General features: G+C 31.2%; 8 protein-coding genes across 8 annotated transcripts; 4 read left to right on the top strand and 4 right to left on the bottom strand.

Moving 5' to 3' along the window:
- Positions 1-21,570: 21,570 nt before the first annotated feature.
- On the top strand, positions 21,571-26,825 carry LOC134692298 (uncharacterized). Its single transcript, XM_063552748.1, has 4 exons — positions 21,571-21,598; positions 23,260-23,385; positions 24,626-24,709; positions 26,235-26,825. Exons 1-4 carry the CDS (start codon positions 21,571-21,573, stop codon positions 26,783-26,785), a joined length of 789 nt encoding a protein of 262 aa, XP_063408818.1. The 3' UTR covers positions 26,786-26,825.
- A 1,141-nt stretch (positions 26,826-27,966) lies between these two features.
- LOC134692920 (uncharacterized) lies at positions 27,967-29,770 on the bottom strand. The gene is made up of 2 exons (XM_063553554.1): positions 29,617-29,770; positions 27,967-28,747 (listed from the first exon to the last, which is right to left on the bottom strand). Exons 1-2 carry the CDS (start codon positions 29,757-29,759, stop codon positions 28,411-28,413), a joined length of 480 nt encoding a protein of 159 aa, XP_063409624.1. The 5' UTR covers positions 29,760-29,770; the 3' UTR covers positions 27,967-28,410.
- Positions 29,771-30,140: 370 nt separating this feature from the next.
- Positions 30,141-33,877, bottom strand: LOC134692297 (putative nuclease HARBI1). The gene is made up of 4 exons (XM_063552747.1): positions 33,471-33,877; positions 31,201-31,340; positions 30,432-30,586; positions 30,141-30,146 (listed from the first exon to the last, which is right to left on the bottom strand). Exons 1-4 carry the CDS (start codon positions 33,806-33,808, stop codon positions 30,141-30,143), a joined length of 639 nt encoding a protein of 212 aa, XP_063408817.1. The 5' UTR covers positions 33,809-33,877.
- A 486-nt stretch (positions 33,878-34,363) lies between these two features.
- Positions 34,364-42,566, top strand: LOC134692175 (protein C3orf33 homolog). The gene is made up of 5 exons (XM_063552625.1): positions 34,364-34,432; positions 37,314-37,432; positions 38,745-38,804; positions 40,308-40,622; positions 41,581-42,566. The coding sequence occupies exons 2-5, from the start codon at positions 37,337-37,339 to the stop codon at positions 41,869-41,871; spliced, it is 762 nt and encodes a 253-aa protein (XP_063408695.1). The 5' UTR covers positions 34,364-34,432; positions 37,314-37,336; the 3' UTR covers positions 41,872-42,566.
- Positions 42,567-46,755: 4,189 nt separating this feature from the next.
- On the top strand, positions 46,756-66,430 carry LOC134692296 (transmembrane channel-like protein 3). Its single transcript, XM_063552746.1, has 20 exons — positions 46,756-46,887; positions 47,874-48,011; positions 51,143-51,230; positions 51,660-51,794; positions 52,342-52,408; positions 53,070-53,136; positions 53,862-53,968; positions 54,950-54,994; positions 55,647-55,783; positions 56,507-56,654; positions 57,553-57,602; positions 58,363-58,513; positions 60,637-60,746; positions 61,390-61,483; positions 62,283-62,441; positions 62,904-63,178; positions 63,831-63,986; positions 64,802-64,880; positions 65,209-65,260; positions 65,844-66,430. Exons 2-20 carry the CDS (start codon positions 47,876-47,878, stop codon positions 65,927-65,929), a joined length of 2,142 nt encoding a protein of 713 aa, XP_063408816.1. The 5' UTR covers positions 46,756-46,887; positions 47,874-47,875; the 3' UTR covers positions 65,930-66,430.
- Positions 66,431-68,075: 1,645 nt separating this feature from the next.
- Positions 68,076-168,293, bottom strand: LOC134692295 (uncharacterized). The gene is made up of 15 exons (XM_063552745.1): positions 168,226-168,293; positions 167,142-167,422; positions 111,596-111,666; positions 92,519-92,641; positions 87,802-88,012; positions 86,398-86,610; positions 84,820-84,942; positions 83,581-83,787; positions 81,526-81,683; positions 79,040-79,170; positions 77,147-77,309; positions 75,314-75,518; positions 73,647-73,824; positions 72,185-72,374; positions 68,076-69,946 (listed from the first exon to the last, which is right to left on the bottom strand). The coding sequence occupies exons 1-15, from the start codon at positions 168,291-168,293 to the stop codon at positions 69,656-69,658; spliced, it is 2,613 nt and encodes an 870-aa protein (XP_063408815.1). The 3' UTR covers positions 68,076-69,655.
- A 27,938-nt stretch (positions 168,294-196,231) lies between these two features.
- LOC134693203 (hematopoietic prostaglandin D synthase-like) lies at positions 196,232-200,795 on the bottom strand. Its single transcript, XM_063553933.1, has 5 exons — positions 200,583-200,795; positions 199,091-199,183; positions 198,665-198,780; positions 197,381-197,494; positions 196,232-196,471 (listed from the first exon to the last, which is right to left on the bottom strand). The coding sequence occupies exons 1-5, from the start codon at positions 200,716-200,718 to the stop codon at positions 196,307-196,309; spliced, it is 624 nt and encodes a 207-aa protein (XP_063410003.1). The 5' UTR covers positions 200,719-200,795; the 3' UTR covers positions 196,232-196,306.
- An 11,891-nt stretch (positions 200,796-212,686) lies between these two features.
- LOC134693049 (sulfotransferase 1B1-like) lies at positions 212,687-227,992 on the top strand. Its single transcript, XM_063553754.1, has 6 exons — positions 212,687-212,779; positions 220,387-220,556; positions 221,122-221,442; positions 222,629-222,732; positions 226,393-226,561; positions 227,866-227,992. The coding sequence occupies exons 1-6, from the start codon at positions 212,763-212,765 to the stop codon at positions 227,973-227,975; spliced, it is 891 nt and encodes a 296-aa protein (XP_063409824.1). The 5' UTR covers positions 212,687-212,762; the 3' UTR covers positions 227,976-227,992.
- Positions 227,993-239,296: the final 11,304 nt, after the last annotated feature.

The following is a 239,296-nucleotide window of genomic DNA, read 5'->3' as shown; positions in this document are numbered from 1 at the left end:
TGAAACCTTGGGGTTCTTTGATATGCCGAATCTAAAAATGTACTTAGATTTTTGATTATTGGCCCAGTTTTCAAGTTGGCCCAAATCGAGGTCCTAAATTAAACATTGTTTGATTTCATCAAAAATTGAATAATTGGGGTTCTTTGATATGCCAAATCTAACTGTGTATGTAGATTCTTAATTTTTGGTCCAGTTTTAAAATTGGTCTAAATTAAAGTGCAAAGGGTCCAAAATTAAACTAAGTTTGATTTTAACAAAAATTAAATTCTTGGGCCTCTTTGATATGCTGAATCTAAACATGTACTTAGATTTTTGATTATGCGTTATCTTTCTTTGTCCAGTATAGTAAGCAAGAAATATCTCCAAGAATTTTTTTTAATTGGAGTTATCTTTCTTTGTCCAGAATCAACTTAAATCTTTGTTATATACAATATACAATGTATATTCACTTTTTACTACCAACTGATAAATTTAAATAATCTTTACCATTCAGTGATAACAAGCAGTTTTTTTACATCTTAATATTTTATGATGTATTTAAATGAGTAGTAATTGTTGCAAACTTCACTAGAATATTTTAATTGAAATTAGTTTTGGAATAAGGGAAAGGGGGATGTGATTAAAAAATTGGGTATAATTTTTCTCATTTGAAATTTCATAAATAAAAAGAAAATTTCTTCAAACATTTTTTTGAGAGGATTAATATTCAACAGCATAGTGAATTGCTCTAAGAGAAAACAAAAATTTTAAGTTCATTTGAATACATTCATTCTGTGTCAGAAACCTATGCTGTGTCAACTATTTAATCACAATCCAAATTTAGAGCGGAATCCAGCTTGAATGTTGTGTCCATACTTGCCCCAACCGTTCAGGGTTCAACCTCTGCGGTCGTATAAAGCTACGCCCTGCGGAGCATCTGGTTCACTGTTGTTATTCTATGCTAGTCTATACAAGTATAAACTGGAAACAACATCTACACTCTACAGTACATGTATTTATAGTTTCGATGTCTTTTCTTTCTCTGAAAATACCATACATATTAGATTATTTTTTTTTGTATAATCAACCAAAAAGGTCTTATGTAAATTTACATTAGGAGAATTGGTATGCACCCATGCACGCCATACAACAATGCACTTACTGTGTATTTGAGGTGGTACCCAACACTTTCACTAAAACTATTTTGGCTTGTTTAATTTTCATAAAACTTTGTATTTACTTTGACACTTAAACAAAAATATAAAAAAAATAAAAAAAATTGAACCAACTGTTTTGTCCGAAAAATTACACTGGTTATATAGCAATTTGACAAACACAAATTTTGATCATTGAGAAAATTAATATTCCTTTTACAACACAATGTAATTAAAACATTTAGCTGACTTTACAGAGTTATCTCCCTTTAGTGTTAGGTACCACCTTAATGACTATTTAACCTATGTTTAGGTTGATGCCATGTAATTTCAAGCATTATAGACTTGTTCTATGTTTATATTTGATACAAGTGTTGATTTGAACAAACCTGTTTAATTATACATGTTATATGTGTCACAAGTTTTGATGGCCTTAAGTTCGTAATTTTTTTCAAGGGGTCTAAATGTCTTAAATTTTCAAGTCAGTAACTGATTTATAACCTGGTTTTGTAGAGGGGACATATATCACTCAACAGTTAAAATTATACATGCATTTAACCTTTTTGTCTTGTTTTTCTTTTGATGAATTCCATTTAGCATTATTTTTTTCTGCAACCACCGTGTTCATTTGCATACATTATTTTATATAATCATGAATACAGGTATATGATGGAATGTATTGGAAGAATGTAGCATGGGTTTATTTTAACTTATTTATGATGTTTGTATGAATATACTGTTTCAATTACTTGGATATTTGTGATCAATTACAATATTATACCATATATAACAGCAAAATATTTTAACTTATTTATGATGTTTGCATGAATATATTGTTTGAATCATTTGGATATTTGTAATCAATTACAATATTATATCAAGAATATTTGTTTAAATGTCACAATCAGTCAATTTAGCATAAATTACTAAATAACTAGTAATATATGATATTTAGAATAACTTTCTGAAAAGGTCTAACAAAATATATTTTTGATCATTACAAGGATTTTTCAAAGTTTTAATGCGTGGCCTTTACACATTACAACACAGTTTGTGGCAATTCCAATTTTAGTTTGTGCCTAAAAAGTTATCTCATGATATAATATGCTATAAGCAAACTTACAAGCAATATGAAAAAGTTTTTTAAAATGCAAATGGACCAAATAAATAATTAATCAACTCAACTTTAAAATCTTCAATTAAATTTACTAATATTTGAATGAGGCAAATTGTACTAATTTCAGATGAATTCTGTTTCACCTGCAATACTCATTGTAGATTTGTATGTGATTAGACACATCTTTTGTTAACCATATATTTTATTTCCTGGAATACTATAGTATCAATGTGTATTCAATGCAGGAGATTTTAATATTTTTGCGAGCATGCATAAACTTTATCCATTCTGAAATCTTATAGATGGCCAAAATATTTCTTTTTTCAAATGATGGAAATTTTAAATTTTAAAGTTGAACAATAAATACTCAACTATATGTTATGAATTATGACAATGTTTTTTTTCATATGTTTTCTTACATTTTATAGTTATAAAAGATTTACTTATGTTTTTGTTTATTGGGGTTTGTATGACCTCTGTTTATGTCACATTGAAGTGCTTTTAAAAATACACACAAAAATGTCTGGAGATATATTTTATTGTCTTGTTTTGATTGTGCCTAAAACAAAAGTTTTGGTGATTCAAGTATGGAATCTTTCAAGACATAGATGTTTTGTATTTCTATTTATTGTGGATTAATTTGACTGCAAAGTATATGACTCTTGAATATATCTATAATGGAAAATGGCTAGAAAAAGTCTTTAATATAAGGTTAGAAAAAGTTTTAATTTTCTAAAATACCATCATGTATACTTTGTTGAAGCAGACATTTGTAACCTGATATATAAATGTGTGTGAATGAAAAAAAGGTATTGTTATCTAGGTAAACCAATGATTTTTTATGTTGAAATCTGTAGAAGTATTTTTGACTTGTTTCATTTTATCATGTTAATACATTCCAAATTTTCAAACATATTTTGCATTAAATTTAAATTAAAACAGAGCAGCTGTTTGAAAGTAATAAAGATAATTATAAAATACTTTTTTTTTAAAAAAATATGTTAAAATTATCAATTTGAAGTTTTAATACTTTTTCCATTTGAATAACAAAATTAGAATGCAAACCATCTGAACACTTTAATATATTGTTTCAAATGAGTAGTTCGAATTCCTATTAGTGTAATTTTTTAGGTTGTTTGTGAGAAGGGCTATTTAGTCTGTGAGAATAATATGCCTATATGAGCCGGTGGGGTCAATATTCCAGGAAAAATAAATACAACAGTAACTTCTTTAGTAAATGCAGTGTATAAAATTTATATTTCTTCATAGTAGCTTATTAATCTCGGTGTTTAGAAATATAATAGAATAACTGAAATGTCTTTCTTTTTAATATGTAGAAATCTTTATTTAGCTGTAATATATTAAAATGAGCAGAATTTTTGAAAGTAAAATGGACAATTCTTTTTTGTGAATATTGTCACATTGAATTCTCAGGCATTCATTTGTTTCAAAATTTATAGTAGTTTTAAGTTGATTTTTTTTTATCTCTTAACTGTTAGTGTATCTTATTTTCACAACTCTTTCACACTTTTCAAAATGTAAAATTATAATGTCTAATTTACATGAACATTTTTAAATGACAATTTTTCTGTTAAATTATGTCGGTTTCAAATGTTTTCAATTATTTTAAAGCTGCTTAAACTATAAAGAATCATATTACTGAAGAAAGAAAGATGCAATTATGTTTGTTTATGAGTAAATTATAAAAGTCTATTTTAGACAGTATACCTTTCATTCATTTAAAGCTTACAAAAAAGATCTACACATTTGAATACACTTTATGAATAAGAACCATAATTAGTGGTGATGAGTGTCGGTATATATAATTCTGATATGTTAAATTTTAGAAAAGAAGGTATAAAGTTAGTACCATCAGGGTACCAGTATTTATATTTGACATTCCACATTGTAAATAGCTTAGTTTTCCACCATGTATGAGAGATCCGTCCATAGTATCTTAATGTCATGAGTGACTGTTCTTTTGTTTTGTCTTTCTACATTAAATGTCTTTTATGTCAATACTTTGTTTTGTTTTATTTCAAAACCTTAATAGTTGTGTAATAGAAAGTGAACATGCCATCAGATATAACAAGAGAATAGTGTTAAGCATCATTACAGTTATTTGTCTATAGGACACCTAATAGAATGGCTTTAACAAGAATTTCTCCTACATCAGAGGAAAGCAAAACATTTTGAAGACATGACAACATGCAGTAGTCAAACAATAACATATAGTATGTGTATATGATTTTCAAATATTAAAGATTTTCAAATATTAAAGAAGAAAAAAAGATAGGTTATATAAACATAAAATAGTCATCTCCATCTTACCGAAATAGGTTACCTAAAGGAGGATAATTTTGAAATTTAAAAGAAACCAATTTAGCCATAACCGTCACACATGCTTAATTCTTTCAAAATAGGATTTTTGTGATTTTTTTTGGGTGAGGGGAACATTCCATTTTGCATCAATAATTATACAATTGATTAAAAAACTTTATCAGAAGGTGCTTTTTATTTGATATTTTGCCTTTTTGACTATATTCCATGTGGATAATCATCACAAACAGTCATATTTACACACAACCAATATAAAAAAGAGATTTTGACATGATTGCCAAATGAGACAACTATCAGCTTTATAGATTACCTTGTATCACTTCCCACAAAATGTTCCAGCCAACAAAAAATACTGAATAGTAATCTTAAAAAGGCTCTGACATGACGAAAGGTAAAACAGTACAAAGAGGAGTCCCATGTCCTGAATTATGACTTGACAATAAGGTTTTGTTATTTACTGACTGTCACAAATAAGTATAATATATTGTTGATGAATAGCTAGGGAAGTTTAACCCTTTAGTTGGTGTGTAAATAACTATTTATAGCCTAAATGTACTGTTGGGTAGATGTAAAGTGGGGAAAAAATAATAAACATAGAAAATGTCAACAAAGTTAATGCCACTTGTTAAAGAAACATTTTCCTCAGGACCCTCCCCTAGAGTTGTTTATTTCAATCCTAAATAACACCAAGAACATACCCGTAGCCAGGGGTTGGGGGTTCCTTAAAACCAAACAAGCACTGTTAAAGTCAACGTTCTGTTCAAATTGTGACTGTTAAAGTCGTGTTCATGAGTCCAAATAACCCCCCTTTGAAAATTTCTGGCTACAGGCCTGAAGAAACTATTCCAGCTGCTGTACTTAATTTTAAACAGAATTTGTGTTAAAAAAAACATTACAGTCAAACATTTTTTGTCAAGTCTGCGACTTTTGTCGCTATAAGCTCTACATACAGGGATAGTGATCTGCCAGAGGCATTGTTAACTAACTTCTTAAAAACTTTATATTTTAGAAGGTGGAAGACCTGGATGCTTCATACTTTATACATACTGTGGATTCATTATTATTCGTTTGATTCGTGGGTATCGGTAAACCATGAATAAAAATGTTCAAACAAATGACAAAGAAGTAGGTCCGATAAGGGCCGATTTTGGCCTCAAATTTCAGGTTCATCTAACGAAAGATTTAGGACATTTTTTAAACACTTGAGTGTCTAATTCAATTGCATTGTATTGTCAAGAACAACCAATATTTATGTAACAGAAGCATTCTACTTTCCAATAAAAAGCTGAAAGATTACATTTTCACAGATTTGTAAAACTGCTATATTTTGGGGCCAAAAATGGGTCTTACTGAACCTACTCCTTTTACATATGCCAATATGCTGACTTTTTGGCAAAACCACGAAAACAAATAACCACGATAATGCAACTTTTCTGCAATCCACGAAAATTGGTACCCATGAATATTAATGAATCCACGTGAGATGCCTTATATGAAGAAGTTTCTTGATGTCAGATGTCCATTGTCCTTGACCTCATTGTCATGGTTCTATGGCTACTTGAAAAAATGTTAAGATTTATTGTACTGTTATTTTCTCTTTTATTATGAGTAACATGATAACTATAATATTTGATATGTGCAAACCAAGCAAGACCTCATGTCCTTCAGACAGTTTTCACTTGACCTCAACCTCATTTCATGGATCAGTGAACAAGGTTAAGTTTTGGTGGTCCAACCCATATCTCAGATACTATAAGCAATAGGGTTTAGTATAATTGGTGTATTGAAGGATTGTAAGGTGAACATGTCCAACTGGTAGGTGTCATCTGACCGTGACCTTATTATTATGGTCCAGTGTTTATAGTTAAATGTTTGTGTTTTTATCTATATTTTCTTTAATTAAAAGCAATAGATCAATTATGTGTGTTGTATGGAAGGATTGTCTGTCTGGCAGGTATCATCTGACCTTAAATCATTTGGTGGTTCATTGGTCAATGTTACGTTTTCATGGTTAAGTCTTTTTCTTAGAAACTATAAGCAATAGGTCAACTATATTTAGTGTATTGAATGATTGTAAGGTGTACATGTATTTCTCGTATGGTTTATTGTCGAGCCTTCGACTTAAGTAGAAAAAGAGAGACATATATAGCGATCCTACATTTCGTCGGCGTCGGTGTCGTCGGCGGCGTCCACAAATATTCACTCAGTGGTTAAAGTTTTTGAAATTTTAATAACTTTCTTGAAATATCCTGGATTTCAACCAATCTTGGACAGAAGCTTGTTGATGTTCAGTAGATAATATCCAGGAGTAAATTTTTTTCCGTATTTTACTTATAAATGGACTTAGTTTTTCTGCCAAGAACCATTACATTCACTCTGTGTTTAAAGTTTTTAAAATTTTGATAACTTTCTTAAACTATCCTGGAATTGTACAAAACTTGGCCAGAAGCTTGTTTATTATCAGAAGATAGTATTCAGAAGTAAATTTTGAACAAATAAAATTCCATTTTTTCTGTATTTTACTTATAAATGGACTTAGTTTTTTCTGCCAGGAACCATCACATTCACTCTGTGGTTAAAGTTTTTTTTAATTTTAATAACTTTCTCAAACTATCCTGGGATTGTATGAAACTTGGCCAGAAGCTTGCATGCTTGTTTATGATCAGCAGATAGTACCCAGAAGTATTTTTTTCCCGTATTTTACTTATATATATGGACTTAGTTGTTCTTCCAGTTAACATAACTTAATAGTCTGCCGTTAAAGATTTAAAAACATTTTTAAGATTCTTAAACTAGCATGGAGTTTTACCAAACTTGGACAGAAGCTTCTGACAATCAAAAGATAGTATCGAGAGAAATAATTTTATTAATTTTTTTCATCATTTTTGTTGAGTGTGACTGATTTAAAACAGCAAAAGTAGGCGAGATACTGGGTTCCGCGGAACCCTTACAAATTTTCTGATATTGACCTTAGATGAAGAACGTGATCTTCCATCACTGTATTGGATACCTAAACTAAATAAGACTTAGTGTCCTTACAAACAACGGTATCTTGCTGGGTCTTCCAAGTGCTCCACGAAACCTCTTTCTAAATTATAAACATCGATTTTATCAGCAATAAAAAACTAAAAAATTCCAAAGATCTTTTAGAGTACATGCAATCTAACTCTCTTTCATCTTGCAATAGTATTCAAACATTTGACTTTTCTACACTTTACACAAGTATTCCACATTCCAAACTAAAAGACAAATTGAAAGAGTTGGTATTGCTCTGTTTCATAAAAGAAGAATGTCCAACGTATAAACAGGTATCTTGTCTTATTGAGGGATAAATTCTACTTTGTAAAGGATCACTCTGATTCAAACAAAAAATTCTCTGAATCTGACATTATCAAGATGCTTGATTTCTTGATGGGCAACATATTTGTTACGTTCGACCGGAAGGACGTGTTTACAACAGACTGTCGGCATTCCAATGGGAACTAATTGTGCCCCTCTTTTTGCCGACTTGTTTCTTTATTATCATTAGGCTGACTTCATAGTAGGAACTTCTGAGGAAGAAATATAAGAAGTTAGCAATATCCTTTAATTTTACTGTCAGCTATACAGTTGATGTTCTCTCACTAAATAATTCAAAATTTGGTGACTATGTTGAACGCATCTATCCAACTGAAAGGATACATCAGATACAGTTAAGTCGGTCTCATATATTGACTAACATCTAGAAATTGACAATGAGGGTCGGTGAAAAACAAAATTTAATACAAAAGAGATGATTTCAGCTTTCCAATTGTGAATTTTCACTTTCTTAGTAGCAACATTCCACTAGCACCTGCATGCGAGGTATTTATCTTGCCTCCTATACATCCCTAGGAATATTATTAGCTAAAAGCGATTAATCCTCCCAGACAGTAAAAATATTTCTTACAGGGGAGAATAAAAATTCACACACTTGAAAGTTTATAGTTACACATGAATTGTAAATAAATCGATCTGTATGGAAAGATTCATGCAATGTAAACAACATATATGAAAGGAAATTTTAAATCTACATGTATGAAGTGTAAAACAAGAGCGTACAGGCTGAATTTTTTACCTGGTTTACTGACTATGGTGTTTTTTATGTTGGAAGTTGAAAGATAAATGTTGACCTACAATAACCACATACCCTTAACATTAGCAATGACCCATGTATATGACGTCAAGGTCAAATGATATATCAGACGGACACGTCTATTATAAGTTTATGTACACCCAAAAAATTAATGTGTCGGTCAGTGATTTTATAGTTTACCATCATTCCATACTGTAAACTCTGTGGAAATTGTGTATTTACAATAATATGAGGAAGGCGTTACCTTAAATGCCAGCTTTATACTAAGACAATGTCCTATGTATTGATGGTTGTTTGTTGTTTAACATCCAGTGGCAAATATTTGATGCATGTTCAGAACGAATGTCGAAGGCTACATTAACGTATTGTTTATGTTTAAAAGAAAGTTCAGATGGAAAATGTTTAGGGAACAAACATAGAACTTGAAAAGGCATGAGGGGTTATGCTATTTTTCCTGAAAAAATATTCTGATTCCAAAATTGATGAATAAAAAATCTGTTCAAGCATAGGACAAAAAAATTATTTTGAATCCAGATCTTTACCAAAAATGATTTTATCTATCAGGTATGCAAAATAAATTTAACTTTTATATATCTAAAAACATAAAAATCTTCCCAAACCGCACATATGTCAGTTTGTACACAGTATTTTTTTAGGTGATAATTATTATTAAGGTCATATTTGCCAATTTGACTGTTATGATAAACCTTAATACTAGTGTTAAATTTTGACTAAATAATTTTAATTGATATCGCTGAAGGGTTTGGGTAATAAAAATCTGACTCGAATAAAAACCATTTGTATTTCTGATCATCTCAAGTTTGTGAGTTCTACATAAATATCATGTACTATTAAATTCTGAGTCGGTTTTAGGCCATAGTTATTATATTTTTAGTTTTACGAAATTTTTTGAAAAAAACCAATGGGTAGGAGGACGAAAAAAAAAACAAAAAAAACTGCTGCTGCTGATTTTTTTTTTAATACCAACCGTCAATATCAAAATTTTTTTTTTTATTTCACCAGGAGATTTTCTACTAGTGTAACAACTATTTTTTCTTTTCTTGACAAAGTTTGAATTGAAAATCCATGTGCAACAGCTTACTAAATCACCAAGAGCATAAATTTAGATTCTTTCATGCAGTTATGAACTTTTTTTGCATGAAAAACACTGGGTCGGAGGAGAAAAAAAATTAAAAATCAATATTTTTAATTTTATTTTTTTTCCTATTTGGCAAAAATTAGGGTAGGAGGGTTCGTAAAACTAAGAATAAAAAACTACAGCCCAATATGGTTTTATGCCCTTTCTTGCATATATTTGTTTTTGTTTATACATGTACATGATGTAGCTTACTTTTCAAGTTCTTATATGACAGCAAAATAAAATTGAGAATGGAAATGGGAAATACAAGCATGGCAAAAATTTGCTTTCCAGTAATGCTTTTAATCATGTCATAGTTGTTTTCAAGAAGACACATTTGGTTTTAGACAATAACTTGAGTATAAGATAATGGATCTCCATGAAATTTCACTAGGAGGTTCAATACACAAAAGGAAGATTAGAATTGATTTTGGGGTTATGGTACATTATTATTGGGGGTATTTTATTTTTTTATTTTGGGATTTTCTTCCAAAAGTTACCTTATTTACATTGATTATACTTATCTAGTATATATACAGATACAACAAATACTGTATGGCAGGAGATGCACTTAAAATAGGGTGTTTTTAATATTTTATCTGTAATTTGTGTATTTTTCCTATGATATGTACTTAATTCTTGATAATGTCTCTGTGAGTATCAAGATAAAGAAAATATATTTGGTAAGTATATATTCACAATTGACATGCGCCAGTGCGAGGGAAAAAGGATCTTCTTTCCCTTTAATTCCAAATATTGCACAAGATTTTTTTCTCTCACAAAAACACATGAGTGGTAAATAAAACACTTGTCATTGTTTGACACTTTCAGCAATAAAGATTTAGTTTAGCCTGTTTAAATGTTTCACTGATTGTATGAAAATTATAACAGAAAATGTACAAAACTCTTGATAAAATTGCATTATCTGCAGATTTATTGATAACTTTCCTCAAGATATATTCACAAGGACATATAACTAACATGTTGTATTGAAATTGAAAGGGGGGTTCCAGGGGTCAGAACCCCCCTTTTTTTGGCCAATCAATGCATTTGAATGGGCCCCCCTCCCCCCTTTGTCCTGTGTTGGGAACCCCCCCTTTTTAAAAATTGCTGGATCCGCCCCTGTATTGTCCATGCTATTCTGATCTGAGTTTTTATTCATACATACATGTACATGTATACTGGCATGGCTGGTGCTGTTTCAAGTTGTCTTCTTTTTCGGTTTCTTCAGAAGTATTTGTTTAACCTGTTCGGTCACTATGAAGTGTTACAATTCTTATTTAGACGCAACACATAAATAGTGACCAAAAAGGTACTGCTTTCACATGAGAAGCTACAAGAAAAATTAAATGTACACATTTTCAATATTTTTGTAGGACTTATTATCATATGAAATTAAGGAGATATGTAGTTAGAGACTTCTGCTGAATAGAAATATTTGGGTCTACCTGCTACCTGTTTTCAAATTAGTCCATATTGAAGTTTAAAGGATCCAAATTTAAACATGTTTGATTTCAACTGACAAAAAAAATTGTGGTATTTAGGGACAACATCAAAAGTTTAATGTAGGATAAAAAACTTAATTCAGATAGTTTTATTTACTGACCCCCCATCCCCCCTCTTAACTTAATTTGGTAAAAATTGATTGACCCATATGAATATATGTAAAATCAATGTAGGTTAAATAAAACAACTTGCAGCAAGTTTAACCCCCCACCCCCAAACTATTTGAATTCAGTTTTTTATCCTTCATTGATCTTTTGATGTTGACTCCCTTATATGCTCAATATACATATGCGGTCGTATCAGGCTGTGCATGGCAAAGCATTTTATTGCCTTTAAGTTTGTACTTTTTTGTTTGTTTTGGTCATACAAAATAAATTTGCAGTTCTGTTGTGAAGTTGCTAACATGAAAGTACACAAATTGCATCTATATTGTGAGTTTTTTTTACCAAATTTTTCTATGAATCAGACAAAAGTTTATTTTGTGCTTATTTTTTAGAATATTCTTGTTTACAATATAGTTGCACGGTCACCAATTTAATTTTGAGTTATAAAGGGATCTATGTGACATAATCATTGAAAAGATTTGTTGAGAGTTTGCCAAAGGAAGTTATGAAAATAAATTTGTAGCTGTGAAGTTGCTAACATGAGAGTACCTAAATTGCACATTTATTGTTAGTTTTTTAACCAACTTAAAAAAAACAACCAGACAGATTGTGAATTATGGGGGGGGGGGGGGGGGGGGGGGGTGATCATTAGTTTTGAATTAGTCTGTGGGTTTCATGACTTACCGTGATCAACAGTATAACCAACGTCATTATCACTGTTCTTTGGTATGGGGAATTATGTGGCAGGTGAACATAAGTAGTCATGGTCAACCACAACCGGTGCACTGGAGTCTACCCCGCATGCCGCATGGCCATTATAAAAAAAAATCCGAAATGTATTACTTGCAGAGTTTTTTACTGTGTTCCCATGACTGGACGGAACTTTTACACTAAATATGTTATCGTTTACTATGATTTTGTGACTTTTAAATGCAGTACCTGTTATTATTTAGGTGACTTGATTTGACCTCACTGATAATTGTAAGGCAAAATAGTGTCCTGGGAAATTGTGTCCACATGGACACTATTTCCTAGAATTTATGTATTCAATAATGTCCATTGCCATGGATTATTGTCCCCTAAATGGACAGATTGACATAGCAATATCTATGAAATAGTGTCCACTTGACTATAGAATGTTATGAAATAGAGGACATTATCAAATCCTACTATTATTAACAAATTGTGTCCTCCAAGGGAAGTAATACAATGGTCATTATAATGTTTTGTTATGCTTAAATTTTAATAAAATAAGAAAATTTAATTAGAAATTGAATAATAATATAAACAAAATAATAAATGGATGGAAAGGAATACAGAGAAATTTACAACTATATAAGTTATAAGAAATATCCTGATATTAAATACAAATCTAATTGAAAAAAGAACCATAAGAAGGAAATGTGAAAAGTTTAAAAATAAATCTGAAGAACTGTTCTATATGTACTATGACATGAAGGCAAAAGAAAATGTGGAAAAACTAGTGGTACACTGTGACAAGCTAGATGCTGTTTTATTCATATGTCATAATCAAGTAATTCCTGTCAAAGTAACAAAATTAGTGTATTAAAAATTAGCAGGTATAGATTAGAATACATTTAGTAATATAACTTAGCAATGAATGTTATTAAATCATATATATAAAATAAAAATTCAGGAGGACAAAAATGTCCTGTGAAAAAATGTCCAGGTGGACATCTTATCACTGAAGTAAAGTATTTAATTATGTCCACTTTCAGGGACACTTTTTAATAGAAAAATGTGTCCAGGACACATATAAATAAGTAAATTGTGTTCCGAGACCGTATTAACTAGGAAATAATGTCCAGTGGACACTTTTTCATTGGGGACATTATTAAATCCTACAAAATGACATGTTGTAGCAGACGAAACATGGCGTCAGATGTTGTTGTCCTAACTTCGGTAATTTCCGTGGTACGATAAAATTTAAATAAACTACAAAAGTTACCAAAATTTCTGAATTCTTGTTTTTGCAAACAAATAAAAATTCATGACGTAATTAACATCGAAATTATTCCGATCCGTCCCGTTTTTTCAAGATCGCGTTGAAACGAGAATTATGGCAGCCATTAAAAAAAAATAATCGTACGAGATTTAACGAGAGTGACGAAACTTTTCAGATGGGTCGTCTAGCAAGAGTTATCGTTCTTTGTCCCAAAACGATGCTTCTACCATAAGTGCCAGCATAGCTGGCATATTAAGTAGTTTTTGAGTAATGAATATCAAAATTTTACCATCAATCAAGTCAGTTTTTTAGCCAATTTTGAGAAAACGGGTGAAGGGTACAAACAAATATTTTACCAGAAACATGACAAATGTACATCCCATATCCTTTTTTTCTTTTCAAATTTCTCAGATATGTAATTTTTCAATCATTTATAAGGCCTAACAGACTCGGAAGTTGAAATAATATGCATTTTGTTCTTAAAACAGAGAAAAATCACTAATTTACAAAATTGTCAGCATGGTAAATTTTGACACGAAAAAAACTCAAAATATGATAAAACTTTCTATAATACCTACCTAAAGGTTTGGGGTTTTTTTTAAGTCAAAGAGATATGGCCAATTTGCCATGAATTCTTTTCATTCGATAAGATAGGTATATTATGTTTTAAATAGCCCGATAAATGCTACTTATACATTTTTTTGTACATTGTTATAGTATATTAAAATACGTCACAGCATCTTTTTTCATACCTTGAAAGGTATTCCTGCAAAAAAAAACAAGGCCAGACTATTGATTTTTTTATATTGATTTTATCTAATTGTTAACACTCTATATGCGCTTAAGGTAACATACAATGTAACACGTAAGTTGTTAGGAAGCCAAATAATATCGAACAAATCAAATGGGATGTTGTTTTTCTCGTTCTGAATATATGTATGCCTGTATTTGTCCTGGTCTTTAAGGTTTTATCGTCTATGTGAAAAGATAAGATCATAATATTTTAGCCGGACGACAAAATTTGACATCAGTTGGTTATAAAACACCTTGTGTTACAACCACACAACACATGTAATATGACCTTTCCTGGCACTACAACAAGCTCAGCTTCTTGATGTTTAACATATATAATAATAATAATAATAATAATAATAAAAATCATCTTTATTTGTCATATAAGTAACATTATACTTGTGACATAAACAAAAGTAACAACAACAATAAAATAACTGAGTTGAACACACACATATCTATATATATATATACAAGTAAAACTAACTAAGAGTCCCCTGTCCTCAGCTCTAAAGACTGTTTTATAAAGGAACCTGTTTTTTCACTTGGTTTATATAAGAAGGATTTAGTAGGATTACTAATTTTTGTGTATCAGATAGATTTAGAAACATAGGATTATCTATTGCCATGTCATTAAAAAGTTGTATACGTAAAACGTTATTAATTTGACAGTGGAGGAGAAAGTGATTTTTATCTTCTAAGGTTTTACAAGTTGGACATGTTCTATTGTCTCGAGGTTTTTTTTTAGATATCTGCCCTTCTCAATGAGCAAATTATGGTCACTAATTCTAATTTTTGTAAATAAAAGTGTAGTTTCAAAATTTTGATATTTAAGATAAAATTCAACGATTTGTAGTGTAATTGATTTGTTCTGTTGTGTTGTTTTATTTTCTGATGACTTAAGTACCCGTACAGGGACAGTGGTAAAAAAAATCAGTATTAGTATCTACACAGTTAGTGAATTGGCAACAAAATGGCTGTTGACTGCATTTGTAATATAATACCATGTTTAAAAAAGGTTTTCAAAAATTGTTTGTGTTGTTTTGTAACTTGTTTACAATGGACTTATTTCAACTTGAAGTTGTGTGTATATTACACATGCAACATTTGAGCTTCCTTACTATATATATAATCAATTATCGTGTTATTGGTTATCATGGATATGTACAGGTATCTAATTCAGGTTGACAGTTGTTCCTCGCAAATATGTAATAAATAATGTAAACACATGAATAGAAAGTTAGTCAAGAGTATGTACAGTCATAGGAATGCACTCAATAAGCATGATAAGCGATACTGTAACATTATTTTTTCTTAATAAAATGATATATAGTCAAAATGATCCGAATAACTCTATGAATTAAGCAAACATCCGAAAAAATATTATTAAACATTAATATCTAATATTTCATCACAAAATCTATGTGGGAAATGAACTCTTTCTTGAAAATAATCTTTCCTTTCAAGTTCTAGGCTTTACCGATTGAGCCACGGCGTTGCATATAATTGGTTCTAGTATTAATAGGTACAATTTAGCGATGTTTCACTCTTTCATTAAAAAGTTGTTTTTTATGTAGTAAGGACACACCAAACCAATTTAATTTTTGAGGGAAAAAGTGGTTTAAAATACAAAAATAACAAAAAAGATAAATTGTTTTTGCCGCAACCTTCATTTGCATACTAAAGTGGTGGCTGCAAACTTTATTAGAAACTTTATACAAACTTCAAAGGTGTTTGTATCCTGATCTCATATGTATTTTCTTGTGATCTTATATTGTATTTTCTTGTAGTGATCTATTGTATTTTCTTGTAGATTCTTATTATATATTTCTTGTGGTCTCATATGGAAATATTATTTCTTGTAGTCTCGTATGGAAATATTATTTCTGTAGTTTTAGTAGGAGGTTGTGTAATCTTTTGTTTGTGTAATCTTTGTTTGTGTAATCTTTGTTTGTGTAACTGTTGAGGGATCCTGATATAGCAAATCTCAATAAAGTCAGCATGGCAATATGATAGCTAGCCCACATAAATGAGCAAAAAAGACCAAATAACTGCTCCCAAAACAAACTACAACCAAGGCAAATATAAGGGGTTTCTGTGTGTAAACCAAAACATAGTCTCAGCAAATCATACTGGCTTAAAGCAGAAAGACAGTTAGAATAATAATAATATTTATTAAAAAATCATTTAATTTTGGCCCTTGAGAAACACTCAGCATACAAACGCAATTTTGAGTTCCTGCCTGAGCAAGTCAGCTTGCAACCTTCAGTGTAAGGAAGAACCTGCCTGCCCGACAATGCGCCAGCCGGGGAATGTGAAGCGAGGGTTCTCCACTTAGGTGATGAGACTAGGCGTCTCATCGGCAGCCAGGTAGTGCAAGGGTCTGCCTGGGGGATAGCCCATGTACTCGTGAAGTAGCAGGGGTCTATCAAACTGGCACTGGAATAAATTTGATAAAATTTGTCCCCGAAATGCTTGGGGATGAATGAAATTTTAGAAATGACCAGTGATAAAATTCCATTAAGGAAAACTGAAATAAAGAAAAAATATATCACTAGTTTAAGCTGAGTTGTTTCTCTAGTCATGAAACAATATTGAAGGTGTTATAATGAAGGGGAAGGTGGGAGGTAAATTGAATAATAGCACTGTAAAACTCCATCAACTAGTCAGGCTGCTATGAACCAAGAAACTGATTATACAAAGACCATGCAATTGGCTTTACACACAGATTGGGTACATTTAACATCCAGGGGAGGAGACTGACCTACTGACCCTCAAATAATATACTATTATTGTGTAATCAGTATTAAAGAGATCTGGTATCATATTCTGCTTCCTCTCCCACAGTGATTGTTTGTGACATGTATCTGATTAAGACAAGATTAGTGTGCCTCCTAGTGAGATTCCAGTTGTAACTTCAAAGTGTCAAATGTTAGACAAATTAACCTCAAGATATAACAAGTGGTCCGTGTATGTTAATTAATTGCATCCATGATGTCAGCATCTTTATCATAAAATTAATTACTTGAAAACTGAAAAGACTTTTCTGTTTGTATAAACAATACTTAAATTACATATAAGTAAATATTTATACAAACTTCAAAGGTGTTTGTATCCTGATCTCATATGTATTTTCTTGTGATCTTATATTGTATTTTCTTGTAGTGATCTATTGTATTTTCTTGTAGATTCTTATTATATATTTCTTGTGGTCTCATATGGAAATATTATTTCTTGTAGTCTCGTATGGAAATATTATTTCTGTAGTTTTAGTAGGAGGTTGTGTAATCTTTAGTTTGTGTAATCTTTGTTTGTGTAATCTTTGTTTGTGTAACTGTTGAGGGATCCTGATATAGCAAATCTCAATAAAGTCAGCATGGCAATATGATAGCTAGCCCACATAAATGAGCAAAAAAGACCAAATAACTGCTCCCAAAACAAACTACAACCAAGGCAAATATAAGGGGTTTCTGTGTGTAAACCAAAACATAGTCTCAGCAAATCATACTGGCTTAAAGCAGAAAGACAGTTAGAATAATAATAATATTTATTAAAAAATCATTTAATTTTGGCCCTTGAGAAACACTCAGCATACAAACGCAATTTTGAGTTCCTGCCTGAGCAAGTCAGCTTGCAACCTTCAGTGTAAGGAAGAACCTGCCTGCCCGACAATGCGCCAGCCGGGGAATGTGAAGCGAGGGTTCTCCACTTAGGTGATGAGACTAGGCGTCTCATCGGCAGCCAGGTAGTGCAAGGGTCTGCCTGGGGGATAGCCCATGAACTCGTGAAGTAGCAGGGGTCTATCAAACTGGCACTGGAATAAATTTGATAAAATTTGTCCCCGAAATGCTTGGGGATGAATGAAATTTTAGAAATGACCAGTGATAAAATTCCATTAAGGTCCAAAAACTCAGATGGAAACATATGAGTGCCCCCAAGGATTTAGGAGTTTGGATTATTCACCTTCAATAAAGTCATGAGAAAAATAAAAAAAAAATTAATGAAAATATATGTTACATACTGATTCATAATAATGTCTACATGTATTACTAATGATATTTAGTATTTAAAGATAAGAAGTTAATGACAAAAATTTCTTAACAAAACTGCATACTTGTTAGGAAATAAACATGAGAATTTTATAAACAATGGTATCCAGTATTAGAAACATTAAGTGATGCTATTAACATAGAATTCAGTATCCAAAATTTGAAAATGTTATAAAAAATGATATTCAGTATTCCAATTTAAAAAAAAAAATGCTGTACAAAAATGTAATCCAGTGTCCAAACAAGATTAATTCAAAATTATATGTTTAAAGATTCAAACATGATTATACTACCATAGTCAGTATATTCAATGATGAGAATGCTATAAAAATGATATCCAGTATATTCAATGATTAGAGTGCTATAAAAACGATACTCAGTATATCCAATGATGAGAATGCTATAAAAACGATACTGAGTATATTCAATGACGAGAATGCTATAAAAAATTATATTCAGTATATCAATGATGAGAATGCTTCAATGATAGAGTGTGTCATTATCAGTTTCTGAAATGCAACAGCTGCACCAGATGGTTGATAAGATTTGAACCTTATAAGAAATGCATCCAGTTTTCAATCAGAGTGGGGGAGAAACTGCCTGTATAACAATCTGCTAGTTTAGGGAATGTGGAGCGAGGATTCTCCACGAAGAGTGAGACATGGCGTCTCATTGTAGATGTTTGTATGCAAGGAATTGCTTGGGGATATCCCTATGCTAGTACATTACCATACAGGCATGAGAACTATAAATCCAAAATTCAAACATGATAAATTTTCCTAAACAAATTTGTGAAGAAAATGCCACTCTGTTCAGTTAAGGCAATTATAAAATAATACTTTTCAGGCTTAAAAATTCTCATCATTGAATATGATGTTATTATATGCAGTTATATATTTAATAATTTTTTAACGAGGTGTATCAAATTTCACAGCTATAAAGTATAGTTAGATTCTAGGGTATATGTAGTATTAAAGTTATGTATACTTCCATCTGCAATTTAACATTATGTGAGTAAATAAAAGTTTAAAATACATTATACTCTACAGAAAATATCACTATATCCCATAGTATAAATATCTTTAACATCAATAAGACGATATAAACAATCTCTATAATATCTTAAATAAATAGGAAAACTGTATAGATCCTTGGTTTGACATATTTTAGATGTAAAGTTCTATTTAAAAAGTGTATGTTGTCCAATTTTAAGAATTCAAATTGCTGGAATAGCTACATCCCGAGTTATGGAGTAGGTTTACAATAAGGTTCGCTATAATATACTTCTAGACTGCTTGGGCACTGATGAGGCTGTAGTTTGTCCTTTATGATGCATCACAATTACGGAGTAGGTTTACAATTTTGGTTCACAATCAGTAACATACTTCTGGAATGTTTGCACTGGCACTGATGAGGCTGTACTACTGCCTTTTAGTCAATAGCTAATGTGCTACATGATCTCATTGGAAGGTTGGAGAAATAATATGTCCACACAGATAACGGAACTGATAAATACACTTATGTCAATGTTGAAATGCATAAAGTCTCATTTCAAAGTTGAATATCTGCCATGTCTGTAATGTAATCCTGTTTGAAAACATGGGATCATTCTGAACTTGATAAAAGTGAGAACTAGTGCTGAATGTGCTTTAAACCACATAAGCTGGTAGAATATGATAAGAATACTGGCAATGTTCATGCTCTGTATAATATGTAGGTACGACTGAGGTACAGTTGAATAAATGTAAAGTTTAAAACAAGAGCGGAAGTATATCCATGCAGAGTAAGTCAAGCTGTAATGCCACATCCAAAGTAAAATGAAGAACTGATCATGTGATAATGTCCAATCCTTTGTAGTAATCCTGATGAAACCAAAGTGCATACAGGATGTGTCTATGTCTCCATTTCCTCAGTGTTGAAATATGCAATATAAGAAATGAAGAAAGGTGTCAGTAATAGGCAATATCAAAAGCTGTACTTATGTAATAATTCTATAAATGTAAACTGTATAACGAGAAAATAACAGTTTGACTTATTTAGAATAATTCAAAAACTGAATTAAATATACTAAAAGTATCTTATATCTTATCTATCTAAGATCATGAACTACTAAATAATTATTTGCAGAATGCATGAAGAAGACAGCAAGTAAAAATAATATAAAAAAAGAAATTAAAATAAAATAGCATTTTTGATCACTATATACTAATCCAAAAATTAAAAAAAAAAAAAAAATCAGGGTAAGTAAAATTCCAAGTGGCTGTTTCTGAATAATATTTAAATTACAAAAGTGAATATTTGTTCAAGCTCGTCTCTTAATTGCCTTCAGATAATAATAATGCAAAGAAACTCCAAGCACCATACATCTGTATATAAGAAATAAAAGTTCAAACAAATATACTTGCCTAGAACAGTTGTGTAGAATGTAAAGCCACTTCAATATATAACACTCATGGAAATCTCTGTATGGTCACAAATATATAAGGATCTGATGATATATAGATCCTGCTCGTTCACATAATACTCTCTATGACAGTAACATGGTTATAAACTTCACATGAAAACTACACGAGTTTGCAAACAAAATAAACTCAGCTGTGTATAAGTAAATAAGATCCAAAGGTGTAATAAACATGATAGTTCATATCGCAAGAAGTAGATATCTAAAATTAGTATAGTAGCAGTTGAAAAATAATGCAGCCACATTGTGACATAATAATGGTAAAAGTTAAAAAACAAATGAAGTCCAGTGAATAAATTGAATAATAGCACTGTAAAACTCCATCAACTAGTCAGGCTGCTATGAACCAAGAAACTGATTATACAAAGACCATGCAATTGGCTTTACACACAGATTGGGTACATTTAACATCCAGGGGAGGAGACTGACCTACTGACCCTCAAATAATATACTATTATTGTGTAATCAGTATTAAAGAGATCTGGTATCATATTTACATATAAGTAAATATTTTCTTATTATTCCTTTTCCGTTCCTTAATGGCTCCCTTTTACGGAGTGCATTTATTTCGCAGTTAACAATACTTGTCTTTAGCATTGAAATCTTAAGTATTGAAAATCAACAAAATCATGAATATAGTGATCAATGGTGGAGGGATAATTTCACCTGCAGGTAGGAATTTTAAAAATAAGTGTTGTTCCCATTTGTTTTTCTATAGGATTTTATTGGTTGTAAAGCTTACTAGATGTTTAAGATTTGTCATTCAAATTTTCTCCGTAACTTATAAAAAGACAAAATGATTATGACTATGTCTGATTCGTCGATTTCCCCGATCCAATACAGATCCAAGATGGCGGAAAATAGAGTTCAAGAAGAATGTAAACAATTTGCAATTACAGATTACAGAACAGGAAAGATATATGATGATGTTACAACGGCACAGAACACTTACGATTTTAAAGGAAACATATAATTACACAACCGAGTTATTTTTGGGGGTTTTCATTTGTGAAAATGCCGCATATTTGTGATTTTCCAGCCCATTCATAAAAGCTCATCCAAATACATGAATGAAAGTAACAGTATTCTCGTCTGCTTGAGATGCAATAAAAATCGTCTTTTTATATCGTTTGTGCACCTTTTTGTTATAAATTTGAGGTGCCATTTGATATGTAAGGATAGATTAATTTTTTCGTCGTTTGAATTCTAATTGTTTCATTGTCGTCTGCACTCTTCTCATCTGACATCTGCCTCCGGTACAGTAGACTGAAGTCAATTCATTTCTTTAAATATATAAGGTATCCATCACTAACAGACAATGCAAGCAGAGGCCGTATTAAACTATGAATTTCAAAATTACAGGTTTCAATCTACATATAGTATGATGAGTTTTTACCATGACAGTAAGTATTAATATTAATAAGGAAAATCATGTTTATATAAATGATTTACCTTAATATTGACAATTTTTTAAACAATGAAATGAATGAGCAAGCTGTCTCCCAAAAAAATATTATAAACCAACTGTTTGTCTAATAACATGATTAGATGATATTGTCAGATCATACATTGTCATAGTCCGAGATTACTCTGACGTCCCACGGTCCCAGCTTGCCTGGCAAAACAGCCGTCGGACGTCAGAGTAATCTCGGCCTAACATTGTCATAAACATGAAAAGCAAATGATAAGATTTTGTAAAAACAAACCAACTGAAAGTTTGAATAAAATTAAACCAGTCTGGAGAATCGGGCTAATTGTGTAGCATGTAACTTGTTGGTTTATTTTTTCATTTTTTTTTTAATTTCAAACCCATACACAGCCATATTAAACGAAACCTTTTAGGGGTTAACTGAAAAGTAAATTCGACCCTAGCCCGAAGGCCAAACTCTCCATTTAAGTCTCAATTTGTAAAAACAAATAAGATTTAATTATGGTCTTCAACACAGAGTCTTGGCTTAAACTGAACACAAAGCTATTAAAATCCCAAAAAATTGACTGTGCCAAACAACATTATGAACAATCCAAAGAGGTCAACCAATGGCCTAGATCCGGTCTATATATAACAAACAGAAATCCTTAAAAAAAACATCAACAAATGATAACCACTGAACGTCAGTAACATGACTTAGGACAGGAAAAAACAAATATAAATGTATGCATCATATTCAATTCCTATAATAACATTTCTTTGATAGAATAATGAAAATACAATTCCTATCGAGTTTTTATTTTATTTAACTATATGTACTGTATGCATTTTACTGTAGTACATTGTAGCTCCATGTATTTTCATCATTAATGTTACATTTTTGATTGGAAATGAAATGAAGGTTGATTTTAAAATGACATGATGTTGTTGTAAATGTAAGCCAATCACAATAACTTGCCATAATGTAATGTAATTTTACGTATGCAAGAAAAAATAGACATTTTTCTGACATATTTGAATTCCATTTTTTATTGTTATAATAAACAATTTCTTTTAATGTGTTTCACCTAAAACACCTCACATTTAAAAATATGTATCCTTACATTGTAGATCCAGACCATCTACAAAAATTAATAAATGAGCAGGGGCATCTTTTGGATAAAGATGGAGTCAACATATTGACAGAACAAGAAAGTTCTGTAGAACAAGAAAAAATTTTGGTTATTGAACCAAGACGTATGTATAGCATTGATGGAGAGACTTATTTGAGATTCTTAATTCTATTTATCTGTATTCTTGTTCTTGTTGTTGCAATTTCTGTCAAACCCAAAACAAAATTTCATGAATAGATAATAAGAAAATACTAAGCAGATGTGCATATCAACAATGATCAACTTAAATTTATAGGAGTAGCACCCCTTTTACCCTTTATTTTTTTTAAATATAATATTACAACAGTATATCATATTCATTCATAGCAACTCCCCTGAAACTTAAAACAAAACCTTGTAAATGACAAATAAGATCTATGAATATGTGCTTATCTTTAATCATTATAATATAATTAATTATATTCAAAAGCACTTTTAAATACTATATACAATGATATACGAGCTGAGCTTTAACACATTGGCATACATTCATCTTAATACACATGCAATTCGTATTACTATGATTGGACTGGTAATGACCCAAATATACCATAAGTATCACAAGCATGTTCTTTTTATTCCTATTAAAACATATTAATATATAGTATTTTTTATTAATTTGTTTATTTAATTCATGGTATTGGTAGTGGCATACTTGTAAATCATGTCCATTACGTCTGATATATCAAAACAGCTGTAAACACTGTAATAAACTATTCCATCACTCAGAAACATATTGATATATTTGTAATCTATTTATACATAAAAATGCTCACAATACATGTACATTTTGTTTAAACTGACAATAATAACATTACAATATAATGGTAAAATAAAAGTAGCTGGTTTGATGCCTGCATGTTGTTTGCTATCCATTTTCACATATATATATACATTTGTACATTTATATACTATATACCTTGTGTAATTTATTATCCTTGTAAAATTAAAAACGCTTTAAAACAAGTTATATCACAGTCCTTCTTCATTCATTGAAAATTTATGAATATTCAGCAAATATATAACTCTTTTAAAATAAAACTACTAAATACCTTTTGAAATTTATTATCATTGTAGAATTAATAAAAGAGGTTTTATCACAGTCCTTCTTAATTCATTGAAAAATGATGAATATTGAGCAACAAATGCATATATAACAAGGAAACAATATGTACAGTACATACAATAAAAATGTAAATATAACAAGGAAACAATATGTATATTACAACAAATATATATATATATAACAAGAAACAATATCATTCTTTTCAAACTGAAGTCCTATAGTTAAAAAAAAATAAAAAAAATAAAACTTATTTCAATAGCTAAATCAGCAAGTACCAGTGTTGGAAAGATATGTACAGACCAAGAAGTACCATCAACAAGCAAGGCTGCAGATGAAGAAAATGGTATGTGTTTTTTCTTAACTTGTATCTGTAGATTAAACAGAACGGAAGGGAAAACAATTAATGTTGGAATTTATTCAAAAGATAATTGGGGTTCTTTGATATGCCACATCTAACCATGTATCCAGATTATTAATTTTTGGTCCTATTTTCCAATTGGTACACATTAAAGTCCAAAGGGTTCAAAATTAAACTTAGCTTGATTTTAACAAAAATTTAATTCTTGGGGTTCTTTGATATGCTGAATCTGAACATAAACTTATAGATTTTTTATTATAATTTAAAATTCCACAGTATTGGGCAATAGCAAAAAATCTTCAATTGCACAGTCTTGTGCAATAGCAAGAAATATTCTATTGCACAGTATTGGGAAATAGCAAGAAATCTTCAGTTGCACAGTATTGTGCAATAGCAAGAAATCTTCAACTGCACAGTATTGCACAATAGCAAGAAATATCTAATTGCACAATATTGCGCAAAAGCAAGAAATTTTCCAGTGCACAGTTTTACCCAATAGCAAGAAATATTAATTTGCACAGTATTGTCCTGTTTTCAAATTGGTCTAAATGAAGGTCCAAAGGGTTGACATTAAATTTTTTTTTATTGCAAAAAAAATTTGAATATATGGGGTCCTTCAATATGCTGAATCAAGAATCTAACCATTTATTTAGATTTTTAATATTTGGGCCCCGTAAAAAAATTGGTCCACATTGAGGTCTAAAGTGTCTAAAATTGAACATTATTTGATTTCATCAAATTTTGAATCACTTCCATGAGGAAAATAAGAAAAAACACAATAAACTTTGTTGTAATGACAATACATATAATGCATACAACTAATAACTGAGTCATTTCACTAAATAACTCATTTGTTGAAAAAAAAAATAACTGGAATAACCTTTTTGTGCAGATACAGCATAAAGCAACCAAAAATCAAAACCAATTTGTAAAGTTCTCATTGCTTGAGATTTTTTATGAGAATATGAATACTATATTTCTCATAAAACTACAATTACATAGTTATAGAGAACATACATAAATATAACTATAAGGTACAATTTTTACAAGCATGTGTGAACAACACAACGAAATAAACTTGGATGGACTAACTTTAACATTTATAACTTTAATAAATTTACATAGTTTTTCTAATATTACAATATTACATAAATATAACAGTTGATCAAATTCATAGATATTACAGTTTGACCAGCAGTATGAAGGTAAACATTTTTCTTTCAAACATAAAAAATCCACAATTCATAATATAATGGTACTCATCACCAATGTCGTTTGAGTCACAGAGACAGCAGAACTACATAGATCTACATAACCTCAAAAGGGCAATACTGTAATTGTTTATTTCATCCCCAATCAGCTTAACAGATGAAAGTTGTCAAAAGGTAAATAAAAACTAATCCAACATTTTAACAAAAAGAAATATTTCTATAACAGTCCACATAATCTTGATTTGAAATAATACATATAATTTAACATGTAAAGTAAGTTAAATGGTACATAATTTCAGAAAAATATATCTGGGATGACTGCAGCATCAAGAGGCTCATCGAGTATAGAAAAGAGCATTCCAACAAATTTGAGGAGGGTAGATTAACTAAGAAGGCAGTGTGGGAAATCATTGCTATAAAGTTTAATGCTACAAGCGATGAACAAGCTAAAACTGTCACTTGGATTCAACTGAAATCCAAGTGGCAGAAGCTTGAATCAAAGTTCAAACAGGTTGAAGATAAAAATCGAAAGAGTGGAGAAGGAACTCATAACTTCAAATACATGGAGGAAATGGAAGAAGCTGTTGGGGACAACCCCAACATCCGTCCAGCTAAGACCATTTCCTCCATGGATTTGAGTGTTGAAAAAGACAAAGTGCAAAAAGAGGGAAAAGGGAAGCAACCCCGTAAGAGAAAAGCTAATGATCTAACAGAATCTTTGGGGGAAATGAAGAGGGAGAGAGAGGATAGGTATGAGAGGTTTGAGAGTATGGTAAAGGAGATAAATAAAGAGAGATGTGACTTAATGAGAGAGTTTATAAATGTGTTTAAGAATAGTTGCAATAAATGAGAAACCAAGGATTTTTTCAACATTTAATCCAATAAAACTTGATGCAGCTTCAATAAATTTTCAATATAATAATTTGACAACTTAGAATTTTTGCAAAGTTAAACAGCTTTAATGTATAGAAATAATTCTTGAAAAAATTAAAAGCACATAAAAATTTTCTTCTGCAAAAATTGTCAATTGATGCTTTATTATGATAAACTCTGAGGGAGCACTCATTTCCTCTTCCTATAAAAGAAAAAACAAAATTTTACTTGTTCAAATATATTGTATAAGATGATTGAAACTTCAATTTTTTTCTTCAAAAGTTATTAACATTTTTATTACAATTAGGAATTATAACACTAGATAAATAAATATTCTCCCACATCATGCACATATAACTTTATTTTTGTTGGATTAAATGTTGTTTTGTTAGTTCATTAGCTTTTCATATTCAATAATCACTACCATATTATGAAATTAAATTTCAAATTTGTTTTATCTTCTGCATGAAATATAATAATTTTGAAAAAAAATCAGTTTTCCCTTTTCCTTGTGATATTTATTTTAACATTAGAAATTGTATTCATTTTTTTAAATTATAACTGATAGTTAACACGAAATAAATCCTTTTAACACAGTCATTGATTAAATCTGTATCATTCATTACAATAAGAAAAAAGACAGAATTCTTGCAAGAATTCTATTTGTTAAAGAAAGAAATAAAGAGAAGATAGAAAAAATATTTCTCTATTAAATATGAGTGATTTCAATTGAAAATATGAAATTTTGTAGAGAAGGTATTCTTGTTAATTATATATATATATATACAGATGATAAGATTGATGATTCATACTTATAGTTGAAGGTTTATTTCAGAAAATTGTAAAGTAAATGATTAAAACAGCATACCATTTATGTAAAGGTATTTATAATGTTTGGTGGAGGTAAAAATGTTAAAAAAGGTCAAAGCAGGTTTTATTTTAGTTATAACTATAAAATTGTATTGTTTTATTCACCAGCAATGATAATTGTGTTAATTCTGTAATAAGGTTTGTTTCATCATGGCAAATGTTTATAGTTTTCAAATTTAAACAGATTTCAACATCTTATTATACAAAACTTTTTGCATGTTTTTAAGAAATGGTAAATTAAGTAAATTGGCCTTCATTAAAGTTAACTAAATTGAGACCTGTATGACTATGCATGAAATAAATGATAGTTATTTTCAAATTTATAGGAATTAACAAATTATTGTATTAATTCAGAATAGCATATTGAAGTTAAGAAACACATTTAGCATTTAGCTTTAAAAAGATATTGATATGTCATGCAGTTCCTCATTTTGAGATCGTCCTGAATAGGCATGAAATATTTGCCACTTAACCGAAAACAACCAACAATCATTCAATCTTTTTTCAAATATTTAATTTTTTTAAAGGGTGGAAAACTGTTATTTGCATTGGTATTGTTTTAAGTATTTTAAAAATCAAAAGAAAAGTATCTATGATCTGCTTTCTCGTTGGAAGATAATCTTTTATGAGGTACAGAAGTCTGTCATTTCAAGGATATAAAAAAACATAAGGACCTGTTTAACCTATGGAAACTTTTAGACATATTATTAAAACCGTGGGACAAGACACTATTTACTGTATGGACATCTTTAACATATCCCTCTTTTGAAATGCTAATCGTGTTGGCACATCCAAATTGGGAGGTTGAAGAGTGTCTTCATCATCAAAGTCATCATCGAGATGAGTACCTTCTCTTTGAATAACAAAATTGTGTATAACAGTACAGCTAAAAATTAAATCCACCATGCATGGTATGTCAAGCATGTCTAAATATTTAAGACGTCTCCATTTGCCTTTCAGCATGCCAAATGTGCACTCTATTTTATTTCTGGTTGCAGATTGCACTTTGTTAAATTTCAATTCCTCACTTGCAAGTCTGCCTGTGTCTCTGTATGGTGTGATTAGCCCACTGAAATTATATAATAAGGCCATTACTACATGTATAATAAAAGAAGTTGACTTAAATTTTAAGATCATGTCCTACATTTGTTTTTTTTTTAAAAAGAAAAGATGAAAGTAAAGTTTCCCACACCAAATATTGGGGGCCATTGGCGTAATAGTATAATCATTTATTCTTACCGGTACTTAGATTAAAAAAATGATGTTGCATGCTTCTTTGCCTGCATTGCTTAAGTTTTGTGGTTACTCTTGTTAGAAAAGTGATATTCTGAATAATTATATATATCTTACATATGATCAGTAACTCTATACCTTTGTAATTTGGTTTGTGAAAAAAAAATCTAAATATATAGTAGTTACTATTTATTTTGTTTTAACCATTTGGGTTGACCAGACCTGTACTAACCACTTGCAATAAACTTGATTAATCATTTGTGTTTAACTATACTAATTGCTTGAAATGAGGTGTACTTATCAGTTGTGTTTAACTGTAATAATCATTTGTGTTTAACTGTACTAATCATTTGTGTTTAACTGTACTGATCATTTGTGTTTAACTAGAGTACTCATTTTTGTTTAATTGTACTGCTCATTTGTGATGATATGTACTAATCAATTGTGATGACATACATTTACCATTTGTGATACACTATACCTATCTATTTAAAACCTTAGTGTGAGTTATGCAAAGTTGTATCCGATTTACTCTCCTTCATCAACAATTGTTATTACCACTGAATCAGTATTTTGGGAAAATAATCCTTGTCAGCATAATACAGTTGTTTGAATACATGTATATAGAAAATTAAATCATATCATATGATGAAATTTTTAAGGAGCATTAACTGAAGCCTATCAAAATATTTTAAAGATTTATACTTAGTCAGTGGGTAGGCACCATCTCCCAATAAATGGCTTTCAATTGGCAGAAGGGAAACTTTTTCCTCCAGAGGTGAATTCCTATATACTCTTGCATCATGAACTGACCCAGGCCAACCAACAAAAACATCAATGAAAGTCATGTCTGCATCACACACACCCTTTGAAATGTAAAATAAGTCAATAGGCTATATGTCTCAATCATATTATATTTTTCGTCACCTGAATGGGTAGATTTTTTTTTTTTTATTTCAAATGCTAATATCTGTCTATTTCTCCATTTATTAACACCAAATGAGCATAAAAAAAATACTTTTCTTCATCAGACAAAAATGTATATAAGCATGATAAGTTCAAAAGCTAATAATTTAATTTTAGATGTAATACGTTTTTTGATTGGCTGACGTTGTTTTGTTTTTCAGCTCATAGACATAATTTTGTCATGTCACCATGATATCTTCAACTTTTTTCATTGTTTACAAGGAATTCAGAATTAAATAACTTATATTTTTAAAAAATTACAATCATTCCTTAAATTAAAGTTAAAAGAGTTCAAAGTACCCAACAGATTTTTTTTTGTATATTTGTTTTTGAAGAAACATTGAAAAAGGCAACATTCAGGTATAAAAAATAATTTTGAAAGTAAAATGTCTGCAAAGAAATTTTAACTGGCTTTATTTCATCTCAGAATTTTTAATGCTGGTTACAGGGCTCTAACTGTTATCTTTTATCTCTCATCCTGAACATGCATAACATATTTGCCACTGGACATTAAGCAACCAATAATCAATCATTCTTATATCCAAATTTATTACCTGCAGAATAATGGAATAATCTTTCTTCCTGTTCAGGTAGCTCTGTGGATGGTTTGTTGGTTTCCTTATACTGATATGTGTCCCGTCCACAGCTCCTATCACTCCTGGAAGACCTTTGATGGCTTTGAATTTATTTTTTATTTCTGCTTGTTTAGCTAAAACCAAAATCAATTATTCATATAGCATGTATTATGTCTGCACACCTTTGGAAACAATATTTAAATTTAACAATGACTCCCCTCCTCGTTTTTTCCGGGCTGGGGACCGGCAGATTGAACCTCAGGCGCTTGTCTCTGATATTATATCAAAAAAAAGTTTAAGAGACAATTGCTTGTGGATTGAACCTGGCAGAGTTAGAGTCACGTAAAGATCTGAAATTAAAAAAATATATAATTAGTAACATTTAGTAGCTGACTTCCCTCCTCTTTATTCCGGGCTTGGGACCGGCAGGTAAAACCTGGCAGAGTTAAAGTCAATTTTCAGCTGCAATGATACACATTTTATCAACTTTAACAATATTTGTTCAACATGTTTATGATCTGCATTATACATGCACTTATATAAATGTAAAAGCAATATATTTCATTTGTCAGAACAGTGTTCATAGTTGATACCAATCCTTCAACCAGTTAAAATTGTAGTAAAATAAGATTGTATATATTTAGAATACTCATATTTATACTTCAGCTTCAGCTGTAGAATATAATTAAAGATCTATGATAGGAAAGCTCCTATAACAATGTATTATTTTTTACTATGCCTATAATACCTTCATCTGGCCAACAAATGTACTGGTCTGCAATGTGCACTACAGCAGTTGTGCATCTTCTCACTGCACGATGAGTGGAGGACATTGTAACACCAAAGCGATCACTGATTGATCTGTAGGTTTCAGATGTAGCAATATACCTAGAATAGGAACTGTGTTTTTAAAATACTAGTAACAAATGACTTTGTAAAACATATAACTACATTAATCTGCTGCAACAAAATATTCCTTTATTAAATTTGATCTTTTATCCTACTTATATAATAAGGTCAAACAAAGAAAACTTCAAATATAAAATTGAGAATGGAAATGGGGAATATGTCAAAGAGACAACAACCCGACAATAAAAAAAAAACAACAGCAGAAGGTCACCAACGTCTTCAATGTAGCGAGAAATTCCCGCACCTGGAGGCGTCATTCAGCTGGCCCCTAAACAAATATATACTAGTTCAGTGATAATGAACGCCATACATTGGGTTTTTCAATCTTTAATTTGTAAAGCCTGATAATTTTGAAGGTGGAAAACTGAGATGCTTCATAATTTATATATAGATGCCTCATGTTACAAATTTTTTATCAGAAACATGTCCAATATTCTTCACCTCATTTTCATGGATTAGTAGATATAGGAAGATGTGGTATGAGTGCCAATAAGATAACTCTCCATCCAAATAATAATTTATATGTCCAATATTCTTGACCTCATTTTTGTGGTTTAGAAGATATAGGAAGATGTGGTATGAGTGTCAATAAGACAACTTTCCATCCAAATAACAATTTATAAAAGTAACCAATCACATAAACAGCAGAATGGGTGCCAACGGTGGAGCAGGATATCCTTAACATTTCTGAGAACGTAAGATCACCCTTAGTTTCTGGTGGGGTTTGTGTTGTTTATTTTTTAATTTTCTATGTTGTGTCCTTTGTATTATTGTTTGTCTGTTTTTCATTTTTAGCAATGGCCTTGTCAGTTTATTTTTTAGTTTAAAATGAGTTTGACTTTCCCTCATGTATCTTTTGTCCTTCTTCTATATAAAAAAAAAAGAGAAACCGGTATAAATAACATAAACAAATGACAAATACAGTACATCAGTGACTACTTGAAAAAAGAATTTTATGTAATGTTAAATTCTCTTATCATAATCAAGGATTTGTATGGTGAGATCTCACTATACAAATCCTTGTCATAATCATGATAATAGGATTACTATATTTGGTATGTGTGTACCTCATTGTTGGTAAAGTCCATATCTCAGATACAATAAGCAATAGGTCAAGTATATTTGGTGTATAGAACTAAGAAGGACTATAAGGTGTACTTTCAGCAATGATACTGATATTAAAAAAGGTTGAATATACGTATATCAACCTCCAAAGTCATATATTGTAGGACTAGTCTAACTGGCAGGTGTCATCTGAACTTGACCTCATTTTCATGGTTCAGTGGTTATAGTTAAGTATTTGTGTTTTGATCTGTTTTTTTTATTATACTCTATACAACAGTTTTACTATATATGGTGAACATGGTGTATGAAATTATTGTAAGGTTTACATGTCTAGTCGCAGGTTTATGTTTATTCTTCATAAATTACATGCATATAAGTCAACTGAAATATATCATATTTATCATGTGGTTTACATGCCATTCAGGAGCCTGTAATTCAGTGGTTGTCGTTTGTTTATGTGTTACATATTTGTTTTTCCGTTCATTTTTTTACATAAATAAGACCGTTAGTTTTCTCCTTTGAATTGTTTTACATTGTCTTATCGGGGCATTTTATAGCTCATTATTTTGCTCATTGTTGAAGGCCGTATGGTGACCTATAGTTGTTACTGTTTGTGTCATTTTGGTAATCCTGGTACTTTTGATAACTATTTGGTCTTTTGTGGATAGTTGTCTCATTGGCAATCATCCCACATCTTCAACTTCTTCTTTTTTATATAATTTCATTATCTCTTTTATTAAAGACAGTACAGTTTCTTGTAAATCCTGACATTTTATTCAAAAGAACAATTCTTATATCCTACCCATCTCTTTGGCAGGTCTCAATGATACTGCCACTGATGGTATATTATATAATTGGTGCCACATGTGGAGCAGAAACTTTTGCGTTCCATTCTAGAGCCCTGGGTTTCAATCAATAATATCATGAATATGATGGTTTTTGTGTTGTTCATACTTTTGGGCTTCTGTGAAACGTGTGTAATGGATACTAATCATTCTAATGTTCGTTTTTGTTTCTTTTTACTACTATTATGATAAATTTTACCATATGTACATCAGGAGCTGTTTTTCCGACTCTATCGGGGACCGGCCGTGTTCATGTATGGTGGGTATTTCCCCAGTAAGTACTAACTGTGAACAAAGTTGTTCAACAGTAGACCTGCTCATACGAAAATGAGACCTAAATTCATCCAAGGTATAAATTGGAATAACCGTTTCATAATAATTTTGTATACGGTTAATGTTATTTCTTAAAGGTGTAACAAAATGGTCATTATAAACTGAATCTTCAAATTGCATAAAATAATCAAAAAGTGTAGATGTATCTAAAAAATCGTCTAAAAAGGGATAACTATAAGAAATAACTGGTACAGCGGAAGCCATCTTGGATCGTATCGTCTGCCCTTGGATGTTCTATTATCCTGAACCGGTTCCGTCGATACGAACCGGATAATGGAAAGCACGCTAGGAAAGTAAGGCAGAACTTTGCTTTTCACCTGTTTCAATTTTTTGGCCGGAGACAAAGATCGGCAAATGATAGTTTCATAATTTCAGTAAAGAAAATGAACAATTGTTGGCACACAATGACGACATCTAAATCAAAGAGTGATCTATGTTTAAAAAGGGATATAGGATAAGAATTAATTAGTTTGAACATGTTAAAGTTTTTAATAGAAATTAATACCGTACGTACGCAGCGCAAAAATGTTTTCTTAATTTATATCAAAAAAAGTTTTTCTTTATATCGTAAAAATATTTGTTTATATCGCAATAATTAACATATTAAATATCCCCGTTGTGTAACTAATAATAAGGGTGAATAGTCCCCCCTTTTTATTTAAAAAAAAAACGGTTTTTAGTTCTTGTCCGTTTGCTGTCTCGTTCTTGAATGCCATTTTGGTATTCAGATCAGCAGTAGCTAAGGGCAAATAACCGCGATTTCCATATTTTAGAAAGGTCAGCCAAGAGAAAAGGCGTAATAAAGATAAAACTGGTTTGTTTACAAGGGTATAGAGACAGAAATTTATTTCATGTATATCTATCTCTGTTGCACAATTTTAGAAGACTAAAACAACCCATAAGATAATTTTTGAATTCCAAATGGGATAATTTCGCCCCTATTTCGCTCGACCTTTAGATCAGGTCGCCCCTGCTTTTGTACATTTTAAAATATTTGTAGTTTTGTGACTTTCTCTTGTTATGTGTGTTATGATTTCACATGATGTGTTTATGAAAATGAATTTCTAAGAGGGTGGATCAATATTTTTTTCTGGCTTGAATTGTTTTTCATTATCATTTTGGGGTCAGACCTATAATGATCTATAATCGGACAGTCCGATTGTTTGACAGTCCTTTAATCAAACAGCCTGATAGTCCAACAGACATATTTTCCAGACAAGCAACTGTGCGTCAGACTATCTTGCTGTCTGATTATATAGGACTGTCTGATTATAGGACTGTCGGACTTTTGACTTGCTCACAGTACCTCTTTATATTCATCATGTTCATGGAAGTCATGCAGTCCTGAGTATTTCAAGGCAGTTTTCCCTCAGATATTTTTTTGGACTCAATCTACTGAGAATATTTCATGTTTTCAATATTTTGGGGAAGTAACATAAGTGTTTTGCATGTTAAAATTTTGGCATGTTTATAATAAAGGGGGGATCACATTTTTTAAATGTATTTAAAATGTTTAAAGGGGGGGGGGGTTCAAATAAACATAGTGAAATATTATGGGGGGATCAAGAAAATTTAATGTGTTTAATTTCATAATGACCAGCCCCCTCCCAGGTAAAAAATGATTATTAAGTCCCTTAGAGGCTTATACTACAGTCAGTGTTTTTAATTGACTATTTGCTGCTTTTCCAGTCTTCACAATTAAATCTTAGATAACACTTTATTTCATCATTTCATGTGGTCATAAAAAGACGTACTGTCTTAGATTATGATATTGAGTTTGATACTTAATTGATATATATATTTATACAAATACAAATATTTTAAATACAAATATTTTATTGGCACAAACACAATTACAATAATTGGCAAAGGCCCATATTACAGTGCATTACAACAATGAATACAGCATACAGTTACTAGTATTTAAATATGTTATAATTAAGAAGCTAAAATCTCGTTTCTATACATCAGACATGTATATATATAAGAACTTATAATCACTTTCAGGACTTTTAAAGAATTACTTTTAATACAACTATTAATATTAATAGCTGATTTTCACTACAACATGCAGGAAGTATATTTAATATCTTATTTTTAAAGTTAGATCTATAGTTGGAAAAAATTTCACATTTCAGTAAAAAGTGATTTTCATCTTCTACCTCACCTGATTTACATACATTACAAACTTGTTCGTCGGTGGCTAAACCTAAATATCGCCCCTTTTCAATAGCAAGATTGTGTGCACTCAATCTAATTTTACACAGAGATGACCTTTCTAATCTATTACTTAGAACATCAACATAAGAACTACGCTGCTTTGAATTATGAAATTGTTGGTAAAATTTTAGTTTTGATGAATCATGAATTTTTGATGATTGATCCTGTGTGCACTGATCAATCACTCGTTGTTTAATACTTGGTAGATATTGTTCAATAGAAAAGTTTCCCCCAGCTAGGTTTGAAAATGCTAGATTGTTAAAAATAGAATAAAGTTTCTTTGTCCAGGGGTTATTTTTTTCAGTTGCCAGAAAAACTTTGGATATAAGTGCATGTGTTTTCAGACCTTAAAATATGATCATAAAACTTAATACAAGAAAATGATATTTTTGAGCATAACGGTAGCCTGCAAAGTTCAGCTCTACAAGCAGCATTAATTGCTTTACAATGAACACCTAGAATTTCTTTTATGAATTTCATATGGAATTTTTCCAAAATGGAATTGTCTCCTGAATTATCAAAAACACCCCAAATCTCACTACAATATGTACAGCAATATGGGGCTTACTAATGAATCAAATAATTTTTCTAAAAGTTTACAAGGATTATCCAATCCAATTGTTTTCTTAATCTTAAAGCATGCCTTCCTAGCTTTTTCCATTAGTAAAGATACAGCTAAGTTAAAGTTGCCATTACACTTTAACATTATTCCCAAGTAGCAATATTTGGAGACAGTTTGTATTACATTATCATTATAGAAAAACTCATTTAGATATGTTTTACCATTATAGTTAAATACTAAAACCTTTGATTTTTGAACATTAACCTGTAGCTTCCAATTTGAGCAATATGTACTAAGAGTATTGAGACTGGCTTGCAAACCAGTTTTGCTTTCTGATAGTAATACAATATCATCAGCATATAATAAACAATTTACTGACAATTCACCAACTCTAACTGGTTCACAGCTACCATTGAATAAATCTTTTACAACATCATCAATAAAAATATTAAAAAGTGTGGGGCTTAAAACATCCCCTTGTTTAACACCTCGCTCTGAAGTGAATGCAGTACTAAGACCATTTGAAAATTTAAATCTAGTGGTAGTATTTTCATACATTGCAGAAAAAATACTAAAAAGCTTTTTAGGTAAACCTGATTTTAAAAGTTTATAAAATAAGCCTACTCTCCATATGGTATCAAAGGCTTTACGTAGGTCTATGAAAGCAGCAAATACTTTCTTCTTTTTACTTTTATAGTGATCAATAATGGTTTTTAAAGAAAATATGTGATCAGCAGTTCTACAATTTTGTTTAAATCCTATTTGATATTGACTGATAAGAGATATGTTATTAACAAATTATATTATTATATATAATGTATTCCAATTTGACATTTATTATGTCATGTATGTTTCTATTCTGTTTGTTTGTTATATGATTTAAACATGTGAATAACATGATATGGTTAAAATTTTTTTTACTTGCAGAGTTTTTCTTATTATGCACTTAGATGTCAGATAACAGCGGAGAACCATTAAGTGTTATTATAAAGTCATACTTGGACAAGACTCATGATTTTATTGATACACATCCTAGAGCCATCAGAGTAAGTGTTCTCTATCATCAGCTCATTTTCAATAGAATTTAGTGAAGTTGTTACATGTCACTTGAATGAATTTAGCTTCTTTGTTATTCATAGCATCCCAAAATATTTTATAGATTATTGCACATATAACACAGTTTGACCTCCACTGTGATGCTATGAAGAACAAAGACGCTAAATTCATTCAAGTGTGGACATCACAATATAGCAACTTATTACATAATAACTCATTATGTAATAATTATGTCATAATGAAATTGTCACAATTTTGAAAGATTAATCTTTCTTCTTTCTTTTTGTACCTCATTTATGAAATATAAAGAAGGATGAAATGTATTACATCAGTTTAAAGTTATCTGATTGGGAGTGAAAAATCTTTGTAGTGTGCTACCTTAAATGAGTGTATTTCAAATTATTTTGGTTTCAAAGCTCATAGTTTAATAACTTCTATATATATAATGTAAATTCAGAAATTATTGCATGGATTTATTATGTTTATTATTGCGATTTTGTCATTTTAGACTTACATGCAATTTTAATTATTGCGATTTTGTCATTTTAGACTTACATGCAATTTTAATTATTGCGATTTTGTCATTTTAGACTTACATGCAATTTTAATTATTGCGATTTTGTCATTTTAGACTTACATGCAATTTTAATTATAATTGCGATTTTGTCATTTTAGACTTACATGCAATTTTAATTATTGCGATTTTGTCATTTTAGACTTACTTGCAATTTTAATTATTGCGATTTTATCATTTTAGACTTACATGCAATTTTAATTATAATTGCGATTTTGTCATTTTAGACTTACATGCAATTTTAATTATTGCGATTTTGTCATTTTAGACTTACATGCAATTTTAATTATTACGATTTTGAGAAAAATCCTGTTTAATTCAATATAAAACATTAATTTTCAAAATGCGAGTTTAAATCATTGCTTTCACAACTCTATCCCAATAATAAAAACCTTGCAATAATTTCTGAATTGACAGTAATACAATGAAATCCATACAATATTTTTTGTTCCTTTATCATGTTTATGATTGAAGGGAATTGTGAAAAAAATCTCAGAACTAGTGTCACAATTGTGATTAAAAATATAATGTATATATATGACTTAATTAGTACTGCATTTGGTTTGTATTTCATGTAACATGAGTATTTGAAATGAAATTGTGAAATCTTTTGATTATCATTTGAATGGGTCTTTTTTACCTTAATGAAATCTGATGTTTATGTCTTTTTTTCTCTCTCAGAAATGCTGTTTTAGTCCATGAATAAATAAATGTTTTATTTATTTCAGAACAGTTTTTACGTTGTAGGAGGCACTGGGGTTGCTCTGTTACTTAAGAGCATTCATGTTGTAAGTACTTTTAATAGTTATAGCAAATAGGGTGATTCACATGGTACTTTTTGGGCCACATTTAAAATTTCAAGTTCCAAAGCCTTTTTTTAATGTTTGCTGTTTGATAATAATAATAATAAATGTTCAGTAAAAGGTAGACACTATCAATAACCATTTCAGTGATAAACCTGTCCTAAAAAAAATAACATTATAAATTCTAATAATATAATACGATGATTAACCCTGAATTGATGTAAAACAGATCTAGAAAAATTTGATTTCACACGCTTGCTATCTATTTTATACAATATGTTTATGTAAGCTTATATGACAGTCTGCAGTCTTCAGAGGTCACCTACATGAATAGTTATATGGTGTCTGGTCTGGAACCAGGGTTGGCAAAGTATTACCCGCCCGGGAATTCCCGGGTGGGAAAACCCGGGTTTTCCCGGGCTGGGCAATACTCCCAGAAATTGGTAATAGTGGGCAATACTGGGCAATACACCTTATCGCTATTCCCGGCTGACCCTGCCGCTTGAACTTTTGACGCATACAACAATCACTTTTCATTGTGGCGTCAGCTATTTTGTTTTATGACGTCATAGTTTTACGGGAACCTGTGTGATATCCAGTAATGGCGGACAAATAGCGATAAGGTGTATATGATTTTCTATGCTTATTTTAACACTAAATAGTAAAGACTTGATACAGTTTCATAATTTAACAGCTAAATATATACTTTTTATACAGATAACCATTGACAGTCATTTCTAGAAGATTGAAATGTCAATTTCATTCTCTTCTCTATTAATTGTATATGTAGGCAGAACAGAAGCTTTGTACATTTAAAGATACCTTTTTAATTACCAAGCATTGTTTTAATAATCCAAACCTTGAAACATGCATTTTATTGCAGTGTTTAAGTGACTTGTTAATTTTATTTGTCATACATTCATATATTGCTAAATAAACACCCTAAGGGGTCATGCCAATAAAACTTATTGAATTATAAGGGCTGATTATTGTTACATAAACAAATTTGTGTTTTAATCTGAATAATTACTAATTAGTGACATGATTTAAATGTTATTTTTCTTACATGTTATTGTTAATTCTTAATAGGAGTTATATTTATTTGAAAAAAAAAATTGTTTTTGCTTTATATTTGCAGTTTGCCAATCTAGACAAAGGCTAAACAAACAAAATAGGGTGTAAATATCTTATTAAAAGTATTAAATTTGTGTTTATCACTGGATCCTCTTTAAAATTCAGACAAGTATTTGATATTACCCAGTATTGCCCAGTATTACCCACTAAAACCCAGTAAAACCCGGGTTTTCCCAGTATTTCCCACTGGGCTGGGCAATACTCATAAAACCCGGGTTTTTGCCAACCCTGTCTGGAACACATGCATTTTTAGGATAATTGTTTATTTTGGACTTTTTGTTATTCAGATTTTTACTTTAGTACGGTATGTTAATATATATAAAATATGAGAATGATATTTTTCATTTATTTCAGGGCACATTCTTTAGACATGGAAAGGATATTCCAAAAAGATTTATAACTAAAGGTGTTAAACTACAAGGTCATGTGAAAGATATAGATGTGGAGGGCGTTGTATATGTCCAACATATTCCTATTCTCGACCTCAGGTTACCATGGTTAAAAACACCAAGGACAGAACTTCTGCCCATGACATTGGCATTTGTTGATTTAACTCCAAATTGCAAGAAATGGCTTGAACAGAATCTTCTTGATACACATACTTGGTTCAAAGTTTTAAGAAGAGAAAGAGATAAAGATCAATTGCAGGCAGCTTTGTTTCATCAAAAGGTACTAAAGATAAAAGTTAAAGTATGGTCTAATTCCAAGCCAGCCAGCCATGCACCAATCTCAAGTTGATTTTTATGATTGTTTGAAATCTGAATTACTGTAAATTCAGAAAATATTGCATGCATTTATTATTGCGATTTTGTCATTTTACACTTAAATACGATTTTAATTTTTACAATTTTGAGAAAAGTCATTTTCGCAATAATTCAGTTAAAATATTACAAAATGCGAGTTTTAATTATTGCGTTTACAACTCAGTCGCATTATTAGCAATAATAAAAACCTCGCAATAATTTCTGAATTTACAGTAGTTGATAAATTGATATAAATTTATTTATTAATACCAAATGCAATGTCTAAACAGCTGGAATATTCATTATACCTGTAGTTATACCTTCATAACTATCCTTAAGCAATAAGTGATTTACCCAAAAGGAATATTTCATTTATTTGATACCATTCAAACATGAAAATCCTACAATATATTAAAAAATCTTATTTTCTGTTTTTGCATCGTCTCCTGGTTTTGTTCAACCAAACACATAAAATAGTACATATGGGAATTTTGAGCCCAAGAAATATACTGATTATTAAATTATGAGTCCTTGGCAGAAATCAAGGTGTCAGATAACTGTGCTGATTATGCATTCAACTAAACAGACATTTTACATAACTGTATCTACAATAAAATGAAGAATGGAAAAGGGGAATGCTTCAAAGAGATTTCAACCAGACCAAAGAGCAGAAAACAGCTCTAGGCCACCAATGGGGTTTCAACACAGAGAGAAAATCCCAGGACTTCAGCTGGCACCCATACAATAATGTATACTAGTTCAGCGAAATTGGATATCACATATAACTCTAAAACATGTAAATGAACCAAAATTAAAAATGTATTTATATACAAAATGTAACATGTAGACAATTAAGAATAAACATTTTCATTTTATATTTTCAGTTTTTGTTTTGGAGGACCTGCATCAATGAAAAACTAATCAAAGAAGGAGTATGTAAAGTTACAAATCTCTCTGATGAGGAAATGAAAATGGTGACAGAAAAACAGGTAGAACTTCTGCATAGAATGGTAGCCTTAGAAAGAACAGCAGATAAAAAAGGCAGAGGAATTTGGAAAGAAGAAAAACCACCTTTTAAGGAGTCTGTAAAGGCAATGTTATATAAATCAATGTATGCACCTGTTGTTTTTGGAAAATATTTATACCAGACTGCTAAAAATAGATTTAAGAGATAGTTGGTCTTTTAAAAAATATTTTATTTTTAAACATTTGGTGTTCTGTATACAAATGATTTATATATAGATATATGTATTTATATATTTGTGTATTTATATAAGTATATGCATTTATATACATGAAACATTATTTATCTGTATAAAATGGTACTACTATTATATTGTCCTTTAGGTAAATGTAAAAAAAAAAAAAAAACATTTTGTAAAGGTGCATTTAAAGAAGAATTTAAATTTGAATATAAATCTTACTTATAATGTATAAATCTGTATAGGAGGAACACAAGTTTAATCTAGATTTTTTTTATTATCATATGGGTACATATAGTTTTCTTTGATTATACTATTTTAAATGACTCATCAATCTGAGGAAAATTTCTAGAAGTCATAAATACATCTTTTTTTACCCAACATTGTAAATGATGATAATACATAGAAAAAACCCAAAATGTATGATATTTAATGGTTAAAAGCATTTATTTATGTAAATGTAACAGAAAGTTATTTATTTACCCTATAATGTCTTAACTGCATGTACTTGAACATATTGTTTTATGACTTAATTACTTATTTGACATGTTCTTCAATTAAATTATGTAAAGTAGTAATTACAGCTTTTTGTGATGTATTCGTTTGTTTAATATGTTGTGTGAGGAATGTTGATTGCAAGAGTTAATAAAATACGGTTCATATGCTTTTTCTTCATTCTCCTTTAAAAGAGACATACAAACTTACTGATATGAATAACATAAGATTTATGTCAATGAGACAGCACCCCCCCCCCCCAAAAAAAAAAGAAGAATAAAACAAATCCTCATGAAGACATATATAAATTCAACAGTAAAAAGGAGTCTGATAGGAATTAGAAGTCTCACTAAAATAAATATCCAAAACTGGAAAAAAAAGAGAATATGTGTTATAAAGCATGTTTTTAGTTTATAGACTGCTATGATGTGCTATCTGACAAATTCTAGTTATTTTCTCAATAAAATATGTTAACACTTTTTATCATTAAGCAAATGGTAAGAGCAATACAACAGGTGTGACATGTGGAGCAGGAGCTCATGATGTAGTACTTTTTGCTAAGTCAACTTTATTTGGTGTTTTGAATAATTATAAGGTGCATATATGTCTGTTTCGCAGAATTGATCTAAACTCTACCTAAAATTAGTTAAGATTCAGTTTTCATAGATATAGGAAGATGTGGTAAGAGTGCCAATGAGACAAGTCTCCATCAAAATAACAATTTTTAAAATTAAACCATTATAAGTCAAGGTACGGCCTTCAACAGGGAGCTTTTACTCACACTGAACAGCAAGCTATAAAGAGCCCCAAATATTGCTAGTGTAAAACCATTCAAAGGGGAAAACTAACGGTATAATCTGTTTATAACTGCCTTTTTCTGATATTTACAGAAATAGGTCAACTGTATTTATTGCATGGAATGAATACATGAAGTACATAATGATGTGGTCTTGTAGTGTGTATTTGATCTTAATCTAATTTACACAGATAAACTATATGAGACAATATCTGAAAAAGTATAATTTCCATGTCATGTCTTTCACCAGCAACTAGTTCTTTATTCAGGCATCTTTTTGGAAGATTTTAAGTTTTAGGATTAACTAGAATATATAATGCACCAACTGCACCCAATTAAACTTTCTTTTTAACATTTCTTCTAAAACATATTATGCTTTAAATGTTCACCCCCCCCCCCCCCCCCCCCCTAAATTCATGTCCCCTGTTATTATCTGAAAATTAAATCATTCAAAAAATATCTTAATTGAGTAAACAGCCTTCTTATTTTCACAAATCTGATAGGTTATGTATAAAACTTTTCCATTACTGGTCTGATTTTGTTATAACTAAAGCATGTAAGAAAATTTAGCATTTTTAAAGGTCTTTTGAAAGTTGTCTCCATGGGTAATTTCCCTCCTGTTACCGCTGTTTTTTTCCACCTGTGAACACGTTTGAAAGACCGAAAATGTATTTCTTGTAATGCCACGTGAAGAGCATTATTTCCTGAATGTATGACTCCATATGATTAGGTGAATAGCAGCCAGTTTGAAAAATATGAAAAAAGGAACAAAAAGTACTGCATGATTCCTTTTTGTTACGTTCTGTCATGTTACCTGATAAAAGTAACAGCATAACCATAATCAGTAACAGGAAGGATGTTCACCGATGAATCAAAAAGTTAATCTACTATATGCTAACCATTTCATTTAATATAAGTTAGCATTAACATATTAAATAAATTTCAAAATAATAAGTCTATTGAATAATTTTTTTTTTTTGCTTTTGATAACAGCAGAGAACATTGTGCAATTCTAGCATAGCAGATAGTAACAGAAAGGAATTTATTTTAGAATGTTTCATTTTTTAGGCAGATTTTTCATCTTGCTTGCAAATACAGTTTCAAAGGATAAATGACAATGCTTGCTGTTATCTTCCAATTGTCACCAATCTGAAATGATTTATTTTTGTTAAACTATCAAATAAAGCATTGTTTTATGAGAACAAATCCTTTCTGTTACCAACTCTGTCCTGTTACCACTGTCCTATTACTCAATATTGTTATTACAAATCCGGCAAATAGATAGTCGAGATGATAGGTCACATTCATGAAAAGGGAAGGGGATCGTAATTACGAAGTAAGAAACATATCCGATATAATCTGTAAAACGGTTATTCCAGAACGGTCAACCAACTCGTGATGGTGTCCGTAAATTTTACGAAGGAATGATTTTAACTTTACCATTTGGAACTCATGGTTTAATAGCTTCCCTCTATCAAGGAAATACAAGCTCGTGTGAATATCGTATCAATTCGGATATATATACTTCGTATGCAGGCGCTGCTGTAATGTTGCTACATAGAAATGGAAAGTTCACAATTGAGAAGATGAAATAATCTCGTTTGACCTTAAGTTTTGTTGCCAACCGACCCTCATTGTTAATTTCTAGATGCAAGTCGGGAAATGAGACAGACTTAACTGTATCTGTGTTGTATCCTTTATCTCTAGTTCGATGTTATAGAATGACGCGTTCAACATACTCACAAATTATAATTTTATTTAGTGAGAGAACATCATCTATATTGCGGAAAGTAAAGTTAAAGGATAATGCTAACTTCTGATTTTTCATCATGAGAAGTTCTTGGATGAAGTCAGGGCTGCAAAAACTACCTATGGTCATTTCAGAGATTTCACCAAATCTGAGTCTGATAGATGAATGGAAAAACATGAAACTAATTTTCATAATTGAAATTTCAGGCACTTCTTGAATTTTATGCAAGCTGCTCAATGTTAAGTGCAGCTTTCTAAGAAATTTATATTTCACCTCAATTGAAAACGTAGAATAACTTTCTTTTAAAATTATAAACTTGTAACAACAGCCAGTTCAAAAAAATATCTAGCCATGCATATTCTTTGTGATGATCAGCCATCCAATATTGCTGTAACTCGGATAATTAGTTTGTTACACCGATTTTGTTTTTTGTCCATGGATTTATGAGTTTTTAACAGCGGTATACTACTGTTGCCTTTATTTACCGCTGATGATGGATCAAACACAAAAATATAATACTACTTGAAGAACATGAAATCCATGATTGAGTATCAAGAAAGCTCTGAAATTAAAAAGAAGTAATTCTATTATCACACTCAATTACTTACCAACAAGACTTCATACGCGGTCTAATCTCATGAATATTAACGCCGGCTAGCTTCACACTAGTAAAGAAAAATAGCAGAAACAAAACAACGTAGAAATCTGAGTAAAACGAACGCAAAGGACGTTTAGATTTGATTTTAATTTTGCTAGATAGAAATAAAAATATCACAATTGGGAAGATGACATCATATCTTTTGTCGTAAAGTTATGCTTCAACAAACTCAATGTCAAATTCTTGATGTAGCGATGATCATAAGTTAATAATAGGTTATATACTTATGAAATTGGCAAAAGGGCACACATCATTTTTCTGACTTGGGCTGCAATTTAGTGGTTGTCGTTTGTTAATGTGTTACAAATTTGTTTTTCGTTCATTTTTTTTTACATAAATAAGGCCGTTAGTTTTCCCGTTTGAATTATTTTACATTGTCTTATCGGGGCCTTTTATAGCTGACTATGCGGTATGGGCTTTGCTCATTGTTGAAGGCCGTACGGTGAACTATAGTTGTTAATGTCTGTGTCATTTTTTTATGGACAGTTGTCTCATTGGCAATCATACCACATCTTCTTTTTTATATTGGTATCGCTTGCTGCAATGTGTTGTCGGTGGCGATGATATCGTATAATATTTGTATTTAGCATATTAATCCTTAATTACAAGGTCTATTATATACTCAGATAGCCTGGCTCGACTGACCTCGTCATCGATCATTTCATGAATCAGTCATTAGGGTTAACGTTTATGTGTTTAGATATAAGAAAATGTTTGGTTATTGGTGTCATCAAATATATTTTCTCCTTAGAATATGGAAAATGGAAATAAAACCATTACTGTCTTTTGTTTCCCAAATTATGTGGTTTACTCGACACTAGAAACTGATATTTACTTCGGCCGTTGTCCTCAGTGAAAATAAAGATTGAAATGTCAATAAAACCATCCTTTATTGACCTCATCAAAAGATAGTATTTGTATATTCCAATAGAAAACAAAATACTTATAGTAAAGTATACATTCTCTTTAAAATATTAATTTGATATGCATTATTGCAAAATACGCGTCAAATAAAAGAAATGAAATGACAGATGTACTGAGATTAACAGATAATAAACAAGCTAATAAATATTCACCATATAGTTATCTATCAAAATTTATATAATTATGATAACCTGATAAAACTAATCTGATCACAAAGCTTTAATCATCTGATGTTATTAACTCTGAATTTAATGGTGTACTTCTTTGTTTACCATTTGCATACTTTAAAAAATACGGACATTGACATGAGGATTAAGCTTTCAAATTTTATTTTTTGTCATTAGCAAAAAGGGAAATCAGATGTAGGTAGGTTAAAACTATCTATTTCTATATGGGTTTGTGTATCAGTGTTATGAAACAAGTATAAAAGTAATCAATAAGTAGAGACATATATATTTATGCTGATTTTAGTCTCTCTGTTTCTATATTAGTAATCATAATTGAATATTAGTTTTCAGAGTCAAGTAAGCTGCATATCAACAAAACAAAAGACAGTAATTTTTAGTATTTCTATTTGTCATATTATGAAGAAAAAATGTATTGAATGACAACGAATTAAGAACCAAAACTAATGGGACTCAAGCATGTTTTCATAATCACTATAATAATAGTAACACATATGCGACGCTCACTTGTCCATATTCTAACTTCAATTACTAAACGTAAGGTGAAATTAAAAACAAACTTATTGGTCAACACTTTATGAAAATAAAACGACTAGGTATGCAAATGTCGAGAGACAAATATTCACCAGGGTCTATTTTTCTTGACACCGAGCGCCTATCAACAATCAACAAAATTCATACCGTATCGTCACGGCATTACAAAACGTAGAACAGTTCAAAGAAGAAATATCATCGATCTGACATGTGCAAAACAATGAACGAAAAACAAAATGTAAAACAGCAACTCATGCCTAAAGTCATGGAAAAACTCATAATTCAAGACTTTTGAAAGACATAAAGTAATAGAATAGAACGGGTTCGGATATGCCTTTTTAGCGTGGGGCCAATCCGCTTCATGACAGCTGTGTAGCAACATCACATATGAAACAAACTGTTTTTCCCGTTTGAACGGTTTTACACTAGTAATTTTGGGGGCCTTTATAGCTTGTTGTTCATTGTGAGCCAAGGCTCCGTGTTAAAGGCCGTACTTTGACCTATAATGGTTTACTTTTATAAATTGTAATTTGGATGGTGAGTTGTCTCATTAGCACTCATACCACATCTTCCTATATCTTTGTAAAAGTCAGACGAAAAGTAACAAAGTTTTAATTAATTATTTATTTCTAGCAATGTCCACGAAATCTCAGAACAATGGCTCGGATGAGATGGATGAAGAAACACCATTATTAATTGGTAAAGATGCTCTACTAAGAGTAAGAACATATTCACAAGGTAGTGGAACAATATCTCATCACAGCGAGGCAGGTAATGATGAAAATAAATATAACATATCACATAGTAGTAACCCAACAGTGAGAATAGACTTAACTAAATAATAAAAAAGGACCGAAAAAGGGATAGTATGCCAAAATTTTCTACAATATATAGAGTATACATATTGAGGACTCAAGCTATTAAGAAAACTTGTATTTTCATGGATCATGATTATGTTAAAGTACATGAAAATTAAGATAATTTGACAGATCAAAGTATTTATTAAAGCAAAAACACAATACATGACTTCAACAGTTGGTTCACTATAGCTCATAACTTGTTATAGTGGAACACACAATATTCCGAATTTAAAGACTTTAAATGAAAAAGGTTTGACGTCTCAAAATATAAACAACTGATGAGTTGTACAATTAATCTTACAATATATTGAAATAAGAATGACAGAGGATAGAGGTATACGTCTAAAATAAGCGGAAAAACAAAACAATATAATATGAACTTCGACAATTGACAAAAGTCTACAAAAAAGAGAAGAGAGATACAAAAGGATTATTTTAAATCGTTAGTCGAAAACAAAAGAATAATGCCATGTATAAGGAAAACTACATAATAAGACAACAAATGAAAAAATAAATACACAGCAACAGTAATCCAACCAAACAATGGGGATGGGATGGGGTTAAGGGGGACCTCATGTGTTCCGGAAAGGTAATTGGATCCTGCTCAACACATGCGTGTTTATAGAAATAAAGTAGTATAATTTCCAGAGACAACTTTTCACCAAAGTTCAAATGAAGAGAGTTAAGAAGTTGTAAAAACATCAAACAAGAAAGATCTGCCATCAAATAATTAGCAATAGAACAAAACATTTAGATACAACTGAATACGACCATTGACACGGCACTTAACTTGCCTTTCCATACACAACAGACGTATATAATTAAATAATTATCAATTAGATTATCCATTCTTCTCCAAAAATATTCAGAACGACCAATCGAATTTCATAAAGTGTTATAAAAAATGAAAAAAAGTCTCATTAATTTTATTGTTGATTGGTATTTATGACATTTATACATACATATTGTCAAGATTTTTTTTATTGATAACGCTCAGACACATAAATGTGCAACATGAGGTCAAAGTATAATACATAAACAATTGAATGACGAAATGAGCATGCAGTACTATCTAAACACATAGAAATACAATAATAATGGTAAATATTTTAGAATAAACAAGCAATTTTCTTAATAAAAAATGACAATCGTTTGTAGACCTCCATATTACATATGGACAATAATCCTTCCATTTTAATATATTAAGGATTAATAGTATAATATTTAGGTAAGTAATTGTTTCTATAATTAACAATATAATCATGTTGACATACAAATAAAACATGAAATTCATCACCAATAAATTTATGACATAAAGTACATATTCTCTCTGGTCTAGGGATATTTTGCCAACGGCCTGTCTCAATTGGAATACGTAAGTTCGATGTCCTTAATTTAGTTATCCACCCTCTGTTCTGTTCAGATAGTCTGATCAGATATTTTTCTAGTCCAAAGTCCTTTTTAAATGACCCATAAAATTGTCCCCGGGATGAATTTTCTATATCGCCAAACCATGAGGTAATAAACTGATCACTCAATATACGATCGAGATAAGTTTTATCACAAAAGCCAATTTGGTTCAGGAAAATATATCCTAGACCAGTGTTGTTAAATATTGATTCAACAGAATCTATCCATTTGAAAACATAGTGGCCATTATTCCTCAATGATAACATCAGCCTGTACAAAGAACTACTGAGTTTACTGCTATTGTTTACAACTTTACACCAATAAGAAATCATTCTACATTTAACTCGAATTTGCAGAGGGAATCTTCCCAATTCTCCATACACCATAAAATTGGGTGTAGTATTTCTGACTTTTAAATTTCTTTTGCAAAATTTCAAATGCATCTGTTCAATAATTTTCAAATTCTCATAACCCCAAACTTCAGAACCATATAAAAGAATAGGTTCTATCATGGAATCAAATAATTTCAGTTGTAAATCTATAGGAATGTTTTCGTTTTTAACAATTCTATGGATAAAATGCATCGATTTATGTGCTTGATCAATTAGTTTCTTTTTGGTATCTAAAAAAGTACCGTTATATTTAAAGATAACACCTAAATAAGAAATTTTTTCGACAATCTCAAGTTCTTTGTCTTGTAATAAAAATTTAAATTTCTTCTTACTTTTTCTCTTTCTAAAAATCATCACCTTTGTTTTATTTAAATTGACTTCTAATTTCCATTTTTCACAGTATGCTTGAAAAATATTTAATGATCTCTGCATACCTTCTTCTGTTTCAGATAAAATTACAGTATCATCGGCATATAATATAACAAATAATTCAAAAAATATGTGCAATTCACTTTGAAACTTCTCTTTAACAGTTTCTAGTGGAATCCCATCTAGATTCTTAAAGTAATCTTCTAAGTCATTAAGAAAAATTGAGAACAAAAACGGCGATAAATTCTCCCCCTGTCTTACACCTGCTAAACAGGGGAAAAATCTGACTGACATCCATTATATTTTACACATGATTTGATTCCTTGGTACATATTAAAAATAACTTTAAAGCACTTCCCTTTAATATTACTCAATTGAAGTTTTTCCCATAAACCAGATCTTGATACAGTATCGAATGCTTTCCGAAAGTCTACAAAAGTACAAAAAAGTTTTTTTTCAAATGAGAAATACAGCTCTATGAGTGCATGAAGCACAAAAATATTGTCTACAGTTGAATACCCCTTTCTAAAGCCAGCCTGATTTTCATTTATAAGTGAAATTTCATTTGCCAAAAAAATCAATCGAGTATTGATAATGGAAGTAAATAATTTCCCTATACAGCTAATTAATGTTATAGCTCTATAATTATCTGGATCCTTTGGACTACCCTTATTTTTAAAAACTGGTATAATTATTCCTGCTGTCCAAGTTTCAGGAATTATACCTGTATCCAATATCACATTAAATAGTTTAGTGTACATACAAATTAAAAATTGTAAAGACTAATAAACATCTAAGTTCCAACGGTTTGATGCTATTGTGATTGAAAAAAAAAGTAAGATTGATGCAACGAGGATTTTTAATTTTCCAGCAACGTTTGATTTTCGAGCACCACCTCCCAGTCACGTGACACCAGAAGACGTATTACAACGAATGAGATATGCTTTCAGAAATGACGGGTAACGTGTATTTCAATTCAAATATTAGTATGATTTTAATTAATTGTTGTAAAAAAAGAACGACAAAAAGAAATCTAAAGGGAAAATTGATACAACTTTGCTTCTTTACGCTTTTTAACAGCTACTATTACGTTTATATCCTGGAATACACAATCTTAATAATGTGTGACTACTAGTAGTTTAGCATGCCTTGATCTTTTGTCTTCAATTATAGTTTTCTCATTGGCAAACATAACACATCACCTTATTGCATATTATGTATGTAATGTGTTGTATAAAGCTGATTTAACATATTCAAGTACATATATTCAAAAGAAAACTGTAAGAAGGAAAAAGCACAAATACAAACATGTGTAATACACATACAATCCCCGTCATTTTGAAGTTGTTGAATTCGTTCTGTGTTTGTTATAAAATTTTGTTTTATAGTTTTGATGCGGAAAATGATTTTGAAGCTGCGCAATCCATGCTTAATACATTGGAACGATCTGCATTCCGAGACACAGTGCTCGATAATTTAAAAGAAACGCCTATGTCTATGAGGGAACGACTTGGTTTGCGAAGGTACTGAATATGAAAAATGTTAAACATGATATGAGCGTCACTGATGAGTCTTATGTAGACGACACGCGCGTCTGTCGTACTAAATTATAATCCTGGTACCCTTGATAACTTTTAAACATTGAGTAATTTTTTTTTACACATAATAAAATCATTCAATTACAAATCTTTTGGTAATGATTATTAAGTTACCGCAGTCGACCCAAATTATCAACAAATACATCATATTTTAATTTTGAAAACCACAAAAGCAATTTATCAATTCGAATATGTTCGCTTCTTATTATGTTTTTCTTCGCAAAGTGGCAATATCTACTCTTCATGTAAATAAAACATAATGAAAGCAATTGTCTCACTAGTATTAAAACGAATAATTTAATTATATTATGGCGTAGTGTTATGTTCGAACTGTGTTTCTTTCCCTATTTTATCTAGGTTTTAATATTGATTGAATTTACACCACTAGTATATACTTGTTTAAGAGTAGGTGAACGGTATAGGACAAATAAACAGTTTCATTGGTTTTCAGATACTTATTTGTACATTTTAGACTAATATACTCAAAGACTCATACTAGAAGGAGACGTGAACAAGAAATAGAAGAATCAACAACAAAGGTAAAACGAATTAATACACATTGAAAAAAATTAAGAATATCTTATTGTCTCCATCGTCACAAATAACATAAAAGACATGTTACATTTTGAGAATAAATTCAACACCAATCTTTTTAACATTCCGTATTCGTTTTGTGTCCTGTCTGGTTGGGAAAAGGCAGTGTTTCTGTAACACCTGGAAAATTTAACTTAGAAGCAAATATTTATATATTAATGATTGAATATTTTGTTTAACTGATATTGTCTTTCCGGTAAGAGTTTTTGAAGAGCATTCCTTCTTTTTTTGTAAATGTTTGTCTGGCTGAGACACAATATTGCAAAGAGAGTATAAATTCAAATGTAAGGAATGTATCTCCCTCATGCAAAGCTCTGATTCCTTTCACGTATTTGGCTATACTTTTTGGACCTTTTGGATTATAGCACTTCATCTTTTATATAACCTTTGGATTTCAAATATTTTGGCCACGAGCATCACTAAAGAGACATGTATTGTCGAAATGCGCATCTGGTGCAAGAAAATTGGTACCGTTAATTTTATTCATACAAAACGAAACCTCTATTAACTTTTCTAACTTTAAAATATGTTAACAAATGTACAAATATAGTTCCCCTTGTATGTAATAATAATGTTTATTCGAATTTTATGAATTTTATATTGCAGAGCGGGAACCGCAATTACACATTTGTTCCATTTAATTTGTGGGAAGAAACAATCGCAAACTTATCAGGTTGGTGGTTACTACTTTTGTTTATGTCCCACCTACGATAGTAGAGGGGCATCATGTTTTCTGGTCTGTGGGTCCGTTCGTTCTTCCGTCCGTTCGTTCATTCGTCCCGCTTCAGGTTAATGTTTTTGGTCAAGGTAGTTTTTGATGAAGTTAAAGTCCAATTTACTTTAAACTTATTACACATGTTCTCTTTGATGTGATCTTTCTAATTTTATTGCCAATTAGAGTTTTTACCCAAATTTCACGGTCCACAGAACATAGAAAATGATCGTGCGAGTTGGGCATCCGTGTACTTGGGACACATTCTTGTTTTAAAATATTTTGAAATTAATCGTACCATTGATTATTCTTTTCATGAATTTTCCCATTTTTCTCTATTTCACAGAATGTTTCAAACGTTTACTCTAAAAGAATCCCGCGTCAAGTAGTCTCCATTCATTTTATGTTAAACTGTTTGGCAATACAGAGCAACTCATAATTTACCAATCACTAAACAACGTACATTGTGTAGTTAAAAACTTTTTATATTTGTTTGATTGGCTTTTTAGTAACTCGACAGTAAAGTATGCTTGTTTTAGCTTTCTTTCGCAGCACTGTTGCGTTATTCTTTAAACTTGTTTGTTTTAGCTTACTTTGGTACTTATGATGTTTCATACTTTATAATTGTTTAAGCTAGTTTTGACAGTAATTTTGTGTCATTTTTGTTTTTGTTTCTTTTGTTTTAGCTTACTTTGGAAGCAATGTTGCGTCATACTTTAAGTTCTTGAGGATTTTGTTGTTGTTGAATATAGCAGCAGGAATACTGATGATATCTTTTATAACTGTTCCACAGGTAAAACGTAATAGAATAAGCAAATATTTGTACTAGTATTATATTCATTTTTATTTTCTGAAAGCAAAATGAATCAGTTGCAATTGGATGAATCAATAGAAAAAGAAAAACGATGACTTTGTTGAAGAGAATTAAAAAATAATTAACCCAAAAGTTCAATCAAATCCTGCTTCGGGTTATACACCTTTGGATACTAAAACCAAAATGTTTTAATTATTTCTATATGTTAGGGTAATCAATCTCATATAATTTTATTGGCTGTGGCTATTGTTTTGTCTGTTTGTTGATGAACGTTTTAGCAAATAAACAGGTCAACATATACACAATATCAGGAAAAGCTAAATTTGAATGGTTTAACTTTAAGTCTGTTCTCAAGACTTTGTTTTATACCCGTACAGTGAAATAATATTTCCGTTAAATCTGTAAATGTTGATTTTCATTAAGGTTTGTACGAAAGTGTAAAATGAATACAGAAACACTATGTTTAAAATTCATATAATATGACCATGGAAGTGACGCGAATCCTGCAAAGTCAATGTAATAAATATATGGCAATATTATACCTATATGCCATTGGTTGAACATACAATCATCATAGATACCACGATTGACAGTTCATATTTACGTCAGGCACGTGTTTCGTCTATAAAAAACTCACAGTGACACTCGATTTAACAAAATTGTTAAAAAGGCCAAATAAACTACGAAGGAGAAGAGAATTCAGGACCAACAAGTCCTAAACGTTGTGCCAAATACAGTTAAGGTAATCGATTCCTGAGGAAGAATAGCCTTGGCATTTCAAAACATTAAAATTTGTTAACAGTTCATTTATAATTATGAACATATAATGATAAGACTACGTGCTGGTAGATTAAAAGTAATCAAGGACTGAGTGTCAATGTTTTGCTTTTATTTTGAATATCACATATATTGGTGTTTTCGAAACATTTGTCATTTTCAATTAATATTTTTCTATTTCAGGCAATTGACGGACCACAATCGTTTAACTCATCTATTAGTCAGTTTGTAAGTCAGAACTAAGTTAACATTGTTCGTCTTGACTGGAGACTGGATAGGCAAATGCTCACATTAAATCTGTACCGATACAGTGTGTTAAATGTCTTCCTTTTAACACCATAACCCATGGTGTTGCTCCTACTAAAGGAGGGAGATACGGAACATACATACTTGATCTAAACAGAATATTCACGTGCCAGTCTTAAGTCAAAATAATGCTCAGGAGTTGAATTTTATTTCTTAAACGTATGTTTTATTTTCATCTTTTTTGCATATTGTGTGTTGATGGTAATTGTTTTAAAGTCTAAATCAATAAACAACATATTGATACTGTGTGATGTTTCCAACTGCTATTCAATATTTCATTCATATTCGTTCTGTTATAAGAAATACTTAAGTATTATTTATCCAAATTTTCCCGATATGGGTCAGAGTAACAGAAAATGGACTGCAGTGGGTTTTCTGTGTTAAAAATTCATGACTAGCAATCGACTAAAAAGACAATTCTAGCTAAAACAAAATAACCGAGATAATCGCTCCTACTTGAGCAAGACCCGACTGCGTTGACAGATCAAACGTCTCCAGATATTCTTGCATCAACCAAACATGAATACAACATAACCAGCAGTTTCCACTTATTACCTTATAATTTTCTTTGAAGGGCTGGTTATCTAAAAGCATGTTATTGTTTGGATCCTACAGCTCAGATAAAATCCACAACACATACAATCAACCGCTAGCATATATTCTCACCTGGATGGGAGTCAGTCTTTTTTATTTGATAGTTATTGCTGTGGCGTAAGTGGTTTTTAGTTGTATCTTAACTTGGAACATCTTACAGTCTTTCATTTGATAGTAATTGCTGTGGCGGAAGTTATTTGTAGTTATCTTAACTTTGAACATCCAACAGATTCAACGAAAGTATAGAATTTTTCAGTTTTATAAGAGAAAAAATAAAACTAATAAACATTGAAAAAGGGACTTGAGGTCAAATGAATAATTACGTTCGTAAATCAGGTGCAAAAATGTGGACCTTTTCTGTTTGTATTTGCATTAAACGCCCTGGATGATATCCTGGAACAAACATTTACGTTTACGCAAAACCGACCATTCAACACAGAAATACAGAAAGTATTAGATAGAGAGTTGAACTTATAAAGGCTGCATATCCAAAAAACAAAGGATTCGCTACTTCAGGCATATATTACAAGTACCTTATCTGTACGTATTTGGGAAAATCTTTTACAACATTTCAATTCGCCAATACTCCCAAACTTTGTAATTAATTGGCCTTTTGAACTTTTTTGATTCGATTTTAACTGAAGAGTCGTTTTGTAGACTACAAAAACAATTATATTCTGGTATCAGTGATGAGTTTATTCGTACTTCCATCCCAATCTTTGATCGTTGAATTTCAGCTTTTATAATGAAAATCCTCAAAATTAAGAATCTGATAAATACTATAATCATGATATCTATAAGATCCTTTTTTTGTTTTTTCTTATAATTAATCTTTTTCAGAATGCATATTCGCTATCGACAAAGTAAACTCTCTGACAATGCAGACGACTATGAGTTTGCTCTTCGAACATTCAGCTCATGGGACCACACAATATACTCAAAAGAGGGAGTGAAAGATAGACGAAAAGCGTTGTGTATGGAGTTAAAGGTATAGCAGGTTTGATATACTTTATTGAGTATATTGATCTATTTTCAAGATTCGAAGCAACGCTATATTGTATTGACACTTGCTTTTTCAAAGACTTTATGTTGACCTTAATATTACAATATATTGCGACTTTTTAATGCTCTCTCATTGCCGTATACATAATGTATGGTACATCGCTTGATCAACAACCATACATGATGACAAGGGTTACAAAATATGGTTCATTGAAACGTACCCGTCCGGCAATAAAAAAACACGATCTGTTGGTTGATTCGTTTTTGTTTTTTATCTTCACTCCGGGAGTCGCACTATGTAGAACATATCGATTGGATTTATTATCTTTATAATCAATATATTCTTGCTTTGAATTAACATGCATTTTTGTTGCCACTTGAGCATGTTGAGGTGAATCAAACAATAACACATGAATCAATCATCAAAACAACAATGTATATGCTGAATGATATTTCCTTATACATTGACCAATCTTGAATAATCGACATCTATAACATGCAACCCATAAGCTTAATCATTTAAATTAAAAGATAACATGAATAATTTTTCGATCGCATATGGTACATATATACCTTAATATAACCTGTATTGTATTTGGTTTTATAGTTTTTTTTTAAAATCCAGAGACAAGTGCCTGTGGTTTATTGAATTCATTTTTATGCCCTCAAAGATGATACTTTTCTGAACCGTCATCGTTGTTGTGAACTTAATGATTATATAAGCAAACGCATTATCATGTCCGAAAACACAAATATGTAATATGTAATTAAGATTTTTGCCTGTAAACTTCTTTTTTTTTTTATGTTAAAGCATCGATAAAAATTAGATATACATATTTTCTAAATGCAAACTTTATTCTTAAAAAGTTTATTTTCTATCTTAGGAGCGAATAAGAGAAGAACGTAAAGCAAGAAAACCAAGATTGGAAAAAAGGTAACCAACAGACAGACCGTCCTATAAAAATATATCAGTATAATTAGATTCAGGGCAAAGGCAACGAGACAGCAACATAAAAGCCAAAATACTATAGTCTCTGAGTATAGTTTAGAAGTTTGTTTGACAAAATTAAGTTGGAAACCAATAATCACTGATAAATGAGAGGCTAAATATACCAGAGAGGCTTCAAACTCACAAAACGTAAATAAACGGACAGCTAAAAACTTTAAAAAACTAGACAAACAATAGTACAAATACTTACAAAGCTGAAGACTGAGCAACACAAACCCCAACAAAAACTGTGAGTGACCTCAGGTGCTTCGGAATGTTAAACGGTTTCTGCTCCATTTACGGCACCAGTTCAGTTGCTTGTGCAACTACACACCCTGTTATTAGTCTTATTCGGTAGGTCACATTCGTGAAAAGGGGACGGGATTGTAGTTACGACATTAATGATTTAATCTAATTCATCTTTGAAAGGGTTATAGCGTAAAGGTCAACCAACTAATGATGGGGTCTGTAAAATTTATGACGATATGATTTCAACGACACAACATGGAGCTCTTGGTTTATGATGAATGTTCAAGTATTTGAGCGACATACTAATATGTAATATATAGCTGAAAAATATTCCATATTTGACAAAGTAGTGATTTTTCTTTACATAACGTAATGTGTACATTGATATGAAAATGTGCAAAACTACATTTAATCAAATAAATAGATATAAGAAACATTCTTCGATTCTATTTTAAAGACTCCTGCGATATCTTGGTCGTATTATCAGCAATACAATTGTATTGGGATTACTCGGTGGAAGTGGTTATCTTGTATATTATGTTGCTGACGAATTTAAGCTTCCAGATAGTACACCCACAGAACTAAAGACACTGTTTGATAAATATCAGGTGATTCTTTGTTGCGTTATATTTCTCTATAAGGTAATAATATAAAAAAGAAGATGTGGTATGATTGCCAATGAGACAACTATCCACAAACGACCAAATTGACACAGACATTAACAACTATAGGTCACCGTACGGCCTTCAACAATGAGCAAAGCCCATACAGAATAGTCAGCTATAAAAGGCCCCGATAAGACAATGTAAAACATTTCAAAGGAGAAAACTAACTTATTTATGTAAAAAAATGAATGAAAGTTCTTATTTGATTTAAAGAATCTTTTTTATCTGTGATGCCTTCCTTGATCATGACATGACTGTGTTTCTGGATACTGACAATGACACTACAAATGACAAATGATCAAAACACACACAGTTTACGAAACACAACATCAAAAACTAAAGACTGAGCAACAAGAACACTAAGGAAAACCTTGGTAATCTCATGTGCTTAGAGAAGTGTAGACCGTTGGTTTTCCCGTTTGAATGGTTTTACACTAGTTATTTTGGGGTCCTTTATAGCTTGTTGTTCGGCGTGAGTCAAGACTCCGTGTTGAAGGCCGTACATTGACCTATAATGGTACTTTTTTTAAATTGTTATTTGGATGGAGAGTTCTCTCAATGGCACACCACATCTTCCTATATCTATAAGAAGAAAGTTTTGTGGTACGTATGTACATAGTTCAGCATGTTAGCTTATGACTAATGGTTAATAAACAAATATATATATTAATATATATAACTCGTCTAAACATCAACCAAACAATGTTAGACCTGTAAATTTGCTTTCGCGAAAGCAAATTTACAGGTCTAACATTGTTGGGTTTATTTTTAGACGAGTTGTATATACATATTGTACACAGTCATGTATCACCATCACTGCTGGTGATCCGATGGATGAAATCTGTTGTTGAGTTGTCACTGGCTCAGACGTACTTATAAATATATATATATATACGAGTCTAAATTGAAAACTTCGTTCAAACCTATGATTGCGTTGGATAAAAAACCGCAATTTTTATATGTGTGCATGTAAACCAAATTTTGTTGTAGAAGGGTCTAAAAACACCACAAACAACATTTTCCAAAAGACCAAAACGAAATTTGTTTTACATGCACAATAGCAAAAAAAAACCCCCATATAATATCGACTATAGCATTTTTGTATGATTCCTTCATTTTAAAGATTTATTATTAGGCAACTTGTTTTATGTGAGTTATACCAATATCGAATCTTTAGCTTCTAACAGAAAGGATGATCAAGAACTACTATATCGACCGTTTTATGAGAAACAAACCAATTTGATTTCATTTCTGGTCCTGAATATCCATTAAATGATTTCCTCTAGTGTTAAGAAAGCAAAAATGTTTCAGTCCTTCTTTACAACACGATGATTAACATTTCATATGAGTGTTTACAAAGAAAGTTCTCCTGCTTGCTTTTTAGATAATTTCTTGTGTAAATACAAGAGCCACTATAACATAAATGAAATTGAGAATGAAAATTGGGAATGTGTAAAAAGTACAACAACCCGACCAAAGAGCAGTAAACAGCCTATACATGCTATATGTACCTGTTCTACTGAGAAATACATGTATACTTACGAAACCACGTAAACTTGTTTGAGATTGTTTTAAAAGTAGACTATATCTTAGTCAGGAATCTGATGTACAGTAGTTGTCGTTTGTTTATGTAATGTATACGTGTTTCTCGTTTTTTATATAGATTAGACCGTTAGTTCTTCCGTTTGAATGGTTTTACACTAATAATTTTGGGTCCCTTAAAAGCTTGTTTTTCGGTGTGAGTCAAGGCTCCGTGTTAAAGGCCGTACATTGACCTATAATGGTTTGCTTTTATAAATTGCTCTTTAGATGGAGTGTTGTCTCATTGGCACTCACACCACATCTTCCTTTATCTAGTCGTTCGTGGTATTGCCCTGTTGTATTCAAAGCTTTTACATACAGAAAAGTATTCAATTATTATATGTTTTAAAGACAAAACAAATTATTAAATTTAATGCTGATTAAATATATATTTGAACAGTGCAACGGCAGCTTGGTACTCATATCACATGCATTTTACACAATGAAATGCACGTGATAATTTGTGAAATGAACATTTCTTTCAGCTGTCAGCAGTGGTTTCTTTATTGAAACTGTTCATACCTCTTCTATTTGAATTTCTGGTTCATCTAGAAGGATGGCCACCCAGAACAGCTCTAAAGATTACACTGTTTAGGCAAGTTTTGTCACGATTCAAGTTGTTGTGATAATATGTTTGAGACAATTGTTCGGAAATATTTTATGTTACATCGATACCGATATTTATTGACGTCAATCAGTATTATGTAACAAAAACATTATTTATAAGAAATTATCTAGATAATTGCATTCTTTTAGGTAAATGCAACTACAAATAGCTTATTTAAATCGAAACACAAGCTGAAGTATAAGTCTACAAAGACGTAATATAAACTATACAAATTATATAAGCAAAAGAGATTATATGATTCTTAATGTCAGGGAAATTCAAATAATGGAAAGTTTAAGTTATCAATTTTGTAAGAAAAATCCGGTGAATAACTGAGAAAAAACACAGATTCGAATCAAATATTCATTCCACTAAAAAGAGTAATACTAGAAAAATCAATTAAGGAAAAATAAAAAAAAAATATCGTCTAAGGGTGCATTAGCGACATTGCAACTGATAATGAACGATACATTATTACATATCTATATATAAGGTTAATATTATCATTGCATGATATTTTCCGGTGAATAATACATTGTACTTATTTTTGCGACGGTGTGGAAAGTGCTAACTTTTATGAACTGATATTCAAATTTTCATAAATTCATAACTCTCATATTTACCTTTTCAGAACCACATTGTTTTATTTTGCAAGTCTCGTAGTTTTTGATATGTCATTACATAATGTTGCATCAGAATGCTCTAGTGATTCATGCAGTGATAAGGTATGAATTAATCATAAAATGTTAATGAATTAATTAGTACTTAAGTTTATGTTGATTGCAAAGTATTTTAATTCGATTAAGTAGTACATATTTTACCATTTTCTTTAAAATGTATATTTGATTTTCAACCAAAACCTATAGCTTCGAGTGTACCAGATGAATATGAATCCAAATAGTTCTAAACGCACGTTAGTCATTACCCTAGCTTAATATTTGAAAAAAACGTCCAAAGTGCATAAAAAGCAACTGAAGTAAAAAAAAAATATTTTCGAAATTAAGTGTGAATAGCTTTGTCAAGAAACACAATGTTTAATTCGACTGTTACTTCCTCATTGCTTGCGGCAACTATTTTGAAAGGGGTATCTGCACAGAAGAGCGCGTAAAACAAATGCCATTTCACGATGAACGAACAATCAAAAATATCTTGCACGTTGATCTTTTTACCGAATCCACGAAACACGGTGAATAACGAACTTTTCTCAAGGCTGCACGTAAAATAAAATGGCAAAACACGTTGCACGCAAATAACCCTTTGCCAACCTCTTTTAAGGACAATTATGACGAAAATAAATGATCTAGTAAAACAAAGGTAGTTGCTACAGAGTGGGACAATCTTGATTTAAGAGAAAAATTAGAATACATTATGAAAAATAAGGGGATTTAAAAGATTCAAATCAAAGAGACAAAAATATCCGTAAACTCAATTATAAACTGTTATAGAAGGTGGTAGGCTATATTCCCCCATAGACGCAGTATACAAGAACTTCAAGTAAATGTATTTCAATGAAATATGTTTTAGGGTATAAATACAACTGAGGTGGTTTGCTGTTGGGAGAATCGAGTTGGAGAAGAAGTTCTGAAAGTGGTGTTTATAGATCTGGGTTTATGTATAGCTGTTGGATTATTTTTTCATGTTGCAAAAGCTTTGTTTATAAAATGCAGAATATGTTGTATTCAGGTTTGTTTAAATAAAGCTCCATATAGAGACATGTTAATTTCCTCTGTTAACTGTTTTCATTACTGGGCTCTATGATTATGTTTACGATCTTTTGACTATGTTTTTATTTGCCGTTATGTGTCGTTTGTATATTATAAAAAAAAAACAACAGCAAAAAATCCAAAGGTTTTATGCTAGAAATTTACCACAGTGAAATGAATGGATACGAAAAAAACATTAAAGAAATGGAGTCAACACGACATAGTGTTGTTACGTAATCTCATTGAAACAATATACACAAAAGACTGATAATTGTCTATGCTGATCTGATCCTCCATTTTTGTATACTTGATTTTGTAGGTCCATTATTTTCTCTTTTGTAAACCCCGACCCACAACCTCTTCTATTGCTCAAGTACTATATATTTGAATGAAATAAAAAACAAATTATGTAGTTATGTTGCTCTCTTGTTTTGAATTTCAGTTAGAACTTAGTGAGTTTGGCATTACATCTAGTGTGTTAGATTTGATATATGGACAAGGGTTGATATGGCTTGGATTATATTTTTCGCCATTGATAATAGTTATTGGAATTATTAAACTATTCGTTGTGTTCTACACACAATTATTCGTCGCCAAAATGGCTATGGTTGCTCCAAAGAAAGTATTCCGAGCATCACGATCTGGGAACTTTTATTTGTTTATACTGCTGCTCACATGGTTTTTGTGTATACTTCCAACTGCTTACACTATTGCAGAGTAAGTTATTTTGATATTGCAATATTACGAATGTATATTTTACACATTAATGAAACATGCAATTTTAGTAATGATGCATTGAATTGTGACCTCTCCCATAAAATTTTAATTTGTCCTCTTTGTTTACTAGTTGATATTTACTTATTTGATAGTGTATAAGATTATACCAAAGAACAACAGTAAACGCCAACAAAATGAAAGGTTGAAACTGCTAAATACGATTTTCTTTATTGTACTGTACTTGTTACGGCAACACATAAAATCAAAGTAAGAGAAATATGTATCATAAAATACTTATGGAAATATGACATGTATAACTATATTTTTGTGCTTGAATCAGACAGCCTATTTCTCTTGTCATCTTTATCTTACCTTTGTAGTATGAAAATGGTTATTTCTTGAACAAGCCAAAAAGTAAGCAACTGTCCATATTAAAACATCACAAAATTAAAAATTAAGTAGCTTTCGATTACAAGTACATGCAAATAACGGAATTGTCTGACATAGCCTTTTCGAAACGTTTTTTTTGTATGTGGCACTGGTGGTCGTGATTGGCAAATAAGAATCATTCCACAGTTTTTACAAGGAAACTTTAATTAATAAGATTGAGAGATGCCGATAATAGATGCTTACACGGAATGTAATTTTACAGAGTAAGTCCCTCTGCAGATTGCGGACCCTTCAAGAAGATGTGTAAGGCATATGATGTGATATCTCATAGCATTGGAACCTGGCCCGACTGGCTCGAGGAACCTGTCAAATACATTGGAACAGCCGCAGTAATTATTCCTGTAATAATATTGCTATTGTAAGTTCATTTGGTTTGGGTTTTTGAATAATTGTTGCTCGTATAAACTTCCTGTGGTTAGGTTTGGAATATTTGGTTATAAACAAATATCAAAACAGTATTGAATAATTTTCTAGTTATATAAACTGCTTGCATGTGAAAAATAATAAAACAAAAACACGTTATTCGGATGCCATTGATACCAATAACAATATGGGTATTCCATTTAACGACTCCAAGACTTTGACTTTTAGTCGTGGTACTTTTGATAACGATTTGAGGATGACCATCAAATCGATTTCAAAATCAATTAGATAATTATGTAATAGACTTGAACTTCAGTAAAATATACTGCAGAATTTCAATAGCACATAATTCATATAAAGATTTCTGGTATATTGATAAGGTTATTTTCCTAAATTTACATTTCATAAAATGTGGATTTATTCGAAACTCTAACACCTACCCTAAGACATAGATATTTTAAGCCGAAGCTTTTGTTTATTTTATTTTATTTTATTTTGAAGAAACACAACTTTTTATTTGATTTTGCCTCCAAGCATTTGGATTACAGCGTCACTGATAAGTCCTATGTAGATGAAACACACATGTCATGTTCAATATTTTATAACTGGTATGTTCGTAGTTCATCAACCACTTGGTCGATGCTACCGTAGAAATAAAAACGAAAGATGGAGAGGGAAAAATGACAATGTACCCAAAAGAACCAGAAATAAGACGAGGACATAAACAAAAATCAGGATCCAGAAAGCTTAAAACTTACTTGCTTTGATATATTTGGTCTTGATTTCACATTAGTTGGTAATATTATTTAGGTTGGTAGCTCTTTACTACAGAGCCAAGTCTTCCTCGTATGCCGATCTGATTAAAGAACTTAGAAATCAACTCAAATTTGTAAGTACTCAAATAATCCGTGCTGTCTTTTTATTTTGCTTTGATATCCGTAATTTTGCAAAAAATTTCAAACTTATCTATTCTAAAAATAAATATGAGCAATAGATAAGTGAAAATGTGAACTTTCGATGGTACTATTCAAAAGAAAGTATTCATGGTAGTGTTTTGTAAAAGCGCTTCATCATTTGCATGTAACATTACAAAACAGAAATTCACAATGATATCACAAAGCTATCCAATGACTTCATCTTTGAATAAACTAAGAAAGAAATGTGTAGAGTTAAACTATTATTCGTGTGTTTAAAATAATTATCTAAAACTTTTATAGGAAAGAAAAGTTGAGAAGAGGAAAGTGTATGCTAGTGCTCTTTCAACACCTTGTAAGTTTAATAATAAACTTTACATCAGTATGTTTTTGTAAAATAAAGAAAAAATCTTTGCATAGGAATAGACAGCAACGATTCTAAAACTTGTTGGGTTGGTAGTAGACATATAAAAATAAAAAGATGTGGTATGATTGTAAATGAGACAGCTGCTCACAACCTTTAATGTGAAAATAGCATGAAAATGAGAGAAAACAAAAGTAGTATTTATCAAATACAGGATGCTGAATATAGATGATTAAATTGAATGGTGTTGAAATGGTGTTCATAATTAAAAAAAAAGATTGATTGCTTCAATGGGTCTTCAAGTTCCCAACTTCATCTCTCAGCAAGCTTCATTATAAGATAAAAGTATTTGTTTGCGGATTCTTTTAATCGCGTAGGATTATGATGCAGTTGATAGGCTGTTTATATTCAAAGAGATTGATTGCGTCTATGCATTTACAACTACATAAGTGCATCACACAGCATGCTCTGTTATAATATGCAAGTTATTGTATTTTTGTGCATTATTTTACCAATATCGAGTAGAATGCTGTCTGAAACCTTTTAATGATATTTTTTCTTTAATTTTTCGTAGTTGGCACAGCAAGTAAAGCCACGGGACAAAAGTACGAATTTGACATGGAACAGACAAACTTTCCAATAATAAAGACAAACACATAAAACGTAAAAATAAAATATTTAATAGTGATGAATAACGGTACTCGGATAATTATACATCAGTATGATCTAAATCATTTATCTAAAGTGCAAAATAGATCTGTGACGATTAGTGCAATGAATATTGATGTATTGTAACACTTTGTCAGTGATAGGAAAAGTACAACCTGATATATGTTTTTGTACTTTTATGAAATTCAGCTTTGAGAAATTCTGTTTTTTTAATCATTTAACATGTAACATGGTCGTGACCTGGATATGACAAATACATTTTTATTTTTAAAAAAATACAATATAACAATTATGTACATTAGTACGCCATAGCAAAATAATCTATCAGAGGTTACTTAGTTAGCTAATCATCTCTGCTGTCCTCATCATAGAAACGAATGAACAAAAATTCGCTAAAATACGACTTTATAAACATATTCATCCACAGAAGTATGGCAGACAAGAAGAATTATATAAAATTCAATACAACTGCATAAAGTCTAACAAAGGTAAAAACAAACACGAGGAAAAATTTGATAGTTAAAGGATCTGTTAAATTGTATTTGACAGAATTGGTAATATGTCCTAAGGACATTGGCATATTGTTTCACAAAGATGGTCCAGAATACATAAACGATTAAACAATTCGATTTTTGGTTAAGGGAGTACAAAGTTTCCACAAACATTATTTCTAAAATGATACGGATCTGTCTGAAACGTATTGAAATATCTAGTAAGGTCTGATTGGCATCATTTTCAAAGAGTTTAAATTTCATAACGAATTTGTGAAATTTCATTCTCTGTTTGACTCTCCTTGAATAAAGGCTCAGAAAGAGCAAAATGCTTTGTTTCTAGTATTGTTATAGTAGGTCTCTTTTGCCATTTAAGATTCATTATTAAAACCTCACATTAGAACAAAATTTGCTTGATTAGGAAACAGCCTAGATAAAATTATTGAGCAGATTAAATTAAATTGGTCTGTCCAAGTAAGGGAAAGGTAAATTTTAATGTCTTAGTTTCTTAAAATGTGTAAATGCCTAAAATGTTCATAAACATTAATTATGCTTCATTTATGGGCATTACGTTTTTCTTTCTGTTCGTTCGTCCGTTCGGCCGTCTAAAAAGTTAAAGTTTTTGTTCGAAGTGGTTTGTTGATGAAGTTAACAGTCCATTTAACTAAGTACACATGTTTCCTATGATCAGATCTGTCTAATTTCTAATTTCAATGCAAAATTAGTCTTTTAATCCCAATTTCACGGTCCACTGAGAATAGAAAATTAAATTTCGAGTGGGCCATCTGTGTACTTATTTTTATTCAAAAACATATATATCTCATTTTACCATTTCTCAACACAATGCAAAATCTTATTGTACCTTTGATCGCAAAATTGTATAACAGCTACTAGAAAGAGAGTAAAGTTGGATCATCAGCTTAAAAGCAAGCGCAACAATTTTGATATAGTTAAAAAGGTCATTTATCTTTAAATTAAATAGACGTTGCCATAATGTTAGAGCCTATAAGGACACCTAACTTCATATAACGTTTTTCAGAATGAGCATTACCAATTGTGTTCTTTTGCCCAAACACGATTAGAGAAATGGAACAGCAGTATAATCAAATAGATACAAGAAGATGTGATTTGATTGCCAATCAGACAACTCTCAATCCAAGTCACAACTTGTAAAAGAAAAACCATTATAGGTCTAAGTACGGTCTTCAACAACACCGCCTTAGCTCACACACCGAAAGAAAGCTATAAAGGGCCCACGAAAGATTGCTTTTTTCAGAGACAATTGATACTTATCCACTACATTAATGGTTTTCTCAAAATCCAATAAGGCTGAAATGAAATCAATACTTTTTTCAAATTTCATGCGTCCAAAGCGCCTAATTTGGATTTTCCTTCACCATTAACGCTTATAATCGAATATTATGTTGATGTTATCATCATTCATGTCCTGTACACATTTATCTATCATATAGACAAGGGCAGTTTACAAGATTTATCACTTCATAAATGTAAAATAAAGGAATTGAACATGTAAAAGGGACACCCTTAATACTTCTATAAACTTATATAACATCATGATAGAAGAATTGGATCATCATAGATTTTAGATAAAATTAAATATCTAATTCGGTATGACATTCCCCACTACTAACTTGACATTTCTCACTTCAAAGTTGACATTTCTCACATCCGAGTTGACATTTAGGCATCATTTAAATCAACAATTGATTTACAGTTCAAAATAGACATTTAATACATAGTTAAAATAAATATGAATATATTGTACTACATTGTCGGTGCACAAGAAAGGACAAACTACTGCAACATTGTTTTGTACTTGCATTCAATTTAGTTTTGTATAATTATGATATCACACTAATCTAACGGGGTCGTGTTTTCGTGTAGCAATTCATTAATATAATAATCTTTCTATTATTACAACAAATTTGTAATTTACCCATATATGTATATATTTTGACTAATACCATCAAATTACGAAACAAGACTGGTTATGAATTCTATGTTTTATATATGATTTCTGTTTAGAAATTTCGTTCTTTCAAATGACATTTCTCACTTACGACTTGACATTTATCAGTTTGAAGTTGACATTTATGCATCAATGTAATAATAGATTTCAAAATAAATAAGTGAAAAACAGAGCAGTGAATATGAACTCATTGAAGCATATTGTCAGTGTTTGTGTACTGTTATATAATTTTGATTGGTGCAACTGTTATATCTGAGTCATCTAATGTGGATGTTTTGATACAGTTTTATTTAAGTCCTTATTATCTTTATTTTATCTTAAACAACAACGAGTCAGTTAAAATGATAATTTGTAATCTACCAATTATTTATAAACTATAATCACTTTTGTAATGTTAATTAAAGTACATAAATATTCATAAATAGGGTAAAAAATCTCGTTCTACGAAAGACTAGTTAGAACATTATATTCTATTTATTTCTCATCATATAAAATATTACAATAGGACATTTCTCACTTCCAAATTACATTTCTAACTTCTAAGTCGACATATCTTCTTTTTATGATTTTTCATTATGATATTGACATCTCTAAGTTCTGAGATACCATTGCTCAGTTCCTCCTTATCATTTACGTCATCGAAACTGTTGAATCATTCGGAATGGCCATTCGTAATATAAGTTGGAGGCCACATTTGTTCAAAACTAACAATTCTATTATGAAGAAAAAAACCTTGTTGGAATCTAATGAAGTCACAAAATGAAATACTAGAAAGGGTGCCTCGAAAGGATTACAGCCCCTCCCCCACAATGATTTCATCATTCCCTATACGAGTGCGTCCAGTAAACAATTCACACAAAAACTGGTAGAGGAAACTTTTGTAAATGTAGTGATCAGTCGACTGTAATCGTATGTAAAGAAAGATTGGAGACTGCGAACACGCGTGGCCTGTTGACACACATTTCAAACTTTTCTATTGAAGTATAATGGCCTTCCAACCACTTACAGGTACTTAATTTTTTTTAAATGTGATCACATGTGCTTTATTTGATGACCGTATGTGATTTTTCTAAAATTGTTTTACATATCAGTATATTTATTTATCCTTTTAACAAAAACAATGTATATACGGTTCGTCATTTCGAATTCATCGTCAATAATTTGTACACTTTTGAAATTATGTGGCTACTACAGAAATTGGCTGTTTTTCTGAACATTAATTATGCTTTCCTAAAGTCATATCAAATTAACAGTATTAAGTTCATCACTGTCAATTATTTTATCCGCAGCTACATTTATATCATTTTCAGCAAGAGTACTCTTTTCTTTGTATTTTCCTTTTGATTTTGATGTTTCACTGACACAGTTTTTAATGTTCATTGTCGTTCGACGTTTGGCCACAGAAATTTCACTGTGCACTTTAGTATTTTCATTATATGTTTTTGCGATGTCTAGTCCTTCAGTGATGAGTGGAACAACGATGATGAATAAAGCAGCTAAATATGCCCAAACTTGTCCAACTGTCACCTGAAATTATACAAATAAAACATGTGTTATTCAAATGTTCACAATTGTACTATTTGAAAAGAGTATATAAATACAACGTGTAACGTTATTAAAAAAAAAAATTAAAATCACAAAAATACTCCGAGGCAAATTCCAAACGGAAAGTCCCTAATCAAATGGACAAATCAAATGATAAAACACAACGAACGAATGGACAACTGTCATATTCCTCACTTGGTACAGGCAAAAGTTTCAAATTGTACTAATTGAACAGATTATACAAATACAACGTGTGCTATCGAAAAGTTCCCAATTAAACTTGCTGAAGGATCAACTAAGAAAATGGATTTGTAGGTCCTAAATTTTTCAAAATATCAAGAACGAAAGGTTTTGGTGGGTTTCAAATGATTACATTAACAGATGTGTTCATACATGAATACATATAAGAGAGGAGTTACATTGTTAACCAAAAAATAACACACAAAATATATAAAACAGGAGTCTTTTTCAACTGATTCAAACATTTATCAAGGGTAACAAACATATAGATTAATTTCACAAACAGCCATACCAAGTGAAATATTTTACCTATTTGTACCTTATGATTCGGACTTTAGGTGAAAGATTTCTTTGTAGAAAAGTTTTATGTGTCAATAATTATATCGATTTGCAGATTTCTTAGAATTGAGAAGCTAGAAAGACCGATGAAGATATGTAATACAAAACTTAAACGCATTTTCCCTGATACGTTATTATAAGATACGTATTGATGAATTCCCATAATTATAAGATTTACATATCACAGGTAGGGAATAACATAACATTAAATTACTCAATAATGGTCTCAAGAATAGTTGTTTTCCGCTCGTTTAATGTTTTTGAGCTTTTGATTTTGCCATTTGATGAGGGACTTTCCGTATTAAATATTTCTTCAAGTTCTTTAAGTTCGGTATATCTTTTATGTAACTTTCTACTGTATATTCTAAAGCTATGGAATGAATCAGTGTATTTAATGTATATCTACTAAATCCTGCTATAGGATCTTGTCTATAACTTATCAATAATAAATATCATTTACAAAATTGATATTCTGAATAAGGATTAATGTATGCCACATATTCGTGGGTGGAAACTATTTGTTTATTTGCCAAACTATGGTAAACTATGGTCAAATTGACAATAAGACGGTGCTTGAAATGTATAAAGTGTAATTGCTGTTTGTTAGTTATGTATATGTGAACTGATAATAAATTAAAAAAAAATGAGTAAAACGATTCATCTCGATCAGGTTATGAAATGTGTAAACATTTCCGTCGCGGTAAAATAACCACCTGGGTAAGCTTACTCATCACGACTAAATTATCATATGGGTAACAGATTCATCGCGTCCAAATAATCACTTGGGTAAACAGATTCATCGCGTTCAAATAATCACATACTAGGTAAACAGATTTATCACGATCAAATAATCACATGGGTAAACAGATTCATCGCGATCAAATATTCACACGAGTAAACAGATTCATCGCGTTCAAATAATCACATGGGTAAACAGATTGATGGCGATCTAATAATCACATTGATGAACAGATTCATCGCGATCAAATAATCACATGGGTAAACAGAGTCATCGCGATCAAATAATCACATGGGTAAACAGAGTCATCGCGATCAAATAATCACATGGGTAAACAGATTAATCGCGACCACACAATTACATGGGTAAACAGATTTATCGCTATCAAATAATCACATTGGTAGACAGATTCTTCGCGATTAAATTATCACATGGGTGAACAGATTCATCTTGATCAATTAATCACATGGGTAAATAAATTCCTATTGATCAATTAATCACATGGGTAAATAAATTCTTATCTTCACGATTGAATTATCACATTGGCAGACAGATTCTTCGCGATTAAATTATCACATGGAGGAACAGATTCATCTTGATCAATTAATCACATGGGTAAATAAATTCTTATCTTCACGATTGAATTATCACATTGGCAGACAGATTCTTCGCGATTAAATTATCACATGGAGGAACAGATTCATCTTGATCAATTAATCACATGGGTAAATAAATTCGTCTAGTTCAAATAATCAAATGGGTAAACAAATTCATCTAGATCAAATAATCATACGGGTAAACAGATTCGTTGCGGTAAAGATGTGAAATAAAAACAAAAGCTGATGAAGAAACCTCCAAGATCAATTTCATCATTTAATTGTCGTGTCAGAAATCTAACTTACCCATATATTGAATTCTGTATTATTTAATACTCCAGAGGCTATCATTGTTGTAGGCCATACTACAATCAGTAATAATAGACAGCCCAAACCGCCTACTATTGCTATTACACTTGACATTCGAAAAGTCTTTTTGATATGTTCTAGATCTGGCCGACAATCTAATGAAGTCGCCTCTTTCAAACCAAGGTCCCTGTTAAAAGAAAAGATAACGTCCAATGATAATTCTTAGACACAAGTCAAAACATATTTAATAATATGAGGCGGATGTTTCACGTGTGATTGAACAAAAGTTATCAAAGGTACCAGGATTATAATTTAGTACGCCAGACGCGCGTTTCGTCTACATAAGACTCATCAGTAACGCTCATATCAAAATAGTTATAAAGCCAAACACGTACAAAGTTGAACAGCATTGAGGATCCAAAATTCCAAAAAGTTGTGCCAAATACGGCAAGGTTATCTATTCCTGGGATAAGAAAATCCTTAGTTTTTCGAAAAATTCAAAATTTATAAACAGAAATGCTTTAAGAATGACCACATAATTGATATTCATGTCAACACCGAAGTGCTGACTACAAAGCTGGTTATCACTCGTATAACCATTACTCTATAAGGTAATATAATAAAAAGGAAACAGAAGCCGGTATCATGAGATTTATTACTTGACCCTTAATATATCAACTAGTAAATTAAGAGAGTGTTTCAAAATATATTTTTTTAATTTATAAATATATAAGTTTATATCATCTGTACAATTTGGTGCATTGAAGTTTAGATGTCGGAAGCAAAATGAGACAAAAAAAATCTATCAGAAACGATATTTTAATCATTAACATTATTGTTATGTTTGCAGAATCATATCTGTTTTTGGTAGCGTCCTGATTCGTACATTTACATCAAATACAAGATTTCAAAATTTGGTTTTCAGATGACATATAATTCATAAAGATACTAAGACAGCTTTGTGTGTATTACAATCATTCCATATACCAAATATAGTTTACATATGTTTGAGAATGTCTTAGAAAAAACCCCACTAAGAAAACTAAACATTTACTAATGAGGCATGTACATTAGATGTTTTCATCAATTTAATCATCATGTTGTACTAAACAACAGTATGGTTGATTTCTATTGAAACACATATAAGATACAAAAAAAACCCCACACATTATGTAAGAAGAAATCAAGACCAATAACGACAAACAGTGCAAGTTCTTTGCTTATTGTATGTATTATATTTATTATGTTATGATCTTACGTAGCGTATAGCTCGGTCCATGGCTTTGTTTATTGTATGTATTATATTTATTATGTTATGATCTTACGTAGCGTATAGCTCGGTCCATGGCATTGTTTATTGTATGTATTATATTTATTATGTTATGATCTTACGTAGCGTATAGCTCGGTCCATGGCTTTGTTTATTGTATGTATTATATTTATTATGTTATGATCTTACGTAGCGTATAGCTCGGTCCATGGACTCAATGGACTGTCAATATCTCTCGTCAGTTCCCACGTTTCATTGTACATTCCTGATCCTTTCTTATGCGATTGAAAACAGCTTACAAGAACACACACTAGACCACCAACACAAATAGATGTTATATTTCCAATCAACATCGGTAGCTCCTTTCCTGTAGAAAATGAATATGTAATTATGTTATACTGGAGTGAAATATCCCGGTTATTCCTTCAATTTGATTGTAAATAAAAACAATGAGAAAAATCGTAATCAGTGTGAAAATTAGGTCACTCCAGTTAAACACAATTGTTAATTGGACTTCACAGGGATGTGGGATAATATTCCTGGCGTTGCCATATTTTCCGTTCACCTGGGGTGTTATAATCAAATTATGCATGGCATTTTTCATATCGAATGTATTATCAGCCCTTGCTTCAATATCAGTCGAAGAGCCGAATGGCTCGAGGGCTGATATTGAAAGTGGGCTGGTAATACATGCGATATATAATATAACATGCCATAATCTTTTTAGCATATGCTTCAACGATGGAGAAAAATAACAGATCAATATATATGAACATAGATAGAAAAATAGTAGTTTAAAGAGAGAAAAGTTTTACAGACGTCCTACCCCAAAGGTAGTTCATACAAAATGTAATATTTTCATCAATTGCCTCAACAGAAAAGAAAAATCACAGTTTGGTTTATTCTTAAAGAACGATTAAAAAATAATTCAACAATATACAAATATATACTGTTTAGAAAAGTCATCATTTCAAAGTAACTTTCTAAAAAAAAATTTTTAATTGCGTTTATTTGATCATTTAATAGTTCCTTCGTTTGTTTGTTATTTTTTTTTATTGAATTTTACACACAATATACTTCCCTTTATCCAAATAATTGTTTTTTTTTACCCTACTTTGAAATGTTTTTCCTGAAAAGTATCATTGATGTGTATTTTCCCGAATTTGCCGAATATCACCGGCATGCCATGCGGTAAAGTTAATGAAAGGCATGTGATATTATTTGAAGCATGTGATAAATTTTTCACATCAGCCTGCTAAGCACCAATACGATAAATAGGGAATTAATGTTAATTTTATGATATTATCAAACGGTTAAAATCATATGTTATTTTGTTGAAGTATACGATAAAAAAATTAAATATAATACAAGGGTCTGGTTAGGGAGTCATTTCTTTATTCTTTAAACCAATTTACTCCATTCTTTTTTCTAGTTCGACCATTATTCTCTATTCTTTATATTATTGCACTCCATTATTAATTTTAGTTTTATATTTTTGGACTATTTTTCTATTGTTCTTCCTTTTTTACACCTTCATTTTTCACCTTTTGACTTAAGCTACTATTCTGTGTTCTGTAAACCCAATCCAGATCTCATATACCGCTATTTCCATATACATTGTAGTTAAAATACATTATATCAAACTCCATTTGATTTGCAATTTGATAAGTCACTCTCCCTTTTTGAATTTTACTCGGGGTTCAATATTGTTGTGATTTTACTTTTACCTCTTCTGTTCGAATGGAAATACATTATATGGTATTAAATTTAAGTTAAAAATATTTAACTAATTTTTTTAACATTGAACTTCATAATGAAATTGTGAAATAAAAAAGCAATGATATTTAGATATATACCTGTGTTATTTATAAAGTCAGATAGTCCACCGCTATATAACGATGCGACCGATAACCATGCTATCAAAGCTGCCGCTGTACCACTTAATCCCCCAGCTATCATACCAGGCCCCGTAAGTTTCTCCCAAAACATACACAAAATAATAGGTATAACAGCCGATCCAATCAAAATACCCATGAACAGGTACAACCAGGAGAGACTGACCTGAAACAAAACAGTTTAGGAATTTTAATTTAAATTGAATCTTAAAGCCATTCGTTTATATTGAGCAGGTTACGCTACCAATATGCGTGGAGCGGAATATCGGTTATAAAGCAAACAAGTTTTATAATTCTTCATTTTATGGTTTCTTTTAGCACATGCACAACAACTTCTGTATTTTGTTTTTAAATTCTCTATTCCAACAAACATATATCAACAATGGACGTTTTAGGAATCTTATATTGCAGAGATGTCAACATATTTCTTTTGTCTTTTATGACTTTCCAGTTAATTCGTATAGTTTACTTAAGATATTTTGCAAATATAAAACTTCTGTTATTTTTTTTTAACTATATTTAGAAACAATAAAAATACTAACTGTTATATTAAATTTTTGATTGTCATGCAAGTTTCAATATTTAATTTTGAAGTAATAACATTTAAATTCACAAAGGAGTAGGTTCGGTAAGACCTCTTTTTGGTCCCAAAATATAGCAGTTTTACAAAATTGTTAAAATGTTAACTTTAAGTTATTCATTGGACAAAAGATTGCTTCAGCTTCATAAATATGGGCTGTTTTTGACAATACAATGCACATATATCGGGTAGTAGCACCATTAAGTCATGCTAAATTACTGAAATCTCCACAATTCTAGTATTTTAGTTAAATTTTAGACGGTTTCCGTGTAAAACGAAAGTGGCCGCATTCATGTTCATCCTTAATATTGAAATGTGAGTTGTATTTGATGATGATCCATAACATATATAAAGGTTGTGGATGAACACGGATGCGGCCACTTTCATTTTTGACAAAAACAATCTAAAAAGTGACATTTTGCGGCATATTTGGCATATTTTTCATATTTGAGCTTAAATCGGACCGTTTTTAATGACTAAATCAGTTCAAATCTTTCACATAAACTAATTGAATCAAATGAAATAGACAATCAAGGTTTTAAAAAGTGGTCAAAATCTTTCGTCAGATGAACTTGAAATTTGAGGCCAAAATCGGTCCTTACCGGACCTACTCCTTTGGTTGGTACGTTCTTACGATACTGATCGAACCTTATTTTCTTAGATAATATGCCTTACCTTCCTAATATGTAACTTAACAAAAATAATATATAAAGCTCCTTATCTTGTCCAATTTTTCTATACTTAAGGTAATTTTGGTTGATACACGTGGTGGAGATTTATTTCCCCGATGGTATCACCAGCCCAGTAGTCAGAACTTCTGTGTTGACTTGATTTATAAATTACCTTTTACCAAAATTTAGAAGTTTTGAAATACTTAGGCTTTTCTGTCTCAAGAATAGATAATCTTAGCTGTACTTGGCAAAACTTTTAGGATTTTTTGGCTCTCAATGCTCCTCAACTTTGTACCTTTTTTGGCCTTTTAGCATTTTTTTATTCGAAGTCACTGCTGAGGCCTTTGTAGATGAAACGCGCGTCTGGGGTAAATATAAAATCAATCCTGGAAGCTATGTTGAGTTTATTTCTATGCTTGTAGTAGGTTTTTCATTTTCAAATACTGTGACATGGAGCATCGTTGGAGTGACATAACTGGTTATAATACGCATATGATTTAGTAAAATTGGTAGTTTTTTTCATTATAAAGATTTAATACATACCGTCAAAATTTTGAGAAGTACTGTTAGAGGTATAATACACAAGACCGTCCACATTAGGCACCAGTTTTTCAGTCTTAACAGGTAGTCTACATATATTCTAAAATTACCATGTGTTTTACACATATACTGTGGTTTTATTGTTCTTTTGCACATGCTTATCTCTCTGAAATATATTTTGATTTGGGTTAAAAACGCATAGTACTATGATATAAATTTTGTATTAAAATTTCAAACATTTTGAAATTATTACTGAAAAACAGTATTTTATATATGAATATAACAAATTAATTTCTCACACAATTGTTATGTGATTTTGTAACATTTGAATAGCATATCATTCATGTTTAATCAAGCTTGCTAAACAAATCTATAGTGAGTACTATTTCAAATAGTACATGCCGATAAAGAATTGTTACAATAGGTTTCACTAATTCTTCGTCAATCTATTCAACTCTGCACCGATTGTATAAAAATTGAAGCAACGTGTGGTTCTTCAGATCCTCTTTGGTTGAAATCTGATTATGACGTTGAATTTTCTCGTTTCCTCTCAATTACCTATGGTTACAGAATGAAAAAAGGTGATCATGCCTGATGACGTCATAAACAAAGAACACATCGTTTTGAAGATCATTTGAGAAGGGATAAGTTTGTTTACATATTGTTATAAAATCATTAGAGAAACAGATCCCACAACCAAATCTCGTGTATTGCGATGTTTATCTACACTCGACAGCTGAAGTTTAAATATCTAAAAAAAAATCGTCTAGCCTAGCGTTTTAAATTTGACTGTCTCTAGTGGATAAAGATCGTATCACACTCGATGCCGGTGAGGACTCATTTTTTTTAAATAATTGAATTTGCTCTTTTGGGGTAGCAATGTCTGTAAATGACCTTCAAGCGGTAGTAATTATGTATATACACATATCAAGTCTAGCTTTTTGAGATGGTTTACATACTATAAGAGATATCTGATTTTTATCAGATGACACAATTTTGACCATCACATTCAAAGTCAATAAACAGTTCAATGAATATTTGAACATAGAAAGTGTACAGACTCATGTCTTCATGAAAGCAATAACCACGTACATCCTTCTCACATAATGGCACCCGTAGTGTTGATAAATAACGATACCAATCTGATGATGATTCAGGGGTAGTTATTAGGTTGCTTGTTAATTTTTGTATACAAGTCCAATATACGAATACTTTGTCAGTTTATTTCCTATGGTATATTTTTTCTGTCTTTCGTAACAATTAGTTTTTACTAACATCTAAAATTACTTCTAGGTTTCATTGCATTATTCATACTAGAACGATGGGTTATTCACTCGATTTGAATGGAAATTGTAGTTAGAAATGAGAAAATACAAGAATGTTTCTCAGCTTTAGCGAATAACGAACAGCACGCATCTTATTAAGGGCTAGAATAAAACTGACGCCACAGTTGGTTATGTTATTCTATAAATTTATTAAAATCGTTATTCAAAAGCGAACCAATTGACTTTCCAGTGTCACCAACAGTCAATTCTTCTTTTTTTTTTTATCCCTTTTTTATTCCAAAAAGCATAGAGGAATTGTGTCAAAAGGACAACAGGCCATGATGATCAGGAGTAAGTAATGAAATATAGATTCCAATCTTGCACATCATAAACGAATTGAATATGGTAATAAAATTATAAGATGATGTGACCGTCCCTTCATAGTGTACATCCGAACTCAAATCTTAACAAATTGAGAGGGACTGAAAACAAACTATATTATGTATATGTTCAGTGAAACCGTAAAATCGTCATTTGGCATATTACAAGCATAAAACGTCTAAATCGATACGAACATGTTAGATAGTTACGTGAGTTCGAAAAAATATTTGAAACACGAAAATATACATACTTATCATCGGTTTTGCAAGCAATGCAATTAGTCATGCTTTCACATTTGCATTTATCACGAAGAACTGCCAAACGACCTCTCGCCTTTCCACATAGAATACAGGTGTTAGAATCTAATACCATTCTAAATGGCTACAAAAATTCAAAAGAATATGTATAGACGAAATTAACAAAACAATGGAACACAATGATGCCATTTAACGTAAATAGTATTTAGCATCCATCCTGCATTATTATTTCGTTGTAAATAAATATTTAACGAAGTACACATCATCTATGTTCATGAATACGAACGGGCGCCACACGTGGAGCAGAATAGGATTTGTTTAACCTTCCTGAGCACCTGAGATCATCTCTGGTTTTTGGTGGGGTTCCTGTTGTGTATTCTTTAGTTTTCGATGTTGTGTCATGTGTACTACTGTTTGTCTGTTTGTTCATTTCATTTTTTGCCATGGCGTTGTCAGTTTATTCTCGATTTATGAGTTTAACTCGTTCCTCTTCTGACAAATCATAAAATTAAAAAAATCCACCGAAATAAAAAATTCTTTAATTTACAAAATTGGTCCCCGCGAAAATAAATAAATCCTACAGCATCATGAGTATACTCCAATGGCACTAACTGTTTATATTTACTATATAATTCAGGAAACTGTTACTGTAGACTATATTGAGAGGATTGAAAGCTGAAATTGGTATCTATTTATACTCACACAATTATTTGATTGTGTTCTGCTCAAAGTCCAGTGAGAAATATTTCAGATAAATTATCAGGGAGAATTAAATGATAAATGACCATGCATTGTGTAAAGTTGAATTTAGATATATAAAAGAGGGAATACTTATTAATGTACTTATACTGATATTAGAAGCAAAATAAAATCTAATCGTATTTTTGTAAGAGTATTAACTTTAAACAATTAGAAGAATTTTGTATAAAAACTAAATATTTGTTTTAACGTTCCCAACGAATACAAATAAACCAAGGAAATTGTTTCAACTGTTGAAAAATACTCGCTGTCATTCATTCATACCAAAAATGCTTTCTGTTCTACAACATGACCGTCTTAAAAAACCTAAATCGTTTGAGAGTTAGATACATATAGCCTACAAACTTAAAGATCATATCATCAATTGAACATCAATGTAAGATCGAGTTGACGTAAACATCTTCGTGTTTTTTCCCTGAAAGTACAATTTAATCTTCAAAAATGTACCTAGCGATAAATGATGTACAATTATTCATGGTTTCGTGTCAAAGAATTTTTATCTGATTCAATTTATGTTTACACTGGAAAACCACTCTAACGGTAAATTGGTTTAAAGAGTTAGATTTTATTAGAGAAAAGAAAACGAATGCATTGTACTAAAACATTTTCTAATAAAAAATATAAAAGTCAAAATAAATCATTCCCATCTGCTTGTCAAACATTTGTCAAACTATTGTCACTTTTATCATTTGAATTTATCACAAACTATACAGAAAATTACTTATGTGTATAAAATAAGGTGATCTGGTATGATTGCTAATGAAACAACTATACCCCACAGACCACGGGATGTTGTTGTGAGAATTATTTTCTCTGTCGCTTATAATTTTCTAATAAAGTAATATTTACGATTTTTTTCACTGTGTGTTGAAAAGGAAAATGATTTGTTTCTGAATGATTTTTTTCATATACACTGTTTCGATTGATGGATGATTTATGTCCAGTTGCACACTGTGATGAATAATAAGTATGTTTGATATAAAAAGATAAAATTGACTTATTTTTTGTCGATGCAAAAAAAACTTGTATAAAGTAAGTGTATTAGCACGAAAATCAAAACAAAAAAGAATAGATCCAAATTAATTTTCTTCCAGCCTTCCAATGAAGATTTATGGCTGCAAAAGTTTATCAAGTTGAGATACAGAACTGTTTTTTTTTATTTACGAAGTAAAATTAACACCCATTTTACCCTTACTCTTGCTAATTAGATAAAGAACACATATGTTTACCTCTGTTTGTGAAATAAATACGTGTTCGTTCTACCTGGTTAATACGCTTGACTCCAATCGGTATCTGTCCACCATAGAGTTTGTTTTAGGTGATTTATTTGACGTCACGTTTGGCAAAACATCTTCGTCAGTATGTTAATACAAGAGATGACTATTCGAATAGGAATAATCTCAAAATGATTGCTTCGATGCCTTCTTTTTGAATGATAACATTAATATATTTCTTTAGGCAGGGTTGAACTTTTAAGTTAAGAATAAAGACAGGTGTTTGAAAAACGTCAAGCTGTACATTGACTTTATAAGTGCAAAGATGCAGGGGTCCAGTCCACCCTCAAAACGTTTAAAAAGGGGTATGAAAGATAACAGAGGTAGGATCAAACTCATAGATCAATGATGTGAGAAATCATTGTATGATAATAAAGTATTTCTTATTATTGAAATATGAAGCAGGCAAAAAGTATCAAAGTTTAAATCATTAAAGCTTATATTACCTTTAAGTAAACTTGATAAACATCATATACCAATATAGATGTAACAGCCATAACCTCGGCAGACCCAGTTGATGTAACAGCCATCAGTAACATTACACATATAAGGAATTCTCCAGGTCTTCCTAATAACTTCTGTGCAATCAATGGTGGAATTAAACCTAAAAATATAAAGGTATTGAAATGTCTTTCATTGATGAGTTGAGAAATATTTGCTGTATTGTCATGAACATGAGTCGTGTCCTTTTTTTTTTAATATAAAAACAGTACCCATGGATGACTGATTCTTTGAAAATGGCATAATTGTGTTCTATTTGCAATGACGCAATCTTCAATGTGTTTTATTTATTTTACAAAATGTTTCAAAATCTATGAATAACATTTTAGCTAGGTTTTAGTAAAATAGCTATAATATGAGGGACGTTTGTTTTTTTTCATTTTTAGCCATGGCGTTTCAGTTTATTTTTGATTGAGTTTGACTGCCCCTCTGATATCGTTCGTCCCTCTTTTTTAAGGATGCTCAAATTATGGTTAAAAAAATTCATGGTAGAGAAAATTGTATCATGAAGTCATGGGTAAAAAAATAAGTACCAAATAGAAGTAAATGCCAAAACTGATCAACTTATATGATCTAAGTTTGATTTATTATTGGAACAACCAATGGGTACTTTGTTAAGATAGTTCATATTTACAATTAACCGAACAACTGTTATATGACATAGAGTTACATTTTACGCTTTAAAAATCACCAACTTATATTTATATTGTGTCAAATGTAGAATACAGACGTATTTAAGAAAAATGTATTTTGTCTCGTAAATGGGTAACGAAAATTCGTTTGTCCTGACACAATCTATGAATTGAAACTGATCGTTTCTACGGGATAAGTAAAAAAAGCAGAATGTGTATTATGTGTGATCTATAATGTGAATGATATACTTATATACTTAAGAAGCTAATCAAGAAATATGATTATTCCAGATTTATACCTGCAACTTTTAAGTTAGATCAAATACTTCCTGTTATTATTTCAATCACTAACAAACTTTGTAATTTTGAAAAATACTTAATCTTTGAGTTTGAGTGCAAACTTTACATTTAAATTATATTTATTTTGAAAATCAAAAACTGTTTAACATGTGACTGATATTTCTAATGTTTATATTTCCAGTTTTTGTAAACGCCATACAACTTTGATATTGTATATTAAAAAGTAAATTCACGAAAATACTGAACTGCGAGGAAATAAAAAAAGATAACTCCCTAATCAAATGGCAAAATTAAATAATAAAACGCATAAAACCAATTGACAACAATTGTCATATTCCTGACCCGAAGTGTACTATACTGATGAACTGTATTGTTCAAAGTAATAAAGAATTGAGATATATACAAAGAATTAACTGACAAGGAAGTTTTATTAATGTTGTTATTAGTTCCATTATCATATGTTCTATAGAATTATCATGTCTGTAATCAGACAGCTTACATAGTAATTGATAAGTTCTAATGGTTCTACAATATCTTGTGTCTATAAATCTATAATGTATTGTATAGCAATGTTGGTTTCCGTTCTCCTCTAAAAGCACTCTTCGAATTCAAAGTTATTTTAGATTTTACATTCCTGGGGGCATCTTGAGGACCATCAAAGATGTTTACACCGGGCTAATGTTAGAAAAACAATTTAAAAAAGTGCACATTTGAAAGAATGAGCTTTGAACAAGGTTGAAATAAATTGACTGTCCAACAAATACTGAAGAAAACGATTATTTTCGTTCCATTTAGATATTCAATTGATAAAAAATTATCAAAGAATTGGATAACAGGCAAAGCATTGAGTTCTAACACAATTTCTGTAATTTCCAACAATCTACCAGTAATGAATTTAGGTGAAAATAGAAATACCTGAATTATAATTATTCAATACTGAAAAAACGGGTTACTCAAATACACGTATTATGCAATCAGGTTCGATCGTTTGATCTTATTTTTCAAAAAAGTAATATTAAAAGACTTTAGTGTTAGTAATCAGACATATCTTTTCCAATACTTAAATACCTGCATCTACGCTGGCGGCATCTAAAAGTGGAGAGTCTTGCTGAGCACTTAAAGCAATATATCCTAGACCAGTAGTGGATGCAAACGCAAAAGGTATGGCAAACCAGCAGATACCACCAAGGAGGAAACCGAACACACCTTCCTTAGGTTTTGCAGCCACTGAACTTTGCCAGTATGATTGGTCGACAAATACTGTCCCAAAATTTCCTTAAATGAAAATTCTTTTTCATTTTAGTCCTTTTATATGGACGAATGCGAATATGTATAAACACAATAAATGTCTTACGTATTGTGAAAATAAAAGATGTTGATAATCTTTCTAAAGAACAACTTTTTTGTCATCTGAAAGCATTGTGCCATAGAAACATAATCAACAATGGATATATACATTAAATTTACTCGATGTGTACTGATTATCAGGTTGTCTGCATGTAGATATTGTAAAATATCAGTTGCTAGTCACAATATTACGTTTTTTGTCGAGTAAGCGAATCGAACGGGATAAACAACGCGTCAAATTGTGTCGAGCAGCTAATAGCACAAGCTAACAGCAATCTCTCGTCATTTATCATTCCGAAATTAATCGCATGAATTGTAACATACAGACACACGTTTCCACAATAACGTGTACAGGGAAATAAAAGAACTATCATCTGATAATAATTGTTTTTTCATGATCATAGCGCAAAATGTGAATATAAGTATTGAATGCGTCTTTGGGTGATTTCATCTGGTTTTTGAAGCGTTCACAAAATGCACTTCGGTCAACACTTAACACAACAATGACTTTACATAACATGCATTCCAGTCTAAAATATTAAATATTCCGATAAATTATATTAGAGTATTCATTTCGCAGTAGGGTTCATGTGTGATGATATCCAACCAGAAGTGCAATCTTCCACATGAGTTTATAAGACGGAACCATAAATTGTTTTTAAAAATGTACGCATTGGTTTGAATAGAACATTCATCGACATGGTATTTCTAGTATTGATTCACTTATACTTTTGTTTATCGTCTGTTATTCCGATATTTTAAACTTGCATGTCAGCCCATTCAACGAACTTACCTTAACATTACGTTTTTTCTTGTCGACCTTTTCTCACACCGTTGATTGAGATAAGGATTTCAAAGTTTTTGGACACTGTCAGAAACATTATTGACAGTCTCTGTCTTTGTCACACAGTCATATAATCATGATTATAATCACGCTGCCATTATATAAAAACAACTGACCTACAATATTGATGAGACCGAACATGAGCCCCTGTTTCGACATAATTGTGAGATAACTGTTGTCAAGGTTTTCCGCTGGTCCTACACTACAGCCAACCAACTGATATATAATGTCCTTGCTTCCTAAACCAAATGAAATTGTTACTTGTATACATGCATCAAGGTCTTTACATATAATAAATGAAGTGTTTTATAAAATATACTAACTAAATAAATGTTGTATCCTTTACTAGCTTTAATTCCCAAAACCTGACATGAGAGATTGCTTGATTAACGAGATCAATTGTTCATTTTAAGCTAATTTAGATACTAATGTCTGTACAGCTAGATACATAACATAGAAAAAATAAATTTTTAAAAGTATTTGTTCTATAAAAATATTCATTGTAAATCTATCAATGAAAAGTTCTCTAACAATAACACGATGATGAGATGTGCCATGTGTCGAGTTTGTTTTTGTTTATAAACTTGAAATTGAACCCAGTAAACAAATGGTACATGTATATCTGTATTTTGATGTTGTCTGTTTAGAAACAAACAAAAAAATAAAAGCTCTGTATAATTATAGATTATCATGTTTATATCTAAACCAGATAGATTTTCTCCCTTGAGCCGAAACGGCAAGCGTGAGATAAGCAATCGAGTTGATATTACCAATGATAATCTGTTTATCGCTATTTCTCCTATTACGATGTTTAAATTAACATTGACAACAGCACGTTTTAAAATATTTTTTCATATCACATGAAAATGCTGAGAGAGCCAGTAAGATTGGAGGAAAATTTCATAAAACAGCGATAAAAAATATTACTGTTCGATTCCATTTATCTCCAGTACATCTACGTATGAAAGGCTTATTTGTGTTCAAAGATTATGCATATGTGATATAGCTCACACATAAAACTTCTATTTTCAACGCATATTGTCTGAGACCTGTTTTTTGTTGTTGTTGTAGACTGTATATTGCTCTCTACGCTTTTCAGATATTTTTGTTGTTGGGTTTTTGTCTCATTGACGTAAACACAACATCTTTTTTTTATTCCCATTTCATTTACCTTAAGAGCTGAAATAAATAGTAAAGCGGTAATACAACTCCAATTTAAAGTTAATGAATTGAATCACAGATTTGTCCAGAGGTTTGTTTCTATCTTGCAATATCATTTGGTACAAGCGAACCTCGAAAAAAAGAAAGATGTTCTCATTTTGTAAAGCATAACCCGCACAGTACATTGTAGTATTTCAGAGGAATACCATTATGTTTTGTGTAGAACGAAACGACTACTGTGATTCAGTTATTTTCGTGGGTACTAATTTTCGTGGATTAAGGAAAATTTGCATGTTCGTGGATATTTAATTTTGTGATTTTGCTGAAGTCTACATAAAAGCCTTATGAAAATTTGATATTCGTTGAACATTTGAATTCGTTGTTCATCTGTGACCACGAAATCCACGAACATTGGTATCCAACAAATAGTAATGAATCCACAGTATTTACATTTGACAGAGACCAGAATATTTGTTATTGTTTGTGGATTATTTACTCTGTGAAGTAACAGACACATATTATGTAACTCATACCTAATGGATTACTGCTGCTATCCGGATCATTGTAGACTTTCTGCATAATTATCAACATTATGATGTATATCAATGCTGTATTAAAATACGAGACATAAAACGTAGCTCCTAGTCCCCCAATAAATGTATAGGTTCCTATCACTGCAACGACTAGCACTGTGGCAAATTCTACATTTAGTCCTTTGACAAGACTTGTTAACACAGCTGCTCCTCCTGCAAAAGAGTGAGAATATTTCTAAAACATATTAAAAAAAAGTAAGAACAAGAAAATACTGAACTCCGAGGAAAATTTTAAAAGGAAAGTCCAAAATCAAAAGTCCAAACACATCATACGAATGGATATTAACTACTGTCATATTCCTGACTTGGTACAGGCATTTTTTAAAGTAGAAAATGGTGGATTGAACCTGGTTTTATAGCTAGCTAAAACGCTCACTTGTATGACAGTCGCAACAAATTCCATTACATTGTCAACGATGCATGAACAAAACAAACATACTCAAAGAGTAAATTATAAACTGAGTGATGAAAGTTGTCTTATTACTGTATCATTAGCCCGTAAAACTGAGGTTCTGAATTTAAATTACGCACGTGGCAAACCGAAAAGACTCTTTTAATTTAATATCTCATCAAAAACACTCATTTTCGAAAGTTTGATGGCTAAGACTGTACTAAAACTGAGGCAGGTAAAGAGCTAAATGACCAAATGGCAAATTTGTCTTAGGACGTTCGAATCTCAGATTCCTTATAATTTCTAAATTTAAAAATCTCAGTATAAAGGAATTATGTCTTGATAATCACTATATTATTCCAAATAAATCATTAATGTATTCATATTTTCATGCATTATAGAAACAGCACAGATATTTTCAAGCATTTCATATATCGGAGAATCAAACAAATCAAAACTTAGTATGTATTTTCTGATGTATTGGCTATGGACAAATAGGGAAGAAAAATATTAAATCATTATGGAATACATTGCGGAAAACATAGCGTTACGACGTAAAACCCTCCGTTTGCTTCGTCTTTGCAGGCAGTCAGATGACTAATAATGAAATGAACATATTTAACATGATAAACTTTAGGCGCAGTACGAAAGCAAAACATAAGTTTTCATTATTAAATATTTTATTAAATAATGGTGCCACAGTCTGAACACATAGTAGAAAATTATCCATAGTTGATGTTTTGGTTTCAGAATTGTTTATTATTTCGACTAGAATCATTCCCTTTGTAGTAGTATAAAATATCCTATTGAATAAACTACGTTTTTTCTATAATAAAAATGATTAAATAAATCAACTTGTCCTTCGGTGGAGAGTTGTCTTATTGGCAATTAATTATACCGGATTTTTTTAAATTTATTAATCATAACTAAACAATATATGATAAAACACTCACCCAACATCAACATAGCAGTCACAATTAAATTGGTTAATAGTCCAAATACACAGAATGTTATATGTGTTTTCCTGTCAAATCGGGCTCGGATCACTTGCAAAAATGTCTTTGCACCTGGTGCTCGTATTTTCAGTTGAGCAGAAATAATTGAAAACAGTAGAATTTGGATTGTAGCACCAGCTGCGTACCAAAAGGGGCCGCTAATACCATACTGTGATAATAAACAAAAAAACAAAAATACAATAAAAGATATTTCTTTCTAGAAATGTTGACACAGTATTATTTAATATAATATCACAAAATGTGTAAAACAACAAAAAAGTACAACATTTTAAATCAAAAACAAATATCTTATAATGTATACATATAACAGTGATTAGCTATTGACAATAAGATATAAACGATTGATCAATTTCTTGTCAGAATTTTATAAGCAAATTGTTTATCAATGTTCGTTGGGCGAATCATCAATTCAAATTCAAAACCCATAATTGAACATAAAACAATACGATTTGAAATTAATATATTTGAACGTCAGTTCCTAACATGAGCAACACGATGGGTGCCACATGTGGAAAGCAGAATCTCTTACCCTTTCAGAGTGCCTGTGATTACTCTACAAATGTTGTTGTTATTTAGAGTTTTTGTACAATTGCCTTAAATAAAATGTTTACTAATTCATCAAATACTTGTTGAATAAATATTTTATCAATTGAATGCAAATAAGATTTGTTTGATAAATCCTCATATTCGTTATTGCTGTAAAGTATGAAGGTATGGGGTTTTGAAAATCTGGATATTTTAGAAATCGTACAGATTTTTTATATTTTGATTTGTGTTTAAAGAATATACACAGGAAGATGTACTGTTCTGCCTTTGTTGCTAAAAGTGCACTGTATTTTATTTGTGTTCGCACGCACGCACGAACTTTAATTATTATACTATTATTATTTAACGCATAATCGGCAACATTTTGTTTATTTGAATAAAATATTCATACTTGTTTAACAGAAATATGGATATTTCTTAACAAAGTGATTAAGTAATTAACTATCAACCATAAATCAATTATTTTTTATTATATATCTATTAATTTTATATTAAGCAAATTTCATTTTAATGTGTCTTTTGAGAGTACCATCAAAATAAATTTAAAAACCTCAATTGAACATACAAACATAATGATTTGCAATCAATGCATGAACTTTATATATTGTAAGGACAGGTAAATAGGATATTTACAGAAAATGTGATTCGAAACAAACATTGTTTTCCATGTTCATAGTGTAAACAACAAGTTTCGAATATATTTTGTATCAATTATGTAAGAATCATGTTGGTGCTAAACCAGGGTGTGAGTGCAACTTGATATCTAATTTAATCGAATTGTCTGTAGCTAAGTTATAAATTAGGAAAAGACGGAAGAAAGATACAAGAGGAACATTCAAACTCATTTGTCATTAAAAAAAACAATGGGTAAAGTGATAAAAATAATAGACAAACACTAGCACACTAAAAACTAACATAGCAAATAAAGCCTGAGAAACACAAACCAAATCAAAAACTGGGGGTAATCTCACGATCTCCGGACGGGAAATTACAACTTCACGCACTTCATAAACAAAATTAATATTTTGGGGTATTTTTATAAACTTTAAGTTGAAAGTATTCAGAGCTTTTCGATAACATGACCATCATATCTCTGATCATTAAAACGCATACTAGAACAAATGTTTTAGAGCATTTTATATATAACTGCAGTGGTATGGAATTTATGAGTGTTTATTATAGTACTAAGCAAATCACAAACTCAACACAAATTTCTTCGGAATTTTGTTAATATTAGAGTGAGTAGGCAGGGTTAAATAATCAATAACTTCCATCATTTCCACCATATTCGGACAACTTTAATGATTTTTAATCTAACATATGTACAATCACCCATTAGAAATGAATCACACGCAAGGGAGATTGTTATATACTTCCCAATGTTAAAGTTTTATAGCCGTTAAGGACGCCCGTAATAATGATGCGATGTTGCATAATAGTATTGAAACTAATTTAGCGAATATCAATTTCAAATTGTTTTACATTTATAATTATCAGTTTACTCATCATTACATCCTCATTCTAATCATGGATTAGGCATGAATTTCATAAATAAAGTATAATGTTAATAAATGTTATTGATTTATTGTCGGTATCTGATATCATATGAATTGATTTTATTACAGCTGGTAAATTGTAACATAGTAGCTAATATATCTTCTTGGTCATACGTTTAATAACATTAACGGTACCAGTTTTCCTGCACCAGATGCGCATTTCGACAATACATGTTTCTTCAGTGATGCTTGTGGCCAAAATATTTGAAATCCAAAGCTTAAATAAAAGATGAAGAGCTTTAATCCAAAAGATCAAAAAGCATAGTCAAGATCTTAAAATTATGTACTTATTCCTCATTCCTTATTTATTACTTATTCATTAATCCTTAATTGTTACCTATCCCTAATTCCTTATTTGTTACTTATTTGTATTCTTTAATTGTTAGCTGATAGCTTGTAATTCTTAATAGAAGAAATAAACTTAGTATCTAATGTCTCTTCATTGTCATAAATTTAAGGATCTTGAAGTTAGATTTTTATTCCTTTTTCCTTATTCCTTATTTGTTAAAGGAGAGGGACAGTCAAACTCATAAATCGAAAATAAACTGCCAACGCCATGGCTAAAAAGGAAAAAGACAAACAGACAAACAATAGTACACATGACTAAACATATAAAACTAAAGAATAAACAACACGAACCCCACCTTGTTACTTATTCCGTAATCCGTATTTGTTACTTAATCCTTATGCCTTATTTAATACTTATTGTGTATTCCTTGGTTGTTTCACATTTCTTATACCTTATTTGTTACTTATTGTGTATTCCTTGGTTGTTTCACATTTCTTATACCTTATTGGTTACTTATTGTGTATTCCTTGGTTGTTTCACATTTCTTATACCTTATTGGTTACTTATTGTGTATTCCTTGGTTGTGTCACATTTCTTATACCTTTTTTGTTACTTATTGTGTATTCCTTGGTTGTGTCACATTTCTTATACCTTATTTGTTACTTATTGTGTATTCCTTGGTTGTGTCACATTTCTTACACCTTATTTGTTACTTTTTGTGTATTCCTTGGTTGTTTCACATTTCTTATACCTTATTTGTTACTCTTTCTGTTTTTTCTTTTCGCAACTATTTTGTCTGGTTTTCTTACTTCTCATAGCGTTCCTTTCTTTGATATTTTTTCTCAACACTCACGACTTTTTTCAAATAAGGGAATTGGTGCCAATGTATTGTCATGTGTATATGTTCCGGTATGAGTATTTGGACCATACGCGAATGGTCATGACCATATGGGTATATACTCATATGATCCGACCATACGCGTATGGTCGGGGTAATTAATATTATGTTACTGCTTACTTTTAATACTTCTAAACTATTCATATGGTATAATCGCTAATTAAAAAGACACTATCATATAGGTAATTTTATTAATATATTATGATAAAAAGATTTGGTAAATAAAAAATAGAAGTTTCACAAAGTTTACTTTACTATCTTGTCAAAACTATATAAAACAAAAACACATGTTATACCGATGGTCATTACCGATGTCCATTGCCGTTTTGTTATAAGGGGTGAATAGCAATATTTCCACTTAAATAATTAAATTCCAAAAATCTCTTACTGTTACTGTAACAAGAAGTTACTGGAAAGTAACATAGTTTATTTTAAATGTCTTTTGAATATGGTGTATTGTAGTAATTTTGCGAGATTTGAGATCTAGTAAGTCCTTCTTAAAAACACCGTAGAGATCAGAATGGCCAAAGACCTCGGTATCACTGTACCTGTATAAAGGCTAGCTTTTCACTCGCAAACAAAAGGTGTAACTGAAAAGGAACGTGCACTACCAAGACTCGCAAATGCAAAAAAACCAAAAAAAACCCAACTTGATACCACGTGGTAGTAAATGTCAAAGCCTACATGCAAGAATGTAACTACCGATGAAAACTAATTATGGGCTGGCATCAATTATCATCAATATTTAATTTTTACGTAATCATTGAATTATAAAATTAAAAAACTTTCATGTAACTATCATTGTTTTTTGGATAATTTTTTTGTATTATTGAAACGTTTATAATGTTATTTGAAAAAAATACCTAAATGGTCTACATACTCATATGGTCCGGTCCGTTAATAAACAAACGAGTATTATACTCATATGGTCCGCACATACGCGTACGGTCGGACCATACGCGTATGATCAGACCATATGAGTATACGCATATGGTCATGACCATACGCGTATGGTCCAAAGACTCATATGGTCAGGAACATATACATGGTTATTCGGATATCCAAACGAACACTGGAAGTTGTATGTAAAGTCATGCAAAGTGTTCACTCAACAACAAGCAAAATGGAACATGTACGTATGCTTGTTTATTACGTCAATGAATCCATATGCCTTTTCAATAAATATCCCGCGACTTAACCTGAATTTATAATATTGTTTGAAATGCTAAACTTGCATACCAAGTAAGGTTCTCATTCCTTGTCCATTATTTGTTACTTATTTGTTACTTTTCTTTGCTGTTTCAATAATATACCGGGACCAAACCTGACTTTATAACATACATTAAAATTGCTATCTTTGCGTACCTTGCTGGCAACAGTGGCAGATTGTAGTAAAGTGGCAGCCCAGGTCCATTGTGATACTATGGTTGTAGCTGTTAGTCCTGAACTGACTTTTCCTCCAGCATCAAAAGCTGTATCAAATACATTCTAAAAAAAAGTATCAGCTGAAATTAATTATAAAACAACACATTAATCAATTTAAAAAAGGGGTCAGTTTACCAAGTAAACTTTGGTAAAGTTAGCAAGTAGTCCGTTTAGATTATATGGTCCGTTTAGCATATATGGTCTTTTCAGATTATATGGTCTTTTTAGAATATATGGTCTTTTTAGAATATATGGTCAATTAAGAATATATGATTCAGATTTATGAAGATAAATTTAGCACTCGTTCCGTTGGTTCACAATGTATTATTTTGTCATTTGTCATGGATTGAAACTTTTAAAAAAAAATAAACCTTGAAGTTTGGTATTTTTTTTAAAAACAAGCCCACATCGACATAATCAGATATAACTGTTGAGGGATTTGATTTTACTCTTTATCATTTAAATGTTTGTAGTACATGCTGGTCATGATATAGATATTAACATTCAGTTGTTAACAGATTTCCTGTAGTTCTGACGTAAATCATCTTTTAACAATAGATTTATCTTGTGAGGTACATTTTTATTTTCATCTTTTGAAATGTATGTCAATTGAGTTTTTTCAAGCAAGATAAAAACTGATTGTAATTGAAATCAATGAATGAATGAATTGATAACAATTTTTAAGAACAATCATCCGCAAATCTATAAAAGAAATCTTGTTTTTTATCTTTACTAAAATAGGGAGTACATTTCCTGCAAACATCAATGAAAAGGTTACAATTTACATTTTTAATAAAACAAGAAAGACGTCAATGATTGCATAAAAGTAAATGCGAAATATAAATTATAACATAAACATGACTACATAATAGTAAATTTTTAGACACAAACATGTTGAAATTGCATAATTAAATGACAGGATGTTGCAAACCTAGATCCCAAAGAATATTTGTGTTTTGTGTCATTCAGCAGTGAACAGTAAAAATGCTTTATGTAAAGGTGAACTCGTTTTAAAAAAAACATTATGCACGAGGCTCACTAAAGGATATTTGTTATTTGTTATTATGATTTCTATTTTTTACGTAGTATTACGTTCATTTTCACTGAACAAGTACATATTAAATTATGAGGGTCCATCTTAAGTACACCTCCGGGTGTACGATTTTCTCGCTGTGTTAACGATTATTGGTGACCTTCGGTATTTTCTGCTTTTTGGTCGGGTTATTGTCTCTTTGACACACTCCCCTTTTCAATTCTCAAATTTAGCTTGGATCTACTTATTTGGACACTGTTATATAGTTGTCTCATTTACAATCATACCACATCTCCATATTCTTATATTATCTGTTTTTCATTAAGTGAAGTTTAGCAATTTTGTTTACTAGTGTCAAATCCGCATCTTTTAACCTCCATTTTTTTCTGAAGTTACCTCTTGCCTATATTCAAACATCAAAGATCATTGTTTCACAAATTGTCTAATTTATTTCCCATCATGCATGGTAATCAGATTTAAAAAAACGTATTCATCAATGTTAAGTCTTAATAAAGATGAAGAGTTTACTAACTACAATATCGTATGAAACATATACGACTTAGATCTGTCTTTACTTTTACATAGAAGGTTACTTTGATCCAATATAACATTTTTTTCTTTAAATTTTCATTTTCTGATTATGTTTGTATTGAAAATTAGCTTATTTTTTTGCATTTCATTATATTTCTTATTTTAATGAATAGAGTAATGAAAACAATCCTTACTTTTATGAATAAGGTTTTTCTAGTCTAAAATTCATTAATGATTGAAATGTAAGAAATTTTGAGGTTAACTCTATGTGGACCGAAGTTTGATGTTTTTCTATTCAAAAATGCAGCTAAGGACAAAGGTTTACGATTTAATTTTATGATAAACTGCCGTTTTATAAAAAAAAAATCAGATACCAATTAAGAAACGCACACGTTTTGTTTAGGTTGGTTTTATCACGTGATATCTTATTCTAAAATGTGTTCAGAGCATTCATCTTTCATAAACATATTTTGATTAATAAAAAAAGTAATATTATAGGTGTTAAAAAGACATCGTTCGAACAGCGATATAAATCAACAACAAAATATGTCACATTAATGTATTTCAATGGTTTACAAATTTGATGATGTGTTATTGTAAGAGTCAATTACTAATCCGCTGTCACATGAGACCATATCATTTCATATAGCTTATCAACATAGCTTTATATGCTAAATTAGGGCAACAGTAGTATACCGCTGATCAAAACTCGTAAATCCATAGACAAAAACCAAAATCGGGGTAACAAACTACAACTGAGGGAAACGCATTAAATATAAGAAGAGAACAACGACAAAACATGAAAATGTAACACACACAGAAACGGACTAAGCATTAGACAAAATCCGATGGGAAGAACAAATATAACATCAAAACAAAATACACGAATTTGGGATAGAAAAGTACCGTGACACGTCTGACAGTAATGTGAATTCACACTCAAACACAAGAGAAAACACTCGCGGGGAACCTGAGCTCACTTCCATGTTATGGTCGGGATCATGTTGCTCAGTCATTAGTTTTATATGTTGTGTTTCGTAAAAGAAATGCACCAGTAAACACTTACAAGCTTTGAAGCTTTGATGGTTGTTTTATAGAATTTTGTTTGTCGTTTCGTCGTTTTGTTGTTGCTATGGTGTTGTCTGTTTGACATAGAAGTTTGAATTCTCTTTCTAAATATTTTTTTCGGGAAATAAAGCGTTAAATTAAACCACATTTGTATAAAGCGCCCGAATGCAATTCCGTCCATCAGAAACGTTGAAGAGCGTTTATAACCAACTTGTGGTGTTTCTATTGTCACAATAAACACATGCGTTTAAAAACAGAAGGATATTCCACAGCTTTGTTAACCTAGTTTTCTACTTTTATCAGATTTATTTTATGTCTAACAGGTTTAATAAATAGATGATATGTTCTAATAAATATAAAGCAAGATGACAGTTCAAATTACTTAACAAATCCCGGATGTGCCATAAAACAAGATAAGAAGATATACTTTTAGTTCGTTTTGTGCGACATACAAGTACATGAATAAAAGTGCAAAATAAATGAACTTAGATTGACTGCGATCTTTAGGTTCCAATAGCTAATTACAATGATTCATGACATTATTAATGAACATAATTTGCCTTGAGTTTGCAAAGGCCATTTCTTTATTTCTCATTAAGTTTCACCTGCTCTGAGGAATACAATTGAATATTTTATTATGCAAATAGTGAAATAATACTAAATATCTGTTGGCAAATGTTTACTTCAACATCGGAATGATGCATTAAAGTTCCTATCACTTTATAATTCAAAGTTAAGCAACTACTGGAATCATATCAATACCACTGATGTACCACTAATACGCACAATAAAGACAACGGTAGTATAATTGTGTTCAAAAGTCATAAATCGATATATTGAGAGAAAACAATTCAGGTTAAAAAAACAGAGCAAAACCTGTACACTATAAGATGAAATCAAAGGAACAACCGGAACAATAAAAAACAACAAAAACAAACGCCAACATACAACGAAACGAACTATTTGATAGCAACTGCCAAATTCCTTACTTGGTACAAGTCTGCCTTATATACGAAAAACAACAAAAGGACAAAATTGAAAACAAAGTATTGAAGTACTGTTATTTTAATCAGTACAACAAAATAATGGAAATGACACTTTTTACATTTTATACGTCTATACAATATTTAGTGTTACAATGACACACTATTATGTTGCATATTTTAAATTACATGTTTTCTCCGTTTAAACAACTTCAAAAAATGGTAGTAAAATCCGGAATAGTATTTTGTCTGGATTTACATCTCACTTGAAACATCAAATCCGAATGTTTTAATTCAAGAATCGGTACAGTCAATAAGTTATATGACTAACAAGAAAAAAATGAACATCTACATGTCATATTCTCTACGCTAAATTGCTGAACCTATATGATTATTCTGAGATATACTATTCCCAAATCAATTTGTAATAAACTAATATCGTATCAACATCAAATGAATGTTTATTTTCGTGGTAATATACATAAAGATACCTGATGTTTTTTCAGCATCTTAGGTATCAAGAAAAGCCCCCAGTTTTCTTTATGTACTATTATTTTTATTCTGTTAATATCAAATTGGCTGTTTGCAAAAGAAAACCTGCATTTATATACTCTGTTTACCAATAAACAACCACACCGGTATGTCTCTAGTAATGTAATAAGCCTTAGGATTGGTCTATTTATATTATATCTTAACCATTTAACTTTTCGTTATTGTATGAGTCATCTTAATTACACAAATTACAAAACTAATTTAGGTAAAATCAAGAAGAAAAAGATGTTTACTTTTCCCAAATATTGTTTGCGTAAAACAAATGATTCATCAAAACATAGAGGTAATGCTGAGATGATTTTTCCGTAACACGATTACCGACAACCCTTCTTTTGTCGTCATATCTTTTTATTTCGTACGTGGATGACTACATACAGCCAAAACCTATAATGTGAAATGATTAGAAGCAATAAACATTCTTAAAAATAACGTCATACTATATGAACAAAATCCTGTAAGAGTTTTAGCGCTATAAAACCAGATTTATTCAGCCATTTGGTCCTCAAAGCTCTTCAACTTCGTACTTTATTTGTCCTTTTTAACTTTTTTGGATTCGAGTGTCACTGATGAGTCTTTTGTAGACGAAAAGCGTGTCTGGCGTATATACAAATTTAAGTCCTGGTATCTATGATGAGTTTATTTTCCACATTTGAAAATGCCTGTACCAAGTCAGGAATATGACAGTTGTCCATTCGTTTGACGTGTTTTTTCATATGATTTTGCCATTTGCTTATAGACTTTCCGTATTTAATTTTCCTCGGAGTTCAGAATTTTTGTGATTTTCCCTTTAACTGAACAATTCAAAGTTTTGAGACTTTGTTGATTACATGCATGTCATTCATAAAAAAAGACGTCCCATGGGATAGACAGGCGAGAGATTACGATGCGACATTCAACATGTTCAAACACTTGAATATAATCTGACAACGGCTTGGAAGAGAACACATGTAAAACTTGATATACAATACAAAACATAAAAAGCTAACAACTAATTAATACAAGCTCTACCTAAAACTTGGATGATGTCAAAGGTTCCGGAATGATAGGTAGATCCTGCTTAACACTTGTCTACCACCGTACGCGTGTTGCTTATGAAAGTACACACATGCTGATAATTGTTTTTATATGGAGGTTTTTGTGCTATTGTTGTCTTTTGCTATTTCATTTTGCCATGGCATTATCAGTTTATTTTTATCTAATGAGTTTAAATGTCTCCTTAGTTTCTTTCAAATCGCTTTAATTTGTATTGCCGAAAAGAAGCTGAAATCTTACAACTTTACATGAAGGATTGTATTCAACACCGAGACTGTCATCCTTACTCTTAACAAATGTAATATGGGTTATCATTGACGTGAGTTTACTCATAGAATGCTGTTGTAAATGAATTAAAATTGTTAACCCATAAAAAATACCAGGCTTATATTATTGTACACCTATCGCGCAATTCGTCTGTAAAACACTCATAAGTAACGGTCGAATTAAATAATGTTAAAAGGGGAAATAAAGTGCGAAGTCGAGGTGCAATGCCTTCAAAGCATTCTAGACACAAGGCTGGTGTGTAAGTGTAACAAAATATTTGTTCCGGCATGATATTTGTTCCGCCGGAACAAATTTCATATGAAATATGTTCCACCAGAACTTATTTCACAGAAAATATGTTCCAGCACTATACAATTTGTTCAGGAACTATTTTTTTTAAACAAGTGTGAAATAAGTTCCGGAACAAAAATTACAGCACCATGAGTTTTGTTCCAATACTAAAATTTAAAAGAAAAGGTGAAATAAGTTCCTGTGATATTAGTTTTGAACAAAGGTATTTTATAGAAATCAATGAAAATGTTCTGCTCGAACCTATTTCACAGAAAATAAGTACTGTGCTTGCATGGGGTACATTTGCAATTGAATGCATGACTGTAGGATGGAGATAAGGGAGCTACCATTTGATTTTTATGGGGGGGGGGGGGGGGGGGGCGCTAGGATGAAAAATTTTGTCCTGCATTTTTTTTTTCGCTGTAATCTCTGTCCTGCCTTTTTATTTTTCACTCTGTTCAGTCCTGCTTTTTTTTTTTAAAGTTTATCCTGATTTTTTTACCTAAATTGTCATCCTGCCTTTTTTTTGCAAGTGTCTCATCCTGCCTTTTTTATTTTTTTATTACTCAAAACTCCTGTCCTGCCTATTTTTTTCAAATTTCATCCTAGCCCCCCCCCCCCCCCCCCCCCCCATTAAAATCAAATGGTAGCTCCCTAAGAAATAAAAGCGATGATAATGTATCATAATTTGTATCTATGTTTTATCCTTTATGTGATATTCGACCTCCTTGTTTCCTGTTGATCTGTCATGGGTGTTCTAATCATACATGTACTTAGCTATGGTCATTGCAGTTTTTAAAGAGTGTGTCTTTTGTTTCTTTGTCTTTTAAAATTATTGATCAGTCACTTTGTCCTTTTTTAAAAGTACAAATGTTCATCTTTAACTATGATACCTTTTTTTGGGGAATGACTTTTATTATTATTTTTTATTCTACTCTTTCCTGGTTCATAATTGTCATTTTTAGTATTTTTAATTGAGTATGTTATTTAACTTTTGCTGAACTCCACATGATCCAAATTGGATGTTTACACTTTTTATTTATTACATTATCAATATGATACAGACTAAATGCATGTTTTTTTATAAAGACTTTAAACTGACAGATGACAAGTGCTCAGTATATAAGATAACTTGTTAAACCAGTGGAACATATTTCATAGACAAGGAACTTATTTCACCAGGTGAGGAACAAATCTCACAAATCCAGAACTTATTTCAACAGGTAAGGAACAAATCTCACAAACATGGAACTTATTTCACTAGGTAAGGAACAAATTTCACCAACCCTGAACTTATTTCACCAGGTAAAGTGTGGAACTTATTTCATATAGATGGAACAAATTATATAGAAATTGTCTGTGTAAAAAGTTCTCCCAGAACAAATTACCTGTGAAATTAGGTCCATTGGAACTTTTTTCACAGGAACAAATTTTGGCTCACATAAGCGTGTAACTATTATACTTACAAGCGAAAACGGGGAATAAACTGTCGGCTATCGGGACCAACATCTGGTCAAATTGATAAACCTTCAAGCTACACCACACTGATTTATGACTTTTTAAACTGGCACAAAGATAGACGGCTATTCTTTTTGATCGACACGCACTATTAAAGGCTATGATGAAAAAATTTGTCCTGACTTTTTTTAAATTGAAATCTCTATCCTGCGTTTTTATTATTCACTCTGTTCGGTCCTGATTTTTTTTATTCCATTGTCATCCTGCCTTTTTGTTTGGCCAAGTTGTTCATCTAACTTTTTTTTTACTCAAAACTCCTGTCCTGCCTTTTTTCCCAAAATTTCAACCCCTCCCTTTAAAAATCAAATGGTAGGTCCCTTATCGATTTTTTTGGCTTAAACAACTTCTTTAATAATACATGTCAAATATCCGTGTTAAATTTTATAGCTTGAAAAAAAGCATGGAATCTAATATGAACTTTTTTCCATCAATTTCAGCTTTTCCTTCTTTACATGAAAGCCAACCCATGGTAAATATAGGAAACAGTAGTCTAGTGGCGGAGCCAGATATTTTTATCCAGGGGGTGGGGACAGGCTGTCTAAGAGTATCTCCGCTACAGTCATGCCTCATTGATTCCCTATATAATCAACCACAGTTTTCACACAAACATAGGGGATGCACGCACCCTGGCCCTCCCTCTAAACCCGCCACTGTAGTCTATCAACGTTCAATGGTAAAAGTTTGATAAAAAAAATGATAAAACCAGGCAACAAGGTAAAAACACATCAAAATAATTTCATTTTAAATGCTAACTAAATAACTAATAAGAACAAAATAATTGAGGACATTTCCATATAAGCCTGGTAATTCAACCTTTAGTCATTTCTTTTTTGACAAATAAAGCGGCGTTCATTAACGCTCATTGTGTTGAGTTTTAAAATCATACTATTTTCAGTAATGCCAATAAATTGTGACTGATAAATTGGTTGTTCATTTAAAGAAAAATCACATTGTTAATTTTGAGTTAGTCCAAGTTACGATCATCCATAGACGAAGTTACGATCATCATCGAGTTTTTTTAAATCTCGATTTTCGTTCTACTGGTTGTTTTTCCATCATTTAGGAAAAACTCATTCAATGGCAATGTTTATTAAGAATTTTCTTGATATAAAACAAATCTGAAAATAAGCTGTTAAAGTAGAGAAATTGGCCTTCCAAATTTCCCTAAATTTGTGCCCGCCATATTGGGATGATCGTTATTGCAGTTACGATCATCACGTTGACAGCGGTGAAACTTTGAATTTTTCGAAAGCAAGGATGATACAATTAATCTGAGATTAGCAAATGTTTTATTCTGCTCCTTATTTACAAGAGAATAAGTAACTCATCAAAGATTTAAAACGTATCATTTAATACGCCAGCTGCGCGATTCGTTTGCAGATTCATAAATGAAAGTATGTTGGAATACGGTCTCGAACTAAGTACGTGAAAAGTACATGCCAATTAAATTGCTTATGGTTTAGTTTTCCGAGATCTATTTTTATAGCAAAGCATAGACATCTATATCATAATAAGCAAGTATATGACAACATCGTTATCATTGGATTCTTGATCAAACTGATATATAATACATCTCATGTTTATAGATATTCTTCCCAAATCAAGGAGCAAATTATACTTTCTATTTGTATACAGAGGTTTAATTTGTCTTTTGTATCATACAATTGTTTTAACACTTAATTCCGTGTATGTTACTGTCAGTCTAAGAAAACCGTAAAATTTATAGGCTGAAATTGGTCTATAACTTCATTATACACCTACATGTCTTATAAGTCTATTAGAGATCCCCCGGCACATGTTTTATAAGTCTATTAGAGATCCCCCGGCACATGTTTTATAAGTCTATTAGAGATCCCCCGGCACATGTCTTATAAGTCTATTAGAGATCCCCCGGCACATGTCTTATAAGTCTATTAGAGATCCCCCGGCACATGTATCTCCCCGGCACATGTCTTATAAGTCTATTAGAGATCCCCCGGCACATGTCTTATAAGTCTATTAGAGATCCCCCGGCACATGTCTTATAAGTCTATTAGAGATCCCCCGGCACATGTCTTATAAGTCTATTAGAGATCCCCCGGCACATGTCTTATAAGTCTATTAGAGATCCCCCGGCACATGTTTTATAAGTCTATTAGAGATCCCCCGGCACATGTCTTATAAGTCTATTAGAGATCCCCCGGCACATGTCTTATAAGTCTATTAGAGATCCCCCGGCACATGTCTTATAAGTCTATTAGAGATCCCCCGGCACATGTCTTATAAGTCTATTAGAGATCCCCCGGCACATGTCTTATAAGTCTATTAGAGATCCCCCGGCACCATTCGTCTCAACTCGGTCGATTCCGTACCCTCATCTGAAGAGTAGCAGATTCTACCGAAGATTGCCGAATGCCCCCGGCACATGTTTGCAAGATGGTAGTATATTTACAATCACCTTTTTTATTGTTTGTTAATTTGTCTTACATTTTTTATAAATTTTAATTTCTTCTTAAATTTTAAAACTGCAAAATAGCTTTTTATTGAGATCTTTTTGATCACGTGATACATACCAAAAAATAGTTTGTTCAAGTTGTCTGAAATGATGTCAATGTGGAAACTAACTCGTTTCATCTTTGTTATAGAAAAACTAACCAAGCAAAAAAAAAACATATACTTAACGTTAATGCATGTTAAAAAATCATAGCGTTATGGTTCACATTGGGCGTATTAAAACTGCATATTCTACTGTGATTACAGAACAATCTTTTTGCATCTTTTCATAACCTTCTACAGCCTTTGCATTCGAATTTTATTTACCTATTTTCCGCCATGCTTTCGTTTGTCTGCACTAACAGTATTCTATTTTTGGTGAAAACACGTACGGCCATAATTGTCATTTCTTCTGATGAACCTTTATCTGAATAAGAGCTAACCAGTTCCTTCGCACATTATGTAATGCCGCAAAATTGAAAGGACACATGGGCTTATTATATAATTTATTCGATTCATTAGTTTGAAATAGCCGAAGACCGATACAACAGAGGCCGTTTTATGTTATTTTAAGTTCGTTGAGTATCGTTAAACTTCTATGACACGCTAATAATTCTCCTATCTATTCTGGCCATTGAAACAAAAACACGCTCTATTTTGGTACGGATAAATCCATGTTAAGAATGCGATTAACATCCCACAAACAGAATCCCAGCGGTATACTTGATTCGTTATGCAAACAACAACGTTATAACAATCTGATTTTAAATCAACGTGATTCTGGTATAAAATTGATTATTAGACTTAGTATAATTTAAATGAGTTGATTTGGTATAGAATTAAAAATTTCTTTTGTTCTATTATAACACACTAATCCTGTCTATAAACCATTAATCCGTTTAAGTAATGATTGAAAGTAATTATTAATGGAGCTAAAAAAAATGTATTTTTCTTTTTTTTTTAACGATTCTCTTTTAATATGGAGTAAATACTTTTCTAGTCAAAATAATGTTTTTGCTTAACTTAAAGAAATGACATAATCCAAATAGGAATTATGTTGAATTACTAAGACACTTACGTCATAAGTTATTATATAGATTCAAAACTACCAGTGATTTTATATAATCACTGATGATTTTAATTATTAGTCTACCAAACCCTAATATGATTTCAGGGATTATCAATAATTCAAAGAACCTTTGTTTCATGAAACACATGAAAATAAACAAATTATCTTTTGATTTTGTTTTCCTATTCCTTGAAAAATTAAGTGAACAGATTTCATTCCCGAACTACTATGCCAATCTGTGACAGTTTAAAAAATATATATAGTGAATTCATCTGTTGAACCTCATTATGTCAACAAATAAACATGGCGCAGTCCTAGATGTTGCTTGGGTTGAAGCAAACGTATGCTCAAAAGTTTATGCAAATTGAAGAACAAAAACAAAATATATGCATATCAAATACAAATTCTGGAAATGGTTGGTGTCAAAAAGGAGATCCAAAAAAGATATTGATCATTATTTACAAAAAGACTAAAAAGGATACCTCCTTTGCATAAATCATGGACTCCTGCTAAGATCTTATACAAGAAATCAGTTCGAGGTAACTGATATCCCTTCATCTTCTCATGTTTGTGCTGAAAACTTTATTTTGCTTCGATGTGTCGTTCAAATTGATTCGATATATGCTGGGCAAGATTCTTTATAATGTTAATATTGTGGTAAAAAAAAGATGTAAAATAAGGAAATGTAGTTGTAGTCGATTCCACCCAAATTGAGTTGGTTAAAATAAATTATTGTTTTTAAAATACTGTGCTTTAATTTGACTTCCTTCATACAACCGAACAACTATTACAACGATTGTTCTCGTAACAATAGTTTCAAATGACAATTTCATTTTATCTAATATTCTAAATAAAAACAAAACAAATATTGTTTTAACAAATATGCCGATAAAAAGATTATAATCATTATGCCATTAAATTTTATTTCATCAGCTTGTAAATCCAGACGACTCGCTTGATATTAAGAGTGTGTTAATAATCTAAAAAAAAGTTCTGTGCCTAACATATTAATATATGGTTCCTAACGTTTCAACATATTAAGTTTATTATTTTGATATACTAAGGTTATCATTTTAAAATGTTATAATATGATATACATTTTAATATCATCTGTTTTTTTTTATAGTGATTATACATAATCCTTGCAAATTTTATTGATTATATATAATCCTTTAACTAACAAGTGATTTTCCATAATCCCTGATTGATTATACAAATTCATTGTAACATATATATAAAAGCTTCAAACATGTGAATTGCTTCAACCACAGGTTAAGCTGTTATCGGTCAGATTGAAGTAAAAATGTCATATATTCATCAATGACAACCGATAATTGAATAACAACATAAACTAATTCATTAACCATTATTGACATTCCTGATATGAATTAGCACATGGAGTACAAAACATGTTGTATTCATTGGTGCGGTCAAACATTTCTTAATATAATTGCACGAGGTAAATATTATCAGAACTTAACATGGTAGTGGGTTGATCATCTAAACAGCAATGACTATTAAGTATTTTAATTAATTGTACATACAAAAAATATCATGAAGACCCCCAAACCCACATAAAAAACACACAATATACAAAAACAAAATTCAATTCAATCAAAATGTTTGAGTAAAAATATCTATTTTTTTAAAAGGATATCTTTTTTTTTTAACATAATGGAATTTGATGCGATTGTCACACAAGTGAGAAGCCCAGCTAGTTCTAATACCCAGGTTTAATCTACCATTTTCTACATATGAACCTGCCCGTACCACGTCAGGATTATGACAGTTGTTAATCATCTGTTTTAATGTGTTTGAGCTTTTGGTTTTGACATTTAATAAAAGACTTTCCGTTTTAAATTTTCTTCGAACTTCAGTATTTCTGTGATTTTACTTTTTTGGTTCTGACGCATGATCATTTTTGTTTTTGTTTAAATCTTTAAACCATGGCAGGTGAACGTCAATTGTTTAGTAATATTACGCGTCATAAGCACAAAAGGAAAACAAATAGTTTGAACACGCATACCGCATACCTATACTACAATTTCTATGACTTTGAATGATTTTTTAAGTCTTTTTAAATTCGACAAGAAATTTGATTGTACTTTAAGCAATCAGTAAAAGAATATCTAAAAACCATAAACATCAAGTCAGTTAAATGCTGATTCCTTCAAAGTTAACATAATTACTTTATGGGTAACCCTTTAAAATGTTTTTTCACCAAATTTTAAAATAATTTTAGCGTATTTTAATAATTCTATGGTCTATGGCTCCTTGTTATAAATTGAGATTTAAAAGTAAATTGACACAGAATTGTTTAAATAAAGTTTATGAAACATCTACAGTTATAAAATATTGATTCATCAAAGGAGTAGGTCCGGTAATGACCAATTTTGGCCTCAAATTTCAGGTTCATCTGAGGAAAGATGTTGACTATTTTTTAACACTTAAGTGTCTATTTCATTTGATTCAATTAATTTATTTAAAAGATGTTAACTAATTAAGTCATTAAAAACGCCCCGACTCAAGCTAAAATATGAAAAATCTACCAAATATATAAAAAAAAAAGATGTGGTATGATTGCCAATGAGACAACTATCCACAAAAGACCAAAATGACACAAAAATTAACAATTATAGGTCACCGTACGGCCTTCACCAATGAGCAAAGCCCATACCGCTATAGTCAGCTATAAAATTCCCCGATAAGACAATGTAAAACAATTCAAGCGAGAAAACTAACGGCCTTATTTATGCAAAAAAATGAATGCCAAAAAATGTCAATTTTAAGATGTTTTTTTGTCAAAAATGAAAGTGGCCGCATCCGTGTTCATCCTCAACCTTTATATATGTTATGTATTATCATTAAATACAACTTACATTTTAATATTTTGGATGAACATGAATGCGGCCACTTTCGTTTTACACGAAAACCGTCTAAAAATTAATCAAAATGCTAAAATTGTGAACTTTCAGTAATTTAGCATGATTCAATGGTGCTAGTACCCAATATATGTACATCGTATTGCCAAAAACAACCCATATTTATGTAGCAGAAGCATTCTACTGTTAAATAAATAACTAAAAGTATAAATTTTACCAATTTTGTACAACTGCTATATTTTGGGGCCAAAAAGGGGTCTTACTGGACCTACTCCTTTTGGAAATAATTGTACATTTTTAATAGAGCATTACAATTTGATTGTACCTCGATTTCACTTATCTTATCATAATGTAATTGTTAAACAGAGATATGTATATATTGCGCTTTTTATTTTATCCTTACACAAACACAGTAATTTTAGTAGGACAAACAAATACCATTTACATATACTGTGGATTCAATAATATTCGTGGGTATCAATTTTCGTAGATTGCTGAATTCTTCCATTTTGAAGGTTATTTGATTTCATGGTTCTCTGATTACAAAGCCTATTGAAAATATGATATTCGTTGGCAATTTGAATTCGTGGTTCACTTTTACCCACAAAACCCAAGACAATTAGTATGCAACGAATATAAATGAATCAACAGTAGCCTGACTGAATGCATAACAAACCGTTACTTTTCTTGAAATCTGGTTGTCTCTACACCACAAGCAATGAATACAAAGTGAGAATAGTAGAAGGACTGAACGCAAAGAATGGAAAATAGACAAAGGGGAATGGAAAGTCAACTAGGTTTTGATAACATTGAGTATGAGGATTAACGAAAAAGTAAATTAAAATCAATCTCGAATTCCAAGAAAAATTTAAAGCGAAAGGTTTTTTTTTATCAAATGGCAATACTTAAACCTTAAACATATGAAACAAATTAAAAACAATTCCCAAAACCCTGTCTTGATACAATCCGTGTACTGAAAATGGCGGGTTAAATCTGGTTTAAGCTTGAATAACTTTAAATTACAGTATTAAAATATACAATGTAATAAAGGAAAACCGAGCATTACGAGGATACAATGAGGGTAGGAAATCTTGAATATTTTTTAATGCTGTTGATTATCACTCCTTTGATCTATCTTATGATATATGCAAACGTCTGTTTACCACCGTTATACTAGAGAGAACATGACGTCTAAATACCTGAATTTAATGTTGATAATATATAAAGGTCGATATTCTATCTTTTAAAAGAACATACATTTTTTAGAGTGACACATCATTATTTATAATTATTCTTTGACTGTCCAATTAGAGTATCTTATTTTACAAATAAAGGATGTTAAAAAACTGTATCTTTACGTAGTTTCATCAGAATTTATGGAAATATATTGTATTTGGTAGGCGTTTTAATATCAGTTCCATTATTGAATTACTGTTAGACTATAGGCAATAGCAACACATATATATCATATATAAAAAATGGTGATGTTTCGTGAATTTTTTTTTTATTACATAAATCACTCCGCAAATATAATAAAGGATATTTGTGGATCGTTTGATATTTCACAGGTGTAACCTTCATTACTAATATGGCTTTAAATTTCAATGTGGAAGTAGTTAAGACAGATAAGGAGTCTTTTATTAAGCATACTATCTAGGCATATTGCAAACATATCTCTTTGATTTTTGCCAAGTATCATTCAATATATAACAGTAACATCTAAAACATTTTTTTTAAATTTTAGAATTACACTAACAACTAAAAAAACAAATGTTGTGTAATGATTTAAATTTCGTTTAAAATTAAAAAAAAACTTTCAAAAGCAAGGACAATAATTATATTCAAGGTAAAAGGACAATATAGATTTTGTTTTATTTTCCAAGAAATAAAGGCCCGTGACCCACAATTTTATTTGAACCAGAGGTGCAATATACTAAAGGGACATTCAAACTTATAAGTAAAAAATAAGCCCACAACTCTATGGCAAAAAAAAGGAAGAATACAATACAAAGACCAGGGCTCATTCTGTCTAGTATTTCATCTAATTTGTGTACAAATTTCACAGGTAACAAAAGTGTCGTGAATTGTAAATCCTTTTTTAATATTTTTTTTAACATTGATTTAATTACCTTTTAATCGACATTTTGTACAGGAAAACCGTTATAGATCAAAGTTTGGTCTTCAACACGGAACCTTGACTCACATCGACAATTAATTAAGATCCATAAATAATATTAGAAAATTACTAAATAAGGTTATTGTGCATGAATGTATATTATGTAGATTATATAACAATAACTACTGTAAATCATTGTTTATGTTTATTACAATAGTTATTACAGTTTGAGTGTCAATGTGTTGTTTACACTTGTTTAATGGCTATCAATTGATGACACAATATCACTTCGACCGATCGATGGTATAAGACTAATTACCAGCTGTGTGAAAATGTCGTCCTTTCGGTAGGAAACAAAAATCTCACTAAAACTTGGGGATGGAAGCAGATGCTCCTTATTGTGTTAGCAGTAACTCTTCTATTTTTGGCAACCACCCCATTGTCCAAGAAAGACAAAATAGAATTGGCCATGTTTTCTTTCTGTATTATCATGATCAAGATGATTAGGCGGATATTATGGTTACTGTTCGGTAATGGCTGTGGTCATAAGGGATACATGTATTCAAATTCGGTTGACTAAGCAAAGCGGGCGTCCGTCAGACGTTATACAAGATATACATGACAAAAGAGCTTCCTTTAAAATCACTTAAATTTAGAGAAATAAGATTTTCTTATTCTTTATTATTTTTTAAGTTCGAAATGTGTTATGGAAATATGAATTTGTTTATTATATTGATATTGTGTATGTTTAAAATATGATACTAACATATGTCAAAACAGTGTTTGTTTTGTTATATAGCTTTTATACCGTTTAGGTTCCTATACATCCGTGGCTTTCAAATATTCGACTTAGGGTTTTCCTGTTAAAGTTAATCAAATAAAATATTGCCAGAACACAAATAGTATTTAATCAAGCGTATGATATTATGTAAAGATATATATTTTGCCGATTTGTGATTTACTATCATGATTGCATTTGAAAATTCAAGGAGAAATCCTTCTTTTTCATAAGTTAAATAATGGAACGCGGAGATAACTACTTGGTTCTGAACTACATTATCTCTATGCGATTGTAACTTTTAAATGCAATAGTTACAATCTTAAAATTCAAATTTCCTGATTTATGAGTGCAATAACTGAAAAGATAATGAATGAAAATCGTCACAATGTCTGCTCTATTGATATAAAGTAAGCATTTAAATAAGGCTTAACCATGTAAAGAAGTAATGCCTCAATTATAGCCTGTTGTATGTAATTGGTTAATTTTCTATGACTTAAAGACATTGTAAGGAATTAAATTCCGATATTCTTTAATTGACATGATTTGAACAAGTCAATCGAATGTCAATTTTTTTATATACCAGAAATACAGACAGGAAAGATACCACCAGACTGTTTGCAATTATGTCTTTCTTATATAATTGTATCTTATCTGTAATCGCTAGATGATGACGATAAACGTTTGTAACAACCTTTACTGGCTGTATAGTTCTTGCACGCCAGATGATAAAATACATATAAAAGTTTAATGTGTTTTTCGCGTACTTTCTGTTTGGAAACGAGTGTTTTTACGCACAAAATCAGGTAATGCTTATCTTCACTTATATTTATGATCAGATGTAAGGTATACATCAACAAATTCAAACAGTCAACCGAAGACAAACATCAGCACAGAGTAACATAAAATTGAGAATGGAAATGGGGAATGTGTAAAAGAGCATATATGATACATAGATGTGTTCACGATTTGTCATACTTTGAATCGTTCTGAGTATGATTTCACATTTACAATTACAGCATTTGTTTCAATCCAAGGTAATTAGGAGATTATAACTGCGTTGTATTTCAAGCTCCGACGGCATCAATTGGTGATTTGATGGTCGTAAATAAAGTTTACTGTCGACGCGTTAGCGGAGACAAAAAATGGGTATTTACGGCCATCAAATCCCCAGTTGATGCCGTCGGAGCTTATAAAACTACAATATTGTTATCTCCATTCAAATGAAACCGACAGAAAACAGCATATACATATGTATTTAAAATCTGTCATATTCGTCTTCGTTTCCGCGTACGTCCCATAGCATCAATTGTCCATTCAAAAAGAACGTTTCAAAGGTTGTAGCATTAAAATAAAGGTTTCCTGTAGTAGGGATATAGGTTTTGCGCATTGACGAGGGTAGTACCATGACATATAGTTGTTTTATATAGTTGTTTTATATATATATATAGATAATTATGTCACACACTTTACTGCTGGTGGACGTTTCGTCCCCGAGGGTATAACCAGCCAAGAAGTCAATACTTCTGTGTTGACACGAATACCAATAATGTGGTCATTTTATAAATTTCCTGTTTACAAAACTTTGAATATTTCGTAAAAACTACGGATTTTCTTTTCCCAGACATAGATTACCTTAGCCGTATTTGGCCCAACCTTTTTGAATCCTCAATGCTCTTCAACTTTTTACTTGTTTGGCTTTATAAATATTTTGATATGAGCTTCACTGATGAGTCTTATGTAGATGAAACGCGCGTCTGGCGTATTTAATTATAATCCTGGTACCTTTGATAACTATTTACTGTTATGTCATATTCAAAGTTTACATTAAGATGCATGGCTGATATTTCGAGAATCACGAATAATCATTTTTATATTGTTAACAATTGTATCTATCTTTCGCTAGAGTTATAGCATTTTAATCAGACTGTGTGTAATGTCCTTACGCAAAAATCTGTTCGATGAGAGCTGATTGATTTATAGTTTGTAATACATGATTTATCTATGATAGTTATTGGCTGTGAACTACCGACGAAATTGGTTGACTAATTTATGTTTTAAAACTAGCTGAACATCCACTAGTATGAACGTTGTGTATAGTTCGGTTTTATTGAAAAATTGAGTGAGCAATCCAAAAAGACAGAACAGGTTAAAATGGCAATAACAGAGATTCAGAAGCCAACACTTTGTGAACATATATTCAACACAAATGAGATTACAATTCTAACAAACACACACATTTTTCAAAAAATTACGTCAACAACAGAAAAACTGTGACCATTAATACTATAGTGTGTCTAAAGTCGTTTTTTTAATTGTTTTTTACAGACCTAATATGTCAATATAAAATAAGAAGTTATGATATGATTTCAAATTAGACAACTTTCCAACAGCTACCAAACTTCATAGGTGTTAGCATACTTGCCTTATCTTTGTGAATATGTTTCCTGATTGCACTGAAGCCAGTGGCCAGTAGTCCAGCAAAAACACCAAAGCCTATAATTAACCAGGACATTTCAATGTTAGTTATAGTTCCCACAAGGCCTTTGGTTGCCGTCAGAGTTTTGTTGATCCCATACACGAGGTTATAACAATTTGTTGTATTTCGTATATATCCATTGACTCCCATTGTCAGTTTAGATGGTAATTCGTAGATGATAATAAGTTAGTAACAAGTTGGAAATGGTCAACGACGACACGGTGTCAAATTCAAACAAATATCTCGAAAACGCGTATTGTTGAAATGATATGATATCATTTGACAATTATGGTTTTTTTGTTGTTGTTTTTTTATATCTAATTCAAAAGGATGATTATTTTTTTATTCTGACCTACAGTATCAACTATAAAATTGATAATGAGAATATCCCGTAACACCTGATGTTATCTTATTTTTATATCACCTGTAGACTAATTGATTGGCGTATATTGTAGCTAGTAGAATCATTGGATATACATGTCTACGATATCAATGATGAAAGTGGCATTAGGATTTCGCTAGTTCAAGAATAAAGTTTTGGTATTGCATTGTTAATTTCTTAAAATGCAGCTTTCCCATGGTGTCTCGATTATTTAATAAGAAATTGACAAAGAAATTGTTCATTTAGAGTGAAATGCGGAATTTCGAAATTTGCCTTATAAACACTCTTCACCAGTGTTCAAATGAAGAGGATATACATAGTAGTTATATATAAGGGTATACGACGATTAGAAACACCAATATCGTTTAGTTAGCAATATTAGGACACAGCTAGAAAACAGGTAAACTAATGTTCTTATTTATAACAAAACAATTTACGAAAAAACAGAAAACGGGAGATAACCGCTAATATGCTCACAACTTGAGAAAGGTACATAAAGAATACTACTTGATTATTAATGTGTGTTATTCCTACATTTAATAGTGGTGTAGCAGCACAACATATGAACACACTGCAAAATATTTCGCAAACGGCTTACACAGCAGAACGGTTCAAATCACACAATAACAACTACTTACAAATATGATATAAGAGTTCTCGCTTTTACGAACAGTAACTTCAAACTCAATTGCAACTAATAAATAAACTATTTTCACCCATACTAAAAAAGGGACGAAAGATACCAAAGGGACAGTCAAACTCATAAATCTGAAACAAACTGACAACGCCATGGCTAAAAAAGAAAAAGACAAACAGAAAAACAATAGTACACATGACACAACATATAAAACTAAAGAATAACCAACACGAACCCAACCAAAAACTAGGGGTGATCTCAGGTACTCCGGAAGGGTAAGCAGATCCTGCTCCACATGTGGCACCCGTCGTGTTGCTAAAGTATCAATCAGTACACATTTAACAGTTCAAGTGTAAAGACGTCATACAGAGTCAGAAGTGGACTTTGGTAAAGAATTTCCCTAGCATGGAGGCCAAAATAAAGGTCTCGTTAATGTCACTGATAAAGAAAATATATTGACGAGATCGAGTACTGGATGATAAGTTGATTCTCTCCGTAATATATTAAGTTCGCCTTTAAAAGATACAAAATTTATTTCAATGACGCTCGGGTAGCAGTTTTACTGGAAGACAACTACTTGAAGTATCACAAATCATCATCAAGTTGACCAACACCACAAAGTCTATAAATATATATACATAATGCATCCACGCATACAGTAGTCGCATGCAACTTTTTGTGATGTACTATAACTTGAAAAGGGATCGTATAAGTTGATTAAAAACATTACTTTTTTTTATAATAATATCAAAGGATATTCTGATGGGTAACTATAAATGTCAATTAGTTGAATTGTTTTTTTTAATTTTGTTTATTACTTTAATTTAGAATTCCTTCATCTATTCGTTCATTTTCAATTTCTGTTTTATTTTCTTATTGATTCTAAACATCTCTACATAGACCATACTGTGTCAGTACACCTGTTTATATTATACAAATATAGCCTTTGTATGAGGTCGATACAAGGATATATTGACATGAAATAAGTATATTGACTGAGGACGAAGTCCGAGGTCGATATACTCCTTTGGGTCGATATATCCTGTATTGACCTCATACAAAGGCTATATTTGTTATATTATTAATTTCAGAACATTATCACTATGCATATTTGAATCAAAATCGTCATTTGATTTTATTTGAAAGATATCATATTGTGTCCTTGACAATAACAACATATATTAAATGTTATTTATATTTAATTGTTTTGTTTGTTTGCCATCTTATGTATTTAAAGATTATTTTCGTCAATTAATCTATCACAGATATCATTTGTTTCAAAACGTTTAACGATATCCTGAAATTCATTACATGACGTCACAAAGTAAATCAGTTTTTAAATATTCTAAAAAAAACACCTTGCAATATGCTCTGTGCAATGTGCTTTTTGCTATCCGTCGTTTTCTCTCTACCTTCGAAAATATAGTTAACATGTGACTATCCCTAAACGAATCAAATTTGTTAAAATATACTTATTAATAATATAACCTATTACAACATGGAGTTGTGTAATACTAAAAAGATAAATAGTTATATTCTTTCTAGATATCTGGACTCTTTAAACATATACATCTTAAACATTGAATTCATTCGGTTGTTTTTTTACTTTTCACAACGTGTGGGTATTTAATCTTCTGAAGGTATTTTGTAAAATAGTCCCATAATCTTTTATAACAAATCTGAAATATGTTAATGTATTTTTCTATCATTTCAAGGTATAAGCTGAAACATTTGTTGTTATGTCAAGGATATAGATCGAACATGTCTTATAATGTCAAGGATATAGATCGAACATTTCTTATTATGTCAAGGAAATAGATTGAACCGAACATCAAGGATATATATCGAACATTTCTTATTATGTCAAGGATATAGATCGAACATGTCTTATTATGTCAAGGATATAGATCGAACATTTCTTATTATGTCAAGGATATAGATCGAACCGAACATGGGTTATTATGTCAAGGATATATATCGAACATTTCTTATTATGTCAAGGATATAGATCGAACATTTCTTATTATGTCAAGGATATAAATCGAACATGTCTCATTATGTCAAGGATTTAGATCGAACATTTCTTATTATGTCAAGGATATAAATCGAACATTTCTTATTATTTCAAGGATATAGATCGAACATTCTTATTATGTCAAGGATATAAATCGAACATTTCTTATTATGTCAAGGATATAGATCGAACATTTCTTATTATGTCAAGGATATAGATCGAACATTTCTTATTATGTCAAGGATATAGATCGAACATGTCTTATTATGTCAAGGATATAGATCAAACATTTCTTATTATGTCAAGGATATAGATCGAACCTTTCTTATTATGTCAAGGATATAAATCCAACATTTCTTATTATGTCAAGGATATATATCGAACATTTCTTATTATGTCAAGGATATTGATCGAACCGAACATGTCTTATTATGTCAAGGATATATATTGAACATTTCTTATTATGTCAAGGATATAGATCAAACATTTCTTATTATGTCAAGGATATAGATCGAACATTTCTTATTATGTCAAGGATATAGATCGAACATGTCTTATTATGTCAAGGATATAGATCAAACATGTCTTATTATGTCAAGGATATAGATCGAACATTTCTTATTATGTCAAGGATATAGATCGAACATGTCTTATTATGTCAAGGATATAGATCAAACATGTCTTATTATGTCAAGGATATAGATCGAACATGTCTTATTATGTCAAGGATATAGATCGAACATTTCTTATTATGTCAAGGATATAGATCGAACCGAACATGTCTTATTATGTCAAGGATATATATCGAACATTTCTTATTATGTCAAGGATATAGATCGAACATTTCTTATTATGTCAAGGATATAAATCGAACATGTCTCATTATGTCAAGGATTTAGATCGAACATTTTAAATTATGTCAAGGAAATAGATCGAACATTTCTTATTATGTCAAGGATATAAATCGAACATTTCTTATTATGTCAAGGATATAGATCGAACATTCTTATTATGTCAAGGATATAAATCGAACATTCCTTATTATGTCAAGGATATAGATCGAACATTTCTTATTATGTCAAGGATATAGATCGAACATTTCTTATTATGTCAAGGATATAGATCGAACATGTCTTATTATGTCAAGGATATAGATCAAACATTTCTTATTATGTCAAGGATATAGATCGAACCTTTCTTATTATGTCAAGGATATAAATCCAACATTTCTTATTATGTCAAGGATATATATCGAACATTTCTTATTATGTCAAGGATATAGATCGAACCGAACATGTCTTATTATGTCAAGGATATATATCGAACATTTCTTATTATGTCAAGGATATAGATCGAACATTTCTTATTATGTCAAGGATATAGATCGAACATTTCTTATTATGTCAAGGATATAGATTGAACATTTCTCATTATGTCAAGGATATAGATCGAACATTTCTTATTATGTCAAGGATATAGATCGAACATGTCTTATTATGTCAAGGATATAGATCGAACATTTCTTACTATGTCAAGAATATAGATCGAACATGTCTTATTATGTCAAGGATATAGATCGAACATTTCTTATTATGTCAAGGATATAGATCAAACATGTCTTATTATGTCAAGGATATAGATCGAACATTTCTTATTATGTCAAGGATATAGATCGAACATGTCTTATTATGTCAAGAATATAGATCGAACATTTCTTACTATGTCAAGAATATAGATCGAACATGTCTTATTATGTCAAGGATATAGATCGAACCTTTCTTATTATGTCAAGGATATAAATCGAACATTTCTTATTATGTCAAGGATATAGATCGAACATTTCTTACTATGTCAAGAATATAGATCGAACATGTCTGATTATGTCAAGGATATAGATCAAATATGTCTTATTATGTCAAGGATATAGATCGGACATTTTTAATTATGTCAAGGATATAGATCGAACATTTCTTATTATGTCAAGGATATAGATCGAACATTTCTTATTATGTCGAGGATATAGATCGAACATGTCTTATTATGTCAAGGATATAGATTGAACATTTCTCATTATGTCAAGGATATAAATCGAACATTTCTTATTACGTCAAGGATATAGATCGAGCATTTCGTCAAAGATATAGATCGAACATTTTTAATTACGTCAAGGATATATATCGAACATGTCTTATTATGTCAAGGATATAGATCGAACATGTCTTATTATGTCAAGGATATAGATCGAGCATTTCGTCAAGGATATAGATCGAGCATTTCGTCAAGGATATAGATCGAACATTTTTAATTATGTCAAGGATATAGATCGAACATTTTTAATTATGTCAAGGATATAGATCGAACATTTTTAAATATGTCAAGGATATAAATCGAACATTTCTTATTATGTCAAGGATATAGATCGAAAATGTCTTATTATGTCAAGGACATAGATCAAATATGTCTTATTATGTCAAGGATATAAATCGAACATTTTTATTATGTCAAGGATATAGATTGAACATTTCTTATTATGTCAAGGATATAGATCGAACATGTCTTGTTATGTCAAGGATATTGATCGAACATTTCTTATATGTCAAGGATATAGATCGAACATTTCTTATTATGTCAAGGATATAGATCGAACATTTCTTATTATGTCAAGGATATAGATCGAACATGTCTTATTATGTCAAGGATATAGATCGAACATGTCTTATTATGTCAAGGATATAGTTCGAACATGTCTTATTATGTCAAGGATATAGATCGAACATGTCTTATTATGTCAAGGATATAGGTTGAACATTTCTTATTATGTCAAGGATATAAATCGAACATTTCTTATTATGTCAAGGATATAGATCGAACATTTCTTATTATGTCAAGGATATAGATCGAACATTTCTTATTATGTCAAGGATATAGATCGAACATGTCTTATTATGTCAAGGATATAGATCAAACATTTCTTATTATGTCAAGGATATAGATCGAACCTTTCTTATTATGTCAAGGATATAAATCCAACATTTCTTATTATGTCAAGGATATATATCGAACATTTCTTATTATGTCAAGGATATATATCGAACATTTCTTATTATGTCAAGGATATAGATCGAACCGAACATGTCTTATTACGTCAAGGATATATATCGAACATTTCTTATTATGTCAAGGATATAGATCGAACATTTCTTATTATGTCAAGGATATAGATCGAACATTTCTTATTATGTCAAGGATATAGATCGAACATGTCTTATTATGTCAAGGATATAAATCGAACATTTCTTATTATGTCAAGGATATAGATCGAACATGTCTTATTATGTCAAGGATATAGATCGAACATTTCTTATTATGTCAAGGATATAGATCGAACATGTCTTATTATGTCAAGGATATAGATCAAACATGTCTTATTATGTCAAGGATATAGATCGAACCTTTCTTATTATGTCAAGGATATAAATCGAACATTTCTTATTATGTCAAGGATATAGATCGAACATTTCTTACTATGTCAAGAATATAGATCGAACATGTCTTATTATGTCAAGGATATAGATCAAATATGTCTTATTATGTCAAGGATATAGATCATACATTTTTAATTATGTCAAGGATATAGATCGAACATTTCTTATTATGTCAAGGATATAGATCGAACATTTCTTATTATGTCGAGGATATAGATCGAACATGTCTTATTATGTCAAGGATATAGATTGAACATTTCTCATTATGTCAAGGATATAAATCGAACATTTCTTATTACGTCAAGGATATAGATCGAGCATTTCGTCAAAGATATAGATCGAACATTTTTAATTACGTCAAGGATATATATCGAACATGTCTTATTATGTCAAGGATATAGATCGAACATGTCTTATTATGTCAAGGATATAGATCGAGCATTTCGTCAAGGATATAGATCGAGCATTTCGTCAAGGATATAGATCGAACATTTTTAATTATGTCAAGGATATAGATCGAACATTTTTAATTATGTCAAGGATATAGATCGAACATCTTTAAATATGTCAAGGATATAAATCAAACATTTCTTATTATGTCAAGGACATAGATCAAATATGTCTTATTATGTCAAGGATATAAATCGAACATTTCTTATTATGTCAAGGATATAGATCGAACATGTCTTATTATGTCAAGGATATAGATCGAACATTTCTTATTATGTCAAGGATATAGATCGAACATGTCTTGTTATGTCAAGGATATTGATCGAACATTTCTTATATGTCAAGGATATAGATCGAACATGTCTTATTATGTCAAGGATATAGATCGAACATGTCTTATTATGTCAAGGATATAGATCGAACCTTTCTTATTATGTCAAGGATATAGATCGAACATTTCTTATTATGTCAAGGATATAGATCGAACATTTCTTATTATGTCAAGGATATAGATCGAACATGTCTTGTTATGTCAAGGATATAGATTGAACATTTCTTATTATGTCAAGGATATAAATCGAACATTTCTTATTATGTCAAGGATATAGATCAAACATTTTTTATTATGTCAAGGATATAGATCAAACATGTCTTATTATGTCAAGGATATAGATCGAGCATTTCGTCAAGGATATAGATCGAACATTTTTAATTATGTCAAGGATATAGATCGAACATTTTCAATTATGTCAAGGATATAGATCGAACATTTCTTATTATGTCAAGGATATAGATCGAACATGTCTTATTATGTCAAGGATATAGATCGAACATTTTTTATTATGTCAAGGATATAAATCGAACATGTCTTATTATGTCAAGGATATAAATCGAACATTTTTAATTATGTCAAGGATATAGATCGAACATTTTGAATCATGTCAAGGATATAGATTGAACATTTCTTATTATGTGAAGGATATAAATCGAACATTTCTTATTAAGTCAAGGATATAGATCGAACATTTCTTACTATATCAAGGATATAAATCGAACATGTCTTATTATGTCAAGGATATAGATCAAACATGTCTTATTATGTCAAGGATATAGATTGAACATGTCTTATTATGTCAAGGATATAGATTGAACATTTCTAATTATGTCAAGGATGTAGATCGAACATTTCTTATTATGTCATGGATATAAATCGAACATTTTTAATTATGTCAAGGATGTTGATCGAACATTTTTAATTATGTCAAGGATATAGATCGAACATGTCTTATTATGTCAAGGATATAGATCGAACATTTCTTATTATGTCAAGGATATAGATCGAACATTTCTTATTATGTCAAGGATATAGATCGAACATGTCTTATTATGTCAAGGATATAGATCGAACATTTATCATTATGTCAAGGATATAAATCGAACGTTTCTTATTATGTCAAGGATATGGATCAAACATTTCTTATTATGTCAAGGATATAAATCGAACATTTCTTATTATGTCAAGGATATAGATCGAACATTTCTTATTATGTCAAGGATATAGATCGAACATTTCTTATTATGTCAAGGATATAGATCGAACATGTCTTATTATGTCAAGGATATAGATCAAACATTTCTTATTATGTCAAGGATATAGATCGAACCTTTCTTATTCTGTCAAGGATATAAATCCAACATTTCTTATTATGTCAAGGATATATATCGAACATTTCTTATTATGTCAAGGATATATATCGAACATTTCTTATTATGTCAAGGATATATATCGAACATTTCTTATTATGTCAAGGATATAGATCGAACCGAACATGTCTTATTATGTCAAGGATATATATCGAACATTTCTTATTATGTCAAGGATATAGATCGAACATTTCTTATTATGTCAAGGATATAGATCGAACATTTCTTATTATGTCAAGGATATAGATCGAACATGTCTTATTATGTCAAGGATATAGATCAAACATGTCTTATTATGTCAAGGATATAGATCGAACATTTCTTATTATGTCAAGGATATAGATCGAACCTTTCTTATTATGTCAAGGATATAAATCGAACATTTCTTATTATGTCAAGGATATAGATCGAACATTTCTTACTATGTCAAGAATATAGATCGAACATAACTTATTATGTCAAGGATATAGATCAAATATGTCTTATTATGTCAAGGATATAGATCGGACATTTTTAATTATGTCAAGGATATAGATCGAACATTTCTTATTATGTCAAGGATATAGATCGAACATTTCTTATTATGTCAAGGATATAGATCGAACATTTCTTATTATGTCAAGGATATAGATCGAACATGTCTTATTATGTCAAGGATATAGATCGAACATGTCTTATTATGTCAAGGATATAGATCGAACATGTCTTATTATGTCAAGGATATAGATCGAACATGTCTTATTATGTCAAGGATATAGATTGAACATTTCTTATTATGTCAAGGATATAAATCGAACATTTCTTATTATGTCAAGGATATAGATCAAACATTTTTTATTATGTCAAGGATATAGATCAAACATGTCTTATTATGTCAAGGATATAGATCGAGCATTTCGTCAAGGATATAGATCGAACATTTTTAATTATGTCAAGGATATAGATCGAACATTTTCAATTATGTCAAGGATATAGATCGAACATTTCTTATTATGTCAAGGATATAGATCGAACATTTTTTATTATGTCAAGGATATAAATCGAACATGTCTTATTATGTCAAGGATATAAATCGAACATTTTTAATTATGTCAAGGATATAGATCGAACATTTTGAATCATGTCAAGGATATAGATTGAACATTTCTTATTATGTCAAGGATATAAATCGAACATTTCTTATTAAGTCAAGGATATAGATCGGACATTTTTAATTATGTCAAGGATATAGATCGAACATTTCTTATTATGTCAAGGATATAGATCGAACATTTCTAATTATGTCGAGGATATAGATCGAACATGTCTTATTATGTCAAGGATATAGATTGAACATTTCTCATTATGTCAAGGATATAAATCGAACATTTCTTATTACGTCAAGGATATAGATCGAGCATTTCGTCAAAGATATAGATCGAACATTTCTTATTATGTCGAGGATATAGATCGAACATGTCTTATTATGTCAAGGATATAGATTGAACATTTCTCATTATGTCAAGGATATAAATCGAACATTTCTTATTACGTCAAGGATATAGATCGAGCATTTCGTCAAAGATATAGATCGAACATTTTTAATTACGTCAAGGATATATATCGAACATGTCTTATTATGTCAAGGATATAGATCGAACATGTCTTATTATGTCAAGGATATAGATCGAGCATTTCGTCAAGGATATAGATCGAACATTTTTAATTATGTCAAGGATATAGATCGAACATTTTTAAATATGTCAAGGATATAAATCGAACATTTCTTATTATGTCAAGGATATAGATCGAAAATGTCTTGTTATGTCAAGGACATAGATCAAATATGTCTTATTATGTCAAGGATATAAATCGAACATTTCTTATTATGTCAAGGATATAGATCGAACATGTCTTATTATGTCAAGGATATAGATTGAACATTTCTTATTATGTCAAGGATATAAATCGAACATTTCTTATTATGTCAAGGATATAGATCAAACATTTTTTATTATGTCAAGGATATAGATCAAACATGTCTTATTATGTCAAGGATATAGATCGAGCATTTCGTCAAGGATATAGATCGAACATTTTTAATTATGTCAAGGATATAGATCGAACATTTTCAATTATGTCAAGGATATAGATCGAACATTTCTTATTATGTCAAGGATATAGATCGAACATGTCTTATTATGTCAAGGATATAGATCGAACATTTTTTATTATGTCAAGGATATAAATCGAACATGTCTTATTATGTCAAGGATATAAATCGAACATTTTTAATTATGTCAAGGATATAGATCGAACATTTTGAATCATGTCAAGGATATAGATTGAACATTTCTTATTATGTCAAGGATATAAATCGAACATTTCTTATTAAGTCAAGGATATAGATCGAACATTTCTTACTATATCAAGGATATAAATCGAACATGTCTTATTATGTCAAGGATATAGATCAAACATGTCTTATTATGTCAAGGATATAGATTGAACATGTCTTATTATGTCAAGGATATAGATTGAACATTTCTAATTATGTCAAGGATATAGATCGAACATTTCTTATTATGTCATGGATATAAATCGAACATTTTTAATTATGTCAAGGATGTTGATCGAACATTTTTAATTATGTCAAGGATATAGATCGAACATTTCTTATTATGTCAAGGATATAGATCGAACATTTCTTATTATGTCAAGGATATAGATCGAACATGTCTTATTATGTCAAGGATATAAATCGAACATTTATCATTATGTCAAGGATATAAATCGAACGTTTCTTATTATGTCAAGGATATGGATCGAACATTTCTTACTGTGGATTCATTATTTTTCGTGAAATACCAATTTTCGTGGACTTCGTGGGTACAGGAAAACCACGAATTTGAATGTTCCACAAATTGCTAATTTTCTGTATGATTAAATGCAGACTTTTGGAAAACCACGAAATCAAATATTCACGAAAATGCAAGTTTTTCTAAATCCACGAAAATTGGTACCCACGAAAATAAATGAATCCACAGTATTATGTGAAGGATAAAGATCGGACATGTCTTATTATGTCAAGGATATATATCGAACATGTCTTATTATGTCAAGGATATAGATCGAACATTTCTTATTATGTCAAGGATATAGATCGAACATTTCTTATTATGTCAAGGATATAGATCGAACATGTCTTATTATGTCAAGGATATAGATCGAACATTTATCATTATGTCAAGGATATAAATCGAACGTTTCTTATTATGTCAAGGATATGGATCAAACATTTCTTATTATGTCAAGGATATAAATCGAACATTTCTTATTATGTCAAGGATATAGATCGAACATGTCTTATTATGTCAAGGATATAGATCAAACATTTCTTATTATGTCAAGGATATAGATCGAACCTTTCTTATTATGTCAAGGATATAAATCCAACATTTCTTATTATGTCAAGGATATATATCGAACATTTCTTATTATGTCAAGGATATATATCGAACATTTCTTATTATGTCAAGGATATATATCGAACATTTCTTATTATGTCAAGGATATAGATCGAACCGAACATGTCTTATTATGTCAAGGATATATATCGAACATTTCTTATTATGTCAAGGATATAGATCGAACATTTCTTATTATGTCAAGGATATAGATCGAACATTTCTTATTATGTCAAGGATATAGATCGAACATGTCTTATTATGTCAAGGATATAGATCAAACATGTCTTATTATGTCAAGGATATAGATCGAACATTTCTTATTATGTCAAGGATATAGATCGAACATGTCTTATTATGTCAAGGATATAGATCAAACATGTCTTATTATGTCAAGGATATAGATCGAACCTTTCTTATTATGTCAAGGATATAAATCGAACATTTCTTATTATGTCAAGGATATAGATCGAACATTTCTTACTATGTCAAGAATATAGATCGAACATAACTTATTATGTCAAGGATATAGATCAAATATGTCTTATTATGTCAAGGATATAGATCGGACATTTTTAATTATGTCAAGGATATAGATCGAACATTTCTTATTATGTCAAGGATATAGATCGAACATTTCTTATTATGTCGAGGATATAGATCGAACATGTCTTATTATGTCAAGGATATAGATTGAACATTTCTCATTATGTCAAGGATATAAATCGAACATTTCTTATTACGTCAAGGATATAGATCGAGCATTTCGTCAAAGATATAGATCGAACATTTTTAATTACGTCAAGGATATATATCGAACATGTCTTATTATGTCAAGGATATAGATCGAACATGTCTTATTATGTCAAGGATATAGATCGAGCATTTCGTCAAGTATATAGATCGAACATTTTTAATTATGTCAAGGATATAGATCGAACATTTCTAAATATGTCAAGGATATAAATCGAACATTTCTTATTATGTCAAGGATATAGATCGAAAATGTCTTGTTATGTCAAGGACATAGATCAAATATGTCTTATTATGTCAAGGATATAAATCGAACATTTCTTATTATGTCAAGGATATAGATCGAAGATGTCTTGTTATGTCAAGGATATTGATCGAACATTTCTTATATGTCAAGGATATAGATCGAACATTTCTTATTATGTCAAGGATATAGATCGAACATTTCTTATTATGTCAAGGATATAGATCGAACATGTCTTATTATGTCAAGGATATAGATCGAACATGTCTTATTATGTCAAGGATATAGATCGAACATGTCTTGTTATGTCAAGGATATAGATCGAACATGTCTTATTATGTCAAGGATATAGATTGAACATTTCTTATTATGTCAAGGATATAAATCGAACATTTCTTATTATGTCAAGGATATAGATCGAGCATTTCGTCAAGGATATAGATCGAACATTTTTAATTATGTCAAGGATATAGATCGAACATTTTCAATTATGTCAAGGATATAGATCGAACATTTTTTATTATGTCAAGGATATAAATCGAACATGTCTTATTATGTCAAGGAGATAAATCGAACATTTTTAATTATGTCAAGGATATAGATCGAACATTTTGAATCATGTCAAGGATATAGATTGAACATTTCTTATTATGTCAAGGATATAAATCGAACATTTCTTATTAAGTCAAGGATATAGATCGAACATTTCTTACTATATCAAGGATATAAATCGAACATGTCTTATTATGTCAAGGATATAAATCAAACATGTCTTATTATGTCAAGGATATAGATTGAACATGTCTTATTATGTCAAGGATATAGATTGAACATTTCTAATTATGTCAAGGATATAGATCGAACATTTCTTATTATGTCATGGATATAAATCGAACATTTTTAATTATGTCAAGGATGTTGATCGAACATTTTTAATTATGTCAAGGATATAGATCGAACATGTCTTATTATGTCAAGGATATAGATCGAACATTTCTTATTATGTCAAGGATATAGATCGAACATTTCTTATTATGTCAAGGATATAGATCGAACATGTCTTATTATGTCAAGGATATAAATCGAACATTTATCATTATGTCAAGGATATAAATCGAACGTTTCTTATTATGTCAAGGATATGGATCGAACATTTCTTACTGTGGATTCATTATTTTTCGTGAAATACCAATTTTCGTGGACTTCGTGGGTACAGGAAAACCACGAATTTGAATGTTCCACAAATTGCTAATTTTCTGTATGATTAAATGCAGACTTTTGGAAAACCACGAAATCAAATATTCACGAAAATGCAAGTTTTTCTAAATCCACGAAAATTGGTACCCACGAAAATAAATGAATCCACAGTATTATGTGAAGGATAAAGATCGGACATGTCTTATTATGTCAAGGATATATATCGAACATGTCTTATTATGTCAAGGATATAGATCGAACATTTCTTATTATGTCAAGGATATAGATCGAACATTTCTTATTATGTCAAGGATATAGATCGAACATGTCTTATTATGTCAAGGATATAGATCGAACATTTCTTACTATGTCAAGAATATAGATCGAACATGTCTTATTATGTCAAGGATATAGATCGAACCTTTCTTATTATGTCAAGGATATAAATCGAACATTTCTTATTATGTCAAGGATATAGATCGAACATTTCTTACTATGTCAAGAATATAGATCGAACATGTCTGATTATGTCAAGGATATAGATCGAACATTTCTTATTATGTCAAGGATATAGATCGAACATTTCTTATTATGTCGAGGATATAGATCGAACATGTCTTATTATGTCAAGGATATAGATTGAACATTTCTTATTATGTCAAGGATATAAATCGAACATTTCTTATTACGTCAAGGATATAGATCGAGCATTTCGTCAAAGATATAGATCGAACATTTTTAATTACGTCAAGGATATATATCGAACATGTCTTATTATGTCAAGGATATAGATCGAACATGTCTTATTATGTCAAGGATATAGATCGAGCATTTCGTCAAGGATATAGATCGAGCATTTCGTCAAGGATATAGATCGAACATTTTTAATTATGTCAAGGATATAGATCGAACATTTTTAATTATGTCAAGGATATAGATCGAACATTTTTAAATATGTCAAGGATATAAATCGAACATTTCTTATTATGTCAAGGATATAGATCGAAAATGTCTTATTATGTCAAGGACATAGATCAAATATGTCTTATTATGTCAAGGATATAAATCGAACATTTCTTATTATGTCAAGGATATAGATCGAACATGTCTTATTATGTCAAGGATATAGATCGAACATTTCTTATTATGTCAAGGATATAGATCGAACATGTCTTGTTATGTCAAGGATATTGATCGAACATTTCTTATATGTCAAGGATATAGATCGAACATTTCTTATTATGTCAAGGATATAGATCGAACATTTCTTATTATGTCAAGGATATAGATCGAACATGTCTTATTATGTCAAGGATATAGTTCGAACATGTCTTATTATGTCAAGGATATAGATCGAACATGTCTTATTATGTCAAGGATATAGGTTGAACATTTCTTATTATGTCAAGGATATAAATCGAACATTTCTTATTATGTCAAGGATATAGATCGAACATTTCTTATTATGTCAAGGATATAGATCGAACATTTCTTATTATGTCAAGGATATAGATCGAACATGTCTTATTATGTCAAGGATATAGATCAAACATGTCTTATTATGTCAAGGATATAGATCGAACATGTCTTATTATGTCAAGGATATAGATCAAACATTTCTTATTATGTCAAGGATATAGATCGAACCTTTCTTATTATGTCAAGGATATAGATCGAACATTTCTTATTATGTCAAGGATATAGATCGAACATGTCTTATTATGTCAAGGATATAAATCGAACATTTATCATTATGTCAAGGATATAAATCGAACGTTTCTTATTATGTCAAGGATATGGATCGAACATTTCTTACTGTGGATTCATTATTTTTCGTGAAATACCAATTTTCGTGGACTTCGTGGGTACAGGAAAACCACGAATTTGAATGTTCCACAAATTGCTAATTTTCTGTATGATTAAATGCAGACTTTTGGAAAACCACGAAATCAAATATTCACGAAAATGCAAGTTTTTCTAAATCCACGAAAATTGGTACCCACGAAAATAAATGAATCCACAGTATTATGTGAAGGATAAAGATCGGACATGTCTTATTATGTCAAGGATATATATCGAACATGTCTTATTATGTCAAGGATATAGATCGAACATTTCTTATTATGTCAAGGATATAGATCGAACATTTCTTATTATGTCAAGGATATAGATCGAACATGTCTTATTATGTCAAGGATATAGATCGAACATTTCTTACTATGTCAAGAATATAGATCGAACATGTCTTATTATGTCAAGGATATAGATCGAACCTTTCTTATTATGTCAAGGATATAAATCGAACATTTCTTATTATGTCAAGGATATAGATCGAACATTTCTTACTATGTCAAGAATATAGATCGAACATGTCTGATTATGTCAAGGATATAGATCGAACATTTCTTATTATGTCAAGGATATAAATCGAACATTTCTTATTACGTCAAGGATATAGATCGAGCATTTCGTCAAAGATATAGATCGAACATTTTTAATTACGTCAAGGATATATATCGAACATGTCTTATTATGTCAAGGATATAGATCGAACATGTCTTATTATGTCAAGGATATAGATCGAGCATTTCGTCAAGGATATAGATCGAGCATTTCGTCAAGGATATAGATCGAACATTTTTAATTATGTCAAGGATATAGATCGAACATTTTTAATTATGTCAAGGATATAGATCGAATATTTTTAAATATGTCAAGGATATAAATCGAACATTTCTTATTATGTCAAGGATATAGATCGAAAATGTCTTATTATGTCAAGGACATAGATCAAATATGTCTTATTATGTCAAGGATATAAATCGAACATTTCTTATTATGTCAAGGATATAGATCGAACATGTCTTATTATGTCAAGGATATAGATCGAACATTTCTTATTATGTCAAGGATATAGATCGAACATGTCTTGTTATGTCAAGGATATTGATCGAACATTTCTTATATGTCAAGGATATAGATCGAACATTTCTTATTATGTCAAGGATATAGATCGAACATTTCTTATTATGTCAAGGATATAGATCGAACATGTCTTATTATGTCAAGGATATAGATCGAACATGTCTTATTATGTCAAGGATATAGTTCGAACATGTCTTATTATGTCAAGGATATAGATCGAACATGTCTTATTATGTCAAGGATATAGGTTGAACATTTCTTATTATGTCAAGGATATAAATCGAACATTTCTTATTATGTCAAGGATATAGATCGAACATTTCTTATTATGTCAAGGATATAGATCGAACATTTCTTATTATGTCAAGGATATAGATCGAACATGTCTTATTATGTCAAGGATATAGATCAAACATTTCTTATTATGTCAAGGATATAGATCGAACCTTTCTTATTATGTCAAGGATATAAATCCAACATTTCTTATTATGTCAAGGATATATATCGAACATTTCTTATTATGTCAAGGATATATATCGAACATTTCTTATTATGTCAAGGATATAGATCGAACCGAACATGTCTTATTACGTCAAGGATATATATCAAACATTTCTTATTATGTCAAGGATATAGATCGAACATTTCTTATTATGTCAAGGATATAGATCGAACATTTCTTATTATGTCAAGGATATAGATCGAACATGTCTTATTATGTCAAGGATATAGATCAAACATGTCTTATTATGTCAAGGATATAGATCGAACATTTCTTATTATGTCAAGGATATAGATCGAACATGTCTTATTATGTCAAGGATATAGATCAAACATGTCTTATTATGTCAAGGATATAGATCGAACCTTTCTTATTATGTCAAGGATATAAATCGAACATTTCTTATTATGTCAAGGATATAGATCGAACATTTCTTACTATGTCAAGAATATAGATCGAACATGTCTTATTATGTCAAGGATATAGATCAAATATGTCTTATTATGTCAAGGATATAGATCATACATTTTTAATTATGTCAAGGATATAGATCGAACATTTCTTATTATGTCAAGGATATAGATCGAACATTTCTTATTATGTCGAGGATATAGATCGAACATGTCTTATTATGTCAAGGATATAGATTGAACATTTCTCATTATGTCAAGGATATAAATCGAACATTTCTTATTACGTCAAGGATATAGATCGAGCATTTCGTCAAAGATATAGATCGAACATTTTTAATTACGTCAAGGATATATATCGAACATGTCTTATTATGTCAAGGATATAGATCGAACATGTCTTATTATGTCAAGGATATAGATCGAGCATTTCGTCAAGGATATAGATCGAGCATTTCGTCAAGGATATAGATCGAACATTTTTAATTATGTCAAGGATATAGATCGAACATTTTTAATTATGTCAAGGATATAGATCGAACATCTTTAAATATGTCAAGGATATAAATCAAACATTTCTTATTATGTCAAGGACATAGATCAAATATGTCTTATTATGTCAAGGATATAAATCGAACATTTCTTATTATGTCAAGGATATAGATCGAACATGTCTTATTATGTCAAGGATATAGATCGAACATGTCTTATTATGTCAAGGATATAGATTGAACATTTCTTATTATGTCAAGGATATAAATCGAACATTTCTTATTATGTCAAGGATATAGATCAAACATTTTTTATTATGTCAAGGATATAGATCAAACATGTCTTATTATGTCAAGGATATAGATCGAGCATTTCGTCAAGGATATAGATCGAACATTTTTAATTATGTCAAGGATATAGATCGAACATTTTCAATTATGTCAAGGATATAGATCGAACATTTCTTATTATGTCAAGGATATAGATCGAACATGTCTTATTATGTCAAGGATATAGATCGAACATTTTTTATTATGTCAAGGATATAAATCGAACATGTCTTATTATGTCAAGGATATAAATCGAACATTTTTAATTATGTCAAGGATATAGATCGAACATTTTGAATCATGTCAAGGATATAGATTGAACATTTCTTATTATGTGAAGGATATAAATCGAACATTTCTTATTAAGTCAAGGATATAGATCGAACATTTCTTACTATATCAAGGATATAAATCGAACATGTCTTATTATGTCAAGGATATAGATCAAACATGTCTTATTATGTCAAGGATATAGATTGAACATGTCTTATTATGTCAAGGATATAGATTGAACATTTCTAATTATGTCAAGGATATAGATCGAACATTTCTTATTATGTCATGGATATAAATCGAACATTTTTAATTATGTCAAGGATGTTGATCGAACATTTTTAATTATGTCAAGGATATAGATCGAACATGTCTTATTATGTCAAGGATATAGATCGAACATTTCTTATTATGTCAAGGATATAGATCGAACATTTCTTATTATGTCAAGGATATAGATCGAACATGTCTTATTATGTCAAGGATATAGATCGAACATTTATCATTATGTCAAGGATATAAATCGAACGTTTCTTATTATGTCAAGGATATGGATCAAACATTTCTTATTATGTCAAGGATATAAATCGAACATTTCTTATTATGTCAAGGATATAGATCGAACATTTCTTATTATGTCAAGGATATAGATCGAACATTTCTTATTATGTCAAGGATATAGATCGAACATGTCTTATTATGTCAAGGATATAGATCAAACATTTCTTATTATGTCAAGGATATAGATCGAACCTTTCTTATTCTGTCAAGGATATAAATCCAACATTTCTTATTATGTCAAGGATATATATCGAACATTTCTTATTATGTCAAGGATATATATCGAACATTTCTTATTATGTCAAGGATATATATCGAACATTTCTTATTATGTCAAGGATATAGATCGAACCGAACATGTCTTATTATGTCAAGGATATATATCGAACATTTCTTATTATGTCAAGGATATAGATCGAACATTTCTTATTATGTCAAGGATATAGATCGAACATTTCTTATTATGTCAAGGATATAGATCGAACATGTCTTATTATGTCAAGGATATAGATCAAACATGTCTTATTATGTCAAGGATATAGATCGAACATTTCTTATTATGTCAAGGATATAGATCGAACATGTCTTATTATGTCAAGGATATAGATCAAACATGTCTTATTATGTCAAGGATATAGATCGAACCTTTCTTATTATGTCAAGGATATAAATCGAACATTTCTTATTATGTCAAGGATATAGATCGAACATTTCTTACTATGTCAAGAATATAGATCGAACATAACTTATTATGTCAAGGATATAGATCAAATATGTCTTATTATGTCAAGGATATAGATCGGACATTTTTAATTATGTCAAGGATATAGATCGAACATTTCTTATTATGTCAAGGATATAGATCGAACATTTCTTATTATGTCGAGGATATAGATCGAACATGTCTTATTATGTCAAGGATATAGATTGAACATTTCTCATTATGTCAAGGATATAAATCGAACATTTCTTATTACGTCAAGGATATAGATCGAGCATTTCGTCAAAGATATAGATCGAACATTTTTAATTACGTCAAGGATATATATCGAACATGTCTTATTATGTCAAGGATATAGATCGAACATGTCTTATTATGTCAAGGATATAGATCGAGCATTTCGTCAAGGATATAGATCGAACATTTTTAATTATGTCAAGGATATAGATCGAACATTTTTAAATATGTCAAGGATATAAATCGAACATTTCTTATTATGTCAAGGATATAGATCGAAAATGTCTTGTTATGTCAAGGACATAGATCAAATATGTCTTATTATGTCAAGGATATAAATCGAACATTTCTTATTATGTCAAGGATATAGATCGAACATGTCTTATTATGTCAAGGATATAGATCGAAAATGTCTTGTTATGTCAAGGACATAGATCGAACATGTCTTATTATGTCAAGGATATAGATTGAACATTTCTTATTATGTCAAGGATATAGATCGAACATGTCTTATTATGTCAAGGATATAGATTGAACATTTCTTATTATGTCAAGGATATAAATCGAACATTTCTTATTATGTCAAGGATATAGATCAAACATTTTTTATTATGTCAAGGATATAGATCGAACATTTCTTATTATGTCAAGGATATAGATCGAACATTTCTTACTATGTCAAGAATATAGATCGAACATGTCTGATTATGTCAAGGATATAGATCGAACATTTCTTATTATGTCAAGGATATAGATCGAAGATGTCTTGTTATGTCAAGGATATAGATCGAACATGTCTTATTATGTCAAGGATATAGATTGAACATTTCTTATTATGTCAAGGATATAGATCGAACATGTCTTATTATGTCAAGGATATAGATTGAACATTTCTTATTATGTCAAGGATATAAATCGAACATTTCTTATTATGTCAAGGATATAGATCAAACATTTTTTATTATGTCAAGGATATAGATCAAACATGTCTTATTATGTCAAGGATATAGATCGAGCATTTCGTCAAGGATATAGATCGAACATTTTTAATTATGTCAAGGATATAGATCGAACATTTTCAATTATGTCAAGGATATAGATCGAACATTTCTTATTATGTCAAGGATATAGATCGAACATGTCTTATTATGTCAAGGATATAGATCGAACATTTTTTATTATGTCAAGGATATAAATCGAACATGTCTTATTATGTCAAGGATATAAATCGAACATTTTTAATTATGTCAAGGATATAGATCGAACATTTTGAATCATGTCAAGGATATAGATTGAACATTTCTTATTATGTCAAGGATATAAATCGAACATTTCTTATTAAGTCAAGGATATAGATCGGACATTTTTAATTATGTCAAGGATATAGATCGAACATTTCTTATTATGTCAAGGATATAGATCGAACATTTCTAATTATGTCGAGGATATAGATCGAACATGTCTTATTATGTCAAGGATATAGATTGAACATTTCTCATTATGTCAAGGATATAAATCGAACATTTCTTATTACGTCAAGGATATAGATCGAGCATTTCGTCAAAGATATAGATCGAACATTTCTTATTATGTCGAGGATATAGATCGAACATGTCTTATTATGTCAAGGATATAGATTGAACATTTCTCATTATGTCAAGGATATAAATCGAACATTTCTTATTACGTCAAGGATATAGATCGAGCATTTCGTCAAAGATATAGATCGAACATTTTTAATTACGTCAAGGATATATATCGAACATGTCTTATTATGTCAAGGATATAGATCGAACATGTCTTATTATGTCAAGGATATAGATCGAACATGTCTTATTATGTCAAGGATATAGATCGAGCATTTCGTCAAGGATATAGATCGAACATTTTTAATTATGTCAAGGATATAAATCGAACATTTCTTATTATGTCAAGGATATAGAACGAAAATGTCTTGTTATGTCAAGGACATAGATCAAATATGTCTTATTATGTCAAGGATATAAATCGAACATTTCTTATTATGTCAAGGATATAGATCGAACATGTCTTATTATGTCAAGGATATAGATCGAACATTTCTTATTATGTCAAGGATATAGATCGAACATGTCTTGTTATGTCAAGGATATTGATCGAACATTTCTTATATGTCAAGGATATAGATCGAACATTTCTTATTATGTCAAGGATATAGATCGAACATTTCTTATTATGTCAAGGATATAGATCGAACATGTCTTATTATGTCAAGGATATAGATCGAACATTTCTTATATGTCAAGGATATAGATCGAACATGTCTTATTATGTCAAGGATATAGATCGAACATGTCTTATTATGTCAAGGATATAGATCGAACATTTCTTATTATGTCAAGGATATAGATCGAACATTTCTAATTATGTCGAGGATATAGATCGAACATGTCTTATTATGTCAAGGATATAGATTGAACATTTCTCATTATGTCAAGGATATAAATCGAACATTTCTTATTACGTCAAGGATATAGATCGAGCATTTCGTCAAAGATATAGATCGAACATTTCTTATTATGTCGAGGATATAGATCGAACATGTCTTATTATGTCAAGGATATAGATTGAACATTTCTCATTATGTCAAGGATATAAATCGAACATTTCTTATTACGTCAAGGATATAGATCGAGCATTTCGTCAAAGATATAGATCGAACATTTTTAATTACGTCAAGGATATATATCGAACATGTCTTATTATGTCAAGGATATAGATCGAACATGTCTTATTATGTCAAGGATATAGATCGAACATGTCTTATTATGTCAAGGATATAGATCGAGCATTTCGTCAAGGATATAGATCGAACATTTTTAATTATGTCAAGGATATAGATCGAACATTTTTAAATATGTCAAGGATATAAATCGAACATTTCTTATTATGTCAAGGATATAGATCGAAAATGTCTTGTTATGTCAAGGACATAGATCAAATATGTCTTATTATGTCAAGGATATAAATCGAACATTTCTTATTATGTCAAGGATATAGATCGAACATGTCTTATTATGTCAAGGATATAGATCGAACATTTCTTATTATGTCAAGGATATAGATCGAACATGTCTTGTTATGTCAAGGATATTGATCGAACATTTCTTATATGTCAAGGATATAGATCGAACATTTCTTATTATGTCAAGGATATAGATCGAACATTTCTTATTATGTCAAGGATATAGATCGAACATGTCTTATTATGTCAAGGATATAGATCGAACATTTCTTATATGTCAAGGATATAGATCGAACATGTCTTATTATGTCAAGGATATAGATCGAACATGTCTTATTATGTCAAGGATATAGATCGAACATGTCTTATTATGTCAAGGATATAGATTGAACATTTCTTATTATGTCAAGGATATAAATCGAACATTTCTTATTATGTCAAGGATATAGATCAAACATTTTTTATTATGTCAAGGATATAGATCAAACATGTCTTATTATGTCAAGGATATAGATCGAGCATTTCGTCAAGGATATAGATCGAACATTTTTAATTATGTCAAGGATATAGGTCGAACATTTTCAATTATGTCAAGGATATAGATCGAACATTTCTTATTATGTCAAGGATATAGATCGAACATGTCTTATTATGTCAAGGATATAGATCGAACATTTTTTATTATGTCAAGGATATAAATCGAACATGTCTTATTATGTCAAGGATATAAATCGAACATTTTTAATTATGTCAAGGATATAGATCGAACATTTTGAATCATGTCAAGGATATAGATTGAACATTTCTTATTATGTCAAGGATATAAATCGAACATTTCTTATTAAGTCAAGGATATAGATCGAACATTTCTTACTATATCAAGGATATAAATCGAACATGTCTTATTATGTCAAGGATATAGATCAAACATGTCTTATTATGTCAAGGATATAGATTGAACATGTCTTATTATGTCAAGGATATAGATTGAACATTTCTAATTATGTCAAGGATATAGATCGAACATTTCTTATTATGTCATGGATATAAATCGAACATTTTTAATTATGTCAAGGATGTTGATCGAACATTTTTAATTATGTCAAGGATATAGATCGAACATTTCTTATTATGTCAAGGATATAGATCGAACATTTCTTATTATGTCAAGGATATAGATCGAACATGTCTTATTATGTCAAGGATATAAATCGAACATTTATCATTATGTCAAGGATATAAATCGAACGTTTCTTATTATGTCAAGGATATGGATCGAACATTTCTTACTGTGGATTCATTATTTTTCGTGAAATACCAATTTTCGTGGACTTCGTGGGTACAGGAAAACCACGAATTTGAATGTTCCACAAATTGCTAATTTTCTGTATGATTAAATGCAGACTTTTGGAAAACCACGAAATCAAATATTCACGAAAATGCAAGTTTTTCTAAATCCACGAAAATTGGTACCCACGAAAATAAATGAATCCACAGTATTATGTGAAGGATAAAGATCGGACATGTCTTATTATGTCAAGGATATATATCGAACATGTCTTATTATGTCAAGGATATAGATCGAACATTTCTTATTATGTCAAGGATATAGATCGAACATTTCTTATTATGTCAAGGATATAGATCGAACATGTCTTATTATGTCAAGGATATAGATCGAACATTTATCATTATGTCAAGGATATAAATCGAACGTTTCTTATTATGTCAAGGATATGGATCAAACATTTCTTATTATGTCAAGGATATAAATCGAACATTTCTTATTATGTCAAGGATATAGATCGAACATTTCTTATTATGTCAAGGATATAGATCGAACATTTCTTATTATGTCAAGGATATAGATCGAACATGTCTTATTATGTCAAGGATATAGATCAAACATTTCTTATTATGTCAAGGATATAGATCGAACCTTTCTTATTATGTCAAGGATATAAATCCAACATTTCTTATTATGTCAAGGATATATATCGAACATTTCTTATTATGTCAAGGATATATATCGAACATTTCTTATTATGTCAAGGATATATATCGAACATTTCTTATTATGTCAAGGATATAGATCGAACCGAACATGTCTTATTATGTCAAGGATATATATCGAACATTTCTTATTATGTCAAGGATATAGATCGAACATTTCTTATTATGTCAAGGATATAGATCGAACATTTCTTATTATGTCAAGGATATAGATCGAACATGTCTTATTATGTCAAGGATATAGATCAAACATGTCTTATTATGTCAAGGATATAGATCGAACATTTCTTATTATGTCAAGGATATAGATCGAACATGTCTTATTATGTCAAGGATATAGATCAAACATGTCTTATTATGTCAAGGATATAGATCGAACCTTTCTTATTATGTCAAGGATATAAATCGAACATTTCTTATTATGTCAAGGATATAGATCGAACATTTCTTACTATGTCAAGAATATAGATCGAACATAACTTATTATGTCAAGGATATAGATCAAATATGTCTTATTATGTCAAGGATATAGATCGGACATTTTTAATTATGTCAAGGATATAGATCGAACATTTCTTATTATGTCAAGGATATAGATCGAACATTTCTTATTATGTCGAGGATATAGATCGAACATGTCTTATTATGTCAAGGATATAGATTGAACATTTCTCATTATGTCAAGGATATAAATCGAACATTTCTTATTACGTCAAGGATATAGATCGAACATTTCGTCAAAGATATAGATCGAACATTTTTAATTACGTCAAGGATATATATCGAACATGTCTTATTATGTCAAGGATATAGATCGAACATGTCTTATTATGTCAAGGATATAGATCGAGCATTTCGTCAAGGATATAGATCGAACATTTTTAATTATGTCAAGGATATAGATCGAACATTTTTAAATATGTCAAGGATATAAATCGAACATTTCTTATTATGTCAAGGATATATATCGAAAATGTCTTGTTATGTCAAGGACATAGATCAAATATGTCTTATTATGTCAAGGATATAAATCGAACATTTCTTATTATGTCAAGGATATAGATCGAACATGTCTTATTATGTCAAGGATATAGATCGAACATTTCTTATTATGTCAAGGATATAGATCGAAGATGTCTTGTTATGTCAAGGATATTGATCGAACATTTCTTATATGTCAAGGATATAGATCGAACATTTCTTATTATGTCAAGGATATAGATCGAACATTTCTTATTATGTCAAGGATATAGATCGAACATGTCTTATTATGTCAAGGATATAGATCGAACATGTCTTATTATGTCAAGGATATAGATCAAACATGTCTTATTATGTCAAGGATATAGATCGAAGCGAACATGTCTTATTATGTCAAGGATATAGATCGAACATTTCTTATTATGTCAAGGATATAGATCGAACATGTCTTATTATGTCAAGGATATAGATCGAACATGTCTTATTATGTCAAGGATATAGATTGAACATTTCTTATTATGTCAAGGATATAAATCGAACATTTCTTATTATGTCAAGGATATAGATCAAACATTTTTTATTATGTCAAGGATATAGATCAAACATGTCTTATTATGTCAAGGATATAGATCGAGCATTTCGTCAAGGATATAGATCGAACATTTTTAATTATGTCAAGGATATAGATCGAACATTTTCAATTATGTCAAGGATATAGATCGAACATTTCTTATTATGTCAAGGATATAGATCGAACATGTCTTATTATGTCAAGGATATAGATCGAACATTTTTTATTATGTCAAGGATATAAATCGAACATGTCTTATTATGTCAAGGATATAAATCGAACATTTTTAATTATGTCAAGGATATAGATCGAACATTTTGAATCATGTCAAGGATATAGATTGAACATTTCTTATTATGTCAAGGATATAAATCGAACATTTCTTATTAAGTCAAGGATATAGATCGAACATTTCTTACTATATCAAGGATATAAATCGAACATGTCTTATTATGTCAAGGATATAGATCAAACATGTCTTATTATGTCAAGGATATAGATTGAACATGTCTTATTATGTCAAGGATATAGATTGAACATTTCTAATTATGTCAAGGATATAGATCGAACATTTCTTATTATGTCATGGATATAAATCGAACATTTTTAATTATGTCGAGGATGTTGATCGAACATTTTTAATTATGTCAAGGATATAGATCGAACATGTCTTATTATGTCAAGGATATAGATCGAACATTTCTTATTATGTCAAGGATATAGATCGAACATTTCTTATTATGTCAAGGATATAGATCGAACATGTCTTATTATGTCAAGGATATAAATCGAACATTTATCATTATGTCAAGGATATAAATCGAACGTTTCTTATTATGTCAAGGATATGGATCGAACATTTCTTACTGTGGATTCATTATTTTTCGTGAAATACCAATTTTCGTGGACTTCGTGGGTACAGGAAAACCACGAATTTGAATGTTCCACAAATTGCTAATTTTCTGTATGATTAAATGCAGAATTTTGGAAAACCACGAAATCAAATATTCACGAAAATGCAAGTTTTTCTAAATCCACGAAAATTGGTACCCACGAAAATAAATGAATCCACAGTATTATGTGAAGGATAAAGATCGGACATGTCTTATTATGTCAAGGATATATATCGAACATGTCTTATTATGTCAAGGATATAGATCGAACATTTCTTATTATGTCAAGGATATAGATCGAACATTTCTTATTATGTCAAGGATATAGATCGAACATGTCTTATTATGTCAAGGATATAGATCGAACATTTATCATTATGTCAAGGATATAAATCGAACGTTTCTTATTATGTCAAGGATATGGATCAAACATTTCTTATTATGTCAAGGATATAAATCGAACATTTCTTATTATGTCAAGGATATATATCGAACATTTCTTATTATGTCAAGGATATATATCGAACATTTCTTATTATGTCAAGGATATAGATCGAACCGAACATGTCTTATTATGTCAAGGATATATATCGAACATTTCTTATTATGTCAAGGATATAGATCGAACATTTCTTATTATGTCAAGGATATAGATCGAACATTTCTTATTATGTCAAGGATATAGATCGAACATGTCTTATTATGTCAAGGATATAGATCAAACATGTCTTATTATGTCAAGGATATAGATCGAACATTTCTTATTATGTCAAGGATATAGATCGAACATGTCTTATTATGTCAAGGATATAGATCAAACATGTCTTATTATGTCAAGGATATAGATCGAACCTTTCTTATTATGTCAAGGATATAAATCGAACATTTCTTATTATGTCAAGGATATAGATCGAACATTTCTTACTATGTCAAGAATATAGATCGAACATAACTTATTATGTCAAGGATATAGATCAAATATGTCTTATTATGTCAAGGATATAGATCGGACATTTTTAATTATGTCAAGGATATAGATCGAACATTTCTTATTATGTCAAGGATATAGATCGAACATTTCTTATTATGTCGAGGATATAGATCGAACATGTCTTATTATGTCAAGGATATAGATTGAACATTTCTCATTATGTCAAGGATATAAATCGAACATTTCTTATTACGTCAAGGATATAGATCGAGCATTTCGTCAAAGATATAGATCGAACATTTTTAATTACGTCAAGGATATATATCAAACATGTCTTATTATGTCAAGGATATAGATCGAACATGTCTTATTATGTCAAGGATATAGATCGAGCATTTCGTCAAGGATATAGATCGAACATTTTTAATTATGTCAAGGATATAGATCGAACATTTTTAAATATGTCAAGGATATAAATCGAACATTTCTTATTATGTCAAGGATATAGATCGAAAATGTCTTGTTATGTCAAGGACATAGATCAAATATGTCTTATTATGTCAAGGATATAAATCGAACATTTCTTATTATGTCAAGGATATAGATCGAACATGTCTTATTATGTCAAGGATATAGATCGAACATTTCTTATTATGTCAAGGATATAGATCGAAGATGTCTTGTTATGTCAAGGATATTGATCGAACATTTCTTATATGTCAAGGATATAGATCGAACATTTCTTATTATGTCAAGGATATAGATCGAACATTTCTTATTATGTCAAGGATATAGATCGAACATGTCTTATTATGTCAAGGATATAGATCGAACATGTCTTATTATGTCAAGGATATAGATTGAACATTTCTTATTATGTCAAGGATATAAATCGAACATTTCTTATTATGTCAAGGATATAGATCAAACATTTTTTATTATGTCAAGGATATAGATCAAACATGTCTTATTATGTCAAGGATATAGATCGAGCATTTCGTCAAGGATATAGATCGAACATTTTTAATTATGTCAAGGATATAGATCGAACATTTTCAATTATGTCAAGGATATAGATCGAACATTTCTTATTATGTCAAGGATATAGATCGAACATGTCTTATTATGTCAAGGATATAGATCGAACATTTTTTATTATGTCAAGGATATAAATCGAACATGTCTTATTATGTCAAGGATATAAATCGAACATTTTTAATTATGTCAAGGATATAGATCGAACATTTTGAATCATGTCAAGGATATAGATTGAACATTTCTTATTATGTCAAGGATATAAATCGAACATTTCTTATTAAGTCAAGGATATAGATCGGACATTTTTAATTATGTCAAGGATATAGATCGAACATTTCTTATTATGTCAAGGATATAGATCGAACATTTCTTATTATGTCGAGGATATAGATCGAACATGTCTTATTATGTCAAGGATATAGATTGAACATTTCTCATTATGTCAAGGATATAAATCGAACATTTCTTATTACGTCAAGGATATAGATCGAGCATTTCGTCAAAGATATAGATCGAACATTTCTTATTATGTCGAGGATATAGATCGAACATGTCTTATTATGTCAAGGATATAGATTGAACATTTCTCATTATGTCAAGGATATAAATCGAACATTTCTTATTACGTCAAGGATATAGATCGAGCATTTCGTCAAAGATATAGATCGAACATTTTTAATTACGTCAAGGATATATATCGAACATGTCTTATTATGTCAAGGATATAGATCGAACATGTCTTATTATGTCAAGGATATAGATCGAGCATTTCGTCAAGGATATAGATCGAACATTTTTAATTATGTCAAGGATATAGATCGAACATTTTTAAATATGTCAAGGATATAAATCGAACATTTCTTATTATGTCAAGGATATAGATCGAAAATGTCTTGTTATGTCAAGGACATAGATCAAATATGTCTTATTATGTCAAGGATATAAATCGAACATTTCTTATTATGTCAAGGATATAGATCGAACATGTCTTATTATGTCAAGGATATAGATCGAACATTTCTTATTATGTCAAGGATATAGATCGAACATGTCTTGTTATGTCAAGGATATTGATCGAACATTTCTTATATGTCAAGGATATAGATCGAACATTTCTTATTATGTCAAGGATATAGATCGAACATTTCTTATTATGTCAAGGATATAGATCGAACATGTCTTATTATGTCAAGGATATAGATCGAACATGTCTTATTATGTCAAGGATATAGATCGAACATGTCTTATTATGTCAAGGATATAGATCGAAAATGTCTTGTTATGTCAAGGACATAGATCAAATATGTCTTATTATGTCAAGGATATAAATTGAACATTTCTTATTATGTCAAGGATATAGATCGAACATGTCTTATTATGTCAAGGATATAGATCGAACATTTCTTATTATGTCAAGGATATAGATCGAAGATGTCTTGTTATGTCAAGGATATTGATCGAACATTTCTTATATGTCAAGGATATAGATCGAACATTTCTTATTATGTCAAGGATATAGATCGAACATTTCTTATTATGTCAAGGATATAGATCGAACATGTCTTATTATGTCAAGGATATAGATCGAACATGTCTTATTATGTCAAGGATATAGATTGAACATTTCTTATTATGTCAAGGATATAAATCGAACATTTCTTATTATGTCAAGGATATAGATCGAACATGTCTTATTATGTCAAGGATATAGATCAAACATGTCTTATTATGTCAAGGATATAGATCGAACCTTTCTTATTATGTCAAGGATATAAATCGAACATTTCTTATTATGTCAAGGATATAGATCGAACATTTCTTACTATGTCAAGAATATAGATCGAACATAACTTATTATGTCAAGGATATAGATCAAATATGTCTTATTATGTCAAGGATATAGATCGGACATTTTTAATTATGTCAAGGATATAGATCGAACATTTCTTATTATGTCAAGGATATAGATCGAACATTTCTTATTATGTCGAGGATATAGATCGAACATGTCTTATTATGTCAAGGATATAGATTGAACATTTCTCATTATGTCAAGGATATAAATCGAACATTTCTTATTACGTCAAGGATATAGATCGAACATTTCGTCAAAGATATAGATCGAACATTTTTAATTACGTCAAGGATATATATCGAACATGTCTTATTATGTCAAGGATATAGATCGAACATGTCTTATTATGTCAAGGATATAGATCGAGCATTTCGTCAAGGATATAGATCGAACATTTTTAATTATGTCAAGGATATAGATCGAACATTTTTAAATATGTCAAGGATATAAATCGAACATTTCTTATTATGTCAAGGATATATATCGAAAATGTCTTGTTATGTCAAGGACATAGATCAAATATGTCTTATTATGTCAAGGATATAAATCGAACATTTCTTATTATGTCAAGGATATAGATCGAACATGTCTTATTATGTCAAGGATATAGATCGAACATTTCTTATTATGTCAAGGATATAGATCGAAGATGTCTTGTTATGTCAAGGATATTGATCGAACATTTCTTATATGTCAAGGATATAGATCGAACATTTCTTATTATGTCAAGGATATAGATCGAACATTTCTTATTATGTCAAGGATATAGATCGAACATGTCTTATTATGTCAAGGATATAGATCGAACATGTCTTATTATGTCAAGGATATAGATCAAACATGTCTTATTATGTCAAGGATATAGATCGAAGCGAACATGTCTTATTATGTCAAGGATATAGATCGAACATTTCTTATTATGTCAAGGATATAGATCGAACATGTCTTATTATGTCAAGGATATAGATCGAACATGTCTTATTATGTCAAGGATATAGATTGAACATTTCTTATTATGTCAAGGATATAAATCGAACATTTCTTATTATGTCAAGGATATAGATCAAACATTTTTTATTATGTCAAGGATATAGATCAAACATGTCTTATTATGTCAAGGATATAGATCGAGCATTTCGTCAAGGATATAGATCGAACATTTTTAATTATGTCAAGGATATAGATCGAACATTTTCAATTATGTCAAGGATATAGATCGAACATTTCTTATTATGTCAAGGATATAGATCGAACATGTCTTATTATGTCAAGGATATAGATCGAACATTTTTTATTATGTCAAGGATATAAATCGAACATGTCTTATTATGTCAAGGATATAAATCGAACATTTTTAATTATGTCAAGGATATAGATCGAACATTTTGAATCATGTCAAGGATATAGATTGAACATTTCTTATTATGTCAAGGATATAAATCGAACATTTCTTATTAAGTCAAGGATATAGATCGAACATTTCTTACTATATCAAGGATATAAATCGAACATGTCTTATTATGTCAAGGATATAGATCAAACATGTCTTATTATGTCAAGGATATAGATTGAACATGTCTTATTATGTCAAGGATATAGATTGAACATTTCTAATTATGTCAAGGATATAGATCGAACATTTCTTATTATGTCATGGATATAAATCGAACATTTTTAATTATGTCAAGGATGTTGATCGAACATTTTTAATTATGTCAAGGATATAGATCGAACATGTCTTATTATGTCAAGGATATAGATCGAACATTTCTTATTATGTCAAGGATATAGATCGAACATTTCTTATTATGTCAAGGATATAGATCGAACATGTCTTATTATGTCAAGGATATAAATCGAACATTTATCATTATGTCAAGGATATAAATCGAACGTTTCTTATTATGTCAAGGATATGGATCGAACATTTCTTACTGTGGATTCATTATTTTTCGTGAAATACCAATTTTCGTGGACTTCGTGGGTACAGGAAAACCACGAATTTGAATGTTCCACAAATTGCTAATTTTCTGTATGATTAAATGCAGAATTTTGGAAAACCACGAAATCAAATATTCACGAAAATGCAAGTTTTTCTAAATCCACGAAAATTGGTACCCACGAAAATAAATGAATCCACAGTATTATGTGAAGGATAAAGATCGGACATGTCTTATTATGTCAAGGATATATATCGAACATGTCTTATTATGTCAAGGATATAGATCGAACATTTCTTATTATGTCAAGGATATAGATCGAACATTTCTTATTATGTCAAGGATATAGATCGAACATGTCTTATTATGTCAAGGATATAGATCGAACATTTATCATTATGTCAAGGATATAAATCGAACGTTTCTTATTATGTCAAGGATATGGATCAAACATTTCTTATTATGTCAAGGATATAAATCGAACATTTCTTATTATGTCAAGGATATATATCGAACATTTCTTATTATGTCAAGGATATATATCGAACATTTCTTATTATGTCAAGGATATAGATCGAACCGAACATGTCTTATTATGTCAAGGATATATATCGAACATTTCTTATTATGTCAAGGATATAGATCGAACATTTCTTATTATGTCAAGGATATAGATCGAACATTTCTTATTATGTCAAGGATATAGATCGAACATGTCTTATTATGTCAAGGATATAGATCAAACATGTCTTATTATGTCAAGGATATAGATCGAACATTTCTTATTATGTCAAGGATATAGATCGAACATGTCTTATTATGTCAAGGATATAGATCAAACATGTCTTATTATGTCAAGGATATAGATCGAACCTTTCTTATTATGTCAAGGATATAAATCGAACATTTCTTATTATGTCAAGGATATAGATCGAACATTTCTTACTATGTCAAGAATATAGATCGAACATAACTTATTATGTCAAGGATATAGATCAAATATGTCTTATTATGTCAAGGATATAGATCGGACATTTTTAATTATGTCAAGGATATAGATCGAACATTTCTTATTATGTCAAGGATATAGATCGAACATTTCTTATTATGTCGAGGATATAGATCGAACATGTCTTATTATGTCAAGGATATAGATTGAACATTTCTCATTATGTCAAGGATATAAATCGAACATTTCTTATTACGTCAAGGATATAGATCGAGCATTTCGTCAAAGATATAGATCGAACATTTTTAATTACGTCAAGGATATATATCAAACATGTCTTATTATGTCAAGGATATAGATCGAACATGTCTTATTATGTCAAGGATATAGATCGAGCATTTCGTCAAGGATATAGATCGAACATTTTTAATTATGTCAAGGATATAGATCGAACATTTTTAAATATGTCAAGGATATAAATCGAACATTTCTTATTATGTCAAGGATATAGATCGAAAATGTCTTGTTATGTCAAGGACATAGATCAAATATGTCTTATTATGTCAAGGATATAAATCGAACATTTCTTATTATGTCAAGGATATAGATCGAACATGTCTTATTATGTCAAGGATATAGATCGAACATTTCTTATTATGTCAAGGATATAGATCGAAGATGTCTTGTTATGTCAAGGATATTGATCGAACATTTCTTATATGTCAAGGATATAGATCGAACATTTCTTATTATGTCAAGGATATAGATCGAACATTTCTTATTATGTCAAGGATATAGATCGAACATGTCTTATTATGTCAAGGATATAGATCGAACATGTCTTATTATGTCAAGGATATAGATTGAACATTTCTTATTATGTCAAGGATATAAATCGAACATTTCTTATTATGTCAAGGATATAGATCAAACATTTTTTATTATGTCAAGGATATAGATCAAACATGTCTTATTATGTCAAGGATATAGATCGAGCATTTCGTCAAGGATATAGATCGAACATTTTTAATTATGTCAAGGATATAGATCGAACATTTTCAATTATGTCAAGGATATAGATCGAACATTTCTTATTATGTCAAGGATATAGATCGAACATGTCTTATTATGTCAAGGATATAGATCGAACATTTTTTATTATGTCAAGGATATAAATCGAACATGTCTTATTATGTCAAGGATATAAATCGAACATTTTTAATTATGTCAAGGATATAGATCGAACATTTTGAATCATGTCAAGGATATAGATTGAACATTTCTTATTATGTCAAGGATATAAATCGAACATTTCTTATTAAGTCAAGGATATAGATCGGACATTTTTAATTATGTCAAGGATATAGATCGAACATTTCTTATTATGTCAAGGATATAGATCGAACATTTCTTATTATGTCGAGGATATAGATCGAACATGTCTTATTATGTCAAGGATATAGATTGAACATTTCTCATTATGTCAAGGATATAAATCGAACATTTCTTATTACGTCAAGGATATAGATCGAGCATTTCGTCAAAGATATAGATCGAACATTTCTTATTATGTCGAGGATATAGATCGAACATGTCTTATTATGTCAAGGATATAGATTGAACATTTCTCATTATGTCAAGGATATAAATCGAACATTTCTTATTACGTCAAGGATATAGATCGAGCATTTCGTCAAAGATATAGATCGAACATTTTTAATTACGTCAAGGATATATATCGAACATGTCTTATTATGTCAAGGATATAGATCGAACATGTCTTATTATGTCAAGGATATAGATCGAGCATTTCGTCAAGGATATAGATCGAACATTTTTAATTATGTCAAGGATATAGATCGAACATTTTTAAATATGTCAAGGATATAAATCGAACATTTCTTATTATGTCAAGGATATAGATCGAAAATGTCTTGTTATGTCAAGGACATAGATCAAATATGTCTTATTATGTCAAGGATATAAATCGAACATTTCTTATTATGTCAAGGATATAGATCGAACATGTCTTATTATGTCAAGGATATAGATCGAACATTTCTTATTATGTCAAGGATATAGATCGAACATGTCTTGTTATGTCAAGGATATTGATCGAACATTTCTTATATGTCAAGGATATAGATCGAACATTTCTTATTATGTCAAGGATATAGATCGAACATTTCTTATTATGTCAAGGATATAGATCGAACATGTCTCATTATGTCAAGGATATAGATCGAACATGTCTTATTATGTCAAGGATATAGATCGAACATGTCTTATTATGTCAAGGATATAGATCGAAAATGTCTTGTTATGTCAAGGACATAGATCAAATATGTCTTATTATGTCAAGGATATAAATTGAACATTTCTTATTATGTCAAGGATATAGATCGAACATGTCTTATTATGTCAAGGATATAGATCGAACATTTCTTATTATGTCAAGGATATAGATCGAAGATGTCTTGTTATGTCAAGGATATTGATCGAACATTTCTTATATGTCAAGGATATAGATCGAACATTTCTTATTATGTCAAGGATATAGATCGAACATTTCTTATTATGTCAAGGATATAGATCGAACATGTCTTATTATGTCAAGGATATAGATCGAACATGTCTTATTATGTCAAGGATATAGATTGAACATTTCTTATTATGTCAAGGATATAAATCGAACATTTCTTATTATGTCAAGGATATAGATCAAACATTTTTTATTATGTCAAGGATATAGATCAAACATGTCTTATTATGTCAAGGATATAGATCGAGCATTTCGTCAAGGATATAGATCGAACATTTTTAATTATGTCAAGGATATAGATCGAACATTTTCAATTATGTCAAGGATATAGATCGAACATTTCTTATTATGTCAAGGATATAGATCGAACATGTCTTATTATGTCAAGGATATAGATCGAACATTTTTTATTATGTCAAGGATATAAATCGAACATGTCTTATTATGTCAAGGATATAAATCGAACATTTTTAATTATGTCAAGGATATAGATCGAACATTTTGAATCATGTCAAGGATATAGATTGAACATTTCTTATTATGTCAAGGATATAAATCGAACATTTCTTATTAAGTCAAGGATATAGATCGGACATTTTTAATTATGTCAAGGATATAGATCGAACATTTCTTATTATGTCAAGGATATAGATCGAACATTTCTTATTATGTCGAGGATATAGATCGAACATGTCTTATTATGTCAAGGATATAGATTGAACATTTCTCATTATGTCAAGGATATAAATCGAACATTTCTTATTACGTCAAGGATATAGATCGAGCATTTCGTCAAAGATATAGATCGAACATTTCTTATTATGTCGAGGATATAGATCGAACATGTCTTATTATGTCAAGGATATAGATTGAACATTTCTCATTATGTCAAGGATATAAATCGAACATTTCTTATTACGTCAAGGATATAGATCGAGCATTTCGTCAAAGATATAGATCGAACATTTTTAATTACGTCAAGGATGTATATCGAACATGTCTTATTATGTCAAGGATATAGATCGAACATGTCTTATTATGTCAAGGATATAGATCGAGCATTTCGTCAAGGATATAGATCGAACATTTTTAATTATGTCAAGGATATAGATCGAACATTTTTAAATATGTCAAGGATATAAATCGAACATTTCTTATTATGTCAAGGATATAGATCGAAAATGTCTTGTTATGTCAAGGACATAGATCAAATATGTCTTATTATGTCAAGGATATAAATCGAACATTTCTTATTATGTCAAGGATATAGATCGAACATGTCTTATTATGTCAAGGATATAGATCGAACATTTCTTATTATGTCAAGGATATAGATCGAACATGTCTTGTTATGTCAAGGATATTGATCGAACATTTCTTATATGTCAAGGATATAGATCGAACATTTCTTATTATGTCAAGGATATAGATCGAACATTTCTTATTATGTCAAGGATATAGATCGAACATGTCTTATTATGTCAAGGATATAGATCGAACATGTCTTATTATGTCAAGGATATAGATCGAACATGTCTTATTATGTCAAGGATATAGATCGAACATGTCTTATTATGTCAAGGATATAGATTGAACATTTCTTATTATGTCAAGGATATAAATCGAACATTTCTTATTATGTCAAGGATATAGATCAAACATTTTTTATTATGTCAAGGATATAGATCAAACATGTCTTATTATGTCAAGGATATAGATCGAGCATTTCGTCAAGGATATAGATCGAACATTTTTAATTATGTCAAGGATATAGATCGAACATTTTCAATTATGTCAAGGATATAGATCGAACATTTCTTATTATGTCAAGGATATAGTTCGAACATGTCTTATTATGTCAAGGATATAGATCGAACATTTTTTATTATGTCAAGGATATAAATCGAACATGTCTTATTATGTCAAGGATATAAATCGAACATTTTTAATTATGTCAAGGATATAGATCGAACATTTTGAATCATGTCAAGGATATAGATTGAACATTTCTTATTATGTCAAGGATATAAATCGAACATTTCTTATTAAGTCAAGGATATAGATCGAACATTTCTTACTATATCAAGGATATAAATCGAACATGTCTTATTATGTCAAGGATATCGATCAAACATGTCTTATTATGTCAAGGATATAGATTGAACATGTCTTATTATGTCAAGGATATAGATTGAACATTTCTAATTATGTCAAGGATATAGATCGAACATTTCTTATTATGTCATGGATATAAATCGAACATTTTTAATTATGTCAAGGATGTTGATCGAACATTTTTAATTATGTCAAGGATATAGATCGAACATGTCTTATTATTTCAAGGATATAGATCGAACATTTCTTATTATGTCAAGGATATAGATCGAACATTTCTTATTATGTCAAGGATATAGATCGAACATGTCTTATTATGTCAAGGATATAAATCGAACATTTATCATTATGTCAAGGATATAAATCGAACGTTTCTTATTATGTCAAGGATATGGATCGAACATTTCTTACTGTGGATTCATTATTTTTCGTGAAATACCAATTTTCGTGGACTTCGTGGGTACAGGAAAACCACGAATTTGAATGTTCCACAAATTGCTAATTTTCTGTATGATTAAATGCAGACTTTTGGAAAACCACGAAATCAAATATTCACGAAAATGCAGGTTTTTCTAAATCCACGAAAATTGGTACCCACGAAAATAAATGAATCCACAGTATTATGTGAAGGATAAAGATCGGACATGTCTTATTATGTCAAGGATATATATCGAACATGTCTTATTATGTCAAGGATATAGATCGAACATTTCTTATTATGTCAAGGATATAGATCGAACATTTCTTATTATGTCAAGGACATAGATCGAAGATGTCTTATTATGTTTCAAGGATATAGATCGAACATGTCTTATTATGTCAAGGATATAGATCGAACATGTCTTATTATGTCAAGGATATGAATTGAACATGTCTTGTTATGTCAAGGATATAGATCGAACATTTCTTATTATGTCAAGGATAAAGATCGAACATTTCTTATTATGTCAAGGATATAGATCGAACATTTCGTCAAGGATATAGATCATTCCGACTTTATGTCGACAAATTTTAGATCTTCTACCTCATTACTGCCCTAAATGAAGAGGAAGCAAATAACAATTTTCAAGATTTTAGTTTATCCCGATCAGTGATCTCCTAAACTTGGTACAACGACATAGGGAAGGCGGTTCTGCATTGATGAACTTGTGGCACAAAGATGATTTATACTATTGGCAACACGTTCATGGTCCTTAAATACAGCTTCACAAAAAGCATATGCAAAGCTGTACGAGTGCTCAGGATCTATTGGAATGTAGGAGCTATAAGCTCTTCAGTCTAAACCAGGCATCACATATTTTGATAATTGATATAAGAATTTAATAGAGAGGTTGAAACAACTACCAAGAATCAAAATAAAACGTCAAGTACTAGTGTATTTGACTTTTTTCAGTGATAATGATGTTCTCAGAACAGGTATATAACAAACAAGATAAAAGTCTCCTGACTATTAAAATTGTACCGTTATTGACAAATAAAAGTTAAAACTTATACTCATATTAATGTAATGCAGATTACTCAATATGTACAGAAAGCAATTAGAAATACCATAGTTTTTAAATCTTGTAATATGAAATATAATAGATCCCTATCTTTGATAAGTTGAATACTAATATTTATTGTGCACGTGGTTTATATCACACAAAGCAGATAACTAAGTGTTAAATTTTGATTGATGTTGTTATTACAAGAACACACACGTTGAGACGTATTACGTCTTCTTATGAATCTTGTTATTTGTGGCTGACTGGAATTTTTGGCTTTCACCAAATATATAAGAACGCCCAGTTTGTTTTTTTCTGCAGTATGGCTTGCACTTTGGTCTCACTTACTGGGTGTGTTTTATCATTTCGTTCAATATAATGACTGTAAGTCTATGTCATATACCAAGTCAGGAATATGGCAGTTGTAATTAAATAGTTCGTTTCTATGTGTGCTTGCGTTTGCCTTTGTTGCACTTTGATGTGTTGTTCCTTTGTTAGTATCCTTTAGTATTATTGATGTATTTCCCTCGGTTTTGGTTTGTGACCTGGATTGAATCTATTCACTCTATTCATGACTGTTGAACACTGGTATACAACTATTGCCTTTATTTATGATTGATTATCATCGATGTAACTCATCGTGTGTCCGTTGTTTCTTTGGTCGCTTCTAAATCATTCCTACATCTTCTAAGATAATACATTCATTTTACTTGATCTCATTTCGTCTTCATTTTGAATTTACGATTACTCTCATAGTCTCTCACTGTGCATCGGTTGAACTTTTTGTGAACATGTTTTCAAAATTTAATCTTATCCTGAAAGTGTTTCAACATTTAACAGCTGTACACTTCTAGCGTTCAAATCATTTGTCAATCATTTACCTAGAAAGATGAATCTTTTGCAATACGAAGTAAAAGGATCTTTGAAAGCGAACGCGAAAATTTCTTCAGAGTAATGATATAGATTTTGCTGAAGGCTTAAGACCATCAGAGAATATACATTGCCTATATTTTGTGTAACTAGATATACTCTGTAAAGGTATCATTATTACCACTTTAGGCCTTTAAATAATCTCACCATTTCCATTCTCAATTTTACTGTATTTCACTGAACCCACATATATAGAAAAGGGAATACGTGGTACGCTTTAAACTATTGTTAAACTCAGATGTTGAATAGTTGGATTAGTGATATCACTAAATCAACATCCGATACTGCTGATTTTTGGTCTTTTATAGTAGGTCCTGTCCTCAAATAATTAGACAATGAATAATGCAATTTTCAATATCAATACTTCTCTTTTTCAAATAGAGAGAACACATTTATCAAATTCAATTAATTTGCTGAGCTATCTAACTTGGAGTGGTGTCGTAACTTTCTCTCTTTTGCAGAAGATCGAAATATTCCAGGTCCAACATTTTGATTTAAATATGAATGTTTAATCTAGCTTCACAAGATGCAGTCGAATTTTGAAAATATTACCAAAACAGGCCAATGCATTTGGAATTAATTGCATACAAGTATAAAAATAGGAAATGCAATTTTGGCCATTTTTAAAAAGTGATAACATTATGTCAGATTTATGGGGGAAGTTTGGTGTTTTACAAAATATCAATCGTATTGTTGCATTTGTTAAGACAAGTTGAAACCAAATTTTAAAATTGTGATCATTTGCAAATAATACTAATAGAAACAGTTATACATGTAATTGACGAAAATAATAAATTGTCTTATCATATGATTGAAAGATAAAATGCAACAAATAAAAAACCCGCTAATTTACCTTATCTCTGTGAATATGTTTTCTGATTGCACTAAAACCAGCCGCCAATAGTCCAGTAAATACACCGAAGCCAACAATTAACCAAACCATTTCCATGTTAGTTATAGTTCCTGAAAGTCCCTGAGTTGTCATCAAACTTTCATTATTCCCATATACCAAGTTATGACAAATTGTTGTATTGCGTATATATCCACCGATAGCCATTGTCAATATTTCAGCAGTATATATTTGAATGTTAAATTCAAAAATACGATATATGATTTGGAAATAATATTCCGTCGACACTGTTACAGAACTAACCAGAAGCTGACATATAAATTGTTATTATTATGTTTAAAATTTCATTTTAATTTATTTATAAGTTTTCATGTTCAATATTACTCAGACTAATGGTTCGGCGAATTGGCATCCATAATATACTTAAACGTAATGATAGAATTCTCTGTTGTATTGGATTTAATCTTACCTTGAATCACCTGTAGGCTAATTGAATGATGTATGTTGTAACAAACAGAATGATTGGATGTGCATGTTAGAGGATGCACCAATATATAGTTGTTAGAAAAAGCTAAATTTGTGCTCACGTTTTTAAGAATAATAATATATGGTACATTTTGGTTGTATTTTTCTACAGCATTTTATTTTAAAAAGTATAATTATTCCTTAAATGTATACAAGTATTGTCAACTGACGTGTATATGATAGACAAGACAATTTTTTATTCCACTTTGACTGACTGTGACAAACAATGTTGTTTTTAACCTAATTTCTAATGCATTCTTTACAAACAATCCCACTTTGACAGCATTATTTTAAAAAATTGAATCACTTTCTCTCGTTTCCGATGACTTTTTTTTATTCTCCACAAAGGTTCTCTGTAAATGTACTGTGATCAGCGTCTGATTCCAATTCACAAATCTGAAACGCATTATGTTTAAGTTATATTTTACATGTTTTACTTAGTACAATAAAATGCAAATTCTGGATTTTTCCCCTCTTATTGTCACACAGAATGTATTGACTACAACCATCTGTTTAATTTTCATTAACAAGTAAAACTAGTCATTCAAATTACCATGCATTCATTAGAATTCTAAACATGCAGAACTGCAATTCTATCTGTAAACCATCATAGTTTGAATTATTTTTTTTCCACTTGTGTTTGGTAATATTTCAACTATTATGCCATAGTGTTATTGAAATCTTAAGGTATATACAAACATAGTGCCATTCCGTCACAGGTATATGATTTAACCATTACAGTTATACGTTAATAGCGGTGCTGTATGTTTTCTTATCAATCAACTGACCATTAAATACCAACATACAAATCAGATACCAATTGTTGACCGAACTATATCCTTCGTCGATGGACAAAAACAATACCATATCGTAAGCTATATATAGGGGTCCGGAATAATAAAATGAGCAACAATTGAAATGAGAAAAGCAAGACCCTTTATTGAAATAGATAATTTTATCTATAGTGACAGCAGAACCAACCTACCATATTTTCTTAAAATCTCCTGTACCAAGTAAGAAATATGGCAGTTGTTTTTCAGTGTTTCTGTTGTTCCGTTGTTTTCCTCTTATCGTTGATTTGTTCCTCTCGGATTTAGTTTTTAACCCGAATTTGTGCTTTTTAATCGATTTAAGACTTTTTAATAGCTGTATACTACTGTTGCGTTTCATAATCAACGACAACTAATGCATTGTAGTCCCGGACAACTTTTTCATTACGTACTTATAGAAATTACCTAATCTGTTTACACACGAGCAACCAACGTAACCATAATCTTTATTGCTTATTATTCAAATAAATCACACTACAAATAATGTTCAACATTGCCAATCAACTTGTCAAATTTATTCGTGTTGTATAATTAAATATATACAGTTTCAAACTTTCTTTTGCCTATCAATGCACTAAACTTTAATATTCATCAAGTTAATCATATTTCAATGACCTAACATCAATAAAAAGTATTAAAGCTTATACATCGAACTTTAAATGTAAACTTAATGTGTGCAATTGGTCAGATATCGAAGATGAGTAATGTAATGGTTTCTTGATTGCTTTCTCTTGTAATCAACATCCGGTTTGTAAACGTATTAGGCATGCAACTTAATAGTAACGATAAGATCAAAGTCAATTTGATTTACGAAGATAAGCCATGTTCTGATTTAAGTCACTAATTCTTTGAAGGTTCATGATTGTATGATACATTAATAATTTTTTATCATTACTTTTTATTAGGTATTTTCAAATATAATTTAAATAATCTTTATGTATTATTATTATATTCTGTAATACTGTGGATTCAATATTATTCTTCTGATACACATGTTCATTGATTACGGAGTCGAAGATGAAAAACAAACCGTTCAACAAGGTGGAAATGTTAAAATGTCAATACAAAGTCAGGAATATGACAATTGTTGTTCATTAGTTTGATGTGTTTCAGCTATTGGTTTTGCCATTTACTAAGAGACTTTCTGTTTATAATTTTCTTTGGAGAACAGTATTTTATTTAACTTCTTATATATACTTTGACAAAACCACAAAATCAAATATCCAAGATTTTTTAGCAATATTAAATTCGATGAATCACAGGTTGGACTTGATAGATTTGAACGGAATAATAATTGTAAACTATAACTAGTATGCAGCATAACATAACAACAAATTCGAACTTCAAGGATTTGGTGAAAAAATTAACATTCTTTATTTTTCAAATATTTTACTTGTGTGGGAGATCATTGTTACTTCAATACTTATATGATTTATAACAAGCATTTCATAAATCATCTGTTAATAAATTTTGAAATTATTACGGTTTCATATCTCTCAAGCAAAGTTGGCCTTATAAGTTCTTGTATGTCCCGTTTTGTTATAAAGCTCTTCAACTATTTCAATTTTGATATATCCTTAGCTTTCAAATATTCAGCAAATATTTTAGTTGCACTCGAATCTAAATAGAAGAATATCAAAACAGATAAAAATGGTTGAAAAATATAAGTCATGTTTTGGACAACAAAGCTGACGGTATCTTTTTTTTTCTAATAAGATATGCTTAATCGACTACATTCATTGTAAAAACAAAGTACATTTCATATACTTACTTTTGCAGAGAAAACATATAATTACATACATTTGTAAAACATATTTACTGATGTTTCGCAATCTTAAATTCAATGCAGCTTTTGATAAATAAATACATTTTTTGCTAAGCTTTTGAGCGATCTTGTAACAAAAAACAACAACATTAGCATTCGTGTATATGGCCCTGGCTACTAATATATTGTCAAACAGTTACATCTGAGATTTCGAGATACACACAAAATGGAATTCGAACTAAGGATTTTCTTATCTCAGGCATAGATTACCGTAGCCGTATTTGGACAACTTTTTTGGAATTTTGGTTCCTTAATGCTCTTCAACATTGAACTTGTTTGGCTTTACAACTGTTTTAATCTCAGATTCACTGATGAATCTTATGTCGATGAAACGCGTGCCTGACGTATTAAATTATAATCCTGGTACTTTTGATAGCTATTGAAATATACACCAATGCGATGGTTTCTAAGAATACTGTCATAGAAACCTGTTTTTTAATTTTGATTTAAAACAGAATTTACCTTCTTCGGTAAAAATAATAGTATTGAAGTCGTATTGCAAATTATTTTTCATACAAAATCTAATTTAAATCATCTATTGATGAGCAGTATTTCACAAGCATTAATAGCTGCATATCATCTATGAAAATATTGATCTTAGTTTATGTGAAATGATACATAAACATATCTTGGTTAATCCATATGTAATTCAAACCTTAAATAAACAAAAGAGAAAACATCTTAAATTGGATACCTTATATGTTTGATCATTATAACTGTATAAGCCTCAACACTTAATTTGGCCACTTATTTTAGGTAGTTTTGTCATAAACGGTGTCGGTACTTATACATCGATGGATTTCAAATGTTTGGTCCTGATGAAATTAATCCAGAAAAGCGCTTCGGACGCATACCGTAATTAAACGTGTTGTTTTTAATTTTGCAAACATTTTGCAAACAAAGTAAACAATATTAAATTGACCTTGAATTAAATTCAATAAATATTAAACAATTCTATATCGTCTTTTAATACACATCGGGAGGTGCCGGATTTCTCCACATAAGAACGAAACTGGTACAGTTTTCCCCAAGTTAAGTATACAGAGACAGAAGCGATTATAACATGTTCCACAACATTGGGCCGATGAAATCGCCATATAAAAGACGCAAATGTCTCAAAAGAATCAACCATGTATACTATTGAAAAGATATACATGATGTTTACGTATAATTTTATTCCTGTCCGCTGCCTCGATATTTCCCTTAATAATGATTAGAATGGTATGAAGTTATCATAAAAATGTATAGGTTATAAACTTAATACTGCTTAAAGGCATTGTCTCCTGTTTTCTCTAGTTGGCCTAAGTAACGTATGAAAGATAACTATTTAGTAAACAGTGAAAATACATCAAATAAAAAAACATCACAAAAAATATACTATTGTAACTACTCATATTTAAGCAATAGATGAACAACATATGCACTTTGTCAACAGACAAGTATGCTTCTCTTTTTTATATATGCATAACGGCAATTAAAATATTGTACAGCTATACAATTTATTTGTTTGTCAAAATAACATGAATAAGGATTACTTTAGTTCATATCTTTTGACAAAATAACGCCAATATTATGCTTTATGTAGGTTCGCAACACTTTATCCTTTGGCATATATAAAACAATTGAATCTGTATTTTTAATCAGCCACGTTCATGATCATCATGTATTCAAATGTTCATTTGTCTTTTTATATACATTGTCTTGAAAAGGCAACAATAGTATACCAGTGTTCAAAAGTCATAAATCGATCGAGAAAAGAACAAATCCGTCATACAAAAGGGAAACACAAATAAAGGATTACTCTCGGTCGTCACTTATACACTATAAAATTAATCGTAATCTATACTTTATTATTCACAACACTGAAGCCTTTGGCATGTTTATAACAATTGACTTTTCTATTCTAAATTCTCATGTTGTCATCAGTTTCTTTCGCGATGAATGTGAATTTGAATGCATATCTAATATTCTTTCTCATTTTTCTGTACTGTTTTCCAAACTTAGGATAAGCAGGGCAATTTATTCGAACACATTAGATTGTCCCAAAAGAAATGACGTCTGTTTCATGTGATATTTTCCTTAGAAAGCAGAAGGGGCAATAAGGCCTTAATTTGGCCCAAAATTTACTGCAAATTTCAAAGTTATCATACATATTTTAAAATGCCGAAAAGTATCTAAGGTAAAAGGTATTCAGGAAAACAAAACAATTTTGGACATTGAACAAGTTTTTTTTGTAATTATTTTATTTTTGATGATGAAACATGTTAAATTACATACTACAGTATTCGATACACATTTTAAAAGTAAAATAATACTTGATAAATCAATTAAGTCATATGGATATAATAAGATATAGATATAAATGTACCAAATTTTTTTTGTTAATTAATCAAATAAATTAAATAACTTCTTCTAAAAAATGCCTTTTCTGATTCAATTTTACTTTTTGTACAGGGGTTAAGAAATATACAGTGTATTTTTCTATATTAATCCAATATTTTAAATATTCTACCCCACCACTTTTTGTGGGGGATATGTTCTTACATCTACATTTGTATATATAATATTTGAAATACACAAAATATTGTTAACTATTTTACTGTTGACAAAATCCTCAGACACACCTGAAATGACTACTTTTGAACTGAAAGGCAGGAGAATGCCATAATTTTTAATCCAATCTATAACGGATAGCCAGAAGATTTGTGATACATTACATTCCCAAAAAATGTGAAAAATATTTTCTTCAATTTCTGAACAAAAAGTACAAAGTTCAGTTTCTTTTGAATTACATTTCAATAAAAATGAATTACATGGTAGAAACCTATGCACAATCTTGAATTCGAAGTTTTGCAAAAAAGAGTTTCTGGTTATGATGAAGGGCATGGAATAAATAGCATTCCAATCCTCAATCTGCATATCTAAATCTCTATCCCATTTTTCACAGGAAGATAAAGATAACACTTTATTATCCTCCAAAAATAATGTATAGAACAATTTACAAGGTTTTGGTTCCTTTTTAACTTTATCTATTAATTTATTTTCAATAATTTCCAGTTTTGAACTACCTTCTATTATACTTTTCCATCTCTTTGGAATCGCACTTAAAATACTATAAAATTCTACAAAATTAGTATTGATATCATACTTTTTTTTAAATTCATCATATGAGAATAAAGTATTATTATCTGACATAAGATCATTAATGAAGATTATAAGAGAGAAGACGTTATTAAAGTCAAAATATATTTTATTGGCGAAGTAAGATCATGGCTTCTGTCGGTTACCATCCCACAAACAAAGGGTCTTTGGGCAACCGTAAATAAAATGCAAATAAAATAGATAAATAAGATTCAAAATTCAAATAAAAACTAAAATGAAATGAAAATTTTGAAATAATGGGGTGCTGAATTGAACCCTGGCAACAGATGTCCAAAATCAACATGAGAAATTTCGTTTGAGGTGAAAATAAAGATAACATGGATTAATGTTCTAAATGAAATAATAATACAGTGATAAATCAAGTTCATCGGTACTGGTGCAGCCTTTAAAGTCCGCCCTAGTGATGAACTCTTCTAAAAGACTGTCATAACATTATTTATCGGTTCACTATGACTGTTAATCCGTTATCACTCGTCAGATGGACGGCATAATGTGTTTATAGACTGGCGAAGAGTTGTAAATCCAGAAGCCGTGACAGGAGTTATATGTTGAGGTTAAAAACAAGCAGAAATCTGTAAAATAAGACATAAAACAGCAGTATCGAAAAAATATAAGAGGAGGGATTGGTGGGTTTACATTAATTTTGCTTACAATAAACTCAACAATCTGACCTTAGATATATATAGTTACTTCCTAGAAGACCGTGCATTCAAAATATTGTGAGGAGTGCTTTAGCTGGTAAAATTGATATGCCGTGTAATCGAATTAAGACATGCACGTTACATTGACCTGTGGATGAACTGTAGCAAGTCTTGTCTTCCTCTGATAACGTGATTTAACGGTCAAGCCCTTTAAATCGAATTATAAGAGAGAAGACGTTATTAAAGTCAAAATATATTTTATTGGCGAAGTAAGATCATGGCTTCTGTCGGTTACCAACCCACAAACAAAGGGTCTTTGGGCAACCGTAAATAAAATGCAAATAAAATAGATAAATAAAATTCAAAATTCAAATAAAAACTAAAATGAAATGAAAATTTTGAAATAATGGGGTGCTGAATTGAACCCTGGCAACAGATGTCCAAAATCAACATGAGAAATTTCGTTTGAGGTGAAAATAAAGATAACAAAGATTAATGTTCTAAATGAAATAATAATACAGACGTGATAAATCAAGTTCATCGGTACTGGTGCAGCCTATAAAGTCCGCCACTAAACAAGTTCAAAAACACTCATTTCACAAAGAATGTTTTGGAACTTGTTACCGCCAACCAGTACCATACATTGAGAGTCGATATAACAGATAACTCTGATTGTTATATTGTGTAATAACAAGAATCTGACCGCAGTAACTACTAGCTAACAGATTCCCGAAGCCAATAACCTACTTCGCCGTTTGATAGACAATAAATAGATGAAAATAGATAATAGCATAAATTAAAATTGTAACTTGTAACTTGTATAAAATTAGATAGCGTTCAAATCTGACAAATAACATATTCCTTCTCACTGTAGTTTGGTTCAATCACTTATTTGGAATCTTGTGCTTGTATTGCAATCGTGGTAACATTTGAACAAAGCAAATTTGACGAAGGTAACAAATCTTGGAGAAAATCAATATCGCTTATAAGTTAGGACCTATCGTATAGAACGGTTGTCCGATGTCATGTTCATTTTAGTGGATTACTTAATATTGCAGGGCCCTTCAAAAATGAGCATACGATTAGTTTATCTCTTTACTTAAAGTGCCCCATAACACTTTGACCTTGCTAAAAAATTGTGATACGAAAATGTATAAGAGAACACAACCATAAGTAACTACAAACTTCCGAGCAACAACGAAGTTTTGGTGATTGAAAACCCCACTTTCCAAGCACGCTTTTGGAAACATGAAATATCTTAAATTGACAATCAATCAATAATCAGCTCTAGATTGGTAATTTACAATATAGAAAAATAAATAAAATTGATATGATAACAGATAAAAATATTTGACTTGCCAACTGTTATATGTATGTTTGTAATCAGATATATGGTTGATACTTTTTTATATTACCATTGGCTGAATTCTACTTTTACTATCAGAAAATATATAAACTAGAAGATCTGACATGAACTATTTTTATACTTAATAGCGTGGTCGTAAACAGCTATATACCACCGTACAGCCTTCACCATTAAACATAGTCCATACAGTATAATAGCCATAAAGGGTCCCGGAAAACAAGAAAACAAAGCCATATTTAAGTATAAATCAACTTAAACGTACAACAAGTATAAAAGACTGTGACACACAACAAGTTTGTGAGAATTTATCCCTACCGTAACCGGGGACATCGGTTAACAACACAAAATAAAACAAAGTTGAGGTAGGTTTGACTCATTAGCTAGACACAAAACACAATACACAACTAACAAATAGACGAAAGACATTAAGGACCCACCTAAGAGTACTCGCAGTTACTGAAAGCATGTTCAAAGTCGATTCAAACTAGTTAATGAATCGTGTTGCCCAGACAAACACTTTTAAAACTGAGGTGCAGTTAAGACCCCCCAAAATTTGACTCTAAAAATAGCCGATGGAATATTAGCCGTCTTAGGGGCGCTCGTCAATACGGCATTAAAACTGGTATCGTGTAATATTTTGTTTTGTTTGTTTAATTTTGTTTTTGTTTTGTTTTGTTTTGTTTTTGTTTTATTGCATATCATGAGTATGGCGTTCGACAACAATTATTATGCCAAATAATTTATGACTGCTTACAAAAACTAGTATTCTCTAATAAACGTATATACATAAAATTCTATGTATAACTGTTCACAGTATTTAACCCAATTACGTTGTTTCTCTTTCAGATAACAAAATCGTACTAATTAGCAAATTTATAGTCTGAGATATACGCAACTTTAATATCTAAACTACAAAAGCAATAAAATCAATTCATCACCTAACTTATTTGGACTTTTCTTGACCTCTGTAATGATATACATAAGATTAAAGAAAACCATTAACCCAGACAAAAACTCGCTTAAGTTGTAAATTTATATCAACAATTTTCAGACGATAATTTTATCAGAGATCTACGCATCTGGTAATAAAGTTTGTAAACGTAACTTGCAGAAGTGTATACTATTTCTGCTCTATTTGTTATTAGTGTATAATTGCCAGTGAGACAACTATCCACTTGAAAGTACAAATGAAGTAAATGTAAGCAAATATAGTCAACCTTACGGCTTTCAACAATGAGAAAAACCCATACCGTATAGTCTGCTATTAGAGGTCCCGACATAGAAAATATAAAACATTTCAATCGAGAAAACTAACGGCCTAATTTATAACAAGGCAGTTTACGAAAAACAAATATGACAGACATAAACCAACGAAGCCTTTTTCCAAGTAAAGTAGTAAAAATATCTTGCCTTGCTGATCAATTTTCTAAAATTTGAGGCTAATGGAAACTTTAAAGTTAAAAATGCGCAAGTGGATCCCGGATTAATAGCTACTAGTTCCACTCATATGAAAAATCCAATAAAGCTAGTTTAAACAAACCCCGAAAAAAAACAATAAAGATTCGAGACTTGAACGGCAAACACATGGCAATACTATTTTCAGCTTATGTAAATATTTGAAAATCAACATGTGATTATCTTGTCCCTTACATGTAGCATTTTAATTTTTCTGGGCACGATTAAAACGTGCGCAAAAAAGCTTTGTGAGTAATGACGGTTTACCCTTGTGCAAGACCTTAGTTTTGATCACATTATTTATACATAAAACAGACAGGGCATAAATGATTTTTTGTGATCATGGTACATGAATAATATCCATAGATCTAAATCAACTGGTCCCCAATTACAAGACTGTGAAATTGCTTTCCATAACCGAAACAGCTCGTTTCCAACTTATGACCTGAACCCTGCTAGCTCCAAGTCTTCTTTGCTCTCTTGCCTAATTCAAATTGGTTGTCAAATAAATATCTGATATAAAAATGCATCAGTTAACTTACGATATCATTGATAATTTGTTGATGATTTTTTATATAGCTGCGAGATACCATTTATTTTTATATATATATATATATTTCGCACAAGTAGTGCAGATTTAGTTTCTGAAATAGTGAAATGATTCTCTCTTTTATAAAGATGCGTTGAAAATAAATCAAATTTAGGTATGCTTGTGGTCAGAGTGATACAATGAGAAAAATGTAAAAATTCCTTCGTGATATATACACATACTAAATATACACTGAATATAAAATTACTGCGGGACTATACCTTCTCAGTGTAATTATAAAATAAATCAATGTTGAAATGTTTTCTAATCGGGGTGAGATATATAGATAAGAAACCAATTAACTAAATCAATCTTATTCTTATTCGTGGTATGTCACATAGTAAAAAGCAATCCGGATCAATATAGTTTCCGCCATTTAGAATCGTTTTCTTATTATGCTCGAAATGTTACTACGCAAATCAATGCTAAAGCTTAAAATGTCATGTACTGAATTAGTTACATTAAAATTAAAGAATAAAATAAGTACCTTTTTTATTGATGTATTTAGATAAGGCATACTGCCACTTCTCTGACTGACATACATAAAAATGGTCCTGCTGATGAATGAAATAATCCTAGATTAAGAATTTTCAGTTTCTGTTTCCGATGCGTAGCTATTTTGACCTCACAGGTGGCTAAAGCCGTTTTCTTTACCCCAATTATAACACCTCTTTTAACGCATTTACTTCTCAGGCATCATAAACCTTACAATAAATGTCAATATGAACAAATACAATTAAAATAATATACAACTATACAAATGAATCCTTGATTTTATACACTAAATAAATATCAAAATGTGTGCAATGAAAATTGGATAACCGAAAAAACAATCGGTTATAAAGTCATTATTTCAAAATATGAATGAATATTATTTGAAATAAATATTAAATATAAATATCAGAGACATATTGTATTATATGTCGCTGTATATGTGCAACGCAATTTGGCTGACTGAAAAACAATCGGTTATAAAGACATTACTGTAGCTGCCGTATCAAATTTTATCAACTAGTTTCTTTTATTAAACGGATGCTCAACTTTGAAATATAATTTACGATTTACTGCTGTCCTAAACACGCTAAAGAACAATAAATGGTACCATAAATTAATTTAATGCATTTGATGGTGTTAATGTCTCACAAGACAACCCCATTATTAAATATTAGTTAAACATACCTGATAATGGAACATTACCATTTTAATCTGCATTACGAAATGTAAATTGAATAGAAATACCTGGAACCTAGTTTTCATATTTTAATACCTCGATAAAAAGATACAAAAATATCAATATAACTGGAATCAAAAATTATGCGAATCAAAAATTTATTATACAATCATAAAAATAAATTAAAATAAATTCGCTCGTATTATAATAACTTTAGACAAAGATTTGTATACTATTTATAAATCCTTGCTTTAGTAAATTGTCCAATAATTTATAAATTATCGAATGTGACCGATTTGAAATTAATTAATCAATAAACAGTTGAAATTGAAAAAAAAAATATTAAGATAAGTATTTACATTAATTTTGCGTACAATAAACTCAACAATCTGACCTTAGATATATATAGTTACTTCCTAGAAGACCGTGCATTCAAAATATTGTGAGGAGTGCTTTAGCTGGTAAAATTGATATGCCGTGTAATCGAATTAAGACATGCGCGTTACATTGACCTGTGGATGAACTGTAGCAAGTCTTGTCTTCCTCTGATAACGTGATTTAACGGTCAAGCCCTTTAAATCGAAATATACTATTTTCAACATATTTGAACTCAAAATCATCTTGCCATCTAGTTTGATGTTCGGATTCAGCCATATGGACTGTGTCAAAATTTCAGTATTGTTTTCAGCTTTAAGCTTATTTTTTAACTTGGAAAAATTTACCAGGATATCATGCCAAAATGGATAAACCTTTTCTGCTAAATAAAGTAAACCTTCCTGACTTAAGTGTAAAATCTTGTCCCCCCCAAATTTTTGTACATAACTAAGTAGCAAGACTTTCCAAAGAGAGTAGTTTTGGGGATCTAAAATCTTCCATCTTTTCCATCAGATCATAAATAAATCTAGTACATTCGCCAATATACCTACCTTTAAGAAAACCTTTTTGTGTTTGACTAATTATATTTACCACGACCTTTTTAAATCTATTTGCTAGACTGGCTGTAGCTATCTAATAGTCTACACACAGCAGTGTGATAGGTCGCCAGGTCTTAAGATAAAACTTTGACTTACCCTCCTTTGGTATACAGGTAATGAGTCCCTGTCTTTGAGTGATAGAGAACTTTCCATACTCTAAAGCCTCATTTAAACATCTTACTAGTGGAAATTTAATATCATTCCAGAAAAATTTATAAAACTCAACAGTGAATCCATCTATACCAGGTGATTTAGAGTTCTTCTTATGTTTAAGAGAAGACAGACATTCCTGTACTGATAAAGGTCCTTCACATGATTTCACCTCTTCCTCAATAGGTTTTGTAATAAAAGGATTATCATGCTGAAGAAATGTGCTCCTGTGAGTTTCAAGTAACAATGGGTTAAAACTAGTATACAATTTTTTTTTAAATTGTTTTTGTTCGTTTCTAATAATACATGGATCCGTTATCTCAGATTCGTCCACCAGAATAAGTTTGGGAATAATTTTTTCTGTATAATGTTTTTTTTTCCAAATTACAAAAATAGTTACTTCCCTTTTCCCCCTCTACTTGCCATCTTGCTTTTGAACAAGTTACCATGGCAACAAATCATGACTTAATTTGCATATTTTGTAAAATTTCTTGATTTTCCTTGTTTTTCATCAAACTTTTAAGTATATTTTAGATTGAAAAAGTATGTGCGCACCCAAGAAACAACTTTATATTTGTTTAGATTTTGTCAATACTTATAATAAAGCTTCTGTTTATTAATTTGTTGTTTCTTGGCTGCGCACATTGTTTTCATATCAGAAATGAAGATAGAAAACATCATAAATTCTGTATTTTTCATCGTTTTATGAAAGTAGTACATATAATGACGTAATTGTGACGTCATAACATAAGAATCTTAATGTTTTTCATTTGTATTTCTTCACCTTATGCATTTCTAAACATTATGTGCCAATTAGAAAAAAGTTATCAAGCATTTTATTTTCTTGGGCCAACACCAGGCCTTACTGTCCCTTTGAAATGCATTGACATTATATTTTTGACAAAAATAAACATGATGAAAACTTCATGTAGACAAATTATTAAGAATTCTATTGATTTTTATTAGGACGCCTCATTCACATTAGAAACACATAAAAACAAATATCAAAAAGACATGAACGAATAAGTACCGATGCACATGAGCAGCTTTTAGACCAAACTGGGCTTTAAAACAATAGTCAAATCTATCTAATGTCATCCTTACCTGAAAAAGTTGACCCTTTGGTTTCTTAATTATATTTGAAATGATAACCGGGCACTTTTATATCATCCAATCGAACCATTAGTGCCGATATATCCATGCCTCATTTGATGCTGTAATTGATAAATTGTTTTAGGAATTTTATTTTCAGTTTCTTTCAGATAATTTTGGTTTTTTTTTAAATTTTAGTACTGTTCATACAGATTGATTGCAGTCAATCCAGTCCTGTTTAATTGAGCACTTAATGAGTTCTGCAGGTTAATTTATTCTATTGGAATGTATGAAAATAGACTTAAAAAATATGATCATGTTTGATTTACCGCTTTGGTTTTGAATAGTACTATATTTACCGAAGAGAACAAATCTAACAAATTACTGCAAAAAAAGAATATATCATATCTATATAATATCAATGTTTTCTCCGTGTTCAGATTAGAATGGCCGTTTTAGTTCAAAATCATTTCACTAGTGATTTGTTTATAGCGCCATATTGATATAAAATATACATAATATATAGCCAATGCTCCGCATTGACCTATAATGGTTTACTGGTTCGATTCCCGTTTGGGATGAAAATTTCAGGAACTCAATTTTCGGTTCTCCCTTGACACCATTCGCGAGTATGGTCTTGAGGAAACGATGATAGTCCGTCGGACGGGGACGATAAATGGCTGACCCGTGTTAAGAGAGAGCCATATCTCTTGCACGTTAAAGACACCCTTGTAGATTTCGAAAAAGAGTAGGCTAATGCCGCTACAAGGCAGCACTCGCACCCGCAAAGTGGAAAGGGATTAATATAAGTTGCAAAACTTGTTTCCCAATCCACTATAAATAAATATGTTTAAATTAATGGTTTACTTTTATAAATTGTTATTTGGATGGAGAGTTGTCTCATTAGCCCTCACACCACATCTTCCTATATCTAGTTCTTTAATCAATCAACATAAGTTTAGGGGTTGTAGAAAGTAACCATTTTGAAATTTCAGTCCCGAAATAATGACTCTTACATGTTTTCATTTTTACTCCTTTTAAATCGTAATCGAATCTCTAAATATTTCGTGAGTCCAACCACCTTTTTTTACTTTTAAAAACATGACGTTAAAAAAACAGAAGTACTTCCACATTGTCAAATTGAATAAGCTTTGTTAAGTAACAACAAAAATAACAGACTCATTACAAGAAGACAGTCCCTAAACAAACTTGAATTATTTTAATTTTTTGAAGTATTTAACAAGCGTTTCAAAGAAGTTCTTGAAAACTTTCAAACCTACGAATAGAATAAGAATAATGTAACTTATTTTATAAAAGAAAGAGTGAAGCTGTGAAATGATATTGTGATTCAGGAAACCAATACAATAGTTAATGCAAATTGAGTCTCAATCATTCAATATGTTTAATTAGGAGAGTAAATGAAAAATGCATAATCAATAAAATATATGTTTCTGTATTTAAAGGTTATGTAAGAAAGGTATATTGTGTGTGAAAAGATATGTAAAATAGCATCAACATTCTTATTGTAATCCATTTAAACAGCATGTAAAAATCAAATGTTAATATTCACACGAAAAGAAAATTTCCGCAGTCACGTAAGAAAAAAGTTATTCGATATTCAACAGCTTGCAGCTCCTACTCAGACTTTGTAACACTTCACCAGTGTCTGAGCAGAAAGTTGATGAACCAGGGGTATGCCAAAGAAAATCTCGTCCTTTTTCTTAAAAGGTTCATCGGAAAGTACCAAGACCTTGTTGATAAATATTCTGTATCAACTTCACAAATAGTACATGATGCTCTTGATGTATAGATTTTGCGTACTGTCGTTGTTTATCATCTTAACATCGTTGTATATTGTTCTCTTATTTGTCTTTGTTCTATTATTAATCTAACATTTACTGTTTGGATTGTTTTCTGTGATATCCATTTGACGTGGCTCGGTACTTATGCATCCCGTCAATGTGTTATGTATTACAAATGTATCTTTCATTTTTGCTGGTTTGCTGTTTGCTGTTTTGTATATGCGATATGTTGTGTTTCTTTGGTTCTAAAACGTGAATCTATACTTTAAAAGATCCCGTCATTATGTTATTTTTCTATATGATGTCATTATGTTATAGTTCTATTATAAATTAGAAAAAAAATTGAACGGCAAACGACAAAATTAATTTAAGAGCATACTGGTACTAACCATTTGTGGATTCTTAAAATTTCGAAAGATCTTCTGGACAATTTTAAATCTCGGTCTATTTCTGAAATTAATTCTAACATACATATTGTTTTACCCTGTATGCCAACATTTCCCCCTGTTCCAAAATTGTATTGAATAAACATTGAACGACAAAATATCTTCCTTTGTGACGTATATATTTTCTGGCGTCAGACACGCGAAGCAATTAACGTGTTTTAAATTTGATTGATGCTTTTGTGCTTTTTTCAATTTTTGTTTCTTTTTAGATTGTACCACAGTGATGATTGCTGTACTCATATTTTGATTATTTTATTTATTATGCCTGATTTTTTCACGCATCGTTGTAAATATAACAAAATTTGATGAGACTGTCGTACAAGTGAGAGGTTAATCGCTATAAAACCAGGTTCAATCCACTATTTTCTACATTTGAAATTATCTATACCAAGCTAAGTCAGGAATATGACAGTTGTTGTCCATTCGGTTTTGCCATGTGATTATGGACTTTCCGATTGAATTTTTCTCGGAGTTCATTATTTTTGTGATTTTACCTTTTGATTATACGAGGTATATACAGTTAAAATTCTGCGTATAACTGTTTCTCAATTATTCATTTGAATATTGATGAATATTGACTTACATGTATCATTCGGTTTTAGTTTGTGACCCGGATTTGTTTTCTCTCAATCAATATATGACATTTGAACACCGATATAATACTATTGTCTTTCTTTAAACATCTCGTCATTAATGGGCTAAGTCAAATTTTACATGTTTGTCTTTCTTTTTTAATTTGCTTGTATGCTTTGTCAGTCTTCATTTTTGTTTTTTTGTTTTTTGATATATTTGTTTGTTTTTATAGCGAGTAAGGTAATAACACAATGCTGACTGCTGTATTCCTGTTTTTGACATTTTTACCTATTATTTCTGATCGTTTTGTTCACATTTTTTTGGCTAAAAGAATGAAACTATATGCAACTGTCATTCAAGTGAAAAGTTTAGCTAGCTATAAAACCAGTTTTATTCTAACATTTCCTACATAATGAGTAAAATGAAGGCCAAACGACAAACAGACACCGGTCTGTAACATAGGTTTTTCAAGACCGTGATATCCAGACATGATAGTCGGACATAAAACATCCACATATCATCATTTTCTACATAAGAAAACAATTCAGGAAATGACATGTGTTATCATTTCGTTTGATATATTTGAGCTTTTCACTTTGTCATTTGATTGAGGACTTTACGTTGTGGTATCGAAATCACTGGCTTAATAATTTACCAATAATACAAAGATTACGATCAATTAAATCCAATATGTAACAACAGACACGGTCAGAGCGAACGAGGTGCGATATATAGTTTACTATTGGGTATATATAGTGCTCATTTGTCGTTACTTATACATATTATAGTTGTTTATATTTGTGTAATTGACCAATAGTTGTATAATTTGTGCTACTATAGCACACCAAGTTGCATTGATTGTGGGAAACTTTTATATCTTAAACTAGACCTAATTACAAGTTGATGATGATTTTTTTTGTCCAAAATATAATGTTTAGCAACGAATAAACTATTACTAAAACATCGTATAAGATCACTTTTTTATATGTTAGATAATTATTTGTATAGAAAGATAGTTTATCGTTAACAATGAATAACAAGTTATATGGCGCAATTGTATGATTACCGCCATTTGTTTTGTTTTTTTGTTGTCAAATATTGTCCTTAGTGTGGATAGTGTATTGCTTGTTAATATAATGCTTATACCTTCCCATTTTGTTTTTCATGTTTAATGCAGCAGAAAGAGATTAGGAGATTGAAATAACACTGTTAATAATTTTGGATCATGAATTGTAAGGTAAAGTATGGTGATTTGGTCCCGGTCTGTAGGTATCAGTATGTGCATGTTCATTGTAATTTAAGTAAGTCCTGGAAAAGCAGTTTTGGTGTACCAACTTAATCAAGTGTTTTTTTTTGCAATAATCCGTTACAATGAATTAAAATGTAAAATATAAATTATGATACGTAGAAAACTACATCCAATTAACAGTATTTTCCAAATTATATTTATTGATATATTACACACACTAGCTTACTATTTACGTTCATGTAGATAAACATGTGCCTGGCGAAACGTATAGCTGATGAGTTTTTACTAAGATCCCAAGAAATATTGAGCTTTAAGGCTAAGTATTTGATTTATGGCTGAAACATCGTTTACCAAGGTTAATTATTATTACTTTATTAATAATTTGTATAAGTGTAATATCCCCTATTGGATTGTTAAGAAATTGATATTGCATTTATATTGGCTAAATTGTAATTTATAAGATAAGACCCTCCAGCAAATAGATTAACGGATTGAACTGATGTGTTCTTAATACCGTTCAATCTGAAAGAAATCGCCGATTATTTTTATAGACCAAGGAGTAATACATCGCAAAGGGCGATAACCGACCATGATATACAAAAGGTACACAAGTTTGGACCATCAATAATAGAATACGAACAAAATTCATTCCCATCCACCCACGATAATATTACGTCAGCACTTCTTGTAGATAGATATTTCACGCAACATATCAATAATATAAAGAGAGATCAACAGACTCGGAAAAACTTTTTTGATACTACTACACTGCAAATATACCTGACGCGACCAGACGCGTTCACAATTTGTACATCGAATGTTCAATATTTTAACGTCATGTCGTCATGCTAAAAGACGTTTTTTGGGGGGCTTTTAATGTTAAATTCATATCCCTGGGCGACGAAATTATCGGTTTGTAAAAACACCGTGTGAACACTGACTTATAAAAGTGTTTAATTGTTTCATGCTGTCTAGACTGAGCAATTGTTGTAGGTTATAAATAAGATCATATTCTGATCTAAAAAAAAAGAAAATAGTGGTTTATCCGATTTTCTATCCTTCCAATTTGAAAATTCAAAAGAAATTTATTAAAGAATATGAATGTATACGGAGGATGATGATCTTGTGAATTTGTAGCTAATATTTTAGTAAATGTAAAATATTAAACTTCCAAGCTGGCATATATGTATAGTTTTTGAATTTATTTCATTATTACTAGTTTTACTTATAACTAAGTGACATAATTATGCAAAGCAATGAGGCCTTTTATGAAAATATCACAATAAAATTATGTCGATGTTTATCTTATTTCATGATCCGTTCAGTTTATTAACATAAAATGTTCAATAAGTGTTCAAATCGCTTGAAATTTGAACACATTGTGTTAAAAAAATATACCAGGGTATCAAATACCGGAAACAGATATCGGCTGGCGAATATGCGGTAAAACGAAGAATGGATACACACAAGGAAGAGAACTAGAGAAGGGACTTCTATCCCCACATGAACACGAACGAAGTGATCAACAAGTACCCCTGCGAAACGTGACCATGGTTGAACCATGGATAAACCATGGACAACTATGGATGACCATGGTCAAAGCATGGTTGACAATGGTTATCCATGCTTTTGACTATGGTTCGACCTTTTCGAATTATATCCCGATTTGATTTTTTTTGTGTTTACCAACAAAATATGGTTTTGAGCTATTGTATTGATTGCAGAAAAAAAAGTTTTAAAAATGTGTCATGAATTATTATAATGAACACATGATTATCTCACCAAATTTGAAATAATTTGAAAACAGAATGTCTATCCAGATATATTTGTTTGATAGTCTACATCTGCACACATTATGGTTGACCATTGTCATGCATGGTTGACTATGGTGTCTTATTTAACAAAGCTCGGTTAACCATGGTCAACCATAGGTCATATAACCATGGTTGACAATGGTTAACCAGGGTCAACCATGGAATATTTCACAGGGGAGGATAATCTCCATAGGTAGTTCGATAGCTTCCTAGTTATTTTCTAATTTTAGAGATATTAATATATTTGTCAAATATTCATAACTGTTAATAGTATATGATCTTATATCCAAATTTTCAATATTCAACATAAAAGACGAATTAAAGAACGGGCTTTAAATTTTAAACGTAAATAACTGCTAACTTAGTTTTGAAGATTTACTAAACTGCACGATGAATAACCAGTCTGTCTGCTATACAGAATAAATAATTATTTTTTTACATTAACATAATATATTAGTTGAACACAAAGTGTTTTAAGAACTCTAATATCAAGTGTTCAAAAATGAAACACAAAGGATGATTACAAACTGAACACCACAAATTCAATTGATGAACACTAAGTGTAAAATAACTCTACATCAAGTGTTTAAAAATGAAACACAAAGGCATTAAAACTGAACACCACACATTCCATTGATGAACACTAATGTAAACATTTGGAACACCAATTTTACTTAGAAAATGCATTAGAAATGTTGTTTGTTTATGTGTTACATATTTGTTTTTCGTTCATTTTTTTTTTACGTAAATAAGGCCGTTAGTTTTTTTGTTTGAATTGTTTTACATTGTCTTATCGGGGCCTTTTATAGCTGACTTTGCTCATTGTTGAAGGTCGTACGGTGACCTATAGTTGTTAATGTTTGTGTCATTTTGGTCTTTCGTGGATAGTTGTCTCATTGGCAATCATACCACATCCCTTTTTTTATAATCATTTTTTTTTATTTGCAGGAATCATTTGATTGAAATGTTTAAATTAGGATCAGGTAGCCAATACTCACACGAAGATCATATCTGAATGCTATAAAGTGTTGGAAAAAAGAAAGATGTCAAAAAAGGCATTACAATATATGTATGTTATAGCTTATGTGGCTGTATTCATTCTATCTGTTCACCTTAAGTCAAGGAATCGTGTCAAAATTGTGTTTCATTGCCTTAGAAGACCAATTTGTACTCTAGAATATATCGAAATTAATGCATAACAACCATTGCATAATTTGATGCTTTATAAAAAAAAAACTCTCTTCTATTAATTTTGAATTTTATTTTGCAGGATATAAAGGTTTATAGACATTCCATGTTGTGGTGGATTTTGACTTTAAAAGTTGATAACAACACATAACATGCCACTCAGTTGAAGATGCACTGAACAGTGGAGCTTACGTTCTATGTGGTCGTACAAAAACTGTTGGAATTTGCAACCTCTTAAACTTTCATTGTGACAAATTTCTGTAGCCTAAACTATCTACTTATCACATTGACATGCGTTTTTTTGGTTAGGATACAAATGATGTAGCATCTATCGTGTCATACAGTGGTAAAACATTATTTGTGATATATTTAAATCAGTTTAAAAACATAATGTGTGTGATTTCATAAGACTGTTACTTATCATAAGGTAACCCTGGTTTTCTTGTGTACTTTTCTTACATACATGCTCATTTAATTACATAAAGAATTACTTGTTAAAACATGTTTTATTGTCATATTTTGCCTGATTGAATATAGTGTTTATAACAGTTAAATTGAGTTTAATACTCATGGAAAATTATGTAAGATTGAAAATAGAACATGTTCCACAATTGAACACCATCACTTTGAACAACTATGTCAACTGTTCTGAATATTAACGTCCGGTGTTTTGAATCTACACTTTAGCTTTTTAACCCTTTCGCTGACGATGAGTCCCGTTTTACCGGGATCGGAATACCTCTTTTATATTTCCCGCTCAAACAGTGCAAACATGAGTTATCTTTCTTTGATGTGTAACCCGGATGAAAGTGTAAACATGGCGCTTCTGTTTGTTGCAAACTGTGTCAAAATCAGAGGAAATTTACGGAATTTACGAGAATTAGAAATGAGGGGGAAAAAAATTTGAAAGAATATGGAAGAATTGAAACCAAACTAGTATACTTTTTTGACATAAATCGTCGTTTTATGTACAAAACACTTGGAATGGACATCGATCAGTATGAGGAATTTGTACAGTCTAATAAATTTTTTCAAAATTTTGCCGTTTTTGGTTAAAAAATTACGATTTGGGGTGAAAGAGCCGAATTTTGAGAATTTCACCTAAATAATGCCGAAAATTTCAAAAATTTGAATATTTTATGAAGAAAAAATTGTCAAAACATGAAAAAAAACTGTGAACATGGTGTTAGTGAATGAAATAAATACACAAATAATTATAAACAAGTTTTTATTGACATTTATTATGAAGATTTCCCACTTGAGTAATAGTAGCCAGGGAAGCCATCGTCGCACAGTAGCTTCTGTTTGGGCAGCAATCGGTTAAAGGGTTAACATGTTATATGTGTTCAAATAGTGTTACATGGCTGTAGAACGCGTCGACGTATTCAGATTTTGAACATTTGGACACGTTAAATTGTTGAACACTCATTTTAAGGTCTCTGACATCTAACACCACACATTCAATTGATGTACACTAGTGTAAACATTTTAGAACACTATTACACGTTCAAAAAATGTTACAAAAAAGCGTTCAAGCAGTGTTCTATTTGTTAACACTTAGATTTTAGTGTGGTTCCGGTAGCACCATTCACTTACACATGACGTTGAGCATACCGATCTATTAAGTGCATTGCTAAAGCTTATAAAATGTATATAGGAGAAAAGCGCTTGGAATTCTTATTGTAAATCATGTGAAAGTTTCAATTTCTCGAAGACAGTTTACTAAATAATGAGTAAATAAACAATTACACAACCAGCACAATATTGTAACGTTTTTTTTTAAAGAAATGGTAGTTACAAAAATGTATAATCATTCGCTTTTTAAAATAAAATAAAATAATTATAGAATTTGCAATTTGAAAATATCTGCTATGATATACAACAAAGAGTACAAATCATCTATTACAATATACATGCACCAGCACAAAGTAAGACACGCATAAAATTCAAACGTCGTAGTATCGCACTGTTGTGTCATGTCTATATTGAAGTTCAATAATTATATTTCATTTCCCCGGTCTGTCTTTGAAATATGGTTTATAATGTGTTGCACAATTTCTTGCAAGAATGCACTTCACTATAAGTGTCCAATACAAGGAAAGCAAGCGTGTAATTGCTTTTTATTGTAATTGGCTGTGATAATATGAAATTCCATTTCTTCAATATATTACAAATAAACTTGAATTTCGAATTTCGCAAAAAGTGTTTAAATATGAATTATATGTTTCAAGGGATAAGGTATTATCCAATCTTAGACTTTCGATTTGATTAATATTTTTTTTTCGTTTAGTTTGAGAAAACAATTATTTCATAGTGCATGTCTTAAAAACAAATAAATGCAAATTTACAAACATCGCACATGTAATTTCTGAATAATGATATTGTTAGTATGTCATACTTCTTTTGGGTCAAGGTATATCAATGTTATAAAAAGGACATTATAGTTAATGAGATCTATCATGGTTTAGTTTTACAGCTTTTCACATACTTATTGGAAACCATTCTCAACTGGAACAACTCATTTGTATACTCTATAGTAAAATTCCAGACCAATTTGTTTAAGTGTTGTATCATCCCCCAATATTCTATCTGAAACATAAGGTATAAAATAAAAATATAAATTTGGCAGGTGTATGGAAAAGTAAGGACGATTATTGTATATACTTTTACACTGAACTAATACTGTTTACCTTTATGCTGTTTTTTTCTGGACTATTGTATTGTCCGTCTTCTTTTGGAATCTTTATCATTGCTCCTGAGTACCGTCTAGCATCGAAACCGGATAAAGGTAAACGTGTAGCATTGGAAAAAATTTGGGGTCCGGTGAGGTCAAATTCTTCGTATTTTTATTATATATATTCTACGCTTTGTAAAGAAGTAATACAAATTCGTGATACTGATTTCTAATAATATATCTTCTACTTTTGGCTAAATATGATACTTAATTGACTTTCTTTTTCCTCCAATCGTCAGAATCGGACATAGGATCACATTGTACCTCTTCAAAGAAACATGTGACGAGTCCAACTTGTTCAAACACATTTTATTCTTCAACTGTTTATTTGCCTTTTTCTGAAACAAAGTTATATCAAAATATCTTAGCTTGAACAACATTGTATTTTTTTTTTATAAAATTAACATTTTTTTAAGAGAAATTCAAGCAAACAAATTGTACTGCAGAAAAGGATAGATAAGTTTTTTCAGTCATGTGGTTCTTTCTTTCGGGTAAACCTATATCCGGCGGTGATGCTACAAAGTTGCTTGTGACGTTTCCCGTTTGCACATACAGATTACAATTTTGGTAAATAAAACTATTTTTGTAAAACTAATAACAAAAGTGGTAAATCCCAGTTTTTATTGAAATTAAAATACTCTATCAAAGCCTAGCTTGTTTTGTCAGACAGGATTATTATGATATATGTTTATTTTAAAACAGAATTCACAAGGTAGTCATAATCAATATATAATTATTGAGTGCAGTGTTAAAATCTGAAACTAAATTAAAAACAATCCATTCAGTAATAACATAGATTACTGTGATTATCCTCAGAATTCGATAGTGCATTAAATTGAAACATGTGATTTGCTCGAAGATAAAAATGCATAATCACAAGGAATAAACCATTTGATTTAAATATTTAGACGACTGACTACATTGGACACAGCATGTTCATCAGGGGATAAATTTGTCACGGAAGGATACACATGTGATATGCACTAGAGAAATGCATCTGCATACATGATTATATCGGAAGTTATGTGTGAAATACAACTTTTGTATTTTCACAAGTTTCATATATCTCTGTGTGTCCTTTGTATTCAATCATTTACCTTCTATAATTATATTTAATTATTCAGTATTATACATTTGAGTTGACTGGTTTCATTTCAGATGAAAACTGTACAATTATTAACTTTAGAAAAGCTTGAATTGTCTACTTCAAATTATTTATTTTTAAAATACATCAACCAAAAAAAAGGAAAATAAAAACCTAAAAAAAATGAACAAGTAATTTTCCTGCCCTAAATTAAAAAAAAACCTACAAAGTATATGCAACAATCTATTTTGAATGAATGTAGCTACAACTAAAATGTCAACAATGTTTTCTGTATAAGACTGCAAGCATTTGAGAAAAAGCTAATATCAGTCCATGCATACACTTTTTAGAAAAGCTACTATCAGTCCAAGCATACACTTTTTTTTAGAAAAAAAGCTATTTAATTTATCCCCGATATAGTGTTTTTTTCATAATGCAACAACAATGGCGTTTTCTCACATAGAATCGTCCGCTCAATGAATCTAATGAAACATATAACAAGAGTGCACACACTAAAATGTCTCGCCTTCTTTACTAATCCTTGATACTATCTTGATATACCTCAATATAAAGCTTTAATACAACTGTCACATAAACTCAACATTAACCAAGAAAATGAAACATTGATAAATGAACCATGAAAATGAGGTCAAGGTCAGATGAACCATGCCAGACAGACATGTACAGCTAACAATTCTTCAATACAACAAATATAGTTGACTTATTGCTTATAAATAAAGAAAAACAAACCAAAACACAAACACTTAAAACTTAGCAATGGGCCGTCAAAATGAGGTCAAGGTCAAATAAAACCTGCGTAACGGACATATAGATCATAAAATATTTCCATACACCAAATATAGTTGATCTAATGCATAAAGTATTAGAAAAATAGACCAAAACTAAAAAACTTAACTTTGACCACTGAACCATGAAAATGAAGTCAAGGTCAGATGACACCTGTCAGCTAGACATGTACACCTTACAATCATTCCATACACCAATTATAGTAGACCTATAATTGCATATAGTATAAGAAAAACAGACCAAAACACAAAAACTTAACTATAACCACTGAACCATTAAAATGAGGTCAAGGTCGGATGACACCTGCCAGTTGGACATGTACACCTTACAGTCCTTCCATACACCGAATATACTAGACCTATTGCTTATAGTATCTGAGATATGGACTTGACCAAGAAAACTTAACATTGTTCACTGATCCATATAAATGAGGTCGAGGTTAAGTGAAAACTGTCTGACAGGCATGAGGACCTTGCAAGGTACGCACATACCAAATATAGTTATCCAATTACTTATAATAAGAGAGAATTTAAAGTCATAAGAAATCTCAAATCAAAAAAAAATATGCATATTTTTTTTATAACTCAATGGATTGTTTTCATTATAAAACTTATGTACATATACTTTTTCTGAAGAAAATTCTTTAACTTATTCATATTTAGAAGAAGTTTACTTTGTTTTAATTGCTTGCTTCCAGCAACCAATTCCCCCGACATATTTTCCGTATGCAAAGTGACCTTAGTGTGACCCGTAAATATCCGGTGATCACAATACGCATGGATGACCTTAAAATAAACTATTATCTGAATTTACATGTTGAACACGTGCTCTCTTTCCATGCTTTTTTGTTTATTTTTTGTCGATTGTTGACAAACAGGTGACCATCGTTAAACTTCGGCTTCAAAACACGAACTTTAATTACCTGCCATATTTTCACAACAACACTGACTGATTGAAAAAAAAATTGACGATTATACGAAATTTACACGAAAAAAATGATAAATTCGTGCACAGAAGACTAAGTTTATGATGTTTGTATGCATTGGTTCAAGATTTGGAAGAACATAATTTTTCACCGGTCACTCGTTTCTTATGACTTTAACATTACAAAAAATCTTAACTTTTTTTCAAGTAGTCACTGAACCATCAAAATGAGGTCAAGGACATTGGGCATGTGACTGACATCTATTTACAAAGTATGAAGCATCCAGGTCTTCTACCTTCTAAAATATAAAGCTTTTAAGAAGAGAGCTAACACCACCGCCGCCACCGGATCACTATCCCTATGTCGAGCTTTCTGCAACAAAAGTTGCAGGCTCGACAAAAACGAATGGAAAGCAACTGTAATACACATGAGTAGCATGGGAAATGCCTGTTCGTATGTAGAGAATGATGGAGGTTCTTCTTGCAGATTCCATTGGGAAGCAATTCGAAAATAATAATAGCTCACATGTATAAGATTCAGAATAAAGAACGTCCTATATGTCAAATATCAGACTATAGCTTTTGTTTTAAATTTTAACATCAATCAATATTCAAAAGAGTTATTGGTTCTCAAAATAATAGGTTAAGTCATTGAGGTGGAAAATGGTTTTAAATTAACACTTTGATTTATTCTTCATAACTGCGAAGATTTGCCATAAAACAAAACAAAAAATTATGATTTTGCGTTTGATTTAAATTATATTGATTTAAATTAAGATTTACTCATAAAGTAATGAAAAAGATGACACAAGGTTTCAAAAATAATTTTAAATTTTGAAATTATAAAGAAACTAAGGTTTGAACTCCCTCGTGCAACGTTGACCCTAGATTAATTTGGCCTTTTTTTAGGTATGTTTTGAAATATAGCTCTTCAACTGTTTCTGTGCTTACACATCCTCGGCTTTCAAGTTTTGGCTTTGAGCGTTCCTGATACATGTAAATCCAGAAAAGCGATTTGGACGCATTACATTACGTGTTTTCTTTCAATGTTTTTGAATTGACCTATAATTGATTTGCAAATGCTTAAATTTTCTAGCTCATTTTCGAGTTGATGTGAGACTCTTTCATGTTTTGTTAATAACCTTGTTTTTCACCTTCTAAATTCATTTATGAGAATTGAACATCGATAAGCTACTATTACCTACATTGATGAGTGTTTATAACCACAGGGTCCATGACACTTATTATGGACGTAACATCGATAAGCTACTATTACCTGCATTGATGAGTGTTTATAACCACAGGGTCCATGACACTTATTATGGACGTAACATCGATAAGCTACTATTACCTGCATTGATGAGTGTTTATAACCACAGGGTCCATGACACTTATTATGGACGTAACATCGATAAGCTACTATTACCTGCATTGATGAGTGTTTATAACCACAGGGTCCATGACACTTATTATGGACGTAACATCGATAAGCTACTATTACCTGCATTGATGAGTGTTTATAACCACAGGGTCCATGACACTTATTATGGACGTAACATCGATAAGCTACTATTACCTGCATTGATGAGTGTTTATAACCACTGGGTCCATGACACTTATTATGGACGTAACATCGATAAGCTACTATTACCTGCATTGATGAGTGTTTATAACCACAGGGTCCATGACACTTATTATGGACGTAACATCGATAAGCTACTATTACCTGCATTGATGAGTGTTTATAACCACTGGGTCCATGACACTTATTATGGACGTAACATCGATAAGCTACTATTACCTGCATTGATGAGTGTTTATAACCACAGGGTCCATGACACTTATTATGGACGTAACATCGATAAGCTACTATTACCTGCATTGATGAGTGTTTATAACCACAGGGTCCATGACACTTATTATGGACGTAACATCGATAAGCTACTATTACCTGCATTGATGAGTGTTTATAACCACAGGGTCCATGACACTTATTATGGACGTAACATCGATAAGCTACTATTACCTGCATTGATGAGTGTTTATAACCACAGGGTCCATGACACTTATTATGGACGTAACATCGATAAGCTACTATTACCTGCATTGATGAGTGTTTATAACCACAGGGTCCATGACACTTATTATGGACGTAACATCGATAAGCTACTATTACCTGCATTGATGAGTGTTTATAACCACTGGGTCCATGACACTTATTATGGACGTAACATCGATAAGCTACTATTACCTGCATTGATGAGTGTTTATAACCACAGGGTCCATGACACTTATTATGGACGTAACATCGATAAGCTACTATTACCTGCATTGATGAGTGTTTATAACCACTGGGTCCATGACACTTATTATGGACGTAACATCGATAAGCTACTATTACCTGCATTGATGAGTGTTTATAACCACAGGGTCCATGACACTTATTATGGACGTAACATCGATAAGCTACTATTACCTGCATTGATGAGTGTTTATAACCACAGGGTCCATGACACTTATTATGGACGTAACATCGATAAGCTACTATTACCTGCATTGATGAGTGTTTATAACCACAGGGTCCATGACACTTATTATGGACGTAACATCGATAAGCTACTATTACCTGCATTGATGAGTGTTTATAACCACAGGGTCCATGACACTTATTATGGACGTAACATCGATAAGCTACTATTACCTGCATTGATGAGTGTTTATAACCACAGGGTCCATGACACTTATTATGGACGTAACATCGATAAGCTACTATTACCTGCATTGATGAGTGTTTATAACCACAGGGTCCATGACACTTATTATGGACGTAACATCGATAAGCTACTATTACCTGCATTGATGAGTGTTTATAACCACAGGGTCCATGACACTTATTATGGACGTAACATCGATAAGCTACTATTACCTGCATTGATGAGTGTTTATAACCACAGGGTCCATGACACTTATTATGGACGTAACATCGATAAGCTACTATTACCTGCATTGATGAGTGTTTATAACCACAGGGTCCATGACACTTATTATGGACGTAACATCGATAAGCTACTATTACCTGCATTGATGAGTGTTTATAACCACAGGGTCCATGACACTTATTATGGACGTAACATCGATAAGCTACTATTACCTGCATTGATGAGTGTTTATAACCACAGGGTCCATGACACTTATTATGGACGTAACATCGATAAGCTACTATTACCTGCATTGATGAGTGTTTATAACCACAGGGTCCATGACACTTATTATGGACGTAACATCGATAAGCTACTATTACCTGCATTGATGAGTGTTTATAACCACAGGGTCCATGACACTTATTATGGACGTAACATCGATAAGCTACTATTACCTGCATTGATGAGTGTTTATAACCACAGGGTCCATGACACTTATTATGGACGTAACATCGATAAGCTACTATTACCTGCATTGATGAGTGTTTATAACCACTGGGTCCATGACACTTATTATGGACGTAACATCGATAAGCTACTATTACCTACATTGATGAGTGTTTATAACCACTGGGTCCATGACAAATATTATGGACGTTTCATAATTTCTACAGGCAGCTTTTTATTATATAGCAGTAGAATTTGAAGAAAAAAATCTCTAAATACTGTTAATTAAATTTTAAGATATTTAAACCACTACCTAAAAAGTGTTTTCTACCTTTGCATACACAGCCTTTGTCGGAAAACTTCTTGGAATTTCTGTGTTTTTATTTTATTCAACTTCCAACTGTTTCATTCGAGCACCTCTGATGAGTGTTATGTATACGAAACTCATGACAAGTCTACAATGTTATATATCTAGCATATTTTGACGACTAATTTTTATAAAAACATGAAGGGATAAGTTGTTTTTTTAGTTACGGGATTAGATGCAAGAAAATGATACCTACACATCATTTTATGGGAACAGTTCTGGCTTACTAAGAAATATAGTCGTCTTGACTTCTTCCATCCAACAATACAAATATAAGGCCCATGTTACAAAGAGGTGTCCGTTTACTTGTTGGTGAATAGCAAAGCAGCCAAGCATGGTTAGAATGAGGACGATAATCAATTGTCATTGAATGTTAGGCAAAGAACGAACGTCAAACTTTTAATCGTAAGGAAATATATGATTTGATTTATTTTTCAGGTATACACAATTGATCAACGACTTCGGTATTACCAGGTGCTTCCATACAAATAAAGTAGTATCCCTGCAGCGAAGACACACTCACTGGAATATGCCGTTGGTTTTCCCGTTTGAATGGTTTTACACTAGTTATTTTGGGGCCCTTTATAGCTTGTTGTTCGGTGTCAGCCAAGGCTCCGTGTTGAAGGTTGTATATTGACCTATACTGGTTTACTTTTTTAAATTGTTATTGGATGGAGAGTTGTCTCATTGGCACTCACACCACATCTTCCTATATCTATAAACGCAAAATTGAATATAAAAGGTATTGGCAATTAACTTTAATACAATAACACTCTAATATATTTGTCCATGTTTATACCTTATATATCTGTTTCTCTCTGCGTTATCCGGCTTTCATCAGCAAAATAAACTTACGTTTGCGATATATAACAAATGTTGCTAAAAGCGTCCTTCAACACAAATAATAAATAAATCAATCAGCAGATTTTATTTTGCTGATTATTTTGATGTTTACAGGTACAATAAATACTTGCTGTTAAAATCTTTCATAGAATAAAAAGCGAAACCTTTGCGCAGTGTCGGGTAACACAGAAAGCTGTCATTTGGCTAACATAATCCAAAACTCTTTTTTTTCAAAATGCAATTAAAACTATGCCATATTAGTAGTATGTCGAATGTATTATTGTAATGTTATTTGTGTATTTTTCTGTCCTGAATCAGTGTTTATAAAGTGCGAATCCAGCTAGTTCATTTTTACTGTTATATGCGGGTATGTCTATTGTAGAATAAAGGATCATGGGAAAACTGTATTTGTTTAGGTTTTGAAAATATCAAGTTAAGTGATTTGAAGATAAGTTTTAACATATTTTCATTGTGATATGTCTTTATAATATACCAACATAGCATTAAAGTTCAAATAAGTGTTATAAAAGCATCATAATATAGCATATCGATTTTTGAAAGCGATCCATTTTAACTATAGATGCGATGAATTATCACTGTTATTGCAGTCATTATTAATGAAGAATTTTCAAAGATGCGAGGAATTTTTATTGTAGAATTATGTGATAAATGCACTTGCAACAAACGAAAAAAATTAGTTGATGACTTTAGGATTTATGATACATGTATTTTCAAATTGAAATACAAACTCCTCATTCATTCTTCATCACATGTATAGCTTTTCAAACTTGTAACAAAAGCAATTCGCAAAATGAAATATTCTAGATACTACCGAAGAGGTAAAACCATACACATTTGGGTTATTGTACACGAAACGCATGCTACAATTCATTTTTGTTGATTTTAGACCCTTTGGAACTCTATGTGGGCTATTTCAGCAACTAGGCAAAAAATCCCCCAACTAGATACACGGTTAGATTCAGCATGTCAACGAATCCCAAATATCTATATTAAAGGACTTTTGTCTATAAATTTGGACCCCACAAAATTGAAAAAGGGACCAAAAGTATAAAAAAAAATGCATGCATCGGATACATTTGTTATTGAAGGCATGACTGTAACAATAGGATGAATATACAAAAATATCTTATTCTGGGGGTTTCATTGGGGGGTTCTGATCCAGTATCCTGTTTACTGTTTTGGCAGATTCCCGTATTCCGCTTATTGTTTTGTCAGATTCCCGTATCCCGCTTATATTATGCAGTTCTCATTTTTTGTAATTATCCGTGTCCCGCTAGACTTCATTTCTCGTTTTTCACGACACAATCATTTGACTTTCACCTGTCACGCTTGCAAAAAATCGGCAATCCGGCGTCACGCTTATACCCAAATGCGACCCACTATTTTACTCTATTCTGACTCATATTAAGTCCATTATAAATATATTAAAAAAGTAGCGTGGATTTTTTATCCCTTTTTATCCCGTCTCGTTTCGTTTTTAAGCCATATTTAGATGTCGTATGTGAAAATGAGACAACTCTCCATCCGAGTCACAATTTATAAAAGTAGACCATTATACGTCAAAATACGGTCTTCAACATGGAGTCTTGGCTCACACCGAACAGCAAGTTATAAAGGGCTCCAATGTAAAACCTTTTAAACGGGAAAACAAAGGTTCAATCTATATCAAGATGTACGTAATTAGTGGTGAAGTGTCATGGAAATAGATAAAAAAAAAATAAGGATAAAGATCCCTATACGCTTTATAAGAAACTAATAATGTTATGTCTATTGAATTTATTAGAGTGTTTTAAAACCAAACTTTCCTCCGTAAGTTAAATTTTATCAAATCTTTCTCTTACTTTATCTATTGTTTGAGCAAGTCGGCTAAATAAGGCTTTACAGCTAATTTCCTAATGCATGTAAAGCAAAACTTTGGTTGGCTTGCTTGCTTTGTTTGTTTAATTGTTTATATAAACTTTGTAAATAAGATTGATATTTTTAAACAATATGAATAGGCATAGTTTAACCTGTATTTTTAATATTTGAATTAAATTGGGTGTTATCATAATGATTATCCAATAAAAGAAAAGTAGCAAGTCAACTAAAGTCTTGCTCTACATGCCTAAAGAAATGAGCTGTAATAGATTAAAAAAAAATTAAAAAAAAATTATACAGTGAAAATGCACCGCATATACAATAATAATGATTCGCTCCACAGTGAAAATGGAAGAATAGTATCATTATTCGACAGTAAACATGACTAGCATTACGAAATCATCATAGTGGAATTTAGTTAAATATGAAGAAACTGAATGACAAAACATATTCTACGTTATACAACTTTATTAATTGTATTAAAATGAATATTTTTTACTGCAACAACATCTTACCTGTTAGTTATAAAGCTCCTGCACGATCTGTTCGTGAAATTTCATAAATATTCACCTATTTTGGTATATATCATAGCTGGATGGCTTTAGGCGCGATAAAAGCCCGCTCGCATCTCTTACTTTGTTTTATTAGTATTATGTATTTCTGAACATATACATTTTAACTAATTTTCTTCATTTTATTCAAAAATTTAAAAAAGTTCGTCTGTTTATTTATCATTCTACATTAGACATTTATGGCATATACAGTAAAAATGATATTTTAGGATCCGCACTTTACATACACTGTGAATGATCTTGCATTTGTTTGTACTGTAGTCCTGTCATGTAATGTTGTCATGTTAGTGCTATATTTAACGTTACGATAAAAGCGCGAGGTTTGGTTAGCCTAAAAACCAGGTTCAACCCACCATTTATTCTTAAAATGTCCTGTACCAAGTCAGGAAAATTGCAGTCGTTTTTATATAATTCGTGTCTATTTGTGTTACATTGTCGTTTTTTTTTACACTTAAGTGTTTCTGTTTTTCGTTGTTCTTCTTATAGGTGATGAGTTTCTTTGGTTTTAGTTTGTTACCCGGATTTGTTTTCTCTCAATCGATTTATAACTTTCGAACACCGGTATACTACTATAATTGTCTATATTCATTCATATAAGTGTTGCTCAATTATTTAAAAGTAGGCCTTCATAGCATTCTTTGTGTTCATAAATTGTGTTGCTCTTTTCTGTCATGTAGTATGGTATAACATTGATCTTCGTTTGGTTTGGTAGATCTTATACTAGTCCTGCATATTCCACTATACATCTACTCACGAATTATATGCATGTGCATTTACGTGTTTTGTGTAGCCGTTGAAATTTTGGTGGATACATTAACATGTCTGATATCCTAAGCAAACTATGGCTGCATTTCTTTCTAACCAAAATTTTGTAAACGTTGTGTCGCGTTTGTTGTTGTTTTCTAAACGCTACGAAAGTAGAAACAAATACATCGTTTAATAAGTCTTTACTGACCCTGTTTGAACTTTCAATTATGCATGCACATGTTGTTGGTAAACAGATTTTTTTACAAACGTAGAAAAAATATATCGATGAAGCAAGTTCAAGTTAGAAACAAATATAGCGTTTGTACTAACAAACGACGGACGACAAACTGTAGACGCATCTTTAGCGATTGCATAGTTAGTCAAAGTTTGTGTAAACTTTACAAACGTATGTTAGAAACAAATTATCAAAACATGTGCGGGCTTAGTCGTTTGCATCGATTGTGTTAGAAAGAAATGCACCCTATATTATCATTATATCAATACCAGGTAAATTGTCCAGAAGTGTTTAGAATATGTTTGCACGAACTGTTGATTAATCTAGGATATTCGTATTTTGAAATCCCTTTTTGGCGTTCATCTCCTATCTTTACAAACTGTTGAATCTGTCTGTAAGCCTGATTTGTGATGATTTAAAGAAGAAGGCTGTCATCGGTAATACATTTGCTATAATGACACAAATGTACAGCTTTGCGCGAATAAATAACATGCCATGTTTTCAAGATATATTTTACAAAAGGGTTTTATTTCAGCCTTGGCGGCCATGATTGTTGCTTACAGACATTAGATACCATAACGAAACATGAAGGTCAAGTAAGGTTGATCTAGTTGTTTCCAAGGGAAACAATTAGGAACAATTCAGGTCAACGTCTCTTCAATTATGATCGAGGCCATTTTGTTTAACATAAGACATTGAAGAGTTGACAAAAGCTAAAGGAACAAACGTAAAGTAGAATCAAAACAAAACATCGTAGCAATAGATATAAAAATATGCGGTATGACCGCTCTACTTTGCATAGATGGTACCTCCACGTAAGGACTTACACAAGAATAATTATTTGGTGGTACAATCAGCATATAAAAGAACAATCCGTTTACACTTGAATCGCCTCATGTCTGTTAGGAAATAGTGTGCTTCTGATAAAAAATACTATGTGTGATATAAAAATAAAGAAATGTGCCAAAGCGTATTGACCAAACTTCTTGTAGGGTGTTATGACAATATCAAAACAACTTTTACCTGTTTATTTAAACACTGGGTTCAGTACGATGTCAATTATATTATTGAATTTCAGTATGACCTTTAAAAGTCTTTATTTTTGTCTTTTGTACGATCACGTTATTTGTCGACTTGTGTTTTTAAATTCATTTACAACAGGGCAAGGTCACCGTTGACATACGCCACGTGACATACACACTCCGTTGAAAGTCTATTTTTGTTACGCTTTATTCTAGATATCTACCCGTAAGACCATTCGGCTTTGTCTGTCTGTTCGTCGTTTACTGTCTGCCTGCGCTGTATTAAATATACACCTGGAAAAAAGTATTGCAACACCAAATTGAAATTCAAATTATAAAAACACTTTTTATTTTTTTGTGATATAATTTGGTAAAATAGAATAAGTTAAACATTATTTAAGTATCACCTGAGTTTAATCAATAAATATCGACTCGAGAAGATCTTATTTGCACATGCAACTACTGTACCCGTAAACAGCAAAACAGGTGTTTTAATCCTCATTGTTTTCACCACTTTAAATAACCAAGTTTTTGAAGTTATGTGATTGACACCTTGTAATGGGTCCTCGACAACTCTCAACTGCAGCAAGATTGCAGATTATCAGCATGAGCGAAGCAGGGATGTCGCTGTAACAACTGCATGTCTTGTTGGTCATCACCATTCCACTATAAGTCGTTTTGAGAATAAAAATCAGGCAATAAACGATGTTAAAGACCTTCCGAGATAAAGAAGACCCCTATACCATTTGCTAGGGAAAATTAGGCATAATGAAGGTTGGTCAGAAGGAAACCTATTGCATACAATACAATCCTAAAAAGAGAGTGGTGGGTATACAGGAGCCTTTTCGCAAGAACTGTTTGAGATCGACTAATCGCTACTGGTTATCGTGCGATAAGACCATTTCGGATACCTTTGCTTACGAACATACACACAGTTTTCAGTATCCAATGTAGTGCAGAGCTCGCCAAAGTTGAAAATTAGCATCGTGGAGGAAGATCCATTGTTCCTATAGAATTCGGTTCATCTTTCTTGGCCCGATCGTAGCCCGGATTTGAACCATATCGAGCATATAAGGGACACTATTGGGCAAAAAGTGCGCGAAAGGACACCACAGTTCAAACACATCATGAAATAAACAATGCTCTTCATTAGAAATGGTTGCTGCTACCTTAGAAACAAATTAGTCGATTTATGGAAGGAATCAGAAGACGTTATGATGCGGTTATCCTTTTGAATGGAGACTGCGCACAAAGTACTAAATCTTTGGCGTATAACGATCTCTCATGATGTAAACAGTCATCGGAAGATTAATTTTGAAATGTCTGACATTGTAATGTTCCACTACAGTAATAGTTGTAAAATGCATTTTTTTTTGTACAAAAAACACTTCATTTTGTTGTCAAAATTATGGTTAAATAAATATATTTTTTTTTAAACATTTTTTCTTCGTTTGAATGCCAATGTTATCATAAACTATGTTTCAATAATATTATACAAATATTTTACTATATTTCATAAAAAAAAAGAGGTTGATTTTTCAAGTTTTAAAAAATCAAGGTGTTGCAATACTTTTTCCATGTGTATATATGATGTCTTTACCTTCTGCCAACTAAATTTTAAAATGAGCTTATTGTAAAGAAAATTATATCGCAATGTGAACAATTTTGTCATAACTGAATAAATGATTACAATTTGATTCGCTTATTTGATGCACTCTCCCAGTACATGTACATTGTGTCATTACGGATTCATGCATTACAAGAGTACTAACCTCGATACTGATTGCTTTACTAGAACATTGTGTCATTTATACGTATACTTGTATTACATGAGTGCCCTTCATGTTGACTATTTTTTGTCGGATACATGTATTGCACATGTTTCACGACGTTTATTTTTGCTGAACTAGAAAGCATTTTTTAAAGACCAGCTGAAGTCTGTCTACTGTTGCGGGATTTGCTCTCTGTGTGAAAACTTATGAGTGGCCTTTACTGTATTCTGTTCTTTGTTTGGGTTGTTTTCTCTTTAATAGATTCCTTGTATATACCTTCTCAATTTTTTTTTTACAAAAGTGACTTAGATGTTGGCTGTCGTACATGTTCATTGTGTCATTACGGATACATGTTTTACAATAGTGGCCTGGTTGTTGACTGTCGTACATGTTCATTGTGTGATTACGGATACATGTTTTCCAATAGTGGCCTTGTTGTTGGCTGTCGTACATGTTCATTGTGTCATTACGGATACATGTTTTACAATAGTGGCCTTGTTGTTGACTGTCGTACATGTTCATTGTGTGGTTACGGATACATGTTTTACAATAGTGGCCTTGTTGTTGACTGTCATACATGTTCATTGTGTGGTTACGGATACATGTTTTACAATAGTGGCCATGTTGTTGACTGTTGTACATGTTCATTGTGTCATTACGCATACATGTTTTACAATAGTGGCCTGGTTGTTGACTGTCGTACATGTTCATTGTGTCATTACGGATACATGTTTTACAATAGTGGCCTTGTTGTTGACTGTCGTACATGTTCATTGTGTGATTACGGATACATGTTTTACAATAGTGGCCTTGTTGTTGGCTGTCATACATGTTCATTGTGTCATTACGGATACATGTTTTCCAATAGTGGCCTTGTTGTTGGCTGTCGTACATGTTCATTGTGTCATTACGGATACATGTTTTACAATAGTGGCCTTGTTGTTGACTGTCGTACATGTTCATTGTGTGATTACGGATACATGTTTTACAATAGTGGCCTTGTTGTTGACAGTCGTACATGTTCATTGTGTCATTACGGATACATGTTTTACAATAGTGGCCTTGTTGTTGGCTGTCGTACATGTTCATTGTGTCATTACGGATACATGTTTTACAATAGTGGCCTTGTTGAGTGTCGTACATGTTCATTGTGTCATTACGGATACATGTTTTACAATAGTGGCCTTGTTGTTGACTGTCGTACATGTTCATTGTGTGATTACGCATACGCGTTTAACAAGAATGACCTGAATGATGGTTGTAGTACATGCACATCGTGTCATTATGGGTACATATTTTAATATAGTGATCTTGTTGTTGACTGCTGTACTTGTACGTTGTGTTATTACGGATACATTTATTTCAGGAAAGACCATTGTGTTGACTGTCGTACATAAAATTGAGAATGGAAATGGGGAATGTGTCAAAGAGACAACAACCCGACCAAAATAAAAAAAAACCCACAACAGCAGAAGGTCACCAACAGGTCTTCAATGTAGCGAGAAATTCCCGCACCCGGAGGCGTCCTTCAGCTGGCCCCTAAACAAATATATACTAGTTCAGTGATAATGAACGCCATACTAATTTCCAAATTGTACACAAGAAACTAAAATTTAAATAATACAAGACTAACAAAGGCCAGAGGCTCCTGACTTGGGACAGGCGCAAAAATGCGGCGGGGTTAAACATGTTTGTGAGATCTCAACCCTCCCCCTATACCTCTAACCAGTGTAGAAAAGTAAAAGCATAACAATACGCACATTAAAATTCAGTTCAAGAGAAGTCCGAGTCTGATGTACATTATGCCATAACACATACACGTTTTATAAGAGTGACATTTTTGCTGACTGCTGTACATGTACATTCTGTTATAAGGGGACATGTATTACAAAAGTGGCCTTGCTGTTGACTGATGTAGATGCACAGTGTGTCAAATGGATATAAATTATAAATTATAAATTAATCAATCAAATCATGTAAGGAATTTAGTGTCAGGTCCGTTTTCGTTAAAACTGTTTTCATATTTTTTAGAATCCCTTTGCAGGATTTGCTCTCTACGGTGAAGATCCATTGGTGGCCTTCTGAGCACTGTACTCTTTAGTTTAGACATATTCTAGGCTTCAATTTTAAATTGTGACCTCAATGTTGAATGCTGTACACGTACACTTTTTTGTACATTGTGTGATCACAGATACATGTATTATAAGAGTGACTTTGGTGTTGACTATTGTACATGTACATATGCGTATAGTTGCAAACACTAGTCCTTGAACATTTCTCTTGAATTATTTTTGTTGGTAAGATTTAAGATTGAGTGGTCTATCTTGTATTTTTATTTTGGCCCATCGAGTCTTTCTTAAATAAAACAACTACATATATCCGTAGTCATCGACATACCTTTTTTATTGAGGGAGACAGGATAGTACTTGGAGATGAATGTTTCGGTTAATGTCGGGAGGTATGTTGCCGTCTGTCTCATTAACATATCCATGATCCGTGATAGAATTGCAGGCTCAGGAGCAAACTGCTGTTTTACCAAATTTATATATGAATTTCTCAATTCATCCTTAAAAAGTCACTTTTAGTCTACCTTAAACGGCAGCACAGAAAATTAGAATCATGGCTGTTTTATTCCCATATTGTTTACAATATCAACGATTGTGAAAATAATCATTCCATTATCGGATGATGTTTTAACTAGAACGCCTACCATAATAGTTCAACCATAGTAGTTGCATATATGAGGTCATATACAAAGGTCTGAAATGCATCATTTTTTGTTAGGCCAATATATGAAGTCTACATGGGTTTGTAAAACTACAGAACACAAATTGACATATACGTGTAGTTAATGTTATAATCTTGAAAGATCACAAGACTATTTGGCTTGTTGCTACATCTTCAAAATCGATAGATATTTATAAAAAAAAACTGCTCTTAAATTGTGTAAGTGGGCAAGTTTGGTATGAGGAGAACAAATAGCTTCAAAAGAGTAAATATTTGAAATAAATCGCTGGACAAAGAACGTAAAAATGTGAGCATAAGCTCGAAATAGCTGAACTAGATGAGTTAAAAGACATCATCACAATGAAATACTGGCAAAAGAACAGTGAAAATGATATCAAAGAAGAAACAGGGTGACAATGATAGCTAAAATATTGATAGTTGTTGAAGATTCAAGACTAAATGCAGAATCTATATATCAGCCAAATAAAGACATCAAATATGTATAAATATGATCAATTTATAGATTGACGTCGAATTGGTCTCAACCGGGGTTTCCCCTACCTGTCAATTATTTTTTTCGCCACCTCTTTCGCCAAAACAATATATAATTATTCGCCACTTTATTATTTTTTTCGCCAAGTAACATAAATATATTCGTTTAAAATTTACCTTTTTTGCAAACTCCCCCCTCCCTTAAACAAGATGAGTTTGTTCCATTGTGTCTATGATAATTCTCTCAAACTTATTTAAGAGTCGACGTTTTAATGAATAAACACTAATCATTTACTTTAAAACAACAGAAGTTTTTTTAACTTAAAAGAGAAAAATATTCAGTGTATTTTAAACAACCTTTCTAAATGAGGGGACCACTATATACTTTTAATAATAAAGAAGATATAAGTCCCGAAATATAACCAAATTAATGAACATGTTTTGCATAATATACCAGTATAATAGTTCGTAGGGAAAGTTTCTTTAAAAGAAAAATACTGATGTGCCCTGTTGTACTAAAAAGTGGTTTTTACAACAAAAGAAAAGCTTTTATCTCATGAAATTGATCCCTCATTTCATGGATAGTAATTATATTGAAGGGTTACTATCATTCCAACCTTTTGGATAGATTTCTTCATAACGACAGTTTTCTTTTCTTGGCCATCGTAAATAAAAAAAAGTTTAGACATAAAACTATGCTTGAAACACATGTGTCACTAAAAATTAAACGACTTTACAGTAGTCTCTCTAATCAATTACCTAGTATATTAAAGTCAAAGGATAAATAAAGTTTTAAATCGGAGATTTTTCTTGCTTTTGAACATTTTTCGTCACCGTTGAACAACAGCTATCTTTAAAAGGAGAGGAGACGTCAAAAGTTTGCTTCAAACAAGTGCGTCCCAAAGTGGTAAAAAAATTCTGTATGTGACATTTAGCGGAAGCCATTTAACCATCCTTTGTTGTCGATAGCTATAAAAATGGAATCAGCTGATTATTGATTTTCTGTCCAAATCTTAATGAGGTCAAGATGAAGTCCGAGCATTGTCTGATTGGGTAAAATCCGAGAAAATCGAAAACAAGTAAATAAACAAGATGGAGCAAAAAAAATCATATTTCTTTCGCCAAATTCGTTCGCAAATGACGAATTTTTATCGCCATAATGATTATTTTTTTGCAAATTGCGAAAATAGCGACCGCCAGCAGAACTATGGTGTCCATATACAGCAATGGATGTACGCTTTAAATAGTACAATGTACTAATACGTGCATAAAATATTACAAACAAAAGGAAAAAATGAAATTGTATTTTACAAGAGTATTTTATTATTGCTGCTAATTTTTGGAAATGTTTATGACGTATTATTGTTCTCTGTACTTAAAAATCTGATTTTGGACGCTCTTTCAACCATTTAGCTATTTTAGGAAGAGATGCAACTTTGGTGTAGCAAGCCTTCACATCCGGGTATTTATCCAACGCATCGGCCTTCATAGTGACAGCACCTTCCAATACATCATAAAGGTATAAATCTGCAACACTTAACTGAAAATATAAAAATATCGATGATATACACGAAACAGATTCCATAGTCTTCAGTTATTTTGTTGTGTTTTGTGTGCCTGTGTGTCTTTTGGTCTTTTCCCGACGTAGTCGGTATAGTTTCGGTTTGTGCCCTTCGAACTTGAGGATGTTAACTATGGCAACATAATACGCATACTCGAAAATCATTTCTGTGATTGGACAAAATGATGTCATGGTGAGTGATTTGGTTGTGTTTGAAAAAACGTCTTGTTAATTATATCGTGATGGAAAGCAAGTGAAAAACTATTAATATTTGAACTAGATCTTACAAAGATTTATATTTTTTTATTATAATAATTGTTTCTCGGATAGCTCTTTGCATCTATGACAGCTGTTTATTCGGGACAATTATATAATTTTTTAAACCTTGTTGTACGAACGTACATGACTTGTAGAACACACCTACGCGTGTGAGATTTCCGCGGAGTTTTGGTGAATATACTCAAATTTAAATACGTCGGATATCTTTTTTTAAAGATAGTTCTTGTGTTTTTTTTAGCCATGGCGTTGTCATTTCATTTTCAAATGATGAGTTTAAATATACCTCTGGATCTTTAGTCCCTCTTTTTTTCACCAGATGATTAGTGTTGTCCATCATAAAATTGATTATTTGATCCATTTAATGTGTTAAACTAAACTAATTTAAGTACCAAGAGGATGAGCAAGACGATGTCAATGGACTAATACAACCTGTATCAGACGATTTCTTACATACAACTGGGACTAAGCATCTATAATTTTATAAACACATTAATATTGCCCTAATGATAATGTAAGTACTGTGTGCCCTTATGATAATTTAAGTACTGGGTACATGTATTTATTAATATGCAACTGAGAGGATTAGGTATACTAGTTTCGATTACTTACAGTTTTACCAACAGAAAATCCACATTCCTTGCATTTATTTGCTTCTAACATTTTCTGTAAATTCTTTAACACAGCTGGTTGAGTTTCTTCATTTAATTTCTTCATGCCCTCTGCCTGTAATCAACATAAATTACATGTTCAAATGTACGTAGAATCTCCAAAGAAAAATATAAACAAAGTATTTTTTAAAATACCTAGCAACGTTCTGACTGTGCTATTTATCATATTGGGTCACAGTCGTCCCTTCAAATATAGATTTGCATAAATATATTGATCATACCAAATCATATCATTATATATATTTCAATGTCACAACGCTATAATTGGATACATAGATATAGGAAGATGTGGTGTGAGTGCCCATGAGACAACTCTCCATCCAAATAACAATTTAAAAATTAAACCATTATAGGTTAAAGTACGGCCTTCAACACGGAGCCTTGGCTCACACCGAACAACAAGCTATAAAGGGCCCCAAAATTACTAGTGTAAAACCATTCAAACGGGAAAACCAACGGTCTAATCTATATAAAAAAAACGAGAAATATAATGATTGATTGTTGGTGCTTTTAAGACTCTTTCAGCAATTTTCGCAATATCGAAACTGTCTGTTTTTTTTAGTCAATGGAGGTGAAATGCCAGGAAAGAACCATTGAACCATGTCACATGTCTATTATATAAAATAATTATTCTCTATGACCAATAGATTGAGTACAATGTAATTGCGCGTAGAATATACAATAAAAATAATATTGGAAATGTTTTTATTTACCAAGTTGATTTCATACTCCCTCCCCCTTTGAAAAAAAAGATGTTTCGATAGTTTTGTTTTTTTTATTAGCTAAGATATAAAAAAGAAGATGCGGTATGATTGCCGATGAGACAACTATCCACTTGTAAAAGACCAAAATGACACAAACATTAACAACTATAGGTCACCGTACGGCCTTCAACAATGAGCAAAGCCCATACCGCATAGTCAGCTATAAAAGGCCCCGATAAGACAATGTAAAACATGCAATTCAAATGAGAAAACTAACGGCCTTATTTATGTAAGAAAAAATGAACGAAAAACAAATATGCAACACACAAACAAACGGCAACCACTGAATTACAGGCATAAATAATGTGGTGGGGTTAAACATGTTAGAGGGATCCCAACCCTCCCCCTAACCTGGGACAGTGGTATAACAGTACAACATAAGAACGAACTATAAAAATCAGTTGAAAAAGGCTTAACTCATCAGATAGACAGTTTGCTTGTCATGTCATTGAACAACGTACCTTCTTTGCTTCATCTTTCTCAAACATGACCTTAAATACTTCGCCTCTGTAATCAACCAATGTGTCCATTATGGCATTGATCTTTGCAAATTCTAAGTCAGTCTTTCCAAATAAATCTGTAATTGATAATGCCATTATGACATATTTATTTCGAGTCATGGCGCATAAATGTTTATATATAAATATATTTTTCTGTTACCTTAATTGGTGAAGTCATATCAGTAAAGAAAGTTCTGTAGAATTTTTAATCTCGCGAATTTGTTTCAGTATATTATTGACCGATTGAGAACGTAAACATTTTGATATCAGTGTCAATTATCTAAAACATAAAATATTTTGGTTAAAATAGAATACAATGAAATCAGAAGAAAACATGATTTTCAATTTCTTTTCCGAAACAAAAACACAAAGGGCAACAATACTTACCAAATTTTTTGGCTAGAAATCTTGCTATTGCTAGACTCTGTCCTAAGACTTCTTTGCCTACTTCTAGATATGGTAGACTGCCCAGAGGTGTTGCTGAAATAAATATATTATTTTATAAAACACTCGAGAGAAATATCCAAGGTAGTGGACAACATGTTTGGTTAGAGTACATTGTGAATAAAAAAAACTATGATCAGAATGATGAATATTGAAAGTATATTATCCTAAATTATTATTCAGGATTAACAAAACAAAAGGGGTCATGTTCCAAGTCAGTGCCCTTTATTCTCTTCGCTTAACGCCCCGGTTGATATTTTTGCGTTTACAAGGAATATGAGCAAAGATTCCTTGAATAAATCTCGAATAAAATATAAAATTGTCAGTTTTGAAATTTTCAGACTAATATTTTGGATTTAATCAGCGCATAATTATCCAAATAATCTGATAAAAAATGATTTCAGTCTATAGCATGCGCAGACACATTAATTACATTGTATGTTAATGTAGGCATTTAAAGGACAACCTTGAAAATCGATTAGACTATAATATATAATGACACGGTTTAAAAAAAATCGAAATGAATGTTTACTTTATATTTCTGACCAAATCCAGTTTAAATGAATTTATTAAGTACAAATATAAACAACATTTTTGTGTGTCGATAGTGTGACAATATAGATATTTAGGTAAAACGAGTGAAGTTTAATACAGATAAAATCTAACAATTACAAGAAAAATAACCCAATGTTTTTTTATAAACAAAGATCATATAATACCAGGGGGGACAAAGAAAAGATTTAATTCTCAAATATTATTTATTTTCCAATAAAAGGGAAAAGGGGAGGGGCATACGCCGTCTACGCCTCCCTAAATCCGTTACTGCTTATGCTACAAGTACTAAGTCTGAATAAGTTCCAGATGCGAGAATAACAGCGGAAAATACCAAGAAGACACACACACTCTGATGTCAAATAGAAACTTGAGTGTGAACACATTTGATTCATACTTCCATAAAATCATAAAAAGAAGTCATACGAAATTGAAAAAAAAGCCACGATATTATTCAGAATATTTCCTCCAAGGGAACAAAATAAAAATGAGACAGAAGATTTCAGGGTAACATGCGAACTTATAAGTCGAAATACAGAATGGCAATGGTTAAAATGACGAAAAACAACGAGAAGAAACAGTTTAAAAATATTACATAGAAAGAAACTAAAACAAATAATGAATAAAAGTAATCACGGCCATATTCTGTCTTAATAAGAATTGAACGGTCAAACTCTCAACAGTGTTCCAGTTTAGAGATACGTTTAAGTAAATAATATAGTGTAGGCTACTAGCTATCAATTTATTTTTTCATTAGCTACTTAACTTACTTGTTTTGCAGTAATACATGTACAATACTTTATAATAGAAGGAAATACACAACACTAAACATTACAAAATACACACCAAATTGCACACAAGTCTTTATATTTTATGTACTCACTTGGTTTAACCTTTGGCCATTCCTCGAAGGTGATTCTTTTATCCTCATATTTCACCCCAGCTGCTGCAAACAAGAGTCTGCTTATTTCACCTCTTCCTTTTCCAGCGAAATAGACCAGTTTATAGGACTCAGGCATATTGTAATTTACACTGTTTTCTCGACTAGCCGCACTTTCAAATAATGTTTAAACTGTGAACCGTGGTCAACTCAAACCTTGGTATTTAAAGAAAAGTTATAGGTTTAAAATATAGAACAGCACGCTTCAATACACTTTGAAATTCGATGTTTAGTATTGACATTCATATTAATCAAGGCAATATTCAGAACATTTTTCAGAGCAGTTTAAAATTGTATAGAAATTGAGGTGAATCATAATTTGTTTGAGCTGTAACAGTTGGATATACTTAAACAATATGTTTTAACTTTATATTTATTAACATGTATTAAAAATCAATATTTATTATGAATATGCCCTTGGCTTTAATTTACATGCGTGAGGGACAAACTTTTGTCATATCAAAACTTTTATCGACTTAGTATCTATTCTATTATTATATATATTTATTTTTTTCTATCAAATAGATTTGGTGTATATTCAATGTATTATAAATCAGAAAATTAAAAAAAAAACACCATAAAACAAAGAATTGAGTTACAGTTTCAAGTTTATAATGAAAAAACATGAGCACTGTCAATAATAGCGAAAACGGACACATCCTCTATCGAATGTGGAAACTTGGATTTTTTTCGCATGCCGAAAAAACCCTTAAGCACAAATTTTAGAGAACAGCATGAGAGATTTGTTGTGTATTCATGGTGCAGTACTTCAACCTTTTTGTGCTAGAATGCGCAGCTGACAGATACAAATTGAGCACCCAATACTATATTTTTGATAACGAAAATATATATTGTTTTTGTTAAATGTATTCCTATTTGTATCTATATGATGAGTTAAGCCTTTTAAAACTGATTTTATAGTTTTTGTTTCTTATGTTGTACTGTTATATCACTGTTCCTGGATTAGGGGGGGGGGCTGGGATCATGCTAACATGTTTTACCCATGTGCCTGTCCCAAGTCAGGGGCCTGTCGTTTAGTGGTTGTCGTTTGTTTATGTGCTTCATTTTTGTTTTTCGTTAATTTTATTTTACATAAACTAGACCGTTAGTTTTCTCGTTTGAAATGAGTAACATTTATCATTTTTTAAACCTTTTTTTATCTGACTATGCAGTATTGGCTTTGTTAATTGTTGAAGACCGTACGTTGACCTATAGTAAGATGTTAATTTCTGTGTCTTATTGACAATCATACCACATTTTTTTTATTTCCCCTTATTTTCAACCACTGCATTTCAGCAACTTCGATTTCTCTTAAAGGGATGACTTACTTGTTTAATATCATCAGAGTTTTTTCCTATATCCTTAACTATGTATATGAATACAAGGTGTGAGATCAAATACAAATTTAGATGAAATGTAGTCTTTGTCTACCACACTTTCTTATCTTTCCTGTTTAAGGCTTAAAATGTAATCTGCTTAAACAATGTGTTAAATTTTAGTGTTATGACATCAACTATCCTCTATTTATGTATTTGTATTTATAATTAGTAGATGCCCATTAGAGTTAATATTATACTACTTTAAGAATCTTTTCTTTTTATCTGACTGATAATCATTACTATATATGAACATCTTCTGTATCAAAGCCTTTTATTTCCTATGTGTTAATAGCAGTCTTACGTCCTTTTTCAGTTTTACACCCTATACAAAGAACCTTTCTTTATTTTGTGATTTGCGTATGCATATTCACTTAGAAGTATAACAGAAATGTTTTCGAAAAGAATACAAACAAAGTAAAAAGAAGGAGAACCACGTGGTTCGGATAACTTGAAACAACACATGGTCTCCCTAACTGAAACAACACGAAGCCTGTATAACCAGAAATAGCGCGTAACCCGGAAAACCGGAACAACACGTGGTAAACATATCCTGGAACAACAAATGATTTAGATAACATAGGACAACTCGTAGCACAAATAACCAGGAACTTAAAGTGACCCCGATATCCAGGAACAATATGTGGTCCGGATAACACGGAACAACACCGTCTAAATAACTTGAACAAAAACTCGTGGTCCGGATAACATTGAAGAACACGTTTCTTGATAACCTGGAACAATATTCTCTAACATAATTAGTTTTTACGCTAAAACTTGATCTTCTTAAATTATGTTTTCAATTAAAGTTCTATGTAATATCTACTTATCCCGCTAACATGTTTAACCCCGCCACATTATTTATGTATGTGCCTGTCCCAAGTCAGGAGCCTGTAATTCTAATAGTGGTTGTCGTTTGTTTATGTGTTACATATTTGTTTTTCGTTAAAAAAAAATTTCTTAAATAAGTCCGTTAGTTTTGTCGTTTGAATTGTTTTACATTGTCTTATCGGGGCCTTTTATAGCTTTCTATGCGGTATTGACTTTGTTCATTGTTGAAGGCCGTACGGTGAGCTACATAGATATAGGAAGATGTGGTGTGAGTGCCAATGAGACAACTCTCCATCCAAATAACAATTTAAAAATTAAACCATTATAGGTTAAAGTACGGCCTTCAACTCGGAGCCTTGGCTCACACCGAACAACTAGCTATAAAGGGCCCCAAAATTACTAGTGTAAAACCATTCAAACGGGAAAACCAACGGTCTAATCTATATAAACAAAACGAGAAACGAGAAACACGTATATATTACATAAACAAACGACAACTACTGTACATGTATAGTTGTTAATGTTTGTGTCATTTTGGTCTTTTGTGGGTAGTTGTCTCATTGGCAATCATACCACATCTTCTTTTTTATAATTTTCACTTCTTCGTACTACATTTGTATGAACTTCAAGATTATTGTCCACTAATCTGTTTAGGGAAGTGTTAGCTAGCTCCAATTGTATGGTCGTATTGTTGATATTCACCCCAATTTGTATCTAGTGTTAAATTATGTATTTATATGACAGAATTTTCTGGGTATTACAAATAATTGGAAGAGTTTTATACACATAAGTAGTAACATACCTAAAACGACAAAGTTATTTTTTATTTACATGACATTATTTTAACCGTTTTTTCAAAAGAGATTATTTTCGAAGGGTTAAATATTTCGCGGTGGTGTCTTGCCATGGCTTTGTTTGGACTTGTTTGTCTGTTTTTTGGCCTTGAATGTCTGTCTCTTATAATTTAATCACTGTGCATGTATTTCAGATATCTCAGATTATTAAGCCTTCCAATTGATAATTTATCGTGTGTTTTTCTATGTTGTGATGTTATGCTATTATTTCAGAAAAAGGGAGAAGGTTTAGTACCATTAAAACGTTTAATCCCGCTGCAAATGTTTGCACCTGTCCTAAGTCAGGAATCTGATGTACAGTAAAAGTAGTTGTCGTCAGCTTATGGAATTTATGCGTGTTTCTCGGTTCTCGTTTTTTTTTTTATAGATTGTACCGTTGGTTTTCCGGGCCGTTTAACTGGTTCTACACTATAAATTTTGGGGCCGTTTATAGCTTGTTGTTCATGTGAACCAAGGCTCCGTGTTGAAGGCTGTATATTGACCTATAATGGTTTACTTTTATAAATTGTTATTTGGATGGAGAGTTGTCTCATTGGCACTTACATCACATCTTCCTATATCTTTGAGAGATCACATTTTGCCATTTTTGTTTTCAGTATTTTCGTATGCCATTGGAATGAACACTTAAATACGCTGAAAGTATCCGTTATTGGATTTGTTTTAATCTCATTGATGTTGAGCTTTGTGTATACTTACTCCTATAACTACAAAAAATGTACTAATTGCTCATTGATATTAATAATAAATGTTCCATCCAAATACAGTTATACATAAAATATGAAGATCTGGTACATAAATAAGACAACTATCCATCAGAGACCAAATGACAACCCATAAATGTTATTAACTTTCTTGATATGAATGACCTTTGCTTTCTACGCATAGATTCCTTAAAAAAATAGCAAAAATAAGTCAAACTTAAAGAATTTAGAAAAATGGTACATTAAAGTATAAAGAACAGAGAATAATGTGATTTTTTTTTTCATATATAAAGAACAGAAAAATGCGGCTTTAAAAAGAAAAAAAGCAAATTTGAGTGGACTCCTATCAGACCTTCATATACATGTATATTATTAATTTGCAAGTGTGAATATATGTAACGAGTTATATTTAAACTGTCCTGTATCTTGACTTGATCGCTTTTCAAATATAATAATTATACTGTATATACATTTGTAGTTGAACAGGAAAGACGATCGATTGATAAGTTTTTTTAATTCAAATAGTTTGGGAGTAGGGGAGTCAAATTGCTGCAAGTTTTGTATAAATTGACATCGATTTACATATATCCTTATTGGTCAATCAATTTTTAAGTTAATAGGGGGAAGGGGGTCAGTGAAAAAAAACTATATGAACTAAGTTTTTTATCCTTCATTGAATTTTTGATGTCGTCCCTAATAGATACAGGTTATGGTCTTCTCTTGCAATTTGGATGGCATGAAACTAAACCATTATATACGGGAGGCGTTGTGCTTGATTTTCCTATGTGAAAGACATAATATTTCGATCAGCATATTGGAGGTCTCCAGCTGGGATGTCAAGTAGCACTCATTTGTAATTTTGCTTATAGTTTCTTCTCAGTTAACTATTCAGATTTTACTACACTTAAACTGAGTTTTACTGAACACTTACATTCTTTTTATAAATCACACTGGCTAGCGATATAAGAGAGGGTGTTAGATATCACAAAACGTGTTTGACCCCTCCGCATTTTTGACCCTATTTTAATCATGAATCTGAAGTCGTGTGCGTGTTTTTTTTTGTTTTTTTTTATTTATTTCGGTTCAATTATATGATGTTATATGCCTAGGAGTTGAGTTATGCGTCCATTTCGCTGATTTTTAATACATTATTGCTTACAGCACAGATGGAGCCTGAATCCGGGTGCGGCCGGGATTTTCTTACTGTTTGAAGAACCATAGTAGTTGCTTTTAGTTGTTTCTGTTCTTTTTACAGACAGGTATTGTCCCAATGTCATATTCGAAGTTTCCATTCTCTATTCTATTGTTAGTAATAGGCATACAAATCTAGCTGAACCTTTTTATTACATGTACATAGTATATGATTTGAAAAAATGAAAAAGATACAATTATCCCCGATATAATTAATAGTAATAGGTACCTATTTGAGTATATACAAACATAGTTTAACATTAATATAAGGTATAAGCTTTGATATTTTGATACGCAAGACACGTTATATTTACTTACTAATTACACCTTAATATGTAAGAATCCTGGTTTTCGATTGGTTGATAGCCAGATGTGTATTTTTCACCAATTTATACTGTTATCAAAGAATATCGTTAATTTTTGAACGCCGCCAGAATATTTGCAAAAAGGCAAATGAATGTCGTTCATCTTTTAATAAAGCAGCGAGGGTATTTGCAAAAAGGATATGCCTTTTTACCCTTTCTGTCGTGGTATTTGCCAAAAAATACTGTATCCGACTGAACCCTTGTAACGTCACCATCATCATGGCGTTTTTGAACATTAACATTCGGTTTTAATTAAACAGATATAGGACGCCTCCGGGTGCGGAAATTTCTCGCTACATTGAAGACCTGTTGATGACCTTCTGCTGTTGTTTTTTTTCTATGGTCGGGTTGTTGTCTCTTTGACACATTTCCTATTTCCATTCTCAATTTTATAGCATGTTCTTGAGGGGTATTTGCGAAAAATACCAGTCTTGAGAATGAAATGTCCTCGTCTTACGGCTCGCGAAATTTAACATTCTCTTGACTGGTATTTTTCGCAAAATACCTCTCCTTAACATGATATATCTTTTTAAAATACTCTATCCGACTGGACGCTTGTAACGTACCGTTCATCAATGCGTTTTTGAACATTTATTTAACATTCGGTGTAATTAAACAGATAATGAGCATGTTCTTACGGCTCGCGAAATTTAACATTCTTTCGACTGGTATTTTCCCAAATACCCTCCTTAATATTATATCAGATATACGGTCAATATTGAGAGGTCTTGCAAACAGAAACATTCAAAAATGATTATACACATTCTGTTCTTACCTATTAATCTGTTTAAAGGTTATCAATAAAAACTTTAGTCTCGGTGCACCAGAGTTATCGTTCTTACAGCCTACAATAACCTCGTCTTTTCATTTAAACATGAAAAAAACCCACCAAGAATACTGCTGTTATTTATTCGAAATCAATGACAGGTTTGTTCAAATCACAAGATTGTGCAATGAGTTTTTTGGTGATATTTCATAATTATTTGCATATGGATTATCGAGACTATAAAAACTTGAAATACATATTGTCAAAAAGTCTTACGTTTATGTTTGATTATCTCCCGTTGGTCAGTCGTACTGGGTCGATGCCACTGCTGGTGGACGTTTCGTCCCCGAGGGTATCACCAGCCCAGTAGTCAACACTTCGGTGTTGACATGAATATCAATAATGTGGTCTTTTTATAAATTTCCTGTATACAAAACTTTGAACTTTTTGAAAAACTAAGGATTTTCTTATCCCAGGCATAGATTACCTTAGCCGTATTTGGCACAACTTTTTGGAATTTTGGATCCTCAATGCTCTTCAACTTTGTACTTGTTTGGGTTTATAAATATTTTTGATTTGAGCGTCACTGATGAGTCTTATGTAGACGAAACGCGCGTATGGCGTACTAAGTTATAATCCTGGTACCTTTGATAACTATTTACACCACTGGGTCGATGCCACTGCTGGTGGACGTTTCGTCCCCGAGGGTATCACCAGCCCAGTAGTCAACAATTCGGTGTTGACATGAATATCAATAATGTGGTCTTTTTATAAATTTCCTGTATACAAAACTTTGAACTTTTTGAAAAACTAAGGATTTTCTTATCCCAGGGATAGATTACCTTAGCCGTATTTGGCACAACTTTTTGGAATTTTGGATCCTCAATGCTCTTCAACTTTGTACTTGTTTGGGTTTATAAATAATTTTGATTTGAGCGTCACTGATGAGTCTTATGTAGACGAAACGCGCGTATGGCGTACTAAATTATAATCCTGGTACCTTTGATAACTAATTACAACCTCATTTATTGTCGTTGTTCTTATGTTTATACGTAACGAGTTGGCTATCATTGCATACTTTTAAGTAAAAACACACCGTACAAATAGTATATGCTAACAAACTGATTGTTGAGGGAGAGAAAATCGTTCCTTAAAAGAAAAAAATCTTTTACATGTATCTGTTTTGTGCGCCTCATATTATGCGGGCAAATCATCTCTTTCTTTTCACAAAAGTTTAACGAAGATTCCCGCCAAATTGTAAATGGCAAAGGGTAACATACTGCTGTTATTTATTCGAAATCAATGACAAGTTTGTTCAAATCACAAGATTGTGTAATGAGTTTTTTTGAGATATTTCATTGTATTCCTTAATCAAAACGTCATCATACACAAAACTAAAATAAACAGTAAATTGAATGTGTATTTTAGCGTAAACATCTTTTTCTATGAAAGCTTTTATTACGATCGACGAATTCCACTGTTAACTATTGACCAATGGAGATGTGGTGTTTACCTAAAGCTAAAAGGGCAAAATCCCATCGACACTAAAGTTTCCACATATTATGTCTCATGGTAAGATTCCACATATTATGTCTCATGGTAAGATTTTTCATTCTTTTCCATAAAAATACAGTTTATAAATGTAATTGTAACTTTCTAATACCGACAGAGTCGGATATTAAGGCAGCAACCATTTGATTTTCTGGGGGGGGGGGCTATGGGTTTTTTCCCTGTACAAACTTTTTTTTTTGCCTTCGGCGAAGAACAATCTATTTTTTTAGCGACAAACCGAAAACATTTTTTTTCTTTCAATTTTAGCATTACATATAGTGGCACCTGATGGTGAAATAAAACAAACAATTTTTTTTTCTTAGGGTCCAAAACAAATTATTTTTTTCACCAAAAACTGGAAACAAACTTTTTTTTCCAAAAAAAACCATAGCCCCCCCCCCCCCCCCCCCCCCCCCCCCCCCCGAAAATCAAATGGTTGCTGCCTAAACATCGTGGATCCGCTTTTAATGTAAAGACATTATTTAAAAATGAAATGTTGAAAGTATTGTTGCATATAAAGGAACATATACTTATTTTGCTTGTCTAAATTATTCATTTTTATGTCAAGGACAAATTGGTGACTTGAAGAACTGGTGTACTGTTACTCAAAACGAACAGTTCGATGCCATATACAAGAATGAAATGAACAACGTCAACATAAACTTTAGCTATCAATAAATCAGATAGAGCAATGGTCGTGCATACATAGTTTCGTCCTCAATTAATCTTTCTCATGTTTTTTTTTTGTATTGTATAATACACTGATGTTTTATTTGAAAAACAAAATAGGTAGATAAAAACTGTACATTTACAATAAAAAATATCTAAACAGGTTTTTTTATAGCGTTATTTTCATTTGAGGTTAAATGAATTTTATGTTTAACCGGGTTATCCAACGTTTGCCTTGTTATTGGTTTTTGCGTTTACAGTCCGCGCGTTTGAGGATGAGTCCAGATGTTTCCATCATTTCATTTATCAACTGTTGAATTAATGATTTACAAGTATTAGTATGTGGTTTTTTTTAATACTAAATCAAGGTCAAGTTGAATATAAATAACGATTTTCCCACTTGATTGGTTGTGCATTGGTATTTTAAGTCATTGCCGTTCAAGAAAAGTTGTTGAACTTCCAACCAATAATGCTACTAATGACACAATAATAGTCATGTCTGATTTTGACAGATTTAACCTTTTGCTTGTTAGGACTTGTGACCCTTTTTTTAAGCTTTACTATCAGATGTTCTGTTTTAGAATGACAATAGTTGTACTGCGCACCTTTTCGAAGCAGAATTATACTAACTTTTTATAAGACAAAAAGAAATAACATTAGCATATAATATTTTTATTTTACTTTCGGATTCATATAAGTAAAAGTTTTCCTTGCAATCATTAATGTATTCATTTTCAGAGTTTGTAATGTTCTCACTAACATTTTCGATTTTTTTTTAATTGGATATAAAACTGTTAACCTGAGATTCAATTTTTTGTTTAGAAATAAAAAGTCATGTTGAAATCCAATTATTGACTCGGATTTTCAATAAAACGTGAACCGTATATATGAACAACACGCCCTCATTGTAATCTTATGCCTTTGAACGCTACCACAATAACAACAACACTTGCCTCCGAAGTCATTGGAAGAGCCGTGCAGGTAGGCGGCATTACACTTGGTTCTTTAAAACATAACCTTTTTGCTTCGGTCGTGATATGTGACAATTTGTCCACCTAGTGATACATTTCAATACTTCCTGTCCTACTTAATTAATAATTATACTCAATAGGCTATTTGCCAATTCCCGTAATTTGCCCTGTAAATAGAGATCCCTAAAAAGATGTCTCCCTTATGAGGGACATTATTTTTGATTTATAATGGAGAGCTAGCAGAAAGAGTAAATCTACATGTGCGTAATGTGAATAATTTGTAAGGTTTTCAAATCTTTTAATAACATTAATTTGTTGTTAACTAAATACTTTTGACATCAGAAATTATTTTTCGTGAAAAAATAGTGAAACCGCCGATACATCACTCTCAACTCATCATGCTTTGCATTGGCTAAAGCCAATTTTGTCCTGTATAGAACCAGTCTACGATTGACAAAGGGAAGTAATAAGTTTAAAAAGTGTGAAATAACAAAATCAAATCGGTAATTGGCAAATGGACTATTAAACGACCAAATGAAATATCACATTTACCGTTATAACGTGATATATATTTTTTTCTTTACATAATGGAACTTTTGGTATCCCAGGCATAGCTTATCTTAGCCGTATTTAGTCCATCATTTTGGAATTGTGCATCCACAATGCTCTTCAACTTTGTACTTATTTGGCTTTATTACTATTTTGATGTGAGCGTCACTGATGAGTTTTATGTAGACGAAACGCGCGTCTGATGTTTTAAATTATAATCTTGGCACCTTTGATAACTATTTAAGACTTGTCAATTTTGACCTAGTCATACTGTCTCGCATATGAGAGAAGTCAGTATTGATCCTCTACCAATGTGAAAACTCATAAATTTCCAGCCTATGAAGTTATTATTTGTATTCGCGACGGTCGTCACCTTTTTTTTTTAATGTCATTTTGTTTTTTCCGAGACATTTTACTCCCAAACATAGTCACAAGCTTGTATTATTTAAATTTTAAGAATTTGCATTTTTTTTTTACAATAAAATTGAGAATGGAAATGGGGAATGTGTCAAAGAGACAACAACCCGACCAAAATAAAAAAACACAACAGCAGAAGGTCACCAACAGGTCTTCAATGTAGCGAGAAATTCCCGCACCCGGAGGCGTCCTTCAGCTGGCCCCTAAACAAATATATACTAGTTCAGTGATAATGAACGCCATACTAATTTCCAAATTGTACACAAGAAACTAAAATTTAAATAATACAAGACTAACAAAGGCCAGAGGCTCCTGACTTGGGACAGGCGCAAAAATGCGGCGGGGTTAAACATGTTTGTGAGATCTCAACCCTCCCCCTATACCTCTAACCAGTGTAGAAAAGTAAAAGCATAAAATGTATTGTAGTATTCTCACAAGTGTTAAATTGATGTCCTTAACTCCAGTTACCCTACTAATATACATATGGCAATCATGGTTGTATCCCGTTTGGCAGTTTCATTTTTGCTGAAGTCGGGCGTCAGTTTGGATGTGCGATATAAATACGCAGCCACATCCGGTCGGAAGTGACAGTCACGTTTAACCAGAAGCCTAGTGTATGTAAAATGCCAGGGTCTTTGTTAGCTGACGAACCCAATCAATAACCTTCTAAGAGGTCCGAAGATGGAATATTGCATGGCAAAACTTTTATTATCTCCAGCAATTTCAGGCCTTTTAATCCCGTTTCTACGGAAAATTCGGTCAAATGACTTTTCTCGTAGGAAATCTGTTAGAATCACTTGTAATCCTCCGAAACTGTTGGTATATTATAGCGTATCTCAAGCGAAACCTTTGCATGAAATACGTTCCAGCGTTAGTGATTCTCCATCTGTCATATTGGGATGTCTGTAACAATATTTAACGATATAGACTATTTACCGGGTTTGAAATAAAATGACATGGCAACACGTTGGGTGCCACATGTGGAGCAGGATCTGCTTACCCTTCCGGAGCACCTAATATCGCCACTAGTATTTTGTGGGGTTCGTATTACTTAAACTTTAGTTTTCTATGTTGTGTTTTGTGTACACTTATTTGTCTGTTTGTCTTTTTTTTTAGCCATGGCGTTATCAGTGTATTTTCGATCTATGAGTTTTAATGTCCCTCTGGTATCTTTCGCCCCTTTTATACAGACACCAATTTAACCAATATGATTCTCTCACGTTTCAAAGTATCAAAGATTTTGAAAATGCATATTCCGGGGAACCTTTTTATGTTGTCGTTACTTATCAACATCATAAATATTCCTGATCCGAAAAAAAATCATTTATCAATACTTGATATTTATTTTGTTTAATTATCACCTGTTTTATATTGTCTTTGCAGTTATAGTTTCATTTTGTAAATGTTTACATTTTGTAGATGTTTACATTTTGTAGAGAGTAACATTTGTTTAATTAAAGGTGTAGTTTGTTACTCTGATCATGAGATACACGAAGACTTAGACATTAGTGACAGGTACTCTACAGGTTTTTATGGTTCATACTTTTGTTTTTATCTTGGACAGTCATCATCAGCCATCAGGGTTGTGTAAATGAAAAAGATAAATAGCAAGTATATTCATTTCCAGCCACCCACCCCTCCCCATCCCGGTAAAAATTAGACAAAACCAATCCGCCCTAACATAATCCCCCACCACATCCTACCACTAAAAATAAATGGCCGTCCGTTACTTTATAAACTGCTCCTATCAAATATGACAGTAAGGAAAATCACATTTTTGTTATTTTAGTCATTGAATACTGATAACTATATTTGAACACTTGGGCATATTGGGTTATGACCTTGTTTACATTATTGAAAAGTTCACTCATAACTTGAATGCATGATGGACCCAAAATCGTAAGTTTATTTTTCTACATAACATATTAGTTGTATTTTCAGTCGTGCCCATAGTGAAAGTCTTTATTGTCTTAATATGCCTTAATTTGTTTTAGATCGATTGTATTTTAGTCATTTCAATATAATTTGTAGTAAAATATTGTCACGTTTTATGAGTGACATACTTTACACAATAATATTATGTACCTAACACACTTATAATAATGCATTGAATATTGGCGATGCAAACACACACCAAATGAAATATCACATTGATTTTTATTACGTGATACATAATTTTTTAATTTATATTGAGGATTTATTACGACTTGTCAATTTTGACCTAGTCATACTGTTTTGCATATGAGAGAAGGCAGTATGAAATTTATCCTCTGACAATTTGAAAGCTCATAAATGTCCATCATATTACTAGAAAGTTATCTGCTTACCCTTCCGGAGCACCTGAGATCACCCCTAGTTTTTGGTGGGGTTCGTGTTGTTTATTCTTTAGTTTTCTATGTTGTGTCATGTGAACTATTGCTTTTCTGTTTGTCTTTTTCATTTTTAGCCATGGCGTTGTCAGTTTGTTTTAGATTTATGAGTTTGACTGTCCCGTTGGTATCTTTCGTCCCTCTTTTATTATTTATATTCACGACGGTCGTCACTTTTTTTATGCCATCTGTTTTTTTCCGAGACATTCTACTCACAAACACACAATCCAATATTATCTAAACTTTAAGAATTTGCATTTTTTTTTTACCAAAAAATATATTGAAGTATTTTTACAAGTGTTAAATTAATTTTCTAAACTGCATTTACGTAATTATAGACATATGGTTACCATGAACTTGTATCGTCTGGCAGTTACTTTTTCTATTAAGTTGGATATAAACACGCAGCCACATTCGGTCGAAATAGACAGTCGTGTTTAATCGGAAGCCTCGTATATGTAAAATGCCAGGGTCTTTGTACGCTAACGAACCCTTTCAATAACTTTCTATGGAGTTCGGTGATGGCCTGTTGCATGGTAAAATTTTTATTATCTCCAACAATTTCGTGTCTCAAATTCCAGTTTCGACGAAAAACTCGATCAAATGACTTTTTTCGTAAAAAATGTAAAAGAATCACTTGTAATCCTTCGGAACTGTTGGTATATTTTAGCTTATTTAAAGCGAAGCCTCTGCATAAAATACGTTCCCGGGTTACTGATTCTCAATCTGTCATATTGGGATGTCAGTAACATCATTTACAGACATCAATTTAACCAATAATGATTTCCCTCACGATTCAAAAGTATCAATGATTTCGAATATTCAGGAAACTTTTTATGTTGTTGTATACATAATAAATATTCCTGATCCGATAAAAAATTCGTTTACCTATACCTGATGCCCAATGTGTTTCATTACAACCTGTTTCATTTTGTAGATGTTTACATTATGTAAATGTTTACATTTTGTACATTTTGTAGATGTTTACATTATGTAGATGATTACATTATGTAGATGTTTACCTTTTGTAGTTGTTTTCATTTTTTAGTTCTTTTTTAAATAAAGGCGGTATTCGTCACTTTCATCATGAGATACATGAATACTCTGGCATTGGCGATAGGTACTGTACATATTTTTATTGCTCATACAATTTCTTTGTTTTTCCTGGACATCATCAGCTATCAGTGTTATGTAAATTAAAACAGATAATGTATTTTCAGTTATCACTAGCCAGTATATTCATTTTAACCCAGTCCCTCAAACCCAACCCAAACCCCCGTCAATTATTAAAAAAAACGCCCATACTCAATCCCCCACCATACTTGACCAAGAAAATCAAATGTCTGTCCCCTACATAATTACCTGCTCCTATAAAATATCACGTCACTGCAGTTAATTCACATTGATGTATGTTTAGCCATTTCATAAGATAACTATAGTTGTGCACTTGATGACAAAATTGGGCTATGACCTTGTTTATATAAAATAGAAAAGTTCACTAATAACTGAATGCATGATGTACCCAAAATCGTTAGTTTATTTATCAATATAACGTATCACCTTGACTTCCCATATGTAAATAGACTTTAATCAAACAAACGATATATTCATATTGCCCACAACCCAGACAGCTTGTAGGACACCGGATTTTAATAAATATCAAAACAATGTTTACGAATATAATTCATATATAAGCATAAATACATCATAAAATCAATAAAATTATAAATGATGACTGAATGCCGGTATGCTGTATTTTTAAGTTAAATACCAAATACTAATAAAATCTCTATCATCCATGATCCTTCCGGGAACAACCTACTTAAACGAGTTAATTCGGTCAGAATACATTAAAAACTAAATATGTAGTGAGAAAAGTTGGAAACCTGTGTCCAACACCCAATACTGTGGATTCATTTATTTTCGTGGATATCAATTTTCGTGGATTGCTGAAAACTTGCATATTCGTGGATATTTGATTTCGTGGTTTTATCAATCACTGTATACAAAGCCTATTAAAAATATGCTATTCGTTGTACATTTGAATTCGTGGTTCGCCAGTACCCACGAATTCCCCGAAAATTGGTATCCAACGAATATTAATGAATCCACAGTACTCGAAAGACCAATATTTTAAAAATCGGGATAGAGGCTCTAAATGCCGTTTTGGCTTATTCTTAGCTGCTAGGTCGCAAATGGTTAAACATGGGAAGTAGGCTCTCAATTTCTTTTTTGCGTTTGCCTAGAGACTAGTTCCAATGTGTTTAAACATGGAGTCTATGCCCTCAATTCCTTTTTCGCTTGTTTTTGCATGTTCCTAGAGACTAGGCCCCGTTTGTTTAAACATGGGAACAAGCTAAGACTCCCAATTACTTTTTCGCTTGTCCCTAGAGGCTGGGTCCTATGTGTTTAAACATGGGAAGTAGGCTCTCAATTTCTTTTTCGCTTGTGCCTAGAGACTAGGTCCAATGTGCTTAAACATGGAATCTAGGCCTTTAATTCCTTTTTCGCTTGTTCCTACAGACTAGGATCCATTAGGTTAAACATGGAATCTAAGCCCTCAATTACTTTTTCGTTTGTTTTTTGCATGTTCCTAGAGACTAGGTCCCATTTGTTTAAGCATGGGAACAAGCTGAGACTCTCAATTCCTTTTTCGCTTGTCACAAGAGGTTAGATTCCATGTGTTTAAACATGGAATATAGGCTCTCAATTCTTTTGCATTTTTCTAGATGATATGTCCCATGTGCTTAAACATTGGAACAAGGCTCTTAATTACTGATTCGCCTGATCCGTGAGGCTAGGTCCCATGTGATTACACATGGAATCTAGCATCTCAATTTTGTTTTTGCATGTTCTTTGTGGCTTGGTCCAAAGTGTTTAATCAACCAACCAATCAACCAACCAACTAATCAATCAATCATTGCGTGCATGCATGTTTTGATTCCATGTGCTTAATAGTGGTCCAAGATCTCAGAGGAAAGACATTTTGCTTTTGTTCTGATTATTATTAGGTCTTCCCACTTTTCCATGGAAAGACCTTTTGGTTTTGTTCTGATTATCTTTTTTTTCTGCCTAATGTGTTTCTTTGCTTGTATTTTCTTTTCAACAGAAGACGCTTAGATGTCGAACAGTATAAACGCCGTTGAAACTGATACTGCTTAAGCGAACACTTGTTTTTGTTATCTCCCCTAACACTGTTTTGCTTGTGTCCACTACTCTTTCGCAACCGTTACAGAAACCGAAAAACTTGCTCGTTATATTTTCAGAATATTATGCAGAATTTTTTTTATCGAATGGTACCGGAGAATGCTCCATATGAGGGTTATTTACCTTGTGAATTTGATATAAGTGATACGCATTTGAAACTAGTAAACCATAAGTGATAGAGACATACGGTCTTTTGATTTGAGGTTCTTGGTCCAAACAAAAGAAGAAAACTATGGTCAAGGTCATGTTCTAAATTTTGAATTTGGCTTATTATCACTTTTTTTCAAAAACAGTATCAGATATTGACAACATAGTTTTACTAAATTGTTAGTTGCGACATGTCAAAATATTCATTTTAGTTAGAAGGGAACAATGACATTGAAATGGCAATTCTTCCCCCTTTTATATTTAAAATTACACGTAAGATAATACAAATAATTAACCATATCTATAATACTAAAATTACGATTTTTCAGCCGTCATCACGTAAAAACGACGAATCAAAAAATTCAACTTTATATATCACTAATATAGTACAAAGGTGTAGATTGAACATTACACCACTCCAGGCCCTTTTGTTTTCCACGTAATTAATATTGCCGATAATTAAGAAGTTCCGGGTCGAGTCCAATACCGATACCAATAGTATATTCACCTGTTACCTATTACCTAATATGTACATTCCACATCTGACAGGCGCACCACCAAACGGTGTATTTGTAAAGCAAAATTATATCCGGGTGAAATTTGATCCGGAGGAAAAAATGTCACAGTAGTTGTTGTTATTTTTTTATCCGGAGGAAAATATTTCCCTGGGATATTTTTTCCTTTGCCATGAAATTCTATCTGGGTAGTTAACTGATTGAATGGTTATTAGAAAAGATTTGTCCTTTAAAAATACTATGAAATAATAATAGTGTATTTGAAATGAAGCGAAATTGTTAAAAAAAAATGTATTATAATGGGAAATAATTTCACAAATTATCCTTGAAAAAATTTCCTGAAAATATTCAAGTCAATATAATATTTTAAAAAGAAAATTATCATGAAACATAGGAAAGAAAACCAGAAGCAATTTCAAAGATCGTTACTGTGAAAATAATATCATGATTAAATAAGGTTAGTGAAATACATGTAAAAGTGAGTTGTTTTCATGTCTCAGTACAAATATAAGTTGAAAAGTAAGGTAGAAATATAGTTGCATTACAACTGTTAACAGTATAAGAAGAATTTGATTATGATGATATTTTTAACTACATAAATAGTTTTTTCTGGGGACAGAGATGTAGTTGTTGATTATATGGAAATCATATAAATCAAAGCATAACAATATATTGGAACAAAAGCATTTTAACAGCTGGATAGTTTTTACCTGTGAAATGTTATCTGTCTTATTAAATCAAGTTGTAAGTCATCTTTTTATATAAATGAATATATAAAAAATAAGATTCAAGGAAAAATTTCACTATAAAATAGATTCAGAAATATATCATAATATTAAATATCTTTAAAATATAAATTGCTCATAATTACCTCCCTTTGATAAATTATGCAAATTTGGTCTACCTTAGTAAAACATTTTATAATTATAGTCCGGTATATATTGATTGTGAGTTACTTGCATAGTAGTTAATGGGACTCAATTTCACAGGGTTCTGTAAAATATAGAACGGCAAATATATACCGGTACATACTATCCGCATAACACAGATAGATTTTCACTCCTCTGGAAGAAATTAACCTGTGAAATACCATGCCTGGAAAAAAATTACCAGGACAAATTATCCTCAGGATAAAATATCACAGAGGAAGAAACAAACCGTTACATATTCAGGGTTAATATGCTATATACACGGGTCATAATCACAGGGTTGACACTACTAAATTGTCAAATAGCTACCTATTGTAGTATTCTAATCAGTAAGACTTTCTAAGATAACAAGACTAAAAATGAGGAACAGTTTTCAATTTGTTAGTGGGCATACATGACATAAAACAGCGAATCAAAGAATTCATCTTTATTTATAACTAATATAGGACAATGTTGTTGATTAAAAAATACTCCATTCCAGGACCTTAATTTGTTTTCCAAATAATTAATATTACCAATAATTGATAAGTTCCAGTTCGACGGGTTCAGACAGAAAGATTTGAAAGCAGAGAAAAACTGTGTATCTTATAATCGGCAAGACTTGATCAGATGACAATACTAATACGAAAATAAGGCTTGCGCATAGTTATATACCTTAATTCAGTCACGGACCCGCGATATCACGGGTGTGTTCAAATAATTAACCATATATAATAGAGACATACGGTCTGTTGATTTGAGGTCCTTGGTTTATGACCTTAAATTTATATCAAGGTTATAGGTAATTAAGATGTTCTAAATTTTGACATTTGCTTTAACTTCAAATGTTTACAAGTTTAAGCCAAATGACATACAGCCATAGGAATTTTGCTTTAGCTTGCAAACCATTTGACATTGAAAAAGTTAAACCGGAAGTAGCTATTTGGGGTACATATTTATGTCAAAGTTTCTAGAACCATATGTTTTTGGAATCAGTGTCAAGTAAACAATCAGATAAAACCAGAAAAGATATTTTTCAAACTGGAAGTAACATACTATCTCCCTTATTTCAAACAACAGTGTATAGAAACCATATATTTTGGGAATCAGTATACAATAATCTATCATTTGACACTTGGAATAAAATGTTAAACTGGATTTTGTAAGTTTAACACCAAAAAAGAACGTTTTGGGTGGAAATATCTCTGAACAACTGGTTTTTAATGATCAATTGTTTTTCTTCCGCCTAACATTTTTTCTTGCGCAGTATTGTTATTTCGCAAGAAGCGACTTCGATATTTAGTGTATGATATCAAACATTTTATATGCTTAATCGAACACTTTACCTTTTAAGAGTCATCTCCCCAAACGCTACCAAATTTTACCAAATTGCTCGTTATATCTTCAGGATAAGGATGATCGTTTGGATCGAAGTTATCATGAGACTCCATATGAGAGTTATTTCCGTTTATGCATTTGAAATAAGCGATATGCATTTATAGCTGATACATCATAAATGAAAGAGACATATACTCTTTTGATTTAAGGTCCTTGATCCCAAAAATATAAAGAAAACTAGGTCACATTTAAAGTTCAAGGTTACGTTCTAAATTTTGATTTGGCTTATTTTCACCTCTTTTTAAAACTTTACAAGATTTCGACAACATATTTTTTATCAAGTTCTTAGTTGCGACATGTCATTAAACATAGGTTTTGGCTGAAAGGGTACGTTGACATTAAACGGGAATTTACACCCCACTTATATTTAAAATTAAGTGTATGGTGATATAACTAATTAACCATATATAATAAAGACCTATGTACTTCTGATTAAAGGTCCTTGGTTTATGACCTTCAAATTGATTTCAAGGTCATATGTAAATTTGACCTTTGCTTTAAATTCATATTTATACAACATAAAGCATAGGAATTGGTGCATGAGGTTGAAACCAATATAACCTTGAAAAAGTCAACCGGAAGTGACCTTGTGTAAATCGGGAGTAGCTATTTTTAGTACTTGTTTAATATAAAAGAAGATAGAACCATTCGTGTCAAGTTAATTATCAAATGATACCAGAAATGATTTTTTTCAAACCGTAATTATCTCCCTTATTTCAAACAAAAGTGTAAAGGAACTATCTTTTTTAGAAATAAAAAATGAAATGTTAAACTGGATTTTAAAATTGTTATATCAAATATATCTTTTTGGGTGGACAGACCTTTAATTGTTCTTTGAACAATTTTTTTTAATTGGAATTGCATTTGTGTCAATCAAATTGTCTTTTGTCGTTTAACTTGTACATTTAATGGCTTTTATTTAATTTCAATCTCTTAATGAAATAATTGCATTTCATTTGAAGCTTGTCAGTTGAAGATCCAACAGCTACTTACCCCTTCATACCATACAAAGACTGGGTTTTCATGCCAACACCAGCAATAAGGACAAAGGGACCAGAGAAACACTTCCAAGACATTCACGATTATGAAACCAGAGAAAGTGACATCATCCTTTGCTCGTCCCAAAAATCTGGCATGTTTATTAATATAGTTTTTTTTATGTGGTTCATAAATATAAATAAAGTTGAATGAATGAATGAATGAATGAATATGTATTTGTATAAGCAAACATGACATTCTATGGCACTACATATTATATACACAATGTGACAAAAGACTGATCACAAAGAACACTACAATATACCTATCCAATAATATCTGATCTAGACGTCGATGCATTTTTCCAATAGTTACAAAGCTTAAAAGTAAGCGATTAAAAAGTAGGGTTCAACAAACGAGATAATTTAAAAGATTCGGCCATGAACAATAATTAACGTGGCAAAAACATTTCTGAGTGTTCTACTTGTTGGACATACCAATACAAAATCAATTCGTTCTGAACACATTGTATGCTGCAATTTACACATAAACGTATTAAAAAAATATGCAAAACTTTAAGTTTTCTATTTGTTAGGAACGCATTGGATACATGCAATTATGTCTATGCTCCAAAACTTTAAGTTTTCTATTTGTTAGGAACGCATTGGATACATGCAATTATGTCTATGCTCCAAAACTTTAAGTTTTATATTTGTTAGGAACGCATTGGATACATGAAATTATGTCTATGCTCATGAAGCAAACAACGGAGTATAACTCACTTGGACCGTGGTGGGAGTTGAATTTAGAGTACCTTCGACAACCGGAAGAGGTGAAAAAAATTACTGGTCCCCGTATATTCAGTACACATCTACCATTTAGTTTCTTACCACGGACACATGTAGACAATGGTCACAAGATTGTGTATCTCAACAGGAACCTGAAGGATAGATATGTATCACTTTACACGTTCTTGCAAGGAAAACTTGGGGTCCCCAAATGGACTTGGGCAGAATTCTTTGACGACTTTGTTTTGGAAGGTACTAGCAATGTTTATTCTTAAAGGTTCTAGCAGTATTTAGGTCACCGTATGGCCTTCAACAGTGAGCAAAACCCATACCGCATAATCATCTTTAAAAGGCCCCAATATGAGGAATGTAACACAATTCAAACGGGAAAACGATCTGTCTAATTTAAGTACAAAAAATTAACGAAAAACAAATATGTAAAACATCTATGAACGACAATCACTGAATTACAGGCTCCTGACTTGGGACAGGTACATACATACATGATGTGTTGGGTTAAACATGTTAGCGACATCCCAACGCTCCCCTTACCTGGGATAGTGGTGTCAAAATTTAACATAAAAGCGAACTAAAAAATGAGTGGGAAAAGGCTTAACTCATCAGATGGATACAAATAGAAATACATCTAACAAAAACACAGAGTGGCTAGGTACTTGTATATTCAAACAACAAAAAGACAATAAGTACTGATCTGAAATTGATTATACATAAGGATCTTGCACAGTCAGCTCTATTTCATCACTCAGGAGCCGTATTTTTGTTTTGCACCAATGTTTTTTTGTTTAGTTTTTGTGTCGCAGAAAGCTCGACATAGGGATAGTGATTTGGCGGCGGCGGCGGCGTTAGCTAACTTCTTGAAAGCTTTATATTTAGAAAGTGTAAGACCTGGAGGCTTCATACTTTGTACATATATGCCTCATGTTACGAAGTGTCTGCCTGTCACATGTCTAATGTCAGTATCATTCTATTTGTGTATCTAAGCCTTGAACTATAAATGATTCAAATCAAGATATCCATCCATTTGCTTAACGTTCTGACGTAAATTTGTGTTCCACAAACGCACATTTGCACGGTTTTTTTTACCGTCGTGTTAAACTAATGTGTTTGAAAGATGAAGATTGGTATTAGGCACTCGATTATACACAAATGAGGACATTTTTGCCAGTGCAGAGTATATACAAGTATGTCTTATATTGCTTATATTTTATATGACTATAGAAATGGCAGTTGAGTCTTATCGATATACCAGGCGAGGGTAGGTGTTAAGATCATACGGTCCCATTTGTACGTCAGACTTTTACCTTGTGAGCTGGTAAGATAACTCACACTTGTTTTTTGATATTCCAGGGCATCAGTGCAACGTAAATACCATTTAGATATTAACATAACAATAATGATGATTTATCAACTTATTTAGATAACTTGTATACTGGATGGTTTAATTACACGAAAGAAATGATTGCAGCTACCAAGAACAAGTCGAACAAAATATTTTCTGTCATGTACGAAGACCTTCTCAGTGTAAGTATGTACATGTAACTTAATTAGAATCATAACGAGCTGAGAATACCTTCTGTAACACGTATAGCTCATTTGCTGATTTCAAATTTTACGGCATTTTTGGTCTAAAAATTAACAATCTTTTACTACAATTAATTGACAGAGATCATTCGTTTTTTCCTTGTTCTCTAAATTTCTATACTTATCCTTTTTTGCATGAAAAGATCCCTAGATTACCTCTATGAAACATTTATCACAGAACGTTAAATGTCTAGAGATCAGCGGCTTTGTTTCCAGGGTATATGTTAATCATTGTCTTAAGCTTCTGGTGCCAATATTTGGGTCATTCACTGCCTTCTGTACCACAGGTAAAGCTCATTCACCAACTACAGTCACATTTTATTGTCAATCACTGCAGAATTGCCTTCTGGCATCAAGGTATGGGTCATTTGGCACTGTCGGTTACCATTGTTTCGTCAATCACTACCTTCTGTCACCAAGGTGTGGGTCATTAGTCACCTTTAGTCATCAGGGTAAAGGCCAATCACGACATTCTGTCACCACGTAATAGTTCCATCAGCGTCTTCTGGCATCATAGTAAAGGTCAACCACTGCCTTCTGTATGGGTTAATCACGTACTGTCTTCCATCAGACGGGTATAGATAATTCGCCACTGTCGGTCACCATGGTTTCGTCTGCCTTTTGTCATCAGAGTAAAGGTCAACCACTGCCTCCTGTCATCAAGGTATGGGTCAATCACTGCCTTCAATCACACAGGTATAGATCATTCGTCACTGTCGGTCACCACTCTTTCGTCAATCATTGTATTTTGTCATCAGAAAATATGTCAAGCACTTGCTTTTGTCACCAATGTATGAGTCATTTACTACTTTCTGTCATCGGGTCATAGATCATTTACTGTCTCCCGTCACAAGGTAAAGGCATTGTCTATCATTAGGGTAAATGTCAATCTGCGTTCTGTCACAATAGTATAGATCATTACCACAATTGGTCCAAATGATTCGTCATTATTTGCCTTTTCCGCCAGGGTATTGGTCAATCAGTGCCCTTTATCACCAGGGTATAGGCCAATTACTGCTTTTTGCCACCAAGGTATTGGACAATCATTGCCTTTTGTCACCAGGTTATTGGTCAATCACTGCCTTTTGTCACCAGGGCATGTCACCAGTGTATTGGCCAAACACGGCCTTTTTTTCACCAAGGCATTGGAAAATCAATGCATATTGTCACCAGAGGGTATTACCCAATCACTGCTTCTTGTCACCGGAGTATTGTCAATCACTGCTTTTTGTTACAGGGTATTGGTCAATCATTGCCTTTTGTCACCAGGATAAAAGTAAATCACTGCCTTTTGTCACCAGGGTATTGGTCAATCACTGCCTTTTGTCACCAGGGCATTGGACAATCACTGCTTTTTGTCACCAGGGTATTGGCCAATCACGGCCTTTTTCCACCAAGGCATTGGTAAATCAATGCCTATTGTCACCAGAGGGTATTGGTTAACCACTGCCTCTTGTCACCGGGGTATTGTCAATCACTACCTTTTGTCACCAGGGTATTGGACAATCATTGCCTTTAGTCACCATATTTTTTTTTACCAATCAATGCCTTTTGTCACAATGGTATTGGCTAATAGCTACCTTCAGTCACCAGGTTTTGGTCAATCAGTGCCCTTGTCATTGGTATTGGACAATCATTGCCTTTTGTCACCATAATTTTTTTTACCAATCACTGCCTTTTGTCACAATGGTATTGGCTAATACCTACCTTGTGTCACCAGGTTTTGGTCAATCAGTGCCCTTTACCACCAGGGTATATGCCAATTACTGCCTTTTGTCACCAGGGCATTGGACAATCTCTGCCTTTTGTAACCAGAGGATATTTGCCTATTACTGCCTCTTGTAACCAGGGTATCGGACAATCTCTGCCTTTTATCACCAGGGTATTGGTCAATCACTGCGTTTTGTCACCAGTGTATTGATCAATCACTGCATCTTGTTACCAGGGTATTAGTCAATCACAGCCTTTTTTAACCAGGGTATTGGTCAATTACTTCCTCTTATCACTATGATATTTGCTAATCACTGCCCTTTGTCATCAGGATATTGAACAATCTCTGCCTTTTGTGACCAGAGGATATTTGCCAATCACTGTCTCTTGTCACCAGAGTATTGGTCAAACACTGCCTCTTGTCACTAGCATATTGGTCCATCACTACCTTTTGTCACCAGGGCATTGGACAATTTTTGCCTTTTGTCACCAGAGGATATTTGCCAATCACTGCCTTTTGTCACCAGGGTATTGGTCAATAATTGCCTTTTTTCACCAGGGTATTGGTCAATCAGTGCCCTTTACCACCAGGGTATTTGCCAATTACTGCCTTTTGTCACCAGGGCATTGGATAATCTCTGCCTTTTGAAACCAGAGGATATTTGCCAATCACTGTCTCTTGTTACCAGAGTATTGGTCAAACACTGCCTCTTGTCACTAGCATATTGGTCCATCACTACCTTTTGTCACCAGGGCATTGGACAATTTTTGCCTTTTTTTCACCAGGGTATTGGTCAATCAGTGCCCTTTACCACCAGGGTATATGCCAATTACTGCCTTTTGTCAACAGGGCATTGGATAATCTCTGCCTTATGTCACCAGAGGATATTTGACAATCACTGCCTCTTGGCCCCAGGTTATTGGTCAATCACTGCCTTTTGTCACCAGGGACTTGGTCAATCACTGCCTTTTGTCACCAGGGAATTGGTCAATCACTGCCTTTTCTATCAGGGTAAAGGTAAATCACTCCCGTATGTCACCTTTATTTAGGCGAATCCCCGTCATCAGGGTTAAGGTCAACCGACTGCTTCTGATTCCAGGGTATAGGTAAACTTTAGTCATCTGTATTTAGGCGAATTTCGTCTTCAGGGTTAAAGTTAGACATTTACCTGTAACCAGGATATAAATTAACTCATCATAGATACCAGGACTCAATTTTACATATCCGCCAGTCGCGTGTTTCGTCTACAAAAGACTCATCAGTGACGCTCAATAAGTCAATGACTTTTGTTACCAGGGTTTAATGTCAATCAATAACCTCTGTCATCATGTAATGTGTATGCCTATGAGGGTGAAGTTCAATCAATAACTTTTGTTATAATAACAATGAATAGTTTAATTCTTCTATCGATAGCGTATTGGTCATAACAGTGACTACTGTTACCAAGTTAAGGCCAATCAATGAATTATGTCAAAAGAATATAGACCAAACAGTGAATTTTGTCAATAGGATACCGATCAATCAATTACTTCTGTCAGCAAGTTATAATATATGAATAAATGATTCGATCAACAATGTATAGGTCAGATATTTACTGCTCTCCTCAGGTACTGGTTACACAAGATAGCAAATGATTGCCATGCAATTTGACTGGTTTATTTTATTGTCGGGCAGGCGTTAAGACCACTGAATATTAATACAAACACAAAACGATTGCTTTGAACCAATCAAATGTTTCGGCAAGAAAGAATTCATATTTTCTCTTCCTTCTTATTAATTTTGTGTGCCAATGGGTAAATGCCAAACATATGTCACAATCGATGAGAAGATGTAACGACAGAACAATCACAACTGTATTTTTGGTATACTAGTATCAATATTTATTCCAGGATCCAAAGAAACATATTACTGACCTAGCTAATTTTTTAGAAGTCCCATACACTGACGAATTTATAAATGACATCGTAATAAAATGTAGTTTCAAAAACCTGAAGGACCATAAATTAGATGTCTGTTCTATTATTGATACAGATAAGAAATCAACGCTATTCAGGAAAGGTTTGTAAAACTTGTCAATTCATTTGATTATTTAAAAAAATACATAGAAATAGATCTGAGCAATTGAAATGTTTTTGAACCTTGAAATAGCAAAATTAAACTATAGAGCTTAATATATTGTCACCTAATAATTATCTAATGTTGAAGGGCATTTGTTGACTATCTTTTAAAAAATTGTTTTTTTTATCTATTTCATGTATTTTATTTGAATATCTCTACTTTTGACGTTTTCATTATATCCCACCTCATCTTCTTCAATTTTCGAGAAATGATTTTCTGTGATTTCATAATAATCACTGGGATACTAATTTTTGTTTATGTTGTTTGTACAGGTGAACCACAACTTTAAATACTCAACGAATTAAAAATTGTCCTTAGTTTTGAATGCAGACCTCATCAAAACTACGAAATCAAATGTAATAAAAAATGAAAGTTTTTCTTATTCCACGAAAACAGCTGGTATTACGAAAAAAATGAATCTACAGTATTTGATTTCGTACGAATAATTTTAACACATGTAAAACAACCACTGATGCTCAATTATAATGTATTTTCATACAATAAATGCGTGATTGTAGGGTTGGTTTCATTTTAAAATGATACCACAACGAGCGAGATACCTTTCCAAAACATAGGATATTAATATCGCTTTATATGAATTCGTGTTGCTCATGTTGCTAAAGCGCTGAAAAGTGTGGAAGGTTTGCTCCAGCTTTGCCAGTTATTTTTGTTTCAGTATCAAATGATATATGATGCCAGGAGACATATATAAAAGCTCCCGATAATTTGATGATTATTTAATCCTTATGGTTAATATTTTTCTTTCAATGCACGACTGTACAAAAGCTAGGGACACATTGTGTTAAAATATATTACGTGAATACAAATTTTAAAGGGCCATTATATTTATGTCAAATTCTTGATCACAGATTTGACTCAAATTCTCATATTTGATATACAACAGACTTAAACCAAATTACATTAAGTAAAAAATAAATAATCAACAATGCATGGACTCGATAATATGTATCAACCTGTCGTTTGTATGTATGTATAAACATCTTCTAATTAACCATCGAGATGACCTCCGAAGACTGCAGACGGTCATATAACCAAATACAAACATAGATAAAATATAAATAGATAGCAACCACGTGCAATTAGATTTGTCTAGTTGTAGTTCGGTTACATAGTAATTTACCATTTGTTTATTTAAATTTGTTTCACAACGTGTGTATGATTATCTTTAATATACTACATGTAGGTATAATTGTGTATGATTATGTTTAATATACTACATGTAGGTTTAATTGGTGATTGGAAGAATTGGTTTACTGTATCACAGAACGAAATAATGGAAGCCATCTACAACAAAGAAATGAGAGATGTAGACGTGAAATTTAAATATGAATAGCTTAATAAATGTTGTATCAAAGTGCATGAAGTACTTAGAAATTCAGATGGCGCTTCAGATACGATATATATATAATAAATAAAAAAAAAAAAAAGTCATATAAATGTTTTTTCACGAAATAAACATGTACATGATGTATGACAGAATTAGAAACTGTAATCTTTCTCATCATTATGATACAAGACCCTCATTGGTAGTAAAGGTCGTTAAAAAAACCTCGTCAGTACAAAACTATCGTGTCGAGTAACAAATGTATACATATATTAGGACATAGATTACTATGTCCAACGAGCAAGGGTGTCACTTGTGGAGCAGAAACTGGTGATTCCTCTTAATCTTTTGATATTAATGTTGTTGTGGGATTTGATGTTCTCAATCTTAAAGTTTTTTTATGTAATTATTTTGTAACTGGTATTTGTCTTTTCTCTCCTTAATATTAAGGTCATTTTGCAATGTAAATGAATATATACCGGATAACAATTTATCAGCTGACAGAAAACATTTTTTTATAATTATAAAACTGATTCCATTATTGGAGTACAAGGCTAGATTATTATTGTCAAAGAAATAAGTTGATAACTTATGAATTGTTTAAATGTTCATACTCTACTCGGTGACGCAGTACATTTACTTATTTTATTTGTGGAGTAAATACGTTCTCATCTATAATTAAAAATTCGCATTCACGTCAATTTCCATAATGTATACTCAAATATGCCGACGTATTCCTCATAAGACCAACGCCGATATGAAAATACGAGGAAAATTTGTATCGACATAAACAAAGGCAACAGTAGTTTACCGGTGTTCCAAAGTCATAAATCGACTGAGAGAACACAAATCCAAGTCACGAACTTAATCCGAGTGAAACATGTCAACTATAATAGGGGGAAAAGGGAACAACAGGAACACTGAGGTGTAACAAAAACCAACGTCAACATGCATACAAACGAACTTTTTGCTAACAACTGCCGTATTCCTGAATCATTAAAATAATGGTTGGTTGCACCTGGTTTGATGTCAGGCCAAACCTCCCACTTTATGACAATGTTAAACAATATTGCTTAAATGACAAGTCTACGTAACAGACATATAGCATACTACAGTATTGTTATTGCTCTGTTAACGCATGATTCGGTGATTCAAATATATAGTATGTTTCTCTTATATATATTTACTATACATTATATATATAATCTTCAACTGTTTAAACCATATCTGACCTTTTCTCGGTAGATTGTTCGTTAATTTTACATATCTATTTATTGAAAGGATTTTCCCAACGTAAATGATCTGTGGTAATCAACTGGTTGTCTATAAACTTCTTTAACTTGATGATATTACACCTGGTGTTCCGGATATCATTTAGGTCAGGTTCGACCAAGGCCGTTCACCCTCGTCAGGTGCCCTGGCCTAATCTATTCTTATTTACTATAACATTTGATTGTAATTACTTTTCGATTCTATTAATATGTTAAGCCTATCATGTACAATTATTTAATTGCGTAACGGTGTACGTTTGCTGACTTTGTTTGTGGACATACGAATAAAATTTTCTCTATCGAGATTTTAGTAATAACAGGCGCGAATTGTTATCATGTTTGTAAAGACCAGATCCAGGTTGAAATAAGTACCTAAAATCTCTCATCTATAGTGAATTTTTTTAAAATATTAATCAATCTACTTTTTTTGAAGTTTTATCTTCAATTGCGAAAAAAAACCTTCGCAGAGATGATACCTATCGGTATGTCTTATCAGTATATTATGATTGTGAATGAATCTCCAATTTCAATATGTTCTTTTTCTTATTGCAACAGAAATCTTCTCAGAGATTTTCTTAAACAATAACCTTGTCTCTCTGTAATCTGTTAGACATTAACCTCACACTTTATGCCAATGTTAAATAAATGAAACGCTAAAATGACAACATTACATGACGGATGCTGAATGAGTTCATATTGGGTAATCAGTGCAACATGAGTTCGGTGACATAATGTATATTGTTTAGTAAGTTTCTCATACGTATATCTCTTCTGGTTAAAAAATGAGGTATCGATTGAAATTCCAAAGGAACAAAGAACACACCTATGATTATCCAGGATTTCCTCTTTGGTATAAGCATATACTACGCTTTGTCGCCCTTTGATCACCCCTAGTTTTGGGTGGGGTTCGTGTTGCTTATTCTTTAGTTTTCTATGTTGTGTCATGTGTACTATTGTTTTTTTCTGTTTGTCTTTTTCAATTTAAGCCATGGCTTCAGTTTATTTTAGATTTACGAGTTTGACTGTCCCTTTGGTATCTTTGGTCCCTCTTTTCTTTAGAAATAAATTGTGTCTTTGAAATGACATCATTTAAATTCAAAATTAATACATAATTGAAATAATGCTTTATAAATGTCGTGTTTCCGAATCGATTTGTTGATTCATATTACCTGAACACTCAAACTTTAACCTTCAAACCCAAATTCAAGGCTATGAAAGCTTCATGACCTTTTCCAAATCTCTCAAGGTAATATCGTTTTTTTTTGTCTAGTATATTTGGTGTTTTTTTCTGTACATAATGAACACTCTGAAATGTGTCCTTCTATCCAATGATGTCGATTCCCCACAAAGTGTCCACATGACGAAATTGAACTGCAAAACATGTCTTAATGTAAAAGGGCGACAAAGCGTAGTATATGCTTATACCAAAGATGAAATCCTGGATAATCATCGGTGTGTTCTTTGTTCCTTTGGAATTTCAACCAACGATGAAGAATTAGATCTTCCATCACTGTATTGGATACCTAAACTACATAAGTGTCCTTACAAACAACGGTATATTGCTGTGTCTTTCAAGTGCTCCACGAAACCTCTTTCTAAATCATTAACATCTATATAATCAGCAATCAAAGACGGGCTTCAAAGTTATTGTGAAACTGCCTATTCTAGAGGTGGTGTGAATCAGATGTGGATACTTCAAAATTCCAAAGATCTTTTAGAGTACATACAATCTAACTCTCTTTCATCTTGTAACAGTATAAAAACATTTGACTTTTCTACTCTTTACACAAGTATTCCACATTCCAAACTAAAATTGAAAAAGTTGGTATTACTTTGCTTCATAAAAAAGAATGGCCAACGTAGATACAAGTGTCTTGTCTTAGGGAGGGATAAATCCTACTTTGTAAAGAATCACTCTGATTCAAACAAAAAATTCTCTGAAACTGATATTATCAAGATGCTTGATTTCTTGATTGACAACATATTTGTTACGTTCGGAGGACGTGTTTTTCAACAGACTGTCGGCATTTCAATGAGAACAAACTGTGCCCTTCTACTCGCCGACTTGCTTGTTTATTATTATGAGGCTGACTTCATACAGGAACTTCTTAAGAAGAAAGATAAGAAGTTAGCACTATCCTTTAACTCTACTTTCCGCAATATAGATGATGTTCTTTCACTAAACAATTCAAAATTTGGTGACTATGTGGAACGCATCTATCTAATCGAACTAGAGATAAAGGATACTACAGATACGGTTAAATCGGGTTTATATCTTGACATACCTCTAGAAATTGACAATGAAGGTCGGTTGAAAACAAAATTTTACGACAAAAGAGATGATTGCAGCTTTCCAATTGTGAACTTTCCATTTCTAAGAAGCAACATTCCAGCGGCACCTGCATACGGGGTATATATCTCCCAATGTATACGATATTCTCGTGCTTGTATTTCCTATCATTATTTTCTTGATAGAGGGTTACTGCTCACAAAGAAGCTATTAAACCAAGAGTTCCAAATGGTGAAGTTGAAATCATCCCTTCGTAAATTTTACGGACGCCATCAGGAGTTGGTTGGCCGTTATGGAATAACCGTTTCACAAATGATTAACGACATGTTCCTTACGTCGTAACTACAATCCCCTTCCCTTTCATGAATGTGACCTACCGAATTAAGACTATTTACCGGATTTATAATCACATAAGCAACACGACGGGTGCCGCATGTGGAGCGGGATCTGCTTGCCCTTCCGGAGCACCTAAAATCACCCCTAGTTTTTGGTGAGGTTGGTGTTGTTTATTTTTTAGTTTTCTATGTTGTGTCATATGTACTATTGTTTTTCTGTTTGTCTTTTTCATTTTTAGCCATGGCGTTGGCGGTTTGTTTAAGATTTATGGGTTTGGCTGTCCCTTTGGTATATGGAAATCAAAAACCCATTATTGAGGAAAACATGGTTAACCATTTAGAAATAAAATAGTAGGGTAACATACAAGATGTAAAAAGAGTAACAACAAGTTATAGGTTAATAACAAAAAGTCAAAATTAGGGGACTGATACTTAAAAAAGTGATATTCTAAATATAGATACTCAACTTTTGAATCGAAAGTTTACATTTAAAGTATAGTGTACTACAATATGAAATTGTCTGTCTTATCCGACTTTATACATAGCATGACATACTTTTAGTTTCTATTAATTAAAAAATAATTAAAGAATATGAGTTGTCATTAATTAAACAGAATTAAAGTTTCTTCCATATTTAGTGTTGGCAGCTATAAATGCATCCAGGTAAATACAAACACTTTAAACGTAGCGGAGTATTATCATAACAGCATTACAGCATAACAGTATATTGAAATGATTACAATGTTTTCAGGACACAGTTACTCTGATGTGTCTTCAGTATGAATCAATTTAAGATATCCTTGGGCTGTGACTTTTATGTGACCGTGGAAGTTAACATCTTTTGTTGTTTTTTTTAACCCAGTAATTCATATATTATTTTTGTCTACTCTCATAACAGCATATTAGAATGTTACATATCACAACGGTTCTTCAAAATAAATAATTCAGAGGCCCTCGAAGGTTTCGGTCTGAGCAATCTTCATGGAAGTTAATACAGATAACAGCTTCAAATGCACGAAGTTAATTCAGATTTTTAAATAAGTGTTTTGAAGTTACGAATCAATCATATTTTTTTTAATAAATTATACGATTTTTTGCAAAAACAGCCGAATATATATTTGCAATTTCAGCATTATACTCTTGGTTTATTTACGAAATTCGTATGAAGTATGAAGTTGGTATGTTTACCTGTTCAAGTATTCTGTGATGAAGAGTACATAAATGGATCACTTGCTTAACTTCATTTCCGAAACTATTAAAATTGAGAATGGAAATAGACCATAGAGCAGACAACAGCAGAAGGTCACCAACAGGTATTCAATATAGTGAGAAATTCCCGCACCCGGAGTCGTCCTTCAGCTTGCCCCTAAACAAATAAATATATATTAGTTCAGTGATAATGATTATTTTGTTTGATTAAGTTTTATGGCAAATTTGTAAACCTTTTTGACCTTTTGTAGATGTTGCACGCGACCTCTCTATTAATTGTACTATTTGAACTGGCTGCTTAATTTCTTAATACATTGCGAACGTGTTGAATTAAGAATACTTTAGTCTGCTCTGATGAAGTTTTATATTGAATTATTGATTTGTAATAACTATAAGTTCGTCAAGCACAAATGTTTTTAGATTTCGAATGTGTGAACGAACCAAGAATTTTAATGTCCTAAAAACATACTGTGTTTGCCTAGTAGTAAACTTTGTCTTAACCAGTAAAAAAAGTATGCATAACCATCTAAAATTTACAACAATTTTAATAATCTTACCATGTTCAGTGAAAACCAAGAAATCATTGTTAATATCATTTACGCTTAGAACAAAACAACCTACATGTAAGTGTTTCGAAATAATTTTAAAGTTTTATGAACAAACACTTGTAGTGGAAGACCGGGCTAATGTCACAAAGTTATTGACCCCTTAAATAGTGTTTTTTCTTGAGCATGAAACGAACACCTATGGTAACAAACCAGCGATTGTAATCGTCATCACAGATACTTAGATTACTATTCAAAACGTAAGACGGGTTACTGGCAGGTTAGGCAAATGTACATTTATTAATGACTAAATTTGATACACGCACTTGACAATACACAGTAAAAAAACCTAGCATTACTAGAAATACTGATAAGGGAGAGTTAATCGTTAATTAGCTGTCATATATTTCAGTATAACGTCTATGTGTAGCGGTACATAACAACTAATGAACAGCCTGAACATAGATTGAGTAGATCATTATTGACTGTCAAATGTCTGAACAGTACTGACTTTACCGCAGTTTAAACAGGGATACATCCTACTTTGTAAAGGTCTGATTCAAACAAACATTTTTCTGAAACTGACATTATCAAAATGCTTGATTTCTTGACTGACAACATAACTGTTACGTTCGGAGACATTCCAATGGGATCAAATTGTGCCCTGCTCCTTACCGACTTGTTTCTTTATTATTATGTGGATGACTTCATACAGGAACTTTTTAGGAATAAATATAAGAGGTTAGCAATATTTGTTAACTCTACTTTCAGTTATATAGATGATGTTCTTTCACTTAATAATTTAAAATTTGGTGACTATGTTGAACGCATCTATCCCATCGAACTAGAAATAAAGAATACTACAGATACAGTTAAGTCGGCCTCATATCTTGATTTGCATCTAGAAATTGACAATGATGTCGTTAAAACAAAAATTTACGACAAAAGAGATGATTTCAGCTTTCCAATTGAGAACTTTCCGTTTCTAAGTAGCAATATTCCAGCAGCACCTGCATACGGGTTTAATCTCCAAATTGAAACGATATCTCCGTGCTTGCATTACCTTGATAGAGTGTTGCTGCTAACAAGGACAGCCATTAAACCAAGAGTTCCAAATGATCCTGATGACATCATCCATTCGTAAATTTTACGGACGCCATCACGAGTTTGTTGACCGTTATGGAATAACCGTTTCACAAATGATATCGGATATGTTCATTACGTCGTATCTACATGTACAATCCCTTCCCCATTCATGGATGTGACCTACCAAATTAGACTATTTACCGGATTTGTTATCACATAAGCAACGAAACGGGTGCCACATGAGGAGCAGGATCTGATTACCTCTAGAGCAGCTGATATCACCTAATTTTTGGTGGGGTTCGTGTTGTTTATTTTCTTGTTTTCTATGTTGTGACATGTATACTATTGTTTGTCTGGTTTGTTTTTTTCATTTTTAGCCATGGTTTTGTCAGTTTATTTTCGATGTATGCTTTTGACTGTCCCTCTGGTATCTTTCGTCCCTCTTTTAAAAGTCTTGAATTTGACTGCACAGTTTTTTAGTCATGTTCTAAAAACTTTACCTCCAAATACGTTTTTTTTTCTTTTCAAATGCAACAATAAAAAGAAAAAAGAAATCTTTAGTCGTTATCATAAACATCTCCGTGCAACGAGCTTTTATTTTTAGCAATACAAATGAGTATTGTGTGATTATGTTCTTCCCCATTGAAAGGTCCTTAACAAAACTTTATTTGTTAAAAAACGATTTTATTGTTATTCAAATGAATTATAGCACGAAAGAATCACGATGAAGATATCAACTTACTGAGGACGCATAACTAAACTATTCCATACTACTTCCCTATTAAAATGGCGTTGAGACATTATTGACATATACGTTGTAAGTAAAACCTTATTTTTCGGAGTTTGCTTGAAATTCATACTCTACGATGCATTTTGAAATTGTGTGTCGTTGACTGAGGTCGTTGATAATTGTCGTAAAGAAACACTTCCAATATCTAATTTTATCTCATTATTTGACCTTTCAATGTTAATTCTGATCCACTCCAGGAATATTAATTCTTTAAACTTTTCAAATTTCCCAAATTTGCTGGATAGTTGTTCATTTGTGGATATCTTCTGTATTTAGCAGTTTTTGCCAAACAGGTCTAACTTGACTTTTCCGCAGTTTAAAAAGGGATACATCCTATTTTGTAAAGGATCACTCTGATTCAAACCAAAATTTTCTGAAACTGACATAATTAAAATGCTTGATTTTTCTTGACTGACAACATAACTGTTACGTTCGGAGACATTCCAATGGGATCAAATTGTGCCCTGCTCCTTACCGACTTGTTTCTTTATTATTATGTGGATGACTTCATACAGGAACTTTTTAGGAATAAATATAAGAGGTAAGCAATATTTTTGAACTCTACTTTCAGCTATATAGATGATGTTATTTCACTTAATAATTTAAAATTTGGTGACTATGTTAAACGCATCTATCCTATCGAACTAGAGATAAAGAATACTACAGATACAGTTAAGTCGGCCTCATATCTTGATTTGCATTTAGAAATTGACAATGAGGTCGTTAAAACAAAAATTTACGACAAAAGAGATGATTTCAGCTTTCCAATTGAGAACTTTCCGTTTCTAAGTAGCAATATTCCAGCAGCACCTGCATACGGGGTATATATCTCCAAATTGAAACGATATTCCCGTGCTTGCATTACCTTGATAGAGTGTTGCTGCTAACAAGGACAGCCATTAAACCAAGAGTTCCAAATGGTCGTGATGACATCATCCATTCGTAATTTTTACGGACGCCATCACGAGTTGGTTGACCGTTATGAAATAACGGTTTCACAAATGATATCGGATATGTTCATTACGTCGTAACTACATGTACAATCCCTTCCCCATTCATGGATGTGACCTACCTAATTAGACTATTTACCGGATTTGTTATCACATAAGCAACGAAACGGGTGCCACATGAGGAGCAGGATCTGATTACCTCTAGAGCAGCTGAGATCACCTAATTTTTGGTGGGGTTCGTGTTGTTTATTTTCTTGTTTTCTATGTTGTGACATGTATACTAGTTGTTTGTCTGGTTTTTTTTTCATTTTTAGCCATGGTTTTGTCAGTTTATTTTCTATGTATGCTTTTGACTGTCCCTCTGGTATCTTTCGTCTCTCTTTTAAAAGTCTTGAATTTGACTGAACAGTTTATGGTCAGTCTGATTACATCTTTTCAGATAAAAATTAGCACGAATAAAATCTACAGTACATCAGTTTTACAGTCACCTACACTTATTCAATGTTTTGATGCCTCAATTAATTTTTGCTTTTGCGTTATCGATCTTTAGATACTGGTAAACTCGTCTGACTTGTAATTTTGAATGATTGTGCCCTGTTCCCGCTTGTGAAATGTTGACCGAGTGTGGATTCGCATGGCAAGTGATGCATGCAATACAATAAGCCTGTCGCCGCACTCGGTCTCATCATTGAACATCTGTCTTCTTAATTTACTAAGGAATATGACCGCATGGTATTACCTTTTGGTGGTCTTTTTACAACGTTTGTCTTATTCCCTGGAGTATTAATGCCGATACAATGTTATAAGAGTGAGTGATAAAAAATGAAAATAAAAAACTTGGATAAAAAAAATCAGGAGGCAAAAAAGTTATGTTGAAATAGTTGAAATTGAAATAATGTATATGCAGCTTTGTCCTGAAAAAGAGAAATTGTTGCTGTTGCGTAAAACAATTCACAGCGATTACAAATCTAAAGTGTAGAAGTGAAGGAAAAACTAAATAAAGGCAACTATAGTATACCGGTATTTACAATTCATAAATTCTTTGTTGATGTATTTTCGTTTTTTTTTTTTATATCCTATATGATAACATATCAAACATGTTTTTTTTGTTTTTTTTTGTCAAGTTTTAACTTCCGAGCAATATTAATGATAAATTTAGATATTACACGATGCCACTGAAAAGGCAGAAGTTTCTTTTGTAAACTGTTCGTGTGTACCAGGGTTGGCAAAGTATTACCCGCCCGGGAATTCCCGGGTGGGAAAACCCGGGTTTTCCCGGGCTGGGCAATACTCCCAGAAATTGGGAATACTGGGCATTACTGGGCAATATGATTTTTTAAGCTTATTTTAATATAAAATAGTAAAGTCTTGGTGTATTTCATAGTATTACAGCTAAATATATACTTTTTATACAGATAACCATTGATAGTCATTTCTAAAAGAATGAAAAATTCAATTTCATTCCCTTCTAAGTAGCCGGAATACAAGTTTTGCACATTTAAGGAAACCTTGTTAATTGCCAAGCATTGTTTCAATAATCCTTACTTTGAAAAAAAATAATTATTGCAATGTTTAAGTGAATTGTTAATTTAAATGTTATACATTCATACATATATCATATTGCTAAATAAACACCCTAAGGGGTCATGCCATTAACACTTTTAAAATGAAAGGGCTGATTATTGTTACATAAACAAATCTGCATTCTAATCAGAATATTTACTTACTAATTAGTGACAGTACATATATACTTTATTTAAATGTAATTTTTCTACATGTAATAGTTAATTCTTAATAGGAGTTATATTAATTTAAAAAAAAAGTTTTTTGCTTACAGTTTTACCAATCCAAACAAACAAAAAAGGTTATATATATCTTTAATGTATAAAATTTGTGTTTGATCACTGAATCCTCTATAAAATTCAGACTAGTATTTTATATTACCCAGTATTGCCCAGTATTACCCACTAAAACCCAGTAAAACCCGGGTTTTCCCAGTATTTCCCACTGGGCTGGGCAATACTCATAAAACCCGGGGTTTTGCCAACCCTGGTGTGTACCCGACATTTCCTTCATTTCTATTCTCTGTCTATAAATATAAAAAGGTGATGATGTATGATTGCCAATGAGACATCTCTCCACAAAAGACTAAAGTGACACAGAAAATTAACACAACTATATGCTATCAATATCAACCTTTTTTACATTCATTTTCATAAAATGTTTAGTTTTGTCTTCAACTAAGTCATATTCAACCAAACAAAAAATCAATTTTAATTATTAAAGTATTGTTTGATTTTTAAGAGTTTCTAATTTGTACGTACATGAATAATATGTATTTTGCGTAAATAGCTTACTTAAATAATCATGATGAACTCATTGTCATATGAGTTTTATATACGATCGCACGGTTTATAATTTGTTCCATTCAAAATGATCTATTCAGAGTAAGATGATAACTTTATTAAGGTCTTGGGGTCTGTTTTTAAATAACATTATACTTAATCTTGTATGACTTCATGTTCTAAAAACTTGACCTCCTGATATGTTTTTTTCTTTTCAAATGCAACAATAAAAAGAAAAAAGAAATCTTTAGTCGTTATCATAAATATCTCCCTGCAACGAGCTATTTTTAGCAATACAAATGAGTATTGTGTGATTATGTTCTTCCCCATTGAAAGGCCCTTGACAAAACATTATTTGTTAAAAAACGATTTTATTGTTATTCAAATGAAAGATAGCACGAAAGAATCACGATGAAGATATCAACTTACTGAGGACGCATAACTAAACTATTTCATACTACTTCCCTATTAAAATGGCGTTGACACATTATTGACATATTCGTTGTAAG

Source organism: Mytilus trossulus, chromosome 12, assembly GCF_036588685.1.
Source record: "Mytilus trossulus isolate FHL-02 chromosome 12, PNRI_Mtr1.1.1.hap1, whole genome shotgun sequence".
Classification (NCBI taxonomy): Eukaryota; Metazoa; Mollusca; class Bivalvia; order Mytilida; family Mytilidae; genus Mytilus; species Mytilus trossulus.
This window is presented reverse-complemented; position numbering and strand designations above follow the sequence as displayed.

What these genes read in the sequence shown, in the direction of transcription:
- LOC134692295 (XM_063552745.1), bottom strand. Translation starts at nt 168,293, where the DNA reads ATGACATTAGATAGATTTGACTATTGTTTTAAAGCCCAGTTTGGTCTA. An exon ending in CTGCCACTGTTGCCAGCAAG is followed by an intron (nt 88,013 to 92,518) that starts GTACGCAAAGAT and finishes TTATTATCACAG; the next exon opens with TATGGTATTAGCGGCCCCTT. An exon ending in TAGCAGCAGTAATCCATTAG is followed by an intron (nt 84,943 to 86,397) that starts GTATGAGTTACA and finishes CATTTGGTTTAG; the next exon opens with GAAGCAAGGACATTATATAT.
- LOC134693049 (XM_063553754.1), top strand. An exon ending in TTGCTCGTCCCAAAAATCTG is followed by an intron (nt 220,557 to 221,121) that starts GCATGTTTATTA and finishes TATATTTGTTAG; the next exon opens with GAACGCATTGGATACATGAA. An exon ending in ATCAACGCTATTCAGGAAAG is followed by an intron (nt 226,562 to 227,865) that starts GTTTGTAAAACT and finishes TACTACATGTAG; the next exon opens with GTTTAATTGGTGATTGGAAG.
- LOC134693203 (XM_063553933.1), bottom strand. Translation starts at nt 200,718, where the DNA reads ATGCCTGAGTCCTATAAACTGGTCTATTTCGCTGGAAAAGGAAGAGGT. An exon ending in ATGGCCAAAGGTTAAACCAA is followed by an intron (nt 199,184 to 200,582) that starts GTGAGTACATAA and finishes TATTTATTTCAG; the next exon opens with CAACACCTCTGGGCAGTCTA. An exon ending in GATTTTCTGTTGGTAAAACT is followed by an intron (nt 196,472 to 197,380) that starts GTAAGTAATCGA and finishes TTATATTTTCAG; the next exon opens with TTAAGTGTTGCAGATTTATA.
- LOC134692296 (XM_063552746.1), top strand. Translation starts at nt 47,876, where the DNA reads ATGTCCACGAAATCTCAGAACAATGGCTCGGATGAGATGGATGAAGAA. An exon ending in ACTCATCTATTAGTCAGTTT is followed by an intron (nt 54,995 to 55,646) that starts GTAAGTCAGAAC and finishes TTTTCTTTGAAG; the next exon opens with GGCTGGTTATCTAAAAGCAT. An exon ending in CACTGTTTGATAAATATCAG is followed by an intron (nt 58,514 to 60,636) that starts GTGATTCTTTGT and finishes CATTTCTTTCAG; the next exon opens with CTGTCAGCAGTGGTTTCTTT.
- LOC134692297 (XM_063552747.1), bottom strand. Translation starts at nt 33,808, where the DNA reads ATGGCTTCCGCTGTACCAGTTATTTCTTATAGTTATCCCTTTTTAGAC. An exon ending in CAGCTCCTGATGTACATATG is followed by an intron (nt 31,341 to 33,470) that starts GTAAAATTTATC and finishes TTCCTATTCTAG; the next exon opens with GTATATTGCTACATCTGAAA. An exon ending in CATTTGTTGGCCAGATGAAG is followed by an intron (nt 30,587 to 31,200) that starts GTATTATAGGCA and finishes TTTTGGTTTTAG; the next exon opens with CTAAACAAGCAGAAATAAAA.
- LOC134692298 (XM_063552748.1), top strand. Translation starts at nt 21,571, where the DNA reads ATGGCGGAAAATAGAGTTCAAGAAGAAT. An exon ending in AAATAGAGTTCAAGAAGAAT is followed by an intron (nt 21,599 to 23,259) that starts GTAAACAATTTG and finishes CTTACATTGTAG; the next exon opens with ATCCAGACCATCTACAAAAA. An exon ending in GGCTGCAGATGAAGAAAATG is followed by an intron (nt 24,710 to 26,234) that starts GTATGTGTTTTT and finishes ACATAATTTCAG; the next exon opens with AAAAATATATCTGGGATGAC.
- LOC134692175 (XM_063552625.1), top strand. Translation starts at nt 37,337, where the DNA reads ATGTCAGATAACAGCGGAGAACCATTAAGTGTTATTATAAAGTCATAC. An exon ending in CACATCCTAGAGCCATCAGA is followed by an intron (nt 37,433 to 38,744) that starts GTAAGTGTTCTC and finishes TATTTATTTCAG; the next exon opens with AACAGTTTTTACGTTGTAGG. An exon ending in CAGCTTTGTTTCATCAAAAG is followed by an intron (nt 40,623 to 41,580) that starts GTACTAAAGATA and finishes TTATATTTTCAG; the next exon opens with TTTTTGTTTTGGAGGACCTG.
- LOC134692920 (XM_063553554.1), bottom strand. Translation starts at nt 29,759, where the DNA reads ATGACTTTCATTGATGTTTTTGTTGGTTGGCCTGGGTCAGTTCATGAT. An exon ending in GGTGCCTACCCACTGACTAA is followed by an intron (nt 28,748 to 29,616) that starts GTATAAATCTTT and finishes ATATAATTTCAG; the next exon opens with TGGGCTAATCACACCATACA.